This window comes from Xiphias gladius, chromosome 21, assembly GCF_016859285.1.
Source record: "Xiphias gladius isolate SHS-SW01 ecotype Sanya breed wild chromosome 21, ASM1685928v1, whole genome shotgun sequence".
NCBI classification, from domain to species: Eukaryota; Metazoa; Chordata; class Actinopteri; order Istiophoriformes; family Xiphiidae; genus Xiphias; species Xiphias gladius.
Genome location: NC_053420.1, coordinates 14229018 through 14512988, shown reverse-complemented (window position 1 = coordinate 14512988; position 283971 = coordinate 14229018). Strand labels below are relative to the sequence as shown.

Here is a 283971-nt window from a genome sequence, read left to right as displayed (position 1 = left end):
GGGGTTGCATGTCCCATCCGCCAGGGATGCCCCTGCCAGAAACCAAACCATAGCTGGTTAGCCACTAGATGCAGGCTGCAATTGGCCTTTGGTGCTGATCTCGGGGTCCTTTTACCCTTTTTCCATTATGGTTTATTGTTATGATTACTTAACCCGGGACAGCGCCTTCAGAACACATCCACACTCATCTGCCACTGTCATCAATGTGTTTATAATATGTTGTTAAATCAAGGCAAACCCGCAGGGCTGACTGCGTTGGTCATCTCATTTAGTCTGTAATGGCCGAATGCTGTCTCCATGATTGATTCTGCTTATTTGACATGCCATCTCGGCGATGGTCACAGGCCAGGCTTAGATCAGCCACAGCAGTCAGACTTCAGTACTCTGGTGTGATGCGCGCTCCATCTCTACGAGTAACAATCTGGATTTTATACATAACAGTCCCTTCACACACCATTAACCTGCCCAGGGTCTTCATGTCATTATCGATTCTCAAAGGCTACATGGGCTGTAAACGTTCCTGATGCCCTTCAGAGATATCACTCCTAATCATCCTGGGACTCTCAAACGTGCAAGAAGACAAGGCTTCTCTATGAAGAGAGGTACACTCGAATATAACGCATTTTATGTTATTTTGTTCATTCGTGTGTGTGTGTGTGTGTGTGTGTGTGTGTGTGTGTGTGTGTGTGTGTGTGTGTGTGTGTGTGTGTGTGTGTGTGTGTGTGTGCGTGCGCGCGCGCGCGCGCGTGTGTTTCATGCAAAATGGCGGTTTGTTGACAAAAAACTCTGTTGCTATTGAAACACAGCCATGTACTGCTTTCAGACTGTAGAGCAAATGAGGAAAACAAAGACAGCCAAAGTGAGAGCTGAGTGGTTTAAGAGTGTGTATGGACGGTTTGGCCACTTTTCAGAGAGGAACCACAGGCTCTCCCTCATCACTCAGCTGAGATCCCTTAGAGCGCTTCTTAATATTCATAGATAAGATTGTAGTTTAGCAAAACATCATCACTGCTGATTAACTGGGGACTGCAGTGAAGGCCAGATTTTCCCTGACATTTCGATTCATGTTTTGATTTTGCAAGCATGTTGAACTTTGGATATGGTGCCTTACCAAGGCACTAATTAATGGTAATGAGTTCAATTGCACAGAGTGAGATAACAGCAGTGTCGCTTTCTTTATTTACCACAGAATGTCTGTCCAGACTCGAGTACTGTACGTCACCTTCTGTCATACAGTTGGTGGAGCTATGGTGAAACTAGAGGGGGATGTAGCTCTACCAAGAAATTACCAGGTGTTTGACAAATAAAAATTCTGTCCAATTTCCTTCATTTGGGTGCTGTTTATCCCTTTCTCCAGTTGAACCAGTTCAATACTATCTCCAGTTGCCATCACCTAGGGGACCTCATGTTGTTCACATCATGCAAGACACATTTATTTATCCAAACTGTTATTTAGTCTGCTTTAGTCTGCTAACAGTGGCAGAACTGGCAGTGTAAACTATTACAATGTTATCTACCGCACAGTTTGACAATGTTGTTTTATGAGTTTTTGTTGAAAATTTTACAATAGATACCTTTCAGTAGGAAATGAATGACGGGGGTGCTTACACATTTGAAAGCTCCGTGTCCGTGTGAAGATGTGAGCTGTGTTGTAGAATTGTTCTTCAAGTTGTTTTCCAAGTTTTCCAAAGTTGACTGTTGTTTATTTCTGTCTGCCTTCTGCCTTCCGTCTGCATGTTGGGTTAATTCATCAGTCTTATCAGAGAGCTAAATAGTATTATTATGTTTTGACTTTTAAAAAAGCCTTTGATTCTCATTGTGAGTGTGTAGTACTTTCGAATCATCAAAAGTGTTTGTAGTATGAATATGATATTGAAATTGACTCTGTAATGCCACTTGTCAGTTCCGAGGCTTCCTTATTAATGTATTTACAAGAAATTCCATCGCCACACTAATAAATAATTAAACCCCCAGCTAACCCCAGTTAATAAAAAAAAATCTATGGCACCACCTATGCCTATTGTGTTAACCAGTAACGGTCTCTGAATTGTCTTAACCTGTGTAAACTTGACTGCATCTTGACCCTAAACTTTGTGAATGGCTGTTGTTTTAGACACGTCGTTACCTTATGAGAAATCAGAAAATATGGCAGGGCGCCGTCCAGCTCAGGAAGTGATATACTTGATAGATACCCAGGGATTTCATGCTGTCACTTGGTCACTAATGGACCAATAAACAGGGTGATGGGAGGAGATGGACGATGATTAACGCTTTAAAATGCTTTTTCTATCTTCTGTGAACATGGTCGACTGTGTTATCACACCTCGCTTTAAATCCATATTCCTATTATGGATGATATGCATTATGTCGGCCATTAAGGGCTGCTGAGCAATGACCCGCCTAACAGTTAATGTGTATCTTAAGCAACAGTTAATATCTCCAAATAACATCACATTAGCAGCAGCCTTATTAGGTGAAACTATTAATATGTAAAAGTGGATGAGAATGGATGATAGCCGTAGTATTAATACTGAGGTCCACTTGCCATGGATTGATTCGTGGCGAAAAAAGGCAGATGGAAAACTGTCTGTTCTATTCAGTGAGGTTTGATCATGCTGAGGTGTGTGCCTTTATGCTTGTGTATTGTTGTGCGAGTGTGTGAGTGATGCAGCAAATTGTCCATTTGCAGTATATCCGATGGGCTCAAGGATGTCATTAGTCACAGCGTGCTCATTCTCATTAAATGGCCCAGTCTCCATGGCAGCCCCACAAAGGCCGGCCCCTCCCCCCCAGCACACAGAGAGTGACAGGCCAATTAGAGCAGGGCGCTGTGACATGCAGTCTGCTGTGATTACAGCTCTGAGGAGAGAGGAACCAGGCAGGGGACACCATACACCAGCAAGTTCCCAACCAGATCCATCTCCAAACAAACGCGATGAGCCAGAGCCTCTGGGGGTCACATCGGAGTGCAACGTCCTCATCCTTCCATTACACGTGGCACCGGCCATCAAATGCAGTTAGCCGCGATACCGGTGGAGGGAGCAGTACAAACTACACCACCCAGAGGGCTTTGGGCACACATCAGACACCGACAGGTTGACCATCCTTGTTGGAGATCTTCATCACCTTTCAAACAGCGCACACACTGCTGTGCTATAATCCTCTCAAGTCCGCATCTTTTGGGGGATAGCATGAGACAATCCTGTAAATACAAGTCATGGAGACGCAGCAGGAGAGTGAAGAAAATATTCTTATCTTGGCAACGATGAGCTGGTAACAGACAAGAGGGAGTGTGGCATCGGATCTGTCAGTTCCTCTCTATAATGCATTCAAGCTATAACAAACATATATGAGGCAGAGACACACTAGACAAGACATAAAGAAACATAACTGACACAAAAAACTGTAGTGTGATACACATTTAGAGAAAAGACACAATCCTATACTGAACCATCCACACCAAACAGGCTGCAATAGACTAGAATAGAATAACTGACAAAGCAATGTTTCCATTAGGTCCATTTAGTAGCTGTTCTGGAGTTGACCTATCTCATTTCAGTCTCAATTTTTAAGCCACCATGGACTAGGAGACCTTAAAGGGCTCGAGAAAACTGAAATTGGACATTTACAACTCAATGAAAACCATCTGCTAACTAAATATTAAATGAAGCTCGTGATGTGCGGGTGTTTTGTAAAGCACTGTTTCCAAAGTCAAGAACAAACATTCACTCTCAGTAGAAAAGAATAGAATAGCCGTGATAAAATATTATAAAATCAAGGTTCATTTGCTTGCTTTTTCCAGAGCTTTCTACTGGATCCCACAACCTTCTTCAGTGAATGGAACTTTCTCAGGAGTCATCACGTGACCTAAGTACATAACTTCTGTTCCACGATAACAGGTGGACTGGTGGAAAGTGTCCACCTTTCTCCCTTCCAGGAGTGAATGGAAAGCCCGAGAAAGATTTAGAGGAGTTCAGTGCACATGTGAACAAATACTTTACACCAAAGCATCCAACTGATCTGACTATACCGAATCATCTGTGGTTATGGCTAATTAACAAAGATTAAGGAATGGTTAGGTTTAGGTAACTAAAACACCTGTCTCCAGTCTGACCACGTGCCCATCCACCACCGGACTGCCTCATGTTTGCTTTCTACCTTGCTACATAAAGCAAACTGTCCTCAGCAGCATCAGTCATTTCAGCCAATGCTAAAAGACAACATACTATGTTGACATTTTAGTGACTCCATCCCTCCACAGGAACCAAACTGTTGTCAGTCAGGAGCAAAGGAGGATATAGTGTGACATTGTTTTAGAGCTAAAAAGCACACAGCGAGAGGGTGTGCATTTGACTTTGCCGCAGGAGATCACTTTTCACTCCTTGTGAACAGAACAGAATCACTCCAACAATCCGTAAATTATACGGCACCCTGTCTTTAGACCCTCGAACAGAAACATAACTAGGATACAGGTATGTTCACATACAGTACACGTGGAAAGGAAATGAGTTTAGCTGCTGTAGGCCATGTCTGCTGCAAGTAGAAGAGTTAAATGCCACTTAAAGCTTTTTCCATGAGCCACAATAGAGAAAATAGAAAAAAGGAGCTGAAAAGATCGCTCTGTCTGGGCAGATCGAGCCATTGGCCTCTCTCACTGCACATCTTTTGTGTTTCTGAGAGAAGGGTTGACTGCCTTTTGACAATAAAAACCATAGGGGAAAAAAGACCACATAATTTTCTTCAGGCAATACTGTCTTCCACTGCTTGCTGCTACATGAAGAACTGCAAAAAAACGTGAAAATTCACGTTTTGGTTGCAGTTTTTCTAGGAATTGCTTTTTTCCTCATATGTAAAACATATGGATTTTTTTTTTTTCATCGAAAAGGGAGCAAAGATGACATGAAAGAACACAAAGGCTGCGACAGAGTAACAATTTAATTGCTGGCAGGGAGAAAAAGAAAGCAAAGGTAATGATTTTGTTTTATGATATTAATCTTGTTGTAAAATAGAATTAAACCCGCACAAGGCTACAACCACTACTGAAGACAAAAAAAGAAGACACATCTTAAGTTTTTCTTTTTAAATAACCACGTCCACGGTTAACAAAAACGTGAGATTCAAATATGAGGGGAATTAATATTTTCACGCATTTAAGCATGATGTAAAGAAAAGTGTTGTATTTACACACTACAATCAATTCTCAATTCAAGTCTTTTTTCCATGTTAAAGGAAGGAAAAACAACCTTAAAAACGACATGAACACAAACTTCGTCCTTATTTTACATCCTGGATACAGCCCTGCCCAAACATTTTGGCCTGCACACGGACACGCAAAACAACCGGCCACATTTAAACAAGCTTTACTAGAAACAACCTGTGATACTGTATGTGACATTGTCTGAAATCGCAGCATGGCCAAAAAATGTGGCCAGTCAAACATTACACCCATAAGTGACTGTGATCTCATTCCAAAATGGCATTATTATGCAGCTATAACAGCCAGCACTTCTATGGGAAGACTTTCTAACATGATTTTAGAAGCCTGGCTGCAGGTGTTTGCTCCCATTCAGCCACAACAGCACTGTAAATATGTTCCTTATTTGGAACTAAATGACCTCGCCCAAACCATGAAAAACAGCCCCAGAACAAAAAGTATGTGGACAGGGAGAAATTGTTACAGTATTTCTTAATAAAACACAGATTAATATGGGGGGACCCGTACTGGAGTTCAATCCAATCTGCAGACAAAAACAAAATTCTTTCTTTCTACAATATTGTATCTGTATCATGTCAACTATATGGCCAACCCTCCTATATAGGACCCCCAGACTGAAAAAGGCAACTATGTAGTCATTTATGTCTCTCTTTGGTCATTTTCTGTGTCTTTGTGGTCATTTTGTGTCTTTCTAATAGGCTCTATGACTTTCAATACAAAAATATTACCTTAAAAATGTTACCTTATACAGATGCTCTGTGCCCATTAGGTCCGTTTGGTAACCCATCCTTGGGTATGGCTAAGGTAGGGGAAAGATTGTGATTATACTTCGTAAAAAAGCCAGCAGTGATAGTTGGTTCGTGGCAGGATGCACTACTCCAGTCTCTTGGATGGAGGTCCGATTAATAGGTCGCATTACACTCTGATCCACCAACCCAAGCGCCACACCCTCATTTTCTCATGTTCTGCCTCCCTCGGGCACACTGCCTCCTGCACTGGCACTGCAAATGTGCACTGGAAATAAACTGTTCAAACTAGTGCCGAATTTCTAGGGACTTTGGGGCTCTGGAAAGTTAGACCCACCATACAGATAAACAAGTACATCCACATATGAAGATTTCAGTTATCTGATATTGTGCATGACATTAGGCAGAATGTTTGGCAACTTATTTCATGATCACTATAAAGAACATCTCTCTCTTTTATCTCTCTTTTTCTTTCTGTCTTTTGTTCTTTCTACCTGGGGACAGAAAATTGACTGAAATTTAAGATGACAGTACAAGGTGAGTGAGGGATAGAAGAGGCTCTAAGTGACTTAAGAGTGAGAACTCCAAGAAAAAAAAAACAGGAAAGAGAGAGTAACACAAGCCTGGAGTGAGAGTTTTAAGTGGCAATCGAGTGAGGGAGTCTGGGGCTTTGAAAATGAAAGTAAAAGTGTAAAGAGAGCGAGTGAAAGAGACAAAGAGAAAGAGAGATGACAGTGGTTGAAGGGTTAAGGGCGAAGTTGGAGTCTATGTGACAGTATCAAAGCCACAGGAGCAGCAGAGAAAAGCTGTTAACGGGAGCTCACCGCACCTTAATCGATTGTGAACAGTGCTGCAGAGCACAGCCAATCACAAGAGCTCCTGGAGACTTCTCTGGGTTAGAGCACTTACACGCTGTCTGCCGCCTGATCAGGGAGACGATGCAGGGAGAGCACAGTGAAAAAGACAGAGAGAGAAATAGGGGAAAAAAACAAAGAGATGAGGGGGGAAGGTGGTGTTAGTCAGAAAGAGGGAAAAGTGGGACTTGAAGATTCTGGTTTCGCTTTTTCATCTCTGTGACCTTGAAAGCTCTTGTTAGGGGATGAATGTCCGCGTGAATATGCACCAAGTGTCCTTTCTTTGCTCCATCTGTCTGTCTGTCCATTTGTCTCTCTATCTCTCTGCCTGATTAGCTTTTAGCTGTCTTTCCCTAACTTCACATGGGCCTTTTTCAGATGACAATATGTTATTCGCATGACCTTTAAAGGCATGTCACACTGCATCAAAAGGATATTTGAACATTGTAACACCACATGACATTTTGTAAGAAGCTTCTTGAACGGACAAATCCCTCTTACATGAAACTTCTTGCTCTTGCCGACCGAATATATATATATATATATATATATATATATATATATATATATATATATATATAAAGCCCCCATATATGTCACAAAATAATCTTTTTCTGACACAAGACCAATGAAAATGTAAATAGACACAGCGAAGCAGCTTATATGATCTAGTTCCTACATTTTCATTGATTTGTTTGTCTTGCTGTTTCGGGTTTTTGACACGGTAACTGCTTCATTAGTTGGAACAACTCACAAAGAATCCACTAAACTCAACAATTCACAGACTGATGTGACTTGAGACAGAATTAACTGACTAAACATCTCATTGCGATGACTTTGGGAATAATTTTCATACAGCTTTAAGTCTTCAGTCTAATTAACTTTTGCTTTCTGTAATTGGAAAATTTGTAAATGAGCGCTAAAAAATGACTCAGTAAATCGGCACTTTCTGTTTATCTTGGGTGTGTTACAGTGAGATCTGTTGCCCTGACTGGCAACCAAAACAGTGAATGAGGATGTAGAGAAGGTGTTCACATTTTTTAATACATGAGTTGCACAAATATTTATGGCTGCAATCTTTCATTCAGTATGCTGCCCATACAATTTATTGAGAATAAATACATTTTCCAAGATATTCCCTGGTAAAAAATGACACAATAATCTACAGGGTTAATAAAATCATGTCAAGTAAATGTAACTGAATCATCTGATAAAAGTTTGAAGTACTGCTGACTTTTGAAGCACTAAGAATAGCTTTACCTGCAGACATTTCACGGGGAATTAAAAATTCAGAAAATAAATTGGGTCCAATCTACTGTATCTATCCAATCTATTTAATAACATTTTAAGATCCAACTATGCCTTTATGGATAGAACTGAAATTTAAAAGAAACAGTCTGTTCTCTTTGTTCTTGTCACAAGCATAACTGCTGTATTTGATTTGCTTGATGAAAAAGAAAAAATGGAAATTATGTAATTCTCATTAAAAAATACTTCTTGAATTGAATCCAGGCTGGACCAATAAAATTGCATCTCACAGTCCAATTAACAAAATTTAACAAATTGATCATTGATAGATTTTTTTTTTCTTGCTCTAGAATCAGCTTGACAAGTAAATACAGCTGAGTATCATCAGCATAAAGGAACATATTTGGAGAAGAAGATATCAAGCTCATTTGCAAATTGGGGAACTTGTAAACCTTGAAAAGATTTTGTTAAATTACAAGCATAGATAAATGTGGGATTACATAATAATTCACAAATTACTGTTCGTTATAAATTAAGTTACAGTTTCCATTGCGGAAAATGATGTTTTAGAGTGCAGTGCCACGTTTTTTTACTGGCAACCTGCCACATGTTATAAACCCCCCCCCCCCCTTTTTTTTTTTAGAGTTTTATAGACTTCCACAGGAGCAAGTCACACTTTATTAGTCCCCATATAGTGCGGGACTAAGATAAAGACACAAGAAAGTGAAAGTAACCACTGTTTGTCATGGGATAAACATGAGTTTAAATAATGAAGTGACGGAAATATTAAAGCAGTTCAGTACATTAGCACCATACAAGAAAGATGAGCAGCACCTTTTTATCAGATCCATTAACCAGGACCAAGATCTGAAATACACAAAGTTTTGTTTCCTTTACAAGGGCAAGTGTTCATCAAGATCAGTTTATGAGTCATGGGTTGTTACAGTTTTATGATGTCTTTGGTATCTTAGTAGGAACTTTGTCAAGTCTGAGAAAATAATCCAAAGTCATCAGGGTTACCTCGTCTTGAGCTTGAAGACTAAAAACTTGCTATTTCTACTAGTTGCATTTTGGGAAATGTAGTATCCATTTTCTTTGGAGTTTTGCATGTACTGTAGAAGAAAGTGAAAAGCTGAGAAGCTGTTATTCTACCAGTGTACCATCAGTTTGTGTCAAAATATCACACTACCAGACTACAAACTGCAGCATTTCTCTCCTACACTGTTCATAGTTTGTGATCAATAGTCATTCGTTACTCGCATTTGAAACGTGACATTGCATCCTTTTTTGGGGTGAAGGGCAATTTTTGTTGGAAAGAAGGCTAATGTGACCTTACTACTACTAGGGACTAAAGATCAATTTGTCGTCCTCCCTCGAGGGGTTATGACGTAGCTATACTGTACCTGATGTGCGCCTCCACAAAACTTAACCAGACCTCGAGAATACGGTGGCTAGAGAGATACCACGTGGTGGTTGCAAGAACAGTGATTGGTCAGCTTTGGCTGCTCGAGTCCTCTGCTTCAAGTTTCAGATGTCAGCGGAGGTTGTTGATGGTGAAGACAACATTTAGCTAGTAGATGATAATTGAGCTTATCTTCTCCTTTTCAGTAACAACATTCTGGGCAAGACATTTCCAATGCAAACTTTCTGATCGCCGTGATCACCGCTCTCTGTTGCAAATTTCCTTCTATGTGATACGGTGACTGAAACAATGTATACACAGCAGTTGTATGGCAGTAGTCCCCTAATCAGTAATGAAACAAGGCACAATATGTACATGATCATGTACAATACAGAAATTTAGTGTTAAGGTAGTTCTGTTCTGGCCGAAATCTGACGCTGAACAAATATAAATAAACCTTCAAAATCACAATATCTTTGCCTATGCTGGTTCAATTTGGACTATTCTTTTTAATATCTGTCTTTTTTTACTCCCCCAGTTGAATAGAAGTACAATACCAAATCGCTGAAGAACCACTTTAACGCAATGGAATTACAAATTCACAGATTTCTGTCCTAAAACCGTGCCTCTTTCCTATTTAAAATGTCCTATACATCAAGATTACTTTGGAAGTTGAATTTATTTTTCAGCATAAGAGCGTCCTCTACCTGTTTTCTAACTCTGTCATTTACATGCCACCCATACTCTAAAATATCAGGTTTCACACACAAAAACTGTGCTGCTATTCTGAGGTGAGAAATCCCATTATTTTTGCTTGACTGGTTTCACCTGTTAGTGAATAATTACACCATACTCATCAGTAGGAAAGAGAAGATGGGTTGCCAGATAGAGACATCAAGCTCTATGTTGATAACAAAAAAGAGCATCCAGGGAGGTATCCACCAACTAATATCACAGGAGGAGGAGGAGGAGGAGGAGGAGGAGGAGGGGGGAAAAATTCTCTACTACACTCATCTTAGGTGGTTTAATTTTAATTTGGTGGTGTGGTGCTTACACTGTAGGGTGCCAGTGTCTATATAAACCTGTTATTCAGTAACTCAACTGAATCTATGCTTACACCTACACAAGTGCTGTGCTGCGAACTGTCAGAGTTTGCTCATTTCAAAATGAAGCATCTTGTGTTTAATTTTTCCACCCTCCACCCAACATGAAAAGTGCACATGGAGGTGGCAGCTACAACATCAGCTCCTGTGAAGGGACAACAGTCACAGGTTGGAACAAACCATTTTCAAGGGCAAGCATGGTGCTGGTCAAGGGCAAACAGTCAATAATATCCAGAGCTGCCCCTTTATATGTCAGTTGTCTTGGAAGCAGGTGCAGAAATGGAGAATTTGGATGGTGGCTAAGCAACCCGGGAGCCACCGTTTAGCCATGCCCAAGAACAACAGCAACAGCACGCTGACTGAATTTCACCCCTGTAGAGCCATGCAGCTCTACTGAAGCACTGAAAGCGGCATTTCAAGCAAACTGGGGGGTGGAAGACAATAAAAAACAGCAGAGAGACCACCTGATGTTATAATCCTCATCTTCAGTATAATCAATGAAAAGAAGTCTGGAACTCACAAAACATGGAGAGGTAAACAAAAAGAATAGATCTAAAAATTGACACCTCACACGTTTCTGTGATGAAACATTTCTGCAGTTAATTTTTCTTTCTCGACGCATTGAAGACTAAATTAATAAACCTGAATGATTAGAAAATAAATAAATAAATAAAATGAATATTTAATTAATTAACTTCTTTGCCATGAGTCGTGTGAAATTCTGGCACGCTACAGCGTCACATCTGTTTGTATTTTCATGAGATTACTATCACACACTTGAATAGTATATAAGCCCACTCATCACACTCCAATTGTATCCTCCATAGAAGAGGCACAGCATTCAGTAGAAAAAAAATGCAGACTTATGACCTCGCCCAGAAATACTGAAACAAAGCAGGCATCTTGGTGTAGAGTTTGTCACTGTGTCTCTCAGCAGAAACACTATTCACTACTGCCCCCTGCTGTAAGTGCTAACCTTAATTCACCACATAGTGTGAGCACTTTTGCCAGAGGTGGACGGAGAACTAGAATATCCTAGAATAGTAGAAGCCATGTTATTTCGTCCAAGTAATACTAAAGGTGAAAGTAAGATTACTTGTGTGGACAATCATTTAAAACTACAAAAGTAGCTCATTTGATTACATGTGGGCACTGTCAAAGGTTAAATATGTCTTCCCAACTGTCAGTTTGAAGGCCCCTTGACAAACAACCCCTCTCCATATCTGTTATGTTCTCCATTAGTGATCATGATGAAGTTCAAAGCAAATTTAAATGTGATAATCACAGAAACAACTCAGCTGTAGGCTACTATATAATTCTTGACTTTCCGCACATAGATGACTAGAATACTAAAACCAAGCCTAAGTTGAAAGTGCTCAAAAATATAGTCCAAGAAAAAGGTGTTCAGTGTGAGCAATTATTTTTTATTTGATTTGGTAAATCTTTCTTACACAGGTTTGCTATTTCCTAGTAATTTCTTTAAAGTTTCCTGGAAAGAACCAGGTAGTTTGGTACTAATTGAGGAATTGAGGAATTCTTTTACCTCTCATCAAACTGTTAAATGCTCACAATGCGTTGATGATGTGGTCTTAACCGCTGATGAGGGGGTTGAATAAGGATGGCTGTATGTTAATGTTAATGTTAAGTTGTGGCTCGATGTACACTGTTTTATGTGAGCTTGTGCTAGGGTTTTAGCACAGGTTTTACATATTCTTACCTGTGTTAGAGGTGTGGCAAAGGAGATGGCAATTCCCATGAAATCTACTACAGACATTTACGCTCCCAAGACAGTGAATCATACTGACTTTGGTGATCCTGAATTTTCCTCAAGTGTGACTATGAAGATTACATATCTGGCTTGGAGTTAAATGTCTCAACAACTGTTGGGATGGTTTTCTATTAACCTTGGTGACCACGTTCATGTCCCCATCAGGATGAATTGTGATCACTTTGGTGATCCCTTAACTTTCATCTTTGATCACTGTCAGGTCAAAGTTTCAAGGTGTCCAATACTTTGGTTTATGTCCTTATACCTGCAAAAACTTTTCCCGTCAGTCTGATCTGTACTTTGTATTTAATGCTACTTAGGTAATGTTAGCATTGTCACTTTCAGCATGTTAGCATCCCGATGTTAGCCTTTAGTTCAAAACACCGCTGTGCTTAAGTACAGCCCCACATAGCTGGTATCATAGCTTTACATTAGTCTTGTTAATGTATGTTGTATGTATTTTATTATGTTCTGTGTTCAAGTCTTTGTGTGTTCTGTGTTTCATCTGGCTGCAAGACAAATTTCCCCTTGGGGACAATCAAGTTAAAGTTGAGAGTAGGTCGCGCTGGTTGCATAGCATGCATATACATTACTTTTGCAATACTGGGTAAACGGTGTTCTTACTTTACTCTACTTAGCAGTTGTTATTATCAGTGTGCCCGAGAAAATAGTTATGATGGAAGAAAAATTCCTGCAGCAGCCTTTGTTTTAAATGTAGCATGGTTTATGTAATGTAGGTCTCCATATGTCTATCCAAGATAACATCAAGGACATCCTCTGACCTGTGGTTTAAGCAAGGAGCTGGCACTGTCAGTTTCATAACCTGTGACCCGTAGTGACAGACACACATGTCAGCACTTCTGCAAACAGATCTGCCTCTAATACCTACCACATCTGTATTTCCTCCCACAGCCTCTCTGATTTCCTACTCTCCTACCACTCACACTGCAGCTCATAAAAGCACAAAAATAGAGCAGACAAGACGTGTCAAGTGGAATTTTTTTTCATTACGACCCCATTCTGTGTCATGTTTCTTCACGTCTTACATCCTCTCCTCTCAAACCCACAATGACCCAGCTCCTATTCTCCAGCCACAGCTGATTAATTGAGGGCAGGGAGATGCAGATATGGTGGGACAGATCAGACCCTTGATACTTTGCGACATGCCGTAGTGCTGGTGTTGCTGAACTATGGAGGCAAGATAGCCGGTGGGCACAACTTGGATGGGGACCTTTCAAATCCAATCGCATCGAGTTGGTCCCCATCCCGGCCCGGCCACGCTATCAGAGCAGATAACGTGCTCTAGTAAAGGTTACGACTCACCATGACATTTCTGTTGAGACCCAGCAATCTCGGATTCCTGTGGACTAATCTTGAATTCATACAAGTGCATGTTTGTGTGTGTTTCCCTGCTGGGTTAGTGTGTGCATGGGCTCTGTACTCTGTTGCTTATATAAAAAGGTTAAAAAACAGTAGGTAAATCAAAATAGGAAGAACAGACAGTCGATTAAAATACTGAAATAGGAGTCATGAATCCCATTAAGTCACATTCTGCTTTTGTGTATTTTAGGTTTGCTGAGATCATCAAGAGACAAGAGCACTTTCCAGAGGCAGGAAATGACTGCTTCACCACTTTGTTGACCTTGTGACACACCTATCGTATGAAGAAGTGAAATTATCTATTAAACTAACATGTTCTTCATTTTCGTTGCAGACAAGTTTATTTCTTGCTTTCTGTAAGACAGTTGAAAAATGCAGGAAGTGCGCATTAATAAAAATGCACAGCGTGTCGTGTTTTCCAAACTGAAATCAGAAACATGATAAGAAGACAATCAATTCAGTATGTTATGAATGTTAAAAAAAAGAGATTATGGTGTTCGGAAAGGTAAGTTTGCTCTTTATTCACCTTTATCTCACATGGCAATATCAAAAGATCAATTTCTGCATTTATATGCAGTAATTTTTTTGACACAATCACCAATAAACTACTGGCTACCTAAACATACACTCAATGCTGCATATAGGGGTGCATAATAACTAGTTAGCAAGTGAGCAACTAAGTCAGATTAGAAAGTTCAAAGTGAAGAATAAATGGCTGAAACATCCACCTTCTGTCACCCCAATTGGTATTAGTACGAATGCAAACTTATTTAAATGAGACCAAGCCTTAACATCAACAATTCCAGGTTCACAATGTCTTGTATGAAAAATATATTGTAAAAATATCAAGTTTTACATTCTATTATTTCATCTCATTGTGCCCACCTCCTCTGCAATGGATTAATGGTACTTGGCTGGAGAATTAGCGGTTTATCTCTTATGTACCATCTCCTAATATTTGCATAGTGGTTGGAAACACGCATTAATACGTATCTTCTGTTAAATTGTGCACTATATTTGGATGGAAACCTAGCTACTGTTATACCGTTCATAAATAATAACTGAAGATGTTATTTCCCTAACTTGAACTTTGATTGTTGCTTAATAAGTCATTAATACTTAATGTTATAGAGAAAAACTGAAGATGTGAAAACAAGTTTTCAAATATTTTAAATTAAACTAAGGGGCCAAACCATGAAAAAAAAAAGCATCAGACCAAAAGCAGTTCAAAGTATATGGAGTTTTGGTCATAGGAAAGGCAGGGGAAGTTTATTTGTATAGCACATTTCAAACATAAGGGCAATTCAATGTGCATTACATGATGCATTAAAAACATAGTTTGCACTCTGGAAATAGTTACCAGCCCTCTACCCGATGACCTGAGATGTCGAGAAAGTGGTGGTACAGTCAGTCTTTTCAGGGACAGAGAGTCAAGATGAGCACTTCCCTCTTTTGCACCAGAGACAATGATGTCAGTTATGTCTGCATGTGGCTGGAGAAAGTTCAGTCACATCCAATCTTTTATTTGTTCAGCTCCCTTGCAGAGAGAATCCATGGGACTGTGGCCGCTTGCTGACAAAGCAAAGTAAATTTGGGTGTCATCTGTATAATTATGATGGCTGACATTATCATAGATAGGGTGTATGTGAAGGTCATCATGTCATCAGGCGCCAACTGAAAATTAACCAAATCACTTCACTAAATAGATCGAGTCAAGCTCAACAACCATAAGACAAACACTGCTGTTGATACAATCTAAGATTGTTAGTGGTGACAAGACTTCTACTCTACCACCCAACATAGAGACAGGGATCTAGAGGTCTTTGTTTAAAAGACCCCACTCCATACTTCTAAAACACCATGCTCATCTTAACAGTCAAACTTTGCCAGAAAAAAATAATAAATTACAAATCGTTATTGATATTCCGCATTAGACTGAATCTGGTATCCATTCAGTTATTTCCCTGCTGAGGTGACCAGCCTGACACTCCTTTGTGCCACGGCAGTCTCCACTCGCATAACAAAAGCATTTTTATTCAGAGATCCACTTCATTACCCAAACTAATATGGAGCAAAATGTTTATTCAAATGAGCCAAGATCAAATCCTATAAAATGAATGAGAAAAATGCTGAAATGGATTATATGCTTACAGAAAAAAAATCATATTTGAATTAATTACAAACTGAAAGGGCTTCGGGGTTGAAAAAATGCTTATTCTCTTTCCATTTCCTCAGTTATTTTCTTATTAGCTTGCATTTATTTATTCTCATCATCCGTCACTGCCCAATGTCATCAGTGAAAACAGGGAATAATTATGTTTTATCAGTATCGACATGACAACGACAAGCATTGTGAGCAACTGACTGGCCGTTATGTGGCAGAGAAGGCACATTGTGAGCTTCTGATTGGCTACTACCAGAGGAAAGACTTTCTATTAGCAATTGATTGGGCAGTGTAATTTTCCACCTGAATGGTTTTCAGGCGCACACACTTATTGTTTGACTTTGGCAGGGGCCACCTTTGTATAGTAAGTGTGTGAATGTGAGTTCCCTTTTGCTCTTAAATGGTATTCTCTGAGCTCTGATGGGGTCTTGCAGGGCGGCGGTTGGGGTTGAGCACAGTGCTGCCCGTCGCAGGATAAGTCACACGTGACAGTCTGTCAGGTCGCCGCTCATCGGGAGGCATACAGCAGGGAACAACACACATGCACGTTGCGCTTCACACACGGACACAAAAGACACATAATGATTTTTTGCCGTACATCCCTAAGATCTTTGTGTTAAGCCCTGATTTATGTCCAAACGCGCTGATCACCTTCAGCTCGTCTACATCCAGCCATTCGACGGACCAGTGCAGGATGTGGTCTGGTAGTGATTCTGCCAGTCGATAAGCAGCTTCTAAGTGGGGAGATATCAGTGCTCCATCCCGCGAAATAGTTCTGACCTCTCCCACACTCTTTTCATGTTATGTGTCTCATTCCCTGCTCTGATTTCACTTAATTACATGGAGATGTGATTAAAGGTGTTTCAAGGACAACTTTCCATCAATTTTTACAGCCTGCTCACTCTCAGTCAGTTGCTTTCAGTCTTAAATAGAGGCATATTATTCCAGTTCATACAAAATGTGCTGTTAACCATTTGCCAGATGCATATGAATGATCATGCAGAGCTGGTTTTGTACTTGTTATAGTGAAAAGCTGAATGAACTGTTTTCCGAAAACGTTTTTGAAACAGCTAGCCTGGCTCTGTAAAAAAGAAATAATAATAATTTTTTATTTTTTTTATTTGATTTATTTAGAGCTCACTAATTAACACTTATATCTTGTTTGTTTAAACTGGAGAAAAACTGCAGTGACTCCAGGAAGTCACTGCTCCAGGCCAAGCAGTAGTCAAGCATATGAGCCCCCACCCCGAAGTACTCATTTAACCCAAACCACGACCTTTCCGTAAACCTAACCTAGTTATTTTTGTGCCTAAACCTGACCAAATCTAAACCATAGCATTGTCACATCATAACACTGATCTATTTTTCAGCAGTTATTTTGCAATAGTTTTGAATCTGCAAAGATAAACAATGTCATCCTACCGATTGTAACATCGGACCAGAAAACTTCTGTTTGTCGTTCTGGAGGGCAATGGACAAATAATGGATTTTGACATTTAATTCAGGGGACTTGGTGAGCTCGATGCTGAGGTGCTGGTTGGCAGATGTTGTCACCTTTTGACACAGCCAGGCTAGCTGTTTCCCCTTTGTTTCCAGTCTTTAAGCTAAGCTAGGCTAACCACCTGTTGGCCATAGCTTCATATTACCCGTATAGACATGAGAGTGGTATCGATCACCTTATCTAACTCTAGGCAAGAAAGCAAGTAAGTCTATTTCCCAAAATGTGGAACTACTCCAATAACTCACTATTTAAGGGAAGTATCCTGCATTTAATAACCCAATTAATGTGTACCACTGCAGCTTTGGTGCCAAATATGCACATAAATCACATGAACAAGTGTGCATTAGATCTTTAAGAAACCTGATCAGAGAGTTGACTCCTCTGAAGGACACAGACATAGAGCGTGACAAAACAGTTATTAAACCAAGAGCGGGCGAGACGATCTCTAGACCGAGCAGCGGGGGAAAGGGGAGACGTGACCATGGAGGGGTGACTGAGCGAGACACCAAAATGAAGAAATGCAGAGATGAGAGGATAGAGAAATATTGGGCCTGTAGACCTGACAGAGGATGGAGGAAAAAGATTGGACCACTGGAAATGAGATAAACGTTAGAATGGCTTCTGTTCATGTACACTCAGTTATGACAATGAAAGGTAATTTTCAAGTTTGTGATAGCATTTAAAAAGGCCCCTCTTAATCAATTAATGAATGAAAATTCACAGTGCTGTACCAAATCATTCGGCATTTTAGATTTCAAACTGTTGTAAAATGTCAAGTGCAAGTTGTTCTTTTGAATGTTCATGGTCTAAATTTGCAGACACAGGTGGAAATTTCAGCTATAACACTGCATTTTGAATGAATTGATTCTTATATTGTTTAATCATCCCCAGCCTTGTAAAAGCAATACAGCATTAATATTATCCCTCTTCCCTATTTGCACAGAGGGAGTGGACATTAAGTTGCCTGGGTGAAGAAAACAATAATAATGAACAGAGTGACAAGCAGCATCAGTATAAGAGCCCTGTTGTGTTTGTTCCTGCCATTATCAAGTAACTACAGGTAAATATAGTGTTTTAGGATAGGCATTAAATTTTGTCCTTGGTCTTTGAAAACTAAGCAGTTTGTCCTGTTCAGAAAACTGCACAATCAATTCCAAAGTGCAAAATTAAAAAAAAAAAAAAAAGGCGCAGGTTGCAGATATCTCTCTATAGCATTGGGAACAAAAGCATCTATCTCCTCCTCATTTCCTCACAAACAAGCCAGTTATGATAAAGTCGGAAGTAGGAAACAGTGAGATCTTGTGGGAATCTGTTCTTCAGGCTGCTGAGCCTCAGGGGACAGAGGAAGGAAATTACAATCAATGACACTAGTTTGGAGCAGCGCAGGCTATCAGATAAGACAACATTGTACAAGCCACTTGTAAATCAATCAAATGTCACCCTGTGCTCTCTTTGGTTTTGTGTTATAGGGGGTGTAATTCATTGTGTGAACTTCAGCTGATGCAGAGTTGAGGTATAAAGTTATCACAGTCTGATATAAGGAGTCAAATATGTTTTTTCCTCTGCAGTTATTTGACTCTTTGTGTGATTACCAACACCCAAGGCTCTGACCTTGATTTCCCTTGCCTTTCCTCTATTTAGCTTTCCCACAGCACCACCTGCTGGTCATAAACCTACAAACAAAAATTTTAAATTAAAGCCTCAGTCTGACGCTCGGCATTCAGATCCGTTACTTTATTAAAAGCAGCAATACACATCATAAGATTATTCCATTAAAAGCAAAATTTCTGTCATCAAAATATTACTGAAGTACAAAAGTATTATGAGCTAAATGCACTTCAAGTATCAAAAGAAATAGTTATTATGCAGAATGATCTCATAATAGAGTTTGTCTCCAACATATTTATTATATTATTGGGTTATTAGTACTGATGCATTGACTTGTAGGGACCTTTTTGATGTATTTAATCAATGTGGAGACACATTCAACTTCTATACTACTGGTTGGTTTAATCTTTAGCAATGAATCATATTGTACTGGCTGATAATATGCTAATTTGCAAAATAATTTTAAATGTCAAATGAATGTAGTAAAAAGTATATTTCCCACTAAAATGAAGTGAAGTGAAATTATAAAGTGACATAAATTGTTCCACAAAATTTTACTTAACTACTGTACCTGAGTAAATGTACTTAGTTACCTTCCACCACTGGATGTCTTGGCTTTAGCATGAAAATATTTTTTACCAAATTAAGTGGTGTTTACAAATGAAAGGGAAAATCCAAGGCACTCTGAATCTTGGATGATAAAAAGGCTTAAATATTGCACAGGTTTCACCAATGTGTTTCCGACTACGATGAAATGCATAAGAATCGAATGAGAAATGCTACAAAAAAATTCCAAAGCCTAAGAAGTTTCAAAATAAATTTCACACACACATACAAAATTGGATTAGAAAGTAACAAATTTGTTAAACCCCGGGAACGTGTTGTTTTAAATGTTGAAGCCAAAAGGTTTCCTTGTGAATTAAAAGGAAATTGTAATTAAAAGTTAACAAGTAAATTTATTCCCCCCTCTAATGGACTCACATATGATCTCAAAGCCAACTGCTTTGAGAGAATCAGGATTATTGCTACGTGTAGTGTTGTAATGTCTTCCTGCATATTTATGTCCAGCAGTTCTGCCATTAAGCCTCCGTTTAGTCCTGCCAACAAAAGAACATCCACAGGGGCACTCCAGGCGACAGACAACAAAAGAGGTGTTGCAGTTAATCAACCCGCTGATGACATTGATCTCATTCATGTTAACATAATTTTAGTGGTGTTTACATGAAAACTAAAATCCAAATATAATGTTATTACAAGATCCCCTCCAGACATGTTTTTAAGACATATAAAAATATTCCGAATAATCAAATCTGAGTGGAGGGGGACTTTAAGGGACTGCATTTCTATAGAAAGTTTTGGGCTGATTTGTGAAACTCAGCCGGTAGAAAGTTTGACATATGTATATAGATATATTTTTTGATTTATCTCCTAGAGATATGAAGGAAAACTACAAAAGTAATTATTTAAGAAAACACATTGGTGAAAGATTGGGAAATTTACATTCACAGGGGATCACATTCACTTACGCAGAAAAATACCTCTGGGCCAAACAAGCTCCAGTCTACCTCTGTAGTGGTTCATTTTCACACTTTTTACAGACTTCACAACCATTGATTAGACCAAAATTGTTGCTGGATACGTCTTTAAAGGAAAGTAACTTATCCCTGAATTGGCTTGGAGCAGCTCTCACCACTCCACTCTGGGAAACACTTGCACTGAAACTGGGACTTCAAGAATGTTACTTCATGATCCATCATCTGTCCTATAACTCTGTAGTGCCTTCCCCCTTCTGGCTTCTTCTCAGACACCACCTCCCACATAGCAGGGTCAAGGTGCAGGTAGGCCCTTGAGATCGGGTTCCTCCTCTGACATCTTCCCTGAGAGGAACACATAGCCTGGCTGCAAAGAATGGCCGCCGATGTTATATTCACCAGGTAAGGACCCAGGGTCTCATCGATGTAGAATTGGACAGCATTACATGTGGCCTGAGAGCAGAAAAGAAACAGGAGACTAAGGGATGCTCCAAAGAAATACCAATATAAGCTTTTACACAACTTTACATAGTGGACACCTTTGTCGAAATTACAAAAAGTCATCACTCTAACAGATAAAAGATGCCAGCAATGTGACGTATTCAAGTTGTGGAAAGGGCTTTACACTGTATGGGCTAATACTCATGCTCAACAGCTGATACCCTAACAAAGAACAGACCTGTTTCCCAGCAGGAGAGCTGTCATCTGACTTAGATCCCCGCACGTGAAATAAACACACTGAGCCTAATTAAACATATCCTCAGTGGTCTAAACAAAAGCCATCTGCAGAAAAGCCACTTCTCGGCAATTGCTGTCCATCAGCACCAAATACCATATGTTTCAATCTACAGCTGAAAACAGGCTCAAACAAATGCCCTATTTACTCCTGTCTGAGTAACGTTTCCTAAAGACACCGGTTTTCAGAGAGTACAGGTGTATTTCGTAGGATCAAATGAGCTTGGGGCAGTAATAGTCTTTTCATGGGATTTCTGGGAAAAAAGACGTCCTTTAAAAGAACATTTAACTAAAGAACAGTAAAGAAATATTAAAGTTTAAAAAAGTTTTTAAAAAAACAGCTTTTAGACAACGTCTAGACACATTTCACACATGTCAGCGAGGTGCGAGGTGCAGACCAGTGTGAGCTTCACTTCACGTTCATCAAAATTAAAACACGTTGCACAACTCCTTTCCAGTGCGACATGTTTTTCACCTAATGTTTTCAGCTTTCATCAGGTTGGCGTCTGAGTTTAATTCCTGGTTTCCTTATATTCAGTTATCATTCAGTATTGTGACCGCAGATAAAGAGTAAACAAACAGAACTTTTTTTTTTTTTTTTTTTTTTTTTACAAAAACTCTTGATGGATAAAGAAATTTACTACAGAAATATAAATGACCATAAACACAAAACATTCAACATTATAGCTTTTTCAATTATTAAAATACAATATTTCGTCTTAACCCATCAAAAGGTAAAAATCTCCATTTTTAATACAAAACAGCAAATTCTGAACTCTGTAAAACCTCAATTTTCGAACATACTTTTTAAAAACGCAGTATATTCAAATCTTTTCCATGTCTAAGTACTTACAGATAACCCTAACTGCTGGTAAGTCAACACATTCTTCCTTTAACTAAAGTTCATGTTGTTCTCAAAAATATAGCACCCTGATACCAGCCAGATAGCTGAAAGCATTTGGTGAATAAGACCTGATGCACTTAAAAAAAAAAAAAAAAACCTGACATTTTTTATTACGGTTGCAAAGGCATTGACACTGATGTGAAGGCAGTTTTCTGTATCAAAAGATACTGTTTGTATGGTATAGAACCAAAAAGGTCAAGAAGATCAGATTACCCTGAGAGTTAACCAATCATGGTGATGCACACTATCGGGTAGTTATTGTACCTGAGATTCGGAGTAGGTGCTGTCGCCCCAGAGGACCACACCTGCAGATCCTAAAGCAGCACTCTCTCCGAGGGTGTAGACCAGGTGCTCCTGCAGGAGGTTAAAAAAAAAGGGGGTAACAGAGGACACAAAAAATGACAAAATTCCCAAAACAGCATCGAGTTCGAACAACTGCTACTTGCCTGAGGGAGGAAATCTAATGTGTAGGTGTAGACGAAGCGAGCGTAGGGGAAGACAGGTGGTGCTGTTGGAGTCACCTTAGCCCCCACTCTCATGGCCTCCAGGACGCGGTGGCGAGTGTAGAGGAGCACTTCTCCACTGAGGCTTCGCATTTCGAGGCTGAGGTAGATGTCAGGATACAGAGCAGTGGAGCTGTTCCACAGCCAGAACAACTCGTTGTTCCTCTTAATCTCTATAGGTGGACACTCCCCTGAGTACTTTGTGCTTTTGTCGTAGTAGTTGTAGCAATTGGGAAAACCGTAGTAGCCCCACAACCCATCTGGTCTTTCCCTCTCCCCCAGTTTCAGTGTGTCCTCCATGAATGCCCTCCCTGCTTTCTCAAACTCCGCCCGGGCTGCAGCTTCTACCTGCGCAGGGCTCCAGTCCGGATGCCTGGCCCTAACTAGTGCTTTTGACGCCTCCCAGTACACGTGCTTACTATCCCAGTTTCTCTCCCATATAGGTCTCCAGCTCTCCCAGTCCACCACAGCCAGGCCCTGGAAATTCTTGTCGGGGATATAGTTGCGTATATCTCCATAGGCAACTCTGAGGTGCTCAGCAAGACTGGCGTTTTGTGGGACTCCGCCATTAATAGGCTGTCCTTGGTTGGAGTACCTGGGATACAAACCAAGCTTATCAGCATAAAAGATGGTTATGTTCTCACCCATAAAGGCTTCGTTTTGGTTCTGGACGATGTTGAAGGTCCCCAAGTTGAGGTCTACGCCATAGTGAGAGAGGCATTTGGAAGTGGGGGCGTTCCACACAGTGATGAAAGGCATCCGGGAAAAAGATGATGTTCGCTCCTGCAGCCCTGAAGCGAGGCTGATCAGATTTAAGAGCAGCAGCATCTCAGGATGAAAGGAACTCATCCCTGCAAAGAAGAGAAAGACAGCACTGCTAATATCATGGAACTGTGTTGTAAAATTGCAATTTCATCTTTAAACCAAGCATTTTTTAAAATATTTAGGCACCAAGAATTTCAGCTGTTGACTAAACATGTTCCGGCATGATTTTCCATGTCATCCCTACTGTTGCAGTGTAGCTATATTGGAACAAAATAACAAGCTATAATGTAATAAAATAGAAGCTAAATGTGCCATAAACAAAATTACAGATGATAACTTACCTATTTAAACTCTGGACAAAGATTTTGGTTTGTACTTTGTAGTCTGGTTATGCAACCAACAGTCTCATGATCTGAAGGACACATGAGGGAAAAGCAGTAGTAATAAAACCAGAAGGGCTCAAAGGTTTTTACAGCAACCAGTCAGAAGAGACATGCTTATCGTTTCATGGCGCAGATAAATTTAAAGTCACAGGCACACCAAAACCTTATCCCATTATTGTCCTTAACATAGTTTTCATTTTGTTTCAGGGAAACATGTAAATATAATTGAAGATAAACAGTTTACAAAAGAGACTTTGAATGGCTTTATAGTTCTACTCCGTCAAAAAAAAAAAAAAAAGCCATAATGAACTCTTCCACCTCCAAATTTAAATGAATGCTTGCTCAACTCTTAAAAGTAGTAAAAAATAACTCTTGGCTTAACAGCACCCTTCAATTACATGGGGAGGGGGGGGTGTTAGGCGGCAGCCTGCAAAATTTGTCCCTCCCTGAGCCTGGCTTTGCCTCCCCTCAGTGACCACGTTTTTCCCCTGAAGCTTAATTTTTATTGACTGCAAACAACAAAACCCTACCTGTATTATCTAAAAGCCACCTTTAAAACTTTGTCACTTTTATTACTGAAAATATGATGCACAAACCATCTGCTTTGGAGTCATCCTCAAGGTTATTGTGTTCTGTGATTGGAAATTATAACGGAGAAATAAGGAGAAATTACACAAGAAGTTCAACAAAGAAGTTTATTTACTTTGACAAAATGTCAAATTTGGGAAGACAGCATGAAGACAGAGGCAATAATGTCAGGAAAACTGTGGAACATAAAAAGTGTCCGAAAATTGTCTCTTTATATCGTGTGTACAATTTTTTTGCTTCTGAAGTAAAATGGCTGTTGACTGTTTTTTTTTAGCATAATTGGAGTAATGCAGCGTTTTAAGAGAAAATTAGTAGTCATGTTTTTGACATAAAAATAAGAAAATTTCATATAAAAACACAGAAAAATACATTCAAATAAATAGTAACACTTTAGTTTCCTCCATAAAAAGGTCATGAGAGATGTCAAGTTGAAAAAAGATCAGGCACTTCAAATATATTGTGCTTATACCAGATATAAGTGCATCAATTCCATTTTCACCGCACATCGATTGACATACGTCGACTCATTCATCCCATTTCCTCCCAAAAACGTGCTCTCTATGGGACACATGGAATTTGTCACCTTGGGAAACAGTGACTGAGAGGCAACTGAGAGCAAAATGTAAACAAGGTCATTTCCAGCAAGCCCTCCATTGTTCAAATAAAAGATTAAAAGTTATAAACAAATATAACTTTGCAAATTCCACAGTGTTTATAAAATGTCACTTTGCGTCATCCATATTTTAAAATAATTCAAGAAACAAACGACACTCCACACTCTCAGAAACTCTCAACCTGTTGTCTTGTATGCTCCTATAATTTGACATAAAAAAATGCAGCTATGTCTATTGTATTTATGGTGCATTACCAGAGGAGCAGAGAGATAATCAGTAAGATGACACACTGCGGTGCTGATGCCATAGCTTGAGCTGCCGTCCCTCTCTGGTGTAGAGGGTCCGTCTGATCGCAGCCCTCTCCCTGATAGCCGCTGTAGCACTGGCACTGGAACTCAGTTTGAAAACTCATCATTTCTGCTTCGCCAAGCTCACCGGTGACTGTCGGCTTGCCGTTCTGCCTGATGATACTGTGGGTGAGGGGGTTCAGATGCAAGTAAACATCACTGTCTGGGTTTTTGCGCAGACAGCGACCGTGAGAACCACACAAAGTCTGGCTGCATAGCTCTGCTGCCATGGAGACGTTGAGGAGGTACTGACTCAGTGGACCCCGTAGATATGCATCGAGGTCGGAACAGCTGGTCTGGAGTGAAAAAGGGGAAGAAGAAAGAAAGTCAAAAAAAAAAAAAAAAATTACTCGCTCAACTGGGTCAAGATTCACAGTCAAACTGTCCTTACTGTTTATCCAAACATTCATGGGTGTGAGGTTCCAGTGTTGTTGTTTAAGGTAAACCTTGTCCATTCGCTCTTATTGTTTCTAATTGAACCACACATGCAACTCTTAAACGGGGCCTATATCTCTGTTCATTCAGGACAAACTATAAAAAAAAAAAAATAGAGGTTTGATGTGGCGTGCAAGTCTTGACTGCCAGCAGCAAAGACTACATTCATAAATTAACCTATTTCAATTATGGGGCACCTGTTCACATTAAGTGTACGGTGAGCTGGTTAATGCAAAATAAAGACAAACACAGGAAGAACACAATGCCTTTTCGCAGGAATCGAGTTCATGAGAAATTATGTCTATAATGTACTGTACATTTATTTCTCCTACACTGTAAAACAAATAATCATATGGAGGGAATATTTCCATATTCACAAAAAAAAAAAAAGGATCAAAAGGGTCATATTTTGTTTGAAACGACACTGAGCAATCTCTCCTCTAAGACAAACTGTTCACAAAAGTGGAATAAAGAAATGTATCTCCCGTGAATGTTTGTCCACTGAAGAATTCATTCTTAATGTGTTCAAATAAAACACATTTTAATACAATAGCCCAGAAATATAAAGACTGAAGTACAGGCCATGTCAATTCACAAAAAAGCAAATCACCCACGTCCATTTTTTCTCATTTTCCTCATTTTAAGTGAATTCAAAGTATGCACTGAAAACACCAGACTGCAAAAATTGCTTCTTTACTGCTGGGAACTAACACCGTTCGGGGCTGATATCAAGATGTTAGATTAAAAGGAGACCTGATTACCTATCAGCCTGAATGTGACATTCATGTGACTCAAGTTGCTATCTTTGAACTTGAGCCCTGAGGAATAACTCTTTGTTATCAAATGACTGCACACACAGCGGACAAGAGCAGAAGGTCAAAACTTACCAGATGATGGCGTTCGCGGTCAAATGTGGGAGTTTTGTCTGAGTGATTAATGTGTTTGTTTCATAATTAGTAAGTTGATGCTTACTATGCTGCTTGCGTACGCTGCATCTCCCCACAGGATGATTCCAGCTGCTCCCAAAGCGACGCTCTCCCCGATGGTGGAGACAAGGTCAGTCTGTAAAAAAGATGATGCGGCATTTTAACCCTATCACATTTAACCTTTTACATTTCTAAAAGTAAAGGTCAAACAGAGGGAAAATTGACTGTCTAGTATCACTTTAACAGGGTCAAAATGTTAGTGGGCCATAAGCTACTGTATGGGAAGTAGAGTACCAGGACCTATCTGTTTTTTGCTCCCATAAGGAAACAGTTTACAGGGTGTTAGTGAAATTTTCAACTTGACCAACACCCATCCTGCCTACTCCACACAAATGAGAGGTATCGGGGTGTTTGTCTACAGGAAAGGACTGTGTCTGCCGATAAGGAAAAGCAAAGAGCTATAGTACCATGCGGCATGCAGGTTGGGGTGGGGTGGTAGTGCTGATTGTTAGAGCTGCAGTGTGATTGAGAGGTAATCTTGGAACAAAAAAGTCCATATCCTCTGCTTCAGAAATGTTTAGTATCATATATGACCAACAGTGTACAGGAACACATTCGTCATTTTGAAGTTAACGAGAGTGCTGTGCGATGAAAGTCAAAAAAGCAGAAAAGGGAAGCGAAACCAAATTCAGGGCGGGCAGAGTTTCTGAAGTTAGGGCGTCACCTCCGTCAGCTGTTCCAGAGAATTAGCGTAGGTAGGCCGGGTGTACACAAAGACAGGACGTGCCAAACCATCGCCCGATGATGCCAAGCGCATCCCCTCCTTCACTCGGTTCCGGACAAACTGGCGTCCGGAGGCCGAGGAGCGCAGCACGGTGCCCATGTAGATGGAGGGGAAGAGGGCCGTGCTCTCAGTCCACAACCATTTCAGCTGCTCATTGCGGGCCACCTCCACATCAGGACAGCGGCCTGTGTAGTTCTCCAGAGTACGCCTGTAGTCGTGGTTGTAGCAGTCGGGGAACAGGTAGAACCCCCACAGCTGGTTGGGCCTCAGGTTCTTGGCTTGCCTCAGCGTCTCCAGCATGAACTTCCTGGCCGACATCTCAAACTCCTGCTGGGCTACTTTTGCCACCTGCTCTGGAGGCCACGTTGGGTTCTTCTGGCGCACCAACTCACGAGAATGTCTACGGTAAACATCTTTGGTTTCCCAGTTACGTATCCAGAGTGGGCGCCATTCCTCCCAGTCAATAACTGCGAGACCGGTGGCCCCTGGTTCACGTATATACTTCTGCACACCGTCCGGCATCTTCTCCAGGTGCTGTGTGAGGCTGGCCGCCTGCGGCAGCCCCCCGTTCACCAGTGTTTCATCTGGCTCAAAGTAGGGGTACAAGCCCAAGCGGTCCTTATAGAAGATGGTGAGGTTCTGTCTAACAAAGGCCTCATTGGGTGAGGCAACGATCTGGAACTGGTCCAGCTGAAAACGAATGCCATGCCGTGGGGCACAGTCCTCAGTCGGCGCATTCCAAGCGAGGAGCAAAGGCTTTTGGGAATACAGCGGCCATCTCGTGGGTTTCAGTCCCAAAGCACAGAGGCAGTCCCACAGCAGAACAATCAGCAGCAGTACTTTCCAGTCACACAGAGTCCAGTACAACATGTCTTCAGATGTGGATCTTCAGAAGGGACCGTCACTCTCTGCTCTGCAAGTCAAAGAGGGGATTGAAATTTTGTTGTTTTTTTTAAAGTTTACGTTTATATTAAGTGGCCTTCCCCAGTACATTCATTCATAAAGTCACCATTTCAATAGGAAATTAGTTTGTAGAAAATAACACTAATGTGTTCAGTGTAATTTTGTTTTACTTCTGTGCAATAACTGGAAATCACAACCTGTAGGGTCGCACAGATAGACGATTTATTCATCTTATTTACCGGAAGCATCTTTCTATTTAGGGTTGCAGAACACCCAGGCCTTTCTGTTATATGTCCTCAGATGTGAATTGACAAAGGACATTCTGCTCTTTTTTTCAGAGTGAAGATTGAACTGTAGTCGTTTTGTTTATTTTTCTAATAAGTGACGTAATATTAATTCACAGATATCAGCAGTGGTGGAAGAATCCTCTACTTAAGTAAAAGTAAGTATAAATATTGAAGGATTCAATGTAGATCAGTTTGGTATTGCAGCTCGTCAAGGTAGGGCTCCTCGTAAACTACATTATGTACTGCTGGATACCTTCACCTATAATAATACATCATAATTTACTGGTTGATCATATTTTGTATCAATTATTTGAATCTGCACAGTAATGAGTAACTAATGCTGTCAATTTAATGTAGTGGAATAAAAAGTACAACACTGCCCTCTGAAATGTAGGGAAGTGAGGGTATAAAGTAACATAAAATGTATTTAAAAAGGTCAGGTACCTCAATATTGTACTGAAGTACGGCACTTGAGTAAATGTAATTGGTTCCTTCCCACCACAGGTCATCGGCAATAATCTCTATTCAGAGCTGACATTACATTGAGGTTTTGTTGTACTGCTGTGCACTATCTGTAGCTAACCGGTGCTACAAACACAGCCTCGGTAAATGCAGACAAAAAAAAAAAAAAAAAAAAAAATTGGGTTACTTTTCGTCTTTATTTACCAAAAGCTTCGCCCAGTAGTTGTAAGCGCAGATTTCTAACGCTCTCCCGGGCTAGGCTTCGACATATAACCTCTTCTGTTATAGTTACATAAACTGACTTCAACTGAATTGTAGTTTGAGACCGGTTTTTTTGTTGTTTTGGTTTTTTTTTTTGTTTGTTTGTTTTGAAGCAATAAATGAGCACAACGAGCAGCAAAAGCCCAGTTAATTGACATCAACCTCCCCGCAGCTGGACGAACCTACCTTGACTGGCAGACTGAGGAAGCATTCCCAGAAACCCGAAGCCTGCAACTTCAAGCCGCGATTCCGTGTTGCCTCAGAACAAATTGGGAAAATTCAAAAACGAACATCGCTTTAGGAGCAAGAAAACGACGACGGAGGGATCTTACAAGGGCATGCGTCGCTTCTAAGCCCCGCTCTCGGGCTTCCTGCGGTCGGTAGCGTGAAGAAACTGAAGCTACCCCCTGCGACGTTGTCAGTCGCAACTCGCCCGCTCCCGAGTGCCAAACCACTTTCAGGATGTTCCATTCAGACCAGGAAAACGGGGGCGGGGGGCTGGGGGGCTGGTGGGGAGTGGCGAAGCAACCCGGACATCCTAAAACCTCCGTCAGCGCGTCTGATGAAGCGGCAGCGACGCGTTTCTTCACCTCAGATCTACACATTGCTTCAGGTACCGGTTAAGTCACACTTGGCTTTGATGTAGTGTGTGTGTGTGTGTGTGTGTGTGTGTGTGTGTGTGTGTGTGTGTGTGTGTGTCTGTCTATTTTTTTTTTTTTTTTTAAAGATACCCCCCCTGTCCCGCCACAGCCCTGAATGAATCGGTCCGAGACGTTTACCACCGCCGCCGTGAAACAGATACACCGACTGCACAATGTGAAGATTCATAGGAGGTCACAGCGGGCCAGTCTGCCACCTCCCTAAAAATACGATCGTGCCCACACACGATTACTGTCTTCCGGTGACCTTTCTACATTACAATCAGACATAGCTTATAAATAATATGGTTATGCGAGGACTTTATTTGACTTTCAAAACATGCGACGATTCATTTTGGTCCTTAAAACACCTGCAAACTTGCTTCAAATGCCAGTTGTTTCTCTACAACATTAAATATCTAAATCCTATAGAGCTGGAAAGAAAACAAAACAAAAAAAAACAACACACAATCACTGTGTAGATGTGATTGGTAGATGGTGTGTTCATGTAGGACCCCGCTGCTCATAAGAATATGATTTTTTTTTTTAAAACAAACAAAAAAAAACAAACCCAAAAAAACTTTAAAACTTGTTCCCAAAAACTCCTGATGGAAAATTCAAATTCAAAAACAGTGTTTAGTTTGAGGGATCAGAATCAGGAGAAGTTCATCCACTCAAGTCTGCTGAACTTTTACTCCACAACGTTTCACTGGGAAATACTGTAATTTTATCTCACTGCATTTACATAATGCCTGTATCCACTTTGTGAGTCACTTTTTGTTCATTTTTCAAAGAAAACATGAAACTCATAAATTATGATGTAGTGTTATCATAAGTTCAACTGTTACTGTAGGCTAGCCCCACCCAGGCTAACTACAACCACGGGTGGAAGAAGTATTCAGATCTTCTGAATACTTCTACTTAAGGTAGTAATAGTAGCACTTAAGTAGCAATACCACACAAATACTCCATCACAAGTATAAGTCTTGTATCCACATTTCTACTCAAGTAAAAGTACTAGTATCAACACATGTACTATCAACAAAATGTACTAAAAGTATCAAAAAGTAAAGTAAAAGTTCTAATTATGCAGCAGAAACTGTTGACGCATTAACATCTTGCCAACCTGTTAATGTTGTAGTTGAGCAAGGTAAATCAAACTACTTTATATACTGTTTGGTTCTTTAATATGTAACAATGCATCTTATCTTATAAGATGAACACTGGTTTCCAGATGTAAAATCTAAATCTGCAAAATGATCACAGTTTTCAAATAAATGCCATGGTGTAATTTGCCTATGAAACATAGTGAAGAAGAAGTAGCATTAAATAAAAATACTCAAGGAAAAGGACCAAAAAATTGTACATATGTCCAGAGCTTGAATACCTGTCCTTAGTTATATTACATCAGTGTGACTACAGGCTTAAATTGACACTAATACCCACAACTGCAACAGTCTGAGAGAGACCGTTCTTCATAATATTAATAACCATAAGAATTGTTTTTCTCGTTATACCTGAGTAAATTACTTTCTGATAGTTCTTTTCATTTAAGTCAAATGACGAATGCAGGCCTTTTAGTTTCAATAAACTACTTTCAACTCGTAGTGTTGTAATTTAAGTGAGGGATTTTAATCCCCCCCCCCCCCGCAATGCTCGGAGCACACTTCAGACGGTGGGCACAAGGCATCTGGCATGCAGATGTCACTGCTGCCTGAGGCATGTGATGACAGCCACTGGCAATGGCTCCAGCGAAGTAACCGAGTATCACATGCCGTCTTGTTGCCAAGTACAGCAGATAGGGCAGCGCAGCGCTGGGATTAGGCAGGGGGAATAATGGCCATGGGAGAGGAAGGTAGAGGCCACACGCTGCCACATTATCAACCAGTTTAACAACCTGTTTTCATACTCTCAAGGACTGTGGGGATTGGAAGAAACAGGAAAACCTGAGCGTGAACAGTCGGCTTCTGCCATCACCAATAAAATGTATCGTGCGCAGCAGTCCATGGAGCTTTTCTGAAAATTAGACTTTTCCTTTGCAGACACACATGAACTGAAGGATGTCTGAGCACATGATCGGGGTGAAGTGGGGGCCTGGAAGTGAGATGTTTTCCTGTGTCAGAGTCCATTCCGCTGTTTGTTTTCCAAGCTTTGCTGACTCACTTCACCACTTCATCAGCTTCTCTCTCTCTTTCTCCCTCTCCCCCTCTGTCTCTGCAGTTTGTCTGGAGGAAAATGTAGAGCATGGACTACCCACGTGAATGAAGAGGGGAGGAAAGGAACAAAGGAACGGCTTGGTTTCCCACTAGTCTGAGTTTCCCTTTGACCTCTGCCTCCTGAACATTACATCAGCAGATGTCAGGGATCATCAGGAAGCGAAAATAATGGCAGGGAAACTGGAAGCACAGCCTGCCACTTTCAATATGCATACCAAACACTTAGTGAATTGCCGTGCATTTGGGTAATTGAGTGATTTGCTAAACTGGTATGAAGGGAATTTCATTGGAACAACAAAGTTTGCCTTAAATGTGCCACGAGGCCCCAAAAAAGCTGACTTAAAAGTCTTAAACTGACTGGTATACACATTTCACTGCTTCTGTTCGCACTTAAACCGACTGTCATGTGGCTTTATGTATCGATTATATACACAGGACATCTCCATCAATTCTCCTAGAGAACTATTTGTTTCTTTCAGTCACATGTAGTGTGTATGACCACAGTTTATCACAGTAAAAAGTAACATAATCCAACTCAATTTAGGAAAAAATGGGCGACAATAAGCACTGCTTTTTTCCTTTAAATGGCTACAGTTTGTTAAATTACTCTCTTTTACTGTTTATAATTCAAAGCATGTTTTAGTTCTTTTTCAAGGCTGCTGATGATTTATAATGACTCTCTCTCTCTCAACCACAGACACATGGACGACTCTTCCCAGTATAAACACATTGTATACATTAAAACACACATTGCACAGATCAAAACACCATTATACAGTGTCATATTCATGAAGTTCATAAGTTTGTATCGCTTTACAAGAACGGGCACATCCTTTGAATGGAGGTTGGACTTTTAGCAAAACTTCAAAGGACCAGTGGAGAGGAAATACATCAAAGTGACTGACCTCTGGCCCAAAAACACACCCAGCCACATTCCACACAATTACAGACACCAGAGATTGCCTGCAGAGGAAGCCCTACCCATTTATTGTGGGGACTGTCAACTGTACACACTCAAATATGTTTACATTGCCATCAAAGTTTGATAGTGTTCCAGCTGGCAACACCAGCCTCAACTGGTTACGATTTGAGTCTTTTGAGTTTTTACCTCAAACGTCACATTTCATTACATCTTTAGTCTTGTGGAAAATCTAACTGTGTGGGATTATCATTAAAGACAGGTGAGAAAACAATATGACAAATCACACTCCACACAAAAATCACAGGACGACTAATTAAAGTTAGCACAGCTATAGATTTCTGCTGCCACCTAGAGGTTGTATACCTTTCATGTTACTTAAGTGTAAATTAATTGAGTTTCGAAATAAACTCTGCAGATTAACCTCATCTTTCCATGATGGAGAATTAAGGAAGGGGTGGAAAAAATCTGGTTTTTAGTTGCACACAGCAGTCTCACAGCTCAGCAAGGCAAACTGAAATTCAAGAAGGCAATGAGGAAAAGCTAAAAATAAGACAGAATCTGGGGATGTCAGGGTTATACTTACAGCTGTCATGGAAGCAAAGGAAAGGCAGGCTACATGTTTGAGTCACCACTCGATTGACTGAGCTAAAATTATTGCACCATGTGTACAGTGAGTTTTCAGTCCATAACCGAGCTTACTTCCTGGGGGGCTGGCAACTGGTACTTACACAATTTGACATTTTAGGAACTACGTTTATTTGCTTTTTCGATTAGCGAAGAAGATCAATACCACTCTCATGTCTGTGTGTTCAATATGAAGCAAGAGCCAGCAGCCGGTTAGCTTAGGTTGGCATTAAGACTGGAAACAGAAGGAAACACATGGCCTGGCTCCGTCTAAAGATAACAAAATCCACCAATCAGCACATCTGAAGCTCACTAATTAACATGTTATACCATGTTTGTTTAATCCAGCCAAAAACTGAAGACAGATATGAGAATGGTATCAATCTTATGATACAACTCTTGGCAAGAAAAAAAAAAGTGAAGTTTCCAGAATGTTGAATTATGCTCAGTTTACAACCAAAGTGATAAGTATGGGACCAAAAAGTCAGATGTTGTTATGTGTACACAGATACTGCTTGGGCCATAATCCACTGGTAATAAGAAACCATAAACATGATAACAAAAATATTTCTTGACTCAAGATATTCAGCTCAGTAAACCATTTATTCAAGTATGTCCAACTAAGAAATCTGAAATTATTTACAGTACATTATGTTCACTAGTGCAGGTCTGAGCTCTGGTAACTGAGACAGACTCAGACATGACAATACAGAACATTACCATATATACAATAAATTTCACAATCCTTCATTTTCCTACCCTGTAATAACATCTTGCATCCTTCTTACACACATTCAGTCAAACAAACCTAAGTGCACACATGTACACATACAAAGACAAAAGATACAGTCTAACACTCTATGTCTCACGGAAGGCATAAACCGTTAAAGCCTTTTCACATGGAGGATGTTTTTCCCTGCAAAAATACAACTCACTTTGATGTATTCTCTAAGACTGCTTACATATCAGCTGGGTAGTGGAAACACAACTTGTACCATCACTACTTTTGTGAATATCAAAATATGGATTTTGGTGTCGAGGGCACTCTCTGACCATAGCTGAATTCAAATGTATAACATTTCATTCAATATAGATATTTAATATGACAGGTTTTACTTTAATTTTTTCTCTCCAGACCACAGTTCGAGTCTCGACCGCAATTGGAACAAGACTTTGCTCTGAGATGAGTACCTGTGCACCTCATAGTAGATCAGTCCTGTGCAATGCTTCACACCTCACAGAGGACGATGGGGAAATCTACATGAATACAGGGGTGGTCGAGCTTTACAATTCCCTGAAAGATAAAATGAACAATATCCAAATTCAACAAAAATGATCATTCTGACAAAACATGCCTCCTTCATGTCATCATTTTGACCCTAACTAACCTGTGGAATCAAATTTTTCTGGATCCTCTTCAATTTGGACTTTTTTCTGCCGTTTTTTGTCACCACTGTCTCTTCATAGAATTCATGGGCAAGGTCACCGTCCTCATCATAATATAAAGAACTGCCAACAGAGTAAGTAAACATCAGTTTGGAACTACATGTCAGAAGGGGAAACTTGCGCCAATTCATAGTTAATTGAATCACAAAGGTTCAGTTCACCTAATCTAGACATGCAGTTAGTTTGTTTTATGTGCAGAGGTTTTGAGATCCCAACTACTAAGTAATGCGTCTCGCATGACAGCGCTTTTAGCTGTTACTACATTTCAGTGTTTTAAATAGGTAGTGTATTATTTTTGTTTTGTGCGCTTTAATGAGGTGTAAACGTGTGTGCTCTGTAATAAACTTTTTTTTTAACTGTCCCACTGGGGATAAATAAAGTTACTGAAAAGATCTGCCTCTAAAACCCAGGATAACTTGCACACCTTGATGTGGACTGGTTTTATTGAGACCATTTCTTCAGAGGAAAGCTTTTCCAAAAAGGACAGCTGAGAGCAGAGTGTGTGGATTATCCTGAGGACCCAGGATATTATCTCTGTAAACACACAGAGCTGCTGAGCCTTACAAATGTGGTGGCCTCAGGGTTAGGGCGCTGTCCATGACTTGCAATGTCCCTCGTTCGTGTCCACTCGGGGCCCTTTGCTGCATGTCATTCCTCATCCCCCATCTCTCTACTTTCAGCTTTATGATAGTGTTATAAAACGCCTTTATTATAGAGCCGTTCACCTCCATTGTATTTGGGTGTCAGAAATCTCAGAAATGGACATCTCAAAACCTCAGCAGATAAAACCAAGCTACCTACATGGCTACACACCACGAGGAATATGTAAGAAAACATATTGTGATGTGGATGACTCGGCCCTTTGCCATTTACCAGTGATGTATTATTTACCTCCTCCTAGTAAAAACAAATGGTGTTGCATTTCTGGAACCTTTAAGACGGGCCAAAGACTGCTCGTTCCCCTCACTGGCTGTATCGCCTCCAGCTCCACTGCCTGAGAAAGGCCAGACACCTTTGGCTTTGGATCCACTTCCTCCCATTCTCAGAGATAAGGCATAGTTAGTCTCCTGCTAAAGCTTTAAATCTGGTTGGTGGCCAGACGCTATCAATCCCTACCCAGGATCTGAAAAGTAAAAGTGCACAAAGAAAGGACACATTCCCAATCAGACTTGACTTTCACTGCACGATGGTATTTGTGTGACTACTTGTGTACCTCAACTGCCCACTCTAAAGCACCATTTGTTTATTGACTGTTGACTAGTTGGATCCAATGCATTTTTAATGAACAGCTACAAAAAAACCACTAGGTTTAATGACAGTTAACGCTATTGTCAATGGGATGAATACCAGTTTTACCCCGTAGAACTGAGTCAAACCTGCTGAGTTCTTGACTGGCTTCTCTAGCTTGACTTACATTAAAGTATTAAAAACATTTAAACTCACTGAACCTGACATTTCTGGAGCGTCATGTTTAACTGTTTAATATTATACTGCTCCGTTATGCTAGCTTTACAGGAAGCTAGCTAGCTACCGTCTGGGCCATACAACAAATGATCTCTAAACGCAAGCCATCTGATTCACAGCTTTAGTAACATTTCTATATCAACTTCAACGCGGATATTGTTTGTATAACTAATACGTGCAGTCTCTTATTTCATAAAAGCGACCGTTTGATAATCGGCCAATGTGGCTAATAATAACTCGCTAACTGTACCTGAGCGTTTAGGTGAGTTAGCCGGTTAGCCTCTGCCACTGACGCACTAGCTAGACGGGGCAGAGCTGCGTCTCAAAAACAAACAGGATTATTCTTGTCCTACACGATCGACAAAAAAGCATTTCTACTGAAATGGACTTTTGGTTAATATCCTACCGTATCACGCACTGTTAGACCGCTATGTCCTGTCATAACTTTTTGCCGACAGCTACGTTAAGCTAGCGTTAGCTGTTTTGGTCCTTGCGATGAGGTGATCAGCTGATCTGTCAGACCGGCGGCAGATGAACAGTTAAAGCCAAACATTGAACCTAACTACCGATCATCTTCTTAGGTGTGTTAATGTAGATAATGGCCACGTGAAAATTTATGTAACTGTACGTCTAAAATTTTAATCGCTTAGTGTTTTAAGGGGCATGAATATATGGAAAACCACGTTAAATAAGGTAATAATTGTACTTAAAATAGCCCCATGAGATGTTTTAATAATCATGTGTGTGTGATATCTGAAAAATACCCAAACTTGAAAGAACTTGTAAATACTTTACTGAACGCAGTGTTGACACACATTTTTAAGGTTCTACAACATGTAAATTTGTGCATAGATGGATACAATGAAAGTAAGATGGAAAACAGAAGACAGACATTTTCTTGAAGGACAGAAAAAAAACAAAGATGTAAGGAAGAACAGCTTTCAGTGAAACACACATATAATCAATATTCATACATGATTCCAGTCAACCAGAGTGACTTTGACATTGCGCTCCCTGACATTCAAAATTGCATACAAATGTCCATACATCGGTCATACTCACAAAACTACAACAACAACAAAAAAAAGTAATAAAAAAAAACAGAGTTGCACCCATTTGGGGTGTGGAGTGGACATGGCAGACTTTCGAGACTGGGCCTCATGAAAATCCAAATACCTTTCAGCAGCAAATATGTGTTTAACTTTCTTACAGGATATCAGTCTGGAAAATGTCAATAAGAGGTTGAAAGGTATATTTTTCGTGGTAGGTTGTTCAAGACCAGATTGAATATAACTGAAAAAAAACGAACAAACATGGCAGTAGCGGCTTGTTTGACATGTTTTTCAAACTCGTATTCTGGAAAAATAACAGGAATGTCATTAAAGATTTTTTTTTTTTTGCTCAACTACAACACAGTTCTTGCACTCTTTCTACTAATGTATTACTGACAAAGGGATTCTTTTTAATACCTTATAATGCCAAAACCACCACTGACATTTTCTTTAAAGTTAAAGTAACATAGCTGAGGTACAGGATAATCAGATGGTACCCAAACAGGAATACAACTGCTGTCTCATCTGCCAGTCTTCATTTCTCTCAACTCATTCTCTCAGGCACATCAGACTCTCCAGGTGTAAGGCACGTCTCATCTCTCGCATCATTTCACACGCACATTCGCGCTAGCTCTCTCTCATTGTCTTGCGCCCTGTCTCACTCTCTCGTTCACCGAAGAGGCATTTTGAGTTGTGTTCTCTGGGATCTTTGGATGCAGTGATGACTGGTCATCTTCAGGTGATTGTCCAGCCAAGAGGTGCACGTGTAACCCCGAGCGCAGAGTCGTCTCAGCCAGGGGTGGAGCCAGCCAGGGCCTCCTGCATCTTAGTGCGAGCCAGAGCATATCTCTGCACTATCTGCTTGACGTGTTCCTCTTCTTCACGCTGCAGAATCCGCAGGAAGTTCTTTAACTCAGGGACGGAGAAGGCATGCCACTGCAAATGAGGAGGAGAGAAAAACTACTACCAAAATACATAAATTAACCATGTTTGTGGGATGCAATGTGAAGTTTGGATCCTTTATTCTCAGGTTCTTGTTACACTCACATTGACTTCTCCAGTTTCATTTTCTTTGAGCACAAAACTGAGGATTTTCTCACTGGGTCCAGCACACAGACGCAGACGCAGGGGATGCTCGTCATCAGACAGCTTGCGAACATAGACTGAGGGAGAGACAGGGAGACCCAATTTATTTTACAGCAAGCAAATTCAGATTAACAAAAAAAGCAAATGAAATGACTGGAGTTTCATGTAAACGTAGTGAAGAAGTAATACCCTGGTCATGACGCTCGCTGCGCTCAAACAGAGCAAACTTGCCAGGATTGTCCACCACGGTAAATTTTTTCAGTAAGGCCTCAATGACCTCACGAGCAGAAGTGCGAGAGCTTATGTGCAGGTGCTTGGATGCATCCTTGGGCAGGTAGAAAGAGGTGCGACGTTTCACTTCGCTAGCCTTTCTTCCTCCAGCATCGTGTCCTCCTTTCTTAGGGGGTGGAACTGACACAGGTCGCGCCAGCTTGAACTGCACCTTTATGAAGCCAGTGTAGGAACCGTCCTTGTTCTGTCGAGAAAAAAAAAAAATAGACATTACACTGAAAAGAAAAACGCCTTCACACTAAAAACCATGGACGGAGTGTGATGTATCAATACTCACCATGTTCATGAACAGATTGCTGTTGATCTGAGCGTTGTATTCCTTCACCTTCTGCTGAATATCTGTAGTTGTCAACTCCTGCTTTCCACATTCAACTTGTTCGTCCTAGAAGGGACAGTGAGTGATTTACATTGTTAAACCACCAGGTGTCATTGCTCATCTCGCAAACACTACAGGAAAAAGAGACTGCAGAATAACAAACACAACATGGACACTTGATACGAAAAGCTGATGTTGTTTTAAAAACATTTTATGTTTCAACATGATCTTCAAGAACTGAGGTTGGATGATTTTATTGTGTGGAACCTGGGTCACATGGAAAGGAAAAACCTAAAATTCAAGTGAGATCAAAATTTCATGTCACTACATCAACAAATTGTTATTCCTGAAGGATTGTTTGAAGTTGATTGGGAGAGGATTACAAACACCCACGATTCAGTAGAGATGTTAAGTGACTTTTTCAATTATTTCTAACACTGAGCACCAGTTGCATCAGATTCTCAACTTCCTGACAACGAAGCAGTGGCGAAAACGATGATGTCAGCTCTGCCCAATCCTGTTCCACTGCTCTGATCCCTCCGTGTAGGAGGGGTAAAGGGAGGAGGGAGAATGGGGAGGGGTGGGGGGTGCAACTTGCAGCTGTTTGCAATGACTGTGACCAACGGTTCTGCATTGCATTCCTCGACTTGGTATTCATGTATAAATAGCCTCCCCTCTCAGGCTGTGGGAGAGACAATGCCCTCCCTTGTTTTACAGGCACATCCTGTCGAAGTCTGCTGCCTCATCAACCGCACACTCTCAGTCATGTTTCAGTCATGTTTCAGTCATGCACTTTTTGGCCTCTAGCATCTGCATGACCGTGAGCTGAATTGGGCCTTTTCCACCAGTTGGTCAGTACACACGGACCAACTGGTGTTTCCTGTTTAGAAATAAAAATCAACGTAACTCTGGGGAAGCACAAATCTATTTTCCATACAGTGCTCTGGCTAATTTCTCGTGATAGGAGCAGGGGGTTTCCTGGGGAGTAAAATCCGAACATCACTACGCATACAGTAATCTGGATGCTGCTATCATTGGCAGAGATGCTACAGTACATTTTTCAGTCATTCTGAACAATTTTTTTTTTTTTTTTTTAATTTAGGGGAAAACTTTTTTTTTACAGCCTCTATCTCATTTCAAAATGAGATGAACTGTCGAACCACAGATCGTCTAATTAAAAAAAAAGGCAAAGTTGCAAGCATTGAAAGGGCTGAGTAGCTTATACATCGATAGCTAACAGAACAAGATCAATAGCAGCAATCCTTAGGCAAATTGGAAGACTGTAGCGTTAATGTGCTGCTTTTAACAAGTCAATAAATCAATACAAGAGCCAAGTTGAGTTCTCCAATATGGTAACAGTAGGAGGATAACATTTACACCAACTGTGTATCTACATGCCCACAAAAGGAAGTTCATAAAAACATTGTGTGGGATATGCCAACAACACAAAATAAAGATTGCTTCTGCACAGAGATAGAAAATGCTGAATGTCGGTGCGTTTTGCAGTAAACAGCATTTGTTTTTCAACAAAGAAAGATGATAGCTGAGTGGGTGTAGGCGACGAAAGGATCAGAAAATGAATGAAGACAAAACATCCCATGACTCATCTGTGATTGAGAAATTAGTTTGAGAAACATGAGCGGCAATCGAGTGAATGAATAGTGGGTGTTAGGCTGGAAACTTGAGAAGAGCGTGTGCGTCAAAAACCATGACATTTGGTTTGTTCTCAACATGAGTTCAGCTGTGGGTCTGTGCTTGTGAACAACTGGAAAAAAAAAAAAAAAAAAAAAAGGTGCCCTGATTTGTGTGCGTGTGTGTTTTAAGCCGAACCCAGTGGCTGCTCTGCTTTCTCCAAGTGCTGATATGCATTTTGTAAAGTTCACCCAACTCAAGCCTCAAGTCTGTTTACTCAAAACTGGTGGGACCAGGACTCCACCCCTGACTTGGCAAGCATCGTCTGTGCCGGGGTGCCCTTGAGCGGAGCACACACACTCCCCTAACTGCAGCATCAGCATCACCTCCAGACCCAGGGGTGCTGCTGAACAATTCACCCCCCCCCCCCAAAAAAAGTATTATAAAGTACCAAAAACTAACAGAGAGCAGAACTAGAGAGTGTTGCTCCATGAACCATCCGTCTCTTCCTGGTCTGACTTCCTCTTTACGTCAAGTTAGCACTTTTATGGAGTGCCGAATGGCTATTGTTTTTATTACTATGATTGTCGTTTCTCCCTCTCACCTGCTTAACATCTAAGTCGTGCTTCCGGATTTTGGGGAAGAACGATGTCCGGGCGGTGAAGTACTGCTCGAACTCGGAGCTGGAGTCCTCCTCGCTGCAGTAGCCGCTGCTGGTGGAGCTGCCCCAGGTCATCTCGAAGGAGGGCGTTTTGTCCGAGCCGCCGGCCGCGCCTGTCATGCTGACTACCGTTGGAACAAGCCGACGCAAGAAAGGGTCGACAGCGGGAACTGAAGCTACGGCGACTTAAAAAATAAAAATTAAAAAAAAAACCTTGAAACGAATCACGTTCAGAGACCTGGTTGAAACGTTTAGAATAAATGTTGGCGAACTTTAGCAACAACGACGACGACGACGACGACTCGGGCGGACGACGAAATATGTCTTGATAACAACAGTCTAATCGACGAAATCCTACCGGTTTGTTCTCCTCTATAACCTCAGCTACCGGCCACGTTTCCACTGTACAGACTGTCTGTGTGAAACAGGATGTCTTCAGGGCCCCCGCCCTCGCTGCCTCGCTTCCTTCCCCCCGCCGAGGCACCACCCAGGTCCGTTGGGTTGAGTTTGGAAAATACACAAAACCACCGCAGCCGGTCGCGATTGGACGCCAGGGGGAAATACCAAAGACCCCCCCCCCCCGCCCGGATGCTGCTGCCCCTTCCCCGCTAAATAAGTCATGTGATGATAGAGGCCAGTCTGGTCACACACCCCGCGGCCCTGGACAACGCGCGAACTGTACAGAGACTTGACTGAAACACCAGACAATATCTCTATGACCCACATTACCCAGTCAAGTTACAGTCCTCTCGTTATCTAGTCTGAAGTGCTTGAGACCGGTGAAAACCACGTCTCTATCAGGGGGGAGGCCGGATAACCCCGAGGCCCTGGATCCTCAAGGCCGCCCAAAGGCCATCGCTTAGCGCGGAGACAGCACCAGGCCCGGTGGAGGGCGTTTCCAGATTCTTGACTTAAGTAAAAGTACTAATACCACAAGTAAAAACACTCTCTTACAAGTCCTGCAAAAATGTTACTGTAGTAAAAGTATGTAAGTATAATCAGGACAATGGACTTAAAGCATCAAAGGAAAAGTGCTCAATGGAGAGAATGTCCCCTGTGACTGTTAAACTATTGTTTCATTAGATTCAATGTGTAAACAGCATTTTACAGTTGCAGCTGGTTGAGGTGGAGCCGATTTTTAATTATTTTATAAGAAGCTGCAACTAATGTTAATTTTCATTTTTATTTTGGTTTAATCTGTTGATTGTTTGCATTAGTTGCCATTCATTTTCTGCCAACCAGCTAAGCGCTAAATCGACTCATTTCAGCTCTACCTGTATATATTGTCAGGTACATTGCTTTTATTTAAAACAAAGCCACGTGTTTTATAAGCTCCTCACGTTACAGGAAGTACAGCACCTGAGTAAATGTACTTAGTTACTTAGTTACTCAGTAGCCCTGAAACATTTAGTCAATGAATTGGTTAGTCCGAAAATTAGGGGCACTCTGGCACTTATCAGACTTTCATAAAACTAGGGGACTCACAAGAGGAAGATAGAAGAGAAAACAAAACAGCAGAAGCCAAAATATCCTAACTTTTAGTGCCCATGATGTAGTTCAGTAGGATGTTTCTCATGGATGTGTGTTTAATAAAGAGCTGAAGTTGGACAGGAAAATCCAGGTTCTGTTTCGGAAGTAAAAACCTTAATTATGACATATATTAACGAAACCCAGCCTTGGAACAGAGCTTTTCCCGACACTATGTCCGTGTGGCTCACTACACCGAAGAAATAAACGTTTTCATAAAAGATCTATTATCATTGTCTATTCAATATTTCTGTTTATTAGCGACATTTCACGAACACCATTTCCAATGAGCCATAGACCCCCACGGATTAAACGTGACGGCTCAAGAAAAGAGCCAGTCGAGGGGTTACCCCGTTACCTTATACCCATCTAATAACAAAGGTTTCAGTTTCTAAAAGCAACCGCTGTAGTGCAGCCGATTTCTCTTCGAATATGGAAAGTAAAAACTCCAGGAACACACTTCATTTTCTGAGTGAAAGAATTGTTGAAAGGGAGATTTCATTCAGTTAAATTTGAAACTTCCACCACACATTTACTGAAAATGAACTTTTTAGTGAAGTAGGAGACATCTTGTGTCCGGCAGTTAAACTTTTATAATGAACCTTATTTGAATATTTGTAGATTCAGGATTTTTTTCAATAAGTGAGAAGGAGAAAATGTGCTTTTAAGAATTTTAAACTAGTTTTTTCAACTTTTTTTTGTGGAAGAACCATATCAGACACAAATTACTATTCAAATAGTATTTTTATACATCTCAAAACATTTCTGCAGGGGGATCTTTTTAAGGGAATTTTAAGTTTCCTCAGCTCAAGCTGAGATAACCCAGATGACATTATTATTATTATTACGGTTTTTCTTTCATAGTTGGGAAAGCCCCTTCAGGGCCACAGAAAGACATTATGTGCCAGTTACAGGCTGAGTAGTCCTCCTTGTGACAAGTAAACTGAATTGCCCCTTTCATTGGTCAGTATTTTGTTAATCAGTTAGTCAGTTTTAAGCAAAAATGTCAAACATTTCCTGTTAACTGCGTCTTACATATGGAGTTTTTTTAAAATCAATTTAAATCAAAATATTTTAGAGTTTTGGACAAAACAAGCTACATAAATATGTCACCCCGGGCTCTGGGTAAGGTAGGTACTGACCTGATTAAGCAGATGGACTTTTAGCCATGACTTCACCAATCCACAATAAATACAGTTTCTTGGTCAATGTAGTTACAAAATTCAGTGTTTCCAGGTCCATGCACTTAGACACGGTGTGCTGCCAACTCCATCAATTTTTCGTGCCGCAGTGATTCCTGACCTCATGTTAAATAAAAGTGATTCCAGTCAGTTCCACACAGTGAGTGTGTACAAATTAAACTTAGGAAAAAGGAGAGCTCTGGTGTCAGACTGGTAGTCAGTGAAAATATTAAATAGTCGCAGACCTCGTTTTTTGTGCACACATGCTGCAATGTAGGCACTTTTTAAAACCATGAGGAGGACAGATACTGTAATGTAACTAAAGGTGAAGAGACACAGTTCCATGGTTGTAGCATTTGTAGTGAGAATCTGGCTACTGAAATCTATAATCTGTTATACTGATGAAACTGTCTTTAATTTCTAACAGCGTTTAAAGCTGAAATTCAAGTGTTTTTAGAGTATTCATAATTCATGACAAAAACATTCCTTTTTCATCAAAAGTCATGTCCAACTGGCCAAGACATTGCTAAATATCTCTTGCAACTTTCCTCACATGCTGAGGAGTAGGTCACATCTTTACGCATTACAGCCCTGGCTGCGTTACAAATCACTGAAACGATTGAAAGTATTAACAGATATGAGCTGACAGGAAATACTTTGGAGCCTCCTAGTGTGAACCGATGAGTTCAGTCTCGTACAAGCAGCTGTTCTTACATTGATCACTGAGCGACTCAAACTCTGGTTGAACCAGCAGTGAAACTTTTAAGTGATACACAGCTTACAGAATTCAAAATCACAAACATATAAAAATCTGCTTTTCGAAGATACGGGACAAAACGATCACGTCTTGTCTTGCATGTTGTGTTTAGTTTATTTTTTCTTTTTTTATGTGACAGGTTTTTTTCATGGCAGATTTTTTCATATCAGGAAAGATAGAGGTTATTACAGGTATTAATGACATTAATTATAGCTGCACTCGACTCAGATGAGCCAGCTCGAAGGCTCTGACTCACTGGCATGGCCTACTGGTGCATTTCCATACAACAGAGCCATGATCAATGTTACTAGGTCTACCTGTGCTTTTTCACGCTATGTCAAGTCAAAATATCTGCTGTGCAAAAGGCCTTTGCACATAAAAGCCCAAGCACCAACAGCATCTTCATACTGTGCGGGAGAGTTTGCTTAAGTTTTTAGATTCCAGTCGCCCTTCAATAAGCAGCCGGTGCTTGATAGAGAGCCGATAAAACCCATTACCAAGAATCCAAACCCTGCTGCCGCAAACAACTACTGGCCCGTAGCCTTGACTCCCCTCTTTATAAAACAATACTATTGTGGTGCAGAAAAGCAAAGTGAGGACTCTTGTACTGCTAAGATTTTAGAGGCAGAGCAGCCGGAGGACGTGACTTTATCTTTGATGAGACAGCATTACAGGATATAAGATCCTTTCGGTGCTTAGTCACCAATTAATGGAATATCCTGTTTATCTGAATAGGATATATTAACATTATGTCCCTATAAACATAAACATGACACCCCTTGCTACAGACTAGCAGGATGGTACATGTCTACAGTACATTAGTCTTTTAACCAACTCAAATTAACATATTTTATGACACATCATACTAAAAAATGTGATCTGATTTTTATGATTCTGCTTTGTTGTTGAGTTTGTTTTCTTATACATTTAATACGTGTACATGGGTGTAAACAACATGCTCAAGGACTCTGCAAACTGATTTTCCACTGTGGTGACGACATAAACTGAACCAGATATTGCAAAAGGTGCTTGCTAACTTCCTTCCAAAATCCAAGGTACTTCTTAGTTCAACGTGTGCAGTTGGTGTATTTACACTGTGAGCAGTGTGAATTTATTGCCGTGTGCCTGTTTTTGGCAATAAAAAAACTGACTGGTTCCTTAAAGCATTCTGGCAGAATTACCTTGTAATCCAATCAGGTAGCACACAATGTACCTCACTGTAGGATGCAAAGTATAGAGGCCTGTATTATTTTTAATGGCAAGATTTGATAATAATTTCCAGATCTTTAAGATACTATGAAAAGCCAGTAAACAGTGTCTACTACCAACTTTGATTGTGGCAAAACTACATATGAACTACTGAAGAACACTAAGACAGTCATACTGCCGAATACAAAGATCCTTACCACATTTGTGTCTGTTTCTATGGTTTGCTCGACAACACTTGTTTGGTCAGACGAAGAGCCCCGGTCCCAGCTGCAGTCCAGGTGGATCAGGGCACGACAGCGGTAGTGGCACGTGAACTTACAATCTGTAAATGTAGAAAGTCCTTAGATTTAGACAGACAGCGGCAGACACATAAATACATATGACAAAATCATCAACGGTAAAGATACGTGTGATATGAGGATAAAATTGTAAATGGGGGATGTCCTCCACTGGCCATCAAAGGTCACTGCAGTTACTGTAAGATGGCTTTTATAAACTGCAATCACTTCCATCTGTTGAGCATAGCTGTGAAATAAAACAAAACTAAGATGGTGTATAGTGAGTATAAATATAGGATTATTTATCCGATGATCTTTGATCATGATCACGTTTGCAGTTTTCAGTTTAAGGTGTTTTGTTTGTGTTGATAACGCATTATTTTATTGCGGTTTCACATTCAGATTACAGTTAAGAAGCATTTTTTTTTTTTTCTGCACACTAAATGCCTTACACAAACCACAGCTACATTTCAGTGGGTTTCAGCCAATGGAGAGGAAGTACAAAACTACTGCAACTCCAAGACGAGTCTTGAGCAAGAAAGGCATACAAGCCAGTAAGCCGACCCTGAGCCTAGATAATAACCAAACCACAAAAACCATGTAAACAGCTATATGCACGTTAGATACTGTTTGTCTTCTTAAATACTTATTATAAAATGCTTTGTGAATATTGTAGTCTTAACATTAAATCTCTCTGAAATTCATTCCTGCTGAAAGGCAACATTGAGAACATTTATGCCATGGCAAATCCAGCAGTTAAATTTAGGATTTCTATGAGTCACCCAGCTGAATATGGGATTTTTTGGGCCTGCACCTACATTTGTGGCTACATCTTGCTCTGTTTAACCCAATTTGCTCTTTCTGTCATTGTCGTTTTCATCTCTGATCATACATTTTCCCCGACGCAGTCACACATACCAGATGCACAAACAGCCCACATAAGCCAACTCACTGACACACCGCAGGCTCTGCTTGTAAAGGCCCCAGATGAAGTCTCCACACAGGTCACACCACGTGGGCTGAGCGGAGCTGCAGGGTTGGAAATTGTGTCCTTCTCCCTTCTCCTCTGTGAGCTGGGGGTCCTGGGTGCTACTCAGGACTCTGATGATGCCCACCCGGCTCAGCAGGTCTGGGACCTTCCCTGGGCTGATCCTCAGGGCGTTGGTTCTTTCCAGGCGAGGAGGTGAGCAGGGCAAATGTGCGCCCGTCAGCTCTGTCTGCTCTCTGGTTGTGCGCAGGTCACGTAGCTCGATGAACTCCCCCCAAGACATTGTGTCACTCAGAGCCTGTCTCCTTCCATTATCACTGACAGGCAGAAAAACAGACTAGAATAGAGTGCGACATGCCAAAGACACTGTTTTGAACATTTAGAAAACTGTGATCTTCAAATCATAAGGTTGTATCTTTTTCACTTTGTGAGTCACTCACAGAAATCTGCACTCCTAACTATGTCAGTGTTGATGTTTCTGCAGTTATTTAAGAGGTGACATTGTCATTTGACTGTGGATTCTGAAAGTTTTGTTTGCCCTACCTCGGGATAAAACATTATTTTAAACAAATCAAACAAATACTAGATTTATGATAGCCTACCCATATGAAAGAAATCAGTAACAAACATATATGTATAAGATAAAGTGATGGAAAAAGCATTCAGATTTTTGACTCAAGAAAAAATATCAATACTTTAATTTTAATATAGGCACACAGACAGTACAAATAACAAGTAATTATAAGACAATAAGACCAACAGTTCAAATGTTACTTAAGTAAAAGTACATTAGTATTATCAGCTAAATGTACATAAAGCATCAAGGGAAAGTACTCATCATGCAGCAGAATGGCATCTTTACATATTATATTATTTTATTACTGGGTTATTGTTACTGATGCTTTAACATGTAAACAGCGTTTTAATGTTATAGCTCATTTTAATGTTTATATACTGTAAAAATTGAAAAATAAAAGTGCGATATTCAGTGCAAGAGTAACTGTAGTTAAATGTGTTCTACTAGTTATTATATATAGATTATACTAAAGTATTAAGTAATGTTCTTTCGACCTTTTTTCATGTACAGTAGATATCAGACAGCATTTTACTTCTATACGGTGGTTTACTAGCCATGTGTTGCATATGACACGTTTGTTTGTGCCACATAAAGTACTTTATTTAAGTGAGTACATGATAGTCTGCTTACCTAAACTAAGAAAAGCAGGGTTTGAAAACCTCACGTAAAACAAATGACCGCAACATGTTATCCTAGAAAATCGACTGTAGCCTTTTTTTTTTTTTTTTTTTTTAACGAGTAGTTAGAATTCCTCTGCATTTACGAGGATGAACACTCAAAAGTTTATCTCAAAAGCAACCCTTTTATTGGAGAAGCTAACTAACAACTTTTCAAACTGTGAATCAAAAAAAAAGAAAAAAGAAAAACCTCAGTATCTTCAAGCCAACTTACCAAAAACCGGGGAGAAAACGGCGCCGTGGCAACCGCTATGTCTCAAAACCTCCTCCATCCGAAGAGAGAAACTTTCCGCAGAAGATTCTGACAGTTTCCGAGTAACGGAGGTGTGCAGCCCCGGCTACATCTCTGGAGATCATCTATCCTGGTTTGCGGTAGTCACGGCCGCCGACCTAAATGTAGCCGGCACTATCAGACTAGCAGCGGGACCCCGACACTTCCCACGGTGCTAGCCCTCGTCTGACTTCGTCGGCAGCCGCTGTAGGAGGAAGCGGCCCGACCTAAACAAGAGAGAGTGAAAATGAAGCTGAGCTGTAGCGACATCCGGAGTGTTTTCGCGTAGGGGGTGCTTCTGAGTCCGGAGCACGGCTCGGAGGCGTGCAAAGTCCCCCACCCCTCCAACCGCTGCGCTAAAGTGCGAAGGATCCCGGCTTTCATGTACCGCAACAGCGATGACCTAGATGCACGGTAATAAAAAGGCAAAACTTTAAACTAGACAGATTCATAATGTTTAAACCCACAGCCGTTCCTGTCACTCTCTTCACCTGTCTTCTATGACATGTCAGGACGTCTGCAGAAAGTCACCATCCCAACATCCAGGAAGGTTAAAGTCACCAAGAAGAGGGAAAACTAAGTCCTTTAACAAGATGAGTGACTCTATCTGAATGCAGAGAGTTTAGGTTTCTCACTGATGTACAGTAGGTGCTTGAAAATACCTACATGCCAGGGTTCCTACTAGCACTGGAGAAGAAGACCATGCAGAGGGAGTCATTAACGCAGTTTTAATTGCTGCCGGAGTCATGAAGGGAAAAATGCAGAGAGGCGTAATCATCATAGGAACAAACATTACAGTATTTAAAACAAAAAGGAACAAAAAAACAACAGTAACTGGGCATAATCGTTTCCAGCATTAAAATAAAAAGGATTCCTTATTTATAATATATAGGAATCCAAATCTGCATTGTCCACATGCAGATCTGTTCTCCTCATGTCTTGTGTCTCAAGAGTCCCATCTGACATCTACCACCAGTCCATACGAATGCGTCAGCAGTTTCTCTCTCAGCTGCTGACGTTCAGGTCTCTCTGGATCTTCTCTGTGGCCTCGGACATGAGCTGACAAGCTTTCTTGTGTTTAGGCCAGTGCTTCACCTGACATTCTCTGCAAAAGAAAAACAAAAACAAAAAACAAAGATGAACAAGACTTTACACCTTTGTTAGACCCGAAGGAATACAACAAAAACATTTAATTAAGATATTCAGTATTACAGAAAATATGTCTGGTGGGCCAGGATCAGGCATAATTTTACATCGTGTGCAGAAACAAACACGTATATCCATCCATTCATTCATTCATTCATTTTCATGGCAGTAGGCCAAGCAATTTCCTTTTACCTAACCACATCCTCAAGCTCCTGGGGCATCCTGAGGAATTTTCATCCGGATGGAATATTTAATCTCTCTGGCATGTTCTGTAATGTCCTGTCCCCCTACCTCCACAGGGGAGGGTCCGGGAGCATCCTAGTCAGATTCTCAAACCAACCCAACTGGCTCCTTTCAACCAAAAGGAGCAGCAGTTCTATTCTGAGATCCATCCCCATGTCTGAGCCCCTCACTCTCTCTCTCTCTCTCAAAGGTTTAGCCTTGGAAACTTTTGCCTTTCAGCTTATATCCATGATTTTATTCACTCAGTCATTACCCAAAACTCATGACCATAGGTGAGGGTTGGAAGGTACATCGATCGGTAAATTGCGTGCTTTGCGCTCGGGCTCAGCTCCCTCACAGTCCAGTCCAGTATAACTGCTGGGCTCATATCTATAGACGTCTTACCTGTGGCAGTACCATTCTCCCTGACATCGAGAGCATCTCTTTGCAGCCTCTTTCCCACAGGATCCACACTTTGGCTTCTCGGGGAGTAAACTTTCCATCACATCCAAGTTGTATGTCTGAGCCAACCTGGTTAAAAACAAACAACAGTTATCTCAATAATATTCTCAGTGCAGATGAACTGAGTAGATTTCTGTAACTTCAGGGCGAAGTTGGACCGGTGCGTTTGGTATACCTCTGTGCCTGTAGTCTCAGGTCATTTTCAGACGGGCTGAATGTTTCTTTCACTTGATACTTTGCTATTGCCTTCCACCTCCCAGAATTCTCCCTAACAATGTGGCTCAACATTTCTGGGATCTATACATAAAGAAACAGTGAGAGTAAATTCACCAGGACACAGTTTGATATACAGATATGTGCGTCTGTGTGTTAGAGTGTGTACCTGCTCCAAAATGAGCTCTTTTTTTGGAGGGGCTGGGTCCGTAACTGCGAGATGAGCCAGGAAACGCTGCAGTTCCACCAGGTTTGGCAGCTGATCAACCACCACCTCCGTTAAGAAACGTCGGAGCTGTGGCACATTAACGATAAGCCCACAGATAAGTACAACAATATTAATCAGAATAATCTACCATTAGTTAGGAATACTCCATAATAAGAAAAAATGTGATTACAGGAGGATGCACAAGGCCCTCTGGTTATATAATTAATGTAACAGGAAGAGGATGAGAAAACATATAATAGGAGGAAACATGTCAGACAATGATCTTGTGTTCACACACTTCCTAAGCTTCAGTCTACAGCTAATGTCCTTTAGGAACAGGAGGAGTTGACTGACCTGATTGAAAATCAGGTTGCACATTGATTAACTTAAATAACTCTCACATAGCACAGAGCAAGCCCCCGAAATTAAAGGAGTCATTTCAAGATTTCACTCAAGACTTACCTTTAGAAGCTGATTCTTGTTGAAACTGTTGAAGTCATATTTCCTTTGGCAATCTTCCTTTAGTATCAGATTGTAAAGGGAAATCCAGACCTGGCCATCTAGTTTCGTCATCTTTAAACGGTCCTCCACAGGAATCTTCTGCCATTTGCTGTTTATATACTTCTCTACCTCACCTACAGTGGCAGACACAGGCAAAAGGCAAAACACACATTTTTAACAGCTCCGAAAATTTAAAGACATATTTGACATGCAAGAGGTGTGATAAACCTTCTCTGCGGCGACTCCAAGGGCAGCAGTCAATCAGCTGAACCAGTACACAAGGCACGTTATGGGTGCAGAGCATGCGATTGATAACACTGATACTGTGAAGAAAAAACACACTCTTCTCTTGTCAGCTGTCGAGGTGAAATGATTGGTCATTTAATCAAGTAGTCAACTGACAGAAAAGTAACCTGCAACAGTTTTGGTAACTGATTACTCAGTTCTGTAAAGTTTCAAGCAAAAAGGCCAAGCAGCCTCTGGTTCCAGCTTCTCCGATGTGATAATGGCTGCTTTTTTCTGTTTTATATAATTTTTAATTAGTATCTTTGGGTTTTGGAATGTTAGTCAAATAAACAAGCAATTTAAAGATAAAGTCAACTGTGGTTCTGGGGAATTGTGACGAGCATTTTAAACTGTTTTCTCACAGTTTATAGACAAAACAATTGATAAATCGATGACAGATAAATTGATAATGAAGATAACTGTTAATTGCAGGCCTAGTCAGCTGAATTTAAAAAAAATCAATGCAATGATTAAGCCTAAACCTTATTGACGGCTCGACACGACCGTACCTGTTGGTGTGATCGGTGATGTAGCGCAGCACGGATACAGCCTTCAGGGAGATCTCAAACTCCAGGGCAGCACTCTGAATCTGCAGCTCCTTCAGCAGGGGAAAAGGAAGATTATACTCATCGATTATAGTGAAAGAAAGACCCTTCTACAATGTGCCACACCAAAAAAGAACCATAAATCTCTGACCCTTTTACCTCTATAGAAGATTCGTCTGTTTTCCCTGTCAGGTTGTGTTGGTCGTGAGCCGCGGTGCTCTCCCTGGTAGCTTTACTGGCCAGCAGGGTGAGTTTGCGGTGGCAGTAATCCACCAAGTCCAGAACACAGTCATCAGCTGCCTCACTTGAATCCTATCACAAATAAATAATATTTTTATAGAGAGGACGAACCAAGAGTCTCCACTGCCTTGCTGTAATCACATCAAAGCTCAAACACATTTAAAATTTGCTGCAGATTGATATCATTTACGAGTTTGCATTCGTGTACATGCTGACCTTATGAAACATTATCGTTTCAAGTAGGTTGATTATCGTGGCTTCATGGTGGATCTAAGAAGGAGACACAAAAGAACACATGCAGTCAGTTATGAGTGCTGCAAGCCGCATCATTTTACATCTCATTTTACACTCACCACCATGTAAAGATGAAATGTGTTCTTGGGATTGAAGTCCTGCAGCTGACATAGGATGGGGAACACGTTTTGCTTCCACACTTCGACGAGGATCATCTCATGCACCAGAACAGGTATCTAGAAAGGGGGAGGACAAGAAAACGCATAATGTTATAATGTGTCTACGATGCTGTCATCTTTCTAAGACTTACTGTCTAAGTCGTTGGGACTCACTTCAAGAAATGTTAATGAAGACTGTGATGGGGCTTGTCTAAGTGCCAATGACATTTGATAATCATATGTATAGAGTCGGCAGTCACCTTTCCATATGACACCAGGAGCTCCTTGACGAACTCATCATGCATGGCAGAGGCATTCAGTATTGCCTGCATGTTAAGTTTCTCGATGTACTCATGCTGTCTGAACCACCTGTCAGCACAGACCACACAGAGCACACAGAGCACACAGAGTAAAAAACCGTGACAGAACATGGAGCTATGCTTTGCTTTCCAATAATCTGAGTCTTCATATTCTAATCACACACAGAAAATATGTGGCCAAAAAATGAATCAGCATATATTTTTTTATGCAATATTGCCAAATATTCTCTGGTTGCAGCTTCTCCAGTGTGAGGAGTTTCAGTTTTTCCTCTGTTTTATATCATTGTAAACTGAATATCTTTGGGTTTTGAACTGTTGTTCGGACAAAACAAGACGTTTAACGATCTCACCTTGGAAATGTGATGGACATTTTTCACTGTTTTCTGATAATCCATGGACCGAACAATTAAATGATTAATTGAGAAAAAAATAATAGCCAGAAGGGTCAATGATAGACCAAAAAAAAAATATTTAGTTGCAGCCCTACATACATGACTTACATACATATACTCATAACCAAAAAGCCTACAGTTTTTTTTACAGAAGAAGCCACGGTGGCAGGGTCTTCTCAAAGACTGACAAACCACTCATTTAGTTTACCTGTTGACAGGAGTTCTACTCACAACAGAACCTAAAATGACGCTTGGTCAGCTGCTACAGACGACTAAAATGGAGAACCAGCTGGGCAGTGACCACTTGATTTAGGTCTCACTAGAGTCACAGTTTTATTGCCTTGAGAACTTTCTCATACTTCAAACTGGACTCGGACACTGACATTGCAAAAATATTGTCCCTTCAGTTGTTTTTCTGTTGTTAAGCAAATAGAGATAGTTTTGAAACAATTAGTTGAATAATCAGTCTATTAGCAGAAAATTAAGGGGAAACAATTGTGCTAATCGATTAATCTTGTAAGTCATTTATCAAGGAAAAACGTTAAAAATTCACTAGTTCCAGGTTTTGAAATGTGAGCATTTGCTTCTTTTCTGATTTATACATAACTGTAAATTGAACATCTTTGGATTTTGGAGCGTTAACCAGAAAAAACAAGCGATTTCAAGATTATTCGAAAAAAATAACCTAATTAGAAATAGAAGAAATATATACGGTTTTTCAGAAGTGGCATTGTATTTGATTTATAGTTGGCATAGGTTTGCCTTGGATCTAGCAAACAGCCCATCTATTGTTAGGGGAGGATTTGTCCCTGAATTACGCTGATCAGAAAGATCAGAATGAGCCAGCAGGTTTTTTTTTTTAATACTTACATTTCACTTCTAATACTGACACAGGTATAATAATGTTCCTTAGCATATTTTCTTCACCAAATAAAGGTATCATAGACTGTAGAGCCTACTGAATGTGACACAAACAGTGGTGTTATTTTCATAAAGAAGTAGCAGCCATTCGTGCTATGTGAAGCAGGTTGGGGGGAGTTTGCTGAGGATTAGTTGGCTTTCTACACCTTATAACTTGTATTTTTTTTTTTTATCCCAAATTTCTCGTGTCAGCATCTGCTACACACTGCACGCCGGCGAGATTGCGGTGTTTAGGTATGCTGATCTGGTTAAGTAGCCTGATGTTAACTAACTAGCGGGGTTAGCTTGTTCGTGTTACCTCGTAGAGCCCACTTCCTTAAGAGAGAAAGTTTCCAGACTTTGAACAAACCCCTCTGCTTCGACAGGGAGAATTACCGACGTGTCCATTTCTGTAGAGGAAAATACTAAAAAAAACCCCAAAAAGGCACACAAAAAACCCCACAAAGTAATTTAACTACCACTTCAGCCAAGTTGTTTCTGAAGTTAACCTAACTGGTGTTGGCGTATCCTGTAGTTACCATGGTTACTCTAAACCAAGCGCACACTGGGCGGAGATGCCGCTTTCCGCCAGAGGGGGGCGGTACATCTTCAAGTAAAAACCAGCAAACAAATCTGACAATAACATGGTATAAAACCAGCAGGGATGCGAGAAGTATCCAGCTCCTTTACTCTGTGGTGGGGAAAATATTCATATCTTTTACTTAATTTAAAAAATAAAAAAAAAAGTCTCGCAATTCTCAAAAGTTTGCTATAAGCAAAAGGTACCAAAAGTAAAAGTTGGGCCCATTAGGCAGAATGGCTTAATCGGTACTTGTACTCAAACAAGGTACAAGTGCCTCAAAATTGTACTTAAGTACAGTACCAGAGTAAATGTACTTAGTTACATTCCACCACAGCCTTTACTTTGACAACACTGTCAAAAAATCTATTACAGGTAAAAGCCCTTAAAAAATGGTACTTAAGGAAAAGGACATAAGCATCTACAGCAAAATGTACTTTCAAGTGTCAAAAATAAAAGTACTCACTAAAGAAAAACTGCCCCCGTGGGTGTTATACTATGATATATTATATTATTAGTTTATTACTGATGCTTTGCATTTTTTCATACTGATGTCATTAGCATTTTTACTGTTATTGATAGGTGAAGCTGAGCTAATTTGAACTATTTTATGTGCAGTTGGAAGGTTAAAATCTTAACTTTTAAAGCAACTAGTAACTAAAGCTGTCAAATAAATGTAGTGGAGTAAAAGGTGAAACATTTCCCTCTGAATTGTAGACATGAAATGAAAATACACAAGGATGAGTACCTCTATGTTGTACAGTAAAATATATGAAAATACAATTAAATAAATGAAAATACATGTTGACAACGTAGATTCAAAGCAGTCAAAGTTATATAAATCATTTTTTCCATAGTCCGATTACATCAGATCTCCTGTGTGTGTTTGTTCCAGTGCTTCACTCTGAGGCTGATGTTTTGAGGTTTTCTAAATGTAGTGAGCATCATATTATGCACCGTTTTCTGTAATCTAAGCTGTCTAACATCATATCTGGTGTTGCTGAAACCCATGGGATTTTTGAGTGCAAGTTAAAATAGTGCTCTTCGGGTTAGAATACTGGTTATCTACAGGACATCAGTTTTCAGGGACTGAACTTGTTGTGTTGAGTTGATGGGGATTCCCTTAAGACAGGATCTAGGTTATGTAATAGGAATTATTTCAATGAAGACCCAGCAATGAAAACTATAAAACCGTGCATCCTAAACCATATGAATAGTGATATTAGTAATACGAAGCACTGTTCAAAGGTTTTAGGAATTAAACGTGAAGTGAGGATGCTTTCAAAAATAATTCCATGATTAGTTTTTATTAATTAAGTTCATAGAAAGTGCAGTAAACAGGAAAAGAAAAACCTAATCAAACCATATTGTGCGGCCACCCTATACCTTTAAAACAGCTCAATTTCTCCTCTGTTCACTTATGCAGTTTTTTTTCAAGGTACTCAGCAGCTAGGTTATTCCACGCATTTTGGAGAACCTGCCCCAGTTCCTCTGTGGATTTACTCTGTCTCAGTGTCTTCTTTCTCTTCATGTGACTGACTCCATGATGTTGAGATCAGGGCCCCCTTGGGGGCCAGACCATCTGTTGCAGGACTCCTTGTTCTTCTTGTCTCTGACTGTAGTTCTTTATGACTCTGGCTGTATGTTTGTACGGGTGTATGGGACCGATCAGACGCCTCTCTGATGGTACAGTGTGATGGATGAGAATCTAAACGTCTAGAGTGCCTAAAACATTTTGGCACTGCTGTATATAACCAGATAAATGGGGCTAATATACAGTGATTTAAGACAAACTGTTATTATTTCTTTTATTAATTACATATTTTCTTTTCTACAACATTATTAAAATATCACCTTCCTCACTTGACCTAGGTGTTGAATTTACAAAATACTACTTCACTTTCACTTTTCATGGTTATTCCAAGAAAACGCTTCCTCTCGCTGAAGGCGTCTTTGGTTGAGGCATCTCTGTATCTTTCAGTCAGATGGTTGTCTGCACCACAGAGCTGGGTTTTTTTTTGTTTTGTTTTCAGTTCATATCACATCACTTCCAGCACACCACGATGTTGGGATCATTTTCCAAACGTTCATCCAGCTCCTGGTAACTGATCCCTGTGAAGTCATGACAACACCAGCCTAGTTAATAAACATGCCATCTGACTATAAACAAACTCGTTTACTTCCAAAAGGTATTTGTTAGCAATCAGCGAGGGCTTTAAAACCTGCCTGTTTTGCAGCAGATCTCATCATAACTGTGGCAACCAGTAAAGAGTCGAGGCGGCCTGCTCCTCTCATCACGGATCACCTTCACCGGATATTTCTGCAGCCGTCGAATGAGAGACTTCATCAGTCCAAACTGGATAAGCCTCCTGAAAGGCAGCACATGACACGACACACCTGTAAATAAATGTCACTCTGAGCCAACCGAACCGAAAGGTGAGTGATGCTGACCTCTCATCAACCCTTTGAAGCTGCTGCGAGTAGCGAGAACAAAGGTCTCGGACTGTGGTTCCTGGACTCAGACCACAGTACAGCTGGAACACATCTCTTAGACTGGCCCGTTTTTGACCTGATGGACAAAAAAAAAAAAAAAACCAACACAAAGCAGTGCAATGAACATCACATAATGGAGGAAAAAACACTTGAGATCAACAATCGCAACCTGTATTTACCCTGCTTGGTGATGTAGTTGAGGCACTCCTCCTGAATGGACTTGTCGTCCATGAGGCTCTGGACTTTGGGGGTAGTGCAGTACACATTAGAGTACTGGTGGGAATAAAAAGGCACAAAACAATCACCAGACTAAACGCACCTTCAAAAAGTTACAGCAGAGTATTAGGGCCAGTGTTAGGGAAAAAATTGGATATTTTGAGAGTGCAGTTGAAATATTTAGCAAAAAAAAAGGAGGAATAGTACAAGAAAGGTTGTAATATTTTTCATAATAAATTTGTAATATTTTGGAAATATGGTAGAAAATTCATGAAACAAAAGAGAAACAAAAGTCATAATATTTGGAGAAAATAATCTTAATATTTGCTATTTTAAATACTTATTTTTTATTAAATAGGTGGGAACAATCTGTCAGCTGTTACAAGTCCACTGACCAGAAGGTAGAGGTTTTACATTAATGACTTTTCTCAAAATATTACGATTTTTTGCAAGCAAAAGAAAAAACTGTGCAGAAAAATGGCCCTATTATTCCATCGTAAGTAGCACCACCACTCTACAATACACACAGTTGCACTGGAATAAATCCAAAGTGTCGCACTGTGAGTTTAGTTTTGTACCTGGTATATAGACACCAAAGTCACAACACCATAATACCTGTGGAGGAAAAGGAGGTTTTGAGTATCTTTGGTCTCATTTGAATATCTAACTTTCAACACACTGAAGCACAGCAAACATCAGCTGCGTCGTGAAGTACTGCATCATTTGAAGCCAGAAAATGTGATGCTCTTCTGAAAAGCTGACCCACATCGGCACTGAAAAACAGAATAGCGGCTTATCCCTATGTGCTGATGTGGATCAGCCCGCGAAGACGTTCATCAAGACGCAACTGATGTGAGGGCTTGTTGTAGTGTAGATAGAAAATAATGGATGAGGGTGTTTGACGTGTGTCAGGTTCCCCTGGTGTGTGTTGCCCTTTGTTCACTGAAATGTACTCACATGAGATTCTGCACAGCAATACGAACTAGATTCAGCTCTACATCCGCTTCAGCTGAAATCTTTTGGATGTGTCTAAATCCATCAATATAGGGCAGGATCTGCAGGTAGCAAGACATAGTAGGACGTTACTGGCTTGTACAAAGCTCCATGGCCTGCAGTGCCGGTTTAATAAGCTCTATATACGTTACTGTGTACCTGCAATTCAGTTCGTTACCTCGGCCAAGGAGGTTATGTTTTTGCCAGTATTTGTTTATTTGTCAGCAGGATTACACAAAAAGCACTGAACCGATTTGCACCAGACCAGGCGGAGGGACGGGGCTTGGGCCTGGGAAGAACCCATTGACGTTTGGGGCGGATCAGCAGATCCAGGAATTTATCACTTGTAAGATAGGGTATTTTCATCAGATTCTCAGGAAATAATGTATGGATGTGGGTGTAAAAAAAAAAAATCAGACATATCTCTGGTGTTGAGATGTATGAAATTGCACAGTTTAGTACAGGTCCATATAATAATCCAGATCTGGTGGAAGAAAATGCTGAAACAGCATTTCACACTTTTTTATGACAAATCATTTATTTAATCAGACTACTTCCGCTTTCAGATTATTTTTCTGTTATAAGAACAAGACAAAAAATGTGTAGGACTGTTTGGCCTTGGCAGAGGTGTGTGCTCTACTGAGTGCCATTCTAGTTATTACTATAATATGACATTATAGTGCCTATAAATGTCACCTCCTTAATTATTGCTTCCTCTCATCTATGAAATACTGGATGTGATAGAAGTGTTTATATGACTTAAGGCACGGCTGATAACAGACTTTTAATCACTTCTCAGAATTTTTGCATACATCTTATCACAAGGTCCCTCGATATCAGCCACGTGCTGCTGAGGGAGAGGACCTACCTGTTGAGTGGTGAGATCCCACTGAGATTTGATAAAATGCTCTTTACACTGCGTGAAAACTGGAACATCGTATTCCTGTACTATTGGGGGGTCCTTCCTAAGTTGGATTAGTTTCAGATGGATGGTGTTCGATTTATCTAAGACAGAGACAAAGAACAAAAAGAGAGACTAGATATTAAAAGTCCTGTTGCCACCGTAGCAAAAAACGGTTTTCAAAAGTCAAACCATAATCTTTAGTTCTCAATACTTTTCCTTTAGAAGTCATTACTATGCTTTTTCCCAAAGGCTTTTAGAGGACCAGTGTGTAGGATTTAAAGGGATCTATTGGCAGAAATGAAATATAGTATTGATAATTATGTTTTCATTAATGTTTAATCACCTGAAACTAAGAATCTTTGTGATTCGTTAGCTTAGAATGAGCCCTTCATATTGACATAGGGAGCAGGTCCTCTTCCGTGGAGCCTGCCATGTTTCTACAGTAGCCCCGGATGGACAAACCAAACACTGGGTCTAGAGAGGGCCTTTCGCGTTTTTTACGTTACTTGAAGGCCACCGTAGGTTCTCCTACACGCTTGGAACGGGAGGGGTGAGGGGAAGCGTACTCAGTTGGTTATGCAACCTCACTAAATGCCACTAAATCCTACACACTGGTCCTTTGACTCACAGTTGAAACTAAATTAAAGTACTGGTTACTAATTATATTTGCAGTTTTGACAGACCTTCATTCCTTCTAATCAGTTTTAGTTTGAACATTTTTGAGCCTGTTCAGCTCTATCACTCTGTAGGATTAGGCCACATCATCTAGTTTGACTGCTGTGTTTATACAGCTAGTAAACCTGCAACTAAAAATAAATTTAACTAGTTAACCATAACCTACCCATGCTGAACACCTGCAAAACCTCATCATTTTGTAGAACATGTGTTTTATCAATTTGAAGTGTTTCTCCTTCACACAACTGCTTGCATAATGGTGCTGATGTACCAAATTGTCACTAAAATTCACGTTGGACTCCTTTTGGTCAGTAACTTTCAGTGCCGCTACAACCAATTTTGAAGAAATTTCTTCAAAATTGGTTGTAGCCAAATGAACAAGATGTTTTATAATAACACCTCCTCCACACTTTTACAGTTAATCACCAAATTAGGACTGTTTCCTGTAACAAACACACATAATTTGCATTTTGCCATGACTGTTAGCATTCACGTGAAAGAGACAGCCGAGACGTTTCTTGCCACTAATAAAACTGGAATATGCACAGTAAAAACTGAAATAATACCAATAGGGAGAGTACAGGCTCCTGTGGCATTGAGGTCTTCCATCAAGGTTGACATGATTGGTAAAAGTTTCTGCTTGCTCTCCTCATTGGAAATGAAGCCACTCTCCAGCTGCAATGCAAGAAAGCAAAAAGACCTGAGATCATCTCTGAGATGTCTTACTGCTAAAAGCAATACAAATAGCCAAGCAATCAGACATGATAAGGAGATACGTGAAAATGCATTATTCTCTACCTCCAGGGTGGTCAGGTACCCTGACAGCTTCTTGACAATTGGCTCGAGGGCACATGTGTTGGTTTGGGCATCACAAACAAGGCCAAGGTTAAACAGGAGGGCGTTGCGGCTATACTTTTTATGTTCGATGCACACAGGACATCCGATTAACTTTTTGCCCATGGCAGTGCTAAAATAGATATAAAGAGCTTAGAGGTTAGTTTGATACTAAACAAGAGCAATGGACCATTCTCTTTTAAATATAAACATGGTTCTCAAGGGAAAAAAGAATCAATGATTTATGACAAGGAGACAGAAGTGGAGTGTTATCTTACATACACTGTTATTAATTTGTTTTGCAGTTCGGGCTTGGTGATTATATAAACCTGAACTGTGTCAAAGAGCTCCCGAGAAATGTATTCCTCTGGGACCTGTCAGGAGAGGGCATAGGGGACACTGCATGACAAATACATCCTGTAAAATAGACTAAGCAGATTATCTACTGTGCACTTGCAAGGTCAATACTACAGCAATATGTAGAAGGATTAAATGCACATTTATCATTAATCAGATTAATGATTTTAATTTCAGTTTCCTTATACATACACTCAATCACAAGTGTGCATAGACTGACCCAGGACAATCTGTCCAGCTGCTTGTGTCTAAGAGAAACAATGCATGTTTTTTCTTGGGATTATGATAAACAGGAACTCCTTCGGAGGTCAAATCATACAGCACATGAAAGCGTTTTAAAATACTGAATATGATCCAAGCCCATGCAGCTATGGGCTAACAATTACTATACTAACAATTATTTTTGTAGTAGATTAATCTGCCAGTTAATTTCTCGATTAATCGATTGGTCGTGAAAAATATTCATCCAAATTTCCCAAAGCCCAAGGTGACATCTTCAGATGCGTTGTTTTGTCTGATAAGCAGTCCAAAACCCAAGCATACTGAGCAAACTATCACAGAGGACTACAGAAGCCAGAAATTACGTATTGACATTTGAGAACCTGAGACCAGTGAATTTTGACATATTTACTTGAAAAACGACTCAAAACAATGAATCAGTGATCAATTCCCGATGACTTTATCTGTTGACTGACTAACCGATTAATCGACTAATCGTTACAGCTCTACTGGATAATAATGTTGATATTAATGTTGAAGCACGTTTGCCAGAAAATGAAGTATGACACACCTCTGAGATCAGAGGTTTTGAATTCATGGTGACATCTGATACTTTTTTGTAAAAATGATCTGTACACTTGACCTTGTGTGCTGGGGGGAAAAAAAAGCTATTATGCTTGAAGCTCCATGTGCTTGAAGCTTCTGATACTCGACTATATACTATAACTTCACTACTGTATGACAATCAGGATAACATGAGGATAATCATGTTTGTGGTGACTACGGTTATTAACACGGCAATCGTGGTCATTTTATTACTGCTTTGCCCTTGTTAAAACCGTGAACTATGACTTGGAATCTCACGTTACCAAAATACGATGCTTGCACACCTACCTGATATGTTATCTTGGGGCCGAGAGTAGGGTGAAACTCACTGAAAAATATACACTCAATTCTAGTGGCCACGTCCATCATAGAGCTTTTGCTCAGGGCAGCCTTACAGCAGGAATTTTACCGACAAACTACAAACTTTAACCAAACTACTTCAGTTTTAGATGATGGTCTTCTCTGCCTGCCTTCCGATTTGCTTCGGCTGATAGCACAGCTAGCTGCTAGCTTCAGCTTTGCCGTATGATAACGAGCCAGTGACCTCCTGTGAAATACATTTAGCAGTTCTACCGTCTGAACAACGCCCTGGCATATGTGTTATTAGTTGGCGTACTTAACAAAAGTGGTGTCGACTTGATAGCAAACTATTAAAGGAAGATACTCCACACGTTCATGCACACCAGACAACAACAATACTGATGCCTTCAGGGGATCCTCAGGATTTTACCGAGAAAAATAATGGACTTCGTAAACACTGTGTAAACAGAGGAAGTAATGGCGCGTCGAGCACTAGAATATATATATATATATATATATATATATATATATATATATATATATATATATATATATATATATATATATATATATATACATATATAATTACAAAAGAAACGTTTTATGTTTCCACCGTGATGGAATAAGTACTGGTAATACAAAACTGTAAAAACACTGTTACTTAAGTATAAAGAAAGATATTGGAAGCTGGTACCATGAAATATTTATAATTTTTCACTTGAAAGACGACATTAACGATTATCAAAACAGTTGTCAATAAACTTATTTTAGCTATGCTTACACTGTTTGGTAATTTAGTCTGTAACAAAGCATCATATTTAATGAGCTCTTCGTATGTTTTTGTATTATAAAAATCTTAATTTGTAAAGTACCTATAACAGTCAAATATATGTAGCGGAACAAAAAGAGCAATATTTTAGCTGCAACGATTTTGTCGATTAATCAACTATTTCGATAATGCATTTCACCACCGCGTCTTATTTTCGACAGTACCTAAAGGCAACGCTGTTCGCCAGAGTCAGTGCTGCGCAGTCTGCGCCGCATGTGGAGACGTTTTGCATCACATCTGCCTTTGGAAAGGTTTGCTGCGCCATGTGTAGGAAATACAATCAACACTGTGCACCAGCGAGTCGTCCGACTACAGAAAATGTTTAAATAACATGTAGGACGATAGAAGTGACCCAGCAAGTGAACATATAGGACAGCAGAACGCGATAAGGATGCAGCGAGTACAGCTGGAGGCTAAACAAACTGTACTTTCCTGTAAAACTGGGGATATCGATGTAGAGGGGGTGTCTGTTTAGATTAACCATGTGGAGAAGATCAGTGAGTGCAGGCTACAGGTGCTATGGGTGCAGGAGCTTTGGACCAAAGGTAACTAACTGGTCAAATTGATTTTTTTTTTCTTTTTTTTTTCCAGGGAGTCCTGCTGGTAGATGGGATGCAAACCGCTTTGAGCACAATGGAGCGAAGCAGGCTGTTGTTGCTCCTGACATACACAAGAAGGGACGAATTAATGATGAGCGAAACATAACTGTCAATCCTGAACTTTGCGCTAGTAGATTCTCTAACAGCAGCTAGACAACTGAACTATAAACCAGTGCACATCTAAGCACAGTGATCATGCTTTTCTTATTGATATTAACTGATGATGTGCATTTCATGAAAATGTCTTGGCAGTTCGGTAAACTGTTGAACTCAAAGTCCTTTCAAATAGCTAAGGTGTGTTTGAAATAAGTATGGCAGCCATACACATGCAGAGCTGCAACCAACACTTATTTTCATTACTGGTTAATCTATAAGTCATAGTGTATTCATTGATTACTTGTTTAATTTTTAGAAAGGTAAAAATGACAACTGTCCATCCCGAGTTCATTCGTTTTCAGTGATGTGAAACTATCAAAAATAAGCAGGAAAGTAGCTCTGAGTCACAAATATTTGGTAGGCTCACTTGAGAAAAATGGCTTAAAACAGTCTTTCAGTCAAGATTGATCTTTGTTTTCCTGTCAATGACAGAACATCCATTTTCGTACAGTACATTACACCGGGGACAGAGTTTTAGAAACACGTCTGAAGAGCATTAAGACTCAAGACGTGTATCTTGAGTGTATGTCACTGAGGTTTGATCTGAAAATGGAGTTTTCGCATTTGACATCCCAGCGTCACTTAAATGGCAACCCCCCCCCCGAGGGGAAGAGCAAATCGGGGAATTTTAACAAGGGCTTGTTAAACCACTGCTGGAATGCACAGAAGGTTTTGATTTGTGGTTATTAGAACCTCTCTCAAATCGAATTTTTTTCTAGGGAATCTGGGGCTCCCATGCGGTGCGTGCATGCAGCGCTCCAGCCTTACCTGCGGGCAGGATCACCGCCCTTCAGGCCATGGACTTATGGAAGAGGCACTTTGAGGAGAGAGGCGTGACGGAGCCTGACCACTCCAGCCAATACATCATGGCTCATCTGCTCGGGGCTAAAACTGTGAGTTGAAATCTGCCGAGGGCATTCTACATTGCCTGATGCCTGATGTTCTCACCTGCCATTTCTTTATCCAGATAGAAAGTCTTGAGCGGGGGAAGTTAACAGAGGTTCTCAGCCGAGAAAAAACCCTGCAGGTGTGGGAGCTATGCACTAGACGTCTCTCCAGGTATAAAATTATATATTTCTACATAAACTGTATAGATATGCACTGAGGCTGTATGTCTGTTCTATGTTGCACTGAGGTCCATGAGGAACATTTTGTTTCCCCGTATGTCAAGCATATGTGTGGAAATGACAATAAACCTGGAAAAAAAAAAAAGAAAAAACCCTGAATACTCATAAATGTATGTGTTTGGTGTAGAATGCCTGTGCAGTATGTGATTGAGGAGTGGGACTTCAGAGATCTGACACTGAGGATGAGACCTCCTGTGTTCATACCGAGGCCCGAGACAGAGGTTGGAGAGAAGAAAACAGGCCGCACATGTGTACGATGTACAATGAAATCCCAACGACGGCTCGCACATAACCAGAACAATGTTTTCTCTGTGCGTTGGTGCAGGAGTTGGTTGAACTTGTGCTCAAAGACATGGAGATGAAGCCTGGGACTGGACCAGGCGCAGACGCTCAGCATACGTGCTTGGAAGTGGGATGTGGCTGTGGTGCTATTTCTCTTAGTCTGCTGAAGGGTCTGCCTCAGGTGAGTTTTTTTGTTGATCGTAGGAGATAGATTTGTGATTAGTTTTCAGTTTTCTATCCCTATAAACTGACTATACTGACTATTTTAAGCTGCTATTCAGATTAATTAAGTAAGTTTCAGATGTGACGGCCATGTGGCAATTTTTACATTCTAAAGACTAAGTAATAAATTGCCCAATAGAAGCAAAAATGTATTAGTTACAGATGTAGAGTAGATACACATGGCTAAGTATAACGGCCTTGTAGTAGAATACACTATTGTTTCACATCAAAAAGCACAGTACATATTGCAGGTTGACTGCCGATCCAAACATATTTTCCACTCTCCCTTCATTATGTTAATGACATCCGTTTTATTTTCTGTCTCCACCGTTAACAGATCGTAAAATCGTGTATGTGTCTTAACTTTCTCATGCAGACAAACATGGGATACAGAAAAATTGACCCCACCCCCCGTGAGGTAGTTATATCCAAGCAGTAAACAGCAGTTTTTAATTGCTGTGTTTGTTTCTTTTTTTTTCCAGCTTAAAGCCATCGCCTTGGATCGAAGCCAGGAGGCTGTGGATTTAACAAGGGAGAATGGCTTAATGTAATTTTACCGCATTGTACCATTTACATTGACTGTTTTTCTTTTTAAAAATAGGGTCATATACAGTAATGCGACAAGTCTGATTAGGGATTTGTCTCTGCAGGTTGGGGCTTCAGGACAGGTTACAGATTTATCATATAGATGTAATGAAAGGTAAGTGAAAGCAGCGCATTGCAGTTATTAGACAACGCACCCGGATACACTGCTTATAAAGAGTTTTACCTTGTGTTTTGTCAGATGCAGAAAGTGTGTTGAGCCTCTGTAGCCCTGTTTCAGCTGTGGTCAGTAATCCTCCGTACCTGTTCTCTGAGGATATGGCGTCGTTGGAACCAGAAATCATCAGGTGAAAACACATGCAGCCTCTTATTTTATATTTTAATTTATATTTTATTTAACCTCCCCATAGTTAGCATTTATAAGCACTATAATCACCAGGTAAATGGTTATGACAAATTATATTAAAACATTATAAAAACATTTTTAAAGTTTTTATTCATGGATTTGTCAACAGTTACAACCTCCAGTCAGGGCTGCAACTAAAAGTTACTTTCAATATGGATTAATCTACCAAATATTTACTCAGTGAAACATTTGGTGAATAAATTGTTCACAAACGGTGAAAAAAAGCCCAGTATAATTTCCCACAATCCAAGGTGCCGTCCTCAAATGCCTTATATTATTTCCGGCCAAGAGTCGAAAACCCAAAAGGTTTTCAGTTTACTGTCATATATCACAAAGAAAACTAGTAAATCTTCACAATTGAGAAGCCGGAACCAGCAAATGTTTTACATTTTTGCTTGAAAAATGACTAAAACGATTATTCGATTATCTAAATAGTTGATTATTTGAATAATTGTTGCAGCTCCACATCAAATTAAGTATCCATAACTGCTGTATAAACATGTACAATATTTAATGAATGAGAGATAACACATGCAGTGTAACCTAGTTGTTATCATACCGTATATAATGATATATCACTACACACGTGAGCAAATCCTTACAGTGTTGTATAAAGAACTTATTAACCGGTCATACAAATCATTTACAGGTGGATTCAAAACATATGAAGCTATTTCATCATATATGATTTACATGATGTCATCAAGCGTTCTTTAACTGTATGTATGCCCGTTATAGATGCTTCATAGGAGACATTACAAAGGAGGAGTTACGGTTATTGAGACATAGGTCGATGAACACTACAAAATGTCCCCGCTCTTTACACCTGCTGTACATTATACTTCCCTAAAAAGACAGACAGCTGTAACAACACTGACGTCCAAGTGAACAAAAAGCAAAAATTGGTTTTCTTGTTTTAGCTGCACATTGTTCACCGTTGGGTTTGAGTTTTTAGTTTTATTTGGCAGTAACTGTAAATTTCACATAGTATTTTCTTAGCAATTATAGGCATCAGTGGCATTAAGAGATTTTATTTGCTAAACCAGATGTCAACAAGTCAGATTCTGGTCTGGTCAATATTTTGACTAGATGCGTTGTTACTGCATTTGGCTGGCTTTGTAGGCAGTGTAGTGTGTTTTAATGTGCTATAAACCGTTTTATTAACAGTGTGTATTCTGCTTATAAATGCTAAACAAGGGCTTTTTTAAATAATTTTAAAACTACTGACAAAAAATGAAGTTGTACTCACTATGTTTGATGTTTGTTTCAGAGTAACCAAAGTCAAACCTTCGAAAATGCATGAAATTTATAAAATTAATTTTTCAATAGATGTCCATAGAAATCTATTTTATTGGATATATGTGACTACAAGTGGATGTAGAGTATTTAAGTGATGTGTGGCTACTGTCTGCTGCTGCCAGGTTTGAAGACCACTCGGCTTTAGATGGAGGTAACGATGGCCTAACAGTGATCAAACAGATTCTGGCTCTGGCTCCAAGGATTCTGTCAAATCATGGGTAAAGAACCCCTCTGCCCGACACAAGTACAAACATATACACACACACACGCCCATACACACACCACCTGGGTTTAATTCCTAATGGCGGCAGTGGCTTGTCACAAGAACAGCATGTTCTGAAAAACACATGTATCGTGTTGCCTCTTTAATGAGTTAAGCTTTTTAAAAGACTTCCAGTGAATACAGTTTCAGACGTGTGCCAGTGCTCTCATCTCAAGGTCACTTCTGATAAATCTGTCCTGTTATGATGATTAAATCTTAATCCATTCTGTGTTTAAATTTTTTTTTTTTTTTTTTTTTCCTTGGTGAATAACAGTCGTGTTTACTTAGAGGTGGACCCCAGGCAACCCCCGCTCGTTCGGCGGTGGGTGGAGGCGAATGTGGAAGTGCTGCGTTATGTGGAGACACGGCACGACATCACCGGCAGGTCTGTCTAGAAAACCTCTCAGCCTTTACGTCTGTCACCGGGGCATCATCAAGTCGTTCTGTCAGCATTTAACCCGCTGTGGCTTCATGCTAAAGTCTCATTCAAGTTGATCTTTTAGGTCCATTACTGTCGATTTAGATTCTAAGTTATGGGCTACACTGACAAAATCTTACAAATGTAAGCTCAGTCCACCCTTGCCTTGTGGTTCTTTTACATTGTAAGTCCAGATTCAGCATCTGTGACACTGACTTGTTTTTGTTTCTTAGGCCGCGATTCTGCATCCTTCAGAAAAGATAAGTCAAACAACGACCACGAGCTGGATCTGGATTGAGAAACTGAGATCCTATTACGCTGGCTTTAGCCCCAGGTCGCCACAGCCTCAGCTCCCCTACCCCCGCTGAGCTGTCAGGCATGCGCTTGCACTGATTTGATCACTCAAAATTCACAATTAGCGGGAGCTGAAACCACTTTCATGTCACTGTTGCACTTTTAATCTGGTAACGTTTGCCATCACATCCTGTGCCACAATAAAAATGTGCGCGAGATGGCAGAAAAGCAGGCTCAAAGCTGAAGGTAATTACCGAGGCTTTTCTTAGAACCCTCCCTCTCAGAATCTCACCCTCCTCCCAGGAAGCATTCAGTAGTTCTTTGAATCTGCTGATGAACGGTCCTCCCCTTCGCTTGTCCACTCGCTGACTAGGATGCAGGCTGTATGCATTGTTGGGCAGAAAACAGACACACAATGTGGCCTATACTGCGTGGCTCACACACTTAAAGCTCAAAGGCCACAAAGTCTTCGTGTTTCAAAGGAGATTGAAGGTGGAAATATTTCATGACGTGTCACAAGAGCAGTCGTCATGTGGTGGTGATGACAGTGTCTCTCTCTACCCTGTGAATAATACTGGCATTTCAAGCAATACAAGAGAAAAGGATATAAAGGACAGCAGGTTAGACTCAAATCGGTTATTTTAATAAAAAAAATTTACACATGTAAAAGGTAGAAAAAATGTTTTACTGAGAAAAATAAAATGGCTTAAAATGATGTTTCAATGGAATCAGTGTACTCCTTGGAAACAGTATGTACATCCAAAACAGATGAGGGTAAAATATACATGGACAATTTCGACATCCATCATAAAACAACTGTGGATTACAGTACTGAGCCTTCATCACAAGTCGCCTCTTTCTGGGAGACTTCACCACCCAGTCCTTGACAAATTAAGTCTGAAACCAGACACGTCGGTATTAACTGAATTTGTACATATTTCGTCCGTAAAAACGTGACCCTGTGTCCAGTTTTTTGGTGACTGGCCTCCAACTGCTGGAGCAGCAATGTCATTTATAGGCATAAAGGACCCTGTTAACAGTTTTTTTTTTTTTTTTTTGTCCTTCAAGTCAGTTGCGATACAGCCATAATAATGAACTTGGGGGACCCCTCATACCTTGAAGGGATAGTCCTGTATGTAACGCAGCAGAGGCCTCGGGAGTGGTAGCTGGTCGGGGCAGTCAGAGTGTCTGTTAATTACGAGGCGTGTGAGATGCTGTAGAGAGGGGAGGCCCTGGGGCTTGTACACAGCCCGCTTGAGTTTTAGTACCACAGACGCCTCGTGAATTGCCTGCTGGGAGGGTTTTGAGGGAGCCTCCACCTCCACCTTCCCCTCCTCTGCTTTCCTCTCTGGTCCCATGTAGTGCTGCACCAGGCCGGGCACGCTGGGGAAAGATGCCAGGCTGGGCCGGGCCGGGGAGCTGGAGTCGAGCAAAAACTGGGCGCCGCTGTACTGGATCCGTATACTGGTGGGGCCGCGTGCAGTCCTGACCGAGAGGGTCAGCATGTACATCGGGTGGCTGCTGTCCCGTACCAAAAACGCTCCCTCAGATGCCTCTTGAAGTGCAGCGTGGGCCTGAGCTGCAGTTACAGCTCCCCAGTACCATCCTGCACACACAGATTCCTAAATATTAGTCACTCTGGACATTCATTGCTGTCCAGTAAGTTGCTTAATGTTTATTTTACGGTGAACAGTCCACAGTTAAGTCATTTAACTAAACTCTTGCAGCAGAGAATAAACCCAATCCGTGCCTGGAGTGGCTTCTGGATTTTTTTTTAAAGAATATCGTTTGTTATGTTCAGTGGCTGTAAATGTGAAACACTTCTCATACTGTACCTGAATTTTCTAGATAGCAGAAGTTGCTGGCTATCGCCCGCAGGTCCTTTGCGGGGTCCCATACCGGAGGGGCGCTTTGAAGGCAAGGGGTAGGAGGTGCAGTTCCAGCCCGCATGCCCTGTGGGGCTTCAGTGGACAGAGCACCGGGCAGAAGAGTTCTAGGACTGGGAAACAGATGGAAGATATGGTTTAAATAAAAAAATAAAAATAAAAACACCACATGTTGCAGAATAGTCATGGCAGGCTTTACTCCTCCGTATTAATGCATGAATCCACATCATATAGCCTTTGTAGTACAGTGTTTATTGCTAAATAATGATATCACGAAGAAGATGTTCACTCTGATCCACAACCACAAAATGTGAATATTTACTCTCATGATTTTATAATCATGTTTTTACGTATTTCTGATTTTGTGACATATTTTGTGGGGGGGTTTTTTGTTTGCTTTTTTTTCTTTTTCATTGTTTGTCTGCCATTGCTGCCATTCTCAGCCAGGACGCTGGTGAAATGAAATTTTTCTTTAATTCTCGGTCAGGCTTTCCTGATTAAATAAAAGAAAGCACTGTATAATAACTGCCGTTTGTATATTGATTTTTCTTTCCTTTCTGATTATTGTAACAGGCCTTTTCATTTTTCATTGGCCCACACTTGAGTTGTGGACAGATAGAATACATTTATAATTCACGCTGAATATGACTTAACACCAATGACGAGTACACTACTTTACCAGATGGATTTGTTTTCTGATATATATATATATATTTTAACAAAACCAACAGAGGAGGAAACAGGAACAAAGAAAAGTCAGCTCACCTTGGTACACAAAGAATCATACTATTTGTTGAATCCTCGGGGCTAAAATCCGGTGGGTCCTACTACTACACACGACAGCGACAACACACGGGAGTCCAAGCTACGTCCAAAGAAAACCACCTCTACGAAAACAACAAAATCGGCTTTAACATGGGTTTGATGCGGGCAGGCCTGCTGTAAGCGGCAAAAAAGACCCCAGGAGCTCCGCGTACCCAAATAGGGTCTGGTCCTGTAGTTTATGTAAGAGCGCTGAAGGTATCATCTACAGTAAGAGACTGGAATTGATCTCAAACCTGCGAAAACCGCGAACGAAAGCGCTCCGTGGCGGCGGCTGGGAGTGTGTTGTCACCAGAATGGGATCCAAATGTGTAAAGGACAGAGTGTAAAGGCTTGGCTTTTAAAATTTACCGTTTCCTAGAAGTCTATTCTGAGAACTCTTCACAGCACCGGCGGCTCTGACGTCACGCCGGCCGCACCAACCGCCGCCGGTCGTTTCGCGCTGTGCCAGCCCACTGCTCGGCCGTCAGCGGCGTGTCTCTCGGTTCGCTCCCGCTACAACCGCACCGAGCCTCGTCGGTTTTTCCGCTCCTCTCCTTTCCCTTTCTCCCTTTTTCCCCCTTTTTCTCTCTCTCTTTTTTTTTTTTTTCTCTTCTTTTTTTTTCCGGGTGGCGTTTCGCGGCTCATCTCTTCCCCGGTTCCACCCGCCGGATCCTGCCTTCGCTGAACCGGCGCTCGCTCCCAGGAATCGCGCGGCCGCTTCTCCCTACCCGCTTTCCAGGAATAATTGCAGGGCCTGACTCCGCCCCGCCGGGCGGCCCTGACAGAGCTTTCTTTCTGGGAATCCACCGCCTCAATATTAAAGATAATAGGAATGCGCGCAGGCTATTTCCAGTAATATAGATTCCCCTCGATCCTGGTGGGAAAGCAGGGCGAGAGGTTTGAGGTCTGAGTAATCACGCTCCAGAAAACAAGTTGTTATTGTGACAGTAGACTTAAAAAAAAAAAAAAGAAAAAGAAAGAAAGAAAGAAAAAAAAAGGAAAAAAAGAAAGAAGGATTAACTCTACTGCTGGGCTACAGAAAATGCCCTGGGTTGTTCCCCTTTCTCTCGCTGTCTATTACATTAGCCTGTTTGACGTTCAGCTCTGTCCCAGCCTTCACATCAGCTCTCCCTCTTGCATGTAGGTGTCTCAAAACCAGCGACTACACTCAGGCCAGATAAGATGCTGGTGAGTATAACACTGTTGCGCATTGTTATGAATCCGAGGAACATCCTGATCAGGGCAAAAGTTTTCACAATATTTCCTCCAACAACAGTCTGAGCCATGTCTCTCTCTCTCTCCCTCTCTCTCTCTCTCACACACACACACACACACACACACACACACACACACACACACACACACACACACACACACGTGGTAGACTGGAAACAAAGAAACACATGAAACTATGCTGTATGGTAATCATAGCCATATCCACCAGAGCCTCCTGATCCCAAATACCTGAATCGAAACTTTTTCCAAGAAATCCTGAAATGAGCTTTTTTTTTTTCTGGGTACTATTGTGGACTTTATCTATTCCTGCTGAATGCTGTCGAACAAATATGTTTGTTTGGTTTTCTTTTTGTTTTGTTTTGTTTTTTAGTTCGCGAAGAAAAAAGAACACCACAACTATTTTGGTGATCATTTGTTTTATTACGTTATTTATTCTGTAGCCGCAAATCCTGAGATACACAGTCGACCTCCAACAGTCACGTGTGGGAAATTAAGGCAGGATCTGACAAACATGGACAAAACCCACAACCATGTCTGTTCAAAGAAATTTCATCCCTCATAAAGCATTTTTTTGATGTGGTGTTTGAAGGCCTGATACAATGGCAGCTTTTCCAAATGTGGGTTGTCTCGCAATTTATTGCAGTCCTGGGGTGCATAATGGGAAAAGGCAGTTTTGTGAAGTTCAGCAGAGAGATTATAAAGATTATCCATCTGGATGAACTGGTTTGGTAACTGTAGAGCCCTTTACGAGGTAGGCAGAAAGTTTACCAAGAACTTGAAGATGAAACGGTACAAGCTGTGTGAACCTCCACAGCTCCATGTTCACACTGAGGTTTTTTTTTTTTTTTATTTGGCATTTTTTTTGTACCCGGGCATCGTTTTATATTTTTGAGTGATCACTTTTGGGAAGATCATAGCTCTCACGACGCAGCTTTGAAGTGCAAGAAGGCCAAAAACATCAAACATGGTTGTTGGATCTGTGGAGCCCCCAATGTGTATGGACTGAGGGGGCAGCTAATGATTATTTTCGTTACTGGTTAATCTACCAATACGTTTCTTTATTGATTGATTAACTGTTTGCTCTATAGAAAGTCAGAAAATAGCAAAAACTTCCCATCACAAGTTCCCAGGGCCCAAAGTGACGTCTTAAAGTGTCTCGTCTTGGCTGACCAACCGTCTTAAACCAAAGATATTCACTTTAATATCATCGAAGATGACAAAAACATATAACAATATTCACATTTGATGAGCTAGAACGAGAGATTTTTTTTTTTTGGTCCATTTTTCCTTAAAAATGTACTTATTTGTTTACTCGATGAAGAAATTGTTTCAGTTTTATTATCTGTCGATCGACTAATTGACCAAATGGCTATAGCTCTAGTTTGGACTTTGGGATCTACAATTGTGTCCTTTTTCATGTTTTTAAGTGTCAAAGCCGACTCCATGTTTGCATTTCCATCATTCGATACTAGAATAGAGGCATACACAGGCAGTCAGACTGCCAGTGTTCAGTTTATAATTAGTGGACACAGTTCCTAAAATAAAAGGCAAATGGGCTTACACTATTTATCCCCGGGTTTGTTGTTTGTTTGTCATTTAATGTAATGAGTTCTCCAGTAAATACCAGCGATTGTGATTTTTTTTCGTTGCGTTGCTGCCTGCTGTCTAAGGAAATAGTCAGTAAAGTCTTCTCTTTTTTTTGCTGAAAACACCCACTCTAAAGTGGCAAAGTAGATAAAAACAGAAAGAGGACGATATTATTGTTCCTGTAACGATAAGTCATTATTGTAACTTGGTTGCAAAATCCGAGAACCTTTGTTGGTATAAAGTATTTTTCATATGTGAGCATATCTGAGCCATTGCTGAGCACATGTTTGCTGTGTCTCAGTTCCACGCTACACACATGCTACATCCACTAATACACCTTACCATTTTAGTGGAACAGACAATTATAAGTCAAGCAAACATCAATCTAACTGCAACTTTGGAACAATACTGCTTATTAAATAAAATATTCTCAGAAAGTTTTAATATTTTATTTTTTGTTTTCCAAGATCGCCCTAAAGTTATCTCACCACCTCTGTGCAACACTGTAATCATTTTCAGCTCTGACTAGCTTCTTTATGTCCATTACGCACTGGATTGCAGGACAGCCGTGTCTGTCTGCACCGCACTCCACAAATCAACCCCACACACACACACACACACACACACACACACACTCCACATATCTGCACGCTGACATCCTGAAGATACTTAACTTTTCCTGTGTGAACGGGACCCAGAACTCACTAAGAATTAATGAGCGGAACGATGTTTGGGACACACTGAATAACTATTGTCCTCTTCCAATATAGAGAGAAAAAAAAAAAACTTGGCGTTTCCTGAGGCTTCTGAGAAAATCCTTCACTGACTGGACCAGTACCATAAATTCATCCATCCTACGCGAGAGAGAAAACCTTATTCATCAGCAGAGCTTTGTTCACAGGAAACAGGCCTGGAAGGAGTGAGGTTGCTGAGTAAGGTTTTCCTTATCAGCAGAAATTCTGCGTCAACTCACAGAATGTCAACTGACTGATTAGCTGATTTAATCTGCAAATCTGTGGAATAGTCATGAATGCAGTGATTTAGTGTTAGGGATATTAAAAACTAAAGTATGTGTGTGGATATTTTGATGTGGTGATAAGTTTTAGCCATGCTAGCGGCACGACTCTAGGGGACAACGATGGTGGCCGGTCAGCCTGTCGGTCGCTCCACTACTTCGGACCAATCTGGAATATCTCACCAACAATCGGAGGGATTGCGGTTAAATTTGATGCAGACGTTCATGGTCGTAAGAGAAGGGATCCTCCTGACTCCGGTAAATCCAGGGGCTCTGCATTGAAAGTGCAGAAAGCAGTTGTGGAAATCAACCTTTTAACCGAGAATCCTAATAACACAGTGCAGTCTTGTCTTACAAACGCTGTAACCTCCTGGCGCTTCGCTGCCGTGACAAGAGGGCGACTGGAGTAGATGCCTGAACGTACAGCTGTTGGTCTAATTTAAAACCTCTTCAAGTGGAGATTTAATTATCCTACGTTTATCTCCCCACAACAGGCCACCAACAACATTAAGTCCATCCTAACCATGTAACAGGTGTTACATCAAGTATTTCTATGCATTCATCATATAGAGAAATCTGTACTGAGAAGGTCGAATACCACAGTATAAACAAGATTTTATTTAGAATTTCCTTTCACATTGTATTTTTTCTTACAAACATTGCTGATACAAAACTTTGTATGGGAAGCTATCCATGAGGACTGAAATACCTGACTATGCAGTTACAATTCAGTACAAGCCTTTTATATTGTAAACTGCGGATCTGTTTTTAATAACCATGGAAATCCAGACAGATGAGCATCATAATAACAGGACCATCTGTCTGCCTTTCAGCCTGACTCTTTTCCAAATGGAGGAAGTCATTGATAAACACGAGTGATTTTTATTTTTATTTTTGGTTGTTAGGCTTGTAATGTTTTCTTAGATATGTGATTTATATTGTTTATTATTATTTATTTGCATTATTTGTCTGAGGAACATTGTCAATAACTGAGAGAAACAGAAACACAAAGAGAGACAGATAGTTTTTCAGCACTTTTCCATCAAAAACATATTTGTTATAAATCACAAGTGTTTCAGTACACAAACGGAGGAGATCCATCCACGTGCTCACTCCTCTGGGCCTGACGAGGCGTTAGTGGGTCTGGGGAAATGGGGACAGCTGGAACTGCAGGCATGACTACAGGAGAATTTTTGTCCACCTCTAGCTGTTCTGCATGGTCTCTCCCGTCCCCCTGATGAGGCGCTTGTGTCCCCTTTTTCCCGCAGGGCCGCGGGGCTTAGCGAAGGCCTGTTTGTGGATATGCTGCTTGGGATGGACCTCGTCGTACAGGAACTGCTCAGTCAGTTCATCTCCGTTGTCAATCTCCAACTGCACACATGCAACAGAAATGAAAATAGGCACGTAGTACGCAGGATTTAGGCTGTGCCCTGAAGACCATTAGAGACCGCTGAACATAAAAAACTTTCACATTTATTAGTCAGCTTAAGATTTGATAAGTTTGGAACAATATACAACCAGGGCTGTAGCCAGAATTTTAGAAACACTGAGTTCATGAGTCCAATTCCCCCCAGTGCACCCTCATATGTTTGTCTATTATTTATATTTTTAATACTCTATTTATTAAGCTAAAAGTTCAATTTCATTTTTTTTTTTTTATATAATTCTATCTTCCAACTTGAACATCTGAATGCTGTGTCAAAGCATCTCCGCACTGCTAAGAATACAGTTCTGGTGGAGAAACAGTAATTATCCTTTATTCATTTATTTCCGTCGGTCTAAGAGTAGTTTAAATATATATTTAGTCTGAAATACTGGACTCAGCCTCTACAATACCGACCACGTAAGTTTTTAATTGTAGGTTGCAACAGAAAAAAAAAAATCCCCAATTTCTGAAATTTTTTTTTGCAGAGAACACACAACCTCAGTGTCCTCAGTGTTTGCTATAACCCTGTATGAAACTGCGTTATCTAATTTTCTATCCCTCTGTCCATCCGTTACCTTTTTAGCAATTTCCAAGTGGTAATCTTTCTCCACCTCGTCCAGGAGTCGACTCTTGCAGCTGGAGTATAGCATTCGTTCCTTGATGCTGCAGCTGTACCCTGGCATGGAGTATATGAACACTGTAGACAGAGTGGAAAGACAAGAAGATTTCTAAGAATTATGAGTAAAGATTTGACGTTGATGTAGACCCCCAAGGGGACGCCAGGAGACCCCTAAAATGAGGTCTCGTGAGGATTCACGTGTTAAAAAGGGAAAAAATATTTCTGTTGTATAAAACTATGTTTATTTTTTTCTGACTTGTCTCCGAATTTCTCTTGTTCCTTGTCAGATACTGGACACTTTCACGGCGTCAGGCCTGAACAGATACTTCAAATGAAACGCTGAGAGAAGGAAAATCGATATTTGGTTGAACTGCTCACAGCTCCTGTCCACAATAAGGTCATTTTCTGTGATAAGAAATCACACAGAAGTCACACGTGACCATTGCTTCATTTTATGGGGTCTATAGCCAAAACAGTTGGGAACTACTGATGTAGCTGAAGGGGCCAGCAATAATACTTTTCCGTCAGTATCTCCCGGTATCTGCGGTCCTCCTTGTGCATATTTGTTCATCTTGTACAGATGTGAGAAGAGTAGGATCATCAGATAATCAGAACGCAGGGATCTCTGACATACCCACAGATTCCAGGTAGTCTCCTTCGTGGGAGTGTTTGTAAAGGAAGAAGTGGTATCTGGGAGTGTCTTTGGGAACTCTGCGGGGCAAATCTCGGGTTTCTGTCGGGTTGGAGTGGACCAGCTCGATTATCTCCTTCTCTACATCCAACCTCTGAAACACAACGAATGAATGCACAGTAAAAAAATCTAGTAATTCAACACTCATGACACCAAACTGCTCTCGATGGTTTTTACGTTTGTTTATTGCGTACCAGTTGTATGTAGTTAATGCGATTTTGGGCAAGTTGCTCAAGGGCTCGCTTGGCTGTCTCCTGCAGAGGGAAAGCGAGGCCCTGAAGCGTCTGGTGCTTACTCTCCACGCTGACCTCTGTCTTCACCTGCAGGGGGCAGCAAGCAAACACACATATTTCAACTGTCTGAAAGATCCAGAAAGTGCTGAATAGGATGATACGGCTTTACATTTCTGTACTGTATTGCAAATGTAATTTCATTTTTATCACAACCAATAGATCGACGTTCTCTCTGTTTCTTTCCCTATTAACTTCAATTAACTTGAATTTATATTAAATATGCACATATGTATCATGTATCAACATACCTGTTTAACCCTGCCCTGAAAAAGTAATCACAACAAAAAGTTACATTTCAAATAGAGAAAGTATATTTAAGACAAAAGGAAAAAAGAATCAGGTCACATACAAAGCTATGTGCAATGCTGACGACACTGCTGAGGGCATGTTGACCTCTCACCTCGGTGATTTTGATCCTCTGGAGCTCCTGCTCAGCTAACGTGAGCGGGGCAGGACCTGAGCAGGATGACACATGACGCTGGTAGCCGAGCAAACAGATGTCCTCCTAGTGTTGCAAGCAAAACAAGAGGGCCTTAAAAACACGTCGTCAAAGCAAAATAGACAATCTGTCGTAGTGGATTAAAAAGAATTTTAATAGTTCTGACCTCAGCTGTGCCAAACATCTCATACTTCACATGGCCACCACCAAACTCTTTCTTCACGGTGGCACGGGTGGCAGCGTACACCATCTTCTGTTTCACCTGCAACCGTCAGAGGGAAAATGTGCGTATGTGTAAATGTTTTGCTGCAGGATGAAAAATTTGTATATGCAGTTTTGGTGATTTTCAAGAGAGGAAAGAAAATGCTACAAAACTTCGGTTTCGTAATAACTGAACAAATGTGTTTAATTAGTTATGCTCACCAAGCCGAAAACGAGACTTTTTTTTAAAAGGGGCACTCCACCAATTTTACACAAAAATGTCAGTTTACTCATTAGTTGTATGATGTCTTCAGTGGCTCTGATGGGAGCTGAGATAATAACGGCTGATGGTGTCTTTAGACAACAAATATTTGACAGAAAGCCTCCTGTTTACAAACTGGACGTGTGGAGTTTGAAAGACGTGGGCCTTCACAGTACCAGGTAGGGAGGGTGTAATGACTGAGACTATCGGGTTGCATTATGGGAAATGTAGAATCCAGCATTTTCGAAGCAGGACCCACGCCAAGACTGAGATAACCATCTGAAGTTAGATTCCCTCTTATGTGACCATGGGTGTGGCCTTTATACCCATTTAACCTCTGACCATTAGACACATTACGACAGGTGGCTTTTTGATTATTGTGATTACTACGCACTAGGATGTAGTGGGTTTATTAGAAACTGAACAAATATGTTAAATTAACCGTGATTATCAAAAAAAAACCAACATCTAAATACAAGAAGTTTTAGTTCTGGTAATTTTCTACAGTAGGATACTTATTCATCCTGTGACAATTATGATTACTATAATTATGATAATTGTATTATATGTGTCTATTTGGTAAATCATTTGGCACTGCATGTTTCTATGGTTTTGCATCTGTCTGATTCAGCCTCGTATTTGAATCATTATTTTGAATGATACGTATCTGTGTAGTTTGGCTTTTGATTATTTGTAAATGTACTATGGAATGGTGGTTTTCCCCAGGATATGTTTACATAAATGCGGGACTGATGCTGTTCGTATGAATTTTACTTGATGAAGGTCTGAGAAACCAAAATGATGTTACTAAAGTGAGTACAAGTGGTCGACAATGTACGAGATTTTTTGGTTATTCCTAAAAAAATCATGGGACGAGGGACTTAAAGTCAGGATATTGCGTCCTCTGCTGATTTAATTTTGATAGACTCCCCCAACTTTATGGAAACACAATAGTAAATTGGTTCCTTCAACTGTGTAAATTTGAGGTTCTCACCTGTCAACAGCCATGTGTGTATGTAGCTACGGTACAGATGGAAGGATATGTGGTACAGCTTACTGGAGACTGGTCAGGAGACCATGAAATGAAGACCCACTCGAAGCCCTGTGCATTCTGGGAATCGAGGCGGTACAGGATGTAGCAGGGCTCCTGGTCGTCCAGGAGAGGAAGCAGGAAGCGATCATAATCCTGGTCCCAGCTCTTTTCCGGCTTTTTGTAGGCCCCTAGCACCAGCTGCTCTGAAAATCAAGCCACTACTCATCACATACCTTAGCCCCTTTATGGTGTATATGTAGCATGTCCTTTGCACAGCACATTGAGACATACAGTAAGAGTCTGTTGACACCACAGTCTACACTCACAGGCAGAAATGATTTACATGTAGGAGGACTATTACCTCCGCCAAGGAGGTTATGTTTTCACCCGTGTCTGTTTGTTTGGGGTGTTTGTTTATTTGTCAGCAGGACTACACAAAAACTACTGAAACAATTTACGACGAACTTGGTGGAAGGATAGGGCATGGGCCAGGGCAGACCCCATTACATTGTGGGGCAGATCCAGATCATTTAATATGAATTTGAATTTTTTCCTCTGAAGTCTGGTGTATGTTGCTTGACATGGGCCTTGGCGGAGTTCTGTACTGAGTGCATTTTCTAGTTATCATTGCAATTTGATCATAAAAAAGCAGATGCACACCATCAAAGTTGTATAACTTAAATTGTACTCGTTATGTATAAGTTAAAATGTGTTAGTTACTTGTTATATTGCTTGAACATATTACAAAGGAGTAGTGCCTTAAGACTACATTTAATTTTACCTCCCAGGTGTCCATATTCATATATCAGTCAATCTTAGCTTATTGCAGATATAACTGTATCGCGTATGTGTCGGCTGATAAGTAGTAGATAAGAAATTGCAGCACAGAAATGCCAAACTAGGAACAGCGTCTCCATTACATAAATTTCAACAGAGAGCAATGGAGTTAGTTTCTCAGCTGTAAAGTGTCCTGCTCAGTAAGTATCTTGGTCACATTAAAAAAATAAAACAATAAAAAAACATTGGAAGAAAAACCAGACTAAGCTAATAACAAACCTAATGTATGGCTGGACCTATTCTCTGTGCTCACGTATACAGTAACGTAATACAGCCGAATTCCCAACAAAGCTGGTCTCATTTACATGTTTAATAGAGTTACACCATTGAAGAAGTGAGACGAGGTGAGAAGGGAGGTGTGGCTGTAGCTAAAGTAGCTTTGTCCAAAAAGTCGCTAGATTTGCCGCTAGGTGCTTTTGTGAAGAAAAGTCGCTTAAAAGTCTGTGAAAGGTCTATAAATCTAGCAACACGGCCTGTTAACGACGTTCTGATGGCGCATTGATAGGTGCTTTTTTGAAAAAAAAAAAAAAAAAGTCTGTGAAAGGTCTATAAATCTAGCAACACGGCCTGTTAACGACGTTCTGATGGCGCATTAGAAACCATTTGCACCAATTCATTTAGAAAGAGCGACGGCCAATGGGGAAACTCCAGCAAGCGGCCGGCCGACCAATGGTGTAACATCAGCACTCAGTCAAGCGGCATTTGGCTGACCAATGGTGTAACTCTATCACTCACATACATTCACCTTTATAGGGGTGGCCCTGCCATTGTGGTCCAGCCAAAATAAAAACAATCTAAGGGCTTCATGTCAAGATTGATTGTTTATGTTATGTGTTTGTTTATATTTTCTCCTAACTCCCAAATATTGATATTTGTAATGGCCTCAAAAATCCCTTATCAATTATCAAATGTTATACAGCTATGGTATATGGGTCATTCCGTGTCAACACCGTCTAAGATTTTGTTCAAAACTTGTCTATATCATGAATGGGTCCAAAACCAAGGCCTAAAAAAATATTTCTGTTCAAATCCTATGTTTTCATATTTTTCAGCCGTTTGGTTTTTTTTTTCATTTTTATAGCCTCAAAAATGTCTTATTTGGGAAGCCATGTTTGGGCATTAATACCTTGACTATAGTATTGTTCCTAGCCTCACCAAACTTTGTAGGATGGAGGAAAAACATGTCTGTTTGCCAGAACTATTTTAAAAAGCCTTTACTGCATGTCCTTTTATTTTAATAAGGCCCTAGATTGGAAATTCCTAAATGAGAGTGATATTGAGTACTACAAACCAATATTTTTGCCCCAAATTATATCAATCACTATTTTTTTCTGCAAATAAAATCTTTATTAATTTTGTGCCAATATTTGAGGTCTCTACCACTAATGGACATGGAGATATTAAGAATAAAACAAGAGCCAATGTCAAGCAACATACACCAGACTTCAGAGGAAAAAAAATCAAATTCATAGTAAGTGATCTGGATCTGCCCCAAAATTTAATGGCTTCTTCCCTGACCCATGCCCCATCCCTCAACCAAGTTTGATGCAAATCAGCTCAGTAGTTTTTGGCGTACTCCTGCTGACAAACAAAAAACAAACAAACAAACAAGGTGATCACATCACCTCCTTGGTGGAGGTAACAAGGCGTGGTAGCATATTTTGGTCATTTTCATAGAACCAAAATGGTATGTGGGGGGGCTAGTAGGAACATAATAATGTACATGGAAATTGCTTGATGTATGGCTATTTAGGGTACAAACTGTAAATGACCTTTCGTTTTATCTTCATAGAAAAATAGACACAGATGTGTGAGATGTTTTTCCTATGGCAGAAAACTGTCCATTTCAAGATTACATTTTTTTTTGCCTCAGTATCTCCATGATTATCGAATTCCTGTGTCATAGGAATTGTAAGAAATGTTTTCAGTATGTTAACTGGAGTAGAGGGCTTTCGAGACGGGAACTGTGTCTCTAGTAAGGTGCTGGATATTGAAAACAGGTGAAAAATTTTGATAAAACCTCTTGTATAAGGAGGAATATAAGTGGTATCCTAAATGGCCCTCTCAAGCTCTGGTGGGAGTATCTAAATGTGCTTCCATATAAAAGGTTGGATGTGTCTATACAGGGAAATTTACAGTTTGCATGTTAGAAAGCTATATATGGAGATTGTACTGATACGCATGTTGAAACACACAGTGAAATCGTCAGTATATTCCATCACATGTTGTCAAGAAAACACAGAGCATGTACCCAGTTCAGTCCTGTTGTTCAAGTTTTATGAGGTTAAAGGAAAATAGTTCTCATCACATGTAATTTCTAGTACATAATTTGCTACATTGCACATCATTTTCAATAAAGTTATTTGAGTTTTTCACTGAGCATTTTATTCTTTTTTAAAAATGGAAAATAAAATTTAATCACTCCATTGAATATAGCTTCTTTAAGAGTTAATGCCTTTTTCTATAAAAGGAGCCCCTGATAATAAAGAATATCGCTTGTTTTATTGACCCGCAGTAAAATGAGCCTAGAGAAAACATTTCAGTATTACATATTTGAGTGGCTGAGACTCACATAAGTAGGACATTTTTTTCCCTAGAGGTAACACAATGCCTTTAGCTATGCATATTTATCAATGAAGGGAACATGGAAGGACACTAGCACTTCTTACACTAATGGCCATATATTTTTATGTATATATATATATTTTTATATATATTTCCACACACATTTTCATGTTCCTTCTAGCTGCTCCATGTACCATTTTGGTCTTGTGAAAATGATTGAAAAATGCTACCGCGCCTTGTTTTATTCTTCGTATCTTCATGTCCATTAATATGGACACAAAATGAATAAAATATCGTATTTGAAGAAAAAATAATGATCGGTATCATATGGGTGCAAATTAAAAAAAATGGGTTTATAATGCCCTCAATATCACTCTTGTTTGAGAATTTTGCAGTTTTATTCTCCAAAGTTAGGGCCTCATAGAGAATCGATAGGCATGCAGTACAAACTCCTAATGGTTCAGTCATACTGGGAACATGTTTGTCTTCCATCCTACAAAGTTTGGTAAGGCTAGGAACAATACTTTTCAAGATATTAGTACCCAAACATGGCTCCCCAGATAAGGTGTTTTTTAAGGGAGTAAAAATAAAAAATAAAAACATCGGAAATTAATCCAATATATTTTACAGGCCTTAGTTTTGGGATCCCAACATAATACAGCCGATCTCTGAACAAAACCTGAGACGATGCTGCAAACATTTTCCAGGATTCAGTCTGAGTTGACATGATATTAACTCGTAACCCGGTCCACAAAAATAAAACCAGTGTTTTCTGCCCTTATCTCTTTTTATTTCGGTTAATTAGGGCTGCAACTAACGCTAATTTTCATTATTGAATTGGTCTATAAAATGCCATCGCACTTCACAATTTCCTGAACCCCAAGGTGACTTCTTCAAATGTCTTGTTTCGTCCAACCAAGACTCCCAAACCTAAAGATATTCTGTTTATCGTGTTATAAAACAGAGAACGCTTGTCATTGTTGCTTGATTATCAGAATAGTTGCAAGTCCATTTTCTGTCAGTCGCCTAATCCATGAAGTATTTCAGCTTTATGTTCAACCGTCACAGTCTCATTGTTCACTTCTTCCTGTGTAAAGTCACTTAGCTGAAGTCTCAGAACCTGCAGCAAGAGTCTCACTGTTTGCGCCGTGTGTTGCGCTTAAAGGAGGCAAAGACCAACCCCCGAGTTAAAAGTACTACGCGATTAATGTCTGACTGACTTGACCTGGACTTCGTTAACTCTCTAAAAGGAGCTGACAGTTTAATCAAAACCTTAATAGCTTGGCTTAATTACGTAGACAAAACATGTGCATAAACCTAAGGTCTGATGTCCATGTGAGGTGCAGGGGGATTTCCTGACTGTCTCTCGGGGCATGTTGCTATTCTGAGCTGCGACACATTCCAGCTCTGCACACGCACATACTTTCCATCAGCCATTCTCTCTCTTAGTCCCTTGTCTTCATGTCTGTAAATGACCGACTTTAGGTGTCGTGTGCTGTCTTTTTTTCCCCTTAGAGTTTAAAACAGAGTTGTTAAATCATTAGACATTAACTATCAGGGGTACGGCTGATCGGATAGGTGATGGGACACTGAGGGGCACACCGAGCCAGCGGTGATGAAATCCAGTAGCGTGATCTTGTTTCTCTTTTGACATTGGAACGAGCACGAGTGTCACTGGGCAGCAGCACGCAACCGTGTCAAGTCACATGTCGCTCCGAATAGCCGAGTGACACCTCAGAGAGATCAAAGTGCTTTCGTAAGGAAGTAAAACAGACCTGACACCCTTTTGCTGTGACACTGAGTCTGTCCCTCTATCACCATGCTCGTCTCTGTGGACATTAATACTCCAGATACGAGACCAAATATTCAATGTGATGTGATAGGCGCGGTCCACAAAGATAGCCCCAGAAAGCCCCAGAATGCGTCTGTCATCAATCATATTGCTGCGTGGCAGTGTTCGGATACCAAAACAAGGTGTAAACACCTCACGAACATATCAGTCCACATCAACAATCAAGCTACCTAGAAACCCATTGCCTCACTGACCATCTTTTACGTCAAGCGCTGAGCTGACACAGTGAACGCCTGTTCGCACACAGCTGAACAACAGCTGCTGCGGTCCACTCTTCCTAGGAGTTCGACAAAAAATCTGTATCAGTGGTTTACCAAACTGTTTTTCAGCCTGTGAGCGTTTAAAACTCAGCTATGTCAGCTCGTAACCGAGCTGTATATCAGGCCCAGTTTGTGCCTCCCATGTGTTATGCACTGGGCGTCACAGAGCTCGCTGAGCATCTGTTTTTGTGAAAAACAAATGCCCAGCAATCCTTGAAAAACCCAGATGGTAGTTCAACAACTTTTCTAAAAGTTTTCCCAAACTTCTTAAACTCTTTTCTAACCATCTGGATGAAAAATGTATGAAATGTTTGAACCTCAGAGATTAAGTTGTTTCTTAATCCAGAGATGGTAGCTGGAATCAACATTCCCTTGCTCAGTGTTTATGACATGAAACTAAATTTAAAACATTTTAAAATCAGTTATATTTTGTCTACACTTTATTACGCTGTAATATTTGATTTTTAAATACAAAATAATGTGTTTTTCTCTGTGTGTGTGTGTGTGTGTGTGTGTGTGTCACATACAAAATAAGCAAGGGGATACCATTTTTTGCTTCCTGGATTGGCAATTTGAAAAACAAGTTAAAAATATTTTGTGTCATTCAGTCATTAAATATATTTCTCCATCCAGATGGTTAGAGGAGTCTTTTAGAACAGTGGTGAGTATTGTTAAACAATCTCCTGCGGCTTCCAACAATCACTGGTGATTATTTTTTTATTTTTTAAAAACAAATGCTTAGCTCTGACTTGAATGTAGTGCTAGTGATTTTTCTTATCTCAGACTGTTTCATGTGAATAAGTTTTATTGGGCTGAGGAGGTAAAACTAAATTATTTTGCATAAAAAAGTAAAGATTACAGAAAAGTCTGGACAATTCAAAAAAAATGTATCTTGCTCTGTATTATTTCCTGCCCTGATAATCAACTCATGACCCCTTGTGAGGGTCCCGACGCCCAGGCTGGGAACTATTGGCCCATTGCATTAGAACAAATAGGCTGTTACAAAGCAGCAGCACGACTGTTTTGGGAACTTTTTGAGCTACACCTCAACTTTTACAGCCAAGTTTTAGGTAAAGCAGATTATGGTACAGTGCAGTGGTTTCCAACCTGTATAATTACCTGCTTAATCAATTCATTTTTGGTTGAACTGCCTTCAATTCACGTCTATGCAAAGGTGGTGATTAGTGGTTAAAAGTAGACACTGAGTCATTTAGAGCAGCAATGATTAGTTGATCGACAGGAAGATAATCAGCAACTCTCTAGATAATCCATTCATTGTTTAGGTCCCTTTCCAAGGAAAAATGCTAAATATTCCCTAGTTTCAGAATCTTGTTTGTGAGGACTTTGTTTTCTGTTTTAGTATCATTGTAAACTGGGTTTTGGATGGTGTTCTGACATTATATAGTTTTATATAGGTGACAAACCATAAATGTTAGGAAACACTGATATAGAGGATGGATCCTTGTAGGAATGACTTGTTTTTCCAAATGAGTGATTTGTTGAGTCAATTTGTGATGAAGAAACTCTGGAGCTCAGATTTTAAGCAAAACATCTTCTATGCCAAGCAAACATTATGTGCTTTAAAACCCACTGTGACACAGAATACTAAAATCATGGATGATTTATATTTCACATCTAATCCCACTCAGGGCCTGCTCATCCCCGCCGTTCGCTGTCCATTGCCCTGGCTCACTCACCGTCTCGGATGCACACTTTGATGAGGCGCACTGCTCCACCTCTTGCTCTCGCCAGCAACTCCCTCAGCTCTGGCGTCACCACTAGTGCGAGAAACATGGCGGGTCAGCAGCCTCTTCCTCCTGCCAGGAGCTGTAGCAGGGATGTCGAGAGACAGAGAAGAAGCAACAGACAGGGCTGGAGATCCACAGCACCAGGCCCAAATATTCAGTCCAGTCAAGAGGCACTAAAATTCAACCAAAGGAGCCAGTTGTAAATACGTCCTTTACTTCAGATAATGTGGCTAAATACTGTTCAGACCGCCGAAGAGGAGGATTGCGGAGTGAGTCTCGACTCGATGAGAGAGTGTGACAATGTGAGACGGGACATCGTTCAAGTAACTAGGACGGTATCATGTGCACACAGAGAGGGAACCTGATCACCTCTCTCCCAAATTTAGCTCCCACTGACTGACTGTCCAGTCCTGGTTACTGGTCTGTGAAACCCCCACCACACATCAGGACCAACAGTGGAGGAGGAGGAGAGTGAACCTGCAAACTTAATTAACTACTTCTGAACCAAGAACAACTTCAGTCCCATGTATTGTCCCAAAAAACAAGCCATACTGGTGGGACAGCACTTGTTAGATCTGAATGCAACTTACTGAACTATTGTTTCATCAGTAACACCGTTAGGTGGACTGTAATCTTCTTCTGATTTGGATTTTACCATGTATTTTTTTTTTACTAAAACACTAATATCCTCCTGTATACGAATTACAAATCAATTATTTAAGCTGTTTGGAAAAAAAAACACCAAACAGCGAAAAGCAGCTGTTTCGTTGTATTTAAAAAGGGAGACAAATTAAAAAGAGCATGTTACTATGGAACATTTACTCATTTTAGTCAACTCTGAATCTCGTACCTAGTTTACTCCACACAACTACTGTGATGATCAATAGATTGTGTAAAATGCTTTTGCTATTATAAAACAACTGGCCATGCTGAAAGCATTTTCTAATTCTCAGACACAAATTTCAAAACTGACAGCTGGGGTTAATAACAACTCCCGCTTTAAGTTATATATTTGTAGAGAGAATTAAACCTGAAAACAAACATGGCAACCTAAATAAACTAATCACAAAAACAAACACACACAAACAAAAAAAAATTAACACAAACTCATATGGGTGAACTAACTTAAATACAAAGACGCTATATGAATAAAATTTAACATCATTTTCGGATACAGGCCAATTTGAACTGGCTTTCACAACTGGTACCAACTTGACTTAGGACAAAAAAAAAAAAAAAAAAAAAACACATTTCAATGAGTCTGGATTCATACATTTTTTTTTAAATATATCTATCTATCTATCTATCTATCTATCTATCTATCCATATATATATCTATCTGTCTATATCTAGATATAGATAGAGAGGCTGAAACTGACAAATATTTTATGGAATATTTGGTAAAAAAACAACTTGTGTAATGAGCATGAGCACACTTCACACAATAAAGTCGACCAAACTTACAAAGAAATCATTTAATGTTAAATAGAAATATAAAAAAAGGCAATAGAGAAGAAATCTATTTCTGAAAACTACTTATTTACAATTTGAATTTGATTTGCCACAAGTCCCTGTGAGAATCACGTAGAGCTGGTTGTGCTGACCCCTGCTGGTCACTTCGACTTTGGCCTTCAACAGAAGTTGTGCCTTCACGTCTCAGTCATCAGTCATCAATGGTTGGCAGCCAGAATGCCTAAAAGATCAGAGAGCTTTTCAAATTGGACTCTCTCTCTTTCTCTCTCACACACAGTCACACACACACAGTCACAGTCACACACACCTCATGTCATGTTAGTCACTCAGACACAGCCTGCAGTTGTATCGAATGTGTATAGTTTTAGGTTGGGTAGGGTCACACAATAATGAAACAGTGTAACAATGCGACTGAAAAGAAGAAACTTAAGTCCATGAATTGCACAGTTTAGTGACATCACATTGCAAACCGCACATATTCATCTACCTAACACAGTTTAGAAAGCAATCATTAAGAAATCCACGCTACTGCCCCAACTCACCATGTTGGAGCAGGCACTTGCAAACGTCATGAACTTGGGGTTGAACTGCAGGCAAGTAATTGGTCCTGTGTGCTTCCCGTCTAATAAAGCCACCTTCATACCGCTCTCCGCATTCCACACGTGGATCTTTCCATCCTCAGAGCCTGAAATATATGTATTGGAGAGACATTTCATAGATTGAAGGGCATTCTGATATACCACTGAGCATAACATCCTTTTGTCTTAATATGCAAAATTTTTGCTATGCAGTATCTTTAGGATTTAGGAATAGATTTTTGTACTTCAGGCCACTCCTGTGATTTTTTTGTCTATGTCTATGACATTCGCATAATTCAAAATCAATCGTTTTGGTGCCTTTTTTGAATGACATAATGTATGAAACTATTTCCAACACTGAAACAACAACAAGCGAGAAATGGCAAACTTAACTTACCAATCATTACGAACTGAGAGTCAGGAGTGAATGATGCCTCCAGTGTTACACCTTTACTGTTGTTGTAGCCCTGTGTTTAAATGAACATCAGTATCCACAAGCAATTATTCTGTGCAGATTAGTGATGCAACAGTGAACACTAATGTATACAGAACATGCATATTAAAAGCTAATTTTTGTTGGGAACCTTTCAGCACCCGATCACTCTTTATAAGCATGAATGAAAACCTAAAAATAGTATATTGTAATCATCCATGTTTTAATTTCTAGTAATTAATACTTCTATACACTATGCATTAAAATTAGTTGTCTCTTACCCCAAAGGAATGTAGCACAGCACCCTTAAAAGCATCTAAGATGCGAAGAGCTCCGCCATTGGTAGAAAGAAGAATTAGTTTTCCGTCATTGCTAAATTTGAGCCCAGTCCACTCGCAGGTCCGATCGTACTGGAGCTTGAAAGTTGCAAATGGACCCTGTTGGCAAGAATGATGTTGACTCTTTTGTTCCTGCTAAATTTGAGTGATGTATCTCAAATTTTAGATAAACACACATCATGAATTGTCCCTCTCACACACAAACACACAAACACTTCTTGCCTTGTCAAACGACCGCAGGTCATAAAGTTTAACCATCTCTGAATTTATTCCAGCAGCAAAAATGAGACCCTCTGGATCAAAGGAGCACACTGGCTTCCCCTGCAGGTGCATCAGACCCTAAAATTGACAGATGACAAGCTAAGGTCAGTATCAGCTATATCCCTCTTTTACAATTTCATATTACATATTAGAGCAACACCAACGGATGGTCACCAAATTACAAAAAAAAGATACTTACCTGGCAGTTTGGTGACCGCAGATCCCACAGTCGGATAGTTTTATCTAATGAGCCAGAAATAAATGTGTCGTCCACAGGAGACATGGAGAGAGATGTCACCCTGGTTGCAAAAAACAAGGAAAAAATGAGAACACAGCAACATCCAACTTGATACAGTAAATCAAACCAAAATAGAAAAAACAAAGAAAGACAGGCCAGCATAAATCCAGGCCTCACCTTTTGTTATGTCCAGGAAAGTAGCGAATGTATTTGTTGTCATGAAGGGACAGGTACCGGATAGTATCTTAAGGAAAAGGAGCAACACCATTAAAGTGAGGTAAGAAACTGCCATGTCACACATGAAACATAATAAGCAAATGCAAGAACCAAGCTGTTATTAAAAACATGAGGTCGATTACTGGCAGGTGTGTTGAGTAGACTCAACCGTGGGCAAGGCAGTCACTTGTACAGTTAGCTCCTGTATGGGGCAGAATCACAGACCCTCAAACTGTACAAACAACTACCTCAGACCAAAGTGAGTAGCATGTCCCCTGAGATCCAACAGCCTTCCACGGGGGTGTGGCGTCCTTTACACATCTATAACTTAAATGTCTTCTCCTGCATTACAGTGAAGTGATTATTAATAACTTAAATTACTTTTCCTATTTTTTTATGACCACACATATCACAGTATCATTACAGGTACTGAGTGGAAAAACAAACAAACAAACAAACAGATATTTAATTTTTTGATGAATTCTTCAATCTGTGAAATGCAAACAATATCACCTTAGGTACAAACTGAAATTCATCAATGCTATGTTACTGAACAAAAAAGTGTTAATGCATCAACATACCATCAATTTTGTTGGAACTGTAGACCACAGTGTTTGCAGCATGTGTGTACCTGATCAGATCCACTCCATACTTTTTACTGTAGAGAGTCCTCTTGGGTCTACCGTAAGTCAGAGAAGAAAATGCATAAGCATTTAAATCACCAAAAATGTCAACCCGTTCTGACAAATAATCTGTCTTTTTGTAATAATTACTTGCCATTTAGTAAAAATACCACACAGATCCAGGATACAGCCTCAATGCAGAGTTACTTGTTTGTTCTTTGTTTTATATCTTAATGTACTGAATACTGAGAGATTTTCTGGACAGCAATTTTAAGATTATGCTTTGAGCTGTGGCATTTTTTGAAAAGCATTTGTTATTCTAGCCAGCAAATCATATAAATACTAACATATAACTGTAGGATAGAAATTATGTTCATTATTGGTTACTTTTTCTTATTCACTTATTGTCAGGTCTATAAAATGTCAGAAAACAGTGAAAAATGCCTGTCACCGTCTCTTTCATCTTCAGATGGCTTGTTTTGTTGTTATTTAAAATGATAATTTAAGAAAAGAGAAAGGCGCATTTGAGAAGCTGGAACTACCACAACATCTTTGCTTTAAAATAAATGACTCAGAAGATTATCAAAATATCAAAAATCGTTGGCGATTAATTTTCTGTTGATCAATTCATTGTTTCAGCACTAAGATTGCAACAAACGATTATTTTCATAACCTATGAATTTGCAGATTATTTTTTCAATTAACCACTTTGTCTATAAAATATCAGAAAATGGTTAGATGTTTGCTATAATGTTCCTTAGCCCAAGATGAAGCTTTTAAATTGCTTGTTTTATTTGACCAATAGCACAAAACCCCTAAATTTTCAGTTTAGAATCACATATGACAAAGAAAATTAGCTACTTATCACATTTGAAACGCTTTCATCAGAAAATGACAAACAATAAATTGATAAATCATCAAAATAGTTGCTGATTAATTTTCAGTCGACCGACTAATCAATTGATCACAGCAGCTCTATTCAGCACTATGTTGTCTTAGTCTTTTAATCAATACCAGTGATAGATATTGACACATTAGTTATTTACATTTTAGTAGCAGCCCTGTTTACTAGAAATGTTAATATTCAGGTCTAATTCTGATAATATGTTGAAAACATTACATATGACTTACTAGCACATAACCTTAGACAATAGAAACTGACAGGATTAATGTTGCAGGAGTTTTCAAACCGCAGGCACAAACGGAAATTTTACATTTCATACAATCGCTGCTGAGTGCTATCGCAGTGCAGCAGGCCTGGCTAGCTAGCACAGCAGCTCGCTAACGTCAAAAACAACACAGTAAAATTGACAGGAACCGCTCTTACTTTCCCTCTTGGCAGTCGTACAAGACTAAGGAATCGTCGTCGCTGCTGGAAATTATTGTTTCTCCGTTTGAACTGAAATCGAAGCAGTTTATTTTGTCTGAGTTTTCTCGAAACACCTTAGCAACCCTGAAGCTCCGCAGCACATTGTCCGTCAGCTTCATGATGGCCTGTCTCTGAGGGGAAGCAGGCCCTCGTTTTATACTTTAAACTGGACTACAGATGTCTGTAATGGTGAGTCGGGTAATATATGAACTGCAGCGATGCTAAAAGCTTTTTTTTTTTTTTTTTTTACAGAAGTATGGTTCAAAAACAGCGACTAAAGCCCGCCTGTGATACTTTTGATCCACGGGAGGGAAAAGCACCGCCTTCGATACGCCGGTGACGCGCATATTCATCACCTGACACGCGCATTGGTCAGAAACCGCGCGATATGGTAGATAGTTATCGCGATAATTGCGTGTTTAACAAAATAAGGACCAGCGAATACGGTGAATAAACAATACAAAACCTGCTCACCTAGACAGGTTGAGTATAAAATGATGTATTTTGTCTATCTTTGTTCTGACTGTCACCCCCACCAAAGTGGACTGGACCAGAGAAAGTACCCAGTCCCCTCTCTTTGGTTTCATTTTATTTGTCTGTCTGACACGGTGTTAGCAGCTGCCTCCGATCCAGCACTTTCTGCCACATTTAGCAGCTTATTTTGTTCAGCCTGCTCTACATTTCTGCTAGCTTCTAGGTTTTACTCCAGGCTGCGAAATGACCCCGGGAGAAGGGCAGAAGAAAATAACAGCAGGAGTTGTGTCATCACTGAAAGAGAAGTCGGAGGTATGAGCCAACTTTAACCGTTCTGTCAGCAGCCTGTGTGTTTATGTTGAATTTCAGGTGTGCGAGCATTTGCTTGGATACTGTAAAATAATGACAGTGACCATGGTAACGTTGAAATTCGAGCTGAAACGTTACAACAGTTCAGGTTCGTGTCGGTTTAAAATAGAATCTTCATCAGTTCTAAAATAGAATCCGCAGTTCGGCAGAGTTCGATAAAAGTTAAGCTAACGTTTTGACCTTTAAACATATTCCTCAATAAGCCATTAATGCGCCACTTTAATGGCTATTAAACTCATTCAACAAGCTGCTGAAGCGTGCACATTAAACACGTTATTTACGGCTGTTTTTTTTTGAAGGGTCTGTGTTAATGTCCCGCCTGATCGTCATTTAAAATATCAGGTGTTTCGTAACATGAAAAGTCGAGTTTCTGTGATGCCCATGGATGTATTGGATGAATAAGAGAGTTCTAATAATACATCCATAGTGATGCCTCACAATTTCATAATGCAGGGCTGCAACTAAGAACTATTTTCATTATCGATTAATCTACTGTTTTCCTGATGAATCAATTAATCATTTAGTCCATAAAAATGTTTTTTTTTTAAAGTTGCTTGCAATTTCCCTGAACTAAAGGTGACATCATCAAAATGCTCATTGTTTGGACTAATCAACACTCTAAAACCCGAAGATCTTCAGTTATCATATAAAACAATTAAATACAGCGAATCCTTTCATTTGGAACCAGCAAATGTTTTGCATTTTTGGTTGAAAAATGAATGAAACGACTGTTCGATTACCAAAATAGTTTTGGATTAGTATTCTTTCGATTGACTAATCAGTCAATCTCTGTTATAGTGTTATAGTTTTAATTTAGCTTTAAATAGTAAACAAGCATTTAAAATATATTAACTTTAGATTTTTCCAATTTGGGACTGTAGGAGTGAGCAATATGGATACAATTCTTTATCAGGATATATGTAATTTTATATCACAATATCTATATATTGGATATAATGGTTTTTTCTGGAAAATCAATTGAGTATAATAGATAAATTAACCAGTTGTCAGTTTTTAGGCTTACCTAGTGCACGGAATACCTGACAAATCAAAGTATTTAATCACAATAATGCAGAAAATAGAATATATGAATAAGTATATGATCAAGAGTAAAGCACTCTTGCTCACTGATTTGAAACAAAATTGACCTCATACAACCAGAGATTTCAAAAAGGAAAGACACCACAGTAGCGTATGGCGTTGACAAATTTTAATCTTCCACCCCCAGTGGGCATTGTGCTACTTCTTAAGATATTTGCTGCTCTGTTCATTTACAAAATAGGTTTTGTTCTTCTCTCTAAATAATCTAAAATTCATATTCTAAATTTTTGTTCTAAATGAATACAAGCTGTCACACCGTTTTGTAAAGTACTTGATATAGCACTGTAAAATAAGCTTTAATAACATATAACCTATTAAAAAATGTACAACTGAACAGACAGTGCACAGCTGGGTTGCCAGTGCTTTGATGTGTCCTGTGGTCCATTCAAGTCAATCATTACACATAAGGTACACAACTCCAGTCAGGGTCTGGTGAGATTTTTGCTACACTGCCTGACTGCTGAGCTGGAGCACACATAACAGGCTTCCACTGGAATCCACAGGCTTTATATCCCATTTACAACCTTCACAGGTAGGCAGCCGCATGAGTCTTCAGAAAGCACAGTTTTATGGGAGATGTATTAACTGATTTACAAACAGGTAATGCATGAAGAAAATATTCAGTTATGTTGGTAAAACAGGAACACAACAGCACCACACACTAGAGTAATCTTGAAGTCTTCAGATTTAACCACAGGCAAGGTTTTAACTGAGCTACCAATCAGTACAATGACTGTAAAAGTTAAGTTGAAGTACGATATTACTATTAAAATATAGATTTAAAATTACTATTATATTACTATTAAAATATAGAAAATTGTTTTGGGGCTGCATTCCTCTCATGAGCTGTTACATGTTTGACTGCACTTAATGAATTGTTTGCATTTTAAGACTGCTTCTCTTTTCAGTGCACCTTGCTAGCAGTTGAAGTTGTGCCAGTACCTCCCTTAGATATAATTTCACTTTTCAACAGTACTCACTACACCACGTTGGACTGCATGGTGATCTCTGACACTAACAAAAACACCATAAATGCCATAACGTATTGAATTTGTCCATGCTGTCGTTTAGTACTGCTGAAATTTACAAGTTATTTGGAGATGGTCAGTGTGTAAAATGATGAATAATTTAATATATTGTTAACCTTCTGATTCTTCGACATTTACTTGAGGGTTAAAAGTGGCCTTCAACCAACAAAAATGAGTAACTGTAGAATATTTGACCTTTCCTCTCATCCTTTCAAGTAATATTCAATATGTGTGATCTTGTAAAATAAAATGTTTAAGTACTAACTGCCCTTACACACCCTGACTTGATTTTTTTTTTTATCCCTCAGGCAATTTCTGCTCAGACCTAGTGAGCTGTCCATGGCACGTGTTCTTTCCCTGTTCCGGCCTCAGCCTTTTCTGGCCCTTGTGAGCAGGAGGAAACCTACATTGTGCAAAATGTCAATGGACTCACGGGCACGAGAGGTGTTTGCAGCTGCAGTGGAGGCTGTGCAGCCAGACATTGTGGTCCGGCAGAGCATAGAGCGCAAGGAGGACTCAGTCATTATCGATGGTCAAAAATTCACACTCAAACACAACCTCCACTTGGTGGGCTTTGGAAAAGCTGTACTGGGTATGGCTGCCGAGGCAGAGAGGATTATGGGGGATCACTTAGTGAAAGGAGTCATAAGTGTGCCACATGGGATTCAGCAGACATTACAGCAGCATGGGAAAGAGTAAGAAAAAACTTTAAGAGGTAAACAGTTTAAAGTATTGCACAGAAAACAAGATAAAGTGTAATACAATTTCTCACTTCCATCACAGCCATCTGTTGTTAAAAGAAAACAGTCGCATTCAAGTAATGGAGGGAGCCAAACACAACTTGCCTGACACTGATGCCCAGAAGGCAGCAGAAGGGATCAGGCAGTTAGCCAGTGAACTGACGGAGAAAGACTTGCTACTTGTACTGATTTCAGGTAAACACATCACTTCTCTTGTTGCTTATTCTTTACGAAGTTATACCTTAAAATGTAAATTTAACAAAATGTGGTTCAAATCTTTCTAGGTGGAGGTTCTGCGCTATTACCTGCACCCATCCCACCAATCTCGTTGCAAGAGAAACTGGATGTTACTCGCAAACTTGCAGCTGCTGGCGCCACTATTCAAGAGCTGAACACTGTACGACGCGCCCTCTCTTTGTTAAAGGGCGGAGGTCTTGCACATTATGCTCACCCTGCACAGGTAACATACTTTTATTTTTTTAAACAGCTATTTATTGTTGGGAAGAAGTCATTCAAGCATTGTGCATTGTGCTCCGGTCACTTCACAGGTGGTTGCCCTGATACTGTCCGATGTGATTGGAGATCCTCTGGACTTGATAGCCAGTGGCCCCACAGTCAGGGGCGAGGTGTGGCCTGAGGAAGTTTTGTCGGTCCTGGAAAGGTACAAGCTGTTGAACTCTCTACCAGCATCAGTAAAGGATGTCCTTGGGAGACATCCCCCCTGGTGGAAGGAGAATAAGGATGATACAGATAAGGCAGAAAATATTCTCAACGTTGTAATTGGCTCTAACAGCGTTGCCCTCAAGTGCGCGGGTCGCCGTGCCCGAGAGCTAGGTTTCCGCCCTGTTGTTCTGTCACCAGGAGTGTGTGGCGATGTTAGGGCAGTCTCCAGACTTTATGGCCTCCTGGCCCGCTTTGCGTGTTCTCGAGAGGAGCCTCCTCCTGAGATTGCCGCTGAGGTGCTGAGGCTAGGGCCTGAAGTAGGAGTAGAGAGCTGGGACCTGTGCCGTACCATGCAGGTCTTGGGTGAAGGGCGTACAGAAGGATGGGGTTCCACGTGTCTGTTAGCTGGGGGTGAGCCCACTGTGGAGTTGATAGGAAAGGGTCGAGGTGGTCGAAACCAGGAGCTCGCGCTGCGAGTAGGACTGGAGCTGAGAGGCCTGCAGTTCCCGCCTAATGGTCCTGTCTTCCTGAGTGGTGGAACTGATGGTCAGGATGGACCCACTGAAGCAGCAGGGGCCATTACTGATGGAGGGTTGTATGAAGAAGCACAGGCAAAGGGGTTGGACATCAACAACTTCCTTACCAACAATGATTCTTACACATTTTTTTCATATCTTTCTGCTGGGCAACGTTTACTTGTACCTGGCCTAACCTGCACCAATGTGATGGATGTTCACATACTACTTATTCCACCAATTCCCATTAACATAGGATAATTCCAAATCAGGATCTGGATTTTAAAAAAAGTGCTCTATCTGTCTCTCTGACTTGGCATTGTAGTATCAAGTTTTCTGACTCTACACAGACTTTTTGGCCCATGTCTTTACAACTCTGTAGACCTACATGAAAGCAGGATTGGTATTGCTACAGTATATGAATTTCTACAACCACAAAGAATAGGGGTGGAATTTTAAAAAATGTCACCATTTTTGTTATCAGCATTAATGTTGTTTTTTTTAGCAGGGAACAAAAAAAAGTAAAAACTGTGGACTTAATGCTCAATTTTTAAATCACAGCAAAATATGTTTTACAACACAGATCTAGCAATTAGAGGCATTAACATCAGTATTTTCAAGTACATTACACAAATTTAATATCAATTAAGCTGTTTGCACGTGACTTGCAGTCATATTAATTTCCAGCATTTCTGCTGGTCTCTTCAGGTACTTCAAGGTACCTACAATATGCTGATTGTATTTGTTTATTTGACAAGGACTATGTACATCATTAAAGATTTCTGTAAACACACACTGCAGTATATTGTCTTGTACTACAGACTTGTCGCTACCGTTATAACAATATAACATGTCAGTTATAATAGCTGACTGTAGTATGTCTCATAGAAAGCCCATAAACAATTCAACACCTGAATTTTTCATGTTTTATGACTTTACATTAAATCACAGTGAACTTTTTCACACAGATTAATATAAAAAATTCCAAACTGAAACTAACTCATATGTACTGAGTACAAATATTAAAAAAATTAATTGGCTGTCTTCGTCCTCCTCAAGTAAAGAGGCACCTTTGCCAACAATTACAGCCTTGTGTCTACCCATTATGGATAGGTCTGTATCAGCTTTGCTATCTGGACACTGCAGTTTTCCCCCAGTCTTCTTTGAAAAACTACTCAAACACTTACATAAGAACTGGATGAGCAGCAATTTTCAAATCCTGCTGCTAATCCTGGATTGGATTGAGGTGTGGACTTTGACTTGGCCAGTCAAGGACATTGTTTTATTAAGCCAATACCATGTAACTTTGGCTTTGTTTTTTAGGTTACTGTCTGAAAATGAATCTTCTCCCAAGTCACAGTTCTCTTGCAGACTGCAGCAGGTTTTTCCTCCAGGACCTCTTGATGTATTTCTGCATTAATTTACTCTTTACATTCACAAGCACCCCCACAACATGCCACCATGCTTCATTGTAGGGGTGTTGGGTTTCTGGTGATTTGTGATACAGACCCTACCTTCAGTAGGTTTTTCTTTTCACTGACAATAAAGCTACAGCTTGGGAAGCATCTGGGCAAAAGCTGTTATATACACTGTGTTTTCCTTCTCCCCAGCCATAGTGACAGTAACAGTGCTAACCACTGCACTACTGCCCTGACCTCTTTAATATTCAGTGACTTCCTTGGAAATGTTCTTGTATCTTTTCCCAAATTTGCACTTTGTTCCAGATGTCTTAAGATGTTTCTTTGTCTTCATGAAATAGTTTTTGGCAAGTTAAATGATACATGTGGTAAAATTATCTATCGCATCTTGATAACAGGCAAGTAATTTCCATTCAAATGTGAACTTTAGATATCATAAACTGGATGAATGTGTAATACATTATTTTATATTTGTACTTAATTTTAATCAGTCTGTAGAGATTTGTTTTCACTTTGACACAAGAGTTTGCTGTGAGTCAATGTTTAAAAAAATGAATGAAACATGAAAACGTCAGAGGGGGTGAATACAAAACACAGGCATTCCGTGTTTCCCTTTTAGTGCACGTAATGCTCCTTACATGTTATGAGAAATAGTGGTTGTTAAAATTTCATGGAAATATCATGGGAGATGTAAGACATGAACTGATTTTCATGGATCCATCTTCAAACAGACCATATGCATTATTTATGAAATAGCAAAGATTAAAAATGACCCTGTCCACCACAATCTTTCTAATCATAACTAGAAACATGCACAGCAATCACTGTCATCATTCAGTAAGTCCTGCTGCTGCAATTCAGCCTGAACATGATCCTGTGTCTTGACTTAAAAAATACTGAATTTTTCCTTCCTTACACAATTCAAATCAAGTATTTTTCTTGTGGTCTCAGAATGGAAAATTTTATGTCTGTCATCAAAACTGTGTCCTTAAAGCATCCTCAATTCACACGCAAACCCATCAATATTTTTCACATTTGTACTGAAGCCTCTTGAAAGAAGAACGATCATGAAGCCAAACAGATCAAAGGTTTTATGCAGAATAAAGTCCCGTTCATTGACAAAAGCTGACAGACTGAAATAAATATCTTGCAGCAGTATATAGTCAATTTAGTGGATATCAGTGTGACGCTGTTGGTATGCATAGTGATAACATACAGTGGGGTCCAAAAGTCTGAGACCACTTTCCCATTCACTTGAACTGTATGTTTCTCTGGGCAGTTGCCAGAAGATACATCCATCTTAAATGCACTGAAGATGATAGTTTTCGGAAAACGTGGGTGCAATCAGTGTCTCCGGGAGATGTTAACTGTCCAGCTCTCACTTTGATAAAGTCCAAAGTCCAAGTCCATTGTCTTGTTAGTCTCGATGAGTCTTCAGAGAATCTCCTGCTTTGCTTTCCCTGCAAGAATAACAATGTTATTACTGACCAAACCATGACAAAAGAACAATAAGAGTAATGCAATTTAAGTGAGATAAAACATCTGTAACACTACTTAACCTTACCTCCCACCTTGATCATTGGCATAATGGTAATTAATGTTGCAGCTTCAGTGGAGAGAACATAATTATACGGTCTCCATTCAACTTTGCAACTAGAGACACTATCCCCTGACAATTCAATGTTACAGGACTAGACTAAACACAGGAGAAAGCTCTCAAACCTGGCTACCTGCAATAATGCTGACCCAACCAAACTGAGACAGTCAGAGTATCAGACAGTGTGAGGAAGGTAGGCCACCTTCTTGAAACGATGTGATGCTTGGACACCTACCATCCACTCAGGTGAGGTGCTGTATCAGGTGTGCCTCCGTTCTGTCCAGTCCCTGAACATCAACACAAGCACACAGAAATGAAGCTAACGTGGCTAGCACGAGTTTAGCAAGCAATACTGATGAGGACGAAAAAAAAAAAACTCACCTTGTCGGTAATACATGTCGTTCACTGTATTCCCATAGACCTTCCATACTAAGTGAATTGCGATAAGACTTAAAATTAACCAACTAAGTAATATCTTGAATATGGAGACTCTCATATCGTTGGCGAGCCAGTCGTCCACAAACTCAGAGAGAAACGACAAGCAGCTGTCAGCGATGCGGGACAAAAACTCAAAGTCCCACGGTTCCTCCATAGTGTCCGGTTATCCAGCTAATGTAAAATCAACGGGGTGAACTTTGTGTCCGTTGGACAATTTAAAAAACATCGCTTTGGCTAGGTAGCATAAGATATCCTGGTCGTCATCTCTACCGTTACGATGTTTATGAGTGGGGAGGATTGCGGAATCGGAGATGACGTAGTTTACGTAGCCCCGCTATCTCACAACGTATACATTCTTCAAAAAAAAGTGTGACATTTTTCTTTTAGCTAAACAGGGTCTTTCATTATTGCTGTGCCGGACTATTTTGTGTCTTTTATACACACCATTATTACATTCTGCAAATGAAAAGGAATTCTACTATCAACAGTAATTTAGCTTGTCATCCCAATTGTAAACTCAGCACTCCTTATTCCAAAAGCGTTGCCTATGCAAACCGTAAGGGGAAAATATTACACGTTACTTTTTGACATGTTAGCTGGGAGCGGGTTCCACATTTAAATGCATTTTTTGTGAACACACTTACGTCTGCTGTGTGCTGCTAATGATAAAATGCGTGTGAGGGGCGAAGCCAACATTTAAGTCAAGCACCTCAACATACTCTGCTCTTCTCAGCTGCGCTAGCTACAGCGTGCCGAGGCAGTGGCCACTGGTGGAAGGCATATATTGTAATTAAACGGTGGTTTTGCCTCGGACAAACATTTTATCCCCCTGGACATACATCGGACCTCTGTCAGATGACGAGAAATACACTGAAGACCCAGCGTGCTGCTGGATAGCAGGTTAAAAAAAACAAAAAACAAAAAAACCTTTCAACTGTTCTCCCAAACATTTTCGTAGGGAACGCTCTTACTTCTGTAAGGAATGCTAAGGATAGTGTCTCCACTTAGCTCGTATCTACGTTAGCTACATGGCAGATGTCTTCGCTGAAAAGACCAGTGGCCAACCCTCTTTTATAATTTTTATTATAGTAAACAATACAATTCACACATGTTCCCCCGTGGTAACTTTTAATAAAAACTGAACAAATCACCAAAACACCCCCAGATACGTTGTATACGTAGCTTACCCAGCTAAACTTTACATTTCAGTTTCACGCAGTGCGTCACATCACTGTCTGGAACGTACCCTGAAGGGCGGGACTAACCTAAGCCACCGAGCAGCCTGATTGGTCAGCTGAGCTTGTCATAAGAGATTCCGGATGTCTGCTTTGGTAAGAGGAAAATTTGTTTTCTGCTTCTCATTCTTGACAGCTTGTTTGCAACCGGGTAACGGATGAAAGTTTATGTAGCAAATAAGGTATTCAACCCAACGTTTCGACGGCACAGCAATCGTAAGTTTTATTAAGTGTCTCTGTCTTTCCAGTTGTAGTTAACCACGATTGCCTGCATTGCTCACTGTTAAGCCGAGGCCATGAAATTGATCTGTGTATCGTTTGCTAGCAGGCAGTGTTATCCGTGTAACTGCAGCCAACATTCACTGAGCTGCATCGGAATTCACAGTCTAAAATCTATGATATTGCAAAAGTAAGCTTTTTCGACGTCGTGCAAATTAGCAGACAAGTTATCATTAGGTTAATAATTAATTTAAGGTGTTATTAGACAAACGTTAGCTCCTTAGCTCCCTGGAACAGTTACCTTCGTCTCTCCGTCCAACTGACTGTCGTGTAGTGTAGCATTAACCAGGCTGCTGGAAGTTGTAATCAGTCTTTCTACAGCGTGTTCGTCATCTTGTAGTTGTAATTCTCTCTAACCAGTTTTCCTCTGTCATCATGTGACCCTGTCACTGGTCCATTATGAGTGCTCCTATTCATAAGCGACTTGAGATGCATGCTGTCCCAAGGTTCAGCTACAACCGCTGAAATATATTAGTTATAATGCTGTTTGTTTGGCATTGTTTGGTTATAGTGTGTTTTTATGTAATCTCTAGTGACTGGGATGGTATCATGGAGAGAAACAGTCATCAAGAAGGAGAGGCACAGGGAGTGAAGATATGTGATTCACCCCTGGAGAGCAATCCACCTGGTGAATAAATGATATCATCTTTAATTAAAGCTATTCCAATTTTTAGCGCACCTGACTTCATTTTCGTTATTTATTTCATAATTTTATTTTATTTTCATCTTAGCCGACACCTTGGCGACTTCTCTCTCCCTTTTGGGAAATCACATGTTTCCTGATCTGGCGGAGAGAAACAACAGTACCACTGTTGACAAAGAGGAGCCTGCAGATTTACACCTGTCGGCCGTTACAGCACAGGAGCAGAGTCTGGATGCAGAACCGCTTTCTAACCAGGTAAAAAAGCTACAGACTGAGGAGACAGAAACCTCTGAGTATCAGAACAATGAATCCACTGAGACAGCTGACAGAGGAACCGAGGTTGCTGCCACAGACAATGACCAGAGCGATTCTGGGGAATTTGTCGTTACAATGTTGGCCAAGGCCAAGCTGGAGGAGCAAGGTATAGGTGTGAAGGGAAGGTCATCTCCCTTATTGGAGGCAGGCACCCAGGAATCTCCTGCATTTATATCTCATCGTGATGAGGATGTGACAGCTGACAGCTGGCGGCAGCACAGGAAGCATGTTTTTGTGCTAAGTGAAGCAGGCAAACCCATTTATTCACGATATGGCAGTGAGGAGGCTCTTTCATCCACAATGGGAGTCATGATGGCGCTGGTGTCCTTTGTCCAAAGTGGAGATAATATCATCCGCTCAGTCTATTCAGGTGAGAGCATTAGTGTGACCCCCCACCCCAACATAGCTGTTGTAATATTATTGTGAATATGTCACAGGTGATCAGATGTTTTCCATTCTCTTATATGAGAGCAAGTGTAGAAATTTTGCAGAAGACTGTGGGAAGAGGTGGTCAGTAGTTCTGGCTATAAAGGGCAAGTTAATTTTTTCCAATTGAAAATAAATGCTGCACAATTGAGAACAGTGTCTGAAAAACAATGGAATAAGGAGAAATGCACGCATTTACAGTATTGTTTTACATTCTTTTTGTATGTATTTGAAATACAATGTTTTATCCTAGAAATGCCTGTTACATTTACACGTATTTCCAAGTCTGAAAGATGTCCAATGTTTTCAAGCATGGGGGGTGGGGTGGAGTTGTTAGTTGACATTCACCACTACTTTCAGTATTATCCTTATTTTACTGATGTCTTTTCTTCCTTCCATCAGAGGAACACACTGTGGTGTTCTTACAGAAAGGGCCCCTAGTGCTGGTGTGCGTCTCAAGCAGTCGTCAGTCTGAGCAACAGCTGCGTGGAGAGCTCCTCTACGTGTACTATCAGATCATCAGCATGCTCACCCAGGCCAGCATTTCCCGCATCTTTGAACACAAGAAAAACTACGACCTGAGGAGACTCCTGGCAGGGTCAGAGAAGATCCTAGACGGCCTCCTCAACCTGGTAGATTCAGACCCCAGCTTCCTGCTTGCAGCAATACACTGCTTACCCCTAGCATCCTCTCTCAGGGACTCTCTCAGCCAGATCCTGCAGAAAGCTATTACGCCCAATCTAGTTTTCTCCATCCTCATTGCCAAGAACCAGCTGCTCACCATTGTCCAAGAGAAAACTGTCATCGAGGACACCAGGCTGGAACCCGCTGATGTCCACCTCCTGCTCAACCTCATCGGAGCCTCCTCTGCCTTTCAGGCGGGAGAGATCTGGACTCCCATCTGCCTCCCTCTCTTTAATCCTGACTGTTACTTTTATGCATATATTTCTTACTTGGACCCTCCAGAATGCACTGTTTGTTTGCTGCTGCTCTCGACAGACAAGGAGGCTTTCTACGCTGTAGCTGAGTGTAAGAGGAAGATAGAGGAGGCCATGGTGGCTCAGAACTCCCTGAGCCTCATTGCCAAAGCCCAGTCATACAGCGTGAGCCAGGTGGGCGTCTCAGACCTCAGACACTTCATGTACAAGCCCTTTGATGTGCCAGACAACTACCGCCAGCTCACTCAGTTCACCAGGTGTGTGTGCTTGTGTATGTGTCATTGTCCATGCAACTACAGGAGGTACTGGTTCTTCATTGGTGCTTTTGTTTAAAAAGTGAAAAAAAGTTATTTATTTCAAGCTTTTGTAAAGTATTTTAAATCGCACTTCATGTTAGACAGTGATATTTGTCTGTCATATAACCTTTTTTTAAATGTGTGAACTCTTTTACATGAAAGCCATGGCTCATGCACCATATAAATACTTTGTGTAAGAGAAAGTATAAAAGCCCGTTTACTCAAAGAAAAAAAATACAGCTCAGTGTGGTTGGTGTTTTACATATTACATTGTCCTGTTTTTTTTATATCGAGTACCTAAGAATAATAGGGCGACCAATGACAAGGGCACAGAGAAATAAAAACTGTAAGAAATTCAAATTGTATTCCACTAATCCTGCTTATCTCCTAATTAGTTGAACTGAAAATAATTAGTTGTCCTGTTACATGAGCTAGCACCCAATCAAAACCTTGAAAATTAAAGTGAAATTATGCAAATAATCACGGCAAAAACAATTTTATTTACTTAGTACTGTCCGGAACAATGTAACAAATAGAAAAAAGTCTCCCTTCAAATCATTTTGAAAGCTGTGTTGTGGTATTTTACTGTGTAATTGTGCACCATCAGTATCATTAATGAATGGTTTAAATTATTTAAAAATTAATCATTCAATCAATTATGTCGCTGTACTATTATACTGGATTTTTGTTTATCAGAGAACTTTATATGACTTTTCTGTCACATGTAACCTTTTATACTCTGATTTCTTTTGCTGCATGTAGCCCAGAGATGGAGGCACCATACAGCAGTGAAGAGGAGAAAATGAGACTGCTGGACCTTTATCGGTATATGCACAGCCGCATCCACAGCACCTCACGGCCCCTCAAGCTCATCTACCACGTCGCTGAGAGAGAAACTCTGCTAGCATGGGTATGTGCTTGTGTAGCTATACGGATACATACTTAATGTTATTATATACTTCTCCTGAACACTGTCTTTGTGTGTATTGGTGTGTTGGTTGTTGATGTATTGGGTGTGTCTAAATACAGTTTAAGGGTTATCAATTTCTCAGAAAGAACACCTTAACCCTAAACCACATTTACATGTACTCAAGAAACCAGGTTAGTCAGAGAAATCAGGTTATATAGGTAAGCACACAAATTTGTTTACATGCACCTTAAATTCATGCATACAATGTATTCAGACCCTCTCACTTTTTTCACGTTTTATGTTGCAGCCTGATGCTAAAATCATTTAAATTAATTTTTCCCCTCATCAATCTACACTCAGTATCCCATGATGACAAAGTGAAAACGGAATTTTAGAATTTTTTGCTAATTCATTGAAATGGAAAAACTGAAATACCACATACGTAAGTATTCAGACACTTGAAACATAGCTCAGATGCTTCCCACTTCTTTTGATCATCTTTGAGATCATTCCATACCTTGACTGGAGTACACCTGTGGTCAATTCAATTGATCGGGTATGATTTGGAAAGGCGCACACCTGTCTACATAAGGTCTCACAGCTGACAATGCATATCAGAGCAAAATCCAATCCATGAAAAGGAACTGCCTGCAGAGCTCGGAGACAGGATTGTGTCAAGACACAGATCATGGGAAGGCTACAAAAAGAAAAAAGAAAAAAAAACCCCAAAAAAATGAGTTTTGATTGATGCAAGGAAAAAATTGATTTAAATGATTTAAACATTAAGCTGGGAAAAAAGTGAAGGGGTCTGAATACTTTCTGGATGCACTGTACATGCAGCAGGTCAGTAATAAGATTCCTCCCCCACTCTAATCTTATTTTGGAAGCAGTACATACTTGTTTTTAACTAGTAGTAATATAATTAGCTGCATCCTGATTTCTTTTTTCCTGTGTGCAAGTTACAAGGACTTATGGTTGCAGCAAGAGCACCGTTAAATCATTTTTATTCAGATAATAGTAAAAGAAAAAAGGCTTTTAAATTTCCCATAGGCCAAGTTGATGTTTTTTTTTAATGGTATGTTTTGTCCAGCCAACAGTCCAAAACCCAAAGATGCTCAGTTTACTATAATATATGACAACAAAAAGCATAAATCATGAGATTTGAGAGGATGGAATCACTAAGTTTTGGGCATTTTTTGTTTTTTTTTTTTTAAAAAGAGACTGAAACAATTAATTGATTATCAAAATAGTTACCCATTACATTTCTGACAACCGACTAGTCGATTAATTGACTAATTGTCACGGCTCTACACATCCTGATTGGGTCTTGATTTTACAAATAATCAAATATTCACTGGTTGAGTTATTTGGACTTCTGGAGTCCACTTTGTATTAGTTTCAGTTTAATGCATACTTTGGACGGGACTATTTTGAACATGAGGATGTACTGTACAAACATGTAACGATCCTTTCTTTCATCACACCTACTTTAAGCTTTTTAAGAAAACAGCTTACTGGATGGCCGATTGTAACCCAGTTAGTAACGTGAATTTAAACACCGAGTCATAAATTGTTGCAGCTTCTTTTAGGATCAACTTTGATGTCCTCACCTAAAATATCAATTTTTCTCTCCACTCTAGGTCACAAGTAAATTTGAGCTCTACACCTGCTTCAGTCCTCTGGTGACAAAGGCCTGTGCTATTACAGCTATCACTAAACTTTTAAGGTGGATTAAAAAGGAGGAGGACCGTCTCTTCATCAGATACCCCCCAAAGTATTCAACCACCCCAAATCCCAGCAAGAGCTCTCGAGGTGGAAAATCTGACCAGCAAGACTCCACAGATAACGGCTTCTTATCTCTTCTATAGGACTTGCTTAGTGCTCCAATAGAGGTGGCTCTGCCTCATTCATCAATAGTTTGTACACTGGTTCCAAGATATTTTTGAACCCTGTTTTGACACCTGTTGGACTTGACAGACATTGACTACTGGAATCAAACACTACGTTTTATGTTTATTTAAGAAGGAATTATCTCTTTTGAAACTAGTATTATTTCCTTACCTTAACAAGAAAGCATGTCATTACATCACTGCTTTCGATCAGAAAACAGTCAGGGCAAAACAGCATTAGTACGTTTTAAATTGACCCGTGGTAGAATATAACTGCAATGATATTTAAATGTTTTTATATTGTTTTATTACTGCAACACGAGAGAAATATTCCTCATGGACTGTGAATGTATCACACAGATGACAATTCATTCATATGCTATAACAAGTCATTGAGTCTTTCTTGTGTAAATTTAAATGAGGAGAAAAATGAACCTAATCTACAAACTACCTTTCTCAGACTAGTTGTCGCATAGATTTTTTTTTTTTTTCTTCCCTGACACACAATCATCCAAATGTTACAAAACAGGATATGCAAGAACTGAGAGTATGTTGTATTTTTGGGCTCAGCATAAACCGGAATAACAACTCGAGCTGCCAGAACAGGGATGGGCCACCATGCGTTATAATGAAGCTTGAATAGACAAATTGTCCTATATGAATTGGTTGGCTATTCCAGTGACAGAACTTCAAAACATGTTTTATATCCCACTAATGTTTCCACTCAACTGAAAACGAGCAGGTTTAATTCATGTTACATTTTGTGCAGAAAACAAATATCTCAGCCTGTTACACCTGGTCACTTTACATGATTGCCATTTACACTGTTATTGTTTTCATTAATACAAGTCCATTCTTGTCAGTCTGGAGATCATCTGTTAAAATAAGAAGTTGCCTCTGAGCTCATGCAGTGTTTTTCTTCAGATACTTCTAGTATGATTATCAGTTGACACCTGATGTAGTGAGTTCAGGTTCTTCACTTTTGGATAAGTTTTGTAAAGATGGTCTATAAAGAGTAGCCACATCCTTGTGTCCTCTGAGGAATTTCCTGTCAATCCAAGTCTTAAGAGTATGTCTATAGTGTTAGGAAATAAATCCAAGGTTGCACAAATGTACACTTGTCCTAATTAAGTAGAGGTGTAGTGATTAAGCTTCATTTATTATCTACCAGAAAAGGACAAATTAACATTAAGAAATGCTTGATTTTTTGCAGGTCTGTAATTTACATAATAATGCTCTGAGTTTTCCTGGAAAGAACTGTGTAGTTTTGTACTAGATTTCCATTTAACTGCTTGTGTAACTTAAGATATTCCCCCTACAATTGGTACTAAATTACATAGCTCTTTCCAGGAAACACTATAGGAAACTAAAAGGTAAAATAAAGCATTACCAACACTTAAGACTTTTAATGACATGTCAATCATCAGTGTCATTTGCTGTGTCCAATTTCAGAGGCTGGCTCTATTAATCTGAACCTTGTTCTTAAGTTAATCAGTCTAGCCTCACCAAAATCAACACTAATGTTGTGTTTGGGCAGTTACACTTAAAATGTTATCACCAAAAACTTCCCTTTAAACGGCCAACAGTGTTAACACCAGAACTGGGACAAGCTTCAAGATAAACATGTTTAGAGTACAAGCTGTGACTTGTAACATTGTGAACACATGACAAATATTGTACCTGGTTATTGGTGAATATCAGTATAATACTAGGTGTTTCCTGTAATGCCGTGTGACTCACATCAAACCAAGGCTGCTCACGAGAAGTCATGTTTATGCCTGGCTTCCTATTATTTACCACATAACATCGGTCCAATTAATATGATACAGTTCGACAGTGGTTATTGATCTAAAAAACAAAACCTGATATATCCAATATGGTCACTTGATATTTCTTTCCTGACAAGTTAAATATGATAAGCTTAACACTTGACCTGACCAGCACTGTATTATGGGATAACACGGAAGTCTGTGAAGGTTAGACTTCGTCTTCTAAATTCTGGAAAAGGGAGGCTCAATTTCTCAGCCACATTTGGAGCCTTTTAAAAGGGGTCAGGCAGTTGAACAGTCCTGATGTATTCAGTTTAAAAATGTGGATGAACTTGACCTTCTTGTTGTCTAATCTTCTCATACTTGATTTATCTTCAGAGGACACCTTGACTGGAGGGAAACCAAGATGCTACGGTGTGATAAACTGATCAAACAGATACAAATCTTTAAAAATGACTTACATACGCAGCCAGTTTGTTTCAAACAGCATTTATTCTTGTATGAGAAAATATTGTCTCAGGCAGATTTACAGATCTTGAAGTACAATTCAAATGACAAGATCAAAAATCTCCCGTGCCAGCATGAAAAAAAACAAACAAAAAAAAACGTCCTTTAGGCGACTGCAGTCACTGCTGCCTACAGAGCTCAGGTCTTGTGCCACCTCACTTCTAGAGAGTTATGTTCTGACATGTTGGTGAATACCGTCACTATTACAAAGAGCTACTTAGCATCATACATAAATCTTTTCAATATTTTATTTTTTAAATAACACTCTCGACTGCCACAAATTATAAATTAAAATCTAAATTTGATTTTTGCATTCCTTAAATTACTTAATGTAAGCCAATATAAACATACATTTACATATTTACAAAACTATACACATGCACCTTTACTACACTGAGGTTGTATACATATATGTATATCATGTGTACACCCACCCGCACACACCCACACCCACACACACACACACACACACACACAGTTTATGCCACACATATGGCTCCAGGAGTCACCAATCCTACAAGTTCTTTTTAAAAACAAACCGATTGTGCTTTTCAAGTCATTTCAGCCAGATTTGCAAACAATTGCAACTTCTTCAGTGAGTGATTGCAGTAGACTTTGTCATAATAACCACAAAATAATCAGCTTCACTTCTTTAGTGGCGTCACATCTTACTAACCAAGTAGCTGCACCGGGTACTCCAACATTCTAGTATCATAATACAGTTTCACAATATGGAAAAATAAGTAAAATCCTCTCAAGTCCCACCCAAAACATGTCATAGCTGGACTAAAAGTTCATGAATGTTTGCATTTGCAGCCATTTAACCAAAATTTATCAGTAATTCTACTCATTTGAATCGTTCTTCTATTGTATCTGCAGAGGTATTCGCAGAATTGTAAATAAAATGCGTACACACCCAAAACTTATTCTAAGAGTCAAACGTAGAACCAGTTATGCTTCACTTCAGGCTTGGCTTTAAATTCAGTGTCAATGCCAGCAAGGTTGACATATTTGTTGAATAGCACTCTGCTTAAATGAATCAATAGTAAGTAAAAGACTAGATACCATGTGATTTAATGGAGGGATAACTGGAAATATGGGTTACTATTAAAGTTTAGCGAGTAAACAAGTGTAATTTGAGAAAGCAGGAGCACTTTAAAGTGTCACGTATGTAGTGTTAACTTTAAATGATCTAGGCAACAGCAAACCTTCTTCATGGCTGAAAGGAAAAGCATAACAACACTTTATCATTTCTGGGGCGATCTGCCTTCTTTATAAGTTACTACTATATACCTGTTTGCTGATCAAGGTGTCTTAAGCAGTAGAGTACAACACCTCTGTAGATTTAAGTGCATAAGCTACACAGTGCTCTTTATTTTTTAGTTTGGTGACTTTTTGAAGATACTGGTAATATTAAATAAATGATTTTTTAATATTACCAGTACCACTTAGAATTTTCAAAGACATTTTCTGACAGCGACATATAAATTTTCATCCACAGCTGTAAAAACCAAATTTCCATAGAGTCCAGATATGACGTGAAAATTAAGTGGGACTTTCACGCTTCAATAAACACAGTTACATTTCTATGGCAAATACAGTCTAAATATGATCTGAATCAAGACAATCCCTTTCAAGATTAAATATTTACACTTTTCTCACTCAAGTCTTGACTCGCTTTGGCCTAAAATAAAAACTTTATATGAACACATAGCAACAGTGGTTGTGTAAAACCTTTTTTTAAAAATTATGTGAATAAATGAATAAATTCATCTACAAAATGTGTTCAAGCACCTTTTCTCTCCATTTTAAAAACCAGAGCATCAGTTTTAAACAGAAAACCTTCAAATACCATTAACTGTTGGAAACGTTGGTAATCCTAAATTTTACTTTTCCACCTTTTTAAGAGCATTGATAAAGCTTCTATACATATAACCAGGCAGCCTGTTTAAGAGGATAAAATGTTTCAGCTAAATTCATATAAAATTGGAGGGAGTGAAGTTAAGATTTCCTCTCACGTGGTTTAAATGTACTATGGCCCGGTCATACGCAGTGTGTACAGACTTGCGAACGCTGGGTTTCTTGCCTTCCATTAAGCGCAGTTTGTCTACAGTGTCATCCATCCCAAGCGGCAGTAGTTTGTTACGAGGGAGCCATTGCCTGAAAACCAAGAGGGAAAATTTTCAAAGTGAGCAAGACTATTCCCAGTTCAACATGAGCTTTATCCTGCATGTCCAAATCTTACCAAGTTCTTTTGGTGTCAAAAAAAAGGACTAAAAAGAGCTTTTCGCCTTCGTCCGTTTGTCGCCACTCGCCCAGTTTAAGCACCTCCACAGGAGGCACTGGAATGGGGATGCCGTTGTGAAGAAGCCCTTCCTGGGGCATGTCAGGGTCAACAATCTGTAACAGTAAATTCTGTCAGTTAGAGTACATTGAATAATTATTCCCTTCTACGGGATGCATCAAGGGTTTTTTTTATTTATTTATATCAGCTCTAAGACATCAGCCAAAAAAAAGCTTGGTATGTGAGCCATACACTAAAAGATTGAATCCATTCTCACCATTGCTGGGTATGACGGATATCCTCTGCATTTGGCCCAAACTAGGTCCAGTGGTGCGAGCTCTGTCTCACTATCTAAAGACAGAAGTGTAGACTTTCCTGTGAACAGGATATTCCAATATATCCAATTAATTTGTATTCATGACAGTTCTTGACCCCAAACTTAAAACTGAACTGAACTGAACGGTAATGGTCATGAAAATTGTACAATTCGTTTTTTTCTCTCTTTTTTTTGTGTTTATAATCTTGCACTACACATCCAACACACACACAAAAACAGAGGCATTTCACTGTATTTTGATTGCCCTCTCTTGATACACACCAGACCCACAGATGTCTCCATTCTCACTGCTAGGGACTTTGGCCAGTGCAGGTTTACCCCGACTACGTTTGGGTGGGGAGACACTACAGCTGTAAACAAGGAAAGAAAGAGAGCGGTGGATGATTTTTAACCTGCAATAACTGATTTTTTGGCGCCTTGGGGATAGCAGAAGAAAGTTGTGAGCACAACATTGATATATTATCACATTTCAAGTCAATATGACACACGTTAGAAACCAGTTTGTTATTTACTGATCCAGCAGATACAAAGCAACATTAGCCTTCATTTGGAGTCGTGTTTGTGTCCACCTGATGATTTCAAGTCCAATATTTACCCTCCTTTTAGCTCAGGTTTGGTCTCCTCCAACTTATCTGGGAAATATACAGCTCTTCTGCTAAATAGTCCACTATATCCGCTTGTTGTCTGGTGCTGAGCGGGTAGTGTACAGTGGGTTTTTAGAGCTTTTTTATTTTTTTCATTTTTTAAACTGAGAACCACTGCATGCAGTGGCCAAAAACTATGACATAGGTGAGAGTGACCTAAAACAGAAAAGTTGTGGGCCAGAAAAACAAAACAAAAAGCTGATACCCGCTATAAAGCTCCATAGAGCTGCAGTCGGGTGATAATTCTTTGTAGTAGTGATTCACTGTTAATATAAAAATACTGATTCTAACAGCTTTAAAAGGTACAATTTATAATGAACTTATTATAAGGCTATTAAGCTATAATTCAATACCAACAAAGATTATGCACCTCTCCATACTCACTTTAATTTTTCGTCGTCATCATCATGGTCTGCAGAGGTGTGCTTCCCATTGGTGAGGCCTAGCACAAACACAAGTGACATCCTGACTGATACGGACTTTATGAATCTCATGAATCTCTTTCAGGATTAAAGTAATCTTTTTTTTTTTATCCCTACCTGCTTCTCTGGGTGGTGGTAGGAGTTTGTCTGCTTCGTTTTCTGAACTGAGGCCTCTGGACCTCAGGTGATGCGAGGAAGGAGAGGGAGGTGCAGGGGAAGTGTTTGGAGTGGGAGGTAAGGTGGTGATGTTTGTCACACTGGGTGAATTTGGACTAGCAGTGATGCTCTCCAACCCATTGGTTTTACCCTCGGACGTTTTCCCATTCTGTTGTGGTGGGGACTTGGTTTTTGTCATCCGTGCCCCATTTTTAGCTTTTTTAAACAGAACAGACGTACGACGACCAACTCCAGCCAAAGGCAGAGGTGGGGGTTTTCCCAGTGGTGTGACCTCGTGAACAGCCTCCGGTTGTGAAGATGGCGTTTCACCAACTTCAGCCTCATCTTCAACTTGGCTTTTGCTCCCACTGCGGGATGATCTCTGACGCTTGTAGGAGCGCCCTGGTGACCTTCGCCCTCCAGTTACGATACCCAGGACAGGAGGCTCAAGAGGAGCATCTCCCGGCAGTGGTGATGACACCGGGCAAGTAAGTTCTAGCACAGGTGGAGAGTCATCTTGATCGAAGAAAAAATTATTTCAGTATTATAAATACAGCTTATATGTGTCATAAAAACAATTAGTGGATTAATCTTACAAAATTTCCAACCATTCACTGGTTACAGCCTATCCAATGTGATGATCTGCTGCTCTTCTCTGTTTTATATCACAGCAAATGGAATATCTTTGGGGTTTTTTTGTTTTGTTTATTTGTCAGATAAAGTAAGACATTTGAAGACATCCAATTGGACTCTGGCAATGTTGGATGATTGATTCATTAATTGTAAACCTAATTAGTAAATGAATCGATGATGAAATTTTGTCAGCTGCAACACTAATCATGAATAATTTATAATGAGTGCAGTTATTGGTTAAGTTATATTAGTAAGGGCATGAAGCCCAATTCCATTTAAGAAAAGTAACTGAATCATACAGAGTAAAAATAATTTTACCTGTCCCAGAGCTGGACACTGCAGTCAAAGGTCCAGTATCCACAATATTTGTCTTCTCTATTTTCTTTTCCTTCTCCTCCTCCTCTTCCTCCTCCTCTTCTTCCTCCTCCTCCTCCTCTTCTTCTTCTTCTTCATCTTCTTTTCCTTCATCCTCCTTGTCATTACCATTCACGGACTGAGTGTTTTGTTGCTGCTGGTTCACCCTCTGTCTGAGAGTGTTGATCTCTCGGCGCAGAAGCCTAATGCGTTTGGTTCGACCACCACTGGTGCGCATGGATGTAACCATGTCCAGTTTATCCAGTAAGGCTTTTAGCTGCTCATCTGTGGTTAAGTGCAGTCTGTTCTCTGGGTCCAGCAGAGAGTCGACTGAGGAAAAAAAGGCATGAGAATGGTTGAGGCATGTGGGTTACGTTCATAAAGAAATAGCTATTTCCCACTCTCAACTCACCGTCATCCCACGTACAGTGGTAGAAGCCATGTTTGTTTGGAGCCTCTGGGAGATGCAAGCCGGTGCTGGGGTCCAGGCCAATGCTCTGAGACTGTCTGTGAGCGTGGCGGAGGATGGCTCCACCCACCTCCCGCAGCTGTAAAGCTGTCTTGTGAAACATGGTGTCCTTGGAGTTGTACTTGAGGCAGTTGGAAATCATGAGGTCAAAGTCCTTCTCTAGGTCCGTGATGGAGCAGTAGGCATGTCCCTCCAGTTTGGTACGCATGGTGGAGAAGTCCATGGGTTGGGAAATAAACTCCAAGTAATCTGGGACCTCAGTGAATTATTATAATCAGAAGATTAGCTGAGTCATGATAAAGACTAAGTAAATATGCTGCTCAATGAAAAGGGTGTAATTAGACAGACTGTTTTCAAACTGCACCAACCTCTGATAGATTGACAGGCTGAGAAAAGATTTTAGTCATGTCCTTCTCTTGCAGTTGGTCCAAGGTGGATCGGAGAAGCACCAATGCTGGGGTCAACTTCAACTCAAGAGCAGCCTGCTGAAGTTTCATCTGGAGATATATGACGTGAACACACAGTGGAGGGGAGAGGAGAGGAAATACAAGGTCACTCTTAAAAGGTTCAATGACGAATGCTGAAAAGAACAGAGATTACAGCTGCCTCTAACAATTATTCTCATTGTCAATTTATCTGCCTATTATTTTCTCAATTCAATGATTAATTGTTTGGTCTACAACGGGTAAGAAAACAGTAAAAACTGCCCATAACAATTTCTCAGAGCCCAAGGTAACACATTTTAAATTGATTGTATTGTCCGATATTCAGATACTTATCATACATGACTACAAAAAAATCTGCAAATATTCCCATTTGACAATCAACTCAATTTGACACAAGTGGCAATGAACTAATCAATTAATTGAGAAATTGTTGCAGTTCTAACAGAGATGTTTGTGAATGGCAATACTGAGAGGAGTCTAATGAAAATACCCTAAGTAATTATAGCTTGTCTCATGCCTCATATTTCCTCTGTAACGCACCTGTTCTCTCTTTAGCCTCTCTCTCTTGCGGATCAGCTCCACCAAAAGTCTGGCCCTTTCAAGGTCTTGCCTCAACTTTTGCCAGTATCGAAGCTCCTCTCTTGCAGCACACAGCTTCTCGTCAGGCTCCCTCTGGACACAAAGGAGCAAGGACAAAGAGATGAGATTTCGGATTCAGCTTCGAAATCCATTATAATTAGCATCGTATTTTACCATCTTACCCACTACCGATAAACCTTTTTTTTTTAACCTGCACTAGTTGGTTAAAACAGCTTAAGCCATCCCCTGGCATTATATGTGAGTGGGCAATAGATTAAAATCAACATCCACAAGTTTTTACACGCTGTCGCCCTCTGCAGCAGCGAGAGTTCAACAGCGAAGGTGACAGAACAGTGAAGGCTTGTGTAGAAGCTTGCCATCTATCTGAATTGGCTATTGCAAAGTGTGATGTCTGGGTTTATGCTTGATTTCAGTGTGTGAGAATACAAACATAGTGAGTGCCATGGCTGACTCTGTTTTGAACAGACTTTATTGTTTGTATATTTTATAGTAAATTAATTCTGGATACCAGTTCCAAACAAGTCCAAGTTATGGGCACAGTCGTAGCGTTAAGTATGGCAAAACCACATGTGCTTAGTTTGCAGTCACGAGTGTGAAAATGCAACAAAGAATAGAAGTGCTGTGATTCCACTTTCAGTCATCTAAAACCGTTTCCTGTGAAATATTGCGTGCTCACGACTATGCTAAACCAAAGGTACAATATAACAATATAATTACTATTGTGCTGCAATTGCAGTAATTGCAGTTATTATATATAGTTATATGCAAAAAATTATATTATTCTATAATTTTCATTTTTACATACACACAGTCCATAATCTCTCACCTGCTCTGCAGTCCTGTGGGCCTGTAGATGGGAATGAAGGCGGCGTATTAAAGGCATCCCATTTCGTGACTGACGTTTCAGTAACCAGTAGTTATGAAGCCTCTGCATGAACTGATTCTTTCTCTGGACTTCGACTCCTGTGCAGATCTTGTTCAGCCTGTGAAAATGTAAGAGTTGTACATTAAAACTTTTGTGGCAACACTGGTGGTCATACCAACACCACTAACTTGAGATAAGGTAATTTAAAATATCAATAAATTTCTGTAAAAATACTTTTACAGACATTTATTGATTAATTGCAATGGATCAAAACAAAATGACATAAGATACAGTAAAAACATTTCCTATGGATTCCTGCGAGATATATGAATAACCTCTTTTAAGATAACAGACACTACAGTGAAATTAACTGGACATGCTGGGTTATGTAAAATCTCACAGTATGCACATGTCACACCTGTGAGAGGGGATCTGAGGCACGAGCAGCACAGGCACATTTGAGCGACGTGTCGACCCACCAGACCCTTTCGTATTCTTCTTTTTCTGGCCTTTGGTAGCCTTCTTGTTCGGCGGTGAGGGGGGGCTTTGAGTATATGACCTTTGACCCCGGTTCCCTCTGCCCCCCACCAGTCTTCCATCAACCGACTCATCTCCTGACCCATCCCGCCGAAACCCAACAGGAGAGTGATGCTCACAGAATGCAGTCTTCTTCACAGAGAAGGTGGTACCGTTGACACCTGTCTCCCGGACTGGGTCTATCTTCATGAAGAGGCCAGCCTTCTGGGCACAGGTGACGTGAAAGGCCCTGTAACAGTTGGCTTTGTGGCACTGAATGGAAGCTCCTCTGCCTTTCTGCTTACACAGGTAGCAGGTGAGCTTCCAGCGAGCAGGAGGGATGTTCTTGACCCCCTCAACAGGCTCCAAAAACACTGTGTTGGCAAAGCACACCTCCGGGATCCATATGGCACAGACAACATGGGCCCAACGTCCATCACTTGTCTGCTTGAAGGCACCTCCTCGGTTGGGGCAGAGCACACAGTCTACAGGACGGGAAGGGGACTGCAGGCAGCAGCGGCACAGCCACTGGCCCTCAGGTACGTAGGGGACACCGTAACACTCTTGGTGGACGGCCAGGTTGCAGATGTCACAGAACAGGATGACATTACTGTTGAGACATTCGTCATCCAGGCAGACGCAGCAGAAGGCATCCTCATCGACTGCACTCTGGGACAGAGCCTGGCTACGGGACTCCAGGATGGACTCCCTCTCCAGACGATCAATCAGCAGCTCAAAAGTGTCTGGAGATACAGAGGCATGACCATCAGAGACCCTCTTTTGGTTCACCATCTCCAGCCAGGCCAGGTCCTCCTCGTCCATGTCATACTCAGCCACACTGTCCTGTTCCTCCCCTGACTTTTCTATGTAGCGGTAGTATGCTGCAGGGAGAGGAGGCGCCTCTGAAGGGCAAACTGAGCTCAGCACGCGGAAGTTGGGCTCAGGCAGAGGGCTTTGGTTGGATGGGTGCTGGAAGGAATTAGTGGCTCCATTGTGCTGCTGGGAGCCAGAACGTTGGTTCTGGTGAGATGTATTTTTAACACTCCTCCTGCTTTTACTGTTTGAGGGTTTCCTCCACGATCTGGGTTTACTCTGCGTTTGCTCACTGTTCTCCTTGTTGCTGTTGCACTCAGCAATGTCCTGGGCCATCATCTCATCCTCAGTAATAACTGGCAGAGGATCTGTGATGTTAATCCGATGGAGCCTTCCATCTAGGTCCACTTCCACTATTTTCTGTGCCTGAGCATATGTCAAAGTCTCCCTGGATGGAGAGAGCTGCAGTCTGTAGGGTGAGGGGGGCCGTAACTGGCCAGACGATCCCCTGCCCCTTCCTCTCCCTCTGCCTCGACCCCTACCCATGTTGAGTCCGTGAACAACTGTCTCACATTCCCACCTCCTCACCTTCCGCATGGGAGTTTACACCAGCTCCCTAACAGAAGAGAAGGAAAAAAAATTATCGCACTGATTTAAGTTACTGTAGTGAGCATCACATTTTGTTTAAATGTAAGAATGAAAGTATAGAGAATAGTGGGAAAAAAGTACTTGCCAAAGTAATATGTAGACTATCTATCTTATACATGTTAAAGTATATTTTGGTATATAACAGTTTTTTTTTACCTTTGGTAAAATGGTAATCAATGTTGTACTGCAGTTCCACCGGGTTGCTATTGTTTTGTCTTTATTGTACTGTATATGTTGTTTGTACTCTCTCCCTACGAGATCTGAATCAGATTTTTACTGGGAAATAACTATTTTTATATCAGTTATCACATCACTGTTGCCACCCACATTAAATGTTGAATTTTAAATTAACAATAATTGTCAGTGTTGTCAGTACTATTGTGCTATTTCCATTGGAAACCTATGTAAAGCCATGAAAATATTTAGAGTATCACCATTTACCCACTGATTGACTTGTCGATATCAAATATAAGTTGTTACTCTGACATCCATCTGTCCCAGATGAACCACTGTAGGACTGTGGCTACTACCAATCTGTGTTTATTTGAGCGTGTGTGCGTTTGTGTGTGTACATTAGTTTGGGCAACCCTCCCTCTTATCACACCAAGGTTGTTAATTACTTTAATTTTACCTCCTTGCAGTTCAATGTATACTTTCTCGATAAAAAATGCTACTGAAATGAGAGAAAGAAGCTAAAAAACAGTAGTTAAAATGTTATAAACAAGTAATTATAAAATACTGCCTTTATTCATTAATATTTAATAAACTGGTTACAAAATTGTGTTTTAGTCTGCCCTCAAAACTTATTTTATATTCCTCTGTGTGCCTATAATTAATTTCTTTTTACCGGTAAGATTTTGTTTATTTGTTTTATTCCCGGACACAAAGGGGTCAACTCTGGTGCGGCTGTAATAAAAAACACAGCTTGTTACCTCAAGTACTCTTGCTGCACAAACACAAGTACAGTAACTTGTACTGCTTGCATGCGTGCAGCTCAGCTGTCTCTCCATTGGTCCCAGCAGGAGTCCGTCACACTGCCATGTTTCTCTCAATCCAATCAAATTGCAGCACCCTCTATTTTTTTTCTCCTTGTTGCTGTGCGTAGTTCGGTTGAAGAGCGCTAAATACCATCTAGAGTATCTAACATCTGTCAGCCATTTTAGGCGCACAACAGCAGAGACAACATTTGTATTGCAAGTTGATTAGCAGCCCAATTATACATGCCAAAAGCAACCAGAAAGCACATGCACTGTATGCACCGTGCCTTAATGCATAAATTTATTGCATGTATACATTAGGTCACGACACTGCCAATGTGCAACGTTTCGGGCATTGCTTTGTACTCCAGACCCCTGCAAAAAAAGATTTTCTCTTGCTGATGTGATAACGTTATTCGGTCGGACAGGACACACAGGAGTCGTATAACAAAACGGTAGAATTTCTAAGCAATGCTGAAAATAGGGAAAATATCAGAGTCGTTTACCTTGTGAAATCGTCCTCTGCAGCGCGAGTGCCAAACAGAATAACTGCACCTAGCTAAATGTCAGCTAGTGACAGACTACAACCAAGGCGGACATGCTAGCCGTTAGCTTAGCTAGCCGGTAATTTCAGGAGCGACAGCGTCATCTTCAGCACCTCACCTCTCCGCCGTGACTCCGGTCAAACACATAAACTCTACCTGGTCTCATAGCTGTGCTTTAAACCTTTCAAACGATGCCGGTTTTCAATTTGGGGGCAGCAAAATCCCGAAGAAATCAAATTTATGTACCTTGGATGAGGCTAAATATTCAGTCAAGATGGCTTGAAAAATACGCCCCTTTGGAAAAAACCACCTAAGCCAATCGCAGGTCACCGCCTCACCTCGCACGTAACGCGCACCGTGCTCTGATTGGTCAAACTGATAAACCGAATTCATCGAACTCAGTCTGGAGCTCATCACAGGAAAAAGCGACGACAAAAACAACGGCACCTATATTCCGCGCCTTATGGCTTCATTTTCATGTCCACCAGACCTCATATTGTACCTGTTACACACCTGGTATTTCTAGGGAAACGTGTAACGTTATTTCCGAAGGCTGTAAAAAAAATCCAGCATCCAAGTGTAATAACAACATAATATAAAGAACATAACAACCAAATGCTTGTACATGCATTTGTTTATATTTTTCATACACATTGTGGGTTTGTAAAAGAGATGGCTATTGCTATGGAAACATTGAAGTCACGGGTAGCATGTTATATCTTATTTATTTGGTTGACTGTTGCATTATATTAAAGGTAAATTTTACTTGCCAATACCAAGCATTGCAATTCAGGCTGCAGGGACTGCAACTAAATATAATTTCCATTACTCATTAATTTGCTGATTATTTTCTCTACTCCTAGGTTAATTGCTTTGTCTAGGCTGTGTCAGACATTAGTGAAAAATGCCCATTCTAATTTCCCAGAGCCCAAAGTGACATATCCAAATTGTTTGTCAGATCAACAGTCCAAAATCCAAAAATATTCTGCTTGCTATCATAGTGTATATGACAAAGAAAGCAGCAAGTTCTAACATTTGAGGAGCTAAAACCAGTGAATGCATGCTGCTTTTGCTTTAAAAATGACTGAAACGATTAATTGATTATCCTATTAGATGCAGATTCACTTTCTATTGGTCAACCAATCAATTACTCGACTCATTTTTTCAGCTCTTGTCAACTTACTAGCTTTTCTGAAGCTTGTAATTGTTACACACAGTCTTCGCCAGTGGATGGAGTTTGCTCATTTGTAATAGAGATGGCTCTGTTGATGTGAAAGCCCAGGAGCTGTTACAATTTCATCCACAGCACTTGTAAGACTTTCTGGCTTGGCTTAAAAGTGGAACCTTGGAAAAGTGACAAAGCACTTCCAACTAAAGGTCCACTTGCAAACTTTTTCTGGTGATTTCAATGAAAGAATGAACTTTCATGAATTAACTTTTAAACCAGCATTAAAAAAAAAAAAGTCTAAAAAGCCCTGTGGCTGAAATTGCAAAAGCTACCAAACTCGCATGTCAAAAGATCCATGTCCATTACCAGAGAGCAAACTCCATCAGCTGATGAAATAAATTTGTTGTTTTGGTAATACTGAGTACTTTTTCTCATTTATATTTCGTTGGCCTAATATCAGTTAAATATATTGAGTCGAAAAATAGCTGTTAATGTTTGTTTTTCTTGGCTGTTTATTTGTTTTTGTTGTTTTGTTTTGTTGTTTGTACCTGACCTGTGTATTTTATACCTGCATGCATTTGTTGCTTTGTCACTGCATGTGGGTGCACCGAGAGCCTCTGTAAACCAAAGTCACATTTATGGACTTACCTGACATATAAAATGGATTTTGCATTATTCTTCTTTTACTACATTACATCAGGACACTGAGGTCATGTCCCCTCAGTTTTGTTTCTGGGAATGTTAGGACTTTAACAGCCTCAGGAGGAGCTCAGATTCTACAGTTACAGACAAGTTATAGTTTCTTTAAAGGTGGATTTAATGACAATGGTAAAAAATAAATCAATAAACGAATTCTTGAAACAGAGTTAAGACCATTATATAGGGAGACAACATTTACAGAAAATGTAAGTGATCAGTTAAACATAATAAAATATAATGTGGAATCAGTACTTATAAAATCCTCTCTCTGGCCATGCAAGGCACACATTTTTTATACTTTTTTAAACTGAGTTAGCAAAAAATCCCATTAGAATAACTGCAGTTCATTTTGTGACCTTATGGTTCAGTTGGTGCTAGATTTGCGAGTAGTGTTGTGGGTTTGAGGCCTTTCAAAGCCAACAATGATTTTTGCTACGTTAACTTCATCCACTGGCAGGAGAGGATGCACTTACTTCAGATCACAGGATGATCGTGTGCCAGTGCTGAGAAGGAGTCATTTTATCATGCCAGCAGGCTTTTTAAAAAAATGTATTTATATATTATTACTCATTTCATAGTCTGCAAAATCCACATTAAACTGCGAAACATAGATTGATGAGATGATCACAGGCTGATTTAGCTCTTTGTGCTACTAATTTAGCAGTAGCCTGGTGAACATACAGAGACTAATTAGCTCAGCTGTATTCTGCTGCCTAAAAACTCAAAATTATTGGCTTATATCCAGCTATATCAAGTTTTCTCAGATATTAACAGCACAGACGTCCATTGGGACTCAAGTGTATAGCATAATTTAATCATTTTAATGAATTATAATCTCTGTGGCTCTAAAATTATAGATGCCTTACTGTTTGTTAACCTGCAAACTTATAACCCACTTGGATCAGATGTGAATGGTGAAATACAAATTAAAACAAAAAACAAACAAACAAACATACAAACAAAAGGATTATTTGGACTGGAACGAGCGCATTTGCATGCATGCCCCCTACTGTTCTGTAAAACATATGCAGTATGTAGTCAGGTTGTCAAGAGTCATTCGGCGCCAAACCTGCCAAGGAGGATTGTACTAAATATTCATTTTGAAGCTCTGCTGAAGAAACAGAACCTTCACTCCCGATGATTCTTCAGAGCCTCGCAAGATTTTAGCTGGTCAGCCAATCGAAAGGTCAGATTTGTTCCTTTTATAATGTTAATAAAGAGGAGAAAGTACTGTAATGCAGCAGAAGCTGATGCTAGCTTGTTAACTTAAGTATATTCATATACTTATACTGAGCTTTTTGAGTCTTGCACAAACATCTCCAAAGGAAACCAAAACACAAGAACATTCATATTTGTGTTCAGACTGTGGTTGTACTGGGCAGTTTCCAGGTGTTAATGTGTGTAGCTGTGTGAATGTGATCAGTGAAACTACCCTGAATAAATAAAGGTTAAACAATCCTTATGTAGCTTTTATGTAGCTTTCTTTAAGTGTAATATACGCTGCATGAGAGCCGCCTCTATCTTCAAATGTTCAACTTTGTTCACATGTCATGTTGATATCATAAAACCTAACTCTAAAGTACAGTACGTGTATAATGTTACTGGTCTCTCACAAGATGATGTGACTCAGATGCTTTTCTATTCATTTATATTATCAAGATATTCTTCAGAGTAATTTTTAGTATAAATCACCTCCTTTTAATCTGCAGTGGAAGCTGTATGTTCATACTTCATGCTGCTTCTTCCCAACCCTTCAAAATTCTTCCACTTTCTCCACCCACAAAAACGACGTTGGTTGTCTTGAGACGTTTGAATCTGAAAAACTTCAGCTCATGCTGCAGTACGGTTGAGCCCACTGGGGTCCGTCTGAAGCCTGACGTGCCAATCCAGCAGTCACATCTTGGACTCTTCTCAGATAGTAAGGACATCCATCTTATCTATACCCTCTAATCTGATTGTTAGTTTTTAAACTATTTAATGTGATGACTTGATTGACATCTTTTCATTTGTACGTAGAAAGATCTTTTAACATACATTCATGTAAGTTTATCCATGTGGTCCCTCTGATGCACCATCAACCACTAATCGACTATTTATAATTCGTAGGATGCAAATCACCAGAGACAAGATGCTGTTTGGCTTCTTTGTTTTGTTTTTTGGGTTTTTCCTGGACCTTGGAATGTGTACTGCAGGTAAGCGAATTTTATTCACCTCAGATTTGTACTTATGCAGAAATATTAACAACACACTAGAGCAATATAACAGATTTAACCAGGCTTGTTAGATAATGCTGACAATAGTTATACCGATAGTTAAACCATGCTGAAAGTGACTGAGCGTGCACTGATGTAGAAGTCGGTCTGGTTGACAAGATTTGAAAATTAAAAAAAAGAATTTTTGTTTCTGGATACGGATACTTCTTAGTTTGACCCGGTCACTGCATTTGTAATTCAGGGTGGTGGCAGCTTGCTTTTTGTCTCCGCCAGATTCCTCGTGTTTTCACAGCTGTGTTTGGTAGAAATTTCACAGGCTTGACAAGACATAAATACATAAACTGTCAGATCGGATGAATATCAAAGTGTTGTGCCACATCCTGTCCAACTCTTGTAGAAAAACAGACAAGGAAAGCAAGCCAGTTGACACTCTCACAAAAAATGGTAATAAATCAACTCTATGGAGCAAACAAAGACCCTGTGTTCAGAGTGGCCAAAAAGTGACAGGGGCTTGAAGAGCTTGTATACGTGTCATCTTTTGAAAAGGAGGATCTGATGGTTTTCAGGATCATCCTGTGGTGATGGATCCCTGAGGCCTTGGCCTGAATTGAGGCTTTTGATACTCTTTGACTGCCCTCCCATCTCACAGTGCCGTGGCATTGAGACTCTTGAATGAGCACACTGCTCTAAATAAATTGTGGTCAGCAAATCGTTTTCAAGCAGAAGAATAGAGTGGCCAGATCTCTGGGATACCGGAAACCAGTTGTGACCAAAAGGTCAATACTTGCACCCCAAAATTCACCTCAGACATCTTTGCGTGTCTGAATAAGGCTGAAGATGGCCCCCCCACAAAGAAGTCTTTGATTCAGCTAAGTTTAGGGTGGACAACAGCTGTGAGAATGACTGATGTATCCCCATTATTTGTTGCCTCCTCATACCTTCCAAACTGTTCAGTTTTCATAGACAAGATGAATGGTGCTATTCGTTTTTTTATCGTACATCTTTAATATTGTTACAACCCACAAAAAAGAATGCGGTAAATTTTAAACTGTCTACATTTTATATTAAATTTTAAAACATATCAAAAAAGAAGAACTTAGCCATAAATACCAAAATCATATATTAGCAAAAGTCTACACCCACAGTAGTTTCTCTTGCAATGCTTTGAACTAAATGCTGACGTCAGAAAAGTCACCATCACCAAAATTATTCATGCCAATCCATCTAATAGATGTTAAGATATTTCGCTGGACGTGTGAAAACTAGGACCTCCTGGTGCTGCTAGATAATAAGTCAGGGGATCACCAAAGTCTGACGGATTCACCCTCTGGGGACCACACATGTCTCTACACAATTTCGTGTTAATCCATACAATAGTTGTTGAGACCAACCGACCAAAACTGCAATCCCTAGAGCCTTAGCATTGGTAAAAACCCTGTTAAATTTGCAGTTATGTTTCAGTTAGTGATGTAGAAGCTCACGAAAAAACAAAAACACTTTTTAGAAAAGTTTAGAAAAGTTTGGGAACTACTGATCTGAGAATTATTGCACTAACCTGTTTATTACTTTCCCCCTCACAATCAGTGCAATCAGAGCTGAGAATCACAACAATAAAGGTAGCTAATCTGGCTCATACTCAAGCTTTATATCACTGTGAATACAAGGTTAAAGGTCAAACACATTTCACTGATTATCTTTTAACATATTTACTTATAGCAAGAACCATATACAATTTCCAAGGGCACACAACTGGAAGGCTTTTGCATGGACCTGCTGTCTGAAGTAGCCAAGAAACTGGGCTTCAAATACAGAGTGCAGCTGGTGAAGGATGGCTCGTACGGCAGGCAGGATGACAAGGGGAACTGGAATGGGATGATTGGAGAGGTGGTGAGAGGGGTGAGTACATGAAAACTGGCATTTGAAAGGGTCAAAGGGCAGCAAGGCACGCATTTACAATAAGTGAAAATGTAGTGCGAACAACAGCGAGGTTGTTGGTTGAATTAAAAACTCTTAAACCCCTTAGGGAGTTTCTATAAATGTACGGTACATAATATCTTATTACACACGTTTATGTATTTATGCCTTCCCTGCAGGAGGCAGATCTTGCGATCGCTCCGCTGACTCTCACTGCAGCCCGGGAGAAAGCTGTGGGGATGACCAAACCGTTCATGCAAACAGGAATCAGCATCCTGCTGAGGAAGGACATCTCCGAGAGATCAGGCTTCTTTGATTTCCTGACCCCCTTTACAGCCGAGACCTGGGTCGGCATCCTCATTGCCTATTTGGGGACTGCTGCAAGCATCTTCATAGTTGCCAGGTTGGTGATGCAAGGAATTTCATTTTTGATTTGTTATTTAAATGTGAATATCTACTGTCTGTTTTTGCCAGCAGTGGAGTGCTGTTACATTAATAATTGATATTTTTTGTATGTGAACGCAGAATCAGCCCATGTGAGTGGAGTCAGCCTCAGAGTGAACAGAACAGATTCAGCCTCATCCACAGCCTGTGGTACACAGCTGGAGCTCTGACTCTTCAAGGTAAACAGTAAAACCAGACACTTTGTATGCCAATTCAACAAACAGAGAGGAGATTCTCCTTGTTTAATGAATTGGCTCATTTGTTTTGCTTTGTCTGCAAAAATCATCCTTCACCTACAGACATTGACATTTTCCTTTGTGTTCTTTTTTTGTGTCGTCAGGTGCTGGTCCTCACCCCAAAGCTCTCTCAGGACGTGTCATTTGCTGCAGCTGGTGGTTATTTACTGTTGTCCTCCTGGCTTGTTATTTCTCTAACCTCAGCTCTTCTAAGAGCTCTGAGTCCACTCAGCTGATGGTGAAAGGGTTTGAGGACTTGGCCAATCAGGACACAACTGAGTATGGCTGCCTGGCTGGCTCTTCCACCCTTTCCTTCTTTAAGGTGTGAATGAAGACATTGGTCTCTCAGTTGTTAAGACTTGAAAGACGACTCATGCATTGCATCAAGTGTCTCACGGCAGTTTTTATGCTCTCTAATCGTTTTTTTTCCTTCCTTCAGAATTCAAACAACCCAGTGTACCGCAGAATCTATGAACACATGGAGAGAACTAAAAGTTTTGTGTCATCAATGGACGAAGGGGTCCGGCGTGCAAAAGAGGGCAACTTTGCCTTTATTGGAGAGTCTGTCTCTCTGGACTTGGCAGTAGCACGTCATTGTGAACTGGTCAGAGCTCATGAAGTCGTTGGCATGAGGGGATACAGCATTGCTGCCGCCCTTGGTGAGGCTGCTATTTTAAAGCATCATTAAATAACGTGATTTAAAGAAACATTGGAATAGTGTAGCTAATATTAAACCTATCAATTTCTTCAAGGTTCTCCCCTCATAAAGAACCTCAGTGTGGCAATCCTTCAGCTGAGTGAGGCTGGAGAGCTGGCTTACCTGCGAAGCAAGTGGTGGGCCAGCAGCTGCATAGCAGACAAAGCCAAGTCCTCATCTGTGCAGCTGCACGGTCTCAAGGGGATGTTTCTGGTTCTTTCCCTGGGCTTGGGGCTGGGAGCTCTGCTGGCTCTCGTGGAGCTCATCTCCAAGAGTCGCAGAAGTGCAGCGGAGCAGAGGGTATGTGCAAGTGCATTCACAAATTCAATTACCGCTGTCCAGTGACAAAACATCCATTCCCAAAGTGTTAACTTTCCAAAAACTAAACCAAACAGTCTTGTTTTTAGCTTGACACTGTAAATGTGTGTTTATCAACTAGGATTTGAAACTGTTTCATAAGCCTGGAGCGTGCAGCGGTTGCTCAACCGTTTAAAGACAACACAAATTTGTTATAGTTCAAAGCAACCCTGTCATTTACCAATTGGTTTTCACATCAGCTGTAAAACACCCTAATGCAGAAGACACAGCCAGACTCAGACAGTCATGCTTCCTCAACAACACACAGGCCTAAGATTTGTGTGGATGCTTTGAGGCAAGCGGTTCTAGCAAATCCTTGTCAGATAAAACTTTTAACAAAGAGAAACAAATTAATCGTAATGAACTTCTGCTTGTTAAACCTAGTAAGGGGCTTCTGTGTCTACATATAGCCCTGTTTCTAAGTCTGTTGAAGATGCGGTTAATAAACACTGGCATATCTTGGCATCTGACTCCAGTACTGGGAAAGCCTTTGAGTCAGCTACTAGATTCTGCCACAAGAGGGCGCCTAGCATAAGAGACTATCTAGATAAACCTGATATGCCAATAACACCTTCAAATGTTTTGCCCAACATTCCCAGTGGTAACTTTCCTTGTTCTAACTTGTGTAAAATGCAGCTTTCTGATCGGAGGTAATAAGTCCACTCCTCCTTCAACTGGCAGGAACATTTTTTTTGTTAAAGGCAGAATCACATGTAACACCACTTTAGTTGTTTATCCACTTAAATGTCCATATGATTTATCTTATGTTGGCAAAAAAATGTAATCTAAAAACTCAAATTTGTGAACATCATTATTACATTAGGAATCATGATGAGACGTCCCCCATAGCCACTTCAGTGCCTATAATCATATGGTTGATGACGGTTGATTTACAGGCATTGAGGTTGTTCAAGTTCCCTGAACTGGGGGTGATCGAGAAAAGAAACTTGGATTCATTATCTGGAAACTTTATCGCTGTCTGGCTTGAAGGAGGACTCTGCATTTTGTAATACGATTTATGTTTAGTGAGATTTGTTTTTTGTTGCAATCCTCTTGGTATGAGTGTTATTTGGAATACGGGTCCGCCTATTGGCCATGTTCACATTTGTTTCACAACCGTTGATGTTTATATGTCCTGCCCTCAGAAATCCTGCTGCACTGTGCTGACTGAAGAACTGAGTCTGCGCTTGAGGACCAGCAATGCGAGCACACCCCAGGAAAATGTAGACAAAGATAAAGAAAAAGCATAGAAATGACATAGAAACATGTAGTTTTAACATGTCTGAAAACGGTGTTTCTTTTCACTTTTAGTTTGTTTGGTTTAAAAGTTATTTCTAATATTCACAGGAACCTTAACGTTATTCTAGGATTTGAACTTTCTCACTTGTAAAGATACATCAGAAAATAAAAAAACTCACACTTTATTAAAATAATCAGTTTATTGATTTTCAAGTACAAATGCTACTGTTTCAATGAAAAAGCAAAACATTATAGTTTAAATATTATGAAAATAATGATCCATGTTTACACCTGAAACTGAGACTTTTTACTAACAAATAGTGATCATGTACTTCTAAGTTTGCTAGTACTTTTTTATGACTCTACATCATGCTGTTTTGTACAGTTGGCAATGGCATCACATGATTTTAATAATTTCCTTTTAAAAACTATTTCATGCATAAAAACGGTGTTGTTTGTAAACATTCCAGCAGCATGAATACAACAGTGTGGATTGTAAACATTACAGCAGGCCTAAAATAATAAAAACACTCTAATTGTGTAATTCTGCTTCGTGTCTTCCCATGCATCTAGAAAGAAAATCAGAACTGCTTTGTGACTCTGTCCCCTCATCTATGTTTGTCCTCCCACACCTCCTCTGTGTTGTAGTTGTTGCTCGTCTTCTGCGTCCTCAGAAGGAGCTTGTTGTCTTTGGAGTCATTAATTAAAACTGTGGTCTGATAAAAAAATAAAAATACAAAAAAAATACAAAAAGTAAAAACAAAAACCAGAATTTAATACAGCCATTTAAATTATACATTTGTTTTCATTTTACTTTGCAAACAAGAATCTCAAGTCATCCATGACTCACCATCTAGAAAAAGCGGTGACTTACAGCGGATTTCTCTCATCTTCTGGTCAAAAAGGGCCTTCATCTCCCTCTGCAGGGTGCTGTCACGCTGCTCCGTGCTGGCAGGCACACAGGAGGGCACAGACTCCAGGCTATCAGTGCTGCCGCCGCTGCTGCTGGACGTGCTGTCGGACAGGCAGAGACCGTTGGGTATGTGTCTCACCTGGTTCCTGTAGCTGCCATAGTTTTGTGCTCGCTGCGTCTGTGAAGCAGGTTTGCGGTTCACCATCGGTGTCTGAGGAGAGGTAGTCTGTTTTCGAGGGCAACTGCGTGAGCGGGCCTTTGTACGTAATGGGGTGAACGGTCGGTGGGTGGCTAGAGCCTCTAAGGTCCGTCTCACCCTGGCGGGGGATGATGGAGGGATAAGTGGAGGAGATTTGGCTTCAGGCTGGGGCAGAGGCTGAGGCTGAGGGAGCCAATCAGTCCGACTCTGGGTTTCTGGTGGTCGCTCAGGTTCAATAGCCAATTCTTGTGCTACTGATGGCTCAGGCTGCTCTGGTTCAAATGTCTGAACTGTCTCCTGCTCAGCACAGTTTGACTCTGGTGGTTCATTAAGTTCATTCTCCATTTCTTCTCGTATTGGATTTTGGCTGTCAGGGGCAGGACTATCGGGACAAGAGGCCTGGGAAGAGGTTTCAAGGTCAAAGCTATCTGCTATCGCACAGGGAGCAGCCCCCATGTGGTGGGAGTCAGTGGAGGACATCCGGCTGAAGATCCCTCTCCTTGTCTCGGGTGGTTCATGAATTTTAACTCTGTGAGCACGCCTCACTGGCTCACTCATGGCCCCTTTGTGGATGGCAGCCTTGGCTGCCGGCCCTTGCACCAGAGGAGACATTTCCGCATTCCTGCTGTCCTGAGAGATGGTATCCAGATCCTTGCGGAAGTACAGAGCACGTCCGTCTTCTGAGGACTGGACAGAGAAGTCTAGGGAAGGCTGCCTTTGATGACCCTTCATATGCTTCTGAGCTGCTTTTTGGATGTGTTTTCTGGCAGCTTGCACCGCATTTGAGGGTTTGATCTGTTTTGCAAAGAACACAAAAAGGTTTTAGGATATCCTTTTCAGATGAATCTGAAATTAGATGTGTGTTTATTATTTTGAATTGCTCACCTTTCCTGTTATATCATTGATAGCGACATGAACAAAGACGGACGACTCCGCCATCCCCTCCAGGTACACGTGCCGATAACCTACAAGTGTTGCATTAAAAAAAATCCTGTTAAACTGAATTTCATTCATATTTAAAGAATAGTTCAACATTTTGGGAAATATGCTTATTTGCGTTCTTGCATGGAATTAGCTAATTTACATGTTGCGTATCATTTATTTAATCTGTACAAAAGCCAAAATGTAAAAATGACAAGTTGTAGTTTTATGAGGGGTTAAGTGTGTGGGACTGTTTCTTGGCTGGGTGCAGCCACTTCCTGGAGTCTTGTAATTACTAAGTTACTGCGAGATATAATGTGTAATGTGTAGTAAGTGAGCTTTACATTAGCTGGTGGGCCGAATGTGTTACCTTTTTAAACACTCTAGCTGTTTCTCCCTGTTTCCGGTCTTTTTGCTAAGCTTAGCTAACTGGCAGCTGCCTTACTGAATGGATAGTTATGAGAGTAGTATCAATCGTCTTATCTAACTCTCTGTAGAAAAGCAAATAAGCATATTATCCAAAATGTTTGACTATTCTTTTAATGCTGTTTTTCTGTAAACTGAACTCACACTTTTCCCATTGGAAAAGATATTTCAAAAAAACTTGTTCACACAGGCTCTGCATTTTTCTTACAATGTTTTGATCTGCTGATCCTTAAACTGCATAAAGTTGAAACTGTAACTGATTAAACTTATGGGGATTTTTACTCGGAGCAAACTCTGGAGAATGCATCACAGATATCTTTTTATGTAACGTACCCGGCATCAAACTGGTGAAAGCTACAGTCCTTTGTCCAATGAAATCTCGTCCAATAGGATCATGATCCCACACCTGGAAACGCACCAGGGCGATCTGCGGCATTTGAATATTAAAGACGAGGGTCTCCTCCCACATCGGGTTGAAACCTGAATGACAGCAGAAGGGAAGATACCAAGACTGAAAAGCACAAAAGTCAACTTGGTATGAGATCATTGAATTGCGTGATGGAGCCTGCACAGATACCATTATCATCCACCACCCTGGTCTGCTGCTTGGAACAATCAACAGGTAGACCAATAATCTCAACCTCCACAAAGGGATCAATAATCTGAAAGTGTAAAAACATGAAGAGAAACAGTATTTTAGAGATAAAACAGTTTTTAATATGCCTTAACAGTGTAGCCACCATTTTATGTCTGCTATACTTTGGCCTCACCTCTCCTCTGTCCCCAAACATCGAGTCCTTTGGTTTGGGAAGCTGCTGTCCACTGATGATCTTTAGCACTAACTGAGTCTTTCTGTGTCCTGGTAGAGGATCCTCCAACATGGGATTAAAGGCAGCTGTGAAAAAACAACAAAAAAAAACAAGTTACTATATCCTCACACAGGGACAGGTTCCATTCACTCTTTACAAACTCCAATACGCACACACCTTTACACATGAACTTAGGCTTCAGGATATATCCACAGTTTCCATTGCTTGAGAACTTGGCTCGGTTCAGTTCGAGCATACGTCCCTCTGTCTGATAGTTCATCGCAACTAAAATCAAACATATATACAAATGAAAAGCTGCTATAATACCAAACAGACGTCGTATTGTTATTTATTAAAATTATGCGGTATTTGTCTCTGACAAAGTCTCTGACGGTCTTACCCATATGGCATCCTGCATTCCAGTATGGTTGTGGGTTGAAGTTGCTTGAGTCCACTCTGTAGTTGGATGGGTAGACCCTTAGAAGCTGGCGCTGGTTTAAACGCACCAACTCACCCGGCTTCAGTTGTAAGATCTGGTTCATAACAGTCTCATTGAGGGATGATACCTGCCAACTGTTCGCAAATGCTGCCAGACGTAAACAAAACAGTATCAAGCATCCTTTCTCAATACTTACAATGACCTGCAAGATATATTTGTTGCAAACATATGCAAAAAATATCAAGTTGGATGTTCACTTTAATGTCTCTTGAGTTTACCTTGTGTTTCTATGTCATGCACACGGACAGATTTCGTGTATTTGACTAGGTCGGACAGAGGTCGAGCCAGCCTCATGGTTTTCCTCTTCCTGAAGGGAAAGTTGTAGACATACAAGTGCAACTGATAATCCTAGGAGCATTAGACTGCTAAAACTTTGTAATTCAACGACTAATAGTCTTACTTGGGATGGTAAACAATTTGGGTCCTTTCCCTGCTGCTGCTGTAGTCTGATTCTCTGTCAGACATCACCTTATTTTTTACTCGAATTCTCTTTTTCCCCTGAAAAAAAACGGATCTTTTTTTTAAAAATTCAGACTAGTCTAAACAGTAAGCTGTCAAATTTATTATTCACATTTTTATCCCAGGAAGTGAGGTTAAAACTCAATTGGAGGGAAGATATTTAAATAGCTTGAGAAAATGAACAAACGTCAGACCTTTCGTCTGAAGCTCCTTATGATTGATCTGCCAAAGCGTCTCTTCTTTTTGGGCTGATTGGTAGAAGTAACATTATTCCCATCCTGAAAACGTCACAGATAATATATGAATGTGTGTATACTATCTATCTGTCTATCTATGTATCTATCTATCTATGTTTCAAGGTTTCACTAACCTGTGGGTTCTCATCATCATCGTCTTCCTCCTCTTCCTCGTCACCAGTGTCTTCATCCGACACATCACCTTCCTCTGCATCAGGGTCTACGTTTGCTGGCAGCTTCTTTCCCTAATAAACAACAATCATTTATTCAGTTACTCATAAAAAAGGCACTTAGCCTTTTAATGTGCAACTGTGCTTTGTTGTATATTTTTACTACTTTATATTTACTGCTTATACTTTGTGTGGGTCCGTTCAGCTCAGCACTTAGCAGAATATCATGTGTTGCTAAAAAAAAGGCTTTACCTTGACTAACACTTTCCCTTTCAGAATCTCAGGTGAGGGCAGCTTCTTGCATTCGTGCACGTTGACATTGGACAGGTCCAGTTTGTCCTGCAGCACCTCTCTCAGATACTCAGCCATCTTTTTCTGCTGAGGCACAGTGCAGTGGTTCTCTATGGACAAGATCACTGGGTACCTGTGGTGGGGGGGTGGGGGATGATACCAGGGTTACTGAGCCAGCATGGCATATAGGCATGATGCTTTTTACTGTGCTGGCTGTCAAACTTTACTAATATCAGGACCCAGAAGCACTTACTGTGATTTTGTGAAGGCATATTTGTTAATTGTTTCAATAACGTCTTTGAAGAGAATTTTGGATGTCAAGGTGTAACCATGATGGATAATGGGCTCTCCATCCGGCCCATCCCAGCAGTCCACTGAAAGAGGAGGAGGAAAGTGCATTGCCTGAACTGTGGGGCCTGTACTGTGATGAAATTACAGTGAAGAGAGCTGAACTTCTAGTTTTGCAGGCTCTTACCCTCCACACAGCGACAGCCAGCCTGGAGAACATAGGCATACATTTCCACTCTAGACTGAGACATCAGCTGGTCTCCTGTCAGGTAGGTGTTGTGTGATGTGGCAATGAAGTAGTTACACAGAGGCTGCGTCATGTCCTGGTTCACCTGATTGTGCTCGGGGTTGAAGATATCACCTGCAGGACTCCGCATGTAGTTGGTGAAACCTGAAGGAAGAAAGTTTCATACCAGGTGTTTTATTTGTATGTTGATGTCATGTCTGGTCCAAGTGACACATGTGATGTCAATGATGCTTCATTTGTCACATGCATATTTGGGCATTCGCCGTACCATCAATACCCAGTACCAAACGCTGCAGGTTCTCAGGACATGGCTCAAACTTTGCCACAATGTCAACTAGATGCTCTCTGGCCAGACCTCGCATCTGCAAAAAAAACAACATGAGGAATCATCTTTTTGGTTAACTTACCCAAAATTTGACACATATGTTTTGTCAGTTGAATGCTTTTATTGTGAAGTAGCAGCAGTAGGAAATGTTCGATTTGCATTGGTAGTAACTTAAGTTCTTTTAAGTTCTTTTAAATCAAGGTTTAAAACTTTTGTTTGTCACTGCATAACTTAAATTTGAGACTTTTACTTTTATTCTAGGGTTTTATCTAGTAAAAACAGTAGAAAGTGAGGCTTATGTCAGGCTCTGCAACCAACAATGAAAACTAATATAAAGAGAAGAAACAACAGAATTTAAATACATGAATGGCTATTGAAAAAAAATACTGACCATGAACAGTGTCACAAATGGGGTTTGATTTGATGAAAATATTAAGTTTATAAATTTTTCAAGAAAATACACAGAATAAGGTGTTCTTTCCATCTGAAATCTGTGTGATTAGTTTTACTCAGTTTGTTGTACCTTCTGTTCATTTTCCAGAAAGCGTGCAAGGTCGTGGAGATCCAAGACTTCTTTCTGATTGCTGTAGGAGATCATTATAAGATAGAGGTCTCTGCGTGTGGAAATCATCTTATAGAACGAACAGAATTCTTCAAAGCCCAGAGAGCCCTGGTTCTCGTCTGTGTCTGCTTCCTACAGATAGTGACAAAAGTATTTTTTGAGCCAGAGATAACTCTCTCAGTATGTGTGATTTGAGATAACCACCCTGCCAAAGAAAAATATGTACCACTACATAGCCATCTGAAGCATGTATCTCTGTAACCATCAAACACGATGGAGCTCATTCACAGAGACTATCATTATAAGGAGGGGAGGATAGTGAGCGACTGAACTAAAGCAATTTTGCAGTGCAGCTGAAGCCATCTGTTCAGCGGTGGCCATATGGCCGTCCTGTGGCACTTTCCTGCCAAAATACTGTATATACATATTTGTCTGCTGGCTCCATCGCCATCGTTTTGTCTTACTGCTTCCATAACCAAAAATGATGTGAAGATCATGTTGAGACTAGACATCTTAAGGAAACATCAAGAATTTTCTAGCAATAACCCTTTTCTTTAACGTAAAGGTCTTAATAATTCTTTTTTCAACCCTGGTTTCTTTCTGTTGTCAGTTTGCACTCAGAGGAAGGGTGCCTGTCCAAAACATCAATGCGTTAAGAAATCATTAAATTTTCCTCTCCAGAAGCCACTTGTCAATCCTGTCCTGCAAATGCTTTCTTTTTTTCTGGTTTAGAAAAATTAAGTGCTAGATGCCATTTTTTGCTATATAAAAACTTCTTTCTTTATTTTTAACCATGGTAGCAGCTCGATTGCGGTGAAAATTTTTACAGATATTCATGGTCCTGAGAGGACAAAGCCCTACTGACTTTGGCTATCCCCTGACTCCAACAGGCTTCATAAAGATGGTGACCATGGTAAACACCTTCGTTGTGAACATGCTAGTATGCAGACACTAGCATTTAGTGCGTAGCACAGCTGTTGCTGAGTTGCAGCTTCACAGAGCTGACTGCATGGCTGTAAACTCTTAGTCTTGTTTGTTTATTTTCAGCTGCAGAGCCATCAATCCAGTCACCAGTTAAATCACATAGCTTCATACAATTATGTTTTGCAGCCATGATGTTGTGTTAGTGACACCAGATTACAAAATATGCAAAAGCTGAGAGGTATCTTTGATGATGGGTCATGCACACGAAATCTATGATTAACCTTTGTGGAACCTGTGGTCTTACTTGAAACATCTCTCTGACTTTCTGCTTGGGTAAATTCACATTGAGTTTGTGGAGCAGCTGGTGAACCTCTCCAATGCTCAACGTGCCATCTCCGTTTTTGTCGGCCTCAGAGAAAGTCTGCTGTAACCATGTTAGGCTGCAGTTAAGGAGGAAACTACAAGGATCATGATCGGGTTGGTTCATGTGAGTGTTTCTGTCAGAGTATTCTCAACTTCTTGTACCAATGGTGTAATTATTCAGTTCAGAGTGTTTTTATCATCACTCTTAAGCTAAATAATCAGTTGAATATGAAGTCATGTGTTTATAACAGTTAATTATGTTGCCATTTAGAGACTGAATATGTGCATGACTGGCTGGATAAAGGATATTGATCACGGGTGCGTTGCCTCCGGGCCAAACTGTCTTCATCACTGATACCAGCCATGAGGTATTTCAGCCCAGTGATCCAGGTGCGGGTCTCCTCTGCATTGGTGGAGACCAGGTCCAGGGACTTCACACGCTCCCCGTAGTAGATACTGAAGCAGCAGTTTGGGTCGAAACGGTTGTCTGCGTACCGCCTGAAGATCTCAGATTTTTTCCCCTCACAGACTTCATGGATGGAATCAATAGTTACTGAAACAGATGATCAAGGGAGGTTGTAGTGATCAATCAGAGCTTTCCATCATTTTAAATTGTGTTTGTTTGGATCAGTGGCTCCAGTGATTGTCATTAGACTCTTTTTGTGCTGAAACACTTGTGTAAGTACCCCTTCAGTCCTTTATCAAAAACTGCATTTTTGTCCCTCAAAGTCTCTAATTAGCTTCAAATATGGATGTATTATGTACAGTTTCTTTTTTAGAATAACCAGGGCTTTTTAAAAATGAAGAAATATTTGATTTAAATAATTGCTTTCAACATTTATTATGGGTTTTATACATAAGTTTGCCTAGAAAAATGCTGTGATAAAATGCATTTTACTGTAATTTACAGGGTACAATGTGATAGCTCGTAATGAAACAGTAATCCAACATATATTGCTCGTGAAATTAATTTTTCATAACCAATTAATAAATCAGGCAGCTATTTAGTGAACTTTTTACAGCATCTTTCCGCATCAAGCATAATGGTACATAATCAAATTTTTACATGCAAATATTGCTTTTATCGCCATAACAACACACAAAGAGGGGTTACAACCAAATGTAATTTTGCTCAGAGGGACCAGAGTTAGTGATCTCAAGATATACTCATAGATTAATGCGCAAGCCTCACCTAAACAGAGGGCGGCACATCGGTATTCTGCAGCCCCACTGAGAGAAGAGGAGGTTCAATCTATTCATACCCCTCCTAATCTTCAATAAATCTAATTTGTCTTTTTAGTGATGGTGATTTTACAGCACTTATGCTCTTGCCATGTGGTCAGCGCTGAATAGTTTGATCTTGAGTGCTACATTAAAACCAAAACCATCCACAAGAGCAGCCAACTGAAAAATGCATATTCAGATGTTCAGTTCTGTAAATTCAGAGTGGTGAGCGCTCACTTTTGGCCTTGTCATGTTTCCTGGAGGGCCGCCATCGGATGCAGGACTTGTGCTCGTCCAGGTAAAAGAATCTGACCAGTCCTTTCTTCTTCCCCTTCAGTTTGGTCATCTGAGTGCCACTCTGCATGGTGCACATGCACCTCTCCACTACATGAGAGCACAAGGAGACGTATTAATTTATCAAGGGTCAAATGGCAGTCCTTGTCTGTTAGTGAAACCTTTCAGTAATCCGCTGGGATGATCACATTGTCATTTACGTAGTCTAAACATCACATGAAGTCCATTCAAACTGTGTTTCTGTTAAGTTTTTAAGTGAAATTGTATCATGTTGTTGCTTGAGATTGTCCATTTTTCCCACTGATTTAGTCAAAAATGCCTTGGTATAATTGGAAATTTTGTTGAGACTGTGTGTATTATGTGAAATATTGCAGTGTGCTGTGATTTTGTGCAGGAAGACATTATAACTAACTCAAAGGAATCCCTGAAGCCGCCGAGACAAATAGAGGTTTACCATCAAGCACTTGTTTGTGAGATTATAGGCTGCGTCACACAGGGGTTTAAGGAGCTTTTTATGTGTTAATGATTAGAGGCCCAATAAGGAAGAGATACAAAACCCTGAAATGATTATTGTCTGAAAAAACAAATCAATCAATTATCAGCTGACTCACAAGGATTGAAATTATTTCTCCACACTTCTTTTTTCAAATTTGAATGGTGGGTTCATAGTGCTTGTACTGAAATAGCATGTCAGATCCAACAATTTTGTTATAAAATTCAGGTCATCCTTCTTCATGGTGAAGTGGCGTGATTGTTTTGTGCGCTGAGAGCAGGTAACCTTTGTTTGTTATCTGAAGCTCAGATACATATGACGCAACCTGGCACATGTTTCAGGCTAATCCTAAAGGATTGTCTACTCTCCATATGCCCATTATCTACTTGCAGGCTTCCCAGCTTCCCTCCTTCTCCACTCTATTATACTGTATGTGGAATGCCTACATTTTGGATGTCATTTATAATAAGGTTAAAGTTTCAAATTCACAGGTTGTGGTTTTTGAAAAATCAAATCAATGTCATATGTGTCCAGTTAAAAAATCCCTCTTTAGTTTGCAGCAAATCATAAATCCTTCTGCTAAACAACCTGTTGATATTCTGCAGTGCTTTGAGGACTGGAAGGCAAAATTATTTAATGAGTCATTACTGAGTCCTTACCTATCTGACCCAGCCTCCATTTGGGCTGTGCAACCATGCTGCCACCAATCCAGAAAAACTCCTCTGCGAGTCTAGATATGGATGCCTTCTGCCAGAGTTTTGGGGAGCTCATAATGGACGGGGTGGGAGAATTCAAGGAGCTCGAGGCCTGTTTCACCTGATGGGAAGAGCCCTTAGCCAGAGAGGGGGAGAACCTTCCTGATGACAAAGATCCCATAGACTGAAAGGTGGTCTTCTTGGGTGAGAGAGAAGACAGTGGTGAGCTACCACTCAGCCCTGGAGACAAAGGTGCCATCGCTGGGGAGATGTTCATCCCTGAATCGTACATTTGAGTCCAACTATCCTGTCCCATTCACACCACATGAACCCACCTTCCTCCTCATTCTGCTGGGCTCTTCAGCAAAGTTTCTTTATAGGACAGCTTCTCTCATGCAGCTTCAATAGTCTCAGCATATCCTCCTCTTCCAGTTAAAGTCTTGGGACAAGGGATCAGGGAACAATATTCCCATCCCACAGGTTCATTCTTCGTCATCCTGTACTCAGTGATCCAGCATAGCAGCCACTGATTCTTTTTTATTTATTGCACTGAAAGAAGGCTTGCAGAGAGGAGGTGTACAACATGTGTCAGTCACTAAATCTTCCTCAAGCTGTAATCCTGGAGCAAGGCTTCAGCCCTGCTTTCATGGATGGATTTTCACGCAACTAGTAAGCCCTTGAGGAACGAGAGCGGGATAGGAACGGTTCACATATTAATTTAACTACATTTATGGCAGTCCTAATCATTACAGAATATAGAAGTTATACTTGATACTTTTAATAAACTGTTGTTAGGATAGCCAGTACTAGGATTTAAGGTCATACTGGCGCATTTGAATATTAACAAGCAGGAATCATCCACTCTTAAACTGTGTGCAATGATTTCCCCCTAGAGGCGACTGTGTGACACACAGTACATGTATACATATACTGATTAGCCACAACATTAATAGTGTATAATATCTATCTCTATACACACATATATACATATACATATACACACACACATATACATATATATACATATACATATATATATATATATACACACATATATATATATATACATATACATATATATATATACATATACATATATATATATATATACATATACATATATATATAGACACATATACATATATATATAGACACATATACACACACATATATATATATATATATATATATATATACACACACACATATACATACATACATACATACATACATATATTGACATATAGATATAGACAGACATATATAGATATATAGATATGTACATTCAGCTTACTTTATAGTAAACCCACATTGAGTTAATTTCTTTGCCTGATGGACCCTGCACAGAGAAAACTTTCTCACTCTTCTGTAAGTCTTTGTTGCACCTGTTAGGGTGGGACAACTTACACCTTTATCAACATAATATAATACATTATAGCAGACTGTCAACATGACATAATAGACCTTTTCCACTGCAAACATTTTGACTTGTGTTATAGTAGAAAAAGCACAGGTGGAATCACTAGGATTAAAGATGGCTCAGTTCAACTAAGTGTCCCAGTAAACCATTCCAAAGAGCCAGCACACACAATACCAGGATCTCGCCCATGTGGAATGCAGCCATTGTTAATGCTATTAAATACACCTGTGCTATCCCTGCTTTGACATGACAAAATGTCTGCTGTGAAAAAGGTCTGTTCCTGGCTTTGCTCCATCTGATTTCAACTTGAGCAGAGAGACTTAATCAGTCAGAATAAGTAAAAACAGCTGTGTGGGGCCTAGACAACCATCGTCAGGGAAACAAAAAGTAATAAATTCCAGGTGTGCAGTTGATTGATCAGTTTCATTAATGTGGCTGATGATGTCATAGGACTAAATGTTTGTAAGACAGGCCTTTTCCACAAAGGACGTTATGACATCACAGTGGAAAAAGCACAGGTGTAAATAATCAGTTTGATGATTGTTGAATCCATTTGCCTGCTTCAGTTGCTGGGTCCTGGTTACTGTGCATGCTAACTGACTTGTACTGTCATGTCTCACTGATTGATCCAACTGAGGAATATCAACAGTTGCTTCCCCCATGCCTCTCTATTGTTTTGGAGTACCTTCTACTCTTATATGTTAGTCACTTCCTCAATAAATGCATTCAGTAGGCCCTTTTTAAAAATAATTGATATGTTAATTGAGTACACTGTTCATCTTGCCAATATACTCACTTATGTATTTTGCAATCCCAGTAGTATCCTTGAACGCAAAATATAATAGGGGCCTTTTTTCATCTGTTAGAATAACACAAATTAAGAAGCTCTGTGACGTTTTAGACACAGCAGCGCTTTGAGCTAAATGCAAACATCACACGCATCACTGTGACAATGCTAACATGCTGGTGTGTAGCATAGCAGGTGTAATGTTAACCATGTTCACCATCTTATATTAGCGTGTTAGCATGGTAACATTTGCTAATTGTCACTCAACACACAGTAAAGCTGAGGCTGATGGGAAGTCATTAGTTTTGTGGGTTTTTTGTTTTTTGTTTCTTTTTACATCCACAAACACACAAACATGCACAATCACTGTTTCCATTGTGGTGAAAATAACAATAAAAAAAAAACACTCCTCAGAGCCCTGAAAGGATTGATTTAGATTTTAATGGGTATTATACAAGTTTTCCAAAGGAAAAAGAAAACATCGAAACAAGAGGCAAGTGAAACCCCACTTCCAAACCAAAACTACAACAGCATCAGCTAACAAAATGGATATTGCTATTACACTGTACCCAACAAATACTGAGCGAGGGTATTATAATGATAAGACATAAAAGTGTTTCTTGTCTAAATATACGAGAGCACCTAAGGTTGAAACCACGAGAAGGTGTTGCTTCTCTTTCTGATGAGGGAGCTGGAGGTGCAAAGAATTCAAATTCATTTTTCAGTTTTTGGTCTGTGGTATAATATATATACTCTATAATTCATCAAATAATAAAGATCTTCTCAAATAAACAAAATCAAGGGAGAAATAATAGTATTCTGTTTCATGTGTCAAACCTACAAAAACTACTGATAGGTCAAGTTCACGGCTATTTATTGTTTACCATCCAGTCTGGTAAATGCCCTGTGATTACAATGACACACAGGGATACACCTATGAAATTGCAGTTTTGCAAATCCAAATATAGTCGCTTTTTGGTTTCAAGTAAGAGCAAAAAATAATATTCATAATCAGTTTAAGTCTGGAGCAAGCAAACGTAACAACAAATATCTTATTTACAATATAATTGTATTTACATCAGAGGATACTGAGGGAAAGTGTGTTTAAATTCAAAGTTCATGTTAACTTGTGATTTGAAAAATGGAACAGGGAGTACAATGCAGAATGCAAGGTTCTTTTCTTTAAAAAGTGCAATTCCTTTTCTTAAAGTAAAAAAATATATATCCATATTTTGTATATATGTAGAAATGTTGTTCATATAAACAGCATTTGTTGATTTAAGAGCCCTAAAACCAGTGACTAAAAATGAATGCTTTCTGTTGATAGGCAGCAAATTATTATAGAATATAAATTATTTTACAATACTCAATAGAAAATCAAAAGTACCGCATTTCAACAAATACAGACAACAATTGAAGTTTTTTTTTTTTTTTTTTTTTTTAGGAGGGCGTTTGTAGACTTATCTGCACTAATGTGGGCAGGAGTATTTACTATTTATCACGTGGTTTGGTTGCAAAAACATTACTGGAAAACAATGTTCAAACAACAAATAAAGTTGCATCATAATATTAAAAAGTAACACTTCCATAAAATATCTAAAGCATAAAACAGTGGTGGACCTGAAGGCAGCCCACATAACCTCCAATACTTCAGGTTTATAAAATACAAAAGGTAGACAAGCTGGAATACACGCGTACATGTTTGAATATGGATGTGTTTTCTTGCCTGTGTAATAACAGTGCTGCGCAAGCAATATTTCTCAAAAAGGACTTCCTCTACACAGTTATAAAAAGCAAGCTGATATTAAAAGTAAATAGTGGTAAACTGGTGTCTCTTGTTTCCAGTGGTCTGCAATGACACCTTTGAGTGTACCAATATTTTGTGGCACCAAGAGTTTTATCATCTGCTCATGTTTCACCAGGCGCAACATGTTTCTTCCCTTCATATTCAAGTAGTGTTATGTGGCTATATTTGCACATCTTAGAATAGCTTATACCAAAATAAAATCCTTGGACAGCGTCGGGTGTCTAACCGAGGGCTCTGACATCACTGGAGAGATGAGTTGATCACTGAAGAAGTCTTTCTTAGTTTCACGCTCTACAACATGCTGAGACATCATGCTACTTTCCAGTTCATTTCATTAAATTCATATATTGTCATAATAATATTGATCAACATCACATCATATTATATATGACAAAACTGACTTTGCATTTGCTGAGTCTCTTTTCCCTAACAGGAGGTGCAACAAAGTCCTTTATCATGCTCCTTTTGTTTGAGTCCTTTTCTCCAGTTTTGAATGTGCAACTTTAGGATCCATTGGTGAGTTGCGTGGTCTGTCTGTGCGTATCTATGTTTGCGTCCTTGGAGTCTCCAGGAGGGCTGCCGTTGGCCTGCAGCGCCAGCTGGATTTGCAGGTCTTTAACAACACTCTCGAGGCTCTGCCGAGCTTCCCTCTCCCGCTGAAGCTCTTGCCTCAGCTGCTCACGATCGGCTTCTGCTTGCTGTAGCTGCACATGCAACTCTTCAATCTGCACACAATGCAACACGGCAGTCAGTATAAATGACCCACAAATAAGGGACAGGATCAACAGTTTGTTATCTTTTAGGGATCACAGGGATCTTGGAGACATCTTACCTGAGTAGAGTACTTGACCCGGAGACGCTCAGCCTCACAGCCTTTGTCACAAACTCGCAGCTGTCTCTCCCTCTCCAACTCTCTCTTCAGCCGCTCACAAGACTCCTCCGCATCCCTCATCTTCCTCTCCCAATCCACACGAAGGCGTTCAATCTCCTTTCGCAGGTTGCGCTTGGCTTCGATGGCCTCGCGAAGGCGGCCTTTCTTAGCCACCCTCACAAACTCCAATTCCTGCAAAGACATCAGAATCATTTAATGTTCGATACACTAATATTCATGGAGAGATTACTGTCATGTAGTATAGTATTTGACAAGAACAGGAGGTGATACCTGCTGAAGGCTGCGTTTAGCTTGCACAGCAGCTGCCAGCTTCTCCTCCTGCTTAACTCTCATCCTGACAATCTCCTGCAGCAGCTTTTCCCTGGTTTCTTTGGTGTCCGGGCCTGCGTACAGCATCTGTCTCAGGGTGTCCATCTCAGGGCAAATGGGCCCTGACAGCCAGGCAGGTCCCTCCTGAGCTTGAGCAACACTCTGAGGGCTCAGAGTCTGAGTCACACTGGCGCAGGCTGACGGAGGAGAAGCCAGGGAGGAAGGTGGCAATGGACCTGAAGGAGAGAGAGATTTCACATCAGTAAGCCATTGATTAAAGTTCAAGACTGTTGTGCCAATTCTCAAAGAATAAAGCAAGGCATAAAGGTGGGCTGTTCTTATGACAAAGCTATCAGCACTGGTGGAGAAAACAGTACTTAGGAAAACTGAAAGATTATTTACGTTTGTCTAACTTTCTCAGGCTCTAAAATTATGTTGTTGTAAACAGTGCCTGCCAACCTTTTCTTGTCTGATGTACCTCCAGAGCCCTTTTTTTCATTCAATTGAACCACTGTTTAGATCAGTTTCGAGTTTGCATTCGTACTACAGTTGGACGTTTCAACGATTTATTCATTACTGTTGCTATCTATTTCAACTGTTTAGCCATTACGCTATTTTTACTGTTACTTTTAGCTCTTTCAACATGTCACCATTACTTTTAGCAAACTATTTGAACTATTCTCTCATTACTTGAAGTTACAGTTGCGGTTTACCCATTAATTTTAGTTATTTCACCATTACTTTTAGCTAGCTGTTTCAACTGTTTATCTAATACTACTAAAGCTAGTTGATTTGATGACTACTTTAACCCCTTATTTTAGCTAAATATTGCAATGGTTTATCTATTGCTTTCAAAGAGCTATTTGAGCTGTTATTTAACTATTTCAACCATTTATCCACCCCTTTCTTCTTTCTTTTGAATTTTAACCATTCATCCGTTACTTAAAGTTAACCATTCCAACTCCTGCTCGCTTTCTAACTAGATTTCACAACACGTACTGTCAACATGTGTGTGATTTTGATATATATTCCTTTTTTAATTGTTATTTCTATTTTTTCAGATTAGTTCAGCTACCCCACAATCTTTTCCACATACCCCATGCATCAGTACCTCCTGGGGGAACTCTGGTTGGGAATCACTGTGATAAGGCATCAATACAGAAACTGTTTCATAGTTGAATGTATAAGCCAGAAAACTAAGCATGAGCACTTCCTTTCTCCAGCTGATGCTGCAAAACATCAGGAATAATATATACCGCAATTAAATAGACGATTTGTATGGGTTTTGTTGTGGCTACATAACAGCAAAATCAACTTCTTTTATTTCTCTTGTACTTCTTCCATTTGACACCAGGTGGTACAGTTTCACAGGAATCACCCTGAACCAGCTCTGCTATGGCTCATTTCCAGTGGGGCTCACTGTGTAATAAAAGTTGTAACTGTAATATCTGCGCGTGAAATAGACCGACTCTTGCAGTGTTCAATTTTTCTGTTTTATTCCCAACTCCAGATGATGGGTGGTACTCACGATCGTCAAAGTCATCCACATCAATCTCTCCATCTGTGTCCATGTCGTCGGCTCGGTTGGTGGTACCGGAGGGTGCCGGTTTTGCTGCAGGTTGTACGTCTCCATTATGCAGATCCTGTGGCGTCCTGGAAATGGCTGCGGGTCCTGTGTCAGGAGCGTGGCTGTCCCTGGGATGGACCGGATGGACCAGGGGAGCTAGTGTCAGATTAGGAGCTGCCAAAGTCTCCTGATTCTTTGAGTAGGACCTATGGAAACAATAGAGGTACATTTAAAGCATTTCACTGGTTATAAGTTCAGTTTAACAAAAATCATGTCTTTAAAACTGAAACTATAATAGCTCTCAGATGACTCACCTCTCCACCTCATTCTGAGTAGCTGGTTTCTCTTTTTCTGTGGCTTTAGGAGACCAGGGACGGAAAGCAGAGGGCCTCTGTTTCAGTTGGACTTGTTTCAAATCCTGGAACAACAATCAAAACAACAAGCTTGAATAAACTCACAGTAAACTACCACTAGAACATTAAATCAGCCATGACGAACGCACTCAAAGGCCCCTCTTCGTTTAACAAGGCTGAATGACAAAAGGTCATAAATAGATGATAACGTAATGATTCAAATGGGCAATGGATTTTACATCACCCTTTTGACCTTTGAGCTTAACAGCAAATCCAGTATCACACTAGAAACATGAACACACAGCTACAAACCTTGTGTGCAGCCTTTGACAGTGATTGTAACCAGTCAGGTTTCCTGTCTTTGTCAGCTGATGGAGATTGTAATTTGTCGAATTTGGATCTCTTGGCTGGGACTGGGCTGGGAGACTGAGGAGAGAAGAGAGAATAAATGGTTAATCATAATCATCATGCAGAGAGAAAGTGCAGATATTACATCATAGAGTACCGTGGATGTTTCAATAGCCCACAACTTCTAAAAATGATACTGTGTGACTGTAAATGGCATTATTCATAAGCAACACATGGATTTGTCAGAACATGACTTTGTCCAAAAGTGATTTTTTTTCAACTCAGTCTTATAATACGTACAGTAAAAGAGCAGAGAAACACAGAAAGGTGGAAAATAGATGAAAACAGTAGAGAAGACACAGACAGGGAAGGAGGATAGAAGATATGTCTGTGTAAGTTTAGTCTTTGAGCTTGGCATGTCTGCATGTTTGTGTGTGTGTGTGTGTGTGTGTGTGTGTGTGTGTGTGTGTGTGTGTGTGTGTGTGTGTGTGTGTGTGTGTGTGTGTGTGTGTGTGTGTGCGTGTGTGTGCTTGGTGTGTGTGAGCAGGGCTTTGAGCTGAGCAGACACTCAAGCTGGTCTGGCTGGCAGCCAGTAGGGTTACATTGCTCCCTGCCAGGCAGAAGAGGCGCCGTCAGGTGGAGAAGATCGACTCCCCGAACCACAGAAATATTGCCATATAGAGAGAGAGGCAGATGAATAAAAGTAATCGCACTCAGATCTGACAGACGACTGAGCTGAAGTGTTCAAGGAGAGTTGCATGTTAATGCAGGGCTGCGGATGCATGTAATGTTTGAGGGAGACTGTGCTTGGAAAACCTGGGGAGGCAAGCATCTGTACCACAAAATACTGAATCTCAGCAGCTCTTTCTTGTATATATTGTACGTCTGTGTCAGTGGCAAGCTCCAGGGTCATGTGTTGGGATAGCTAACCTCCTCAGTCCTCAGGTCTGCACTTGTCAGACAGAGGATATGTTTACCTAGGCAGGCGCAGAGGCCAGCACAGACCTGCCTGCCTCCCTCTTACTCACTACTATGACATTCTGCCTCCAGGAATGGCAAACACTCCCATCTCCTCGTCTGTGTGTGCGATTCAAGACAAATGATTACTCTGGCTACCTTCAAAATCCTCAATGGAAAACACTCCTGTGGGGTTGCGTTTAGTTGTGGAACCTTAATAGTTGCTCACTGTAATCACCTCAAGATGGGAATTAATGACAAACATCACATAGCATTAAGCGAGAAACCGGGTTGGTAATGAATCGTGTCTCACAGCTTTTCTACAGAAAGCCAGACGCTGCGTGAATGAGTGTGTGTGTGTGTGTGTGTGTGTGTGTGTGTGCGCCTGCACGCAGCTATGAGTGGGTGTCGGGACGTGTGGGAGGGTGGGGGGTTGCGGGTGTAGACATGCATATGTGTGTGTGGGAGGGTATGTGTGTGTGTGTGTGTGTGTGTGTGTGTGTGTGGGTGTGTGTGTGTGTGTGTATCTGGTACAGTGTACTCAAGGGTGGAGGTGTTAGTCAGGTTTGGCACTGCATACTTGAACTACCGAAACCAAAGGCTGCTGCAGTTCTGAAACAAATTTAGTCAAATAGTGAATTGACATAAAAGTATACAGATCTACAAGAATTTGAATGATAATCTTGATTAATCGGTTAGGTCATTTATCTAGCAAAAATAATCAATAATCAATTCATTGGCTCAAGCTTCTCAAAAGTCAGGACTTGCCGATTTTTTCTGTTGTTCAATTATAATTGGAATATTTCTGAGGGTTTTGGTCTATCTGTCAAACAAAACAAACAATCTGATGGAAAATTGTGATAGAATTTTTATTTATTTATTTATGTATTTATTTATTTTACAATTTTCTGACATTTTATGGGATAAACTATGAATTGAGTACCTTCAGACCCCAAAGATCTGATGACCAAACACTGCTCTTCATTCCACGCTGTCAGTTAACATGTAACCCTTAACCTGTGGAATACTTTGCCCCTCATTATTATATCTTCCTACTCCGCTAATGTCTTACCCATTTTAAGACCTATCCAGTTCTTTAAGCTGTTAAGACAAGACAACTGGTCTTTTTTATTATTAATTAGTTTTTTTGCAGTATGCCCATCCTGTATTTGTACTTTTGTCGATAATCATTAAGCTTCATGTCTCCATTTATTGATTGTCATTAATTTTATTTTCATGTTCATGTATTTAACTGAGTTAACTCTGTTAACCCTGCAATAGCTCAGTTTTTTGGCCACTTGGGGGCAGTGGAAACAAGTTGTGAAATTTGAAATTAAATCATCACCTTTTAAGTTAAGATGGCAAACTTGTCAGTAAACAGTTGCTTATTTACACATCAAGCAGTTATGGATTAACTTCAGCTCATTCGCTGAGAACAGCTGCCTTCTGGGTCTTAAAACGACACTATGAGAGCTGTGAGAGTGAACAGTAAAGTTGCAGCCAAACAGCTAAACGATGAGCTGAGACCCGCTAAAAAGCTCCATAAAGCTCAGGGCAGCTGCAGATTCAGGTGATAATTCTCCGTAGGCTCATCACTACGAGCAACTCCTTTCACACTGTCACATTGTTTTCATGATATCAGTTGATATGTTTTTGTTATAAAAATATTTATTATAGCTGCTTTAAAGCACTTTGGTCAACATTTGTTGTTTTAAATGTGCTCTATAAATAAAGTGAACTGGCCTGACAAAATGATTAATAAAAAATGTATATATCGCCAGAGTTATCTAAAAATAATCCTTAGTTGCACCCCTGCACTCTGCTGCATAAAAAATGTTTTACCACCATCTCATATCTATTCTGTCTCCACTGTAGGGTGGTAGCTGCGTGATGTGTACATGCTGTGTTTGTCTGGACACTCCCCTCACGCGTCCCTGACTCACAAATTTGTCTACCTGTCTAACCAGTCACCACATTGCACACACTCCCATTCATACACAGCATCCTGTTTGGTTAGCCACTGTAAATTAATTCTCTTAACCCAGACCTCCTGCCGACTGAGTCCTGCTCAGCATTGGTGACTCGACCCCTCACCTGCCTGAGTCAAGGCCAGTGGTTTTCTAAGAACTGCTGCCCTGGTGTAATCAGACTCTGTAATTACTGACGTGACTGTTGTTTTCCCGACAAAGGATGTCTGTCTGTCTGGTGCTATTTCTACCCTGAGGTTTGCAGCTCCAGGAAGGCTATGAGCGCTAGACATAATAGAGTCAGAAAACAGACACTCCCAGACACCACAAGGGACCTGCTGGCTAAATCTGACACTGACCTCACAGGAGAGCAGCCGCACGGCTTTACTCACCACCACATCATAGACATAGCATGGCCACGGAGTCATAACACCCTCCTCACACATCCTACTGCCTAGCAGGTCCCACTGAGCCAGATGATAGTACATCTCACCCTCCCTCTCTCTCTCTCACTCTCTCTCTCTCTTGCTCTCTGTGTCTCTCTTGCTGGTAAGAGAGGGAGACTTCCTCTGAGGAGTTTGCTTTGGCTGAGTCCCCTGTGGGAACTGAGTCTTGAGTGGGAGGAGGGTGGGCCAGGGGAGCGGGACCACAGAGGAAGCACTGAGCTGAAGGAATGTATACTTGAAGGCCAAGTACAGCCTCCCCTTTAAGACTCCATTCAAGCATTGCCCTTTTCATCTTGCTATTGTATGATATTTCTTTGAGGCGCTGTAATGAGGGAGCATTTCAAAGCAAACCTGTAGGCTAAATACTGTCTAATAGCAGCTGGGCAAGAGTAGGCATGCTTTATTTTTTAATTAATGCCACATAATGGCATGGTAATACCGGGATAAACCTCAGCTATTTTCATGCTGGCATGGCAGATAATCACAGAGACGCACAACACATGGCAAACATATCAATACCTATTCCAAGAGCAAAAACGTTTGACCTGCTTGAAGAATAATTTGTCGATATTGTACCAACTGGAACATGAAAGGGGTTGAACTGTTATTTCTCTTGAACAGGGAGCTAATCAACAATATTTGATTATTGACCACTGACTAAACCAAGACTGCCTTTTGGTATCAAGGAGATTTTAAAGTAAGTCCAACTATGATATCTTGAGCCTGGTTGGCTGAGAGCTTCACTGTCAAAGACCCATGCCACAGAGATTGGTGATAAAGGGTTGGTTGGAACTCAAATTATAAGAAAAAAAACATCCTCTCAACCATGGTATCTAAATTGGTACTATGTGCCCAGGTTTTGATGTTTTTCTCCATCCCAGTACAATGGAGGTAAATAGAAATTAATTTGTGGTGCTCACAGCACTGAAAAACATAGGGACTATTTTCTCATTAGAAAGTACTTCCAATTGCCGCCGACAGATAAATAGAAGCCTGGGTAGAAGACGTAGAAGGAAGAAGAGACAGAAGCTAGAGAAAGGGAACAGATTATGACGGGAGGGATAGATGATTGGAAAGCCATGAAAGAACAGAGACAAACAGGATTGGTTAACCAGGTATGAGCCCTGACAGGTGGTATGAGGTGTGGTTAAGGTGAGACCCTTGCTCCCTAACTGAAGTTTAGGAATTATGTTGGGTTATTACAACTTTATTTTTTTTTAGTGTTTATCGCCAGATTATCTAAAAAACATTTTATACGGAGGTAAAAAAGAATGTAGCTGCACATAATCTGTCATTGCAGAGGAAAACTGTGTGCAATAGGTCAAAGTTGAACAAGGTCATTGGTCGGTAAACATGTGGTGGATATTTACAACGGACAGTTTGGGTAATGACTTTAACGTTCACCACCTATTCTACAACCTGTCTGATCATTGGGGTTCTTTCCTGAAATATCACTGCATTCTCAAATCTCAGCCCGAAAAAAAAAAAAAAAAAGATCCTTCTACTGAAAGAAAGAATTCGTTATTTTGGGAAATAGGCTTATTTTCTGTCTTGCAGAGAGTTAGATGAGAAGATTGATACCACTCTCGTGAAGCAACAATGGGAGATAGTTAGCATAGCTTAGCATAAAGACTGGAAACATGGGGGAATAGCTAGCCTAAACAGGACCACCTAAATGAATGAGCTTAGAGGTGCTGGTAGGGAGATTTTGTTACCTAGTCAGGCAAGCTTTTTCTCCCTGTTTCCAGTCTTTACGCTCCAGTCTTTACGCTAAGCTAAGATAACTGGCTGCTGGCTTTAGCTTCATATTTATAGTACGGATGTGAGATATGAGAGAGTAAGAAAGTAAATTTAGAATAGTAAATATACATATATATATATATATATGCTTGCTAAAATGTCAAACTAATCCTTTAATATCTTCACCTCCCTTTATGTAATCTTGACATGTTGAAAAGTCTTTTTATTCCTCATGTCTTTCACACGGGAAAGCCACTGACGGGAGGCAAAAATGGAAACCTCCAGCATCTGTTCTGGTGCTAAAAAAACTCAAATGAAATCATTGAGAAACAAAACATGGGGCAGAACTTATCTGGTCAGACAAAAATAGTTTCCCCAGCTGAACTTCCTTGGGCCACGGTCATACAATACCAACGCACGCTGCATGATAGCATGGCATTAAGAAAAGTGCACAGCAACAAGACACAACAGTTTTAGATTACGACCTCCTTTTCCCTCCTAAACCCCTGAATGTAATCCCCAGATCGACATGTGCTTAGTGGGGCGCTGTCTTACTCAAGGGCACACCAACTGGCACGGCTCACTCGGGTGACGGCCTTAGTTGGAAGTGAGAGAATACTAGTTTTAGTAATCTGATCCCTGTAGTTTGGTGTGGATGGTCACAGGGATGCCTTGAGCTCTCTATTCAACTCTCACTGCATAAATTGTACGACAGTCCCTTGATTTATATAAAGCCTTGTGGTCACCTTGTAACAGCTGGGGGAAAATTATTGGTGTCTGCCCAGAATATCCCTGAAATTTCATCCCTATTCCACACAGCTGCACCACAAGCTCCCATTTCCCCTCTCTAAATCTTACCTTAATTTATCAATGTATTCTGTCTCCACAGTGTCCAGTTTGAGGATATAATGTTTATGTAGCTGAACTGAGCCTGGCAGTATGGACACACAAAGAGAGCTGCAGGTCTTGGCATAAGGTCGGCATTACAGTAAAGCTTATTGGATTGTCCTAATTGTCTTTAGGATTGAGACTTGGTGAGGTCTGAGGCAGATGCAGGAAGAGCTGCTGTTCCTAAAGGTGGAAAATATCCCATCAGGTCGACACAGCTTGACACATATAACTTCAAAGCAGAAGAATGGAGCGTTAAAGCAGTGTACTCCATTTGTCGACCATTCATAGCCTAAGCTATGTGTGGAAAATTGATGATCTAGTAACCCCAGTGGAACCAGTCAGGGTAATTCCTACAGAACACCCTTCATATGTGTTTGCACTGTGTTCACCTCATATTGTCATTCTGTTTCTACCTATTGAAAAATTACAATATGGAGAAACACAATATGATTCATTCCTCAGGTTTCGCCCCTTTCTTCCATGCTATTTATTTATTTTTCGGTGGAGTATTTCCTTGCCCGAATCAAGGGCCTAAGGATAGAGGGTGTCATATGCTGTACAGATTGTGAAGCCATCTGAGGCAAATTTATGGTTTTGAGCTCTACAAATAAAACTGACTTGACTTCACTTGACTTTAAAGCGGCATTAACTTTTTTTTGGCCACTTGTGGGCAGCAGAAACAATCTGTAACCACAACATTAGCATATTATTACCTTTTACGTTGCCATGGCGAAATTGTTTGCACACGGAGCAAAAATTATGATTTCTTTTGGAGCCATGTTTGTGTCCCTCTGACGAATGCAGGTCCAATATTCACACTCCTCTTAGCTCTGTTCTTGTCTCCACCATCCCCTGAGGGAAATATTTTGCTCTTTAGCTGCTAAATGTTCCACTATGTTCACAAGGTGGATGCTAACTTTGGTGCTGAGCAGGTACTTTCGGTGGATTTTTAGAGCTTTTTTTTAGCTGCCTGCTGCAGCCCAAAATAATGCTATGAGAGAGAAACCGAACAATAACGTTGCAGACTGGAAACCCGAAACAAGGAGCTGAGAGCCGTTATAGAGCTCCATAGAGCTGAGGGGCAAATAGCAGAGTCTGGTATTAATTCTCTGTGGTTTCATCATTACGATCGACACCTTTCAAATAAAAGTAATCATTTCATGCATTTTTGATGTGAAAATATTGATTTTCGCGGCATTAAAACAGCAAATATCCTTCTTATCAAGTCATTTTTTGTAATAAATTGAGTTGTAATTAAAAAGAGTGAGCAAATCTGCCAGTATAGTAAGAATGTTTTACTAATTCCGAAATTCCCAAAAGTATTTTTTAAATGAAGTTTCATTTTCTACACTGACCCAATATACAGACTCTGGTTTCCTGAGTTGGTGTTTTATATTATGTTATTGCACCGGCAGATTTTTTTCACCACTTATTTCAACAGTTTTGATTTTTAGAGGTCAAATATAGACAAAAGTGCTTGATAAAATGGGGTTGTTTTTTTTTTTTTGCAGTGAAGACATACCGTGCATGTATTATTTTGAGGTTAATTCACTTTATTCAGTGCAATCATACAACTCATCCATATGTGAATGAAAACTATTAAGACATATAATCTTTTGCTGACATGTTTCATTTTTTGTCTCCCCATCATGAAAAAACCTGCTCCTCAATACAGTGAACTGCCTGCGTGTGCATGAAAAGATCATCTCGCTGGTGAGAGCAAACAAAAAGAAAGATTACTGTACTACTGCACCGCGAGAAATGAATTCCAATTCAGGTCCAAACATGGCAACCATAACAAAAGGACATGCCTGCCTGCCTGCCTTTCTTACAGTGTGTTGATAGTGGTGTCTAAATCACTCTTTCCCTCAGAGGATGACCTCACAGTAAAAAGGGCTCATAACTTATTTCAACTGACATGGAAACCCTAAACTAAAAGACGTTGAACAGATTTCAGCGTAGATTTGAAATCATTTGCATGAGCATGTTTGGTATGGTTGTGAGTTAAAGTAATCTTAGGAAATGAAACGGGCTCTGTGACTGGTGTATTTATGGCTGCACATAGCGACAAATTCAGCAGATAGTTGTCTGAGCCCCCCTGCTGTACAATTGGAATAAGAGAATTAAACATCAGACTACATGATCTGAGGGAAAGACACAAGGCTGTATCTGCAAACCAATAAAATGCAGGCACACGCAGACGCACACATGCAGACACACACACACACACACACACACGTCTTTATGCTTCTGTTCACATTTAGCACACTTATAATGTAGGAGCAGCTGCACTGCTAACCAGGAGGCCGGAGGGGATGAAGGTTAACGAGAAAGACGGAAAAAAAGAGAGAGAGAGAGAAAGAGAGAGAGAGAGAGAGAGAGCGAGAAAGAGAGAGAGATCGAGAGAGAGAGAGACACTATATTTATGGAATTTAATTTACTGCTCATGAAGGGTAAAATGATTTCTTACTCAAAACGTATTCATGCAACTTTTTTGAACACTATAGATAAAAAAAAGAAAGAGTCTTCGAATTTGTGAGGAAATTTGATTCATAAGCCAGTTTCTATTTTGGTTTTGGCTGACTCTGGGTACAAAACATCTCGCTGTAATTGATTACAATTATTTATTTTAGGTTTGAAGCCAAACAAATGAAATGTTTAATCACGTAAATACTGCTATTATTTCTGTTGTTTCTGTTTCTCTTCTCTCCATATTCTATATCCATTTATTAAAGACAGGGCTGTGACCAGGTGGTTTGCAACACCACTCGAACACACAGCCGTAACTCAGAATGTCTACGTGCTCTTGAATTGAATTAAGGCAAAAGCTGTGAAAAAGACTTGGTCAGGGCGACCAGACCAGATAGGTGTGTCTGAGAATACCTCCTACACCTAAAACAGAGAAACTGTCAATGCATTCGAGGTGTTTTTTTACTGTTGCTCCAAAATTACAAACCAATCAGTGTCTTTGTGATTTTATCTGGTATCACGCAAAGGTGTTGCAGAAATTTTGACAGCATTTCTGCGGCCATATCCTGTCTTTCATACATGAGTGCGTGCCTTCACAGAACGTGATCTCTGTTGTGCAGCAGTGCCAACGCCATCTTTGCCATGCAAGCTTAATCCCTTGCAAGCATTACACTGACCCTCATCTGATTCTCTGCCGGTGAGGCATTTCGGTATATTTAAATGATCTATGAATTACCTTTACTTAATATAATAATGTTTGACATAATTGTAATTCACATAGTTTAAAGGCTTTGTGAGATGTCATTCAAGGTTTTAAAAAAAAAAGGTAAATGGCTTCTGCAAGATCCACGATGAGTAATGTCAACATTTACACCCTGCAGCTACAACGTAAAGCAAACAGCTGTGATTCAGTAAAACTCTTTTCTTGGACTGCAGGGCCAGCTTATTTTTTGTCATAAATGAGCAAGGAAGTGATTTCTAAATATAAAATGAACACAGCTCAGTTTTCTTTGATGAGATTAACAAGGATACACGACGAACAGATTTGTAATTTTGGCATAATTCGTATGATTATTTTAGGGAATTGAAATAAATTGGCATATTCCACAACAAAAAGAAATATCTAGGTCGAGGTCTTTTTCCTTTCTCCATGAAGCGGAGCAAACTTATGTTCATGATAGAGCAACTACAAAATATTTAGTTCTATTGATAGAGTTCTTTTAAAGTTGCATGCCAATGATTTAGTATTGCACATTCATGAAGCAGAGGGACTTCCTCAAGACAGATTAAAAGAAGAATGGTCAACATCAAAGCAGCAGAGGACAAAATATCCTGACTTTTAGTCCTTAACCTTCAAAAACGCTGGATATGACATTTCCCGTGATGCAAGTCAGGACCAACTTTTATTATGCCCTCCATGTCTTTAAAATGCCCTGATCTTTCAATCCCCAGTTTCTGTTTAATATTACAGACTTGACAAAGCTTCTCCAGAGACGTAGAAGACATTATGCAGCGGTTTTCACAAACTGAAAAGTACTCTCCATGATAAGTCAACTGACCTTTATCTGTAAAATTGGTACAGTGGCTCTTTATAAAAATCATTTCAGGAACAAAAGAATACAAGATTGAGGAGTGTATAAAATCTGTGGGTTTCTAATTGCAGCGGAATAAAACAAATTACTGAAAATCTTTGGTTTCTCACTGACAAAAACATCTCTGTGCCTTTCCAGACAGTTCAATGTGTTAACAAACCATTCTCTCATCAGATGTCTGATGTCTCCAGACTGAAAACCTTGGTTTGTCACTGATAAGCACATCCCTGCCTGTATGCAGGGAAGTGTGCGCTGCTGTTCTCACTGTTAGCACGTGCCCCCTCTGCTCTACAGCAAGACAGCAAGTCCAGTGTCTGACTGGCTGGGTTTTAATCCTGCAGATTAATACTAATGCCACGGGAAAGAAGGCAGAAAGACGATTAAAATGTCACTGGATAACCTCTGCAAAACCCAAACACCAAACGCTCCAAATACACAGACCATTATATCACTTGCAGTACCTGGTACTGGACGACTCCTCTCCGCCTCCCTCACAGGGCAGAGATGGTGAAGAAGTCAGGACAGGAGGAGGCTTGGGAGACCGACGGAGGGGAGGGAGAGCAACTGCATGGAGGGTGCTAGTTACAACAGGCCAGGCTCAGTGGGTCTAGACCTCCAGTGTCTGAGAGATTGACGGGCCAGATGGACAGTCAGATCTCCATGTTACCAACTAAGTACAGGGGATAAAACAGACCACCATTGTCCCTAATGACTCCTGACCCAAGAGCTCATATGGCATTCTTTATCAGCAAAAAATGATTCATGTAACTTGTAATATTCGGCTCTTTCCCAGTGTGCTTACGTGAAATAAAATTCCTGCTAGTTGATGAGAACATACTGTATATGATCCTCATAGGGGAGGTATCCGGCCGTCTTTTTGCTTTCTTCTCATATAATTTTATTAAACTAGACTACGGCTGCAATCAATGATTATATTCATTATCTATTAATCTGCCAATTATTTTCTCAATTAATCGATTAATCGTCATCAAATTACTTGTTTTGTCCATTTAACAGTCCAAAACCCAAAGATATCAGGTTTAGATAAGACAGAGAAATGCAATCATTTAGAGCTTGGAAGTGGAGAAAGCTTTGCAGTTTTGCCTGAAAAACGACTAATTAATTGATTAATCAATTATCAAAGTAGTTGCGATTATTTTCCTGTCAATCAACTAATCAGTTAATTGACTGTTTCATCTCCTGACCAGACCTTCTCTCTGTTTCTAATTTATAAGCATATATTGCAGATTAACACTGAGAGTTAGGGCTTCAGCAGACCTAGTGCTTTAAATAATTTATTCTGAGAAATGATAATCATCAGTACAGTAACACATAGCTAATTTCAGCAATCAACAAATCAGCAACAGCCATGTAACCGAGCTGCTTTACCTTTTCTTTAAAATGGTAAAGCAGCTCACCGGTCAGCTGAGATGCGGTTTGTGCCACCATGCCTTCACGGTAAGCTGAGCCACATGACCATGTGCCCTCCAAGAAGCCAGTGGAGAGGAGGGCAGGTGGCAGGTTTATTTGGAAAGATGAAAATGGGATGAATACCAGAGGTTAAGAGGTGCGAGGGGACTGGACGGGGGCAGAGGGGAATTTAGGGGAGGAGGCCATAAAAGCTGTGAGAGGGTGAGGTGAAGTTAGGGTCACTGCTCACTCAGGGTCCCATGTGATGTCATTTTACCAACACAGTAAACGTCCTGAGAAACTACTCGGGAGCTAATTGGTTGAACCGAGGTAATAAATCCTGCTGAAATTTATAGATACCACTCCGGTCTTTCTGTTGAAATGCTGCCTTCATGGTCACCAGGTTAGAAAACATAATCTCCATGACTGATTCTATGACCATTCAAACAATGAAATACTATTAAAGTTAATGCTGTAGACTCCTGATGCTGAAAGACATGCTTTTTGTTTAATTAGCTTTGAACTTCAAATTTAGCTCATAGGCTTGAAAGCTAGGACGATAGCTTTTTATACTGCACCACTACATAGTAGGTATTTTTCTAACACTAGAAAACGCAACCAGAGAGCCGCACTATTTGAAAATTGCTAGTGGGCGCATTCAGATAGGCAGGAAACACTAAGAGTAAAAGACCTCATATTAAGGAGCAAGAAGGAGTCTTGATGTAACTGAAAAGAAGAAGAAGAGAAAAAAAAGAAAGCCAGGAGGAATTTATAAGTGCTCAACCAATTAACTGTCAACACATTTTCAAAACTACACTGGGAGTTATTTCCTCTGAAAATTTTCTGCTCTCTCTGGCAGAGCAACAGATGCACTCACGTGTACGGGGGCCTCACAGTGCGAGTATGTGTATACAGTAATATTTGACAGAGATCAAATAGCATTTCACTTGTTTCCACTTGTTCAAGGAATTGTCTGTAAGGGAAATAGGGGATAAAACACCCACAACATCCGTTCCTAAGATCACACATTCCATCCTTAAATACTGGTTTTGTTTCCCTCCTCCGTTCATAGGAAAACATATCTGCTTACAAAAGTAATTAGGTGAGAGGGCTCAAGCCTCGCAGCTTCCATAAAATGAATACGAGCGCTCTAAAATGGAGGGCTGAAAGGGGCGGGTGGTGGACCACAGCACCTCATGAATTCTGCAATTTGCCGTCTGTTTCTTGACTCTGAAAAATTCTTGGAAATGTCTTTTCCTGGATGATTTTATTGCACAAGAGCCTGTGTTTTTCTCCATGGCAACCACATAACAGTAGAGCCCAACTAAGCTCTGACTCAACGAACAGAACTCCACAAAATACCCATTTCAGCGCCAGGGTTTCCCCCCCTCGCCCAGCTTTCCTGCAAACCCTGCCCAAGACAGTTTTAACACAGAGGCCGAATGATCGCACTGACCGTGAATGAAGACACATGCTGGGATTAATCAGGACACACATTTGACATGCTACAGAAGATATGTGCAGGGAGCCGGCCTCACGGGCCCCTGCTGAGCCTCAGGTGCTGCATGGGTTCCGGCTTTCTGTGAGCCAGAGCCATGTCAAGTTCAGTACAGTAGGAGAGGCAGCAGCTGGGCACTGTTCACCTGAGGGAGCGTCGCTTAAAGCAACAGCAGGTTCAGAACAAATACACCGGACAGAGCATTACGTAAAAGTCTGTCTCTCTCTTGGTGGGCTGAGCTGGAAGGACGCAGGCGCTTTGTGGCCCTAATGTAGTCGCTGAGGGGGAAGGCAGGCCAGGGATTAGTGCTGCAGGCAGGCACAGGCCTGAGAGGAGGGCATGATGTGTGTAACTATGTAATCTCCATGGCCTTTCACCATGCTGCATATCTCTGAGACCTGCAGGCTGGACGCTGTCAAGATAACTTGCAAGAGACTTATTACACAGCATGCTGCCAAAAATGCAGAGTAGCTTCTGCTACAAATAGGATTAAAACTCTGGAGAAGTCTTTATTCCTATATTCATGTTTTAAGAAGTCACATTTTCTTAATTCATGGCCATTATTTACTGTAAAGACAAAGTTATTGGAAGGAGACTGGGGGAGTCGCCGTCCTCCCACCACCTGTCCTTGAGTCATACTCACTTAGCATGCCAGGAGAGGATTTAGTTCACTGCTTTCTCATTGGTGAACTGTCAACCTTCTTGTCTTGACTAGTTAAGGCCATTCCTAAGAAAACAGGACATGTCTGCTAAACTGTAACTTAAGACAACAGTGAGCTAGGCCGCAGTTTCAGCTGCTGTCGAGCAGCTGTAAGGCTGTTAGCATGTGTGGTTGCTCTCAGTCTTACAAGGCTTTCAGAGGCTTCACCCTTGCAAAAACATAGAATCAAACAAAATTATCCTTTATTTGTTGCATATAAGGTCATTGCAAAGGGGCATGGGAGGCTGCCAACTTTTCTCTTTGCCTCTCCCGCACTCCCCGTCTACCTCGTAGTGAGCACAGAGGAGTATGCCAGAGGGAGGGGAGGCCCTACACAGGAACTCAATAATAACTTTCAGCAGTCTAGCCAGGAGGCTGGAAGCCCAGACTGCGGCTGTTCCCTCCTGTGTTTGTTCCTCCCTCCGCACAGCCCCACGCTCCTCCCTTCGCCCCCCTCCTCCTGCTGGCCTGTGTCTGCTCCACAGGACTGATGCATTCTGCAGACAGGCCAGCGCTCTTAAAGAGACACAGGCCACATTTTTATCCCCTGAATCACTGCAGTGGACGGAACCACTAAAGCAAGAGCAGAGTCCCTCATTTCCAGCCTCTCAATCAAGGGCCAGCGCTTTATTTCACTCCTTTTCTTAATGCTTGAGACGCTGACATGACGCAAAATGTGAGCGAATGAACAGGCCAAAGTATGTTGAGAGGCTCTCAGTGAATCTCTGGCCGGAGTCTTTCACTGCGGCTGCCTTTGAAGGTGCCTTTGATGCTTTCTTTAAAGTTTGTCAAGTGCAATCAATGTTCTTGGCAATATAAGTATATTTAATACCATTGTCACGTTAGGTTTTGGAGAAACTCCAATAATCCTAATAATAAGGACTTTGGAATGACAGTGATACCACTGTGGGTGCTGCTATATAAATTGCCTCCAGATTATAGTGTGGTGTCTGCCTCTGGGAAGCATAGAAACTAGGACCGCTACCGGCAAGTATTTCCATCATTGATTAATCTCCGGAGTAAATTATTCGATTTATCATTTGGTCTATAAAACACAAGCAAACTGAAAAAAAAAACCAAAAACAAAAAAACACCCAAAACCCTGTTGCAATCTGTCACAGAGCCCGAATCCAAATGGATGTCATCAAATGTCTTCCAGTTGTTCAAAATCCAAAACTATTCAACTGACCATAATGTTAGGCAGGGGAAAGCAGCAAATTCGTCACATTTTACAACCTGGAACCATCAAACATTTCTACTTAAAAATGACCGGAAAGATTAATCGATTATCAAAATAGCTGTTGATGTATTTTCTATTGAGTGACTACCAACTAATTGTGGCAGCTCTAACAGAGACACATAGCGTCAGTTTTAATTCAGCATTTACCCTTGCTGGGTTTATTTTTCAACACTAACAAGTGAAAAGGTTGTCATGTGTAAAATGTCGCTGATTAATTGTTTAAACAACGAAAGACAAACCAAAACGCAAGATAAATCAGAACTTCACTGTGTTGCTGTTTTTTGGGGTTTTTTTTTTTGGTCTTAATTAGTAATCCTTACTTTACAGTTTCTGTCCCCCCCTGTTTTATGAGTTGAACAGAGTATAAGCCACCTAAACAGTGTGCGACTGAGCGGTGCCATGTTGAGCGCTATACCACAGCAAGGCAATGATTAAAAATTTAATAGAGTTGAGTGACACAGAAACCTACAAGGGCGTGCCTGTCAAATACGCTCTCATTCTTTTGCTGTCAGCACTTTTCTTCTCTTCATATACAAACTGTGTGAAGTGGCAAAGGGTCTGAAAATCCAGCCCCAAACTGGCAAGACAAAGAGGCCACTATATCTAATTTATTCAACAAATAGATTTACTTTTACCCTTATTTTTTAATATAATGGTTCATATTGGAAACATCACATATAGTTTCACAAGGTTTAAGTGTGTATTGCAGAGCTCCACAACCTTCTATTACCTAAATATCTTAAAGGGGCTAAAGGGTTAACACATCTCAGCTGCAGAATAACAAAAGATGAAATCTCTATGGGAGGTATCAGTGCCAGAGTCAGCAAAGCAGCACAGTCCTCTGCAATGATAACCCCATTCTGGAAAACCTATAAGGCTGAGCATCCAGCTTCAGAAGGACCAGACAGCTCCAGTTCAGGCTTTTAAAAAACTGTGGCAGAAATCTTCCAGCAGAACATAACTGAGACTCTCAGGGGTGTCTTCATCTCTAAAATCTCCATGAGGATCTCACTGGCCTCAGACTCCAGTATTTTCATGGCTTAACAATGTTGTTATTCCCACTTAAGTCAGATGTGCAAACAAAATAAAGCCTCCACCTGACTGCAAGGCTGTTTCTGGACAAAAAGAGAGAGCCTGGATCTGCAGTCGTAAAAACAACTTACTGTTCGTTTCTCTGTGGTGTAGAGGGTGCTTTGAGAGAGTGACACATACCCAAGCAACACCAAGCCATTGAATCACCAGTGTTTACGCAGCCACATAATTCTGCACCATCTGTAGGACTCAGGTCTGATCTTCTGCAGAGCATAACAAGCTGACGGCAATGCAACAACAAGAGGACACACACTCAGTCAGCTACGGCCCTCTCAAACACTTTTAAAAATACAGCAAGCTCATTAAATCAAAAGAAAGATCTTTTGCCCAGAATATATCTTTATTTGCCGCAGTGATAACAGCTTCACAGTGACGTTCTCCTCTTTGCCCTCGAACTCTGAACCAACTGTCACCTCCTTCACCTTACAAGGCAGATGCAGGATGAAAAAAAGGCAATGAACTTCTGACCTGTCATTCAGACTGCAGAGGAAGTGCTGCAGCTCGGGGGCAACCAGAGTCCACCATCCACTCTGTCTCTCCTCCCCTCAGTGTCTCACCCTACCATCCCATAAACCCCCACTAAAAACCTCCTGCTCCCCCTTTTATGGCTGCCAGATGGTGGGGAGGCCTCCTTGCCTCTGGACTTGCCTCTCCAGTCTAGTAAAACCAGTTGACCTCAGCAACATAAAAACTGCTATTTATGAAAAGGCTTGGAACAAAACACACAAACATCCTGTCACTGAAACAATCAAATGCCATCTCATCTCCCAAAGAGCCCTTTTACAAGTTGAGAGTAGAACAGCAGAGACAACAGTGGAAGTGTATCCCTGCACTGGGGCGGTGTTGAAGTCCAGATGTAGCGACTACACCCAGGTACAATTTTTTTTTCTCTGTGTAAAGGGGTTTTATGTGCGTGCCTTGGGTGTGAGCGCAGGACTTTGGCAGCGTCTAAATTTCTCCCTGAGAAACGGAAAAGCAAAACAAACAGAGCCGTCTGCATTCAGGTCGAAGCTGAACCACAGAACCACAGTCTGGCCTGCGGTTCACAACATTCTGTTCCAGCACTGACTTCACCTAAAACAAACACTCTCAAGACCCGTCCACCTCAGCCAGAGGGAAGAGGAATCTGAGAAAAAGTTTGGATTTGAACTCCATTAACAAATCCCCTCTCTCACACTGCCATTTCTCGGACCGATGTTTTCACCAAGTGCTGGGCGAAATCTTTTCACTCACTTGCCACTTGTGTAGGAGTTGTGCCCTTTGACTGCATGCTCGGACTGAGTCCAAGGTTTGAGAGCGTGCAGAGTTGGATGGGAATCAGGGTTAAAAGGCCACAGATTGCCTTGTTATAAAAGAGCAGTCCAATACTGCAAATCAATTTAAGTGATTATCTGCTCTCCCAATAACAACTTTCTTCCCCCTCTGCTCACCTCAGATGCCCCTCCTTTTTTTTTTTTCGTCTTTCATTTGTTCTACTGGTTGGAATCTACCATTTATGTCCTGCAATTCAACCTGACCTCCAGGCAACCCCTGGCATGGCTACCTAAGCCATTAGGGTAGCTGTGACTGTGGGTTATTAGTGTGATAAAAGTTTACTGTCCCTCCAGCCACTCTGAACGACTGCTGTTTAACGCCTCCGAGGAACAAGTCTATGGGACCTTTCACACAACAGATTGGCCATGAGGGCATTTGGTCAGTAGGCCAACACACAAATACACCTCAGGGTGAAATGTTTAATCCAGACAAGTGACAAAAGCTGCAAAGACAACAAACAGAATGTAAGAAGCGCTGAGCAAACCAGCCTACATCCAAGTCAGGATGATGAATCAAACTAGAGCATCCCCAGTGCGTTGGCTTTGTGGAAATATGTAGACAAGAGGGCTTAGGGGGGTGGTGGTTGTCTGTGCTATGTTTTCTCCTGTGCGGCAGAAGTTGTGGGCAGCCGAGCTAACTGCAGCCTCAGCACTTCTCTCCATATTCTCCAGTTTCAAGCCAAGAGAGAGAACAAAGGCAGAGAGCTAAGCTGCTGCAGAGGTAATGAGGACAGAGGCATGCAGCACAGGAGTGTGTGCCCTCAATAACGAGTGCTGCTGCAGTCTATGATGGAGTCCTGTTGGACAGCAGGAATAAAAATCCATGCAGCTGCTCCGAGCAGCCACTCTGCCTGTAGTCTACCCACAGACAGCACTAACTGACTGACTGCAGCCCACCCCTTTTTACACTGCAGCTCTGTCTACCACAAAATGGAAACCGCAGTGTGACTGGAATTTGCTTGGAGACACACTGAGATCCATTTAGTGAGACAGTAAAACTCCATTAAAAACTGTTTATTCCATCAAGATACTTAAGCAACAAATTATCTGAGAGTGATAAAATATTTCTAGCTGTGAAAGTCATTTCAGACAGGACTGTGGTTTCATTACATTACAGCAAAAAAGACAGAAAAGAATACATTTTAGTGCAATGTAAAAAAAAAAATGTGAGCATAAAAAGCAGTCAATGTGACAAAAAAATTCCTTCATATGAAGCTGATACTAATAATGCACTGTAAATGTGTCAGGTGGCAGAGCTGAGTTTTCACAAATGACACAAGTGCAGATTCCTGACAATGTAAAGTATCTGAAGAAGGATGGTGTAGCGGGGCACATAATTGAGGAAATCCACATTACTGCTAAAGGAGAATCCCAGTTAAACTTGAGGACACACCCTTTATCCCGAGCTTCTGCCAAAGTCTGTACCCGACTTTCCAGCTCTCCAGTTGGAATCAATAACGCGATAAAGAAGGAAAAAGCATGTGAAGGGAAGAAGTTTATAGCAAAAATAAAACTTGGAATAGAGATAGAAAACCTCTGAAAGGAGAAGCATGTCTTCCGGAGTTGGTGATCATTATACATTTAATATTCCTCCCTAAGCCCAAACAAAACTTGGTCTTTTTTTTTTGCCGTTTCAAAGCAACATGAATGACATGATCAGCTCTGCTGTGCTGTGCTCTTGCAGGCTGAGCTCCAACTCGTTTCAGAAATCATCTAAAACCATGCATTATAGAAAAAACATTAATATGTATGAAATAATAACTAATTATAGTAGTTATATATTATAAGTATTCCAACATTATTTACCCCAAATGTCTTTAATTTTGAAGTCGGAGGCATTCCACAGAAAAGGCTGTTTTGGCAGCCTCTTGGCTGTAAAGCTGTGTCAGTGCTGGTCTATGCCAGCCCCACCCCATTAAGGCCGAACCCTGCACATCATGTGTTTCCACTTTACCGATAGGGTGGAAATGACCTCAACGCAGTAAAAGATGACAGGGGTGCTAGCACTGTTCACCAGATGTGAGCAGAAAGAGAGAGAAAGAGAAGGAGAAGGAGGAGGAAGGGGAGTGAAAACCATTCGCCTGAAGAATTTACTGCAAACCCCTGAGGAGCCCTGTGATTGAGGGTTCAAGTCAAGCTCCAGAGGTTCCTGGTGTATCTCAGCGGCACTCAGGGAGCACATACCCTTCTGGCCTGGCCAGACACAGAACTGCACGCACACACGTATACATGCGGCCATGCATGTGCGCACACACACATACGTCCCACAACCCCACTGTCATTCCACCGCACCTGCTAGCAACACAAAAGCCACTTCCTCCCACTGTGTCCGGCCAAGCCCCTTTATCCCATTTAGTACAGCCTGCACCACAACAAAGGCAGAGAAATTAGGAAGCTGCGTTGATGATAGGGCGACTAATCTCTTTGGAGGGACTCATTATATCAGCAGCCTGTACAGTTCAGCAGCTGAAAGGGGTGAATTAAATATGGACATGCGGAGATGGGCGTCTTTGTGAAGATGAGTGCACCAACAATGCTCTGTTATTACCTCTGGAATAATTCATACATTCCATATGGGACAGATGCCCCGACCAGACCATCATCTCTGCATTTGATTTAACACATTCAACTGATACAAGGTCACAAGTGAATTGATTATTTCTAAAATGTGTTTGTTTCGTGTTGTAGCCATATTTTCAAATTCAAAACTGTCATGTAATCTTCGTATTTTTTTCTAAGCATCTCTGGAATAAAAGGGCTTCATCAGCTCATCAAAGGTCGCATGACCTTGCACTAAAACACATACTCCTGTGCAGCAGATTATGGCTGTTGGCGCCAAAAGGAGAGGTGATTACTTAGTTTTTGATGATAATCTGAAAAGCAGCTTGACGTTTTTTTTAAGATGATGTGTGTACTAGCTCTTCTCTGGACATATACTGCTTAAGACACAAGGCTTATAATAGTCCCCTCATTATAGGATAAAGGGTGGACCTGCTCTATTTCAGGCCATGGCTGTCTGTGACTGCACTCGTCGACCGGCTGGAAATTAAGCCAGACGCTTGTCAACTCCTAAGGCGCAGGAAGGCAGGTGGCCCTGCTGGGCAGCTGGCACCGCGAGCACAGTGGCAACCCTGCAACTATTAGACACCTGCAAAAAGAGTTTGTGGGGGGGTGAGGGAAGAGGTGTCCTCAGCATGCGAGCAACTGTGGCCCATCTGTACGCTTGTCTTTATAAGTGTAGACCCTGCTGTATTGATACACAGAAAGAGCAGAAAGAGAGCACAGGGTGGGGCAGGTGGCTAACTCTTTAAAGAGATGTATTTGCAGAGATACAGTGCACTCTGCTTTTGAATGGGGTAGTAAACAAGACTAACAAGGTTAAAGAGGGAAAAAGGTCCACCTGACCAGATGATGCTGTGACAAAGAGTGACCGTGACGGATCCGGGGGTGACTGTAATACTGAATAAATAACTTTCCCTCCTCACTGCAACAGAGTCTGCTAGGACAGCTGTGCTGAATTCATTTGATACGGGTGCCTGCTGACAATGCTGCATTGCTCCATCTCTGCAAGAAAGCATGTCGAGCTGGTCTGAAGAGCACACAGGGCCTTGCTGCTTTTCACCAACACTGGATGATTGTTCTGCTATACAAACCAAAGCTCTGACCCCTGTGAAAACAAAGCTAAGAGAAATAAAGAGCGTTGGGAGCTGGTCAGTTCAGGGCTCTACAGTACGTGCAGATTACTAGAGAAAAAAAAATGGTGCTCTGAGATCAGATGTTGAGATGCAATGTCCTGGCGGCACAGCAGATACATGAGATGATAGGCGTCTGTAATAGCACACAGCAAAACAGGAGAGAGCTGAAAATGCGGATCCCACTCATTTGTTCATTTAGCGGGCTCTTGAAATGAGCCAGGAGAAGGAGATAGAGGCTGGTTATGAGGTCATCCTGACAAAATAGCACCACCTCTCCATTCCTATCTATCTATCTATCTATCTATCTATCTATCTATCTATCTATCTATCTATCTATCCATCTATCTATCTATCTATCTATCTATCTATCTATCTATCTATCTATCTATCTATCTATCTATCTCTCTCTCTATCTATCTATCTATCTATCTATCTATCTATCTATCTATCTATCTAAAATCCAAAAAAAAGTAAGACTAAAGATGGATGGTGAGTTTTCATCTCTTCAGAACGAGACAAACAGCCCTCACACGCCTGGAACAGCACAGTGATACATGTGCGGCGTATGTAGGCCAGTCTGAATACAGACTGATACAGCATGTGCTCACTACAGTGGAGGTGGAGATCTAAGTATAATGCAGTGTGAGGGGGAGTGCAGTAGGAGATTTCAGTGGAGGAGAGGAGGAGAGCCTGTGTCTGTGTCTGTGTATGTGTGTGTCCTACAGGGTCGAGGAGGTGTCAAATGGAGGAGTTGAGTGATGGTGGCGGGGCAGAGGGGGTGTCAGACAAGGAGGTCTCAGTGATGGAGAGGGGAGCTTTATACAGTGCTGACCTGTGGGAGAAGTGTGTGTGATGCAGAGTGGAGGAGGAGGAGTTGGAGAAAGGAAAGCAGCAGCAGGAGGTGGAGGAGGAGGACAGACTTGTCGAGTCACAGCATGGAGGTCACAATGAAAGAGGATGGGCAGTGAATGGAGGAGGGTGAGGTCTCTGTACTGTAAGAGGTCTATGCACTGTGAGGTCTGTATGTACTTATGTATGTGTGTGTGTGTATGTGTGTTTGCGTGTGTGTGTGTGTGTGTGTGTGTGTGTGTGTGTGTGTGTGTGTGTGTGTGTGTGTGTGTGTGTGTGTGTGTGTGTGTGTGTGTGTGTGTGTGTGTGTGTGTTCTGGCGCGCTTCTTTGAGCCCACCAGCCAGAGAGCACGAAGTTCTTATTTAGCACAGGAAGAGCAGCTCTGCTTAGCAACCACAGCCGCCCTCCAATCACAAGCGTACTATGCAGACTCCAACTGAGGACGAGTCCTTTCTGAGAGCGTATGGAGTCTCACAGAGGCCTCGAAATGTTGAGGTATACACCTGCCCACACGCACAAACATATACAAAACAGGTCTTTAATGTAAACTCTTTCTCCAGGATTGAGCTCTGAGCTTTTCTCTCACCAGCAGACAAAGACAAAAGTACATTCACACCCCTGTGTGTCTCATCTGTTTCGCAGTCCTCTGAACTGAGCAGAGAATCCAAAGTTAATCTAAACCATCCTAATCCTAAAATAAATTATGCATATCCCAAAGAGCAAGGGTAGTCGTGTAAATCCCTAAAACATTCATTCTCCTTTTCCTGCAGCCACAGACAGCACTGTACAGCAACTTGGCACCACACCAGTTGCAAGTGAACCGATAGCGGCCCCGATTGTGATCTCCTTGCCATCAAAACAGGAAGCACGAACAAGATTTGGACCAAATGCTGTCTGAACACTGAGCAGTCTGTTTGGTTTAGCTGCGTGAGCTAATCCTCCTGATAGCTTTGGAGGTGGTCGGTGGGCGGATTGTAGGCGAGAGCAGCATGCCGATTTGTCATATGGCACCAGCAGGGCCTACTTCTGCTCTGGCTGGAGCTCCATTAGCACATCTCCAATGTGGTCTAACAGTTGTGTAGCTTAGAGCTGCATGTCATTAAGGAGAGACAGATAGAAAATTTAAGGGGATAAATGCTGCAATTCTGCATGTGTCTCTGGCCTCTAAAGTCTCATTAGAAAAGCACTTGAATTGGTATGTGCAATTGCTCTGTTGGTTTCTCCATGTAACATGTAACATGGTCTCTGCAGTATATCTAATTCATGCTCTAATTAGAAAATTCCAGAGGGACTGGTTATAAATTGTGAATATTCTTTGAGTGGGCCAGAGAAGGAGGAGAGAGTCCATGGCTGACATTCAGTCTATCTGTGTTCCTCAAGACGCTGTCCAGAGAAGATGACGGTTTTGATGTGCACTGTGGTCTCTGCATTCCAGGAGTTATGTAGGATTATCAGAGTTTAAACCCCCCTGACTGCAGCAGATTAGTAGCTCAGCCAGCAGCAGATGCAGACTCCAGGATTTCCTGTCTCTGCACCAGATGGGCCTGACTCTTAATCACAGAGCTGGAAATCAGGAGGTGATCGAGGAGGAATTGATGATGATTGTGGAATAACACTAACCCAATACAGGCATCTGTTCTGCCACTAACGGACCGACTGACTGACTGGCTGGCTTGTTGACTGCAGTCACAGCCAGTGCTCATCTCCTCCCTCATCTCATCATCACTGATCAGCACTAATCATCCTCCTCCCTCACTCCACAGGTTATACAAGAGGTCTTTCACACGTTAGCACTGTGCTGTGTCATCGAGGTTTAGAGAGGAACGGAGCAAAACGTTGTCCATGTAAAAGGATCGGTATTATATTGGTCTTTCCATACATGAGACTTCTAGACTACTCTCTGAGGTTTTTGTTACTAACTGTGAATTTCCTGAACATTTTCAGTTTAATGGCTGCACACAGTAAAGTCCTAAAATTTTTTCGAAAGGCTTTCTTATATTTACATTTTCTATATGTATATTTATCTGTGTTTAATTTAAGTATTTATAAGTTTTATTACACCCTTTTCCATATTTTGTTCTCGCTAAATTTTCACGGTTCACCGGATTTTTTATTTTTTTAATATTTGGTATTTGAAAAGCACGTGTAAGTAGATTTTGACAACGGCTACACAAATAAACTTAATAATTAACATTATCTTTTGAACATAGCTGAGTAAAATTAATTACGTACACCTCTACAAAACTGGCAACCTTGTATACACTAATACTTTTTCTCATAAATTTTGTGTGTAAATATCTTAAAGCAAGAGAAGTCATCCGAAACTTATAACCGAAATATCTTCATGGAGGAATTCGGGCAACAATATTATGCTAAATATGTTACAAGTATATGTTTAGATTTGCCAATATTTTCCAGCTGTACTTTAACATATTTGAAGTATATACATGTGTACTGAGGGTGAGGAGGTATTGTCAGAATCATCATGATATCAATAAGGATATTTTCTGATATCAATATATATCAGAATATGGAAAATGTATGCATAATCACATATGCAATAATCAAACTGATTTTCAAAGCAATTAACTATATTCCACTCTTATGTATGCATTAGTCTAAACTTTTTATATGTGTAAGGAAAAAACCTTCAATAAGTAATTTAATTTGATTTTAATTAAGCTTGCTTAACGTCATTTATTTGGACAAGTGAAATTTGTAGAACGATCATATCGTCACTATATGATTCTGTTGAAACAATAAAAAAACCCCAACAACCAACAATAATATCGAATTATCATCCAGCGCTATCTCTATCAGACATGCAGACACCACGACAGGCTCCAATCTGTCTTTGAGCGCACAGCCAGGAAACCAGTGACATGGCAAACTCACAAGCATGGATTTCCCACCCTGGGAGAGGCTGGAGGTTACAGACCTACCCACACAGCACCTAAAGAAACAAGGCACTAACAAAGAGAGATGGCTGCACTTCACAGCCTCTGAAAGCCCGGCCCTCAAACAAAGGAGGCGGCAGGTCTTTAGTACACATCACCCATGACAGAACCCCAGCTGACACCCTTTTAACATGGGGTCACCCCTGCCAGAATGGAGGCCACAACCCCTGGGAGCTCCTGACACCCCTTTGCCTTGACACGCTGTCCCTGCTTTGGCCAAAAAGCTCTGTCCAGCAGTCATTGCAGAGACGAGGTGATGGTCTTCTGGGGGGGCTGGTCAGTGGAGAGCTGGGTTGCGGGGGGGGGGGGGGTGGGGGGGGACTGAGGCAACTGCTCTCCAAAGAATTATATTTCCAAGTGGAGGACAAGTAGGAGAAGGTGAATTAAAGCCACGCTACAAACTACCAAAGACGTGAATTTGCTGAACCTGGATTGAGAATGAAAAATGTGCTATATCTGAACCAAATGAGACTGACTCGATGTTTATCTGGGTGATGCCGGTGGTTTGGGTCTTAGCTGGCGGGGTCAATACTGGGCAGACAGGCCCATCAAGGACCAAAGAGATGCACCATGTCAGCTTTCAAGGCTTCCCAGAGGTCAGCAGACAGATGGGAATGGAAATGAGCCGGCAGTGAGCTCATTTTAATCTGGTCCACACAGCTGATCCAGTCATTACACCCGCCTGTTTACATGCAAACACACTCATATACTCGCTATACATAAAGACACCCACATACAAGTGCATATTTACACACAGCTACCCGATAGAGAGAGAGAGAGAGGTAGAGAGATATTTTTCAGTCATTCATTCACCTTTAATAACAGCTAATAACTAAAAACACAACCCTTCACCCTTCTACACACACTTGATTGGTTTGCTCCAGGTTTGAGGCTAATTTCATAGAGTGAAGAGAACAATGGGATGAGAAGAAGCATAAATTGGCCTCAGTTGAATGGCTTTAATATCCATTCCATTAAGGAGGGCCTACACAGTTCTCCAGAGCCCCGTTTTACTCTCTACTCGGTCAGATGACTGATGGCATTGCTCTCACTTCTTAGGGATTTTTTTTTTTTTTTTTACAGTTAATGCTCAGAAATGTTTGACTTTGGCTTAAAAAAAAAAAACAGGCCGTTTTTGCAATTCCAATCCTCTTTCTTGAAGATTTTCATGCTAATCAGAAAGTTAACATTTGAATTATTACACGCAAGGTTCAACACAATGGAGCGAGTCATTTGAATTTAAAATACAGGTTTCCATAAAAATTAAAAATTTTTTAGGCAGTGTGTGCAATGGTATAATCATCCAGGATCTCAAATAAACAGCACTAAAACGAGGATGTTTTATTGGTAATCAAGCTGCAGTTGAGAGTGTTTGTTATCTGTCCACTGTATATCCCTCCGTCCTTTATCAGACAGCCATCTGGCCAGTGGACTGGACACAAGGGCATGTGATTGGATGGTGTGAAAAGAATGGGGGAAGGCTGGGTCAGTGTCTTTGGGGAAAGGTCAGGGGTTACGGCCCTTTGACAACACATGTCAAGGCCTGGCTCACAAACCCTGCATCTTCTGAATGAGAGAGTCTGCAGCCTCCTCTCGGCAATCTGCTCTCATCTGCACATTAAGCAAAGGGCTAAATGACCAAATGGTGGATTTGATGCAAAACAGACACAATGGTTCACTGGTCTCATTCCCTCCTCTGATCCGGCTTCTGCTTTTGTGAGGAGGCTGCAGTTTCTCAAAAATGACTGGTTATGTTTCACCTTCTACATCCACACTTTAGCAATAACAAACTGGAATAAATCTAACTCACACTTAAATCTCTCCAGAAAAAAATCCACTTCAAAACGATTCCATACTAAAACACATACTCCATCAACACTAACCTTCTTACCGTCTTCTTCAGGCTGCGCTGTATCTGCACCAACCACCAGGTACAGTAATGAGGTGGGAGTCTAGACAGATGATACAGGCAGAGGAGGTAACCTTTTGAGGCTCTCACTTATTAATAAAACACTCTGACATCAGAGGGAGGCTGAGGCAGACTGATAACACTGAGTTTTTGTTTCATGGGTAAGCTGAGCCAAGCGCGGTCTGCGAGCCCCCGTCCGGGCTTTCAGCAGCTTGCCCTGTCAGGCTGATGTATGGGAGAGCGCTGGTGTGTGGCTCCCCGAGGACCAGGCCTGTCTGCTAACTGGGACACGACTGACAGTGAACCACAGCAAACACGCACTGCCCCCTCCACCACGCTCCCTCCACGATGCTCAGGCCATGTGTATATCACACACACTGAAAGGCCGTCAGCGCAGGACTCACCATTTTGAGAAATATGTAACTCACAGGTGATACATCAAGACCTGCCGAATGTGGTTAGGAAGAAATTAGCCACAGGTTCAAGACACAGACAGATATTTTCTGAGCTGTACAACGATTTTTCTCAGGGGTCTGTGTCTAGGTCTTGAGGAAACATGATATAAATCAGCTGTGGACACTGCATTCAAGAGCTTAGCGTAAATATTTCTGAAATGAAAATGAAAACACAGAAGATGCAATCAACATAATCTCATGTCATTATCTGACACTGACAACCTTTCCTCTTGTTGTTGTTTCTAATGTTTCTATTAGGCCAAAAACATTTCTTGAGGAATTTTTTTTTTTTTTTTTCAGTGAGTACTGAGGTTTCCCTGTGAGACGTCTCCTGGCCTCTGTTCATACTGGAGCAGCACCATGGAGATGCATACAGATATGTCCACTCATTAGCAGAGTCCCACACAACAGCTGCTCTGTGACGAAGGAACAGCCACCTCGTCTCCTGGCCCTTTGTCCATACTAAACATCTTTGACCCACGCAAGGAGCCCGGGAGGTGACACACACACACACACACACACACACGTATCTTATGCTATCCTGACCAGCCACAACCCCTTCTCTCTCTCACACACACACACACACACACACACACACACACACACACAGACGCACGCATTTCCATATCCCCAACCTCATTAAACTCTTATCCCCTTCCCCACCTCATGACACCATAATGGGCTCCCCTACCCCCCCTCCCCTCTTAGTCTAATAAAATATATCATTGGGAATCCATTTATCATAATGCAGATGCCCTTGGGTAACCCTGGGGGGGGGGGTTTGAATGATGGGAGGGATGCTCAGAGGTGTTAGCTGACGGGTAGCGGCTTCACTGTCACCTTTTTCAGACATATATGAGGTGAGCGTGGGTTTTACATGAGGCGTTTGACAGTGAAGGAACAGAGGGGACAGACACAGAGAGATGGGATGTGGCATGTGATTTGCATTAGAACTGTTGGGGGTGCATAGTAAGACCGGCAACACTTGCAAAAGATACAAACAATCAATCAGAGTAGACAGAGACAGGCCTAATGAGAAGGAAGCCTTCTCAAAATGAATGTTAGCCTAATGAATGCAGATGCTGGAGTGGGCCTGAGGCTGTTGAAATATCCACACACAACAACAAACAAAAGACTGTAGCATTCCTCATAGACAGCGAGTGATGGTTAATAACAAGGTGAAACAGAAGAGACTTACTCTGCAAGATTTACTGGTCAGCTTGCCCGTCAGATCATATTTTCCTTTTAACTCTTTGAGCAGCTGCTCCAGGTGACTCTTCTCCTCTTTGCCGCTGTAGTCCGCGTCTAAGAGCACATAGGCCCGCCAGTTGGCAGAGTCGAACCCCCAGTGGACAGTCCGGTTCTCGAGTCTCTTGTGACTGTGGACCACAAACTTGTGAGGTGGGAACATGAGTCTGCAGTCCATGCACTGGATGCAGGCGGCACTCGGGCCGGTGTAGAGTTCCGGGACAAACAAGCCTTTACACCGGCCGAAACATTCGTGATAGATCTTGAAGCTCTTCTCGGTTCGCTCCAACTCCAGGGAGCCTAACTCCTTGTTGCAGTGAGGGGGGTAAGTACCGCCGTAGATGAGAGCGTTGCATAGGCGCTCAGCATCCGTCTGAGTGATCAGCCCGCAGGACGGAGCCGAGAAGGGCAGGATCCCCACCACTTTGAGGATCTCCAGCTGGTCCGCCGTGCACCTGGAGCAGTAGATATGCAGGTCGTCACACACAGAGTTGATCTGCTGGAGGGAGAAATCTCTCAGGACGCTGTTCAGTATCTGCGGCAGGCACAGTCGCTTCTCGCCGCCGACCACGAAGCAGGAGATGGGCTCCCGCTCCAGGACCGTCTCGCATCTCTCCGTGGAGCGGTCGGACGGGATGAAAAGTGGACCGGACATCACTGGAGGAGTCTGTGCCGGCAGGGTGAGCATCATCTCTGCGGATTTTCCATCTTTACCGAAGAGTGAGTCCTGATGCCATCGAGCGGAGAACGCCGCCGGTCCACCGAGTGAGCGCATGGAACTCAGATGAAACTGCTTCAGAGTTTGTTGAAGTCCGGGATGCGGCTGAAAGCTCGTACCCTCCATGTTGTAGCTAGTTTGAAAAGAGAGTTCAAAACTCAAAATGAAAGCTGAATTACACTTATCGGATCGCGCGTCCTCAGCATCCAGCTACACGCTCAATAACGTGCATTTCCATGTCACCGGAGAAGCTTCCCAGCGCGTCCATTCAGAAAACTGAAGGCTGCTGAATTCATAGGGGCAGTTCCTGTGAGCAGACGCAATTAAAGTCGACAACTCCGAGGGTCAAAACTCGTATTATCCAACGCACAATCGCCGGTTACTGTGTTTCTATGCGCTCCTGCGGTTTTACGCACTCCAAATGTGCGCCCGAAATCTGCCTCGTCTGCTCAGTCTGGCGTACTCTCAGTCTGTCTCCCCTCTCACTCAGTGTGTGAGGCTCTCTCTCTCTCTCTCTCTCTCTCTCTTTCTCTCTCTCTCGCCCTCTCTGTTTGTTTGTGTCTGGTTCAGTCATTGAATCCCAGCCAGGAATGTGACTGACTCCCCGGGCTGGCTCTTCCCTCAGCCAGCTGTTCCTCCCTCTGCTGCATGGCAGCTGCACATAGAAAAAAAAAAAAAAAAAAAAAGGAAAAAAAAGAAGAAAAAAAAAAGGGGGGGAAAAAATCCTCTGAACCGAGGCGAGGGTGGAGATTAGGAAAATATAGTTGATGCTAGAAATATAAAAATAAACTTTGTTACTTTAAATGTTTTATCCTCGCAGATCAGCATTTTTATCTTTCTTTAGCAGAAACTTTTTTCTAAAACATTATTACACATTATCTAGAATATATTTTGTGCGTTTTCTATTGATGGTCAAACTGAAACAGTTGAAATATGCAGTGGTGGAAAGTAATGTTTAATGTTGACAGCATCCAATTTTTTACTCCACTACATTTATCTGACAGCTTTGGTTACTTCACAAATTAAGAATTTACAAAAAAAAAAAAAAACAACTATCAGCTTATGATGCAATGTTATAGACTAAACTACCCAACTGTTTATAAAATAGTTAAAACTAGCTCCACCTTGATCAGCATTAAAATGCTACTTGCACATTAATGCATCAGTATTAATGATCTAACAATACTCACAGGGGAGTTTGTCGGCATTGAAGACTTTTGCTTTTGATATTGTAAGTACTTTTCCCTGAGTAACATTCAGTGCAGGACTTTTAAAGATCTGATACTTCCTCCATTCATGAAAAAAATATGACATGTTTTTTACTAGTAAGGTTAATACTACAATCTTAATAAGCAGCTATACATGAATCAAAAAATATACTTGTAAAACATTCTAGAGTCGAAATGTGTCTGCATTTCTGCTAAAAAATTGTTTTTGATATTCACTGATTACATTTTTTATTTACCTCTTTTACTTATTAAGTGCCTTTTACTATTATACCCACTTCCATACTTGGATTAAATTTGACCCTCACGCATTTCCTATGGAAATTTAAAAGAACCTTCGGTTATATCTATCAGGTATATATTCACTGTGCAGCACGCTTCAGATGTTATTAGCATCACCACACAGCTACATTATTTTACACAACAGGCAATTTCAAACTTGACACATTGTGAAAATATACGTTTAACGCAGAAAAAAAATGATTCTCAATAAACTGAGAGCTGCTAAACAGTTAAAATAACAGTAAAATGCAATATACCAGTGTGCTATGGTGCTATGATCACAGACAGAAACAGGGAGTTTGTCTCAAATGCAGGCAGTTTTATGTGTATTGTACATAATCCTGTCTTATTGCACCCTTTCAAATGTGTTTAAAATCACACATAAGCATTAGTTTAACCACAACATCCAGTGATTCTTGTTTGAAATTCAAATATTCATTTTGAGCTAAATTGTGAAGATAGCATACATTTATTATTAACAAGAACAACTGATTCTGATAAATCATTTTTACATACTGACAGAGGAGGCTGTGATGAACTATGCATCTAAGGGTTAAATCACACTGTTAAAAAGGGAAACATAAATTCAATAACTATATTAGTTATATAAAGTCTATATAATAGCCATAGTGGGAAGTCTGAAATTCATCAAGAGGCCCGTCTATATTATTCAACAACTCCCGTCACACATGTATCAGCAGTAATTTTACACTTTGCACTACTGTTTTCTTGTTCTTATTTATTACCTGTTCAGTTACATGCAAGAACATTACAGCAAACCCAACAGCCCTGTGTTAACCCCACTTTAGTCCTTTACCGTTTTTAACCACTGGGGTTCGCTAAATATTAACCAATGAGCATTGAAACACATGTAATTGATGCAAAGATAGAGTCAAATTGGGACTAAACCATTGAAATAACTGGAGAGTTAGTCACGGTGACACTATAAAAAAAAACCAAAGAAAACATCTCTAGTTAGATTTTATTAACTGAAAGTACAAAGACAATATTTGTCTCCTTCAAAATAAATACAGTTCTATTTAACTTCCAGCATGCAAATAATAAAAATCATCTGAAAATGCAGCAATAATTTATGTTTGTGTTTGAGTGGAAGTAATGATGGTTTAATTTGTATTTAGTAGATTTATCTGTTTTTACCGATCTTGGCAACGATGTATGATGATGACTGGTTAATCAAAGCTGATCTCGTTTTCATTGACATTTTGTAAGAAAAACATAAAATCTTGACATGATCCTAAATGAAATTGAAAAAAACCCAACTTTTATTCACCACTTTTTTTTCCTCTCTCTCTTTTTTTTTTTTTTAACAAATATTACATCGTAGTTAAAGGGATTTCAACACTTAAACACTTATAAAAGTCCTATGAAGCAATTACCAATATCACATCCCACACTATAATATTCACCAGTTTACTTCTGGTTTTACTGTTCCATAGAATATTTTATCTTCTCCTGGTAGCTGTATCAAAAAGGTAATTTGAACCAGCTTCTTTACGACAAGGCATTTAAAACAACTTACAAGAAACATTCAGAAAGAAACAGTTGATTCAAAAATTTTTGACCTCAGTGCATTTTCTTCAGTTACAAATCACAAAAGGTGGTGCAATCAGATTCTTATGATAATTAATACCACTGAAAAACCTCCAAGGCAATTAGTTTCCCTTTTCCCCCTTTGAATCACAAGATATGGTTTCAAATTTTCCACAGTTCACAACTAATCATACTCAAAATACAACAACAATAATAATTCCTGGTAAGGTGAAAAACATATTACAACTGGCTATTAAAAAAAAACCTGAAAGGCCGTTGTATGTTTGACATTATAGCATGGTGTTCAAAAAAATCTCAACTCTGAAAGAAGATCCTTTCACGAAGACATAATAATGCGTTATAACAGAATAAATATGCCAATCACAAGTTCACTGATAATGAACAGGAGATTCCCTCAAAATATTCTCATTTCAGGAACTTGTCTACGTGGCCTCCATTACGCTGCACGCAGCTGCAGTTAACCTATTTAATACCAACCTTGAAAATGTGTTTTTCAAAAACTTTACCATTAGTCCATTCCACACAGAGATATTCTTATTAATCAGGGACAGGCAATAATGGAGAGCTCCTACTGTAATTCAGGCATCTTATTTTCATATTGTGGCGGCGGAGTGATGGGTTCAATGGTGACTGGATTCTGTGTGGGGCTGCGGATTTGGAGACGAAAATCCTTCAGGTGCAGTTTGTCTGACTTGATCCTCCTCACCCGCAGGGGCCGCAGTAAACGGCTGGCCCGGCTGCTGCTGCGGGTGGGCAAGCTGGGGTTTGATATATGGCCAGGAGGGCCGGCCGGGGGATCAGCAGCAGGTTGGGCGGGTGCCGGCGTGGGATCATTAAGTGGGGTGGCCTCCGTGGGATTGTTTGTGGGCTCTGTTCCCTCATTTTCCACAGCTGCTATGATGTCCTCATAGGACGGCAGCTGGGAGGTGCTCTGGCGAAGGTTACTCTGACGGACGGGGTAGTCGCCACTGCCAACGACCTCCTCATAGCTCGGCACATTGTACGTAGTTGCATCAGCAGCTCTGGAAAAGGATGCAAAAGGTGACCCTCAGTGAGAAAGCGTAGTATGTGGGATTTTATCCAGACAACATCCTGCGCCATGAAAAAGAACCTGGATTAACAGCTACATGTTATAGAAGCTTATATGTGAACTTTTTTTTTTTGGTACCATATTTTTTATAATTTTCCAATTTTTTAAACTTACCATGTGTTGAATGTTTATGCAATTATAGCATCTTTCAAATTACTATACAGGAATAAGTTTTTGTTTGTGCAGAAATGAAACAATCCCAGTGATAATTGTTGCAGTCTGTCTGTTGGTGTTGGCACATTCATTGGTTCCGGGTTCAGTTTCAGTGTCAATGCTACAGCCAAAAGGCACCCAAGAAGAGGATTTTCCAAGCCTAAACAAAGTAGCTTTCAATACTCAAGTCTGAAATGTTTCAAGACCTGGACAATAATTAATTGGTGTACCATACATTTTCAAATATTCCAACTCCGAGTAGTACTGGAAGTCATCTAAGAAAAATAAAAGTATGAAACACAAGCAAAATGGAGAATAACTCACTCCTCCTGCTCCCTAGCCACATGGTCCATCAAGGGGGATCCTGTTGCCCCTTGCTGGTTACTTCTGTTGCGTGCTCTCCTCTTGCTCCTCACACCGAGGAAAATGGACAAGAGCAGCATGGCTACTCCAACTCCAACCAGCACCATAGCCACTGATGAAGACTTTGTGCTCTCTGTGCTCTCCGAATCCCCATCATCACCCCCACTCTCAGGCCCTGAGGTGGAGTTTCCTGATGGAGTGGGGGACCCAGCTGAGTCCTCTCCGTCCAGGGGTATCACAGTCCACACAATCATGACAATACCCAGGGCGATGAGCCCGACTCCCAGGGCGCACAGTGCATAATGGGCGCCTGTACTGGTGCCACCTGAGCTGGAGGACCTGTTGGGACGGTTGTTGCCGCCGCAGATACTTTGACTGGAACACATCCCTGAAGGACAAACTGCAACAGAGATGACCACCAATGCAGTGATAAGAGACCAGCAAATAAGGAACCACAAACAAATTCTAACTGGAAAACTGCCTTATTTTAAACCCCTAGATTATTCAAGTAATGCAATCAGACAAAGATGTATTGTAGCCATGCTGTACTGTCATTAGGCACACCTGCTATACTTTACTGGTTGCTATGCTGACTCTTGTAGTGAACAGGGAGATTGTTTTCTTCTGGTTTGCACCTCTTTTGTTTAGTACACTTGCTTACAACTGTGAGACCATGCTACCGCTGAGGAAGTGTAATTTGGTGCCAAGCATCAGGTGCAAGGTGCATCGAAGTAACGGAAAAACCTCCACATAATGTGGCTCTGTTAAAAATGATGACAATGAAAACCTTCTGGGAAAAGAGGGACTGGGTCTTTCAAGATTAAGGGACTTCAGAGGTAATTACATTGGTCTTTTGATATACCCGATAGACTAAAATGGAAATACCAGCTAATGCTTCAGTGGAGCCTCGTGTAAGTCTTAGGCAGACACAGAAGTAGATTTACCTTCAGATTGTTTATATACCATCAATCACATACAACGACAAAGACTCATCTCTAACACTACATGGTCCAAATAAAAGTCATTCAATCTGTATACTTGACAATTCAAGCCCTAAACCACAAATTTGTCTCATAAAGAAGTCCACAACATATGACCCCATTCCTGCCGCACGCCTGCTGCAGCAACTTAAGTCCTTGTAACCCCCCGCCTCGTTCTGTGTTCTAGCATTTATTTTACATCATGGGAATTTTGAGTGCGTCTATGAATGGGGCTTCATGTTCATATTCAAACGCTCTATATCACAGTTTCTACTGGGGGGTTTGTGAGCTCTGAGAGAGTCTGTGTCAAGCTCTCCGTTTCAGTGCACCCCATGAGCAGAGCTACACCGCCAAACTAAAAAGCACTTATTGCTTTATTGCTATTGCTATTTACCTCAACGCTAGTCTCCTGAATGAATTTCTATGGAATCGTTTTGATTGTTAAGGTGATGAATCTGGCTGTATCTTTGAAAAAAAAAAAAAAAAAAAAAAAACGTGCTGAGACGGCTACATTTTGAGCAACAGGAGGGAGACAGAGGGAGAGCAGCAGTGTGGTGAGAAAACAACTTATGAGAAACCAAGTGCAGTGGTAGGTTCACACATGCCTTAACATGACAAACTTGAGCCTGAGAGACAGGATCACTGAGAGGAATGAATCACACTCCGAGAATGGAGCAACACAAAAATGGTCATGGAGACGGTGATGGTATTTAGCAGCACAACGGCAATTCATGCCAGTATATTACTCAGCATTCAGTATGAAATATACAGTATGAAACAATGAAAGAGTAGTCCGGTGATAAAAGTAGAGGCAGGCATGAAGGTAATAGACGTAATAACACAAACACCTGTACAATAAAATGCAATTCAATACAACCACCCTACAAAACGACTTCTTTTGTGAACTTCATAATGTTGCTGTTTTGTTGACACAGTGTCAGAGAGAAGGCGATTCAGCTCTGGTAACTTGTGAGCACGTAATCTGTGAACTGTAATTCTAAGTGTTCATGTAATTCTGTCCCATTGCACGTCAAACCTCTAACACCTAATTTTTTTTGGCCACTTGAGGGCAGCAGGAACAAATTGACAACATTGACATATCATCACCTTTTGTATTGTGAACTTGAGTTTTCAACATCCAGCAATTACAGAGCAACACTATCATTCATATGGACTCGTGTTTCTGGCCACTTTGTGAACGTGAGTCCAATGTTGACTCTCTTTTAGCTCTGGTTTTGGTCTTTACCAACTCCTGGGGGAAATATTTGGCTTCTTAGCTGCAACATGCTTCACCATGTTCTCCAGTTAGTCGTGAACTTTGTCTGTCCAGTGTTTAGTCCTGGGCAAGTTGTGGACAGTGGGATTTTAGAGCTTTTTTGCTGAAAACTGCTGCCTGCTGTGGCAGAAAACAACGCTAAAGTAAAGTTAAACAGCTCAACAATGAGCTCTCTAATTCTCTGTAGGTTCATCACTACAAGTGACCCCGATTAAACTGACACATTGTCACTGGATGGATTGTCGATAAAAAAAATATCGATTATAGCCACTTTAAATGCGAGCCCATTTTATTAGGTACACCAAATTAGGGTAAGGCCAATTTTTTTCCTAACCTCTAACGCTCTAACCTTTTTTTCGGCTTGTCATGCCTGAAAACAGCAATGTCTACTTGCAACCCCTCATCGCATGTTGCATATGTCCGCAAGCTGCGAGTAGTTAACCACAGAGTGACTTTTTGCTCTCAGATTGTTTTAGTTGGATAATATTTATGAGAAAATGGGCAAAATTATACAACAGCCTGAAACAATAAACACAATTTAGTTTCACATAAATGTTTTTTTCCTCTTTCCTATTATGATTATTGGTCACGACCTCCCAGGCGGGAACCACCACTATGAAACACTGCAGATGCCTCATCTGAAATGTTTTCTACTGAAGTGAATTGTGCAGACTGTTACTTGAACTGCAGCCACATTCAAGTGTTTTGAAACATGTCCATTTAATGACTTTCTACGGGAAGTGTCCATTTAAAAAAAAAAAAAAAAAAAATAGAGGCGACTGCAGCCTTACAAGCTCTGCACCTGGTTAACATCTGGTCAGCAACAATGTTTAGGTTGTACTGTGGTGCTCATAAAATGCTACATTGGTAATAAAGGTGGTGGTGTGAAGAAAATATTCTTTATACTGCCACTGTAGTCCACACAATAAGATGCATGTCTTCAAGCATCAGACAAGATGAATCCCTATTCATACTGTTAAAAAAATTTTTATTTAGACTCTTACATTTGGATTTCAATCCGGAATTCCAATATAATAGAGTTCCCATTAGAATTTATAAAGCTTATACAGCACCTTTCATACAGAAAACACATGTATTGTGGGATTTGAATGTCTTAAATTCATTATGCAAAACTGTATAACACTACAAATAATCTTTAACATTTTAAAGTGTTGAATACTGCAAAATGTCATCCCCAAGTTTATCAAATATGTAGCATTATGCCTGCGTGGAGGTCAATGACCCAATGTGGCAACTTTTCAACAGACTTTCTGCTGACAGTGTGCAGCAATTCAACATCTTCTTTTACATGATTTCATTTTCCTCACCCAGGTGCTACCTGACAATGCCAGCTGAAAGTAACTGACATCTCCAGTTTCATTTCTTACATCTACCCAGTACAAAGTGATGGACATTAGCTAGACAATTTGATGACCGATTTTGAAACCCTAAACTGATGTTGCTATATTTATCAATACCTGTAAAGAGCATTTTGCTTATATTTGTGTTTTATTTTTATTTCGCCCATTCTTGATTTCACATTGCACAATACAAAGCAAAGCATAGTTCATATGCTGAGGCATGGAACAGATGAAACTGCTCAAAAGGGAAGTTAATTGTTTGCAGGCTTGTCTGAGACTAAACTTTGTTTTCAGTCACCTCTTTTCATGCAGAATAATATGTGAATGTAGACTTAAGGGAAAATATGAGGTGACATGGAAGATAAATGACTTTTCTTATGACCTTTTCTTATGACAAACACAGTGTGTGTGTTTGTTTGTGTGTGTGCGTGCGTGCGTGCGTGCGTGCGTGCATGGGTGGGTGGTGACTAGGTGATAGTAATGTGCGTCATGACCCCACAACAAAAACTGTAAAAAATAATAAGCTAATTCTGTACAGTTTACATGACCTGTTATATTCAAGTTAGTAAATCAGTTAAAATCTCAAGCATCCATCCTCAACTACCCAACATCACCACTCCTGCTCTGTTCTAAGGACAGGACACAAAGAGAAACAGTCTTCACACATCAAATGACGTGCTTTTCATTTATGATTTAAAGAACCAAGTATTTCAAGCATGTCATCAGTGTGCACAAATGCCAATTGATGAGTCCAACCCTGCAATTTACCCTTTGTCCTCTTGTTCTGACGTAGAAATGAGGGGATAGGCAGGGAGGGCAGAATGATGTAAATACAGGGGTTTTGAATGCTGTGTATGAATGACTTAAAGAGGCTGGGGGAGCTGCAGACGGCTAAAGATGGGAAAAATAACTGGTCTTTGGTGTGTTGGAATATGTTACGGATACACCGGCAAGAGTATCGCACTGCATTTCCTTGTGATACTGGAGCAGGTGTGTCTGTCCTTTCCTGCAGATACTTAACTCATCTGCTTTCTGCCAGTTCAGCTTTTTGTTAGCGTAAAGGCTCTTTGACATTGCAATGGCTGCATACACTGCGCCTCAGTTAAAAAGGATGAGACTCAGTAATTTAGAATACACTGCTGGAGCTCAGCTGTCAGTAAAACTCCTTGGACGGACTACAGTTCATTGAATAAACAGAGTGGTGGCGGGCAATAATTTGATATTGTCTATCAACTTTCAGTCAAATCATATTGCGATGATACGATCGTATCATGTTATCGTTTTACAAAACAATGTTATTTCAGTTATCGATTCAATGCAAACTGTATGTGAAAGCTAACAGAGTAAGTTATTGAGGTTTTTGAGTTTGACAGGTTATTGTTTACTTCGGAAACAGCAGTTGACAAAACAATGACAGCTCATAGAGGTGCTCTGGACCGTGGCAGGTTTCTACATCAACAGTTGAATGAAATCTGAGCAAACGCAATCTGCTGAGTAAGACCGTGTGATGTTGGTAAAAGCTCCAGAGCAAGCAGGTGCTGTAAGCGGACCTTGAGTTGAGACCGTTTTGTCAATTAAGGTTTGTGCTTTACAAGTGTGAGGAGTTTTGTATGATGTAGTCTATGACAGTGGAGCACAGTTCACTGCATTTAACTTCAAATTGATTTTACATTTAATTTTTTACATCCATTTCTCACATAATCACATATTGATTTTGGAAAATATTCATATTGATGTAGTGATATTGATTTCAGCCATACTGCCCACTCCTACAGCTCCTAGTACACACACTATTTGAGGGTCAAAAAGTACGAGACTCTTTGCACTTTTCTGTATAGGGATATAATGATCCGAAAGGCTGGATCAGTATTGGTTGTACTACTGTCGAAAGGGATCAAATATCAGCTCTAAAATGACTTTTCCACATTAAACAGAGTTTCTATGACGTTATCATGATAAAATTCAGTGTGTCCACCATAAGTTACATTCATTCAATCACGGCCAACTGCATACCGTGGTTTTCCCTGGCCTCGTGTTACCTTGCATAAAAGAAAGCACTGGTATTGGATTGGTATCAGCAGATTCTATTAGCTGGGATATTGTAATGAGAAAAGAAAAAGCTGGACTGGTTCATCCCTAATTTAAACCTGTATATACACATGTAATGGACAACAATCTTTATACACTGATGAGTCAAAATACAAGCAGTATGTTAGTTATTACTTTAACTGGTTCTGGTCTTGAGCTGGACTTGATCTGCTCTTGACTGTCGCCAACTACAGTACAGACTGCTGCGTCCACGGTTTGATCTCAGGTGTTTGTAAAACTGTAAAAGTGAAAGGTATTCACCGAATGAACACCGCATATGATTGATTTCTGTGTTTTGCAAAGATGATGCTGCCATTCAGGGGCCCCTTTTCCTCCTCAGCTACCTAGATATCAGCCTACACCTACGTACTGTAGATGACTGACCTGCAGTGTACAGTGTCACATGTTGCAGAACCCCATGAATCAAAACCATGAAGGACAAAATATGGCTATGCCGGTCTGAATGGCAACATGACTCTGCGTGCTGACCTTCGGTGTCATTTCATTTCCGATGGCTCTTCTACTCCTCGCGCGTGTCGACATCAACCTTGAGTCTTTCGCAGCCAGTGTTGCAGGCCCGCCGGTCAGCGTGTATGGGTGTGTCCTGTTCCAACATCAGTACAGCTCCAGCATTTAAAAAAAAACAAAAGCAGCCCAGCCTGTACAGAACATGGGCCCAACTGCTGTATGAGTAACACTGACAGCGCAACCAGAAACCCAGTATTGGTGCAGGAAAGTTGGCTGAGAATGGTGCAAGTGCCTCTGTCCTTCAGCCAGCGCTCTCGCTGTTTGCAAAGTAGGGAGGGACCTCAGAGGGAGGACCCGTCTCCTCAGAGGAGCGACACTAGGGACTCAACTTATGCCAACACTCCTCGGACTAAACACCTCACACAGAAAAAGATTACTACCCATCCACGACACCAGGTTAAACTGATAATGGTCCCGGCCACGACCTTTCGTGGTGAGGGCGATCTGAGAGGGGCCTTACCTTTTCACCGCTCACGATCCAAGGACTTCCCTCCTCATCGGTGAGTTACCTGAGCCACGCAGGTGTTTTCAGGAAGATCAGGGGCAGAGGGAAGCGGAAGAAAAACACAAACCCAACAACCGGCGTCCAGTTCAACCGGGGTTTTTCCCTTTAGAGTCACAGGGCGGACTAATTCCTACGATTTTACTGTTTCAAATAAAGAGCAATTTAGTTGACGGGAATTTAGTTCAAGTTCCAGCCGTAGCGAAACCTCCCCTCTGCCGGCCGTGAAGTGTGTCTCAGACCTGTTTTCCCCTTGGTCCTAGCGCTGCTCAGGTGAACTTCCCCTCTGGGGGACAAATTAGCGGGACAGGGATAAATTCAAGTCAAACGATATCGAGTAAAATAACATGGTTAATGTTGTGGTTAAATGAAGTTGAGTTTCAAATCACTGTTAAAGCTGAAAAGTCTCATGGCTGGATAAATCTCAATTTTTAATTCTCTGTGCAATGAAAAAAAAAAAAAAAGTTTTCTGGCCGAGTGTCAAAAACCCCAAACGCATCCAATTTGCTGCCACATAAGACAAAGAAAGGCAGCAAATCCTCTCAGTGATTAAAACATTTAATCAGATATCAGAATGACTGACTAATTCTTTTAGCTATAATTATTATGTAAATAAAGAATAAAAGTAGTTCCCTTTGCAAACTGTCTCCCAGGTAGTGATGTGTAGAAGAAGAAACCAACGGTTGTGACCATGTTGTGGTCCTTAGAAAGCGCCTCAGATTCCATGTAGTAGGGCGTTATGGGATCCCAGACATTAGAGATCCACAAGGACTCTGTCCTGGAGCTTTCAGTTGTATCACATGATCTTCCTCAGCAGGTGATATTGCCCAGTTAATTTAAATCTTTTTTTTTTTTTTTTTTTTTAATGAACTGTGCAATAAAAATTAAAAAAAGACAACACTGGCAATAAAGAAAATTTTAACATCTACATTTCAATGACAACAGGCAAACTCCATCCACTGAGGAAGTTCTTGTGATACGATCGGAAGCTCCAGAACCGTCACTGAGTGGACTTTGTGGTGACTGTTTTTATCATCTGCTGTCTCCAAGGTCAAGAATGTGTAGCCTTGTTTAATTTTTGTACAGGCAGAGGCCTGTCTGTCCGTTTCTGATCTCAGGAGCAGTTGCCACTTGTTCGATTCCCTGATCGGCAGAATGAATCTGTCTGAAAGAGCAGCGCTGTCCCATCATTACCACCACTGAGGTGCCCATGAGCAAGGCACTTAACCCCCATGTGCTCTGCCTAAAGGCCAACAGCTCAGACTGTGGTTCTGTAACATTTAATTATGGCCTGGTTCCCCTGAGTAGTATCATACGGCATGGTTATATTACATAGGTTATTTTCCATTTTCTCTTAAAATTTCAAATTTTCCACTTTAATTTTAATTCTGTTCTCCATATGGTGGTACAGGGCAGCTGGTTTGAATGTGTGTAAGGCGCATCGTACACACATGTGAAGGTTAAATAAAATGTAAACTAAGGGTTATATAACGCAAACAGGAATTCTGATGCATTATTCAATTCAAACACTAAAGTGAATCAAACAAGCTATTGTGACATTTGGTAAATTGGGTTTATTTTTTAAAATATCATAGAGCTGGATTGAGGTTTCCTAAAACCAGCACAAGATTGTGTGTTTATAGTAAGGACTCTACAATGTGAAAATCTATTATGAAAACTTTACTGCAAAACCTTGGAATAAAAAAGGAAATGTTTGTTTTATTTATATACCTACTGTATGTGAATAGAATAATGGGTTTTAGATTAGTAGTATTCATGCAGTGTAGGGTGAGTGGGAAATATGTGATTATGCTAACATAGCTGATGTTAGGAAATGTATCCAAAAATTATTGGCAGAAAGTTGTTGTGTTATTTTTGTCATTTAAAATGTCAAGTTGACCATATTCCATAATATATATTTTTTAAGTCTTCCCTCTAAACGGCTCATCCATTAGCAAGCTAACGTTAGCTTTGTCAGGTCTGCTCGACTACATAGCAGACACAACTGGCAGTTACTGGGTGTAAATATTTAATAATCTCTAGAGAAGAACTAGTTTGTGCGGTGCTACCAGTTTTAATAGCTGCTTAGTAAACACTTATGTTGAGACTAAGCTGAATTTTAATTTAAGAACAGCTGTAGCAGCTGACCCAGTGTTGTACTCAAATACACACTTTCCAAAATCGTCATGAGTAAATAACTTATGTCTCAGCAGATACTGTTTATTTTATATTTCTTATTTAGTGTGTTAACACAGATTTTATGTAGCTGTCTTTAAAAGTAACCATAAGAGGCCAATACTGTCTTATATGACAGTTGACAATGATTCCACCTTTATTGTTGGCATTCATGAAAAGCTCTGACAGCTGAGAGAAGAGAAATGGTAAATGTCATATTAACTCTGGTGTTAAAAGCAAACACCAACTGAGTTCCTCCATTCTGAGTCTCTACAGGTTTGAACTGGTCTGATCTTCCCGCTGAAACAGCTGTGCTTTTGCGGACTGGAGGAGACGCCCAGAAAGTGGCAGAGAAAACCTGTTTTCTACTATTCTGATTAAGGTCAGGGTTTTGGCTGCACACAGTTTGGCTCTGTGTGACATGTCATACCTGCTCTCAAGCTCAGGGACGGCAAACTTTATACAGCCGTGTGTTATAAAACACAATCAAACTGTCCAAGTTTGAGTTCATATGATAAGCAACAGCACTGCCTTTTTCAGTGCTTAAACAGTATAAAGATGTGGAGACCATTTGTTTAAACTTTACACATTATCACTTTCAAAACTCAGCATTCAACTGTATCTTTTATCTACATATCACCTGGAATGATTATTGTGAGTAATTTTTTTTAATCAACATTTATATTCAAATGAAAACCAAAACATCTACTTTAGATCTCTTTAATTAACTGAATTTAAGACTACAAGAAGACGGATTGTACCAGTTTTTAAAAGTACAGTATTCACTTTAAAGATTGTCTTGTGTGCTAGAATCTGCTGTTTCCTTAAAAAAATGTACCTATTGGTAATATTAGTTGACAAATTCATCTCCCCCACATGTCCAAGTTTAATATATTTTAACGTTTCTTTAAAGTAAGGGCAACTATCTGTTACAGTAATAATAATAATCGTGATCACACACTTGCATGGAGCCTGAAGAGGGTCAGGGGAGGCAGAGGACAAGATTTGAGCTGGAAACTCACGTCGACACCTCACTCATGTACGCAGAGCTGCTGAAGTCATGCAGTTCAGGTCTCCCCCGAAGATTAACAGTGGATATGTATCTCTACTGTGAAAGCGTATTATGATGAATTTTTCTCTATAGCTCAAGCATAATTCTTCATTTACTATGTGCAAAAAAAAAAGATCTGACCTGTCAAAAACAGTTGACAGAGTCCACGACAACGCTGTGAAGATAATGATAATGTAAGGCATCAAAGGAGAACAACACTGACAGTTATAGTTAGTTTTCGCAGGTTATTCTTCAGTCTTCACATCTATATTACTATGATTTTCTGTAAACTCATATTATAAAACTCATTTAGAAATTCAGTCGGAAAAAACCAATCTTGGAGTCCACAAAATGTTTCCTCTTATTTATATTTACAACAGCTCCATTACGTCAAAAATGATTTGTGTTTCTGTTCAGAGAATGTTTTATTCTTATGCTGGATGATATGAAATGACAATAGATTTGAATTATTAAATTAAGTGGTAAACTGCTTTAAGACAACTTCCTCTTCAAAGTCCTCTCAGTAGTAAACAAGTAAAATACAATAACAATGTAAACAATCATAAAGATATCAGTGGCTGAGGCTGGTTCAGACATTTGTGATTTCCACACTCTTGTAGGTGTGCATCGGGCTGCCTTTGGCCCGGGGAACAGCCTGAACTCTTGCCTCCCTTGGCAGAGAGCTGCAGCTGCCATGAAAGCCCAGGCTTCTCTCCACAGAGTGGCTGTTTGCACGTAACCTCAGCGGACTCTGGAAAAATGAAAAAGACACGAAGCAAAATATATACTTTCATATCTTCCAAGAACGTGACATTGAACTTGTTGAAAAAGTGACATCTCCCCTTAGATATTATTTGCTCACATTATTAAGTAAAGCTGTCTAATAAAAACTACCAGATGTCCTAAGGGTTTAAGACACTGACCATGTAATCTCAATGTTCTTGGTTTGAGTCTGGCTGGGAGCCTTTGGTGCATGTCAATACGTGCAATAACAATAACATGTTGTTATAACAATAACAAAAATTCTCCACTAGTTAAAAAAACACATTTTAAGTTGGATTTTCTTCAAAAAATAAATAAGTATTCTGGTATGACAGTACTTAAATCCTAAAGTCACAATGTAAATTAACTTCAGTGTACACATCTTTCACATCTTTTACAGTATATGCAAATCCTTATTGTTTTTTTCTATCCGAAAAAGTTTGATCTCTTTATGCATCTGTCAAAATTAGAAATGCCAACCTAACATCCCGGTGGACATTTTTAAAGGATCGCTCCCTCTGTCATGACCCATCCGGATATCCCTCTACAAATAAAATTATTTATTTATAAATTTATCTATACACCATTTTAAGGAGCAACACATGTTGTCATGGAGTTTCCTTGCACTATTTTTTAATCATTGTTAAGACTGCTTTGCTAAATACTTTTAATTGAGCTAACTATGAAAACAGACCCAAGGGTATGTTGGGCATTTTGCAGTATTATTTAATGTTGCTTGCATGTATCTACTGTATTTGTGTGAAATATTTATAAATTTGCATCATCGGTTAAGAAAAAATGCATCACTTTAAAAGAAGAGATACTGTATATGTGTAAAAAAAATGTGAACAATACGTCACAAATAAACTACTGTAAGACTTGTGACCAAATCATACTGTCCGTAACTAGTCGAGCACTGACCACATTTATGAATTTTGTGGTTATAAGTCGTTTACTTGACAGCACTGTTGTTGGGAAAAAATGGTCTAAATGTACTTTTTCAGTAGTTCTCTTGAAATGGATATGATATATTCCAGTCATATGATATAATTGTAAAATGACGGGATACCTTGCCTGTTCTTCTCATAGACACCCTCTCCTCAGCAAAGCGGTTAATAGTCACAGGTGAAGAGGAACTGATAACCTCATTGCCCTGCTCTGCATTGCTGTAAACACAAGGCATTGCACAACATTTTTAGTTATTTGTTGTGTGTTTATTTCTTAATTTCTTAGAATGGTCCTATATTATCCTCCTATCTGTTAAGGCTACATTTTTTAAATCAATAGGTAGGTATGTAATTCGTATAGAGGAATTTTTAATCTACCTGTGAGGGACAGCAAGGGATTTCATCTCTTCATACAGGTGCCGATGTAGCATGTGTTTGTTGCTGGGGATCTCCAGGGCTTTGGCCATTGCGTCAGTGTCAAAGGACGGATCCAGAGCCATCATGGCTCCATGGATCCCTTTGCCCTGAAGATTATCCGAAAACTCCTGAGGAGCAAAACACAGAGGCAGTATGTAACTGTGTGTGCAGTACAGCTGAGAAATTTTACTTCAGTCTTTATCTACAGTCCTGCCAAAAGTCAGATTGGTACAGAAGTCAGATTTAAAAGCAGTTAAAGGCAAACCACAGTCATGGTGGGCTGAAAACAATTAACTGTTTGTACCTAGGAAACTGAAATAGTGTTTTAGTTTCTAGAGCTACATGTTTACCAAAAATAAGCATTTCAAAATAGAGGACACTGAAAACTGAAGAATGGTAAAGTATTACTCATTGTGGATGCAGAAAAAAAACACTTGTGTAATATTTTGTTATGTTTATGTGTCTAAACCAGTGTTTTTGGTCTGAATTTCTTTCAGCAGTGGTGAGGCACCAAAGCGACAAAGCTATCATTATTTTTAAGGGAGTCCTAGAAACTCATACTGTGTGGTATCTGGTTCCAATCTGCCCTGGAAAACTCCCGAACAAAGGGAATACCGCCACTGACCTCCCACCCACCTTGAGGTCTATGTCTCTGATCCACTTCATTACTCTGTGACATGTCCAAACAACGGGGTCCCGGTTTTGGTGCTCACATTTTGCCCGCCGTGCCTGCAGGGCCTACGAAAACACAACACACAGATAGCCGCAAAAGCACTAATGTGGCAGGGGCTAAGGAAAACACAGAGAGAGGTCAGGGAAGGATGATGGCCTGCGGAGATAATGCAGCACCAATAGCTTCTGTGTGCCTCAAGCTACGGTTGGTAATAATGGAAATCCCATGCAGTCCTGTCAGTGTAGCTGCATAAAAAAATGTATGCAGTGATTGAGGAACGACTGAAAAAGGACTATGCAGTATAAATGCTTTTTCGTCTCCAAATTTTGATACACGGTCCAACCTCTTTATCAAAGCGGAGCATCTGCAGCAGCTGGATTGCCAGGAGTAGACTAGTCTGGTGGAACTGGTCGCCGATGTTGAGGAATCTTTCCAGGTCTCTGCGGCTCAGAGAGTTCAGCACTCGTCCGTCCACTAAGTGACTCTGGAAAGTTTGGGAGTATTGAGGCAGCCCCACATCACTCAGCCATGATGTTGCAACCCAGTGATGGTCCATCTCAGATGCTTTTGATAGTCTAGAAGATGATTAGACACCAGTCATCAGCAGCGGCGGAAGAATTAATCAGACTCTTCATTTAGGTCAAAGTGGCAACACCACACCGTAAGAATAGCCCATTAAAAGTACAAGTCCTAAGTCCAAAATATTACTCAAAATTACATAAGTATTATAAGGAAAATGTAGTTCAAATATCAAAAGTAAAAGTGCTCATACTGCAGAGATATACTTCTATATATATTATATTATTGGTTTATTATTACTGATGCATTCATGTGTAAGCAGTATTTTAGTGTTGCAGCTGGTCAAGGTAGATCTAATTTTAACCATTTAAAAGTAACTATAACTAAAGCTGTCATTAGATGTGGTTGAGTAGAAAGTAGTATTTAATGGAAGTACTCAAGTCAAGTACAAGTACCTCAAACTTGTACTTAATTACAGTACTTGAGTAAATGCACTTAGTTACAGTTTCTTTAGAGTTTTGTTAACTGCTGCTAACCCTTGATCCCCTTCAGCTCTTCTGTAGTCCTCAATGGCCAGTCTTAGCTTCCTGCGATGAATCGGGTTGCTGACACCCAGCCCCAGCTCTAGATCCTCATCTGTCAGGCCTAGCAGCACCTAAACAGCAGAAATCAAAACTTTTATCTAACCTGAATACATCCACCTGCTCTAAAACTACCCCACTCTCAAGCAAAAGGCGAACAAACAGCAAAAGAACTACTTGTACCAAAGGTATACCTTGCCACTTTTGACGTTTTCAGAGCAGGCTCGGATGTACATGGGCATTCCCATGACAACCTCCATCCAGGCCTGGACTGCACCAGCCCTCCACAGCGACATGCAGCTGTTTCGTGTGAACTCCACCTGCTGGAGGCGGTCCAGCTGCTCCTCTCCGTCAGACAGGCTCTGCTGTGTGAGGCTGTCAGAGTCTGGATTGGTCAGGAGAAGTTATGGTGTGGCATACAGGAGGGGTCCAGGGTCAGAGGGATATGAAAATCAAAAAAATGACTCATCTGGAGACAGTTTGACATCAAAATCAGAGGGAATTAGCATGGAAAATACACCTTCATCTCAGTGCCAAACAATACACAGCATTAATTTGGACGCTACACTAAAATATTTGAATATTTTTTGTTTGTTTCTGTATGAATCAAGTCACAGTTATCAGTCAACTGGATGAAAAATAGTTTCAACCCTTTCGTTTGTCCAATTTTGGCACAAACTGTCTTAAAATTGCAAGACAGAAATTGCAATCTGGCCACTAGATGGAGCCAAAATAATTCACTGGAACTAGACTTTCCTGTGTTTGAATGAACTGTGCTGTATAAGGAAATAGTAAACAAAGTTCATATTTAAAAAGTAACCAAAACTACACAACTGAGTGCGTAAAAATCTGAAATGGTTTTGAAATTCGGTTAAATGCAATCCACAAATTTCTTTCATGAGAATGTAGTGGTTTTGGTCAGTTCTAAATCTACAGTACCAATGTTTAGCAAAGTTGTTAAAATACTTTGGTAACTATCTGATGATTATGAGGGGACTTAAGAGGAATTAGGATAATGTATTAGAGACACAGGGATTATTCATAAAGCATCATGCTCCTGCCCATTAACCATCCATCTCAACAAGTGGAAAACACTGATTCATACTGAACCAACGAATCCAGGATGAACTCTGTGTGTTTACCTTATTCGTCCCCACATGCCAACAAAAATGCTGCATGCAAAGTCCACCATCTTTCAAAAGAGTTTCCACAAAAAAAAAAAAGAGACAAAGTTGAATTTTTCCAATGGACCTGAGTGATATGAATAATCCCCAGACTGCAGAAACAGACAGCTGGTAATCACAGATGAGGAGTTACTCACTGGCAGCAGAGTTGCCATTAGAAATGGCAGGAGGAGAGGGATACACACGTTAGACTGGGACACAAGAACAAGATTACTCATGGAACAGAAAAAGGTCACATAGGATGAATTCAGTTACTAGTTTTATTTTTAAAATAAGATTTCATTTCAATTATAATTCATTTTGAAAATGCTAAAACCTCCTCAACATCTGTCTGCAACAGTTGCAGCAGATAAGTATTTGAAGTTACCTCTTGTTTGTGTTTTTTTTAAATAAAATACTTCAATAGATTTAATTTTTTTATGCAACATCTCCTAGATTACAAAGCATGTAACAGAGAATTATTATAGTCACCTTTGCAAGAAATGAGGAGGGATTCTACACAAAGCAAAACAAAAATAACAAAATAAAACAAAAACAAAAATGGGGGGCCGTGCATTCATAATGCAAGGAAAAGGAACTTGGTATAGGGGAAAGGCAACACAGGTGCAACACAGGAGTGTGGAGATTATTAATCTAATTGCCAATGAATGGACATTTTATCAAAGCAACACAGAGGGATCATGCAGGTGTTTAATGCGCATTCACAGGTCTCATATTGGCACGTTAGACAGCCCTCAGTAAGACATGAGTCAGACATAAACAGTGTAACGAGGCTAGTGTTAACAGTGACAGAATGATCCGCAGATTTTTCAGAGATGAGTATTTATTTTTTGGCACTTGAGTTTCTTCAGCAGACGAGAGGTGTGCCCGAATATGCGTCACTGCTAATTTTCTGATATTTTTTGTTTGTGTATTCAAGTCTGTGCAACTACATTTTTTTATGGAGGTCTGACTCTAAATACCCTTATTATATTCCAGTCCTTAATTCTAGTAACGAAGAATATCATTTTTTGCCATAAATGGATGAGGTCAATGTGACATTGTGATAAGCTTTGAATGTATTATCAGCAAATACTGTGAGCCAGCATTTATGACATGAACATGATGACAGCCCTGTAACAGCAATACCTCGCAAACAAAGTACTGCAAGTAATTTGAAACAGCAGAATTTGGCCAGTTAAAGTCCAAGAGAGCATTTTTTTTTCAAGTCAATCAGCTAATATCTCCTCTTTCATATTAAGAAATGGGCCAAGTAAGATTGAGAATAAGAGGAAACACATAAATCAGTGTTGCAAAGCATGATAAAAGCAACTGTAAAGTAAAAAAAAGCCAAATGACATTTGCAGTAAAAACACTAGTTTCACAATAACTCCTATTTACATATAAACAGCAGTCCTTCAAGTCTCCAGTTATAAAAAAAACATAAAACATTAAGCCATTTGGAAGATAATACAGCTTGAACATGACTACACAATAATAACCCCATGTACTTTATATATTTATATGCATGTAAACATATATACATATGCATACATGTACATCTATAAATATATATCTAATTTACAAACATACAATTTGAGGGTAATATACTGTACATTTATGGGAATAGCAGTCTCTTCTGCGCTTTTCTTTTAAAATCCCCCCCCGACAAACCCACAAACAAAATGGTTTTTACACACAGTTAAAGCCAAGTGGATTTCCACACACACACACACACACACACACACACACACACACACACACACACACACACACACACACACACACACACACACACACACACACAAAGCATCACCAGTCGGCATCCTCCTCTATGTAATAATCAGGGGTAGCAGTACCATCAAACAGGCCAGGGTCCAGTGACTTGCGCTGCTTGCCCCGAGCAAACACCCGTGACAGGGATCCCAGAGTCATCTTCTCTTTCTTCTTCTTACGCTTCTGGTCCTCCAGGTCCTCCATGGACTGAAACAGGCAGAGGAGACAGGAAACTTGATTAAGTTTTTCTCACACTATATTTTTGGAATTGCACTCATTTGTTTTTTTTCCCAAGAGTTTGATGAAAAGATTGATATGTTTCTCATGTCTGTATGGTAAATATGAAGCGACAGCCAGCAATCAAAAAGTGACAAAATCTACTGACTTGCTCCTCTAAAGCTCCTTAATCAACAAATTTTATCTTATATGTTTGATCAATAAAAAACTTTTCTGTAAAAAAAACAAAACAAAACAGTACATGCTTTTATACAAGTTATGTGACGAACTTTCTTGGCCAGGTGCAGTGACTTCTTCTCGGCGTCTTTAGTTGACTGTTCGTAACACATGAACTTGTAGTTTTTACGCTCCAGTTTTGTACAGATTAAACAAAAGAGATATAACGTGCTAACTGTGAACTTTAGAGTGCTGGTTGTAGGATTTTGTCACCTTTTTAACCCAGCCAGGCTAGCTGTTTCCCTTGTTTCTAGTCTTTACACTAAGCTAAGCTAACCAGATGCTGGCTGTAGCTTCATACTTACCATACAGACACGAGAGACATCAAACTCTTGGCAAGAAAGCAAATATGCAATGTCAAACTCTTCCAGTGTCAAACTTTTGCTTTAAAGTGAGTTAAACGCAAAATAACACCACCAGCACCATTAAGCAGGCAGGCTGACACCCAGCAAGCCGACAGGACAGAAGGACAGACACAAACAGGAGAAGAAAAGTGTGGAGGTGTGATTACTTGGTCGAGGGGGCCAGGCAGCTCTTACATTGCAGAGGGAGTGGGTCCGGTGACGAGGTGAGTTGATGTCGCTGGGAGTGGACGAGCGGTCCCCGTCAGCCGCTGAGGCATCAGAGATGACGGAGGGCTGTCGAGAGTGACAGGGGCTGATCCTGACCACAGCTGGAGGTGCCCCCCCCACACACACAAAAAAACACACACACACACACACACACATATATTCACACACATTGAAAAATTCCCACAGTTAGTATGAGAAACCTCCAGGAAACCCTCAGTTAGTATGTTGGGTCTGTAAAAGCAACACCAAGCAGCATGGATACTGACAGGCTGAGCAGATGAGAGAGCCTACCCTGTCTGTCTGTGGTGTGCCCGTGGTAGAGGGTCTGTTGGCTCTGGCGGATGGCGGCAGTGAGCGGGAGGTCGGCCTGCATCACCCACTCCTGACTGCCATTCACCACGGGCTCTGTGGGCATGGCCAACGAGTGGCGCTTCGGTACATCTTTTGTCAGGGTGGCCAGAGACTGCTTTGCCTGGAAAACAGACAAGACACAGAGAGTAAAAATGAACTGAGAATGAAACACATCAATTCTTTTATCGTCTCTACTTGAGTAATATAATAATATGCAATCAACTGTGTTTCATTACGGTGGGACTCATTGAAGCTGTAAGAGCTTTATAATACCTCATTATCATACAAGGTGGAAGAGCACAGCAACAAAAAGAAAAAACCTGTTTAATCAAGTAGTGGATTGGTGGGAAAGTAGGAAAATTCTTTGGTTAAACAAATATTCATTTAATTCGTTTATCAACTTCTCAAATGTGTTGATTTGCTGAGTGTTGTCCACTGCATTCTGGCATTTTATAGACTAACTAATTAATCAGTTCATTGAAAAAATAATCCACAGATAATCAATAATGCAAATGTAGTTGCATCCCTAAACTTGGAAACTTGGAAAATCCTTGAGCGTGCATCTGTGAGTATATGTGTGTGTGAATTATATGACAAATAGCAAGACTAAGACTGTACAGCCACGCTAGCAGCTAGAGGCTCTAATGCTCTATGTAAAGAAGAGCAAACTGTTGTGGCAGATAAAAACTGACGTCCAAAATTTGTTATCTTTAGCAGGCATGGGGAAATAAATGTAATAACTGCCCGGAGGGTAGTGTCCAAAAAAGTCACAAAAAAATAATTTGCAAATAATAGCAAATGCTTTGAATTGTTCCAGTCATGTGCTTCTATTCTTTAATAAATAGTCAAAGTTATGCCTCTTTTTTATACATTTTTAACCTCAAAATACAGTTCTTGGTTTTAATAGTGAATCCTTCTATATTTCCAGTTATATGACAAATTAATAGGTTTTTCATTTTTCATGATTATTTATCATTAAATTTGGTATTTCAGCTTAGCGTGTTCACATGCTAACATTTGCTATTTAGCACTGAGCACAAAGTACAGTTGAGGCTGATGGGCATGTCATTGGCTTTGCAGGTATTTGGTCATAAACCAAATTACTGAAAATACTGGAATTTTCACTGATGCTGGCGCTACAGGAAAAGTCAGGGATCACCAAAGTCAGTAGGATTCATCCTCTGGGAACCATGAATATACAAATTTCATGCCAATCCATCCTGTAATTGTTGAGATATTTCAATCTGGACCAAAGTGGTGCACGGACCGACTGGTGCTGGCGTTGCTTAAAACCATAACAAGTAAAAAAGTTGAGTGCGCCCCTAGATCCCTATAAGACTCATATAAACTATGTGAAATTCAAGGGTTAGTGTGCATGTAAGGAAGGATGTATGTGAGTGTTTGTGTGCATGTGTGTGTGACTCAGAAAAAGAGAGAAGGCCTCTGCAGGCCTGCAGCCAGACGTGGGGCTGCAGCAGCTCCGATAAGACAGGAAGGGACAGTCCATCGGTCTCCGTCGACTCAGGACTAGGGAAAGACACGGGGCAGCTCTGTGCCGCATGTGGCAAAAATAGTTTGTTTCCCTGAGAGAGCAATCTTTCACAGCCTTCTTGCAGCCTAAATCCGCTTATTCGTCTGTTTACCTATACACTCTCCTATATTTGTCACGGGGAACCCAGCCACTGCTTTTGATGCCGCTGGACAGAAGTGTGCGTTTTTGAGGTGTTTTGCTGTGCTCGGCTTAATCTTCCACTCCAAACAGGTTGTTCAAATTATCAGCTGCACTTGCTGCGATGATGTGAAGGTTGATCCTACTCTTGTTTCTAGCTGTCACACAGCAGTTGTGTTTAGTAATTCAGTAATTCTCAGGTGAGCCAGTTTGAACATGTTCCCTTTTTTACTCAGAATCTCTGAATATGTTAGCGGCTTAGTATTAAGGATCATCTCCACAACTCTGCTCCAGAAATGAAGGATCACATTAATGTCAGGCATTGCCTCGACTAATGTATGCTGGCAATGCCTAAATGGTGTTATTGGTGGAAGTTCCGAGGTCTGGTACAGTACCATTTCCTTGATAATGTTAATTCATTCAAGCTGATTTAGTTTTGATTGTATTTGATACTGAACATTTAAGGTGTACTGTATATCTTGGTTTTTCTGTTCCTCATTTTTTCTCTCTCTTTCTTCCTGGTTATCTTTTCATACACATGAGCCATGAATTCTAAAGGAGTATTTATTTAGTTATATGACCTTTGGGAATGTTGAGTTTGCATTCATGATCTGATGTTTTCTTTTGTTTCTCTGCTGTATGACACTATAAAGAGTAATAAGCTATTTAAATCACAAAAAAGTACATTAAATGTGGAAACTCACATTGGTACACACATTGTTTTAATCTTTTAATCTAGGTTCAAATATGTTTCTTTTTCTTGTCTTATGCTGTATGTCTTTAATTTCTTCTATGAATAATGTAAAGCACTGTGGATTACCTACGTGTATGTAAATAAATAGAAATAAACTTTCTTTTTGTCACATAATCTCACATAAGCAATGTATACATTCATGACTGTGTGCATCTACACTCACATGTGCACACTACAGTTCAATCGAATTTGGGATGATAGTTAAAGGATAAGGCTGGCAACGGTTTATATTTTCTTATCGTCAACAAATCCCATGAATAAACAAAACCAGGAATGAATTGATCCTACTAACAAATATTGTCTGTGTAGCTGAAGCCTGATAGATATCATTCATCTCTGCCGTAGCGCTGCATTGCTGTACACAAACTATTAAAAACACATCAGTGAGGCACATCACTGCACTGTGTGACCATTTCTTTAAGATTAACGTGGACACGGTACTGTAGTTTATTTTGAGTTGATCCCACATACACTGTCCTGCTGCTGTACTTGAGCACCAAACATGTATTAATCCACTGCTGAAAATAGTCCTTAACAAATACACTATTTACTCCTGGTTGAGTATTGTTTGCTAAAAACCACAGTGCCCTGCATTTTTAGGATATTAGCCTTTTGTAAAAAAAAAAAAAAAAAAAAAAAAAAAAGGATATATTTCACCTGTTTTGAAAGATTTATATCTTCAGCAGAAACAGATTGGCTTGGGGCTGAGTGCTACAAACAGGGTCCGGGAGTCGGAAAGCATTAACAGATGCAGTAACGCTCCCTTGGGTTTGATCTTTTTGTGGGATTTGTTTTCAACAGGAAGTTAATTTGAAGTTAGTCAACAGCCAATATTTTACTACAGTATCTTAAAAACTGTTCATTTCCACAGGATCTGTTATTAATGGAAGCCTCTGCACAGGCATATAGTGGACATCTATTTAATGGTACAGGAAACAGTTTGAAACGATGAAGAGAAGAGAAGAGAAGAGAAGAGAAGAGAAGGGAAGGGTTGCTTGACAGCGATGCAGCTCTGGCACTAATGTGCCAACAAATCTGATCTGTGATGCAGCTTGATGTGAGGATCTGTGGGTGGTTGTGACTTGCCGAGGGAGGAGAGAGATTAATGACACACAGACTGACAACTGTATCCCCAAGGGAAACAGCAACACAGAAAAAATGAATTTCTTCTTCATCAGTCCAGAGAGAGAATGAATGCTTTGAGAGAGGGAAGGGATATGAGTATATACCAGAGCATCTTACTGCATGAGTTTGAACCGATATGAATACACCAACGGGACTGCAAACCTACACCTTGTTTGCATTTATGCCCCACACACCGGATAGTGACACTAAGATGCTGCTATTGTGATTGAATTAATTCAACAAAGTTGTGACATTGTCCATATGCAGGATGACTCACCATGGTGAGCTCTGCCTCCAGTTCTTTGATCCTGTTCTCCTTCATGTCCATCTGAGAACGCAGGATGTTGGCCTGCTCTGTGGCTTCTTTGGTCTGCCTCCTCAGGTCCCACTTCTCCCTTTCCAGCATGTCCTTCTCCTTCGCCAGGGCCTTCACTGCATCCTCACTCTCCTGAAGAACGAACACACACACACACACACACACACACACACACACACACACACACACACACACACACACACACACACAAAGACACGATTCATCCCTGCCAATCTCACTTTGAAGAATGATCTATGGAGTTCCGTGGCTAAGGATGGCTAAGATTTGTACCCATATGGGTAACATTTTATTGTGAGTCCCCCTCCCACCATTCATAAGCAGTATATAAACATTTAATAAATGATTTATACCAAACCATGATGTATTTTAATACAGCTCTAAGGACAATTTTAATTCTTTATTAATGTAAAGTTTTTCGACAATTCTAACTTCTCTTAACTTCTCCAACTGACTTCAAACATGTCATGACAAAAGCCATTTCTGTACTGACATTCCTTGTTATGTATCAGCCAACTTGTACACCAACAAAGATATATCTGCAATTAAAAGTACAGTTCTGTTTGAAATTATTGGCACCTCCGAATTTAAAGTACATCATTTAGACTATCTTCAGAAATAAATGCAAATGAGCCACATTTGTTTTGAAAGTTTTTGTAAACATTAGTTTTGCATTTTTGTGTCTCTCTTTTAATACTGGTGTCCTCCTTGGCCTTCGCCAGTGGAGCCCTACTCGGTTTAGTGTGCGGCGTATGGTACGGGTCGAAACCACCACTCCAGATGGATCCAGGTCAGCCTGAAGCTCTTTAGATGTCTTGTGTGGAGTTTTTTCAAATATCCTCATCAACCTTCACAGACCTGTCTCATTGAGTTTCTTCTTAGTGCTAAGTCCTGGAAGTATCTTAGCAGTTTCTTGACTGTCAAACTTTTTGATAACATTAGGCACTATCGAAACAGGGACTGAACACTAAAACTAATTTAAATTCATGAAAAAGGTGCCAATAATTGTGTCAATCATAAATTTTATGTCTGTATTTTTTATTTCACTACATGAAAACATTTTGTTGTTGTTGTTCAGTAACTTTGGACATTTTATTAAATATTCTGATTATACAAAATTGATTAATGTGCATTTATTTCAGAGGATGTTCTAAATTCTGTACTTAAAATTCTCTTGTCTCCCCTCACCAAATAATTTCAACCTGGACTTTAATACTGATAAGTCGGCTGGGCTGGTGTTACCTTTCGGTGCTGGTCATAGTTGCGTATGAATTCTCGCAGCTGCTCTTCTCTGCTCTCCAGTGTTGTGTAGAGCTGCTGCATCTGACTTACCAAGTCTGCCTTCTCCACTTTTAGACGCTTACGGTCAGCTTTCATAGCTGCAACACAAACAAACACTTTTACCATATACATCTGCATATTAAGGAGCATTTTAGCCGAAACATTATTGCTTTATCTGTGGATTATACGACATTTTAACAGTCGAACAGAACAAAAGGAATCCAACAATGCTGTCTCTAAATCTTAAACAAATCTTTACAGTTGCAGCAGGGAGCCACTAGGTGACACTCTGCCTTCTGTTCTGAGTAGCAGCAGCTGGTGTTTTTTTTTTTTTTTCTTTAGACAGAAATGGCTGACAGAAAATGATGTAATCATCTCAAACGATAAGTGGCACAGTGGCACTTATTCATTCATACATGAAACTGTTTCAGTTGGCATGTGTAGACTCTGTTGGTTCATCCCAGAGAAGACTCCAACTGGTGGGGCTCTTTGCAGGTAAAAAATAACAACAATGCTCTCCTGAGAATCTGAGCTGAGAGGGAACAGGCAAGACTGGAACCTGTACTTTTCATAAGTGCAAACATAGTGTACGTCACTCAAGAAGCATTCCTCCTGTCAGCGTTCAGCGTCTTCATGTTTCACACTCGACATTCAAACCTGTTTTGCAGCAGTTAAGCAACACAGTTTACAAGCTTGCAGTTTTACCACCTGTAACTCTCCAAGCATGGGAGAGAACCACGCAAGGCAGTGGCTTTAAACTAAACTAAATCCACAATCTCCTTTTCAGTTTTCCATAATATTTTTGTTGCTAGTAATTATTGCAGGACTGATTTTTGTTGTTTGTTTTTTTTGCTCCTCTCCAGAAGATGGGAACTGTTGGGTTGCATAATAGTTTAATTTATTTTCATACAAGAAATGAAAAAAATCCTATACTACATAATCAGCACCGCATTCCAGCCCACATTAAAACCACATTGATGTTTCAAAGTAAAGCTTCTATGTCTTGATTGATGGATGTTAATTAAAATGAAGTGAACCTGGAATCTTTTTGGCTGCTCATCAGGGGCAACACCCATTTCTGAGATATAATGCATAATCTCTAAACACGTGCACACACAAGAGACACACGCTTGTCTCCCCTGACTGTTGGCATTCGTGTACACAGGTTTCATACCTTTGGCACATACAAGACAAAACTGAGTCATATCTGCTGATCAGAGATAAACCTCAAAAAAAGAATTTAAGGGTATTTCTGAAAGTTACATCATTTAGCTTGCTGAGAGTAAAGAACAGTGAACTAAAGACATTTCAATTAAACCAAAACTGTGTATTTAGAATGATAAAATATGACTTTGGTAAACTAAAGTATTCTGTGTTTAACTTATCTAGGAAGCAAATACCTTTATGTACCTGAAACTGGATGTTATGTTAGTGAGGACAAAGAAAAGGGAATTTGTAAATGGATTTGAAAACAAGCTTCATTTTGTTTTCTATAGTCTTTTTTTTTTCTTTCTTCTCTTTTTTCGCTATTCAGTTACACTGTTTATGGTCATTAAATCATTAATTCTTGTTTTTTTTTTTTTAATCAAAAAATTCTAATGAACTAAATCAACATATGATGGTCAAATTAGAAAGAGATATTCCAAAACACTGATTCGGATTTTTAGCTTTTGCACATACTCAATAATCACTGGATGCAGAAAAAACAAAAAAAAAAAACATGGACAAAGTTACTAAAAGTGGGAGCAGGAAATTTGAAGGATGCAGACCTGACAGATGCATGCATGAATATTTCATCTAACTGTTTGGTATCCTTGATATCAAGGGTAATTAAAAGATATATACCTATATGTTATTTGATTGCATTATATGTATAGATGTACATATAATGTAATATAGTAACTGATGTTTTTCTTCTGTTGTTGTGTTGTGTTACTGGAATATGTCTTGTTATATCTTTTATATTTGATATACTGTATAGCAGATGGGCCAAATGTTTGGCATGACATGGAGATAAAAACAAACTGACATCGTCTGATTTTCTTTGGTGAGATAAAGTGGATTTCATTTAGCTATAACATATTCCTGCTTGACATAACTTAACAAGAGCAAAAATTCCAACTAAAAGCTTGGACAGCTTGTGGAAAGAAGGGAATCTGGTGGATTAGGTGAGACGACAAGACGCTTGTGTTGGCTCCTGACCTTGTAAGGCCTCCCTGGCACGGTCCAACTCCTGCTCCTTGTCCCCCAGCTGCACACGGAGCTCAGTGGCTGAGAGCAGATTAGCAGAGCAGCCTCCCTGGGTGTCCTCCAGGTCCTTACTCAACATGTCCTTCATTTGCCTCAGCAAGTGGACCTCCTCTTGAAGCTGGGCTACCTCCTCACGCAACAACACTGAGGGTGAAAGAGAGAGAAAGTTTGGGAATTTTGAGAATGCAGAGGAGGGATGGGGAAGGTAAATAGATGAGAGAATTAAAATCAGAAAATAAGAAAAAAGAGAAAGTATAGAAAATGGAGGTATAGAAGCAACAGGAAATGGAGGACCAGCTGGAATCAAAGAGGAAGGGTGTGATTACGCTGCATATTTTGAAATATGGGCTAAAAACAACACATCAAACCCTCACAAGACTCACAGCTCTCCTTCAGCTGTGGTTGCAGGTGTTTCAGAAATTCAGATAAATGCTGAGTGACAGATTCAGGACTGGAACTGGCGAGGGTAGTGGGTAAGTGAAAGACAGCAGTCTGATAAGACTTAATAAAATATCAGCAACACACGCCTGAGCCGTGTTCGTCAGTGCTGTGTTTTCCATCCACTGTGATACGCCTCCCGACCCTCGGGGAAAACAGGCGAGCAAACAGGAGCAGGAAACTAAGGAGAGGACTCAGTGAGCTGAAGAGTAAACGAACAGACTGGGGCTGGTGGACACTTTTGCAGAGAGCACAGAGAAGATGAAAGAGATGAGAAGAGTTCAGACTTTACGTCTAGTAAGAGAAATCCATGCCAGCAACACAGGAACAATATGTTAAAATGATTTATATTGCACACATAGAGTAGAAGGTCTATTACAGACGAATGCACAGACATGTGAAATGTACAAGCAACCAAAACATTCAACTCTACTGTGAAATCTGCAACTCCTGATAACAAAACTGTAATTCAACATCAAAAACTTTTATGATACCTTAATATCATACAAGGTGGAAGAGCACAGCAACAAAACAAAAAAAACTGGGATACTGCTGAAATAATTAGGTTATTTATCATGTAGTGGATTGGTGGGAAAGTAGGAGAACTTTTTGGTTAAACAAATATTCATTTAAGTCGTTTATCAACTTCTCAAATGTGTGGATTTGCTGAGTGTTGTCCACTGCATTCTGGCATTTTATAGACTAACTAATTAATCAGTTCATTGAAAAAATAATCCACAGATCATCAATAATGCAAATGTAGTTGCATCCCTAAACTTGGAAACTTGGAAAATCCTTGAGCGTGCATCTGTGAGTATATGTGTGTGTGAATTATATGACAAATAGCAAGACTAAGACTGTACAGCCACGCTAGCAGCTAGAGGCCTCAATGCTCTATGTAAAGAAGAGCAAACTGTTGTGGCAGATAAAAACTGTCATCCAAAATTTGTTATCTTTAGCAGGCATGGGGAAATAAATGTAATAACTGCCCGGAGGGTAGTGTCAAAATTAAAAAAAAAAAAAGTCACAAAAAAAATAATTTGCAAATAATAGCAAATGCTTTGAATTGTTCAGGTCACATGCCTCTATTCTTTATCTGATGCTGGCGCTACAGGAAAAGTCAGGGATCACCAAAGTCAGTAGGATTCATCCTCTGGGAACCATGAATATACAAATTTCATGCCAATCCATCCTGTAATTGTTGAGATATTTCAATCTGGACCAAAGTGGTGCACGGACCGACTGGTGCTGGCGTTGCTTAAAACCATAACAAGTAAAAAAGTTGAGTGCGCCCCCTAGATCCCTATAAGACTCATATAAAATCTGTGAAATTCAAGGGTGAGTGTGCATGTAAGGAAGGATGTATGTGAGTGTTTGTGTGCATGTGTGTGTGTGACTCAGAAAAAGAGAGAAGGCCTCTGCAGGCCTGCAGCCAGACGTGGGGCTGCAGCAGCTCCGATAAGACAGGAAGGGACAGTCCATCGGTCTCCGTCGACTCAGGACTAGGGAAAGACACGGGGCAGCTCTGTGCCGCATGTGGCAAAAATAGTTTGTTTCCCTGAGAGAGCAATCTTTCACAGCCTTCTTGCAGCCTAAATCCGCTTATTCGTCTGTTTACCTATACACTCTCCTATATTTTTCACGGGGAACCCAGCCACTGCTTTTGATGCCGCTGGACAGAAGTGTGCGTTTTTGAGGTGTTTAATCTTCCACTCCAAACAGGTTGTTCAAATTATCAGCTGCACTTGCTGCGATGATGTGAAGGTTGATCCTACTCTTGTTTCTAGCTGTCACACAGCAGTTGTGTTTAGTAGTTCAGTAATTCTCAGATGAGCCAGTTTGAACATGTTTCCTTTTTTACTCAGAATCTCTGAATATGTTAGCAGCTTAGAATTAAGGATCATGACACATACGACATTGGCTTGTGTGTTACATTTAGTCTACTGTGTGTCAATTATAAGAACTGTGATAGAACTGTGACTTCTTGAGTATTTACAGTGGATTTAGTGAGAAATTTGTGTAACTTAGAGAGAAATCAATAAATTCGCCCTGATCCAATTTTACATTTATTTCCAGCATCAGCCCCTTATACATTATTTTACACACACACACACACACACACACACACACACACACACACACACACACACACACACACACACACACACACACACACACACACACACACACACACACACACACACAGAGGCTCAAGTATATACAAATCCACTCACAATTTTTCTTCTTTAAGGTTTACTGAGTGAAATTTGGGGTGAAATCACAGCAAAGAAAACTTTCCAAGATCTTCCAATCTTCCCCGAATATGTGGCCATTTCAGATCTAAGGAATGTGTGAAGGGGCACAGATAGAAACGCTGCTTCACTGCACACTGACTTGAATTAAAGCTGCACCAAGGGAACTGACAGACACAAACCATCGTCCTATAGATAAATTAACTCCACTTACACTGTTTCATGCATTCTAAAAAAGCTATTTAAATTGATGGGAGTCCTCTATACCGTATCCACTATATATGCTGTTATCATCTGGGCTCTCTAAGCTCTGACCCTTGAGTGGTTGTGCAGTGAGCCTGGCCAAGCTATTAGAGTCCTCCCACAGAAGAGGAGAAGCCCACCCTTCTTCCCCCTCAGCAGTGGCCCATTCAATTAACTTCTCATCCAAGCCTCCCATTAGAGTGTCCATCAAAGCCAGTCAGGACCAGGCCATCACTCCCTGTCCCCTTCCCAAATAGCAGAGCTGTCAGAAGCCAGCACAACAGAGCTGAGGAGAGAGAGCATAGTCGCTGTTAGCTGATGATTAGGCTTGAGAGAAAGCACAGGCTCAGTTCTCTGCCCAGGAAAGTGAAGTAAGGCCTGGCAAATTGTGGATTGATGGTCAAAGACCTGAACTAGTCTCTTCTTAATCATACGCAGGATTTAAGAGGCCCTATTCATATACTCGAATGATCAAATATGCTTAATGTGAGCTGTGTTGGAAATTTGAGTTTGGATGAGAGGTTATATTTTAAAGTTATTGGTCTTGTTTAGTTAATCAGTTCATCCAAACTGAAAAAAAGAAAGAAAAAAAACATATTTTATTATGTCCCTCTAATTGTCTTTAACCATGCAGATAGTTTTCTTTTTATTTGGTTTTGAGATATTTGAGTCTGAGATATCATCCACCAGCCCAATAAAATAGGGGTGAATGGAATTTTCTTTGTGCTGCTTAAAGCACTGAGTAGCTTTAGGGATGCACCTAATGATTATTTTTATTATTGATTCTTAATTTATTAATCTGCAGTTTAGTCTATAAAATGTCAGACAGTACTGAAAAATGTCCATCCCGGTTTCTCAAAGTCCAATTTGACATTTTCAAATGTCATGTTTAGTGCAACCAACCGTCCACAATATTCCATTTACAACAACATAAACCAGAAAAAAGCAAAAAAGTATTTCCATTTCTGAGGGTATAACTAGGGGTTTTATTTTTGACTTTTTTTGCTGGTACTTTTGCTTGACAAATGACTTGAAATGATGATTTACGGTGGTCCAGGCTCTTGTCGTGTCCCTCCTGGACTACTGCAACTCCCCTGAAGCAAACCCTACAACCCCGCCCGACCACTGTGCTCCTCTGCCTCGGGATATTTAGCCATCCCATCACTCAGAGGACCAGATCTCTGTCAAGGCTGCACAGTGGTGGAATGAACTCCCCATCATAGTCAGGAGAGCAGAGACACTGCCCAGTTCACGTTACAGGCTAAAACCTCTTCGGGCTGCATCTCAACAACTCTAGCTAACACTTACTTACAGTATGTCTTGTTATTTAAAAACAATCTTTTGGCACTCATATTGTTGCACTAAACCGGCTTTTAGTCATTTGTCTACAAGAGACATACTCTCAGTTTTGGATGATATCTAGCTCTTTTTCCTACGTGGTCTGAATGCACTACATGTAAATCACACTTTGGACAAAAGCATCTGCTCTATGAATGTAATGAAAATGACTATTTCATAAACAATGTCCCGGTTACTCTGGATAGTTCACAGACCTCATTGTGAACAGTTTTATAAGAACTATTTCTTAGAAAAAGAAAGCAGAAAGTAGTTCCAGTGAAAACTCTTGACAATGAGGTCTGTGGATGATTCAAAGTAACTGAAACATTGTCTGTGAAGAGTCTTTGTCATCCAGGTGACAGCTTCTTCCATCAATGAAGCCTCTTGGATGAGAGTTGAAACGTCTTCGAGTATATACAACCACACCAAGTTGCCCTCGATTCAACTTTTCTTGGGGAACTGAGACCAGAGCAACGCATTGCTATCAAATTGTTTAAATCATTTTTTAAAATCTGTGAGAACCACAAACACCAGAAATTTCAGAGATGGAAATCTCAAAACTTGGACAAATAAAATCTAAACTATCTATATGGCTAGATACAATACCTCTATTAGTAGGTGAACAAATATGTTTTGTTTTGGGTTTTTACCTTTACTACAGGACAGTTTTCTGTAAAACATTATGAAAACCACTGTTTCAATGGACCATTTCAACCTGAAGGCAAAACCATGAAAATAACATGGCACGACTGAGAAGGATGTCAAAAATCTCTGCAGTGACAGCAGCCAACAGTTCTGCCCTGAGGAGCTACGATGTGCATGGCTGTCACTTTTCCACCTCAGCCTCCCTGACAATTCACATCTGTGTAATGTTATTTAGTACAGTGGTTTCACTGTAGCTATATCTGACTAAGACAAAGCCAGAGGTGATGATGCAGCCTGTTCCTCTCCTCTAGCTCAGGTACAGTAAGTGATAGTTGGATAACATGGTCATACATTATTTTGCATCTTTACCACAGAATGTAGACATACAGCGCCGTCATAACTGTCCTCTTAAAGTGATATTCTTAACAGAAACTCCTGTGAACAAGCATATCATATTAACACTTTCTTGTTGGACACTGGGGGTGATGGGCATGGGGGCGGGGGTGGGATTGGGGGTGTTTTGGACTAAAGGATGAAAACAATAATGGCTTTTAACAGAAAGTGCTGAGGGATTTTCCGCTTTAGCATTGCGGGGAGGTTCAGTTAATAAAGCACGACATCAAAGCAGCATCGTTTAATGTCGCATTTCTCAAACAAATTACTATGCAGTGAATAATTAAATCAGTAAACATAAGGACACCTATATCAAAGTTCTCTTTAAACAAAATTATAAGCAGTATGACAAAAGTTCCCTGGGGATGCAGAAGGGGGAAGAAAAATAACAACACAACAAAAGCTTTTCTGTAACTCGCTGATATGAGCAGAGCTGTTTCAAAACAACCAGGAAAGTCTTTAAAACACTTTCTCAAAGCCTTCTAATAAGCTATTCTTTCATAAGCTTCTCTTATTGATAAACTTTATCCAGTATTAACCAATAAAAACATCAAAAACTTGTTTCCCGGGACAGCGTCCTGCTCAAAGGCTTCCTGTGAAATGGGAAACGTTATGTAGGTGTGCATCTGCAATGCAATGTTGACTCAAACTGTCAGCTTCCCTGACGGCAAGTGAGCTAGCACCATGTCTCTGTAACTGCCTGTGAAGTAAATGATACGATGACCTCTATGACACAATAAGTCCCATCCTCCTGACTTTCATACCTCGGTGAATACTTTCCACTAGAACCTGGTTAATACTCCCTACAAATAACATGAATTATAAAGTCATAACTAGAGTATCAGAATCAAAACCCCAAGTCTAGAGACACACTATGTTAAACTAAGCTTTTTCACATTCAGTCCCGCACCATTAAATTGGTATTAAAGATGAAAAGCCAGTTAATTTCACTCCCGGGTCACATGTACACTACTGTGAGGCAAACAGATCCTTTGATATCATATATGTCATTTTATCAGTTATGAACACATACTCATCCACCCAACTCGTCCGTGCAGTAGAGAGTCTTCTCTTGCTGCTGCTAGATTACCTGTTGTGTGTTTGTGTGTGCCAGCATGTGTATGTGCGTCTGTGTGTGTGTGTGTCTGTGTGTGTGTGTGTGTGTGTGTGTGTGTGTGTGTGTGTGTGTGTGTGTGTGTGTGTGTGTGTGTGTGTGTCTGCGCCTGCGCTCACACACAGCTGGCTTTTTCTGCACTGTATTATGAGAGGAGCATATGTCTGCTGAGCTCTGGCTTCCAGTAATTACAGTATAAAGATCAGTTGAGATTATCCTGGGAGAAGACAGCAGTCTGCTTCAGCTCTTGATTAAACACATCATGCAGGTAACACAGTAGCCTTGACAGGCAGTAAAAATAGAGATTGGATGCACTGAAATAAAGCATGCAAGTACTGTATTGACAAGCGTGCTGTAGAATTTTTCCTTTAATGACACTCAGTCAGTCTCAAGAGAATTAAGATACACAGGAGAGAATATGTTTATATAGTATGGATAGCAGGTGTCAGCACGAGCCATCAATTTCAAGGTTCACTCTTACACCTCGCATCTTATCCTTTGTTTACAGCACTGCTAGTGGCATGGCTCTAGGGTTGGAAATGTCGATGTGTCGCTCGGTCCAAAACTTTGGTCCAGACTAAAATATCTAACAAAAGCAGACAAGTACTGCAAATTTTATGAAACATATGAGTCTTCTTAAAAAACTTCATATAGGAAAAATGTCTGTTTGGACTTTCCTCTTGAAGAAACATCCTGCGATCTCTGAAGACTCTGTTTACAACTCGAGACAAAAGGACAACCCAAACACTCTTTAAAGATTTATGAAAGAATAGCTTCAAGTGAGCACCAAGCCCAAATCTGACAGAAAGACAGCAAGGAGGGAACGAGGGAAAAAAGAAGACTCAGACTGAGAGGATTCACAAATAAAAACACTCATTCTGTCAGAGGATCCCTGCTGAGTCTCAAAGCACAGGGAGGTTGGGTGGGTGGCAGAGGTAGGCCGCAGGGATTAGGGATGTTGTTAAATCATCGGCAGCACTATATTTAGCTTCTTTATTGTTAATTTGCACTATATTCACAGGAGGAACAGAGGTTGTATAGACCTGTGTGGGCCCATAGAGCCAAATTGGATATGCTTAAACTATAAATCGCAGTGGAAGCAGAGATGAGCCTCCGTCTCATATACCAGGAGTATGAAAAGAACCAGGAAAAAACGTCTAATTCCTGACTCCCCGACACAGTGAGACTCCAAGCACTGTACTTTCTGCATCCTGAAAAGGCCCTGCATGTAAGGGTTAGGTCCATTTCCCTCTTAGGGTATTACACTGCCTCTCAATAATATATATGGACTTAAATAATGCATGTTGCTGGCTCTCAAAGCTACCTGACCAGGGTATTCACTGCTTAATAGTAATTCATTGTGGTCAGCAGATGAAACGTCACTCTCTGGCTCAGCACATCTATAAAATCTGAATATGTACGTTGGACTATTTATCATTTTTTCCCCTGAAAAATACTTCACATACTGTATTTGAAAACACATAACTTGCTAATATGGTTGAAGCGTATGTGCCCGGGTCACTGGAGCAGATCAGAATACATCCAGCAAACATGAGGTCCTGCATATTGTTTGTATGAATGTACATTTTTGTTGATGTGAGCAAAAATATGTGTGCATGTGTGCAAGTGTAGGCTTGCGCAGTATATCCATGCGAGTATACAGTATCTATTGTGAACAGCTTCCATTAATTAATAGCCTGTTGGTTTATGTTAAAACTGAGGTCAGCGCAAGGAAGCCAAGAGCAGGTAGCTGTAATTCATTCACACATTTATTATCTGCAGATTGGGCGAGCTGCCAAGGAGGTGCCACTGGAAGAAAACTGAGAACTTAGACAAGGCTATTTAGATTTCTAACCCTGCTGTCAAGAGCTGCATTTTGAAAAACATACCCTCACTGTCACTTAACACCGGTACCATTCACCGTGCACGGATGTAGGTCACATAAAGTGAATTAGCCAGTGATTAAACAAATTCACCTTGTTGACATGGAGGCTCTGACTAGGAAAGAGTGTCTTCTGATTCATGTTGGCAAATCAATGACAATCAGGTGACTTTGTGCAGCAACGGTACTATTTATGATCACTAGATATCCCAGTTTTCAGTTCAGTCACTCATGATGACCCTTGTCCCTCTAAAAATCTGCCCTCTCATTTCAGCCAGTCAATGTGTTCAAACTTGTTTTAGCGTATTTCCCGAAGAGTCAAAGTATTCCTAAAATGAATTGGAGTGTTTTTTGTTGATTTGCTGATAATAAGCACAAAGGGGCCGTTTTACCATACCAACATATTTCGAAGTCACAATCATGATACCATGTACAGTGTGAATGAGTGGCTCATGAAGTCAACCAGAGAACCTTTAAAGAGTTGCTGACAGTCAAGTGGGCCCTCATGGACTTGCATGCAACCAGGTCTTGGAGTCCATAAGGCCGAACACTGGAACTGGGCCTTGGTGTCTACATAACACCGGACTCACCAGAGTAAAGGGTGGTGTCCATGACATCGAATTACTTGTATGGGCCACTGAGGAACAAAATGCCACAGGGCATTGTTTTGTTTTGAAACTTTAGTGGGGAGTAAACATCTGTCAGAAACAGCAGGACCCGGTCTGCGGAGAACTGGAAATCTACAGGATTTGATTCACGACCCCCCTTCTGTCCTGGGGCATGGCAGAATAGGCTGCATGTGGCACCTGTTCTGCAGCTGGAGCTCCTTCTTAAGCTTGTATGTATGAAACTTTAAAAGCCTCATTGAGGAGTTTAGATCATGTAAAATATGCCAATAAATACCTGGTCTCTGCTCATTATTATTATTGAGAGTTACACTTGTGGTGATGATGAAAATAACAATAGTATTTGATTAGGTCATCTTAGCTTGAGTAGCACCTGTATGCAGCTCACACAAAGACGCAATGTAAATGACACTAAAAAACAAAACAAAAAAACTCAATGCTCTATGTGAAGATTTGCCACATGTTGTCTCTGGTGGCCTTGGTCAAGGACTGTGTGGAGTGTGATGCTGACGGTGATGGTGCCATCTGTCTGTTGCAGTGCAATCAGTCAAACTCATTATCTTCTGCAATCTTGAATGGTGACCTCAGGGTGCACAGTGCATGAGCCATAGTAGAAGTCACGTAAAACACAGTGGGATCGCACTCATCTCTATTCATTCATAAACCACAACAAAACACACGAGGGCATATGAATGTGTAGATTAAAAATTCTGCTCATGACATCTGAGCAAAGAATAGATAATTTCTCAAAGACGGAGCATCTTCCCCCAGAATTCAAATACAACTTAAATAGCTTCAAAAAGCTTCTCTTAACATCTTCAATCAACCATAATGCATCTTCAGTGACTGGCTAATATGTCCGGTTCCAACATGAATCCAGACTCCAGAACCAATGTAGATATTATCATCCCTCTGTACTATTTTCTCTCATGCAAGCTTTGCATGTCTGCTGAGCTACTGAAGTCTGTTATACTGCACAGTATCTGACCAAATACCACTCAATTCAAATACAATGCTTATAGAAGATTAATAGATTACCATGGTATCCATATGAACATGTCATATCTCGGTCAGCATTTAGTTCTTAAGTAAAATAATAAATGAGTCAGGGATATAGAACATATTTAAATAAATCATTGCCTACATTAAAGGGCTGTGCCAAAGAGTTAATGTCCAAAACGAAATCATGTAAAATAAACCTCAGTGTATATTGTTGTAATCATACTGTGAACTGTATACTGTGGTGGTATACTGTACACAGTGGGACTCAGATTGTTTACTGAAGTATGAATAACATTGTGTGGAATATTTTATTCAGTGTTAGTAAGTTTAAGATATCAACATGGGTTCTGGAAACTTGTAATGAACATTTTTCACTGTTTGCTGACCTTTTATTGACAAAACAATTCATTGGTAGATCAATTGGTAATGTGGATAATTATTAGTTGCAGCTCTACTTCTCATACTGCGGGTTTTTAAATCAATAATAATGTTTTATATTTTATATTTTATGTTTTAAATAAAGAATCTTAATGTACAGATGAACTAGTATCTATAAATGTATTTAGTGCAAAGTATAGGATTTCCATCCTAATTGTAATGGAACACACGTGTAAATTAGCATTAAATTAAAGTAGAAGTCAGTAGAAGTACCTTGGATGATGATGATGATGATTATCATTATTATTGTTATTAGCATCATCATTATTATTATCATTATCTGCAAAGTAACAAGTATCAATAGCTGTCAAAGAAATGTGGTGGAGTAAAAAGTACAAGATTTCCCTCTATATTTTGTACAATAGAGGTGTAAAGCAAAATAATATGTAAAGTACAAGTACCTCAAACTTGTACTTAAGTAGTGTGCTTGAGGTAAATGTACTGTACTTTCCACCGCTGCATACTGAACTGTATGTATCAGAGATTATTGCTATGACAAACATGGGGAGTTCCAGTAATGAAGCATGTGATACTTGTGATACTCAAATGCCTCTCATTCAGTCAATGTGGTCGATCGCACACATACATGAACAAGAACTTGAACCCGCTCAGACACCACTGACCCCAGCCAGTTTCATGGCCCACACCATCCCTCTAAAACACACAAACAACGTCTTTTCTCCTCTCTGACACTCACCGGCCTTCCCTTCCTCCTTCTCGGACCTCATGTCCTCCTCGGCACAGGCTCCGCTCGGCTCCACTGTCAACGGTGGTGTGAGTTCTCATAGCAGGTGAAAAAACTCAAAGAAAAATCACACGCATATACGTACAGGCCAGTGCACACACCATTCAAACCAACACATGCAATGCACCACCGCAGCCAGCCGCTCCCAGCCCTTCTCGCTGAGGCTCCACCCCGACAGGTTACTAGGAAGTTGTCCCCTGAGAGCCACTCAGCTACATTTCCTGCTTCTTTTTTTTTTTTTTTTTTTTTTCCCCCTCTGAGTGTTGCTCTTTTTTTTCTTCCACTTTCTGTATACCTGTTTGGTGACACGCCCTGAGGCAGATTGCACAACTTTCACCCCACGCCCACTCCCGCTTTTTTATCATTCTTTCCCCATAATGTACAAATGAGGAGGAGGGGGAGGGGAATACAAAATGCACCTCAGGCATCAGGTAATGAACCAGGTGAGTCAGTGGAGCTCTCACTCCACCTGATGGCCGAGGGCTATGAGAGGACAGCCTGTGTAATTACACTCACCGACAAGAGAGAGAGAACAATACACCTCTCTGTACGTAAGCCATGCACTCCCTCTGAGCCCGAAATGTCTTTGTAGCCCACAAGACTTTGCATTACTCACTTCCTGAACGTGAACGTGTGTTTTGGCCACACGGAGGAAGGAAGATAAACTCTGAATAAAAATAAAAAGAGAGTAAACTTCAGTGTGAATGCCTCAGAAAATTGATCATGACAGCGACAAAATGATATGAACCAAACTGTCTTGGCTGTACATGCTCAGATTGGATTGTTATTATGAGCTGTACTGTGTTATCTTTAACCCTCCAGGGATTTTTCCATGGACTGCTCTTCTGCCCGGTGAGATTAAATAAAGTTAAGGCTGGTCCAGTTTGCCGCTCAGGGCTCCTTAGGCCTGAAACCCTAAGGCAGGTACAAGCAGGTGGTTTGAGGAAAACAGATAGGACTTCAACTGAATTAATTCAGCCTGAAGAGCCCAGCTGGATATAAACTTATAATTGAATTTTTAGTTTATGAGCACTTGTGTAACTAAACTGGCATATTAAAGCACCAGTGGAAGCATAATGTGTGTGTGTGCGTGTGTGTGTGTTTGTGCGTGTGCGTATGTGTGTGTGTGTGTGTGTGTGTGTGTGTGTGTGTGTGTGTGTGTGTGTGTGTGTGTGTGCATGTGTGTGTTTGTGTGCAGGATAAATTGGAGTTAAACCTCTTGCATTTAAAGATGAGACAGCAGTTCAGAGCAAGCATGCCATTTGTCCTGACTGTCAGAGGCGGGCGTCTAGCGTGTCAGCACCATACAAAGATCAGATGTGCTCTAACCAGACACTTGTCACACGAGGCAATGGATCTGTCAATCATGTGCTGACACCTCAAGGACTACAGGCAGGCTCATTCTCCCTGAGTGATCAGAGCTGAGACAAAAGATTGCAACGATAACTCCTCTATAGTGGACACAATTAACACCTCATTAGAAGGTACTGTATATTTCAAGTGCAAGTTTTTCTGCACTGGCCATTGCTGTAATATCCATAGAGCCAAATTAGAACTTTCACATACTGTACGCTAATCACAAATTTGATTAAAATTTGAACCAGTCTGAATCTAGCTGCTTTTAATGTGTCTGAAGAGCTACAGTATTGTATATGAAAAAGAATTTTTTTTGACTAAATGTGGCACTTCATAATTCCAAGGTCATGCTGTATCCTGCCTCCCAGCTACACCAGATCTTATTCACGGGCATTGCTTTCATCCTGACAGTTCTTCAGCCTGAAATTTTCTACTCCTCAGTGTCCTTATTCTTCAGCTTAAGTCCCTGTATCACTATGTCATTCATTTGTTTTGCTCACATTAAAGCCAGGCGTAATTTTAAAAGCCTTCTTTTTCTACCCTCTGCTCTCCTCCGCTGTATTGCTCTCCCTTCTCTCAGCTGCACACGGTCGACCTGTCATTCTGCATTGTCAGTGCCGGCGAGTGTTGATAGAGAGCCGGTGCAGAGTGGCATTCAAATATTAGCTAGCCTTGAGACAAAAGAGGAGGTGAAAAAAAAGAGGATGAGGGAAACTGAAAGAAGCGATGGGCATTGGGAGAAGGAGGAGAATGAGTGACTGAGGTCACCGCTGTCGGTGCCCATTGTTGATGGAAATGACATGAGGCTTGTCTAATAGCCACTGAATGTTCTCTGCCAGCTTCAAGGGGCCAGATTGGATGAAAAGATTGGCATTACAATTACAACGCAGACTGTCTGGTTTCATAAAAGTGTGAGAACAATAAAGAATAACAGCCGTCTTTATGATGAGAAAGAGAAATTGACACAGGGCTTGCAAATCAAGCAACCAGACATATGTGATCAATGAACTTTATCATCAATACTTTTTGTGGTGCGTATTATTACAGGCTGGTCAGTTTGATTACCATACACAAGAAACTGACAGAGACTATTATTCTGAGCCACCCAGCCTCTCTATAAAGCATTTTATTTTTCAGACTGGAGACAGTGATTGGAGAAAATAAGCAGCCTTACTGCAATGCAATAATTGCACATTACTACAAAACTCCAGTGCAATAGACTTCAATAAAGATCCATTCAGATTAAAGCAATTAGCATTTTCTTTAGCAAGAAGTCAAGCATGTCTCACTATCCTACGCCAGTGCCTCAGTGCTCCCTATTGGCGACAAAAGGTGTTATGTAGCCACGATAAATCAAAGCCTGCAGCGAGCGGTAAGGCCCTCATGGCCAGGTACCAAAGCTGTAATCTGATTGTTCTCACACTCTTAGCCTTCGCAGGCCTTTGCTCCAGTGTTAACCTCCCAGTCAAGCCGACAGCTCTGTGTCTTTTAACTGCCAGGATAAATCACTGCGCACACCTCCTGCTGTCACCAAGGCAACACCTTATATTTTCGGGCAACATCGTACCTTTGCCTAGAGAGCAGTCTGGAGTGCCAAAGTCCATCAAGCTGGATATCTCTGTCGGGTAGCACATTTCTGTCACCACCGTCTTCTGTCTGTGGTGCACTGATGGATCTGCAGGAGACAGGAATTAACAATGAATACTATTTCACAGTCAATTAAATCATCCAATCGTCTTTTTCATATCCACACAGCCCCGTTGTTCAAACACGTTAAAATCTTAATAATAGTGTGTGAGTGCATAAGTGGACTGCTGGTGTGTACAGCCGTGAAGCTATAGCGGGCCTGTTAAATCCGATGATTCAATCTGACAAGATGTCAATTCGACACACACCCCTGAGCTTTCAGACACATTGCAAATATGAACGTCTCCTACAAATCACTGCAGTTTTGATCGGTTTTTCAAAGCAACAATTACACACAAACGGAAATAGTAATAATGAGTTCTTGTTTCATTATTTTACAATGCCTGGATAACTTTTTACTCTTTTCTCTTGCCTTAGATCAGTTACTTTTTTTTATTGTTCACACATTTCCTTCATCTCTTCCTTCCTCAGATAAAATCTATCCATTTATGTTTTTTTCCACAGTGCACCTCAGACCCATTTTTGCCCTTTATACATTCAGCTAATGACACTGATCAAAGACTTCTCTGAGCTCCAGGGACTAAGGTTTGTCTACTCCTCATTTTCTCTCCTTTTTACTTAGTTATTTCTTCACTGAGTTCAAGAAGAAAATGTATTGAGGGAGCATGTATCTCTTTAAATCATCAATCATCAAGGTCCCCCTGTCCACTGCCTTACCTCAGCCCCCTTTTCTAAATGTTTTACCTCCATGTGTAAAGCATGAAATGGGTGATTATTGGAGGCAGCAATATTCTCGCTGAACCATGGAGTGGTTTTGTAGAGCAGACACCATAGAATTACAGCGAAAATGTTTTTCTCTTGAAGCGCGCTTCAAATCCCGCCAATGATATGAAATCTTCAAAGCGAAAGTAATTCTGCTGATCTTATACATCCTTCTGAGGCTATAAATGTCAGATTTCAGCTCAGATAAATGCATGACAGCACCTCCTGTATATGTGCAAATGAAGTAATTAAATTAAACACATTTTCTACTTCAATCACGAACCTCATCCACAAGTACAGCAATAAGCATCTACCATCAGATTCCTTCAGCTGTACCCTCTGCCTAACCACTCTTCCCTCCTAATCTACATATTTTGACAGTTTCATTTTCAGGACCGTATGTTATTTATCTAAATCACTGACCTTCCCCTCCCTTATCCCCTCCTCCGTCCTCCTGACCTGTCGATAACTGTTAAGGGGCTGTTAAGATGACCTTTTCCTCAGTCTTTAATATGGAGATTGGACAGCAGGCAGGCTCATGCTCAGTCACTCCAAGGCTGCCTTACTTAGCACCAACAATAATGAGAGAGAGAGAAACGGAGAGGATGAAGCTGCTGGAAGTGGGACAAATTCAAAGACAACCTATTCCAACACTTAGCTGAAGGTATCGGCTCATTGTACACTCAAAAATAAAGATGTCAATACATAAATGGACAGCAATAAGAACCCCTTCCTCAATTTGTAGAGCTGGTATGTCAAATGTAGCTGTAAATGAGAGCTGTATTTTAATTATTACATGGTATTTTGGATGTGTTTGCCTTCTGTGTGTGTGTGTGTGTGTGTGTGTGTGTTTCATATGATAAACATGTTTCACTTTGGTATTTCAACATATTTTGTTTTTTCTGAACTTTGACTGGTTTCAGTGACCTCCCATTCCCAAGGGGTGTTTTGATTAGTCCATTGTATTTCAAGGGGAAAACACCCTGTCACTGTGTCTGTGTCAGTGCTGCTAAGCATGTGATTGTGCACTAGAGAGAATGGGTATATCCTGAGGAGTGAGCAGTATATCTGCCACCTCACTTCTGCCTGGTTGAACCTCTGCTGTGAGAGGTTAAAGGTTATGGAAAAAATGAGGCAGAGCTGTGCTGGTCTATCTGTAACCCAACTGACCAGACCAGGCAGCACTGGAGCACAAATAACAGGCTAATGATTGTGATGTAAACCAGTATGAAAACAGTTTGCAGGATTACAAATGTCTACAACAGTTATCTCATATAACATCTTCATCTCTCATTGAAATAATGTCTTGTTACAATGGTAAATCTGCACTGGCCCTGTTGTCTGATGTTCATATTAAATGGCAAATGTTATTCAGCTGAAATGAAATAAACAACAGGAATCAACAGTCATGTCAGAGTGACAGAGTTATTATTTACATTTAAAATTTTTGATGGAAAGAAAAAAGTGTTTGGGCTCATATATCCTGAAATGTTCTGGGTGTACTCATTCTTCTTACGCCTGTATTTAGCTGCTCTCTAAGGCTGAGCTACTGTTGGTATAATAGTGCTTCAAATTGAGGTATCTTAATGTGAAAGAAGGTCAATTTGTACAATTTGTATTTCATATTCTAGTACACTATATTTAAACATGTATACATTTATACTATTGGTTTTGCAGTCCATCTAAAGAGAGACCTACCTTTATTGGCTAACTAGACCTCTGCACAGGTTGAAGTTGGGTGGAGCTATGCAGGAATTACATGAGGTCACCATACTTCAAAAACAAACAAGAATAGACCTTTTTCACATTAGACATTTTTGTCTTGCCATAGTATGAAAGGCACGGGTCTAATTTATAACATTAACAATTGCTCTGTTCTGTTCAGGTGTCTCAGTAAGTCGTGACAGTGAGCCAGCATGCACAGTACCTGGACAATGAAACTGAAGGAGCTAAATGGAACTCAACCATCATTAATTTTATTATTTACACCTGTACTTTTCCCACTGTATGATTGTGCCACCCCGACAGTAAAGCAAAAATTATAAAATTTATATTTCTTGCTTTTCGTTATTTTCCTTCACAGAGAAAACAATGTCTGATTTACAGTTTTGATCTATATTACTGTAGGAAAAAATATGCAATGTCATTTCACTTGGATTTCAAAGTGTTATTATGAGTCTTTTAGAAATTAAAGAGACTTCCTTGCAAACAAGAGGGGAAAAACAGTCCTGACAGTATCACAAGGGAAAACATCCACTAGTTATTAATGAGAATATGCTGAGAATGTTTGACTACAGAAACACCCTCAGGTTGGGTAGGAAGTCAGAGAAGCTATTCATCTGATAAAACCTCCCCTCCTAGCAACGCTCAGCTGAGGGGTGAAGACGACACACAGGGGACATGATGGAAAGAGGAGACGAACACCCAGTGGGAGTCAGAGTGGGTATTCAAGCAAGAAGAATAGGTCAAAACCTAGTATATGGCTGGACCATCCTTTATCTGTTTGCTTCTCTCCTACTCTCTGTGCTCACATATACAGTAGTTGAATACAGCCGAATTCCCAATAAAGCTGCTCTCATTTACATGTTTTTCCTGTTTCTGTTGTCAGGCAATGGAACAAGTATGAAACAGTGACTGAAACAAGCTTGCGAGGCAATACTGGAGACTCTCTTCTACGGAAAGTAGGTTTGTCCAAAAAGTTGCTAGATTTGTCATTGTTTTTTTGGAAAAAACGTCACTAAAGGGTGTGAAAAGTTGGTAAATCTAGCGACAAAAGCACTAGGTTGGCAACAATGTCTGTAAACACCACCTGATGACGTATTAGAAACTGTTTGCGCCAATTCATTTTGAAAGAGCAACAATCAAAGGGGGAAACTCCAACACTCGGCCAGGCGACCAACTTCATCAGTCAGTCAGTCAGCAACATTCACATTTATAGGGCTGTCCCCGCTGTTGCAGTCCAGCCTAAAATGGGACGCAACTATCACTGTTGTGCAGACAGCTCATGTCTGCCCACCCTCTGCCAACCTATAATTACACTGGCAGACACATCTATTTCCTGTATCAGTCATTGCACCGGAAAAGGACATCGCCATGCTACTGTGGAAGCACAATGCCCTGATATACAGTCCGGCTGAGTGCAATAACACAGCTGCATGTTTTGTGTCACGCTACGAGACTAATGCAATCCCATATAGCCACCAGTTACGGGAAAGATGCTGTAATTACAAGGCTGTCAACTGTGTATAAAAGAGAGGGTTAGCTCTGAGTGTTGACTGGCTATCAGAGTAGTTCTTACAGAACAAAAGGACACTGTAATGTTTATTGTTTCCACATATTCTCATCCACTTAGATGCTTTTGGTCTTAGCTAGGGGAGGTATAGTGTTGATAGGGAGTTGTGATAAAGATTAAAATTCGGCAATTAAAAGTCTTAGCAATATATACTGAGGGGATTTTTTTCTTATTTGCTTTGTTTATGTACTTACCAGAGAGACAGGTATTAGAACAAAAGCAGTGGTAAAAATCTAAAAATGATAAATAATACTGGGACAAAAAAAGGGGTGAAGATGTTTAGTAGGCAAAATGACTCTCATAATCTTAAAATGTAAAGCCCTAAAGAATTTAACCATTATCTGTGGTACAAAGTAATGATCCCCCAATGACATAACAATAACCATAGTGTTAAAATTTTCGTTATTTCCTCACATGAATTTAAATTGACATGACATAATGTGAATTTGAAACATTTTCTAAATGGAATTTCACAGCAATGCCGCCAGTGAATAAATTAACAAAGCTAAATGATGTGAACCCTTTTGGGTTTCTAACCTTTGGCAAAAGACTGAGCCAGAAAACCTCGCCTGGTTACATAAGACAACGGGATTGAGTTTGGTTGAGATATTGAATGTCTGAATATTTAACAAGGGAGACTGCTCATCTCTTACCCCAGCGCTCACAGGTCCCCTCTGGTACTATCAGGCACAGACACATTGAGCTCATCCAAATCCAAGTGTACAGAACTCTGACAAGGCACTCCCACATCATTATGCATTTCTACTGGTAGGTATCATTAACAGCCTTTGACACAGCTGGCAGTGATGAATTGAAAATAAATCTCCGTCATGATGGAGCCAGATACGTAGTCAGGAAATTGTACCAATAATACAGTGTAAAACCAGAAAATGACAAAATTGTAGCCTCTATAAAAGCTGGCTGTAAACATGTCAAATAGTTATTTAACAACTGCAGTGAAATACTTTGAGGCAAAGTTGACTTAGTATTCAACACACTCTTTACACGGTAAGAGAAGGAACAGATAGATTTCTCCTCGGGGACGGATTGAAAGTGAAACTAAATGCTATATATCGAAGGTCGAGCTGTCACATCTCTATTATAAAACCAAAACATGCAGCCAAAACACTGCAGCAAAATGTCATTTTTCTAACATTGTACTTTGCCTGGAGCTGAAAACATATTGTCTATTAATCTGTGTTTATAATCGTACGTGACACAGTGAATTCATACTCCCGGCACTCACAGAACATTAGGCCTGAAAAGGCTTTCCAAGGCTGCTGTGATCCATAGCCTCTGGATGCTTTCTGTGTGCCGCTGTTAAGAGCACAACAGCAGCCTGTCCTGAGGAAACATGAAAAAAAAAAAAAGCCCCTTCAGGGACACATCCATTACATCAATGAGGAGAAACTGCTAGAGGAAGATGAGTGTCCAGGGTTACTGGTGTTACGGCTGGTGTTGCTCGGCTCAGCATTCCGCAGTTTAGTAGCATTTCTTTTGCTCTAATGATGTCTGTGTGAAAAGACTAAGATGAAGGAAGGATTTTCAAAAGCAACTCGTAGATGGGGTACGCTGAGAGGCACTCACAAACCTCAGAAAGTCCTGTTCAGTACTGTTAATAAACTGTAACGGCAACATTTTCATCACAGGGTGGCATGAAGATATATTCAATGAGATCTTTCCATACTGTTTATAATTGGTTGATATCCCTTTAATATCTCAGGGGGTATTAGGCCTTTGTGGCTAATGTTGCAAATCACTGAGTTGTACTGTTTTATGGCAATTGTGGATTTTTACATCAACGTGACAAAGTTTAGAGATTTATCAGTTATTTAACTTATTTAAAATAAAGCAGACATATTTATTTGGTTATTTTATACATAAGGGACCGAATATTATTGGGGTGGTGAGGGGGGCTAAGCCTTATTTACATTTACATTCATTCATTTGGCAGACACTTTATTCCAAAGCCACATATAAATGACATAGAATCCAACAAATGAGGTACAATCTATGTTTAACTTTGTAAAAAAAAAAAAAAGCAAGGCCCTCCACCGGGTTATTAATGTTTTCATTCAACCATCCTCCTGACTTAAAAAAAAAAAGGAAAACCCTCCCCACAACATGTCAGAACAGCTCGACAGTGTTAGATTGGTTCAACTTGGTTAACTGTCTTGATGGAACTTCTAATGTGCATCACCAATGTAGACCTTAATAAAACCCTGATATAGACCCTCGTACCTTTATGAACCATGGTGGAAGTGAATGTTGTCTTATTGTAGGTATGTACTTATGAAACTATATTTTAGCAATTATTCGACTATTAACTAATATATATTACAAAGGATGGCTGAAATGAGTCACAAATTTAGGATGAGAAAAAAATGACCCCTGCTCTCCCAAAAAACGCTCATTCATTCTTATCTGACCCCCTTTGCCCTGCTTATCATTTTTGTAGAGTCCCTGAACAGTTTTTGAACTGATTTTGCAGAAATTTTACTATATCACAATATATATCCATATAAACTTCATACACAGAGACAGAGGGTTTTATCCGTATTATATAGTCCTACCAGGTCCGCGCAATAAATTTCAAATTAAATTTTGTCAGAAGAAAAATGTTACAGTTGTACAATGTACAATGTGAGTAGACAAGGGCACTTTTGAATGAGAATCCCTTTAATCATTAATTCAGTATCACATGCAAAATCTGTTCAAAACAATATCGGCATCGCAGCGCTCAGCCCTGTGATTAAACTGAGTTTTGTTGTTAAACTGAAACCTAAAGAGCCGAAGGACTCAGGAGAGCAGAAACTACTTGAGTTTATTATTCATACCAATATCATTACGAAGACAAGGTTATGATATGATGCCTAACCTTGGAATGAGTATGGGATGATGTAATTATGCATCATCCCATACTGACTGGTATGATCATCTGCGTTGAGCTCATGATTAATCACAGTGGGGCTGACCTGCCAAACTGGAAGGCTAGAGCTTAATGATAGGCAGTCTGTGTACTGTGATAAAAAAATAAATACATCACATCATCCTTCATGCTGGCTACCTTATAGATGTAGACATACGACAGCTGTAGGACAGTCCATCAAGCATTTGCAATCATTATCATTGTGGCTCAAGCAGTGAAAAATGTGGAATCCATTATGTCAAAGATAATAAATGTTTCTGCAACTCTGAAGGATTAGCTAGTATCGTTCATACACTAGTTAATCCAACACAGCCTCCTCAAAGAGCAGCACAGCGAGCTCAAGGTTCAGCTGGATTAACCAAACATCTGACGTAGACTTGTCCTCTGCCACAGTGGCAGAGAACAAATTCATAATTTGGATTTTTTTTTTTTCTTTATAAAGGCAGCTAGATTTGCGTTTTCCCTCTGAGACACCGAACAATAGGAACACAAGAGTGAAGGACAGTTACAGCAAATACCAGACATTTTTGCAAAATATCATTAATTTCCGAATGCATAATCAAAGATCACTGCACTCTAATGTTGCCATAGGAAAGTGAGACTAACATTGAAGTAAATGAGAGGAAATAATCTAAAGGAGAAGATGATGTTATTCCTATACCATCTTTAAAATGTCATAAATGCTGCAGTATCATCACAATTACAATAAAAGCCCAATAGACAAAAATCTGCAAATAAGCATACTGTATATTGTATGTACAACAAAATACACAAAGATTTACACATAATCCCTCTCACTCGCACACACATTCACATTCACATACACATACTGTATGAGCTTGTACACGCACAGACTTTATGGCTCATCTGGTTGATTTTGTGGGTCACAGCTGGTCATTGCAGGGCATCATCTGCCCTGTCATAACCCAAAGGCTTTGCCGTACCAGGACAGCTAGATGAGGGTGGATTTAAAGTGAAGATTAAGCAGGAAAATCTGCCTGGAAGAAATCCAGCACTGACACAACTAAAAAAATTCCCCCAGCTCTCCTTGTGCCAAGGCCTTTCCTGCCTTTGGTAAAAGCTTCAATGATGGTGCAGCAGGCCTGGCTCAGCTCTTTAATATTGTCCGAGTGTGCGGGGGCCTTTAGAAAAGGTGAGATGTTTTGCTGACATCTATCCCCTTATAGGCCTGGGAATTGATTAGCACTCTTCTCAGACATGCCAGTCCTGCCACACCCATCCCAGCTGCCTGTGCAGGATCCAAGAGGGACCCTCTTCTTTCTGGACAGCAGGTGTGAGACAGAGGACAGACTGGGCATCATCTGGCTTGCTCAAAATTATCGCTGAATGTGGAGTTCTGGTTGCAAATGGACTTAACTATGCTTTTTGAAACTGGCCTTTTTCTGTAGCAGTCTTCACAACCAAAAGGTGAATTCATCATTTGTTTGTGAGGTAAAGAAGAGTTTGCAAGAAAAGAGGAATAACATCTCCAAAAACATCACCATACTGAAAGACTGAAGGGCTCCAGTGGGAGAGCAGAGCCCTCTCTCCAGGGGAAACCATCACCACTCATCAAGCTGAATAATACAACACAGTAACGCAGCCCTTGGAGTCAGTGGTGGGCATAAGACACAGAGCACAGTCATTTTCTGTTGGGGCTGTCACAGTATAATAGCTAACATAGTATGTGGGACATAGTTTGAAGTGCTGATCAAGTGTGAAGCTGGGTAAAGGTGTGAATAATAGAACTTAGACTACCTTGTTCACTGGGCCTAGACAAGCCTGCTTCTGAAGGAAGGCTGGGAATCACCCACGCAAGAGCCCGCACTGTCAGCTCTACCAGCCAACTTGCTGTCTTCAAACAGAATGGAATATCATTTGAAATGTATAACTAAATACAGCAAAGCTGAGCTCAAACCTAGCAACGATATCTCTGCTGGAGCAAAAACAACAGACAAATCAGATGGCAACATGTTTAATTGATTTGAAAAGATGCTATTGAGGTATGACGTCTTGCTCTTGTTACAAATAGGGCTTGCCTGCTAGAGTCGCCACTACTGTCTACAACAGTTGCTAATTGCAGAAGAAAAGCAGAGAGAAAGCAAAGCCATGCTGTGCTCCTGGCATGAAGCATGATATGAAAAAAGCCACAAGTGCTCTTTTGCTATATTGGAACCAACAACAAAGTCTAGAGCTATTAGTCAAAATTTGTTCCCCTTCTGTAATGAACCTCAAACTGGCAGACACACAATGATTCTGGGATTCTGATTCTGCGTTTTGTCATGAGATATGACAAAATGCATTTATAATAAACATATTTACTAGCAAACCTGCAATTTTTTGACACAAAATTTTCCTTTGAAACATATAGTTTAGCAAGTACACCTAAATTAAATTAATAAAATTTTTATTTTTGGTATTAAAACTCACCAGCTTGTATTTTCATACCAGAAGGAGTAATGAGTACTTGAATGTTGATTCAGACACAGAATACCTGATTTTCCCTGCCTTGTCTTGTCTTGTCTTGTCTTGGGCCTTATTGCACTGTAGAACATTCCAAATTATAAAAAGCCAAGTAAATATATACATATATCACAAGGAAACTGAAAAAACAATGAATAAGTACATAACTCAATGCAACACACGTACACAAACGCACAAAATCCAAAGCAATCTCATCCGATCCACTCACCCCAAACGCAGGTCTTGAGTGGCACTGATGAAATCTTGCACAACCCTGAGGTCAACAACATGTAATCAATATGTTAAGTACCTTGACTGCCATGGGAATAAATTCATGTTTATAATGATTTACTGTAGCTTACACTGAGGAACCCAAGTCCTTCACCAGAAGGAAAAGGCTGCAATTTAGTGTATCAGGGCTTTGACACCAAACGTGCAAATTTTGCAGTGCATGGATGAAGCCATTATATTCTATGGGGCCTGCACTCTCCTGGAGTGCCGCAGAACTGAGTGAGCCATAGCAGTCCGCACTGATGCCTATTTTTCACCAAGTTGCCCGCCAAAGTTCAGCTAAATTGAACAATGACCCCGACTATGCTCAGCTCCAAAACATGTGTCCAATGGGATTCTGGCTTTGGCATGAGGCAAAAGCTATGGAGGATCCAATTTTACCGTAGACAAGAACGAGGGAAAAGTTACTTTCGCGTATCTCTGAATTCCCGCAGTTACGTAACTCTGCTGTCTAATCCTACCAGGACTCTACGAAAACCTCTCAAGCATGGCAGAAAGTATCAGAGAGGATAAGGATACCAGGTTAGAAAATGTTTATTGCATGTATTGTGATTATTTATATTTGAATTTCGTGAAATTCAGCACACACTGGGGCACTTTGCAGCCGAAAAATGAATCAGTCAGGATGAGACTGAGCACCCACAAGTCTGAGGACATGGTTCTCTGCTGGAAAATGGTTGATCAGTCCCTCTGGGTTGGGAGTGAACTGCTGCCCCAAGTGAAGGAGTTCAATTACCTCGGGATCTTGGTTTCACATCGAAAGAAGCCAGTTGAGGTGGTTCAAGCATCTGATCAGGATGCAGTGTCTTCCTTTGGGGGTTTTCTGAGGACATCCAACTGGGACGTGGTAGACCCAAAAATTGGAAGGATTGGATGGGTGGACATTCAAATTTTTTACATTCCTTCATGCATGTTTGGAGTCAAACACTAAAATAACATGAGTTTAGTCACATGCTAAAAGGGTTAAAACCCCTGCTTCACATAATGAGTGCCACACTTTTGAACAAGAAGAGTGAAGATGACCTGACAACATTATCAACATACTATAATGTAGAGTATATCCAAGATCATCAATGCCTGGAAAAAAAAAAATTACTTCTATTTGCAAACTATTTTAGTGTGTCATGATGTCTTTGACTGGGGAACTTGTGCAAAACATTTTTTCATCAGTCAATTTTGCACTTCAGTGAGTTGGACGTGGTCAGAGAAGCAGGAAACTTAAGAAACACTGAGAATAATGCAGGAATCCTTCACACGCAGTGCAATCCCACTGGCCATTGCTAATTTTAATGCACTTGAATTACATAATAAGCTTCGATAGAGAAGGGATGCATGAGTGTGAGAAATAAAAATAGTACGGTCATTCTGTTATCCTTGGAGGAAGAAATATATCACACAGAATTACATCCCTCTGGTGAGGTGATGGATTATCCATTGTGGTGGTGAGGTTTACAGTAATGGTGAAAAAATCAGTAAATGAAAAATGACCCACTAAGCTATCCATGCAATGCCTTCTACTTGCAGCTAGTGTTTGAGGTCACTGACTTCTTCTTGCAATACCTTACATTTCTATAAGAACCTGAATCAGCTTTTCGCTCAGCAGTGTGCACCACTCAGAATGACTAATGTCTCCGTGTGAGCCCAATCTCGTGAAGGAAGTTGACCACTTACTCCTTTCCTACCACATCAGAGCGCAGCAAAGAGACGAGTTCCTGCATAGCAGAGCATCCATACTGAAAACCTAACAGTCCTCTCTGTCCGTGCTCCAGCCTCCATGACACTGTTCTTAGTGGGATGGCAGCAGAAGTGCTCAGTAGTGTCTCAGGTAAGTTCTGCGAACCTAACCACAGCTCTTCATGCACCTGTCATATACACACCAAACTGGGTGTGTCGCTCTCTCTCTCTGGGTCTCACACTGTCCATCACTTGAACCCACTTTATTAACACAACATTTTTGTCTTAAACCTTCATGAAGACTGTATGGGTTTTGCTTCATTTAATTAAGATGACCAAAATGTGTACAATAAAGTGGGTTCAAGTGATGGACAGTGTATGGGATTCTTTGGTTTTCTTTTCGAACCAAGAGATTTTGATCCTGTGCACCTGCCATTAGGACTCTATAGTGGAAGAACGTTTCTAAAAATGACAATAGACATTAATGAAACCCTAACAAGGATGTCCTAATTAACTTTTAATCAAAGACTTTTGCTTTTCATCTGTATTATTGCAGTATAGGTTTCCAACCACTAATGGCAGCAGTGAGCTAAATGTAGCAGAGAAACACAACAAACGCTATCTATCGATAGATTGATAGATGGAGCACTTTATTAATCTCAAAGGAAGGCCCTATTAGATTAGGATAATTTACACCTTTATCATTACTATTGTACATTGAGTCTGGTGACTTCACATAATTCCCAGCATCAGACTGCCCACGTTCAACCTGAGCAGAAGTTTAATCAGCCCGAAAATGTGAAAACACCTGTAGGGGGATGTAAGGCCTTTAAACCTGTTGTGTAAATGTCATCCTGTTAGTTTGATGTATGCCAGCACCACATAACTGGCCCTCAGACCCGAATAGATTTAACTTTGCTAGAACAATACCAGCAGGGATACATGTCCAATTCAATGTCTCAGTTTGCTTTCTAACATTTTTACAGCTACAAGGAGGGGAACACCAGTTTAACGTTAGTTAATATAATTTAGCCAGTGTCACTGTGGAACAGAAATGTCATTAGGGAGAAAGGCCAACTTTCACCAACAGCAGTGGAATGCAAGTTGGAAAGCAATTTACAGACCCAGTATAGGTTGTTCGTGAGAGATGAAATTGTGAAGAAAACTGATATAATCTAATGTGAAACTTTTATGTCCAAGTTGAAAGTACTCCTGTCTGATGAAACTACATCTCAGTAGAAGACAGCACAATCTCCTTGGCAGCTATCATGACAAGGTCTGATGCAAGCCAGTGCTGAAGATTTCTGTTCAGAAACCAGATAAATCCATTTTTTGGGTAAAAAAATAAAAAATAAAAAAACCTGTAAATTATTCAACATTTATAAAATATGGAGATTATGGTCTGTAGGAATCTGTTAGAGCACTGTTTTGATATCACTCTGTTGTAATTCACAGTGGTAATCTAGTTTGCAGACAGTGCTTTTTCATCCTTAGGCTTTTTGTTTCCCTGCACTCCTGCTGCAGGCTGAAATGATAATTACTGATAGGAAGCAGAGTAAGTAAGCAAGAGTCCAAAAAGCTCCTCCACCTGCCCAGGAAGTTGACCTTTACTGTATATCGAAAGTGCAGACAATAGCCCACTGGCTTAGTGGTCCACTGACTGAGATGATTGATGTCGTCTCATTAGCTATGGGAGCTGAAACAGCTGAGAGCAATGCAGGCACGCTGTCTCCATATGTCAGTGTGTACACTCTTAATTCGCCCTGCCCTTTCGTATGTTGCCACCAACATTGCAGTTGTGCAGAGAGTCCAACAGCCTCTCCTCTTCCCCACTGCCCTCTCTTCCTCCATCCTCCTTCATCAATCAAGCTCTTCTCCAAGTTTTAAAACCCCCAAATCCCTCAACTCATCGAGTTCTTTCTCTCATAGGATTTTTTTTTTCTCATGATTATTAGGATTCCTCTCCCGTCCCTGTGCTATAAGTCCTGCAGTGAGATATTCTCTCTCTCTGTCACTTTTTCTCACTCTGTCTTTAATGCCCCTCCACCACCTCCCCCCAGTTGGTTCTGTATCACTGATCACCATTTGTTCGATCTGCAGAGGCTTCTTCCCATGAGAGTAACTGCAGTAATAAGAGCAGAGAGGCTGTAGGATACATAATGCTGGCGCCCTGCAGAGGGCCATACAGTCAGGAATTCTTATGCATAGTAAAATTGGAAGGGTAGAAAGAAATGAGAATGTACCCCAGAAAAAAATGATTATTTTAAATGCTAGAACTATAAACATTAATTTCCGTTTTCTACAAATCATCATGACACAGGCATTTGCTCAATGGGATTTCTGCAGAGTATCATCATGGCAGAGTCATCGTTCAAATCTGAAACACTGAAACAACAGAATTTTCTGTTCCTGTGTGTCCCTGAGGCAGTGTACTCTCGAGGGAAGGTGCCGGATTGACTGGAGACCTTCAGCGGTTCCTTTTCCTCCTCACTGTTGTCTGGTTAATTAACGAACAGTCAGCTCATATTCTTGAGGCACCATTTTGTTTCCTATTTACACCATATTTCTGTAGGCAGACCTCCCAAGACACTCTGGAGCATCTGGCCAACCTCGTACAATAACTATTTTTTCACTTTGAAGTGCCAAAGAAAGCTGCTATTTCAACACCAGAGATCAATCTACCATGAAGGTTACAGTGTGAGATTTGTTTGGGGAAAAGTAGGCTTACTCTTGTGTGTAGTGGAAGATTACTTTTGAATTCACTGACAGGAAAATGTGTCTGAACTGCCTAAAGGAAATATTGTAACATATATCTCACTGAAAAATATGAAATGTAATTTCATGAATCCGTGCTGCTTTTGTCTCATCTGTAAAAGAATAATTCAGGTTTTGTTACAATAGGGGGTTATATTTTGGAGTTTTGGCTATTAATCCTATTAGATTGTGACATTATACCCACCAGCTTCATTAGTGTTCCCAGATTCAGTTCACTTCAGCCTTTCTTTACACTAGAAAGAAACAATGAAAAACAAGAGCCCTCCTTTACAAGTATGCCAAGTTTAAAACTTAAAAACAAAACCACCACAAACCTCACATTTATGCACAAAGAAAAAAATCAAAATAAAAGAATTTGAGGAAAGAATCAATCCAAAATATTTTATTTCTAGCCACCATAAATGTTAGTATAACTTTCAAAAAATTTTTCTTCAAATTTCATACATTCATGTAACTGTTAAATTTTGTTTTCTCAAAATTTAATTTCTCAACACACTGATCTAATCGCTGTTTCAGCGCGCTCTCTGCCAGGATGGAATTCAGTTTATTTTATGGAATTCTTTATTTTAACATATGTTTCACTTCATCACATTTAAAAATAACCTAAAAACCCCAAAAACCTAAAGCCTAAAAACTCAACAATTTATGTGCAATTGCAACTCAATGGTAGCTGTTGCCTTGGTTGCAAATTATTACAGAGTGAAGGAGCAAAAAAAAAAACAACAACCTTACTGTCTCTTGTTCATCAAAAGACAAGAGACAGTAAGGTTGTTTTCGATCGATAGAAAGTCAGTGCACATTTTGAAAGAGGTTAGTGGTATGTACAATATTGGAGCTGCAGCAAACAATAATTTTCATTATCGTTTAATCTGTTGATTATTCTATAGATGAATTAATTCATCGTTTATTCTTTAAAATGTCCAATCGACATCACAAGTTCTGTTCAAGATCTTTGTTTTATCTGATCAACAGTTCAAAAGAAGATATTCAATCAACAGTGACAGAAAACAGAGAAAAGCAGCAAATACTCACATTTATGAAGCTGCAAGCTTGATTAAACGACTTAAAGTGATAAATCGATTTATAAAAATTATTGCTGATTAATTTTCTGTAAAAGTTCTGTTTCAGCCCAATTGTGTGTAACCGTATAAACTATGGATGATTAAAGCTGTTTAATTAGTTCAGAATTAATTTCATCAGATGCCGATTTACTGTAAAAGGTCAGACTTTAATGTACACAGTATCTAGTGGTGCAAAGTTTACTCAAGTACTGTTCTGAAGTAGAATTTTGATGTATTATCCTTTGCTGCTACTTTATATTTCTACTCCACTACATTTGTGAGGCTAATGTTGTACTTTCTAGTCCACTATGTTTATTTCTCAACTCTAGTTGCTTTGCAAATTCAGATTATTCATACAAACTATAATAAACAAAAAAAAACATGATGTAGTATTATAGATTAAGCTGCAGTATATGAAGTACGTGAAATTAGCTCCACCTTTATCAATTGATGTACACATGAATGCATCAATAACAGTAATCCAATAATATTGTATATATTATTCTGAAATGGGTCATGATTCTGCACCATGAATCCTTTTACTGAAGTATTTTTTTACTTTAAATAAGTAAAATTTTGAATGCAGGACTCTTACTTGTAGCAGAGTATTTCTACACTGTATTGCCACTTTTGCTTAAGTAAACGGTGTGAGTACTTCTTCCACCAGAGACTGTGTCATAGAACCAAACCAAATACTGAAGTTTTTCTTCTCTTAGATTGACTGAAAGCAACTGGCAACTTCAAAACAAGCAACTGGAGAGAGCCTAACATCCAGTGTTGCTCCTTGGCATTCCGTCCTACCAGGGTTACTAGGTAACAGTTGTTGCCGGCAACCTTTGGCTTAAACTTTAATCTTCTCTCTCTCGAAAAAAAATGTTAAGGAACGCCAGAGAAAGTAGAGCGTGAGAAAAATAAAGAATGACTGATGAGTACAGGGAGGAAGGGAAGCCACCAAACAACTGATGTGAAGAATTAAAAGTCAAAACACTTTTATAAGTCCTGTTAAAAAAAACCTCACAGTCACCACACACAACTCCCAACTCTCATTAAACTACACAAACAGGCTGAGTTTCTCAGCTGCTGCCGTCATGGATACACTGAAGGTCTCAGAACTGGCCCACCAAGATCACACAGTCATTGTTGTAACCGCATTTTGTTATACAGTATGTCTGCTGAAGTACTACTGCATTTTTGCAACATCCTGTATATCAGCTGTTTTGAAATGTTAATTGTGCTTTCTCTCCACTTTTACAAACTGGCCAAGAGATAGCAGCTACTTATGTTTTCTTACTGCACGGAACATGTAACAGAAGAAACAGACTGTATATATAATAAATAGCAGCAAGGTTTCCTGCAGTGTTTTATAGTGGACGTAGGCCACCTCACACATAACAAAGAACATATCTATATAATCTTGTGAAATAGGAAGGTAAATACCCTCGGGGAAAAAGAGCATACCATTTCACACATGCCAAATAATGTATTTAACATGTGTTACTAATGTTTAGGCTTTAATCTATTTACTAAACTGGTCATGAGACAAGATGTATCAAGATCCGGATGGTTTACCATCTCCAAGTTACCAATCCAGAAGAGCTATTGATACAGATATACACCATAATGTAAGCTCAAGGTAGAACTAAAAACAGAAATACTAGGCATACTACGTCAGGTTTCTGAAAAAAATGCAATGTAACTTCATCTTGAGGCAAGTACTCAAAACTGTATTGTCCATCTGCTCTTGTTTCACAATAGAATAACAAGATAAAAGGGCAAAAGACATCATATGTGCACATCAATTGCCACATCTACCGGTACAATAAAACAGATTCTGCTCAAGCTCCACAAGCGAGTCTCTCCAACACCTTAGTGCTCTGAAATAGCGAAGCCAGTGGGTGGTTGGCCTTTCTTAAATTAACCATCTTTCATCTCCATACCTGATACTGGCCTAGAAATGTCAGAGCAGCTGGCTGAGGTTGGATCTGCAGGACTCAAAATCAACAGGCTAATTTAGTGCTTAAGAATGTCAGGAAATGGCAAAGCTACCAAACGCAGAAGAAAATTAAAATTTAAACAGTTTTAAAAAGCTCATTGCAACAGATCAATTGAGCTGAGAGAATCAAAATAATTGATAGTGTAAGTTTAGCTTATTGCTGGACTGCTTTATCAAGCCACAGAAATATGAGGTACAAAAAAGGAAACAGGCTCAGCAGACTGCTCATTTACCGTGTCAGAGAAAGTTGCACCAGTAGACTGAGTAGCACCACATAATGATTCACACATCCACTTCCCATTTCTTCATGACTCTGTGCCCCCCTGTGACACAAACTTAATTAATCTGAAATGTTATCATCCTTACATGTGTATTTGCCCATGCGCACACACACAGACATACACACACAGGCAGTGTCCATTAGAATGGAAAGAAGGCCTTTGGTATCAGATGTCCACATACTGCTGACCACAAGGTTAAATGACATCATGGTATGTGCATATCCATGCATATCTCATTTACACAGACTCATAAATCAAAAGCTACTGCACTGCAGCTGCATGACACTCATAGAAGTCAGAGGTGGACAGCAGCCGGTACATGTTGAGCACCGCTAAATTTCTGACCCCGATATGAAAAGCAATGCATTGCTGCTGTACCTCTGTCCATCTCAGCTCCACGCAGTTCCCATGGTATACAGCTGGGCCGCCGCATCTTCTCAGCCCTCAACAGGAAGGTTAAATCCATATCTGTCCTTCCTATTTTACCCTCTCGCTGTTGGAGCGACATCAGCTTACTGCTCTGAGGATCCCAGATGAGGGATGGGACACAGATTAACATGGGGATCAGTCCACGCCCTCCCATCATTTCTATCCCCTACCCGCCATCCTTATCCACTATGGTGAAGATTACCTTGTACTACACCTGAGATGGTCTCTCCCACCCCCTGCTGGTCTAACCTACGCCAACCCCCTAGATGGGACATTCCTGTTCATGCCAAAGACACAGATACACTGCTGGATTACAGTCATTCCTACATTGGGACCTTCACCCTCCAGCTGTATAATCAGACAGCTGAAGTAGACTGTATTAGAAAGCTAATACCTGATGGTGACACAGAGACATATGTAAGGACTGAGAAAGTCTTGGTGTAATCCTTCGATATCAGTAGTATTAAAGGATTGCATCCACCCCACTTGGAACATGCAGCACTGTTTCCTCTTCCTATAAAGCCAAGAGCAAATTGAAACATGAAAATGAGACACTCTCCTTGTCACAGCCTGCATTTAATCAGCCACTGCAGTATCTCACACCCCCGTTGGAGAAATCAAATGACGTCAATATGCTGTTTCCCCTGAGAGTACTTAACCCGCACTGAACAAGTGCAGAAATCAGATAAATCAACCTAATGTGTGCTGAAATACTGTAAAAACTGTGAAAGATACGGTTTGCCTGTGTGTTTACAGAATAGCCACCATGTGCAGGTATTATAATTATTATTAGTGTTTTTGTTTTTTAAAATGACTATTCAACTGCTTTTAGCCATCAACTCCTTCCAATGCTTACACTTCGACTGACGCTCGCTTTCATGTTTCAGGTCTTCATCTCTGAACAACAACAACAACAACAACAAAAAGACGTCTTCAGCTCACAACTTCCACTCTTCTCTAGGGATGGGTACTAGTAATAGATGAGTCGATTACTAATCGCTCATGTACCTGATTGATCTTTTTTTTTTTTCCTATTTGATCTCTTTTCCTTTAGTATCTATGGAGCATGATCATACGCTTGTAGAAAATATATTGTGCCGCACGCCAATATCAATTCTCAAAATATCGTATTAACCTGAATTTAAGACAGTGTTTTTTTCTGGAAATGATGTTCGAAAATGCCGGGGTTGTCAAAGACTAGACAGTTACTCTTTCAATCAATTACTCTTTCTGAATGGAAAAAGCTTCTCCTACAGCAAGTGTTGCTGAATGGGTTGTTTGTAGCTTTAAAGTTGTGAGGCTACTGAGTGTCTTCCAGTCTGTTTACTGTGTGCTAGAGTTAGTCAGTCCTAAAAGTGTTTAGTTAGTCCAGTTCAACCTACAGGAGTCTCTGAAAACTCCTGTATGGTGTTCGAACTGCCACAGAAGAAAACAAGTCAAAATCTTTACCATACAAACAAACTGGGGTCCGAATTATCAAAAGGATTTTTGACCGTGGACACAGAAGGTAAGTTTTCTTCACTCTAGCTTTCACTGTTACATCTTATAATGAGAGTTATCTAAGGGCCAATATGGTGGATTTCTTCTCCGCGCTATTACTCAGTCTGGAATTGAGTATATTACATGACCACTTGATCTTGGAAAAAATGTCTGTGACAATTCTGCTTTACCTGCCATTTCAATGTTTTTCAGTGACTGTATTTCAACTGCCACTTCAACTTCAACTTCTTTCAGTGTTTCAACCATTTAAAATTTTTCAACAGCAGAAAGCACACTAAATGTATTGCAGAAACTTTTTCATTTTCTAGTTAATAAAGACATTCATATAAGAAAAATAAGCGTGGTTGAGCCTGGTTTCTGAATGTAAGCACATTTTCTAAACAAGCAGATCTAAACAATGAGGCTTTAGGTTTGTGTCAGCAACATGACAAAAGACAGGAGCCATGTCTGGAGGAGAGAGCCAATTAGTTCTCTTTCCAGGGCTTGTCATCTGACATTCTGCTCATCCACAGCCTGATGGAAGAGCCTCTCCAGCCTGCTCATTCAAACCAATTAAGGTCTGGAGGTGTATTACCACACACTCATTACCTGTCTCTCAAAGTGCTCTGCTGCTCTTCACATTGCAGCTCATTGGTCCACTGAAAGTCTCAGAATTTTACCCTTTCATATCGCCCTAGCTTTTTCATATTGTCTTTCTTCCTAGTTTTCTTAGTTGTGCTCGGTATGCCTTCCTTTATCTATTTGTCTTTCTTTTTCTCTGTCTCAGTAACAGAAGGAAGTAGAGGCAGCAGCCAAAAATATTCTCCCATCAGCAGACCTCCAGAGAATAGCATCTGTGCATGTGAATGATTATGAATCCATGTGGACATATGTTAGAGTTTAAGTTATAGTCGACCAAGAAGACAAGATGAATCAAATAAGTGTGTGTTCATAAACATATGAGAATTAGAAATATGGAAATGCCCCACAGCGTCAAATCAAAACAATGCAGACACACCAAAACACTCATAAATGCACAGACACTGACAAAAGGCTTGTTTCTCCACATTTCCCTTTTTGGTTGGCACACAAAACAATACAAGAAAACACTCAGATGTTGGGCAACAAAGGGCTGTTCTCATGTCACAGGCAGACTATGTGTATGGTCTTGCTTAAGCTGTCCAAACAGTTTATCCGTGCAAGATGGAGGAAATATCTGGAACAATCCAAATTCCCTCATTCCCTCTTGCAAAACACGCTACAAACCATAAACCTCTCAGAAATTAGCTGTAATTTTCGGACTACATTTTGACTCAGCACGGAGATGGTTGGAATTCCCCCCATGACTGTAGTGGTGCTGGGAAAAGCAAAGGAAGAGATTATTCCATGGTAACAGCTTAGGAGCACGAAAATAAGAGTACCTTATGATCATTTCCATTTCAGAAGAGGACTCATAATCAGCATTACATATTGCTGTGGGTCTATTAAAGTGAAAGCAGCCTTAATAATTACTGTACAGCGCTCCTGTTCCAGGTACTCACATACCTTTTCATTTATTCATAAAGGCAGCGCAGTGTGAGTAGAACCTATTTAAATCCCTACTGGGCCTGCGTTAACTTGTTGAAAGGTCAAAAAACAACTAATAAGGAAAAGTTAGATCGATTAACAGGAATTAATGGTCACTTGAGCTCAGGAGTGAATACCAGGACCTCTAATTGAGTCCAGATGGAGCAGCCAATGAGACCATTCAGCAAAACAGAAGGCCTGTAGAGAGCCCTATTGATCTTGCTGGGAGGGATGTTTAGATTTACTTTTTTGTGTTTGTATGTCTTATTCTTATTTAATCAAACTCCATTTTGTTTCAGTTATCTTTCTCAACTGTTAATGTCATGTGTTACTCATGAGGTGTGAGTGAGTGACAACACCTGTCTGCTTGCATCTCCTTCGTGTGGATGGATTTAAGCTGTGAAGGTGTGCTTTTGACAACTATCTTTCACATCTGGTGAATAGTGGAGAAAGTAACTAAGTATATTTACCTGTGTATTTCCATTTTTGCTACTTTATAATTCCACTCCACTACATTAATACAGCTTTAGTAACTAGTTACTTTTCAGTTTCGGATTTTACATACAAAACACATCATCACATTAACGATCAAAATACCCATAAGTGTATAAGGGCTGAATCGGTTAGTTGATTAATTGATAAGTTGATTGTCAGGAAATTAATTTGCAACTATTTTTATCTTCAATCAATAATTTGAGTCTTTTTTAAAAAAAAACAAAACAAAAAAAGAAACAAACGTGCTGGTCACTTTATTGACCAAACAACTAATCTATTGATTGAGAAATAATCACCAGATTAATCAATAATTAAAATAAAAATTAGTTGCTGCTTCACCTCAGCCAACCATAACATTCAAGTCTTGCTTACATCTTAATGTTTAAAAAATGATCCTACAGTATAATAATGTAACACTGACAGGGGCCATTCTGCAAAATGAGTACTTTTTCTTTTGTTGCCAATACTTCTGTGCTTTTACTTAACAAAAGTTAAAAGTAAAACTTTTACTTATAATGGAGATCTTCCATAGTATGGTAATGTTACTTTTACTTCAGTGAATTATCTGAATACTTCTTCCACCGCTGTTGCTGAAAGATTATTTTTTCAGTAAGTTTATCCAGTCAATTAATTGTATAGTGTATGGCTCTATGGCTCGATTTTCAGGCTAATGTGAAGACAAAGAGAGCATATAAAGAGACCGTGCAGGAAATTAAAATTTGAGACTCACACTGTTCAAGTACCCTCGCTAATTGGCTAACAGCGGCGTGACAGAAGTGGTCTGACCGCCACCTCCGCTTTTTTTTCTCTTTCTAGAACAGCAGTGGTGTTTAACACACCTGTAAATTATTCCCACAGCCCTGCCAGCCTCCCCCTTTCTGACAACTCTTCCCCACTGCACTAATAACACCATAATGATGCCACTGTTAGTACAGTGCTGAGGCAGTGTGCTTTATGGACTGACCTCAAAATCAATTCAGCAGCTCGCAGGGTCTATTAATGGAGTTGAGTCTGAAACTCTTCCTCTCCTCTCCTCTCCTCCTCTCTCCCATAACATTTTTTTTCATCCCCTTACCTCTCCTCACTCCTTTTCTAGTTTTTGCATACCCAGCTCCTCTCATTAAGACCAGACCTTTGACAAAGCAGTTGACGTACTGCGGCCCTGTGGCACACATTAACCTCATACGGGGAAAGTAATAGAGCCTGTTTCAGCTGACACACAATAGGCATGGAAAAATGTATCATAGTGCCACTGCTTCCCTTTGACTAGAAACCCAGATTAACTCGACTCAGTAAAACACACTGTTATGGTGGGTATCTTCTGATCCAACTGAGTAATACTGTAAAATACAATGCTTTCGTTTTGTTCTTATTAGTGTCTCGGGTGCACATTACTTCGAAACAATGAAGTTTTTGCAGCAGGGATGGAACAGAGGCATACCTGGGGGTTTGGGAGCACATGCCTGGACAGAGACGGTAGCTTTGTCGCTTACCGTGGTTAATTAATGGGAGTCTGTAGGAAATCCCTGGATCTGAAACCCCCCTCCAAAAAACCTACACCACTTCAAGTAATGGCAGCCATGTTGAATGGGACTCATTGTACGGCGGGCAGAATGGAAGATTCCATCACTTATGTCCAGTCGTCCGAGCTGTCATGCCTACTATGAGAGGAACAATACCAGAGTGTGGCCGCAGTAATAATACCAGACAACAGAGGAGGGAATAATGGAAGGATGATAGCAGTTACTGGGGCAGTGGTGACATGGCAAGGGTTATCTCGGCTTGGGCTCGGAGACCACACATTTTTAACTGAATGTCTACATTTCAAACTGGAGGAATGGCACTTGCAAAACGCAAGAATGAACCGTGGGCCCATTTTGATTTGTGTTTCTAATATTTTGTCGACCCCTTTTATACCAATAAGGATAGGCTTAAATATTAGAAAGACCTCCCAATATAATACAACACAAAAACTGCAACCTGCAAGATGACCATACGATTGAATCAGTGTATTTTGTCTTGAGCCACAAAAAACAGTACTTCAAAAGGCTGCACTTAGTCAAACAGGCATGGAGTCATTCTTAGAAAAAGTTGAGCATATTAGTAATGCTTTTTTTCCTAACAAGAGTTGGATCAAACAGTCATCTTGCTTGAACCTCATGTCTGCAGGACATGTCGTTGAGATTTGGCAGGTGTCCACATGGACTCTGTGACTTAAAATTACCTGTAACATCCTTCTCTGCTTCAAGATAAGGTATAAATGCAGGCACTTCCAAAAACTTTAACCCACATAGCAAACCTGCGGTCTTTGGGGCCGCTGAGAGTGTGAGGCCCCATGGCTGTTGCTCACTTTGCCCATTGTTAATCCAGCTTTTCTTAGGTACATGCAGGGAGGATGTAATGAAAAGAACGTACAAGTTGCATCATTGGTAATATAGGATCCAGCTTTTTTGGAGCTTCACATGTACTAGCAACTAAAAGTCAGGGTCTCCCAGCCCCTGCTGCATCATGCAATGCTAAATCATTTTTGAAGGTTGCATGGTTGAACATTGCATGAAAAATGCGTTTTAGCCAGGACATGGACTGAAGTGTTCATTGTACAGTGTAGATATTAGTTATCACACATCATAAGGAGATATGTTGTTATGATAGCAACTCAGCCCGAGATAAAAAGAAGTGATAACAAGGTGAAGGGATAGTTACAAGGCCAACCGACATTGGTGTCTGAACTGCCTTGGCGAAAACATGCAGTACAATGATGATGTGTCAGACAAAAGGCTATTTGTAAAGTCTGTCACTGCAGATGCACCCAGATGCGCAAAGACCATAACAAGCATTTGTAACTAATGAACAAAGCAAAACATTACTATTTAATCAAAACATCAAATCTGAGAATGACCCATCAGATGAGAGTGACATACCACTGAATCTGTAAAGTGATTGAATGAATACAGATTAATATGTCTTATCTTGCCATTCATGAAAACTGAAGAAATGTTGATGCAAATGATGAGTCAAACTCAGCAGTAGCCTGCTGGGAATATTAACACTGCTTTCTATATTCTAGGTTTACCCTCTTCGTCATAATCGGAACCAGATACTATAAAGCTTGAAAGACTTTTGTTGAATAGACTAGAAACTGCTGATTGTTTAATTTCTATTTTCACTGCAATTTGCATAATTCTGGATCAAATGGCCCATGGCAGTTTCATTGAGTAGCCTATGCATAGATATATAGTCAATTTGGGATTAGCTGAACAAGATGAGCAGATTTATTTTCACTGTGTTTGTTTTTATTGAAGATACATATGTCTCCTAATATTAAAAAGGAACAATGAGTGTAATTAATTTGTGCATTTTGGAGATTAGTACATGGTAGGTAATCAGATCCTTTTATGTGGAAAATTGAGGTTTAAAATAAACGCTCCTTAGAAAAAGGAAGCAATCTCCCTTGCCGTTGATCTGATGGTCTGCTAGCTGTGAGTAACTTTGAGAGTCTCGGTGATAAAGATATCTCTTTGAATTGGCTCTTTTAAAATTGGAATGCACAAACATGTTTCTAACGATACAAATAAGCTTTGGGAAACATGGCCTTGTCTCCTGAGATATTGGTGGAGGACATCTGGTTTGAGGTCAAATTTAGCCAGACACTTATTGCAAACAATAAACACATTTACAGGAATGAATATACAAAGCCTTCTCAACGGTGTGTTTGTGTGCGTATATGTCTGAACATATAGGGTGCAGTAATCCACGACCTGATCAAATATTTGTGTGTTATTTCTTCAGCAGAATAAAACAGATAAGCATGTTTTCAACACTAATGCCTTAGGACTGCAGGCTAAATATAATTCAGGGATTGAGCCCACTTACATGACTGATGTCAACAATTCAGGGGGCTGGGGAGCTGCTGATGATACGTCAACAGAAATATTAAAATGTAACATTGAGCTGTTTTGTATTAACTTGCAAAGGGTATGACAAAATCATATTTATTTGTGCCGAAAAGAAATTAAATTAAAATAACAAAGAAGAGTCAGGATGAAAAAAAGTGTGATTCTGACGACATTGCTGGTTTTGGTTGAAAATGGCTTCACAACAAATAGCTTTATTCCAGACAGACATAACCAGATAAATTTCAGTCAGATCCTTTCAGTCTTTAATGGTGTGCTTTACGAGAGTGTAATCTTATTTTTGAAATCCATGTTTTGCCTGATGATAAATTCAAACACCGAATTGATTCATTTTAGAGTAATTGGAAACAAACTGAGCAGCAGTGCTCGGTGGATCTAGAAAACAAACAGCGAGATGTGTTGCAGTGTGAGCCACCTGTTCTGCCATCACAAATTGTCACATTTAAAAGCCCACAAACTAGGGAATGTTTTGCATTTAAGCTTGATAAACCTATCTGATTATTTAAATGTTAGAAAATAGTGAAAAATGCCCTTCACAATTTCCCAAATGCCAAGTTCACATACTGAAATTGCTTTTGTCCAACCAAAAGTCCAAAAACTTCCAAAAAGTCCAAAAAGATCTTTATTTAACTAATAATTTAACAAAACGAGTAAATTTTTACATGTACAAAAGCACCAAACATTGAACTTTTCTGACATTTTTCTGACTTAAACAATTAACCAATTATCAAAATGGTCACCCATTATTCTTCAGTTGATTAACCGACTAATTGTTTCTAGGAGCAACTACAGAAGCCTTTCAGCACTAATTCTGACAGTGCTCTATGTGGTGACCCAAAGGCACATTATAAATTGATGTAAGCAAGGACTTATGTGAACATTTGACCTTAAGTCCTCCAGTATACCCTTCAGTATGTCCCTTAGTTTGCCATTTATGGTTTGTTCGGGTGTTTAAGAGTGCACAGCATTGTCACAATGTTTATGATGTCTTCAGCCCATCAACCTTGTCAGAGGCCTACATGAAGTAGAAGATTCAGAGAACTGTTCTGCTTATCCTCTGCTCTGCTGGAATGTCACACTTTAAGTTTTCTGGATACGTACGTTGGGGGAGGCGTTCTGCACTCCAACAAAACTCATTTTCCTCCATGCCTAGTCCATTCTCTTCCGGGAATGAATTTAAACTGCAGCCAAGGCAACAATATGTACCAGCAGTAATAAAAAGTCTCCGCTTGCTAAAGCAATGAGGCATTTTAATAGTATGAGCTGAGACTGTTGTGAAGGCAACCAGGCTTCCTCTCCCTCACTGTCCGCCTCTTCCTCTCTCGCTGAGAAATGCAATTGTTTGAAGTTTGGACTCAACAGGGATTTGGATGATTTAAGGTGAAAACGAAGGGTTAGATGTGTAGAGTGGAGGCATGATGGAGACAGGGGAGTTGGGTTCTTAAAGTCAGATCATTATCTGCGCCTCCTGTTGCGAGGTGGGCACCACAACACTCAGGTAATGGCCTTGATACACCCCACTTGGGAGAATTATACTAAACACTACGTCAGATCTCATTTTTTATCTCAGCGCAGATGTAAAGTGAATTTTTTTCACTCATGAGTCCACTATCATTCATGGAGACGTACAGTGCATCCAGAAAGTATTCAGACCCCTTCACTTTTTTGAATGGATAACAGTGGGGCCAGACCTATAAACTTGAATGTCCATGACTGACTGAGTGATAGAGTTGCACCATTGGTTAGCTGAATGCCACATGACTAAGTGCTGAAGTTACACCATTGTTCGGCCAGCCGAGTGTTTGAGTTTCCCCACTGGTCGATGCTATTTCAAAATGAATTGGCGCAAACAGTTTCCATTGCTTCATCAGGGGCGTTAACTGGCAGTGTTGCCAACTTTTGATTTACTGACTTTTCAGATCCTTTTTTCACATCTTTTTTTTTTTTTTCTTCACAAAAGCACCTAGCGACAAATCTAGCGACTTTTTGGAAAACCCTTAGCTACTTTCGGATACACCTCTCTATGTGTCACATTCAATTAACCGCACAGCAGCTGACACAGACATGAATAAGCTTCTAACTTTATCTCTGAGTGATCATTTTACAGGTAAATATGGCCAAAATCATAGCACACCCATTGTCTTTAACGTATGTGTCTAGTGATTTTGTCATACGACGTCGCGATTATAAAATGAGGATTTAAGCAGTGAAGAGCAGCAGCAGCTTAGAAATGGCTTGGAAGTGACTGCTGGTTAACATGTAGTCTTTATGGGCCGCGTTTTAGTCACTGTTTCATACTTGTTCCGTTGTCTGACAAACAGAAACAGAAAAACATGTAAATGAGAACATTTTTATTGGGAATTCAGCTGTATTAAATTACTGTATATGTGAGCACAGACAGTAGGAGAGAAGCAAACAGATAAAGGGCAGTCCAGCCATATACTAGGTTTTGACCTAGTCTTGTTCACATTTTGTTATGTTGCAGCCTTATGTTAAAATCATTTAAATTCATTTTTCCCCTCATCAATCACACTCAATATCCTATAATGGCAAAGCATAAACAGAATTTTAGAAAGTTTTGGGAAACTTAAAAAGGAAAAACTGAAATCTCACATTGACAAAAGTATTCAGACCCTTTACTATGACAATTGAAATTTTGCTCTGGAGCCTCCCGTTTCTCTTGATCATCTTTAAGATGTTTCTGCAACTTGATTGGAGTCCACCAATGGTCAATTCAATTGATTGGACATGATTTGGAAAGGCACACAGCTGTCTATAGGTCTCTAGGTCTCAAAGCTGACAATGCACATCAGAGCAAAAACCAAACCATGAGGTTGAAGGAACTGCAAGAAGGTTCCCAAGAGCTCAGTGGCCTCCATAAGTCTTCCGTGGAAGAACTTTGGAACAACCAGGACTCTTCCTAGAGCTCGCCACTCGGCCAAACTGGCCAGAGAACCGGGGCAGAGGGGCCTTGGTAAGAGAGGTGATGGTCAGTCTGGCTGAGATCCAGAGATCCTGTGTGGATGGTTGTCCTTCTGGAACAACCATCACTGCAGCACTCCACCGATCCGGACTTTATGTCAGAGTGGCCAGTCAGAAGCCTGTTCTCAGTGAAGCACACATGACACCTACAGGAATCTCAGACTGTGAGAAACGAGATTCTCTGGTCTGATGAAACCAAGATCGAAACTATTTGACCTCAATTCTAAGTGTCATGTCTGGAGAAAATCAGGTACCATTCATAACCTGTCTAATACCATCCTAACGGTGAAGCATAGTGGTGGCAGCATCATGCCGTGGGGGTGTTTTCAGCAGCAGGGAGACTGCTCAGGGTAGAGGGAAAGCTGAACAAAACAAAGTACAGAGATATCCTTAATTAAAACCTCGTCCAGAGTGCTATGGACCTCAAACTGGGCCAAAGGTTCACCTTCCAACAGGACAGTGATCCTAAACACAGCCAAGACAACACAGGAGTCGCTTAGGGACAACTCTGTGAATGTCCTTGAGCGGCCCAGCAAGTGCCCTGACTTGACCCCAGTTGAACATCTCTGGAGAGACCTGAAAATGGCTGTCCACCGATGGTTCCCATCCAACCTGACAGAGCTGGAGAGGATCTGCCGAGAAGAATAGCAAAAAAATCCCCAAATCCAGGTGTGCAAAGCTAGTCGTGTCAAACCCGAGAAGACTCGAGGCTGTAATCGCCACCAAAGGTACTTCAACTAAGTACTGAGTAAAGGGGCTGAATAGTTATGTCAATGTAATATTCCAGTTTTTCCTTTTTAATTTATGCAAAAATTTCTAAAGTTCTGTTTTCACTTTGTCATTATGGGATACTGAGTGTTGATTGATGAGGGAAAATTGAATTTAAACGATTTTAGCATAAGGCTGGAACATAAACTTTGAAAAAAGTGAAGGGATCTGAAGACTTTTCTGAATGCACTGCACATCCTCCACCACATGAGAGTCTGCTGCATGTGTCAGGCTTCACTCAGACGTCCGTACTATCACCACACCTCACTCAGAGTCAAGGAAATCCTCTTAATGGAGCTGCTTGTTGCAAGTTCCCCCACCATGGACACAGAGTGATCCTCTCCAGATGCACATGATGTAGATGAAATATCCAGTAGGTCCATAAAACACAACGAGGAAACAATAGTTTAATCAGTGCATATGAATGAATCCTCTACTCTGACATATGGTGGTGATAAATACACGATGCCCACTGAAAATAAGCAGAGTTCTTATGGTTTAACTCACTAAAGTCCATTTCTTTTTCTAATGAAAAAAACGATAGAGTACTTCACTGTATGCAAAGTTATGATAAGGGGCCATGTGAAGGAAATCGGGCAGAAAGGTATCATAAGAGGAGCGATAATGCGGAGGAATATCCTCATTATCCAATTCCTCTCTTTACTCCCAAGCCATTAACAGCCAGACTCATAATCTGCTCTTAACCCGAGTCATGACCTACACACAGGAAATCCATATTAAATGTCGTCCTCATCAAAAACCATCTGGGAAACAAAGACTCTCAAGAGCCAGTGGCAAAGAAATAGTTAAATGAGCACTTGGGCTTTCATGAATCTAATTAGCATACAGAGACATATCCGTCAAACTGATAGGAATAATATCATCTCAGAGGCAGAGTGTCATACCGGAAAGCAATTCACTGCTTAGTGTCACAGCTAAAGTACTCCTCAGTCCTCCTTGAATTCGCTTTCACTTACTTACTCTGTGAAGTTTCTTTCAGATAAAGCTTGCATGGAAAATTTAGGTGCAGAGGACTGTCTGTTGGAGATGTACCCTTACTTAGAGTTGGCATCCTTCTTGCAACTCCGTCTTCTGGTTCTGCTCTATTGCCTTTCTGCTTGTATACCTGCCTGCCTGCTTTTGTGCAGGTTCATTCTCTCCGAAGTGGCAGTTTACATCAGGTGCCGCATGGCGAGGGCACTGTGACCATCTTCCACCCAAACCCAAGGAATGCCATCACTAGCTTGTGCCCAAGGCAGCACTTCTGTCACCTCTACCAATAGACCTAAGACACAATGGGGTTAGCTGTCCTCTGTCAACTCTGACCCTTTATGAATGCTGCAACCGTAGCATACCACAATGCCCTTCTGGTGAACCACAAACTTGGAAAGATTTCAGAGCTTTTTTAAACAATACAGGCCAGCTTCCTCTGCCCCTGTATGGACATGAAAGTGAATATGTGCCTTCCAGCTGTTCGCTCTGCACCCTAAGGCAGCCAAATTCAGGAGTGGAAACTCTTTCATGAGTGAAAGACCACGGGGCTTCTGCTCTCACTGACAGCCAGCTCAGGTCTGTCAGTTCATTACTGGGGCTTGCATTCCATTACAAAGCAAAACAAATAACCACAGAGTCATTATTTATTTAAGGTCATTACCAACCACTGTAGAGCAAAGGCTGCCAATGTGACAGTAAGTACTTCTAAGCCCTCAGCTATTAAGTGCAGATACACCCAACTAAAATTGAAAAAATACTGAATACAAAATAAATTAAACACTTAATGAAAAAGAAGCTTATCTATTACATAAATAAATTGCAAAAACTGCAATAAAGATGGCTCATATTACTTAAATTGTTTGTTGCATAAAGTCCTGGTTGAAATTATTGGCACCCCTGAATTTTAAGTACAGAATTGTACTCGTTATGAATTGGAATTGTTATTTTTATTGACAATAGCATTTCTGATGCTCTCAGACAGTTCTCTTGTCTTTGCCATTGTAAAAAAGGAATTGGAAACCATCAGCCCCTTGTTATGCAGTAAAACCATCATTCGTTGGTTAATTCAGGTCAATTGAACAATGAAAATTGAGCACAGGTGAGTCTTATTTGTTTTTTTATTTTGAGTGAGGAACAATTGAATTGAACTTTAATTCAACAATAATTGTGTCAAGGGTACATTTTATGTCTGTATTTTTTATTTCACTATATGAAAGCATTTTTGTTGTTGTTGTTGTTCAGTAACTTTAGACATTTCATTGAAAAACCAGTTTATACAAAGTTCGTTCATTTGCATTTATTTGTTAAGATATTTTAAATTCTGTACTTAAAATTCAGCGGTGCCAATTATTTTGACCAGAACTTTATACTGCATGGATCTATCATATCCCTTTTGGTTGGTGTCAACTTTCTTTTTCTTTTTTTTTCAGCAGTTGGTTTTACATGGCACATGTGTTACTTTTCAACTATCCTTGACGTATAAATTTAATTAGACACTCAATATAATGATTACATTATATGTGTAAATCTATATTTAATTTCAGCTGTGTTCCATGAAAGTAATATAATAAAAATGTCAGAAAGTCATAATTTTTAGAAGTGAGCACTGTAAGCCATTGTTTTACCATCATTTAAGAGGAAAATTAGGTCTTTATCTCCAACTATCAGATCACTGTCTCTGTCTTTGAGATGTCTGCATCTTCTCCAAACCTAGGAGCAAATCCTCCCACCCACCACCACCGGTATTTTCATCTGGTATTGGAGCCCCAGGAGTCCCCGCTATGCCATGATTAGTTCTTTTACCGGAGGAAGTCAGTGAGGAAGGGGAAGAGAGAGGGAGAAATGTTAGGGGAGTACAGGGCTGCCTCTGTCTAGCTATTGTTTGGACGCAGTTCCTCTCACGCTGCATTGACCACAGACAGGGCGTGGCTGAGGGAGGCCAGGCAGGGAATATTAGTGGGGGTGGTGAGGTATTCGGACGGTGGTAGATACAGGGGGAAGGTTAGAGCGCATTGCATACTTTCTCTGCATGTGAACAGCGAACAGGAAGGCGGGTGGTCCCTGGAGACAGTTACAGAGGAGAAAGAGAAAGAGATGAAGTGGGTGGGATTTTGCCCCTGTGTAGTTTGGCGCTCTGTTCCCAGCCCTGCTCATGTGCACGATGAAGTAATGAGAGACCCGGGGCCTCTGACAAACTCAGGCCAGATGGGGAGAGGATTCTTACCCACAATTACTCTAAAGCAGAGAGCATTAGAGTCAGTACAGCTTCTCCTCTTTGGAGAAAACATAATCACTGGGTCTTTTAAGAGAATACTTAATCAACACTATTTTACAGCAAGCTGTACAGTTTGGAGGATGTCTTTAAAGGTTGCAGCTGTGTTATCTTCCTCTATCCCTAAATACGGGTATCCTAGTATACAGCTATGTTTCAACAGCAGCTATAATAGAGTTGTAAAGCTGCAGGAGCCGCTGGTACTGGAAGTATTTTTTTTATTTATCTAAATTGCCATTTGAAAGTTTACTTTTAAGGATATTTTCAGTGTCCCTCATCATACTGCACAAACATAAAAAGGGAAAAAAAAGGGGAGTGCATTTTGAGTCCCACACTACCAACAATGGTGCTCTTTGCAGTCAAGGTCCACAAGTATTGCAAAAAAGGAGGAAGACTCCAAGGCACTTCAAGTTCTGAGTATAATGAAAAACCTTTAATATTTCAAGGGTTACCACAGAAACACTGCAGAGTCTTCTAGATAATCTGACAATACCATTGTATGGCCATTTAAATTTGTTCTTGAGAAATCATATTTTTTATGTGGTGTGGTGGATGATTGTTAATACTAGACAAAGAATGAGCCTCTGCCACTGTCAGTATGTGAAAGAAGCTGGCTACAGGCAAGAGTCAGAGCTGTAACAAATTCAGAACACTTTGTCAGTGCAATTAGGAACCAAACACTCAGTTATAATCGCCAAATTCATCCAAAAATTACCCCAAATCTGAAAATGAACTGATTTAAACTGCTGAATGTTTCATCACGTTTCTGCAAAGCCTAATCTTAAGCTTCCACTTGCTTTTGGCAGCACACATAACAAAATTTTAAGCTCTGCTAAGCTCTGAATTTTCTCACCAAAATTCTCCTTGAGAGTTGCTGTGACTGCCCCTGATGCTCTGGGACAATTGAAAAATAAGAAAGTTCATATATACATCACTGCTTTCACTCTTTATGCCATGCACATTGTTCCCCTTGGTTAAAGCAGCCAGGAGTCACCCATACTTTATGGTCTTATGGTTATGTTTTAGAAAGGTTTATGGATTAGTATTGGCAGAATCCCATGAGTCCGTGATGAGCACTTTCTCACCAGCCAACTACAGGGCACTGGTAAGCCAAGAGGATAAATAATGTAATATCCCATAAGGTTAGCTCACATTGATTTTAGAGAACAATATACTTTCCTAAATCTTCCGTTCACTGAGAGAGATTGAATTAACTGAGATATGTGGGTTTTTTTTTTTCCTCACAAGTCAGATGGACGTTAGGTATGATAGCAATGTAGTCGACTGGTACTGAAAGATCCGCGTTGTTTATGAATGTTAAACAAGGCCTTGACATCAATGTGATAGATTAAGAGAAAGAGAAAGGGCCAATAATAAAGGGGCGTCATCACCCTGGCAATGAATACATTACTGTCAATGGCCTGAATAAAAGGAGGCAGGTTGTTTGTAACAGTCAGCCAAAGACCTTTCCACTGACTCTGCTGTTATCTAAAATTTTAAAGAGAGATATACTTGGAAAATTACACAAAATGTACAAAAGCAAAAAGCAAATGATAGTGAAGCATTCCTGATGCAGGGTATAGAGAGTAAAAGTTTTGGTTGATTTAATCTCTTGTTCCTCTCGATTAGTTCAAAAGAAGAGCAGACTCAAGGCCAACAACAACAGCAGCCTCTATTGCTGTGTTTGAGGCCATGAGGTGAAACAGCAAATTTTGTGACATTTTGGCGCAGTATAGTACATTTACAGGAAGTCAGGTCATGCATATTAAACAAAACTTGTCTGCGAGGCTGCTTTGATCCTGCACAGGGCGGAGCCAACAAATGGACTAACAAACAGCCTGGCCTGTAGAGGGACATACACCTAAAGAACATTTAATCTCCCTAAGCCACTGGACACTGACGCCTGCCCACCACACACCAAACTGCCTAACATGAGAGTTCTCCCAGATGAATCATCTTAAACTAAAAATCTTAAGAAAAACATCCCTAAAGCTAAGCAGTTCTCAGGCTCATCCCTCTTTATGCAGGCGAGGTGAGGGCTCGGCTGCGTTAGTTTGTCGGCTTGAAGTAAAGGAGGGAGGTGGAGGATGGTGTCTGTGGCTGTGTTTGGCCTGATCCGTCACCTGACTGCTGGCCTGGCCTCTGGGAACAGGAAATATGACATCACTGCCCTGACTTTCAGGAATGTGGGAATGTCAGGCTGCCTGTTAACACTGCAGGGGAGAAACAGAGACAGAGAGCAAGCAGGATGGACACAACGGATAACTCACCGCAGCCGAGTTATTCCATCTCTGAAAACTACCCTGTGTGAAAAAATTCTACTCAGCCATTCCGTTGATGCATTGTTCTCCAAGTTATCCAGCAAATAATCTGAACCTGGCTCAACTTTTGAATGGTCAACATCAACACAACAAAGGCTGAGATATCCTGACTTTTATTCCCTTGTATGCTTCAGGCTCCAAAATCACTGGAGCCTGAATTTCCCATGATGTAACTTCAAAGTATCTTTTTATTAAACCCTGCCTGCCTCGTAAACTCCCACGCCTTTCTAACTCCACACCACCAAGATTGTCAAGCAGGCTTTCTGTTTCAAAATGTATACTCTCCAAGCCCGAACCGTGACAACCCTGATGACGTCGCTGTGACACCATGTGTAAAATTAGTGGAGAGCTCCTTTAACTGCATCTTTTGAATGCACAGTTTTAATTCCTGACGACACCCACAACCAACACCCTGACAGATTGCAGGATACACACAGTATCAATGATGCACACATGAACGCATAGTTCAAAACAAGCACATCGTTGCTCTAAAGCCACATTTCACAAAGATCAGCCCTCAGTCTTGAGCGCCAGCAGTGGATAAGAGGAATCACCTGCTGCTTAACTCCATATGCCTAACACAGGGAGCCTTTGGGAGCCTTTTAATGGACACTGTGATCGAACTGCTTGGTAGAGTATGATCTCAATAACCCACAGGCTTCTAAATATATCCAAGTCAAATGCAGAACACAGGCACCACGAGGCAAAAGACCAGAAACATGAATTCTTTTTTCCTTTTTTTTCTTTTCTGTGGCCTTTTCACTATTTCAGCATGACAACCTTTCTCTACATGCAGACTATGAGAAGTCTAATCTGTTATGTCATCCTGTATTTTGTTGGAAGCTTTAAATTTGTCATGAGTAAGTATTTGTTTAATAAATTGACGTGACTACAGACAGTTGTTTCTGCTGTTCAGTTCACACGTCAGGGCAACAGGCAATCAAGATTTCCCCCTCTGCTGTTGTTCCAATCAAACAACATAAAACGAATTAATTAATGAATCCAAGATGTCAGCTATATGAAAGTAGCTTATAAGAATGTGTCAAAAGATGTGTTTAATTAGACACAGGCCATTGTCTTACACAAACTGAAGCAAACATAAAATGCTGAGCGCTATTAGGTATGCAACAACTAAATATAAAAGGATATACTTTTTTTCATGGTATCCAAGTTATTACTTATAGCAACCAGAGAGATATTAGAAAGCACCAAGTGAAGCCAGAACAAATTATTTTGGGCCACTGAAGCCAGAATGAGAAGTCCCGTGAAAACTTCAGTTTAAAGCTCATTCCTCATTCATCACATCTTTTTCCCAGCTATGTAATGGTGCCATGGTGTCTCCAGCCCCTATCAGAGATGTTGGCATACAGGCCCAAAGCGCATTTTAAGACTCCATGCCAGACTTGGGGAGAGAGTCGAGAAGGAGCCAGAGCTAGAGGGAGAGCAGCCCCAGAGGAGCCCAGCTGCTGCCTGGGAAACCAAACCCGGACAGGCTCTGGCCCACGCTCTCTAACCCCAACCCCTCCCATCTAATAACAGAACTCAGTCTGTCTCTTGTCCTTTTTCCTTTCAATTTGCTGCCTTTTCCACTGCCCCTCTGGTGTGGAGTTTGGGGAAAAATAAGTCAGTGGAGGAACAGTGGAATGATATCAGTTCACCCCACTGCACATTCCCCAAATATTTCCCACTGTTGATTTCAAAACAGTCACACATGTTCATGTTCTAAGTGTCATACACAGAGAGGCCAGGGATTGAGTACACACACATTCACATGCACATGCTGTGACACTCACCCCGGTAGTGGAGGCTGTCATCGTGGTGGTTGTGCTGGTGGTGGTTCTCCAAGGCAGGGGGGCTGCTGGCACCCAGCTCTGCCAGTCTGCGGCTGGTAGCAGAGAGCTCAGAGCGGAGATTGGTCACTTCCTGACTGGCAGACTGGATGGCCCCATCAATCCTCTGTGCCAGCTGTTTGTTGTCTTCCATCATTTTAAGGATTTTCCCCTGAGGACCAAATCCATACAGAGCAGCATGGTGTCAAGTGGAGCATTAGAGGGGGTAAAGCTAAGACCTTTGCCTTCTCTTCTTATCCCCCTCTTCTCCTCCTCCTCCACCTGTGCTTCTTCTCTTACAGTTTACTTTGCACATATACAAAAAACAAAAAAAGCCAGAAAGCCAGTCCCTTTCCTATTCTCCGCTCAGCAGCACAAAGATGATGTCTACCTGTTACTGCATAAAGAGTAACATCTGTGTGGCCAAGCACCACACAGTCAGTGAAAGCGCGCAGGGCAAAGGAGAAAAGGAGTGAGCACGGGAGAAAGAGAGGGAGAGCGAGCGCAAAGCGAGCAGAGAGAGAAAAAAGACAGAGGGGAAAAAGAGATGCAGCCCAGCAGGCAGAGGGGAAAGTGAGCGCTCCCGCCGAGGAGAATGTGCTGTGAGCAGCTGCTCTCAGAGAGGACCCAGCACACACTGGGATGACATGCAGCCTTTTAAATGGACTGTACCATGTGCTGGAGGACCAGGGGAGAGGTGGAGGGGGGACACAGTTGGACTGAGCTGCTCTCCAGCAACTCTCTAACTATAGTTGTATATCCCACACCCTATGGAGCCTGTAGTGAGTTAGTAATCAGGTCTGTGGTGGGGGAAAAGTACAGATTGTTTCTTTCTACTTCTTCCTTACTCCATTTCCCTGCACTCAGAGCTTGGCAACAGTATTAAACCCTTTGACAAGCACTTGTCAAACCTTCTATATCTTTTCACTCCTGCTCCCACTTTCCCTTCCTCCCTCTCACTCACACACCCGCTGTCTTTTTGTCTCTCCCACCCCCTCTTTTTTCATTCCATTATATATTCATCTCTTTGTCCTGGGAAAGCTCACCCCCACAACAGTGGAAGGGGAAGGGGGCCGGCTTAAGGCACCCGAGGGGAAAACATTTCAACTCTGAGAGCAAACTTAGTAGAGGACAGAAGCACAGCCCTCTAATGGGCTAAACACAAAGAGGAGAGGCCGGGAGAATTACAGTCGAGCATACATAGTGGAGCTTTACTTCTTTGAGCAAAAAAAAGTTGGAGGGATTATGTTTCAATTTATCTGTGGTCCCTGCAAACAAACAACACGGCCATGAGTTCTTATCTGTATAGCTGTAAAATTCCATTACATGCACAAAAGGTTAGAGATGTGGGGGGTAGACCATTCATCTTAACTTAAAACAATCCCTGATACTGCTGAGCCATCACAACTTTGAATCTGCATTTGACATTTCATTCCCCAAGTAAGAAAACACACCCTGTCTCCAGCAAGAACCTGAGGTATATGAGTGATACATCACTCAGATTCTGTCATCCGTGGCTTGGGTGATAACGGCTCAGTGCTCATTGGTATTCACACGATGGCAGAGAGAGACAAACAACGATGACACGACAAGCTTGCAAGACCGACAACTGAATGAGACACACAACTTGGTAGTTTACACCAGTAGTTTGCTCACTGCATCCTGCTTTGTACTGAAGTCCACGCGGTGCCAGAGTTACAGATAATCTGTGACTATCAGACAGGGACCCATTAGTGTAGCCTCCACTGGTCTACTTCGGCTCATTAGCTCTTCTACTTTGTACAGTCAAGGTAGAATGATATGACAATGTATACTTTTAGAGCAATGTTGGTTTTACAAGATTTTTGCTTTGATGTGTATCTGGATATGTCAAGTACGTCATAACCCGAAAGCAGACACTTCGATCTTCCAAATTACACCTGTAACCACTTAATGAAGGAAGCTTCTGTTTTCAAGGTCAAGAATGAACTTCTCAACAATTAAATATCAACTATCACAGATGATAGTGATCATAGTAAGTACATATGAATTTTCCTTTAAAAAAATACATGACAAGTATAAACCTCTGTGGCAGTGTGCCCAAGTAGCACCTCCTCCGGATATGATAGAGTAAGTGTTGAAATAATTAGTCGATCAACCGATTAGTCTTTTCACAGAAACTCCATAACAATTTACTCAAGTAATGATGAAAAACACTTGTTTTCAACTTTTCCAAAGTGAGGATTTTCTCTTTTTCAATGTTTTATCATTGCAAATTGAATATCTTTTGGCTTTGGACTTTTCATCAGATCAAAACAAGCAATTAATTTGAAGTTGTCATATTGTTTCCTGGGGAATTGTGATGGCATTTTTTCACTCTTTGCTGACATTTTATAAGAAAAAATTAAAAAAACAATAACAACAACAAAAACTATTAACAGCACACAGCTATGCTCACAATGGCAATGCTAACATGCTGATGTTTAGCAGGTATAGTGTTTACCATGTTCAGCAAGCTTATTTTAGCATGCTAGAAAGCTAACATTTGCTAATGAGAAGAGACTGAGACTGAGACTGATGGGAATGTCATTTGTTTTGCGGGTGTTTGATAATAAACCAAAATATTGGACAGATTCAAATTTTTACCTGATGATGAGTATAGATGACATATCAGGGGGTGACCAAGGTCGGTAGGCTTCATTCTCCTGAATGTCAGTCCCATATTACATGTCAGTTCATCTAATAGTTGTTGAGATATGTCCAGTTAGAAGTGGTTGACTGACCAACTGGCCGATATTACCATCCCTGGAGCCACACTGTTAGCATGGTTAAAAATGATTAGTTACAGCCCTAGATAAAAGATTTTATCCTATCATGCATCACTAGTACATATTCAGTATCATGACAGTGTGTTGTTGCATGTCACTGTTTGTTTCTTCTGATTTCCCCATCTGTCCTCTCTCTGTCTCTCTAGTCTCATTTTAGCATATAATCTTCCTGGATGGTCTATCAACATCTCTGCTGTCCAACTCACAACTAATTATCCACAAACGGGAGAATTATTACAGTAACTGGAGAAGATCTACACCAGGACTGGCCTGTTTGATCACATCACATGTTAGCAGATCATTATCACCGTCTAGACAGTTCCATCACTGTCCCCGATTAGTGCACTGGCCCTGATTTGTAGCTGATTAGCAAAGGACAAATGTAGCACAGCCTGTGACACGGGGCAAGCATGAGGGTCGTCTCCACTTCTTACTGTACACAGAAGGCTTCTGCTATTCCAGTCCAACTGGTTTTCTTAAGCAATGTAACAGCTAAGTCTTACCTCATATGAAACCACAACCACAGTCTGCTTTGAGCTATATGAGGCAGGGCTTTCATGTGCTTAACTATGGAATGTGAAGAAATGAATGATTCTAGGGTCATGGGTCGGGACGTGTCCCAGATACACATCAATAACCAGACAAATACTTTGAGGATGCATAATTGCGGCATGTCCAAAACATACAAAGTCCTCCTCTGTCTCCACAACTGGACTGAAAGCATATGGTCATGGCAGAGACCTTACACCAGTACAGGAACTTGGCTGCCTCCCTTAAATAACGAGTTCTCTCACTATTGCTTCTATGGATTGGGCTCACTTTCCCAAACTTGGCTGAGTGTTTGTGTTGTTAGTTTGCTCACTTGTTTGATGCTATTACTGGGAAGTTTAATTAAGTGTGCTGAGGGTGTGCAGTTAAAAAGAGATATTGATAAACAGTCACCATGACTGTCTGCCTGGGTTAATTGAATATCGACTAATCCTCCATACACTGGAATGCTTTCCATTTTTTCTCAACGTTAAAGTGATATAATGCCCTGCTCCACTATTTATACAGGTCTTATCAGGGGCCTGGGGAAAATATCCACTCTACTAGACTAACTAATGTCCAACAAATACTATAAGAAAAAGAAAGATGTAGTCACATCGTCAGGGTTTATGAGTATGGGATAGTTTTATATGAATCGGAGGAGCTGGGGAAGGTGTAAAATGGAAAACTAGAAGAAAATTGTTTTTAAAATGGTATGCTAGGAGGAGTGATATGTCAGCCAAATTATGTGTTTATTACTCCATGCCTGAGTATACACATACTTGAGCCGTGAAGAAATCTGCAACCATGTTTCATAGAGTAATTTTCATCTGGGTGATGATGTTAGAGCAGGAAGATCCATCAGAGTGCGAGCAAACACTTAACTCTCACACCTCCACGATGTGTTGGTCAAGGATGCTTCCCATGTCGCTGCCCAGTGGCACACAGTGTAGAGTTATATCGTTCACATCCAGCAGAGGCCATGTGATGAGGAGTGATACTCTAACAAGAGAATGCATTGTTGAAATCAAGACATGGAGTTTAACCAGGTTGATGGACTTGGGTCTAAATGCAAAGTAACATCTGAAGTTGTGGCTGTCCCCCGGGACTGAAGCTGAGATGCATGAGTTAGAGGACAACAACTAACTTAGCCATGTGCTGCTGATTCCACAATGTCATAACTTTACTCCAATATAAACCCCAGATTTTCAATTAATTTACCATCTGCATGTCCACTCCCGGATTCCACAAAACCACATAACTTAGTAATTTAAATGTCCATTGGGGTAGCACGATATTACAAGATCGCACAAGACAACAGAGCTACATGCCGTGTGTCAAATTATTAGATATATTTTATGTAGTGGTATTAATACTTTAAACCTCTGTTAATAAATTTTTGGCCACTTTTGGGCAATGGTACAGCATTGACATATTATCACCTTATAAAGTTAACATGGCTAGCATATTAGCATATACATTGAGAAGACCTGAAGCAAAATTTCCTCTTGGAGGTGTGTTTCTGGCCACGTGATGAACGTCCAGTATTCATTCTCCTTTTAGCTCTGTTTGGTCAACACCAAATCCTGGGGGAAATATCTGGCTCTTTAGGTGCTAAATGCACCACTGTGTTCAGGGCAGACAGACAAAGCTGGCGACTAGCTTGGTGCTGGGCAGGTAGGGGTCTGTTGTTTTTTAGACCTCTATCACTGAAAATATCTGCCTGCTGTGGCCGAAAACAATATTGATGACAGCTGTGAGAGTCAACCAAAACAGTAAAGGAGAAATCCAGAAAACCAAAGCAATGAGCTGAAAGATACGTAAAAGCTCTGTAGAACAGCACAGTTGGGTGATAATCCTCTGTCACATTGCACACAGTTATTTGATCCTTTAGTATTATCCTTTAGTATTTTTTAATTGTAAAAATATTGATTGTAACAGCTTTAAATATCTCTGTTTGCATTCAGGCCATTGTGGGCAATATGAAAGGTCAGTGAACAGGGTTCCGTTATGGGAACAAAACAATATTTTTGCTGGTGTTTAATTCACTGAATTGGCCAAAAAATATATTCCCATCTTGTTATTACAATATATATTGATAGTGGTGGCATAAAATTAGATAATGAAAGATTTTATCCATATTGCCCAGACTAAAGCCCATCTCCACAATAGTCTGTAAAATTTGTAATTGATCATGTTCAAAAAATAATTTTATCTGATATCAAAATTAAACCTCCTCATTTATAATTAGGGCAGAAATTAAATCTGGAAATTTGGGGTTCATTCCATGGTCAAGTAATAACAGACCTTGTTGATTAATAGACATTGAGAATGAGAAAAATTCTTCCCTATGAATGAGGCCCCTTCAGTAGACAATGATCATCTATTGAGGGCTTTATTACAGCAGGTTTCTAAAATGTGGACATGTAAACCTGCCCTGAATCTAAAGTTTCACCGACTGTAGTTCTAAATTTGTAATTCTCAGTAAGCCAAAATATTCCCTTTGTTGAGGACTGAAAGAAAACAGCAGGTTGCAGGACATTTTATTCTGTAAATAACGGCAGTCTCAGTACACAGCACACTGCCATAATCAAAGAGTACTCAAGTTTTTATTCTTTACTTGCAGGCAGGTTAATTGGCACCACATTTGGATTTAATTTTGTCCATTCATGGTCACTGTGTAGTGTGTGTGCATGTGTGTGAGTGTGTATTTGTGTGTGAGTGAGTGAAAACAACAGCAAAAACAGTTGCATGAAAAGGATAAAAGAGAGAGTTTTAGTAAGAGTGTCCTTACCAAAGTTATAAATTAAAACAAGTGTTTTCTCTGCAACTGCCTTTTTGTTTCTTTTGCCATCATTCGTGACAACCAAACAACTAAGACAAAATTGGTCTTTGTAAGTCGAATTGCACACAACACCAGTTGCCCACAGCAATAAGGCAGCACTGACATACAGATGGGTGACAAATTAAAGGAAAAATGAAGGAGAAACAGGATGGCAAAACCTCCATGCAAAGGACAAGAAGGCTCACTGAATGGTTTGATGAGTATGAAAGTGATGTGAATCAAATGCTATGGTCTTCACAGTCACCAGATCTCAACCCATTTGAACACCTATGGGAGATTTTGGATGATGTGTTAGACAGTGCGCTTCACCTCCATCATCAAAACCCCAAATGAGAAAATATTTTTTGGAAGAAGGGCGTTAGTCCCTCCAGTAGAGATCCAGAGACTTGGAGAATCAATGCCAAGGTGCATTGAAGCTATATATTAAAAGAAAGAATATGTGCTTAGTGTAATTAAGTAGCAACTGTGGATCGTTTAAGAGGACTGTAAAATAAAAAAGATCATCAAGCATGAAATACTTGAATGAACAGAAAAAAGACTATATAAAAACTATAGAACTATAGAAAGCTGAGTTTCTGCCACCTACAGTTCACAGCACAGAATGCAGGTTTATCAAATGCAAATGTTGGAATTAAAAATTTGGTATATATGTCTGTGCAAGTGATGGAGAAATAAAGCCTTTGGCCCTGAGTGGTAAAACACAGTGACAGAAGGGCAGTGATGGAATAAACAGTAAATGGCAGGGGGCGGAAACTCAGCTCTTTCTCTTTGTATTTTGGCTTTTTCTCTCTCTCTCCGCCTCTGTCACTTCCTTCTCTTTACAATTTTCTCGCTCCATGAGCTTTCTAGTTAGCTAGTTAGTCAGTGCCTCTTTGTCCATATTGTGAAAATTTTGTCCTTGTGGAAAGTGTCTTTGGTTTCACCCCACAGCGTGATGTAAAGCACTTATAATCATTTTTTTTTTTATATAAACAATGGATCACATGATTGCATGTAATTTCCAAGCTGTCGCACAAAGTGACGAACCAGCAGAGATTTATCACCCGACTCTGCTGTTCCCCACAGCTCTAAAGAACATCTTTTGACTCATTGGTTTTGTTTCACTGCCCATGACTCGTTGGTTCACTCTCACTGCTTTCATGTGTGTCGTTTTCAGCCACAGCAGGCAGATGTTTCAGCAAAAATGCTCTGATAAACACATTGTACGCTACCTGCTCAGTACCAAACAGTGGACAAAAAGAAAGTTAGGGACTACCTGGTGAGCATAGTGAAACACTTAACAGCTAAAGAGCCTGATATTTCCCTCATGAGTTGGTGGAGACCGAAACGGAGCTAAAAAGAAACTGACTTTTGGACTAACAGCAGAAATGCAACACCAAATGATTGCTAATGTGGCTATGTATCTGCTGGTTCTTTAAATATACAATTGTTTGCAAAAATGTTCATCATAACGTTATAATATGAAGATATGTCAGCATTATGTCTACTGCTTGTATTTGCCAGTTTAAAAATATCATTAAAAATTAAATAGGGGCTGGGGGCAAAATTTAGTTCACGTAAGGGTCAAAGGAAGCTGCCTTCAGTTTTCTAACTACAAAGTCTAGGAATGATTACTTACAATCACAAAAGCTTTATTCCTTGTATTTAATTCATTCTGTCTAGTAGTATTTGTTTCACTAAAATTCTGTTGTCAAAGAACCTGAAATTAATAATATTAAGTTAGATCTGAAACAGACATTTGATCACAAGTAATACTTGTCATCCTTTCAAGCCAAGCTATCAAATGGACTTGTAAACAGTCCAAACAGCTTCTGATGTTGCCATATGCACTATGGTCTTTAGCCACTGAATGATCTTTCAAACCTTCAGAAGAGTGCGATCAACAGGTTTCAACAGTAAAAAGCAGCCATTCCACTCCTCTGTGGCTTAAATTTTGGCAGAGAGGTAAACTCTTATCCCTGAAGCTGGTCAACAGGGGCTGAGATAAGACCTGGATAGAAGCACCTATTATCTGCTGTCAAACTCAGCACGTGTGCCACGCCAAGTCCTCCCCAAGTTCCACCCCAACAGCTTGCAGACATGTCCTTCTCCCATCTCTGAAAATCTGGTAATAATAAACAGTTTGACAGCCTCTCCACTTGAAGATAAGGCATGACGGGGCTGCGGATGAAATGCGGTTCCAGAGGCCTTCATGAGTATCAAGATAAAGGCTTGTCTCCGGGTCTCTGGGGGAACTGAAGGCAGAGATGGAGGAAGGGATGAGGGAGGAGGGGTTTTGGCTATGATGAACTTAAAAACCTGAGGGATGGGAAATATACATCTGATGATGGAGAAGGAAACTACAAAAAAATGACATTTCTATACTGTTCCACATTCCTCCTCTCCACTGAGACCCACTTTGCTTCTTGCCTCAGTTCCCCACACTTCTGCTCCCTGCTGGCTGTTTTCTGTCATTGCTTCTTCTCCCAGTGGTCCCCAGAATCCATTGCTAGGCCTCAATCCATTATTTCTGCTCAGTCCCACTCCGCCCCAGTCATACTTTTATCTTCAGACCTGAACGCGTAAACATCCAGAGCTGAATGTTGCAGTCATCTCTAATGATGTGTAGATCAATGTGAGATCTAAAACGGAGGTAGTGTTGATACAAAAGGTGTATGTTTTGCATGAAGCACTACACACTCAACTACTTTGCTGCTGTCTAATTGAGTTCCTCGCCCCTCCTCTTGTTCTGCGTTCTCTTCTGCAGGAGGCACAACTACACAGTGATTATCAATCATCATGGTGTTCATCAACATAATTCAAGTGTCATTAGAATGAACCCAATTGACATGGAACCATTGGGACAGTTTGTGGCAGATTTATTAAAGTCTTGATCCTAGATTAAAAAAACTGCAGGTTATGACTATTGACCAGCTGTTCAATAGAGCAAAGGAGCTGTCTCTGGGTAATGCTAGAAAGGGGATTTCTCCCAAGGTAAAACATTTTCTACAACACACAGAGAACCTCAGTCATTGACAACCCTTCCTCCATCCATCTCTCTCTCTTTCTTTTTCGGAGAGCCGGTGAGTGATTTTCAGAGGGCAAGTGCAGTGGAAATCACCCCGACAGAGCTCCCCCTGTTGATTTATGATATACGTTAGGTTATTTATCGGCTAATCAAGGCGGGCTGCTGAGAGCAGGTTAGAGTAGACCTCCAGAAGACAACTGGGCAAGCCCTGGATAGAGGGAGGAAGTGGCAGGGCTGCTGTCTGGCTTCTTCTGTGAATAGCAGAGAGTTTGGGAGATGCTTGTTTTCAAGGCAACAGAATGAATCTTCAATTAATGTAGGAAAGGAAAAATAATTTAAAGGACCAGTTTGGCATTTTGGGAAATATTGAAATTTGCTTTCTGGCAGAGATGTAGATGAGAGGATCGATACCATTCCCATATAAATATGAAGGTACAGCCAGCAGCCTGTTAGCTTAGCTTATCACTAATATCAGCTAGTAACAGCTAGATTGCCTCTGTCCAAAATTAATGAAATCCACTACCAGCAACTCTAGAGCTGACAAATAAACACATTATATCTAATTTGTTCGCATTAACTGTACAGACATGAGTGTGATATCGAATATTCTCATCAAATTCTCATCAGTTGTATTCGCCAAAATGTCAAACTATTCGTTTAAGCGACCAAAGCTATTGAAAAGCATAACAGTAATAGATGCCACTGCAGTCTGCAGTGAAAACCCTCTGCATTTTAGCTGAGACCAAACAGAAATTTTCTGCACCAAAAAAGACCACAGCCAGGATTACTGTAGCACTGCAGGCAAATAACTGACAGACAGGTTTAGGAAAGGAAAAAAAAAAAAAAGCTTTGCAGTACTGAGGACAGATTAATCCATATCTGACGGTGAGCTGTTTCAGTACAGTATATTGATAAGGAGCTTATCCCCCTTGTTGGTGTGTGTAAAAGCACATCTGCAGAGCCCATTGATTAAGAGACTCATCTCACTATCATGTGTTCCCACTCTAGCGGACAGTTCCACTGAATAGCAACACTAGAGACAATGATCACTCCATCAGCGCTTTATCACTGTCCTTATGCAGCTACTTTGTATGCACGTCAATACACTGTACACTGTTTCCAATTTCCTCAGGTCTACCTCGTCTGCTTCTTATCAAAAATGCATATTGCAAGCAGTAAAAACTGTTCTTGTCCAATTACTGTCTCAATAATGTCTTTAAGCTCTGTAAAGATATTACAGAAGATGACAACAAGAATACTAATTTTTATTTTATATCATTGTTAAAGACACAGTAACAGCCCTGTGGCATCAAGAGAATTCAAAATTGTTCCCAGGAATTACAAGTCGCTATGTACGGGGAATTTCGTTCTTTATTTGCTAAAGCTAATACCACAAGATATGAAACTTGTTGGAACATGTTAAAAAATGAGCAACAAGGGAAGCGGAGAGAAAGATAAATAAGGCAGAGAAATGGAGGGGCACCGAGGCAGTGTTAGAGAGACGAAGTTCGAGCCAAAACATGTGAAGTTGCAAAGTAATTTATTATATTTCAACATTTATCTCTGCGAGCGAGAGCCGAGTTATCAGAAGGACTAAATTGAAAGACATTCAAGCGTGCAGTAGAGTCAGTAAAAGGAACACTGATGACCAGACCGGCACAGACTCTCTGTGCATTCCTGGCTTAGCATACTGTTCTGCATGGAAAGTCTTTTCATGCACGTATACGTATGCACCACACACATATACCTGTATTCACATACATATGCACACACAGAGATAACTCAAACATTAAAATGCAAAAGCAATTAAACGCAAGCCACAACAATGGCGAAAAAGTGCCAACCTGACAGCGGGACTTTGATTATTTTAATTAGAACAATAAAGCTGACTCATCCATTAATATAATTCAAGGAAAAGGACGTTCATTTTTCCTGACTGCAAACCTGTTTTAGACTAAAGCTACAGTTAGAGGGTATGATTACTTTCCATATGCTTTAGTGCAAAAGGGCGAAGCACTTATGCAAATGTGTTTAGAGAGACAAACTCTGCTGATGAGCTACTTTTGTATTATGTCTTTTATTTAATGGCTCCAACTTGTTCTAATTGTAAATGTATGTGATTTAAATTTGTTTAATAAGCTGGCTCCTGCAGGAACTGGGAATTGCATTAATCTGCATGCTAAATTAGTTTGTCTGAATCCAAAACTTGTCTGGCTCAGGGAGTTGAGCTCTTGTAAGGGATTATAACAGGGCATTAATGCTAAGATCCATGGAAAGCAAAACAATGTAATGTTCCTTTCTGTTTCTGAAAATTTTGCATCTGGGCAAACTAATTACCATGGTATCATTTTTACTGTCAAGCTGAACAAATGAATATGCTCCAGAATATGTACACGAGGAAGTTTACTTGCAGACACGTCCCTGCGTGGTTATTGTCCTTGATGACTAAAGGGTTTCTAGTTGTAAGTTATTCGTGCACCTAATAAAACTCTGAGTTCTTGTTTGTGCACAAGTATTGGGGTAAAAATGTCTCCTGTCTTGCTGTTTGTATGTGATTCTGTCAGGCAAAGGAGAATAAAATGGATACAAAGACACAGTCAAATGAAGTAAAGAGCGAGTGAAGCAGGGCAAAAAAAGGAGGACAAAAAGAGTATTTATTGATCACCATAGCTTAAAGCCACAATTTAAAACAGTTTGTTTACCGAGGATAAGAATAACGTTGGACCTCGTTGGACTAGGAGTTCTACAAGACCTGAAATCTACCTTTCATTACACATAACTTTGAAAGCTTAATGGTCATTCTACTACTCCCTGAGGAGACATCCCATGCCTAAACATAAACCACAGATGAGGTAGAGCAGCTGCAGAGTACAGTGAAGAGCTCTCACACTTAAATACACAGCCGCACAGTTGATATACACTCTGTTTGCAATTGCATATCTTTGGATAAATATACAACATGTTCTCCACTGCTTACCCTGCTGAAACATGTAAACTCTCATTCTAATGTCACTTATGATCAAAATAAGGTGATGGAATACGCATTAAAGTGCATTATACTGTAAAATGTCACCTACTACATGTTTGCAAAACCTGCAGAATATTCATGGAATTGCAGAGTTGTTGTTGATGTTCTGTCATGTTCTGAATTACATCTGAATGTAATTGCTACCAGGATTAATAATCTTCAACGACATTTCTTTCATGTCCAAGTGTTACCTTTTTGTACCACACACACTGAATAGGCGATATAGGCGATATGGATGGCGGAGGTCCAAACTTTTTTAAGCTCTTTTTTTGGTCTTTACTGGCTCCTGAGGGAATTATCTCGCTCTTTAGCTGTCGCATGCTCCACTATGTTCACGAGCCAGTCACTTCCCTTATCTGACTGCTGTTTGGTGTTGAGCAGGCAGTCTACAGATGCTCTTTAGAGCTGCCTGCTGCAGCTGAAAATTACACTGAGAGAGTGAATGAAGTGCCGATGCATGACCATAAAAACATTAATCATGCTTCCCTTACCACAAGCTGATATTGTAGGGCAAGAAATACAAACTGTCACTAATTGTTTTCTAGATACATTCAATTAAAACACATGCAGACATTATTGATAACAAGACCAAGAGTCTACAGCCATGCTAGCTGCTCTGTGAGGCTGTGCTTGAGCTTAATGCTAACGTCAGCATACTAACATGCTCACAATGCTAACATGCGGATGATTAGCAGGTATAATGTTTACAATGTTCATCATGTGATGACTCAATTCAGATTCAATGCATGACCATAACGGTCTGCACAAAATTTTAGCGCAAACCGCAACACTCAGCAGTTGAGGAGATATTTCAGTCCGGACCAAAGTGATGGATGAAAACGACATTGCCATAGAGCTACAGCACTTGCGTGGCTATAAACATAATCTGGGAAGCATTATCTTTTGTACATGGTTGAATTTATGCTTTGATCCCTCAATTTACAAAGTTACAAGCTAAAATATTATTGTAAATACACTGCACTCTATGACAAATTGATTAAAATCCACCTCCTAAAGCCTAGATTCCAATGCTATATAAGTGGTTATTCACTTGTGAAGTCTCCTCACATGCACTGACTTCACTGTTATCAACCAGGATCTGAATGGTCAAACAGTTTGATCATCTAAAGAAAACGAAAGTAAGCAGTTGGCTGGAGGGATTGTAGCCATTTAGAGCAACAGCTCGCAAACTATTCCCTTTTTCAAAGCCGTTATTCTCCAAATAAAACATGGATCTGGCGTGCTGTTTGCATGGGAAACAAGCAAAATTTTACTTCCTTCAGGTTATGAACAAATTGGAAACCTGCTCAGCCTCATTTTGCAGGAACCCGTTAAGGCTTTTTGAAACATGAAAAGAAATATAATAATACAAATTTAAATGTCCATAAAAATGACCAAGGACTGAATCAAACGTCTGATGTAAAATAGAAATAGTGATGACTTAAATGGCACATTAAGTATCATCCTGGGAACTCGAAACAAAATAATATGCATACAGTTTTTATGACTGTCATTGTTTGCTGTAACAAAGACCAGGAAATGTTGCTCACAATGTAGATCCTAATGTCTGTGACATTTGTATTCATCTTTAAATGATAAAATTAAGTGAATTTAAACCTCAAACTTGACTCTCTGAATAATTTACAATTGATAACAGAAATATTGAGCCTCACCTTGCCTCCAAAGACTAACAATTATAACTATTTTCTAAACCACCTGTCTGGCAATTTATGTCAGGGTTGCAAGAGGACAAGCATCACATTAAAATATCTTCTGTGGAGTTCATTAAAATACCATCTGCTCACCAAAAAAAATCACAAAGATTCATGACAGAGCAGAATGGCTTTCCAGGGAATGGTAAAAAAACTTTGAAGATTCAGTAATCTGGCAACAGCAGTATTAGACGACGCATGATTATGCATGCTGATAGGCTTTCAGCTGTGATCCCTGAAAACACATTCTCACTGAAGCAGTCAAACTGCAATAAGCGGAGCATCCAGGCAAAGCAGAGTGCAGCAACTCGCCAGCACCACACACTAACAAATTTATACACGAAGAACTGTAGGAGAGCGTAAGAGGATTCAGAGTAGGAGTTGAGGAGAGCAGTCGTAATCATACTTATGAATATTAACAAGGCTGGGAAAGAACAAAATAGCACATTAAGACCATGATTCATTACACAAGAAGCCATACACGGCACAATCAAACCAACTGCTTCTATTTTAATAATAAGCTTATAGAAACATTCTGAAATTGGGTTTTCATTACGAGGATTTGTGTTTGACGTTTCTGATCCTATTTCCTGCATTTACAGTTTGTCGTGCTTCTTCAGTTAATCTCTTCGTTTCAATGTTTGTGGCCTCTTTATGAATCTATCGCGTCCCGGCTCTGCTACCCAAGGAGTGATGAGATGCAGCAGAGGAGTGTTAATATATGAGCAACATGGTAAACTGAGTGAGAACCACATGGATTAGGACTCAGTGAAGCCTGATATATACAGTAACGTGCTTCCAGAGCAAAAGTAAATACATTTAAAGGAACTAAACATGAGAGACCCAAGGAGAATCTCCAGAGGTTTAAGCATTACAGTCTGCATTTATACTTCAAGGTGTTACTGTAGGGTCTCGAAGTGTAGGGAACAATATGAGATTATGTGTAGGCTTTACTGGCTGACTGATGTAGCACTGCATTCACTCTGTGACAGAATTAACTTAATTATGTACACTCGCTCTCATGTTTACTTTGTGATACAGAGTAATAACAAGCGCTTGCAATATCTAATTTTCTGCAGCTAAGGGTGTCTCAATCAAAACAATAACAAAACATGGAGTTTGGTGACGTGAATCACGGGAGTAGCTGTCTTAACCACCATTGCCATCATTGCAGTCAGCCTCTCCCCGTTAGGATTCCTTCAGTGTTAATCATTAAGGAGGTTTTTACTGGGAACCGAATAAACCGCAGAGGTCTGCTCTTCTCCAAAACAAATGGATACGGTCATTAAAAATGGTAAAAACACTGAATAAAAGAATTTTTAACGTGAAAAACTGTTCAGAAGACACAAAACATCTCTCTGGACCTGTGAGCCATGCTACTGCTAACATTTGCTCATCTTATTTCTATGATAACTTAAGATCCAGACATCTGATGAGTAAAATCCTACATCTGGTTAAAATATGTAGTTCAAAACAACCAAGATCTAAAAAGTTTATTGTAAAAATACATCTTAAAACTGGATAAAAAGTCAATTTTGACCGCTTCTGGCAGACAACCACAATGTGGACGCATTGACCAAAAGGAACGGACCGTTGCCTTGATTAAAATGACAGATTTCTCTTGGCTTGAAATTTGCTGGAAACCTTTGGGATAATGTCAGTACACAAATCAACAAAAGATAAAACATGGTCTAGTCAATTTTTAACCATTTTAATGCAGAAAAGTTACATATCATACCTATAATACTATTAAAAATTTCCATCCAAACCAGTCACTTAGTCTGATTTTGCACCCCAGCAAAACAAGTAAAACATTCAGTCATCAAGGCGAAGCTATTTTGCTTGCTTCCAACTAAAATCAACATTTTTTGAGAATGTGCTAGAATCAAATTCATAATTGTGTTGCAGCAATCTGCCTCATCTGTATTGTTTCGCAAGACTAACACTCATTACCATATAATTCCGAGACTAAATATCTTATTAAGATGATTGTTTGTTGTCCTCCCAAAAGCACTCTATATGCATACAGGAAAATATAAGCAAACCAAGCCATCTCAGGCACACCATTCACCATTCTTACAGTGTCTCATCTCACGACATGCGTATGTGTTTTAAAAAGGTACAGATAACACATGCTAAAGAAGTTGGGACCCCGACACTTTGACACAGAAGTATGAAGTAGACAATCATGAAATAACCAGAGAAAGCACAACAAAGTCTTTTCTAATCTGCTGGATTTTAGCAGTTTGACCTAATCTAAAGGAAGAAGTCAGCGTGTTTGCGTAATGACCACCTGTAGGTATACTCCTCACAGGGCAGCAGGATGGTGAATTACTGTGGCTGGATTTATGAGACAGGTGTAATGATGGGTAAAGGGGCTAATCCCTAGCACCAGTGCTGAGGACTGGCGGTCTGTAACACCCAGCACCTCCTGAGCCTGATTTACATGGCAGGATTAAGGCCAGATAGCCTCTTTGTTTAATTGCATTATTCCAGATTAAATGACCAGATTACAAAATTGTGAGGTGGCAGACCATGAACACTGTATGGTTTACACGATTATCGTCAGAGGGAAGTTTTATGATTCACATGATGTGCTCTCATGTGTTTTTCCTGGGTATTATGCTGTATTATATGTTTAATTAATGTATGTATGTTGTTTTGAGATCATGGCTAGATCATACAGTAAAATAAAGTTTGACAAAACTCTAACAGCACAACGGCTCCTTTTAAATTCTTTCCTCTATTAACTTTAGTAAAAAAAATAATAGCGTATTACTGCTTCATACAAACCTCTGTAAGAGCCCTATTCCCCCCATTTTTTTATTAAGATCTCTTATTCTACATTTATACATATATATGTACAAAAGGTGCATCATATTAGGGTGAATTAAGGTTACAGCAGAAGCATTTCACAGCAGTATCCCTGCAGGTTGTCAAAGAAACATGAGAACTAACACAGCTCCAGAACAGTCAAATTATCAGTTGGCCATGTGAAAGTGCAGCACTCAAATCTGTGTGTTGGTTAAAAAAAAAAAAAAGAGGTGTGTATGAAGCAGCTCTGGGCCAGATGCCTGGCCTGACTCCTCAGAGCGATTGCTTCTGGCAGGGTATCAGATAGAAAAGAGAGTCATTTATATTTCCTGCACCACCCCACAAGCTGTGGAGGCAGGGAGCATTTAAATCTTGTCTAAGGTCAACAGCGATCTCAATGGCTTTGATAAAAACTATTCCATCTTTGATTCCACACTTTTTTTTGCCTCTGCAGAAATTCTGCCTTTGATGAGGGGTTGTGCAAGAAGATGTAAAGTAAACAAGACAAGGTGGAGGACGGCAAATAACTGTGTTTAGGTGGCTGTGCTGACATGTGGAAAAAGTTGAGATAAGGAAAACAAAAGGCATACCAATGTTGCTCCACTTCACATTAACGTCCCAGCTCATCTCTACTGTGTACACAGAAACTGATGTTTTCTCATGAATTATTCAGGTGTCAGCCCTGTGGAGGCGACTCGAGCAGCAGCACCACAAGGAAGCTCACCTAAGACTGAATGCTAAATAATGGACTAATGGATCCGCTTGTGATTTTTTCTCTCTCTGAATGAGTCAAAATAGAATACATTTGAAGGTGGGCTCACATATCTGCAGTGAAAATCTCTCCAGGAACTTAAAATTTTCTGTGGTTGGCAGAGAAAGTCACTGGAGGATGCATAGCCACCTCTGTGCCAACTCTCAGACTTCTGCGTAAGCAAAGTAATCCTAGACACTTATCCACATCGGCCAGACACAAACAACCCCACAAGAAAAGGGCTACAAAGAGTACAAACACTGTCTGTCACTCAAGAAGAGACTGACAGGTAGAGGGGCCTTTTCATATTACCCAAACTCTCTCTGAAATTGAGGTGAGCACCTTTGATCTGCAGAAAGATGCACGCGGTGATCCGGATCAGCTTTGCGACACTGCTCAGGGTTTCCATAGAAACACGCGCGCCCCAAACACGCCAGATTTAAACATCCCGAACAGCATCAACAGATGGCTTCTGGAGAAGCTGAAGGATGATGAAGTCTCACAATCTGCCATGCATCATTTCATCTGACGGAGGCCATATTGTCACCTTAAAATATCCACAGTGAAAGTTTGATCCACTGAACAATACCTCCTTAATGTACAAAACTAGTTTGCATTTTTTATATTTCGTTTGATTTACTTAGAGATTACTGTGTATGTACAATAAATTTGACAGGGTTGGTGAACAACAAGAAAAATGAATGCATTTGCCTCAGGGCCTTTGAAAAGCAGTCTCATCCTTAATCACATATCAGGAAATATAAATCTACACTGTCTTTTGATTCCTGCACTCCGGTTTGCCTAATAATCAGCTGTGACAGACATGTTCAAAATATTCTCTGCAGTCTGCTCTAATACGGTAATTTATATCTTTTTGGTTCCCCTTGTGTTTTTCGACGGGGAAAAAAAATGTGGAAACTGGCGAGAGACAAATACCGGCTGAAACTGCACTTGTTAAAAAAGACCAACCCCAGCCCTTTGAAGTCCAACCCGCTTCAGCCCACACTGTAACACAAAGGCTGAAATAGATGCAAAGGATTAGGGCTGGACTGATTTCCATACAATAGGGTCAGAGGAAATAAAAAATCTCAAAATGAGAAATTAGATGAAAGCTTTGGTTTCCCCCGACAGATTCAGGTAACAACAGTTTGTTTGTGTTCCAACACCCAAAGATACTCACATAAATGCCTCACATAAAGAGGATCTCATAATTGATAATCCACTTTTCCAGTAGGCAGTGAGTCTCAAAATGGCTGAGTAGAAATAACAGAAATCATGGATGGATTTCAGGATCTGGCTACACCTCTGCAGCAATCCCCGGATCCTTTTTCCTCTTTTTCTATGACTATATCTCTTCATCTGTTTGTTTGTGTCAAATAGTTTATTAGTTCACTATGTAGCAGATTTGAACAGATCCATTTTCTCACTAACAATTGCAGGACAATCCAAACCTCACCGGATCATTAATCTAGCCTCCCGATCAGTTTGTACTTTGGGCTCAGGCTCGTATTGTTCCTTTAATTCTTCTCTAGTCAACAATGTATTCAGGTAGATCTCCCAACATTGTAACTGAAATGACTAAACTGGCAGTTGACTGCTCTGCCAAAATCAGCTATGATTTCAGGCTCATATGAAACTTTTCAGTTTCAGTTCTCCTTATAGGTTGCTAAGCTTTCTTTTGAACCCAGTGACTCTGTGTAAAGATTAGGCCTCTTTGAGACTGAGGCTGTGAAGAAAAGGGAAAAGATAAACTGTCAGTTGAAATGCACATTGTCATGCTGAGCATGAAGTGTGCGGTATAAATTATAAATGTTAATATAAATAATCAGGGTCGGTTTTCACTGAGCTACCAGCTCAGTGAGGCACAGCTGCTTTGAATTAAATGCTAATATCAGCATGGTGACATGCTCAAAATGACAATGTTAACACGCTGATGTTTAGAAGGTATAATGTTTACAATGGTGACCATCTTAGTTTAGCTTTTTAGCATGGAAACAGCGCTGCCAATTTGCCCCAGGGGTAACTTGCGGTACTGCAACAAAAAAAATATCCTCTATGGCCCAAAAATATGGGACTAATTTGTATTATGAACTTTTAAACCATGAAGTTATATAGTTTATACTTGCAAAATGTCCCCAGAGCCTAGAAAAAGCAGAGTGGGCAGAGCCAGGTGTAGAAACAAACGGGGAAGCAGGAAAACGTTTTTGGCTTGTGAGCTCAATAAGCAATTTTCATTTCACTAACATGCTAAAAACAAAAGGGAAAAAGGGAAACGAGGTCTGCTGTTTGTTCTATTCACAAACTTCCAATTAATATTATAATAAGCCAAGTGTGATGTTGCAAGTTGGTGTATTTTTGCAGTGTAGTATCCCATATCTGTTAAGGGTCTTTGTATTTTTAACTATCCATCCCACACCCTACCCATGATTCAGGGCAGTAATATAATCACTTCCAGTTGTCTGATCTGAAGTAACATCTTGCTCACATTGGACCAATCAGCTGTTGAAATCTCTGATGTGGCCTCAGGTAAAGTATTTCTATTTGTTCAGACTTATACAGACTGACTTTCTGAGGTGGTTATTGACCTGCACAGCTTAGTGTTTGCTCTGAACTGATTCACTATCAGGGTGAGAAGAAGACTCTGACTTTAAACTGAATAGACAGTTATTTCTGTGCATTTTTAGAGAATCACGGTGAGCGGCGTCTCCTCTGTCACGCCATCTTCAGGCCATTATTGTAGCCCTGCTGACTCTTCAACCAAAGTACATAATGCAGTGCAACGTGCCACTACATCAAATTAACAGCTTCCGCACACACTGAAATGCATTTGATTAGTCACCTCAGCACAGCAACAGGGACATAAATAATTCATCACTTCAAATGACAAATGAGGCAATCAAGTCTGGGACAGCATTCAAATAAAAACTATTCAAATCCCCTCTAAATTAATTTTCTGACTTTTAGTGGCCATGGGCTTGAAATTTTAATGCTGAATTCATCAGGTGATGCATTTGCCCCAACTTCCATTTGGTGTCAGAACAGGTTTTCAAAAGATATAAATAATATACAAATCATCAAGGTTTCTTGAGTGACAAGGAGAGTTTTTTATTCTTCTAATTCAGCAGTAAGAGTCTCCCCACACCACTGGCAGCACTAAATACTGGACATCAGAGTGTCTTGGTAAGGTGCTTCGCCTGAACTGCTAGAGAATAGTACTTTGAAATGGGAGATTAGAAGTAAAAAGGGTACAAGAGAATGAGGGCTGGACTAATTTCATATTCCAGATGACAGCGAAAAATTCCCCTCTCCATGAATGCAAACCCCTCTGGAGGAGCTGAGCTCGGCTATGTGGGATGATATCACACTTGACTTTGACCTCTGAGACACGGAGAACAAAGAAATCTAATGCTTGATCTGGCCACAATTATTTTTGTCTGTCTATTGTTGCCTGTGTGATGATAGGGAGCCTGAAAGATCAATCCTGCTGATCTGATAAGGTGAATTACTGTAAGTACAAAGACCAGAGTTACAATACTGAATGAATCCAGTACAAAATCTGGTTATTGAACCCAGAGCCTTTAAAATCCCTTATTGTTTTTAATTAGGTTAGCTTTCAACATCTGCAAGTAACTGAAGTTATGAATAACTAAAACTCAAAGATCTCTAATCGGCTGTTGTGTGAGAAAGCAGAAACAAAAAAATATGTCATGCCCTGTAGAATGACACATTTTCTAATCTTTTTCTGTGCCTTTCAACATCGTTACAAATCACCGTTGGAAAAATTCAGTCGCTGTCACATCAGTTTTACAATGTGACAACTCCATGGCTAAGGTTTGGTTAGGTTTAGGGAAAGATCATGGTTTGGTGTGAAATGAATACTTAGTTAATGGTAGGGAAACAGCGAAGTTTGGGTTACAATAATAATCATGTGGTTAATATTAGGGATATTATTGATAATGGTTTAAAAGGAAAAAAAAAAAACCAATGTTGACTGGTCATAGGTAAAAAGCAATCCCCCTCTTACAGTATGATGTTTTGTTAAGAGCTTTGAGGAACTTGTCACTTGAAGGATTTGTTGCATTTGCTGAAACTACTTTTGATGAAAAATTTTTGGAAAACAGTTTTGAGTGGCAGCCTTATTAAATTAGTTACAACCAGGAAATGAGATGAGAAGCGGAAGATATAGAATGTACATTAAACGTATGTGACACATTGCAATAAGTGTAGTCTACTTACTATTGCACACCTTATTATTCACAAGGTACTTGCTCTTAAAACTGGAAGTCCTGATTCAGAACTATTTAACTGATGAGTTTAAAACACATTTTTATCATAATATGCATGACAGTTTAACTGAAATATTATTTTGAAATTGATGTGAAGCGACCAACTGGATGATTTCTCTAGAGAAGAGTCGCTAATTTGCTGTACTTGTTGAACTACAAAAACAAACAGTCCAGCATGGTACAGCAGTGTCACAGAATACTCTGATCAATATTTATTTATCACCCACATCAGACACGTCAAATCACATCCTTTTTTGATGCTGCGTGTGGGGCAGTTTTGTTGAATGGAAGGGCTGATGTGACCATACCTTTAGCTGTTACGGACTTAACAGTAATTAGCTACAGCCGATGTATCGCCAGTAGCATTTGTCGCTTTAAGGTGAAAGTGACAGTCAGTGCCAGCTAAAAGTGAGAAACCCGCTACGTTAATATTAGCACATAATAAAACAATAAAAATAGTGAGCAGAGAAAAAAGCTTACATAAAAGACTTGTTAGGATCTCCGCTTGCTAATGGGGAACTGCATCCAAAATGGAACCAGATAATGAAATCCAACCACAACAGATCCTACCATTCCCTGTTGAAAATTCATTTCTTCATATAGTATATACTATAATTCCCATTTTAAACTAACAGAAAATGATACAACATGTGATCCTTCAGATGTCAACAGATGTGACTTGTCATTAAAAATTACACTTAATAAACAACAAAATGTTTTTTCTTAAGATTCGATACTTTTTGTCATTAATGTTCTCTAAGATTTTTCTGGAGCTGTCTCACCACCATTCACAATATTTTTTTCATTTTCCAGCAACTCCCCCTTTTATTTTGTGCATTTCATTGTGTTTAATAGTGTCTCGCACTCACGCATCAAACAAATTTAGCATGACTATTGCATACTTAATGTAGCCACTTTCCCAGCGTGAACACGCCCCGTACTAAAAATACAGAAAAATCTCTTTTGGAAAGATTATAGTCTTGGGGAAAACAAACGTATCACCATAGAAACTGTCATTCACATGTCAGCATCCCCTGGTGATCGGTTTTGTCCTCTGACGGTTCAAAGGGCCAAGCCCCCAGCTGACAGAGGCCTCCATTTGACACTCCTTTAAAAAAAATAAAAAAAATAATGGTGAACATGTAAAGGTTGTGGGTGTAGCGTCTGACACAAACAAGGCCAACAGGCAGAGAAATCTGTCATGCTGTCTGGTGTCTGTGTGCTTCACTTAACATAGAACTACCAGCAAACTTTTTTTCCAAGCCCGACTTCGTGGGGAGATAATCGGCACTCTATCCTCGGCTGAGCTTCCGGCTCATCCATCACCTCCGAACGCTATATTTCTGACCAGCAAAAAAAAACTGACTGCAGGCTAACAATCTTTCACCTCAGCTTGCATACCACTGAGCTGAGGTGAAAGCGATGGCCTTTTGCTGAATTACCTTCACTTTAATCAATGACACTGCATCAGAAAAAATATCTCCAGGAGAATGGCGGTGGGGACTCTGTATCCATCATGCAGGTCTGAAATGACCCAAATGCATCACCGTGTCAAGATTCATCTAACATTCATCAAAATATTGAGGGAATATAAATAATAGGACAAATGTTACAACCCTTTAAGGATGAATTATCGTCTCATCTGAAGCAGAACAGAGAGGGAGAGCAGTGATTTTATTACTTTGATAAGTTTGTGTCAACAGTTTTTGCTTTAACCTAAAGACTAAAAGAGTGCATAAAGCTCTGGAAGTAAATCTAAAGAAAGTGCAGCCAAGATTATTCGAAAGAAACAAGCATTTCCCTTCCATGGGGTTTCCAAAGTTTTCGCAATATTGGAGTGTTTGTACTGTGTGCAGGGGCAAAGGTTTCATTTCAGCTCTGAGTTTAACACATTCTGAATTCAACCCTGAGCAGCAAGTCACACACTGACTTGCCATGGCAAAACAGAGTTTCAGTGGATCTCTGTTTGTTCTTGCTTCATTATAGTTGGTCATTATAAAATACATTGCACACTTGATAAGTGCAGTCTAAGTTTTTTTTTTTTTGGTGATACATCCATGGCCGTAGCCAGGAATTCAGAAAAAACTGAAACCCTCCACAAAATTTTGGCGAAACAACAAAACTGAAGTTTTTAAATTTTTGGATTATTTGGATTTTCTATGTTTTAATTCACTCAGTTAGCTTTAAGTTATATTTGTATATTTTATTCCCCAACACAACAGCTTAATTGGTGTTTCATTTCTTTCTATACATTACCAGCTAAATAATTATGGTGAGGAACAACTAGAACAGTTATTTATTTACTATATTTGGTTGTTGATTGGCTGGCCTAAAATTACTGAAATTTAAAACATTAAGTCTTAAAAATATACTCAGTTTAGGCACTGGCTGGCTGGAGTTTCTTGTTATATGAACATACCAAGTATATCGTCTTAAAGGACGAGAGGCATCTTTTTAATGAGTCAGTATGTTATTTTAATGATACGGTTTATTGACTGATTTTGATTTTGTGTAATAACAGGAAAGTTTTGTGATATAACGAGACAAAGTGATATGTTTTTAAAACATGAAATAATTCTTATAAATCAAAATAATTTTCTATGTAGTAATACAGTGATGAGAAAAAAAACTCATTATGACATGAAAAATATCTTGCTATAATTTGACAAGAATCTCAATAAAATGAAAAATGAATGAGAAACTTAACTACTATTTGTTTTTAAGCATTAGTGTTAAATACGTGACTAATTTCTGGAATCAGATTTATTCAGAAACTGATTTCTGTTGATAGTCATAAAATTTGAAGTTTCTAGGGTTGGAATTATGAGCTTGAAAAATATGAAGCTAGTGGCATATTTATCCAGTCAAGTCTAGTTTAGTGCAGGAGAACCCTTTTCAATCATCAGAGGACTAAAGAGTCCCATTTTCTTTTGTTCTCTACAAACTAAACGGCTCAACAAAATGATGTTGATCTAAAATGGGAATGGCTATTTAATTTTTAATGTTTTTATATTTACAAGCTTTGATTAAAAAGCCATAAACTAAAAAGGAGGCAAGTTGGAATATTTAACTAATACTTACTC

At 40.3% G+C, this 283971-nt stretch overlaps 19 protein-coding genes across 47 annotated transcripts; 4 read left to right on the top strand and 15 right to left on the bottom strand.

Annotated features, from left to right (window-relative positions):
* Positions 1–18559: 18559 nt before the first annotated feature.
* On the bottom strand, positions 18560–23856 carry hyal1 (hyaluronidase 1). The gene is made up of 4 exons (XM_040116482.1): positions 23770–23856; positions 22607–23514; positions 22425–22514; positions 18560–20974 (listed from the first exon to the last, which is right to left on the bottom strand). Exons 2-4 carry the CDS (start codon positions 23510–23512, stop codon positions 20648–20650), a joined length of 1323 nt encoding a protein of 440 aa, XP_039972416.1. The 5' UTR covers positions 23513–23514; positions 23770–23856; the 3' UTR covers positions 18560–20647.
* Positions 23857–24492: 636 nt separating this feature from the next.
* Positions 24493–29900, bottom strand: hyal2a (hyaluronidase 2a). Its single transcript, XM_040116153.1, has 4 exons — positions 29605–29900; positions 27446–28418; positions 26768–26857; positions 24493–25656 (listed from the first exon to the last, which is right to left on the bottom strand). The coding sequence occupies exons 2-4, from the start codon at positions 28373–28375 to the stop codon at positions 25264–25266; spliced, it is 1413 nt and encodes a 470-aa protein (XP_039972087.1). The 5' UTR covers positions 28376–28418; positions 29605–29900; the 3' UTR covers positions 24493–25263.
* A 4502-nt stretch (positions 29901–34402) lies between these two features.
* Positions 34403–37280, bottom strand: tusc2a (tumor suppressor 2, mitochondrial calcium regulator a). 2 transcript variants are annotated; one of them, XM_040158667.1, is made up of 5 exons: positions 37135–37280; positions 36979–37043; positions 36156–36387; positions 35207–35327; positions 34403–35112 (listed from the first exon to the last, which is right to left on the bottom strand). In XM_040158667.1, exons 3-5 carry the CDS (start codon positions 36302–36304, stop codon positions 35047–35049), a joined length of 336 nt encoding a protein of 111 aa, XP_040014601.1. In that variant the 5' UTR covers positions 36305–36387; positions 36979–37043; positions 37135–37280; the 3' UTR covers positions 34403–35046. The 2 variants fall into 2 exon arrangements, with proteins under 2 accessions (XP_040014601.1, XP_040014600.1); XM_040158666.1 differs by lacking the exon at positions 36979–37043.
* A 218-nt stretch (positions 37281–37498) lies between these two features.
* LOC120783186 (ras association domain-containing protein 1-like) lies at positions 37499–49632 on the bottom strand. 4 transcript variants are annotated; one of them, XM_040115980.1, is made up of 7 exons: positions 49175–49632; positions 47671–48043; positions 46638–46762; positions 39435–39539; positions 39056–39341; positions 38828–38943; positions 37499–38716 (listed from the first exon to the last, which is right to left on the bottom strand). In XM_040115980.1, the coding sequence occupies exons 2-7, from the start codon at positions 47987–47989 to the stop codon at positions 38570–38572; spliced, it is 1098 nt and encodes a 365-aa protein (XP_039971914.1). In that variant the 5' UTR covers positions 47990–48043; positions 49175–49632; the 3' UTR covers positions 37499–38569. The 4 variants fall into 4 exon arrangements, with proteins under 4 accessions (XP_039971914.1, XP_039971913.1, XP_039971916.1 ...); XM_040115979.1 differs by having other exon boundaries at positions 47671–48023; positions 49175–49631; XM_040115982.1 differs by lacking the exons at positions 46638–46762; positions 47671–48043; positions 49175–49632 and adding exons at positions 41710–41951; positions 42125–42302.
* Positions 49633–49739: 107 nt separating this feature from the next.
* Positions 49740–55576, bottom strand: zmynd10 (zinc finger, MYND-type containing 10). 2 transcript variants are annotated; one of them, XM_040115687.1, is made up of 12 exons: positions 55377–55576; positions 53706–53814; positions 53407–53523; positions 53270–53323; positions 52973–53125; positions 52778–52866; positions 52212–52306; positions 51945–52117; positions 51444–51569; positions 51237–51358; positions 51005–51130; positions 49740–50336 (listed from the first exon to the last, which is right to left on the bottom strand). In XM_040115687.1, exons 1-12 carry the CDS (start codon positions 55463–55465, stop codon positions 50237–50239), a joined length of 1353 nt encoding a protein of 450 aa, XP_039971621.1. In that variant the 5' UTR covers positions 55466–55576; the 3' UTR covers positions 49740–50236. The 2 variants fall into 2 exon arrangements, with proteins under 2 accessions (XP_039971621.1, XP_039971622.1); XM_040115688.1 differs by lacking the exon at positions 55377–55576 and adding an exon at positions 55028–55189.
* A 1855-nt stretch (positions 55577–57431) lies between these two features.
* On the bottom strand, positions 57432–63664 carry nprl2 (NPR2 like, GATOR1 complex subunit). Of its 2 annotated transcripts, XM_040158452.1 has the most exons (11): positions 63223–63664; positions 62035–62126; positions 61717–61885; positions 61485–61593; positions 60208–60344; positions 59304–59401; positions 58925–58961; positions 58310–58403; positions 58089–58206; positions 57864–58006; positions 57432–57749 (listed from the first exon to the last, which is right to left on the bottom strand). In XM_040158452.1, the coding sequence occupies exons 1-11, from the start codon at positions 63301–63303 to the stop codon at positions 57682–57684; spliced, it is 1146 nt and encodes a 381-aa protein (XP_040014386.1). In that variant the 5' UTR covers positions 63304–63664; the 3' UTR covers positions 57432–57681. The 2 variants fall into 2 exon arrangements, with proteins under 2 accessions (XP_040014386.1, XP_040014387.1); XM_040158453.1 differs by lacking the exon at positions 62035–62126.
* Positions 63665–64271: 607 nt separating this feature from the next.
* hemk1 (HemK methyltransferase family member 1) lies at positions 64272–72082 on the top strand. Of its 2 annotated transcripts, none has more exons than XM_040115476.1 (11): positions 64272–64608; positions 65538–65711; positions 65786–65877; positions 66073–66166; positions 66271–66408; positions 66932–66996; positions 67100–67149; positions 67234–67339; positions 68820–68915; positions 69248–69344; positions 69611–72082. In XM_040115476.1, exons 1-11 carry the CDS (start codon positions 64546–64548, stop codon positions 69743–69745), a joined length of 1110 nt encoding a protein of 369 aa, XP_039971410.1. In that variant the 5' UTR covers positions 64272–64545; the 3' UTR covers positions 69746–72082. The 2 variants fall into 2 exon arrangements, with proteins under 2 accessions (XP_039971410.1, XP_039971411.1); XM_040115477.1 differs by having other exon boundaries at positions 69234–69344.
* On the bottom strand, positions 70338–73047 carry LOC120782918 (cytokine-inducible SH2-containing protein-like). Of its 2 annotated transcripts, XM_040115480.1 has the most exons (3): positions 72323–73047; positions 71507–71670; positions 70338–71277 (listed from the first exon to the last, which is right to left on the bottom strand). In XM_040115480.1, the coding sequence occupies exons 1-3, from the start codon at positions 72340–72342 to the stop codon at positions 70781–70783; spliced, it is 681 nt and encodes a 226-aa protein (XP_039971414.1). In that variant the 5' UTR covers positions 72343–73047; the 3' UTR covers positions 70338–70780. The 2 variants fall into 2 exon arrangements, with proteins under 2 accessions (XP_039971414.1, XP_039971413.1); XM_040115479.1 differs by lacking the exon at positions 72323–73047 and having other exon boundaries at positions 71507–71768.
* A 3755-nt stretch (positions 73048–76802) lies between these two features.
* Positions 76803–88916, bottom strand: LOC120807124 (twinfilin-2). 2 transcript variants are annotated; one of them, XM_040158836.1, is made up of 9 exons: positions 88375–88916; positions 81188–81366; positions 79834–79929; positions 79629–79733; positions 79477–79491; positions 79130–79255; positions 78879–79029; positions 78201–78322; positions 76803–77570 (listed from the first exon to the last, which is right to left on the bottom strand). In XM_040158836.1, the coding sequence occupies exons 1-9, from the start codon at positions 88469–88471 to the stop codon at positions 77403–77405; spliced, it is 1059 nt and encodes a 352-aa protein (XP_040014770.1). In that variant the 5' UTR covers positions 88472–88916; the 3' UTR covers positions 76803–77402. The 2 variants fall into 2 exon arrangements, with proteins under 2 accessions (XP_040014770.1, XP_040014771.1); XM_040158837.1 differs by lacking the exon at positions 79477–79491 and having other exon boundaries at positions 88375–88910.
* A 969-nt stretch (positions 88917–89885) lies between these two features.
* Positions 89886–94305, bottom strand: wdr82 (WD repeat domain 82). Its single transcript, XM_040158838.1, has 9 exons — positions 93913–94305; positions 92544–92641; positions 91924–91990; positions 91708–91807; positions 91470–91586; positions 91191–91346; positions 90874–90943; positions 90441–90583; positions 89886–90118 (listed from the first exon to the last, which is right to left on the bottom strand). The coding sequence occupies exons 1-9, from the start codon at positions 94071–94073 to the stop codon at positions 90089–90091; spliced, it is 942 nt and encodes a 313-aa protein (XP_040014772.1). The 5' UTR covers positions 94074–94305; the 3' UTR covers positions 89886–90088.
* A 16-nt stretch (positions 94306–94321) lies between these two features.
* Positions 94322–99639, top strand: glyctk (glycerate kinase). 6 transcript variants are annotated; one of them, XM_040158829.1, is made up of 6 exons: positions 94322–94436; positions 94645–94740; positions 97235–97621; positions 97710–97861; positions 97951–98126; positions 98215–99639. In XM_040158829.1, the coding sequence occupies exons 3-6, from the start codon at positions 97266–97268 to the stop codon at positions 99103–99105; spliced, it is 1575 nt and encodes a 524-aa protein (XP_040014763.1). In that variant the 5' UTR covers positions 94322–94436; positions 94645–94740; positions 97235–97265; the 3' UTR covers positions 99106–99639. The 6 variants fall into 6 exon arrangements, with proteins under 6 accessions (XP_040014763.1, XP_040014766.1, XP_040014764.1 ...); XM_040158832.1 differs by having other exon boundaries at positions 94325–94400; positions 94652–94740; XM_040158830.1 differs by having other exon boundaries at positions 94349–94400.
* Positions 99640–101338: 1699 nt separating this feature from the next.
* Positions 101339–103581, bottom strand: tcta (T cell leukemia translocation altered). Of its 2 annotated transcripts, none has more exons than XM_040158839.1 (4): positions 103485–103581; positions 102241–102468; positions 102095–102146; positions 101339–101722 (listed from the first exon to the last, which is right to left on the bottom strand). In XM_040158839.1, the coding sequence occupies exons 2-4, from the start codon at positions 102449–102451 to the stop codon at positions 101680–101682; spliced, it is 306 nt and encodes a 101-aa protein (XP_040014773.1). In that variant the 5' UTR covers positions 102452–102468; positions 103485–103581; the 3' UTR covers positions 101339–101679. The 2 variants fall into 2 exon arrangements, with proteins under 2 accessions (XP_040014773.1, XP_040014774.1); XM_040158840.1 differs by lacking the exon at positions 103485–103581 and adding an exon at positions 102942–103061.
* LOC120807121 (vacuolar fusion protein MON1 homolog B-like) lies at positions 102622–110627 on the top strand. Of its 3 annotated transcripts, none has more exons than XM_040158828.1 (7): positions 102622–102853; positions 103507–103628; positions 104345–104439; positions 104543–105139; positions 105598–106390; positions 107192–107339; positions 108980–110627. In XM_040158828.1, the coding sequence occupies exons 3-7, from the start codon at positions 104361–104363 to the stop codon at positions 109205–109207; spliced, it is 1845 nt and encodes a 614-aa protein (XP_040014762.1). In that variant the 5' UTR covers positions 102622–102853; positions 103507–103628; positions 104345–104360; the 3' UTR covers positions 109208–110627. The 3 variants fall into 3 exon arrangements, with proteins under 3 accessions (XP_040014762.1, XP_040014761.1, XP_040014760.1); XM_040158827.1 differs by lacking the exon at positions 102622–102853 and adding an exon at positions 103078–103197; XM_040158826.1 differs by lacking the exons at positions 102622–102853; positions 103507–103628 and adding an exon at positions 103636–103748.
* An 870-nt stretch (positions 110628–111497) lies between these two features.
* brpf3a (bromodomain and PHD finger containing, 3a) lies at positions 111498–122487 on the bottom strand. 5 transcript variants are annotated; one of them, XM_040158821.1, is made up of 13 exons: positions 122175–122487; positions 119133–120659; positions 118676–118832; positions 117790–117921; positions 117172–117300; positions 116747–117059; positions 116299–116664; positions 115309–115863; positions 115154–115211; positions 114387–114475; positions 114066–114163; positions 113750–113904; positions 111498–113664 (listed from the first exon to the last, which is right to left on the bottom strand). In XM_040158821.1, exons 2-13 carry the CDS (start codon positions 120638–120640, stop codon positions 113481–113483), a joined length of 3744 nt encoding a protein of 1247 aa, XP_040014755.1. In that variant the 5' UTR covers positions 120641–120659; positions 122175–122487; the 3' UTR covers positions 111498–113480. The 5 variants fall into 5 exon arrangements, with proteins under 5 accessions (XP_040014755.1, XP_040014759.1, XP_040014758.1 ...); XM_040158825.1 differs by having other exon boundaries at positions 114066–114139; XM_040158824.1 differs by having other exon boundaries at positions 116762–117059.
* Positions 122488–125903: 3416 nt separating this feature from the next.
* On the top strand, positions 125904–131648 carry si:dkey-183j2.10 (glutamate receptor U1). Its single transcript, XM_040159628.1, has 10 exons — positions 125904–125998; positions 126187–126272; positions 127878–127909; positions 128010–128189; positions 128387–128610; positions 128733–128830; positions 128992–129209; positions 129327–129546; positions 129640–129884; positions 131087–131648. Exons 2-10 carry the CDS (start codon positions 126188–126190, stop codon positions 131189–131191), a joined length of 1407 nt encoding a protein of 468 aa, XP_040015562.1. The 5' UTR covers positions 125904–125998; position 126187; the 3' UTR covers positions 131192–131648.
* Positions 131649–141795, bottom strand: plch2b (phospholipase C, eta 2b). Its single transcript, XM_040159006.1, has 22 exons — positions 141753–141795; positions 141483–141680; positions 140274–140420; positions 139122–139365; positions 138754–138883; positions 137487–137657; positions 136907–137000; positions 136579–136782; positions 136357–136477; positions 136065–136236; positions 135777–135887; positions 135601–135684; positions 135348–135445; positions 135166–135254; positions 134849–135034; positions 134626–134733; positions 134410–134534; positions 134217–134301; positions 133973–134119; positions 133178–133257; positions 132031–133087; positions 131649–131896 (listed from the first exon to the last, which is right to left on the bottom strand). The coding sequence occupies exons 1-22, from the start codon at positions 141793–141795 to the stop codon at positions 131880–131882; spliced, it is 3711 nt and encodes a 1236-aa protein (XP_040014940.1). The 3' UTR covers positions 131649–131879.
* A 2377-nt stretch (positions 141796–144172) lies between these two features.
* skib (v-ski avian sarcoma viral oncogene homolog b) lies at positions 144173–178621 on the bottom strand. The gene is made up of 7 exons (XM_040116368.1): positions 177381–178621; positions 148966–149079; positions 148615–148718; positions 148262–148506; positions 146695–146969; positions 146365–146595; positions 144173–146257 (listed from the first exon to the last, which is right to left on the bottom strand). Exons 1-7 carry the CDS (start codon positions 178272–178274, stop codon positions 146036–146038), a joined length of 2085 nt encoding a protein of 694 aa, XP_039972302.1. The 5' UTR covers positions 178275–178621; the 3' UTR covers positions 144173–146035.
* Positions 178622–180968: 2347 nt separating this feature from the next.
* tmem51b (transmembrane protein 51b) lies at positions 180969–189965 on the bottom strand. Of its 2 annotated transcripts, XM_040115492.1 has the most exons (4): positions 189528–189965; positions 189029–189198; positions 182796–183234; positions 180969–182250 (listed from the first exon to the last, which is right to left on the bottom strand). In XM_040115492.1, exons 3-4 carry the CDS (start codon positions 183218–183220, stop codon positions 181797–181799), a joined length of 879 nt encoding a protein of 292 aa, XP_039971426.1. In that variant the 5' UTR covers positions 183221–183234; positions 189029–189198; positions 189528–189965; the 3' UTR covers positions 180969–181796. The 2 variants fall into 2 exon arrangements, with proteins under 2 accessions (XP_039971426.1, XP_039971425.1); XM_040115491.1 differs by lacking the exon at positions 189029–189198 and having other exon boundaries at positions 189528–189964.
* Positions 189966–193159: 3194 nt separating this feature from the next.
* On the bottom strand, positions 193160–259725 carry kaznb (kazrin, periplakin interacting protein b). 7 transcript variants are annotated; one of them, XM_040115484.1, is made up of 16 exons: positions 259075–259144; positions 223727–223864; positions 222462–222569; positions 208375–208566; positions 206134–206270; positions 204835–205005; positions 200950–201130; positions 200626–200759; positions 199717–199840; positions 196889–197079; positions 196650–196768; positions 195938–196169; positions 195558–195659; positions 194883–195049; positions 194627–194723; positions 193160–193546 (listed from the first exon to the last, which is right to left on the bottom strand). In XM_040115484.1, the coding sequence occupies exons 3-16, from the start codon at positions 222526–222528 to the stop codon at positions 193385–193387; spliced, it is 2076 nt and encodes a 691-aa protein (XP_039971418.1). In that variant the 5' UTR covers positions 222529–222569; positions 223727–223864; positions 259075–259144; the 3' UTR covers positions 193160–193384. The 7 variants fall into 7 exon arrangements, with proteins under 7 accessions (XP_039971418.1, XP_039971417.1, XP_039971420.1 ...); XM_040115483.1 differs by lacking the exon at positions 223727–223864 and having other exon boundaries at positions 259075–259725; XM_040115486.1 differs by lacking the exons at positions 222462–222569; positions 223727–223864; positions 259075–259144 and adding an exon at positions 219491–219689.
* Between the last annotated feature and the right edge of the window lie 24246 nt (positions 259726–283971).

Coding starts and splice junctions, on each gene's coding strand:
- skib (XM_040116368.1), bottom strand. CDS start 178,274: ATGGAGGGTACGAGCTTTCAGCCGCATCCCGGACTTCAACAAACTCTG. Junction 148,507..148,614: donor ACTCAGAATGAGGTGGAGAG/GTGAGTCATCTG, acceptor TTGTTTCCATAG/GTCCTACTCAAAGAATCAGG. Junction 146,970..148,261: donor TGTGGATGACTTTGACGATC/GTGAGTACCACC, acceptor TCTCTCCTTCAG/GTCCATTGCCACCTTCCTCC.
- LOC120807121 (XM_040158828.1), top strand. CDS start 104,361: ATGGAGAGAAACAGTCATCAAGAAGGAGAGGCACAGGGAGTGAAGATA. Junction 104,440..104,542: donor CCTGGAGAGCAATCCACCTG/GTGAATAAATGA, acceptor TTTTCATCTTAG/CCGACACCTTGGCGACTTCT. Junction 107,340..108,979: donor GAGAAACTCTGCTAGCATGG/GTATGTGCTTGT, acceptor TCTCCACTCTAG/GTCACAAGTAAATTTGAGCT.
- hyal1 (XM_040116482.1), bottom strand. CDS start 23,512: ATGAGTTCCTTTCATCCTGAGATGCTGCTGCTCTTAAATCTGATCAGC. Junction 22,515..22,606: donor CATTAGATTTCCTCCCTCAG/GCAAGTAGCAGT, acceptor AACCTCCTGCAG/GAGCACCTGGTCTACACCCT. Junction 20,975..22,424: donor GCACCTACTCCGAATCTCAG/GTACAATAACTA, acceptor TTCTGCTCTCAG/GCCACATGTAATGCTGTCCA.
- si:dkey-183j2.10 (XM_040159628.1), top strand. CDS start 126,188: ATGCAAATCACCAGAGACAAGATGCTGTTTGGCTTCTTTGTTTTGTTT. Junction 128,831..128,991: donor TGGAGCTCTGACTCTTCAAG/GTAAACAGTAAA, acceptor TTGTGTCGTCAG/GTGCTGGTCCTCACCCCAAA. Junction 129,885..131,086: donor GAAGTGCAGCGGAGCAGAGG/GTATGTGCAAGT, acceptor TCCTGCCCTCAG/AAATCCTGCTGCACTGTGCT.
- kaznb (XM_040115483.1), bottom strand. CDS start 259,267: ATGATGGAAGACAACAAACAGCTGGCACAGAGGATTGATGGGGCCATC. Junction 208,567..222,461: donor AGACTGCTCTCTAGGCAAAG/GTACGATGTTGC, acceptor TTTCACCCTCAG/TGTTGTTGCGTGAGGAGGTA. Junction 195,050..195,557: donor TCAGAGACATAGACCTCAAG/GTGGGTGGGAGG, acceptor TTTGCTCCTCAG/GAGTTTTCGGATAATCTTCA.
- nprl2 (XM_040158452.1), bottom strand. CDS start 63,303: ATGATGGACGTGGCCACTAGAATTGAGTGTATATTTTTCAGTGAGTTT. Junction 59,402..60,207: donor GGGATCTCACCACTCAACAG/GTAGGTCCTCTC, acceptor TGCTACCTGCAG/ATCCTGCCCTATATTGATGG. Junction 58,404..58,924: donor CTTTGGTGTCTATATACCAG/GTACAAAACTAA, acceptor TATTCCCACCAG/TACTCTAATGTGTACTGCAC.
- tmem51b (XM_040115492.1), bottom strand. CDS start 183,220: ATGTGTTCCAGTCAAAGTATCTGCGGCGGCAACAACCGTCCCAACAGG. Junction 182,251..182,795: donor GTGGCTAGGGAGCAGGAGGA/GTGAGTTATTCT, acceptor ATCCTTTTCCAG/AGCTGCTGATGCAACTACGT.
- brpf3a (XM_040158821.1), bottom strand. CDS start 120,640: ATGCGGAAGGTGAGGAGGTGGGAATGTGAGACAGTTGTTCACGGACTC. Junction 117,301..117,789: donor AGAGGCTAAAGAGAGAACAG/GTGCGTTACAGA, acceptor ATATATCTCCAG/ATGAAACTTCAGCAGGCTGC. Junction 113,905..114,065: donor ATCCGTCATACCCAGCAATG/GTGAGAATGGAT, acceptor TTACTGTTACAG/ATTGTTGACCCTGACATGCC.
- hyal2a (XM_040116153.1), bottom strand. CDS start 28,375: ATGTTGTACTGGACTCTGTGTGACTGGAAAGTACTGCTGCTGATTGTT. Junction 26,858..27,445: donor CTCTGGAACAGCTGACGGAG/GTGACGCCCTAA, acceptor TCTTTTTTACAG/ACTGACCTTGTCTCCACCAT. Junction 25,657..26,767: donor CAGCGTACGCAAGCAGCATA/GTAAGCATCAAC, acceptor TTTTCACTCCAG/ACCAGCTGTTCCGACCTCGA.
- LOC120783186 (XM_040115980.1), bottom strand. CDS start 47,989: ATGTCTTGGGGGGAGTTCATCGAGCTACGTGACCTGCGCACAACCAGA. Junction 46,763..47,670: donor GCAGAGCCTGCGGTGTGTCA/GTGAGTTGGCTT, acceptor CTACATTTACAG/ATTGTAAGTTCACGTGCCAC. Junction 38,717..38,827: donor ATGAAACTGGAGAAGTCAAT/GTGAGTGTAACA, acceptor CCTCATTTGCAG/TGGCATGCCTTCTCCGTCCC.
- plch2b (XM_040159006.1), bottom strand. CDS start 141,795: ATGAACATCTCCCCAGCGATGGCACCTTTGTCTCCAGGGCTGA. Junction 139,366..140,273: donor GAAACATGACAAGGCCAAAA/GTGAGCGCTCAC, acceptor CATCTGTTTCAG/TAACTATTGATTCCATCCAT. Junction 135,685..135,776: donor ATGATGATGAGAACCCACAG/GTTAGTGAAACC, acceptor TGACGTTTTCAG/GATGGGAATAATGTTACTTC.
- tcta (XM_040158839.1), bottom strand. CDS start 102,451: ATGGAGGAACCGTGGGACTTTGAGTTTTTGTCCCGCATCGCTGACAGC. Junction 102,147..102,240: donor CGACATGTATTACCGACAAG/GTGAGTTTTTTT, acceptor GTTGATGTTCAG/GGACTGGACAGAACGGAGGC. Junction 101,723..102,094: donor GCACCTCACCTGAGTGGATG/GTAGGTGTCCAA, acceptor TTATTCTTGCAG/GGAAAGCAAAGCAGGAGATT.
- LOC120782918 (XM_040115479.1), bottom strand. CDS start 71,744: ATGACTATTCTGCAACATGTGGTGTTTTTATTTTTATTTTTTTATTTA. Junction 71,278..71,506: donor CTGCTATCTAGAAAATTCAG/GTACAGTATGAG, acceptor CTGTGTGTGCAG/GATGGTACTGGGGAGCTGTA.
- wdr82 (XM_040158838.1), bottom strand. CDS start 94,073: ATGAAGCTGACGGACAATGTGCTGCGGAGCTTCAGGGTTGCTAAGGTG. Junction 91,808..91,923: donor TTTCCTGGACATAACAAAAG/GTGAGGCCTGGA, acceptor TTTTGCAACCAG/GGTGACATCTCTCTCCATGT. Junction 90,584..90,873: donor CTCTCAGTTCGTAATGATTG/GTAAGTTAAGTT, acceptor CATATATTTCAG/GCTCTGAGGATGGAAAGATC.
- tusc2a (XM_040158667.1), bottom strand. CDS start 36,304: ATGGGAGGAAGTGGATCCAAAGCCAAAGGTGTCTGGCCTTTCTCAGGC. Junction 35,328..36,155: donor TTTGTTTTTACTAGGAGGAG/GTAAATAATACA, acceptor CTCTGTTGGCAG/TTCTTTATATTATGATGAGG. Junction 35,113..35,206: donor AGAAAAATTTGATTCCACAG/GTTAGTTAGGGT, acceptor TTTATCTTTCAG/GGAATTGTAAAGCTCGACCA.
- zmynd10 (XM_040115687.1), bottom strand. CDS start 55,465: ATGGACACGTCGGTAATTCTCCCTGTCGAAGCAGAGGGGTTTGTTCAA. Junction 52,307..52,777: donor ATCACCGATCACACCAACAG/GTACGGTCGTGT, acceptor TTTTCTTCACAG/TATCAGTGTTATCAATCGCA. Junction 51,359..51,443: donor AAGAGCTCATTTTGGAGCAG/GTACACACTCTA, acceptor CTTTATGTATAG/ATCCCAGAAATGTTGAGCCA.
- hemk1 (XM_040115476.1), top strand. CDS start 64,546: ATGTGGAGAAGATCAGTGAGTGCAGGCTACAGGTGCTATGGGTGCAGG. Junction 64,609..65,537: donor GCAGGAGCTTTGGACCAAAG/GTAACTAACTGG, acceptor ATTTTTTTCTAG/GGAATCTGGGGCTCCCATGC. Junction 66,409..66,931: donor TGCTGAAGGGTCTGCCTCAG/GTGAGTTTTTTT, acceptor TTTTTTTTCCAG/CTTAAAGCCATCGCCTTGGA.
- glyctk (XM_040158829.1), top strand. CDS start 97,266: ATGGCACGTGTTCTTTCCCTGTTCCGGCCTCAGCCTTTTCTGGCCCTT. Junction 97,622..97,709: donor TTACAGCAGCATGGGAAAGA/GTAAGAAAAAAC, acceptor CTTCCATCACAG/CCATCTGTTGTTAAAAGAAA. Junction 98,127..98,214: donor ATTATGCTCACCCTGCACAG/GTAACATACTTT, acceptor GTCACTTCACAG/GTGGTTGCCCTGATACTGTC.
- LOC120807124 (XM_040158836.1), bottom strand. CDS start 88,471: ATGTTTCTCGCACTAGTGGTGACGCCAGAGCTGAGGGAGTTGCTGGCG. Junction 79,734..79,833: donor AGATGTTTGGCACAGCTGAG/GTCAGAACTATT, acceptor TTGCAACACTAG/GAGGACATCTGTTTGCTCGG. Junction 79,030..79,129: donor GCATTAACTACATACAACTG/GTACGCAATAAA, acceptor GTTGTGTTTCAG/AGGTTGGATGTAGAGAAGGA.